The 288,358-nt window shown below is 40.4% G+C and overlaps 1 protein-coding gene and 2 long non-coding RNA genes across 13 annotated transcripts; 2 read left to right on the top strand and 1 right to left on the bottom strand.

The window, feature by feature from the left end:
- Positions 1-50,579: 50,579 nt before the first annotated feature.
- LOC132659616 (uncharacterized) lies at positions 50,580-58,029 on the bottom strand. The gene is made up of 2 exons (XR_009600204.1): positions 57,761-58,029; positions 50,580-51,318 (listed from the first exon to the last, which is right to left on the bottom strand). It is a non-coding gene; the product is annotated as an uncharacterized LOC132659616 (long non-coding RNA).
- On the top strand, positions 53,095-89,202 carry LOC121819087 (uncharacterized). 3 transcript variants are annotated; one of them, XR_006059268.2, is made up of 3 exons: positions 53,095-53,244; positions 55,696-55,784; positions 88,167-89,202. It is a non-coding gene; the product is annotated as an uncharacterized LOC121819087 (long non-coding RNA). The 3 variants fall into 3 exon arrangements; XR_006059269.2 differs by lacking the exon at positions 88,167-89,202 and adding an exon at positions 87,840-88,159; XR_006059270.2 differs by lacking the exon at positions 88,167-89,202 and adding an exon at positions 59,273-59,396.
- An 18,857-nt stretch (positions 89,203-108,059) lies between these two features.
- On the top strand, positions 108,060-242,476 carry ATP2B1 (ATPase plasma membrane Ca2+ transporting 1). Of its 9 annotated transcripts, none has more exons than XM_042246594.1 (22): positions 108,060-108,476; positions 169,184-169,611; positions 181,525-181,722; positions 187,294-187,548; positions 187,640-187,765; positions 192,264-192,404; positions 195,109-195,147; positions 195,874-196,035; positions 197,605-197,819; positions 200,771-201,013; positions 203,100-203,341; positions 205,906-206,143; positions 210,891-211,070; positions 211,719-211,806; positions 212,174-212,280; positions 225,752-225,943; positions 226,181-226,394; positions 226,826-227,037; positions 228,450-228,557; positions 230,462-230,644; positions 231,032-231,118; positions 239,184-242,476. In XM_042246594.1, exons 2-22 carry the CDS (start codon positions 169,404-169,406, stop codon positions 239,493-239,495), a joined length of 3,750 nt encoding a protein of 1,249 aa, XP_042102528.1. In that variant the 5' UTR covers positions 108,060-108,476; positions 169,184-169,403; the 3' UTR covers positions 239,496-242,476. The 9 variants fall into 9 exon arrangements, with proteins under 9 accessions (XP_042102528.1, XP_060270006.1, XP_060270002.1 ...); XM_060414023.1 differs by having other exon boundaries at positions 231,032-231,183; XM_012174072.3 differs by lacking the exon at positions 108,060-108,476 and adding an exon at positions 108,853-109,097.
- Positions 242,477-288,358: the final 45,882 nt, after the last annotated feature.

Genomic DNA, 288,358 nt, shown 5'->3' with positions numbered 1-288,358 from the left:
AGCGCAGTGTTTGAGACGCTCTGAGATTACTTTTGGTAACTGAGCTTGTTAGCGTACAGTCCTGCTCCAGGACAGAACTGCATGGTTCATGGCTTTACAAACATTACACACCTTAAGGGGAAATGCTATGAAAAAAAAAAAAAAAGAAAAGAAAACCACCTTCACCATCATCTGGCCAGCACGATTTGCTGCCCCTGGATGAAACGATAAAACCCATTTAGACTGACTCATTCTATACTCAGACCACATCGCCTCTTCTCCTTTCCCCATCTTCACTTACTGTTATTTATGTCCTCATTGATATAAAAATAATGTACTAGATTCTAACATCCTTGATGCCAGGAACTGTGTCTTTTTTACCTTTGTATTTTGAGTTATATCTGGCAGAACACCCGGGACATGATCATACATTCAGTTAGTTAGCTAATCAACCAATTCATTCTAGGATACACATAAAGGTTTGCAAAATAAAAGGAGTGAAAATTCAGGAAGAGAAAGCCAAGTAGCTTTGGTTTTGTTGGTGGTATTTTAAATATTATCATTTTTATTGATCTTTGACATATTCAGCAATATATTGGAATCTAAGAACTATCATGTACATTAGTCAGTGGTGATTTAATTACTACAACTTTGCTTACTGACCTTACCAAAACATTCTCATTTCAGCAATACATCTGAAATTCAATGGTTATTGCTACATTTTAGCACTTCAAAAATATCACTAATTTAAGAGACCATTTTGCTAGGAAGTTATGTAAGTAGTATTAATAACACATGTTATTTTTCCACCATTCTTGTCTAAAAATGAGCCACAAAATTGTCCAGTTTTAATTCTCTCAATTTTATGAAGATACACGTGAGATTATAGCTATTGCTCCCACATTAATTGTCTTGATTGTCTGGAAGTCTTTGTTGTCTCATTAGCTATTATCCGCCTGCATGAAGTCCAAACATAATGAAATTCATCAAACCATCTCTGGATCCACAATAGCAGTGTGCCATGAGTATAAGCATTTAATAGCTAGGTGGGATTACCCATTGAGAATCTAGATTGAAGGCATTTATACTGTTAACTGTAGGGAGTTAAAAAGGAACAAAAATATTTGTCCTCTGACAACAAGGAACTTATATACAAGATGCACATAATAAATTGCTGTGATGTGAAATGACAAGCATTAAAAACCTATATGTACATATACTTTCCTGTCATGCATTCACAAACTTACATTTTCAGTTATGTGGTTGCTCTCTCAGTATCCAGATATTGCTAGACAGATGTGTTTATGAACAGGTAAAGCAGAAGAGTCCAATCGAGAAAACAGGCCTAGAAGAGGAAGCCCTTGCTAGCTGTGTGCCTTCTGTTAAGTCTTAGAGCTTCATATGTGATTAGGCGTGAACATCTACCTCTTGAGGTCTTGAGAGTGAACAGGCAAAATAGAAATGACCCCAGGCATGTGAAAGAGGGACATAACCTAGATGTCCATCAGCAGATGAATGGATCACACACCTCCTCCTAGCCGATTATACCACCAATACAGTATACTAACACACCCATGTATACTATCATTGAGTCTATGTCTACAGCACTGCCTGCCAAGTTCACTCAAAAGGGCCTAAGCACCCATTCTCTCTATGGCATTGCTGACTCTGACACCTCCTTAGCAGTTCTGCTTCGTAGACACCAAGATTAAACAAACAAAAAACCAGAAGTGCCCTTCTGATGACTGTATACCAAGCAAATGTTTACTATGAAAGAAGCATGAAACTATTTACACAAAGAAATAGCATTAAATATATTACTGTGAAAGTTGTTTAGATATACATAAATGCTTGCCTATTTAAAATATATAAAGGGCAATTAATATAAAGGAGAGGAGATTTCCAGGAATATTGTAGAACAAGAAACTGTCACTTGAAAGGGTATTGTTATAAGTAAGACCTGATCAAGGAAAATTTTATTGTGTTTGCTTTTTTATGATACAATGCACACTTTAAAATTTGAAAAAATTTTTAAAAAACATAAACTCAGCCAGAGTCAGTCAGTTCATATTTTATCAGATATAAACACTGTTAACTTTTGGTGTTTCCTCCCAATGTTTTTCTTCATACGTAATCTATGTTTTTGCCTATTTTAAATTATACAATTTGTGTGGTTTTGCACCTTGGGGTTTTTTTTTCCTCTTAGATTATATAATAAGCATTTTCCATGCTATTAAACATTTTCTGAAATCGTGATTTTTAATGGTTGTCTGTTATCCATAAGATACATGCATAATAACTGAATTTCACCCCTTACCTATTCTTACTCCTTTATATTTATACTCATAGTTTTTCACTCTTAGGAGAACTTTAGCGAATGAGGATGATGTATTTTAGTTAAAAGCAACATTTTGACCAACATGACATATACTTACAGACTGGATAATGAGGAGAAAGAGATGAAGGGTAACAGCTCAGAATACAGGGCCAGCATGGAATCGTGTTATCTCTATATGCTGTCAGACAATATAACAATACAGTTGTACTTCTAAGTAAGTTAAAAACATCTTAAGAAAGTCAGAGAGTATTTACTCATTTGAAGGAATGGACAGGAATTAAACAGTGAAAAAGGTTATATTCTTTCCAAAATAATGATGTATGTGAGACCTGAACAAACTTTTGCTGTCACACTTGGTCTCTGGAAAGTGTCCTCTATAGTAACAAGATGCCATACTTAATGAACATCAAATGGCAGGATGATATCTGAGTAATAAAGCAGATAAGGAGTCCATCTCATTCCCAGATTGAGCTCAAGTGAGCTCCAGCATAACCATCACAGAGTGCAAGGAAGGTGGGCAGAAAGGGCAAGGACAGTAGGGAAGATTTCTTCCCTTTAGAACCACACAATTCTGTCTCATCGGGTCTTTCCTGAATGGTCCCCTCTTCCACTGCCTCCCCCCATCACAAGTTCTACACACTGTAGGCTAGCACACTCTGTCAGTTCATGGACTCAACTAAGTTATAGCAGTGTTAAGGACACACAGAAGTTCAGTATTCATGATGATCAGCCTGTGTTCCTCTTTTGTGCAACGCTGAAGAGTCTCTTCTGAGGTTCCATAGACCCTCCTCCTTCGTTACGCGGACACTTGAGCAACCGTGGATTGTGAAATGAAGGATTATAAACCAGAGCCAGGAGAACTGTAGCAGAAAATGAACTAAGGAAGAAGCTGGAACCAGATTAAAAGAACACACTGAACAGACATCCTGGAGACAGAGATATATAAAAACCAAAAGATAGAAGTAACTGTGGAGTCAAAGTCAGACAAAAAACCTGAAACCCGAGAGATCAGGTCAAGATAAGGCACTATTGAAGAAACGAGACCTGCCTCAAATGGAAGGATACTGTTTATCCCTCCTGATGACTCAAGAGCCACAGATTGGCAGCTTGGACATAGATCCAAGAGATTAATATGAATGCATTAGGTGGGAGGGGAGTTTGGGCGGGGTGGGGGGGCAGGGAGCAGGGAATGGATGCATGCACATGTATTGCTGAGTCTGAAACTCACACCTGAAACTACCACAACATTGTTAATTGGCTATACCCCAATACTAAATAAAAAGTTTTTGTAAAAGATGAAGGCACTGGATTTGGTAAACCAGCACCTCTCATTCAACTCCCTGAGAACCAGCAACTTTTTGATCTTGGAGTTGGGTCTTTCTCTCCTATCCACCCTAACTCCCATTCTCTAGTTTCACAGCAGGTCAGATGCCCTTTTGGTTAATGAGTTTGACTCACGTTATATTCTTCATAGAATCCTTGGATTTCTGGTTGAAACTACCATATCCAAAGCCACCTCCTCACTCATGCAAGAGATATCTCACTCCTTTCCATCTTATATGTCTTTAGCTCATTTTAAACAAGAACATTCTTTCCCAGGTTTGAAAGTGGCAAGATATGTTTGAGCAGCTCAAAATCCTTCCTATTTATTTTGGAGTTGAGGAAGAAGGGGATTCAGAAAACAATATGGAGAAAACAGTACCCTCAGGGATGCCCAAAAGTACTGAAAACGCCTGTAACAGAGTAGAACCCTAAGGGGCCTTCCCAGGACAGAGCACACTCCCCACTCCCCATTTGCTCTACCTGCCTCTTGTCAGTGAAGTGAAGTGAAGTCACTCAGTAGTGTCCGACTCTTTGTGACCCCATAGACTGCAGCCTGCCAGGCTCCTCTGTCCATGGGAGTTCCTAGGCAATAGTACTGGAGTGGATTGCCATTTCCTTCTCCAGGGAATCTCCCCAACCCAGGGCTTGAACCCGGGTCTCCCGCATTATAGACAGAGGCTTTACCGTCTGAGCCACCAGGGAAGTCACCTTAGTCAAAGAGTAAATTTAGAAAAAATGTAGAAACAAAGGAAAATAGTCAAGCAATGAAAATCATAATAATTTAGCATTAAACAAAGTCAGGGACCTTTTGGTTCCTCATCAAGGGCTATAGATAATATTCTAAGCCATATCCTTTGAGCTGTTTTACAAATACTGAAATTCCCACCAGTTAGAGGGGGCTTCCCAGGTGTGTTAGTGGTAAAGAACCTGCCTGTCAATACAGGAGATGTAAGAGACGTGGGTTCCATCCCTGGGTCGGGAAGATCCCCTGGAGGAGTGCATGGCAACCCACCCCAGTATTCTTGCCTGGGAAAACCCCTGGATAGAGGAGCCTGGCAGGCTACAGTCTATAATGTTACAAAGAGTGGGGCAGAACTGAAGCAGATGGAAGTTAACTACACGATGACCAGATTGTAGCCATGGTGTGTGCTCCACCTGGCACAATTTCAAGAACTGTCCTCAGAGAAATGAAAACAAACCAGCCCCAGAACTAAAGATGAACTGAACTTAAAACAGTCAAGGTGATGCTGATTAGACCACCGCATAACCAAGATGATTGTGCTATTCTGCACATTGTCCCCTCCTTCCACTTGTACGCTCCTGACCCTGAAATTCCTCTTTACTAATTTTTTTTTTTGTAACACCAGGCAGAATGTGGGATATTAGTTCCCCAATCAAGGATCAAACCCACACCCCCTTGCCTGGGAAGCCCAAAGTTTTAACCACTTGACTACCAGGGAAGTCCTTGAAATTCCCCTTAAAAAGCAGTTGGGAGTTGGCCTACAGGAGTCCAACTTTTTCCCAGGTTGCTGGCCTCCGGAATAAAGCAGACTTTCCTTTCCTACTCACACTTGTCTCTAGAGGATGGGCTTACAAGCGTTGAACCTGAATTCAGTTAACAGTCCTTCCAAAAGATGCCCCCCTCAGCAGGACTGCACCATCCCACATGCGCCCTGGGCTCACTGCGATGCATCAGCTTTGCCTCAGCCTATCCTCTCTATGTAACCCTTTCTCAGGAACTCAGAACCTGATCTGCTCATTCCTTCTCTAACCTTTTCATTATGCCAGAAAGCCCTTTTGATCACTTTATATTCTCCAAGCATAATTGAAACCTTCCTTCTCATACAATTTGTTTTTATTTAAAAATTTCTCATACTCTCTTCGGCAGAACATATACTAAAAATTTCTCATTTTGTGGATTCACATATTCACATGTGAAAAGCAACCTCAAGGGGATTCTGGTACACATGTAGAACCCTGAAAGAGAAGTATTTACATTTTAAAATGAATAATAATGTAGCTTGTATTATTGTTTCCTTAGTAGGCACCAGAGATTCTGCTAAATGCTTTATAGTATAAATTATATATAATCGATTTATCTAATATTTTCAATGCACTATGAGTCCTTTAAGTGCACCTCTTATTTCCATTTTACAGAAGGAAAAATAGAGGATCACAAATAGCACGTGATGGGAGTCGGGACTCGAGACCAAATCCATATGACCACACCGTTTGTTTTCTGGTCAGTATTCTGCATGGTTTCTTGCTTTGAATAACTCTGGCATTGCTGTCTTTGGCATTTATTTGGCAAGAAGTGTGGCACTTTCCACCATCCTGCAACAAAGACATAATTACTGCACAGTCTTGGTCACAGAATCATTTAGCTGCTCTGAAACGATTGTGTATAAGGCTTGTTAGACTCATAAATTTATTTTTTTTTTTTTAGACTCATAAATTTCCATACTGATCACCTTTTGAGGTGGGAGTGGAAAGGAAACACTACAAAATCACCCTGGGACTGCCATCCTGGAAAATAAAATGCAAGGCTCGTCTCCAGCGGAACCTCCCTGGTAAGGGTCACTCTACTCCTCTCGGCCACCTCCCTTCCCATCCACTCTTATCAGCCCTTCACTCGGCACCCTCTGTAGTCACACTTACTTCATCAGTATCCTACTTTGTAGATGGTCTGAGGCCCAGTGTATATTCAGGGATTGTGTGTCTCCCATGCCATCAAGTAAGGTCTTTGGGGATAAAGCTTCTCTTTCCCATCTAGTAGAGGACTTAACTGAATGGATACTGGTTTGAAGAAGTAAAGATTGTTTGGTGCCTGGCACAAGTAAGCATCCATTTATTATAACTCCCATACTAATAGTAATAATTCTCATATTTGGTGCTCTGGTTCATAGAAATACCTATTTAGGAGGTCTTGAAATATCCTGACAACTCTTGTACCTTGAGCACAGGACAAGGCAGGAAGCCAGAGAAGGTTAGTTCACTTTATAGCGGTGATTATCAAGTAGAGACGCATATCTGGAGACAGATTTGGTTATCACAATTTGAGGAGTCAAGAATGTTACTGGTATGTAGTGGACAGATGCCAGGAAGGCTACCTAAACATCCTACACACCCAAACACAGGACAGTTCCCCCCACAACCACAGCAAAGAAGTACCCATTTCAAAATGTTAGTTGCACTAAAGTTGAGAAATCCTGGTTCAGGAAAAAAGTTATTCTGAGGTCAGGTTATCAGCATTGCCTGTGTTATTTGTGGTTGGTTTGTTTACCAATTTATTATCTGAGGCAAAGTATAGATTTTATTGTTAAGACTGAGAATATCACCATTTACATACCAGTCATATAACACAGTTTGTTTCACCTTACATTCAAAATTACCATCTCAACTTTTTAAATTATTATTCAAATAATTTTAATTATTTAAATTATTATTTTAAATATTTTACACTATTATTATTACTATATTTTCCATTTTTGTATGCAATATAAATCCATTTCCAAATTTTTAAATAAAATCTCTAGATTGGAAGGGAGAAGGAAATGGCACCCCACTCTAGTACTCTTGCCTGGAAAATCCCGTGGACGTCGGAGCCTGGTAGGCTGCAGTCCATGGGGTAGCTAAGAGTCAGGACACGACTGAGCGACTTCACTTTCACTTTTCACTTTCATGCATTGGAGAAGGAAATGGCAACCCACTCCAGTGTTCTTGCCTGGAGAATCCCAGGGACGGGGGAGCCCGGTGGGCTGCCGTCTATGGGGTCGCACAGAGTCGGACACAACTGAAGCGACTTAGCAGCAGCAGCAGCTAGATTGGAAGCGATGTTATGGATTACCTGGCCCAACCTTTTCATTTTACACATGAAGAAAGTGAGACTCAAAGTGGTCCAGGGACTCTGTAATGACAGGAGTAGACTGGATCCTCCATCTCCTGACCGGTATTCCACTGCTTCTTTACAGCATCGCACAACGCAACCATTATGTAAATGAGAAGGACTCAATTTTTCTTTGGCAGAGTATTTCTTTCTAAGGACAAACCTGAGCCTTTCTGTATCTAGCGACTGTGCTAACCAGTTTCACTAAATCATAAGGTAGAAAATAACTGCTACAGTAATATATGATGAAACACTTGTCCTCTGAGGCAGACAAGATCAAACACTAAAATTCCATTTTGGAAGTGGGAATTCTAAAGCCATCTGGCATTTTTTACTTTTGAGCTCTTTTAGACAATACATTTCAGAATATTATCATTGTTGCTTCAAATAATTATGTTAAGACTTCGTCTTGGTAAACAGATTATTATAATAGACATTTAGATGAGGAAATCTTAAACTCTCTCAAGAACAATCTTAATAAGTATTTTTGTTCTATGTAGTAACTTTGGTGTTCCCTTCATTGACAAAAGAATTACTGGAATGGAGAGTTTAATTAATTTATTTGTAATCATGTAGTACACTAGTGGTAAAGAAAGGATTCCAGTACTCAGTTTTCTTGTTTTGTTTTGAATTTGGTTTTTTGGTTTTGTTTGCTTTTATTTTGCAAAGCAAATGCTTTTAAATTATGCATTGGTTTTAATGCCCAGCTTGTTGTTCAGCCTACATCCACCCTAGGAGGGCATGCTTCTGAGCTCTCAGATAATGTGAAAGAAATGAGTAATAAAAGCTGATATTACCATTTCTGAATATTTTCTATTGAGCTACGTTGATTTAAACATTTATGATATGAAGATTACAGATCAATTTGCAGCTTTAGCCTCCACTACTCAAATTTGAGTTTGTGTCATTTGTCCCAAAGAAGACTCAGCGGAAATGCATGGAAAGATTAGTTTGAATCAAGCACTTCAACTCAAAGAACAATTTAAAACAAAGCCCCACTAATCATGGAAAATGTCACTAGTTCCTATTTTGATTAAAAATGAGGAACAGAAAGGAGGGTGAACAGACTGGAACTTCTTGCAATGACTCGTTTAGGATTTATAACAGAAGGAGGAAGTTACTCTCCAGAAGTTGTGTTTGAAGTAGAAAGAAATGTGTTATTGGCATATGAATACCAGTCAGGCTGACAGTGCTATTAGAGGTAGGCATGATGTGCAGAATAAATAGCCACTAAATGTAGTGACAACTTTGAGTGACAGATGAAGAATAAAAATGAACAATTTTTCTGATAATGTGTCAGGAAACAAATGCCTCTTTCTTGCAGAAGAAAAAGATATATATGGTTGTAAATTCCAGCAACCTCCCATCTGGTGAACTCTTTCTTCCTTAACAAAACTATCATTTTGGCCCCAGACAGAGCAATTTCTTGGTGGAAATTGTTACTTCTTAGTTCATTGAAGGTTCACAACAGTTTATTCTGACTGTTTCTGTTCAGCTTTAACCATGTGTTTTATACTAACATTGTCCTGTCTGCTGCATAATAATCTAAGAATAGTTTGGGCATTTTGTCCTCTGTAGGGCGAATGCCATCGTAAGCTCAGATGCAAATTCACGTGTGCTTTTTTTGCACCAAAAATATGTAATGTTTTAGGAGTCACCTCTTCATAAAATAATAAGAAAATAAAATTTTGTATTAATTTTTCTTTGTCAAAAATAACTCAAGGAGATGATACGGAAAAAATTTTAGAAATTATACACTACGTGTCTGTGTCAATCATTAACATCTTGCCTTTGCCAACAAAGTGAACTTGAATATTATTTAAACCTCCCCCAAGAAATTTCTGGCATGGATCAAAAAGCAGAAAAGAAAATAATGGGCCTCTACCTCAGGCTACTATGTGCACAGTTTCCCTGAATGATGGAAATCCCATGGTGACAGCCTTTCATCACAGCAATAGATGTTTCCAAAGATACAGTTCTGCAAATGTCCCTCTGAACTTAAGAAAGAAAATATTAATTAGATAGTATGGTATACTGTGTCACTTTTAATTCTCCAATGCCATCTGAGAAAACTTGAATCTAATAGCAGACCAATATTTGGTTTCAACTAAGGAGAATGGTATCTGTTTCTATATCACAAGGATCTGTGAATCCAAAACAATGAAAGAAAGCTACAGCACATTATGGAGTTATCTGTTTATTATAGGAATTCGTTAGCTATGCAGAAGACAGTTTTGTCCTTTTTAATTTCCTTACATAATTTATTATATTGAGGGTATTCTCACTTCTGCCCAGAAATTTCAAGATAGAAGTTGAAATGTCACTTTCATATGTTGTTAAAGTCCATTATTTCTGCATGGAGTTTTCATATTATGCATCATAGCAATTGTTTCCACTTCGTGAAATGATCAGAAATTCACTTTGCCCAAATTTCAGTTTTGATCTTTGCATAATTTCAAAACTTCTCTTTGGAAAAAAATATAGCAGTCAGTTTTCCTTTTACGTTTAGTATTCAAGCTAAGAGTGTACAATTTGTAAGGCAGATTTGTCATCAGGATTTCCCTCAATGTCTCATCTCCTTAGCTACCATGATTTCTCTTTGACGTCTCTGTGATTTCCCAGCTTCTACTTATTACTGCATGCTTAGCATTTGGAAGGACAAATTAATTGACATCACTCCATAGCTTTTTTTTTTAAATAGACTGATGATTGTTTTGCAATATTGGTTTGATTTCTGTCATATGTCAACATGAATTAACCGTAGCATTATGCTTTTAATGTTCTCCCACATTTTTGTGTCTTGATAGCTTGTTTGTTTGTTTGTTTTTAGTACCTACTAATATTCCATGCTGTGGATGGTGCCACACTTTATTTATCTATTTACCCTTTGAATCATTTTTAATTTAACTCTTAGCACAAATCCTATGAGTTCTTGCTATTCCCTTTGACATACGAAGAAACTAAAATATAGAAGGTTCAGGGAACCTGCAGATAGAAGTTGCAGAGCCTGCATTCAAACCCAGGTCTGCTCATTTTTCAAAGAAAAGGAATGAACCACTCCCTCTCTTCCCCAATGCAGAATCTGAGAAGAACAAGAGGCAGTGGTTCAGCACTGAGTCGAATCTTTGTTAAACTCAGAGTCTCTGAGGTTCTCTTCGTATGACTGAGGAAGTAAGGCCTTAAGGGGAATGAGGCAGCAAAAGGTTCTATCTTCTATTCTCAGAAAACACAAAGGGAGAAGAGGATATGAAATGAATTAAAGAAACCAGACTTTACAAAATGTTGAGGATTTCAGATTTTGTAGATGGGGAAACAATCTGAAGGTTTTTTTTAATATATTTAATTAACACTTATTCCCCAGTGGCTCAGCGGGTAAAGTATCTGCTCGCAGTGCAGGAGATGTGGGTTCAGTTCCTGGTCCAGAAGATCCCCTGGAGAAGGGAATGGCAACTCACTCCAGCACTCTTGCCTGGGAAACCCCATGGACAGAGGAGCCTCCATAGTCTCATGGAGTCACGGAGTCAGACACAGCTTAGCAACTAAGCACGTACAATGTAGCACGAAATGTATGTCAGACACTGTTCTAGGAACTTCATAAATATCGGCTCATTCAATCTTTATACTAACCTATGAAATGGACACTATTACTATCCTCATTTCCAAGATGAGGAAAATGAAATATAAAAACATTAACTTCTGTGCCCAGAAACCTGCTGTTAGTCAAGACAAGATTAAGATTTAAATGTAGGCAGTTTGGCCTTAGACCGAGCTCTTCAGCACCATAACATACTGCCCCTGATAGTTAGGAAAATATTTTGTCCCTTCTTATGGTCTTAGACCACTGTTTCTCAACCTGGGGTTCAAGATCCCCTGAACCCTTCAGATGTGTTTTAAAAGGCTCTTCTCTTCAAGATTTTCATTTTATGTTTAGTTCTCAGCTTGCACTGCAGCATGTGTTACCAAGTCGCATCAGTCATGTCCATCTCTTTGTGACCCCATGGACTGTAGCCCACCAGGCTCCTCTGTCCATGGGATCCTCCAGGCAAGAATACTGGAGTGGGTTGCCATGCCCTCTTCCAGGGGATCTCCCTGACCCAGGGATCGAACCCACAACTGTTACTTCTCCTGCATTAGCAGGTGAGTTCTTTACCTCTAGCACCACCTGGGAAGCCCCATGGGTGCTTAGTCACTCAGTTGTCTGAGTCTTTGCAACCCCATAGACTGCCCCTGCCAGGCTCCTCTGTGGGTGGGGGATTCTCCAGGCAGAAATACTGGAGTGGGTTGTCATGCCCTCCTCCAGGGAATCTTCTCAACCCAGGAATGGAACCCAGGCCTCCCACATTGCAGGCTGACTCTCTACCATCTGGGCCACCAGGGAAACACTGGGAAGCCCCAGTTCTCAACTTAAGTGAGGCTTAGGTTACAACTGACATAGTTTTTCCATTCTTTGGAAAAGCTGCTTGTTAAGAGGGGTTTTGTGTTAGCAGGGGGCCTCAAATTTGTGGCCTACCGACCAGAAATGAGAGAGCACAAGGAACTGAGGTGGGCAATAGGGTCTGACCCACTGCCCACCGACTAGGTTGTCTTCAGATATGGCTCCTGCTGTGAAAACATCTCAGGACTCCCAACTGCATTTGCTCTCTGAAGCCCATTGTCTTTTGTATGGACCTCTCTTATCATCCTTCTCTCATGATGACTACTATTATCATTCTCTTTATACTGGCCAACCAGCTTCTACGTTGGAAGTGCCTTGAGAGTTCTGTACAGACTGCTCGTTGCCCTCAACAGCCACTCTCCCCTTCTTTTACGATAGAATCTTCCACTTTAGCTAGGTGCATTACCCAACAGCTAAAAGATGCCACCTCTCAATCTACCATAGATATATGAGTGCCCCATACAACTAAGCTCTCACCAAATGAGAGGTAAGCAGAAATGATGACCGAGACTTCTAGAAAATGTCCTTAAAAATGAGGAGACTACGGAGCATGTTGATAACGCATGTGTGAGGAGAGGAGATATATGCTAAATCTCTGTACCTTCCACTCAGTTGTGCTGTGGACCTAAACCTGCTCTTACAAAAAAAAGAAAAAATTCTATTTTTTTTTCTAATGAGAGCTGTGCCTGTCTCTGCCTCCTTCCTCTTTCCTGCTGCTGTAGTCAGAGATAAGATGGCTAAATTCCTAAGCCCGTCATGGACCGTGGGATGGCCTTGGTAATATAAGCCACTTACACCAGAAAAGGAAGAGGAAAGAAACAAAGCCCTTCACCAGCTCCAACTGTGTCACTCCAGACTTCTTTATTAGCGGGAGGGAAATATGCTTCTCTTTCATTTAATCTGAGGTCATTTTGGATTTTCCTGTGATATGCAGCTGAACTTGATCTTCAGTGGTATAGAAGTACAGAGATGATGCTTTAATCACTCTTCATTGAAAATATGCTTCACAGTCTCAATACAGAAGGTTCAATTGAAAAATATATTTATTGAATTGAACTTCAAAAACCACTGGAAGGGCTCAGAATTCTCCATTGAGTTATACACCAAAGTTCCTCCTGGTCTTATTGCCTACATCTAATTAAATTCATCCAAATAAATTTTATAATTGTTTCTTTTCAGTCTTTCTTGATCAGAGGTTTCATAATAGGAAAATATTTAAATAAAATGCTTTATGAATATTCCATATGCTTAAATATATTTTATTAGCTTTTGAATAAAAGGTGACCAAAATATTGTTTTGTGCCTTTTATTGAAAACAAACTTTAGCTTTATTATTAGGGATTAGAATAGCTTTAAAAAGAAGAACTAAACTGAAAACAAGTTAGTATTACAATGCATTTTCTGTTAAGACAATATAATGTATATTGTATATCGTATTAACAATGTTATATAAGGCTCAATAATTACCTTGAGTTTTAAACTAGCAAGTTACACCAAAGCTTTTAGAAAATAAATATTTGTAAATTGGTGCGTAGGGGCTATATATAGACGTGTAAAATCCAAATATCAGTACTATAGTTTCTGGATTTTGGAAACTATAAAACCTTAGGATATTCTTTAATCATAACTTATTAGATTTCATCCTATTAAAATAATGACTATAGTTTTAGCACTCAATTTGTTTTTCTTTTTTAATATTGAGGTATAGTAGATTTATAATAAGATAATTTTCAGGTGTACAACATAGTGATTCACAATTTTTAAAGTTTATAGTCCATTTGTCATTGTTGTAAAATATTGAGTATATGTTCTGTGCTATACAATAACTCCTTGTAACTTATTTATTTTATACACAGTACTAATAGTTTCTACCTCTGAATCCCCTCCTCCTATCTTTCCCCTCCCGCTTCCCTCTTCCTTCTGGTAACCACTAGCTTGTTCTCTAAATCTGTGAGTCTGTGAACTATATCATACAAGTAAAATAAAGAATATTATCAAGTCATTCTATATAATGTTTAAATATATGTAATGGAATATAGCTGTCCTATGAACAACACAGGAGTTGGGGCACCAACCAAAGCAGTGGAAAATCCACATACTGCCATCTCAGTCTCAAAAAAAAAGGAATTGATAAATGACTTACCCAAGGACAAGAAGCTGAAACAGTGTGGATACAGACAAGACTCAAACCCTGGTTCTTTTGATTCCACATATTATGATCTCTAATCGAACACAAACTTTTCCTCACACTTAAAGATCTATAAAATAAAAATGAAATTGCCAACATTCATTGGATCATAGAGAAAGCAAGAGAATTCCAGAAAAACATCTACTTCTGTTTCATTGACTACACTAAAGACTTTGACTGTGTGGATCACAACAAAATGTGGAGAATTCTTAAAAAGATGGGAGTACCAGACCACCCTACCTGTCTCCTAAGAAACCTGAATGTGGGTCAAGAAGCAACAGTTAGAACTGGCCATGGAAAAACAGTGGTTCAAAACTAGGAAAGGAGTACATCAAAGCTGTCTACTGTCACCCTGCTTATTTAATTTATATGCAGAGTACATCATGCAGCGGCCAGGCTAGATGAAGCACAAGCTGGAATCAAAATTTTGGGGAGAAATACCAACAACCTCAGATATGCAGATGATACCAGTCTAATGGCAGAAAATGAAGAGGAACTAAATGGCCTCTTGAGAGGAGAGTGAAAAAGCTGGCTTAAACTCAACATTCAAAAAGTTAAGATCATGGCATCCAATCCCATCACTTCATGGCAAATAGAAAGGGGAAAAATGGAAACAGTGACAGATTTTATTTTCTTGGGCTCCAAAATCACTGCAAACAGTGACTGCAGCCATGAAATTAAAAGACACTTGCTCCTTGGAAGGAAAGCTATGACAAACCTAGACAGCGTATTAAAAACATCACTTTGCCGACAAAGTCCATATCATCAAAGCTATGGTTTTTCCAGTAATCATGTACAGACATGAGAAATGGACCATAAAGAAGGCTGAGAGCCACAGAATTGATGCTTTCGAATTGTGGTCCTGGAGAAAATTTTTAAGAGTCCTTCAGACTGTAAGGAGATCATACCAGTTGATCCTAAAGGAAATCAACCCTGAATATTCGTTGGAAGGACTGATGTTGAAGTTGAAGCTCCAGTACTTTGCCCACATGATGGGAAGAGCCATTGTAGAGACCCTGATGCTGGGAAGGATTGAAGGCAAAAGGAGAAGGGGGTGGCAGAGCATTAGATGGTTGGATGGCATCACCACCTCATGGACATGGACATGAATTTGAACAAACTCCAGGAGATGGTGAAGGACAGGGGAACCTGCCGTCCATGGGGTCACAAAGAGTCGAACACGACTTAGCAACTGAACAACTAAAACAAAATAAAAATTCAAGTACTGTATTTATTGAAAAAAATCTGTGTGTAAGTGGAATTGCACAGCTCAAACTTTTGTTCACGGGTCTACTCTACTTATGAAACTTCTACATTCAAATAGAAAATGCTCATTAGTCCACCAATATTTCTTTTGCACCTCTTACAAAATCATCTAAAAACATCCTGTTTAAACTTTAATCAGTATTATCTAGTCTACATTTTAATCAATAATTATTATTAAAAAGAACAGTTGTTCTGTCACTAAGTCGTTTCCAACTCTTTGTGACCCCATGAAAGATAACAGTAGTCAATATTTATTGATTATTTATCATGTGCTAGGCATCATTTTAAGAGTTTCACATATTCCACAAATAGAATACTGAAACTCAGAAATGATAACAATATGCTCCAATCCTACCAATAAAGGTAGAATTGTGATTCAAATCCAAGTCAGTCTGACTCTGAATTCGAATCTCCCTACCAATGAACACACTTTGCTGCCTTCTATTAGTAACAAGGAGACTATAATTTCAATATTTTTGTCATTCCATTTTTCTTCAAGTGGAAGTTAGCCAAATTAATGCCAAAAGATTTGCCAACCAATTTGTTAAATTCAAGAAGAACTGTAAGTCTTTCTAGTCTGCCTGAAGTGACTATTTTTTATATAAATGAGAAAATAAATCCTGTCATTATGCAAAGACTGTATCATCACAGTTATTATTTATCTTCAAGCTACATGGGAGCCAAGGCGACAAAGCAAATATGGTGAGCTGCATAATTCTTACACCAAGACCTTGAGAAAAACATACTTTCTAGTATCAAATTCTAAAACCCATATATTTATGAAGAAAAAGAATCAACAATGTCTTAAATATCATTTTCACAACAAAAAAAGAAGTGATATTATGTGCCCAACTTTTGGATTGTGTGTCTATGGAAGTCAATAGGGCAATAGTAAAGGATAATTCAAAAATAGTAATTTTTTTCAGAATTATCGCAGTCAATATTTACAAATGTTCTATAGGAATCAAGCTTTTGCTTAACTAACACTGACACTATGTGTATAAGTTGTAAAAACATCATATCAGTGCCATCAAACCATAAAACAATGTATTCCATGATGCCGACTGTCCACATTGCCTCAGCATTTCTTTGACTTGTATACTATACAGAATTATATAATATCTGTGCCCTGCATCTTCCCTTTGAGCTCAAAAACCTTTTCACCTGTTTATGAGAAAAACTGAAAGTCTTAGTCTCTCAGTCGCTTCTGGCTCTTTGAGACCCCATGGACTGTAGCCCACCAGGCTCCTCTGTCCATGGAATTCTCCAGACGAGAATGCCAGAGTGGGCAGCCATTCCCTTTTCTAGGGGATCTTCCCTACCCAGGGATTGAAGCCCTCTCTCTTGCATTGCAGGCGGATTCTTTACCACCTGAGCCACGCATCTAAGCAAAGCATTCTTTTGCTGCCCTACAGCATATTCCCTTCATGTAGCTGACACCGCTGAGCATACAGGTACAAAATCGTCATGGCCACATGAACACCGGTTCTTGCCAGCTCGCAGCTCCTCCCTAGACAGTAGACAGGCAGAGACAGGCAGCTAGAAAGAAAGTGCGAGGGCAAAGTCCCCTGAGTTGACCTTTTGTGTCAAAAGTGCTTCACCTCCCCCACATTCAGCAGAGAGCTCACAGAAAGCATCCTCAGGTATGTCTGTGATAAAAGCTGCCTTTGCCTGAGCACTTGCTTTGTGAATGAGGTCACTTTAACAAGCACAGTAGAAGTGATATAATGAAGAGATGTGGGTCTTTCCCTCATTAAGACATCACGTAAAACATAGAATGAGCTATGGTCCCTCCTGAGGAAACTTAGACATTTTAAATTCATAGTTATCGTTACACATTCAAAGATAATCAGCAGCAGCAGCCTTACCTGGGATATATTGAGGCACAAAGGGAAAATGGAGCATAGGAAATTGCTTACCTAGTTCACAAAGGTACTGAGAAGCTTAATGCTTGAACTCAAAGCACTTGAACTGAAGACACAAAGCGTTATCTTCTTAGCATGCCATTGTAACAGACGTCCATATGGTCCCATCTTCCACTAATTGAACTTAGATGTTGTATGCATTTGATGATTGTGATAATGGGTGATCTGATTAAGAGCCTCCCATAGGGCATTTTATCCACAAACAAAGTTGTCTTTATCTTATAGGAGAAAATGTTTCTCAGCTTGAAATAATCTGATTTGTCACCACAGGTTACAAACAATGTCCTGGGCTTGCAGTGTGCAAAAATGTCTTTAAGTCAAGTGCCTGTCTTAAGAGGTTTCTTTAAAAAAGAGAATGGAAGCCTCCATTTGTACCACGTGACACGATCTTATCTGTTGTCTAGACTGTGTTACCAATTCAGATCCTCTACCGTTGGGTGAATTGAGCTTAAAGGTAGATAAAGCAAAGCTATAGTTACACTATGTAAACTGATCTGGAAAAAAGAAAATTTAACAGTTTACCTACCATGAGATTGTGCACAGTACTTGTGTTCATTCACTTAGTTCTAGAAATCTTATATAATTCGTACTCAGCACGAGTGTGTGAATTTTGTAATTACTCATAATTAAATTGTGGCTTATTTGAGAACAACAGAGAATCAAAAGTTCATGAATTTTGTTATCTACATCTCAGATTGTAAAGTAAATAGATCGTTTTCAGAGTTGCGTTTTTTTCTTTTTTCTTTTTTTTAAATTTATTTTTTAATTGCAGGACAATTGCTTTACAATGTTATGTTGGTTTCTGCCATACAACAACGCAAATCAGCCATAATTATACATACATCACCTCCCTCTTAAGCCTCCCTCCACAGAGATGCATTTTTTTAACCCATCAATAAGAGGAAAAAAATTGCAATACCTTGTGACTTTGCACTGTTCCTATTAAACTATTTAATAAAATCTAAAAATATAAGTTAAAATTGTTCATTGCTTATAAACTAGTTTTCCTTTAAGAACTATATACCATTTAAGTTTTTCATTCCTACCTTATATTATTGTGAAAGTATTTCTGTTTGAACAATGAGTATTTGGCAATAATCACCTTCCCCAGGGTCACAGCCATTCTGATCAAAGTTTAAGAGATGAATTAAGGTCTCCTTTTCAGTAAAGCAGGTATTGGTGCAGCTATACATATATATATATATATGTGGGAGTCAGGCCCTCAGAAAAGGTGATCCATTATCTCTGTACTGTAAGCCAAAGACATATACAGAAACTCACATAACTCTCTCTTCACCCACCCAAAGAGAGGCAAAAAAAAAAAAACCAGGAATAAGATTGATAACTATAGCCTGTTCAATTTACCTCAGAAGGAAAAATACACGGTAGCTTAAAATGAGAAAAAGGTAAATTCCTATTACTTCCAACAACTACAAAAGAACTGTGGAGTATATTATTTTTGAAAACTATCTGCATAAATCTAATAAGATTTTTCCAAGAGATGGACAAATTTAGAAAACTCAATCTAACACAGTTAAAAAGATATAAGATCTTGATGTATATGTAGCTATTTGAGGAAAGATCTTAGGTTTTTCCAGTAACAGAGTTGTACCTTTGCTAAAAGCTTTTTGGTCTCAATTAGCTGAGTATTTACTTGGAAAGGAATCCCAATACTGAATGGGAAAGGAAAGATTAAAAATGTGGAGGAAGAAAAACACTCATTTCATTCAAAACCCTGGACCTGTATGTGGTTTCCTATGGGATCTGGATAATGGTACTATTCATCATTTATCTCTCACTGCTTTTCAAAACTACAGTTGTAATGTCATCCTTATAAAATTTCCTTATAGCTACGGGGATCTCCATCCGATTTTGCCTCTCTGCTAACTCGGCTTTATTATTTACCATTGGTGGGTCCACAATTCATGAAACATATCATTCTTTTTAATTTTTCTTATTTTTATCTTTATCTCCTATTCTCAACTTTATTAAAAATTCATTCATCCAACATTGTATTTACAAAGATATCCACAGGCCTAGATAACCAGCTTATGCTATTGTGTTACTGCAAAAGGGAGGTCTTAGAATTTATTTCGTGGAAATGAAAATTGTTTCCTTCTTGGAACGATCAATCAGTGCAGTCTTTTTATGTCAAGCTTAATGAAAGTGAAAGGTCCAGTCATTTAAAAATGAAGAAACTGAGCTTGGACTCAGACAACACTTATTCACCCATGAGAAGAGACCACCATGATCTGGAAACTTAAGAAACTGATTCAAAAATGACTATTTGATATTAATTTTAATTTTCTACAGTAATCCACCATTCATTATTTTTAAAAATTTTAAATCTTATAGACTGTGTCCTGTAGGAATGTTGCACCATTTGGAAAAAAAATATAAACGAAGCTATAGTTTCATCACATTATTCAATTAATATTAGCACTACCAATAAAGAACCAATGGTGAAAAAGGAGATAAACTTCAGTATCTACTGGTATACTTCTGTTACATCCGCCATCAATTATTTCCGTCTTCATTAATTAGTTATATGAGACACAAACATGTGTTCTTCAAGGAGTTGGTCTCATTATAATTAGATAAGTATGGCTTTGTAGGGATCTACTCAGCCTATTATGTAACTCACATACAGGACAGCTTGTATCAACTCTATTATAATTTCAATATATTGTTAAACTGGAATCTCATTAATAGAGAGTGACAAAGGAATAAAGTTCTCTCAGTGAAAGCACATTTTTGAAACAAAGAGAATGAAAGAATCCTGGGAGAATGTTTGGGATAAAAGAATATCAAGCATGTTGTCATTTTTCATTTGCTTTAATAGCTTGGTTATAAATTTAGCTGGACACTAACACAGCTTTAAGGAGAAGGCAATGGCACCCCACTCCAGTACTCTTGCCTGGAAAATCCCATGGACAGGGGAGCCTGGTGAGCTGCAATCCATGGGGCTGCAAAGAGTCAGACACGACTGAGCGACTTCACTTTCACTTATCACTTTCACGCACTGGAGAAGGAAATGGCAACCCACTCCAGCGTTCTTGCCTGAGAATCCTAGGGACGGGGGAGCCTAGTGGGCTGTCATCTATGGGGTCGCGAAGAGTCGGACACGACTGAAGTGACTTAGCAGCAGCAGCAGCAACACAGCTTTAAATCTGATGGCAGGTAATTTTTACTCAGCTCTTAGTGACAAGCTGGAGTCATTGGTCTTTTTCACTCTGTATTAAATACATGTCAGACAGCGGTAAATGAGTTTTTAATTTGTCTAAGTGGCCTTTTAGATTTCAAACAACCTTAGGATTTGCTCCAATTACTATTAAATATTGGAATCATTACATTATAAGTGTTATACAGTTAATAGTAAAGGAAATCATGATTTTTAATATGTGTGTTTGGGGGGAGTGCCATTCAAGGAAATAAGATTTGTAAAACTATTTCTCAAGCCACTTTGAAATCTAGTCTACCTATAACTTACTTAGAACCCTGCCATGGTCAAAATTACAATGGTCCAGGCAGCATCGTTAGACCTAATATCTTACTGCACTAAAGGGAATGAAACCTTGTCTAAGAGGCTGCGCTGTAAATGGTATCAGCCTCCTGACTTAGGAATCAGCTTCACAGAATTGTCTTCTCTGTCAAGTATGACATACACTAGAGAGTGAAATTGATTGGTAGTTTACAGAAGAAAGATCTAACCTTCAGATTGTATAACCAAAACTTTCTAAGATAATCTCTTCTGAAAGTCAAAATCCTTTCATAGTCTTAGCAAATAACGATCAGCTGGAAGATTAAGACATTACTAGGTTTTTCCTAGAAGACCAGTTAAAATGGTGGTTATTTTTCCTGTTTTATCCAATAATAGTATTTTGTTTTCCTTTTTTATCCCAAAGATAAAATAGATCATCTTAAAGTTATAAATACTTTAACTCTTTTTCACAGAAAAATAATTACAATCGTTCTCTATTTTAAATGTTTTTAAGTACTTATGGAAATATATATATTTAGGACAATTCAGGTAAAAATTCCCATGTAACCATGTTTAAAAGACCCTGCATCCTGTCCCCAAAGAGAAAATGAAAACAATATCCAAACTTCAATGCAGGAGACCCAGGTTTGAGCCCTGGGTCAGGAAGATCCCCCACCTGGAGAAGAGAATGCTACCCACTCCAGTATTTTTGCCTGCAGAATTCCATGGGCAGGGGAGCCCAACAGGCTATAGTCCACGTGGTTGCAAAGAGTTGGACACAACTGAGCAATGAACACTAGGACTACAGTTTACAACTTCCTTCCTGTTCTGGCTTTTGTGTTTGCAATTTCCTTTCATGCTTTATTCCTCTTCACTCACCCTATAGAACCCAGCCACACTGATCTCTCAGCTCTACAACCATATCTAGCCCTCCCCTCGCTTTCCCCTCTTCTTGGAATGCTTATCTTTCCTCTCCTTGAATGGTCACTTGCTTATCACTCAGGCCTCAGCTTAAATATCACCTTCCCTGTCAGGCCTTTCCCAGTAATTTGTCACAATAGGAACCCTCCTTGTTAGTTCCTATTTGAGGAATAGGAATAGTTCTTTGTTTGTGTTTTTCTTAACACATACCATCATTTGTCATTTGCCTGGTTATTTGACCTCCATCCCATTGCATGCTCCCTGACAAGAGGATCAGAATGTGTAGCTCTATACTGTAGTGTGAGTACATATCCCTGTGCCTGCCATTGGTAAATTCTCAATAAACATTTGATCAGTAATTTAATTGATGCCCAAGAAGAGGTCATACTGGAAAACTATTTTATGCTTTTATGTTGGCAAGTTGTTTCTTTTTAAAATCTAGTGCTGAGAATACTGCCTCTGTCACCACCATATAAACTAAGTCCTTGCAAAGCAATTCATTCTACAAAATTATTTTAAAATGTTTTAGGGACTCAGTTCAGTTCAGTTCAGTTCAGTCACTCAGTCGTCTCTGACTCTTTGCAACCCCATGGATGGAAGCACGCCAAGCCTCCCTGTCCATCACCAACTCCCAGAGTTTACTCAAACTCATGTCCATTGAGTCAGTGATGCCATCTAACTATCTCATCCTCTGTCGTCCCCTTCTCCTCCCACCTTCAGTCTTTCCCAGAATCAGGGTATTTTCAAATGAGTTACTTCTTCGCATCAGGTGGCCAAAGTGTTGGAGTTTCAGCTTCAACATCAGTCCTTCCAGTGAAGACTAAGGACTGGTTTCCTTTAGGATGGACTGGTTGGATCTCCTTGCAGTCCAAGGGACTTTCAAGAGTCTTCTCCAACACCACAGTTCAAAAGCATCAATTCTTTGATGCTCAGCTTTCTTTATAGCCCAACTCTCACATCCATGCATGACCACTGGGAAAACCACAACTTTGACTAGACAGACCTTTGTTGGTAAAGTAGTGTCTCTGCTTTTTAATATGTTGTCTAGGTTGTCATAGCTTTCCTTCCAAGGAGTGTCTTTTAGTTTCATGGCTGCAGTCACTATCTGCAGTGGTTTTGGAGCACAAAAAATAAAGTCTGACACTGTTTCCACTGTTTCTCCACCTATTTCCCATGAAGTGATGGGACTGGATGCCATGATCTTTGATTTCTGAATGTTGAGCTTTAAGTCAACTTTTTCACTCTCCTCTTTCACTTTCATCAAGAGGCTCTTTAGTTCTTCTTCACTTTCTGCCATAAGGGTGGTGTTATCTGCATATCTGAGGTTATTGATATTTCTCCTGGCAATCTTGATCCAGCTTGTGGTTCGTCCAGCCTGGCATTTCACATGATGTATTCTGAATATAAGTTAAATAAGCAGGGTGACAATATACAGCCTTGACGTACTCCTTTCCCTCTTTGAAACCAGTCTGTTGTTCCATGTCCAGTTCTAACTGTTGCTTCCTGACCTGCATACAGATTTCTCAGGTGGCAGGTCAGGTAGCGTGTTATTCCCATCTCTTTAAGAATTTTCCAGAGTTTGTTGTGATCCACACAGTCGAAGGCTTTGGCATAGTCAATAAAGCAGAAGTAGATGTTTTGCTGGAATTCTATTTTTTTTTGATGATCCAGCAGATGTTGGCAATTTGACCTCTGGTTCCTCTGCCTCTTCTAAATCCAGCTTGAACATCTGGAAGTTCACGGTTCACATACTGTTGAAGCCTGGCTTTAGGGACTACCTATCACGAATAAAATTAAGTTCAAGATCCTTATCCTGACACTCAAGGCCTCTAGAGCTGGTGGCTGCAGTGCCCCCATGCCCTGCTTCCTTTTTCACACTCTGATAACGGCCAGCTGTGCCAAGCCCTATGCCTATGATTGAGCAGGCACTCCACAAGTGCTTGATGAATCAACTGCTAGCAGTTTCCTGCGTACTCCTGCCTGTTTGGGTGGTGTCAACTGAGACTGGAGAGCTAGTCAGAGACCGGATCTAGAAAGATGTCTATATGACATGTTAGGGATTAAAGCCTTTAAAGATTTAATGGGAAGCAATGCAAGGGCTCTGATCGGGGCAGTGACATCAAGGACTGCTCAGAGAGAAGCAGCATGCGTATCCTTCAGCATTGGCGTAACTTAGCATGTCTTTACGTGATTAGCTCTAAGGGTGATTTAATAGCCCCCCTCGAGAGTCAGGGGCAGAGTCTGGAAAATATTTGTAGCCGGTAGTTTCCACTTGAGTTGCATCTCGTCCACTTTCAGTTCTGTCTTTTATGGAGCATGTAAGTTCTGAGTAACCTCCAAAGTCACTCAAGTAAAAATAAATCAAGAAGGATTGTGTTTTATACTTCACTTCCCTGAGTGTCCTTAGGCAGGAAGAAAGACAGGCTTGGAGGGTCTGTATCTTTCCCAGTCATTTATCTTGAAAATGGCTGAAACAACATTGAACTTTCAATGATTTTAATTAAGGTATATATCTCCCAAGTAAAATAAGCATAGGGACAAACAAAAACCTCCCTGTTTGGGTATAAGTAGCTCTAAACTTTATATATTATCTGTTGAAGTGTTATATACTGATATAATACGTGCTAATGTTTGTGTTGATAATGGCTACACATATATGAATAAGAAATGCAAGGACAAATTTTATTATCATCATCAAAGAACTCCTCATAAAAAGTTTTCTAAGCATCTTTTGATAACTTTTTGATAATAACTATGCACTAAATTAATCACTAATTGTTTATTCCCTCAGCAGTAAGGATTATTACTTGGTATTTGAGCTCCTTTTTTAATAGCTTAGGTATTAAAACTTCTCTGTGACTGTCAGCTAGAACCAGTTTTACTCATTTGTCAAAATAATCGAGCTAATTTGACAGCATAAACACAATGCGTGCAAAGAAAAAGTACATTGTTCTTTAGAGATATCCAGCAGCTACGCAATGACTGGGCTTTACATTTCTCATTTTTCAAAAATAAATTCCTATGACTTTCATAAAATCTGAATTAAAAATCAGTGCTGTCCAGAACCTCATGAAATAATCTGCAGGTGTTAACATGCTGATAGCCGCTGAGCTGAGAACAAAGTTAACATGCCAAAACTGGTTGCATTTTGGAATATTCTAACATCTGGGCATCGAGTTGGATGTGTATGGATAAACCTCAGCCTCTCACAGCTCAGAAGAGGATGAGTATGAAAAAGAAACAGAGGCGATCAGAAGTTTGCAGGAGCAGGCCAGGCACCATCTGGGCTATGTAGGAGGACTGCTGGGGAAAAAGGAACGTAATGGCATATGCTATAAAAGCACAGATTGTAAAGAAGGGTAGCACCCTTGTTTTGCAGACGAGTAACTACATTTATGTTGCAAAAGAGCCCTCTAAGACTCAGGAGGAAAAAAACACTCTGGTTTCAGGTTAGCTGTATTGCAATGTTCTCTACTGAAGGATGGGGAGGGGATGGGGATGTGCACCAATTATAGCCCAATAGGTACAAATAAGTGTTCATGGGTGTAAATCTCTTTAACAGTTGAGTAAGAATCTTGGAGGAGGAACCGTGTCTAAAGTGCCTCCTGCCTTCCCCACAGAAATGCAATGCTGGACATGTGAGAGTGGCAGAAACTCTGTATTTGAAACTCAGAGCATCTGGGTTTAATTACCATCTGTGCTTTTATGAGAAAGTCAGCCTCTCAGCCCAACTCCTCATCTGCAAAAGAAAAAATAAATAAATAATAGGGAAGTGGATGGTTAATTCCAGTCCTGCTTGGGTTTTTTAGGGATTCTGTCAAAGTTAATACATTAATATGTGTGAAGATGTCGCATAAACTGTAAAAAGCCCCACTGCTGGAAGGCAATGATATTATATCTTGAGCAGAAAGATCAACAAACAGTTGTTAGTAGACTGGTTTCAAGATTAGGATTTATTCATGACTCACCTATGGAAGGATTCCTTTCCATTTACTTCAGGGCTCACAACCCCAACACTGTTGACATTATGAACCAGATAATTCTTTGCTGAAATGTGGAACGTGAGGGGTGGGGATTACCTGTGCATTGTAGAATGTTTAGAAACCAAACATCGCACTATGTCTAGCCCTAGATATCAATAGCAGCCTCCCCTCCCCACTGGACCCTTATGAAGTGAGACAACCAAAACCACATACATGCTCAGTCACTTCAGTCATGTCTGACTCTCTGTGACTTTATAGACTATAGCCCACCAGACTTGTCTCTCTATGGGTTCTCCAGGCAAGAATACTGGAGTGGGTTGCCATACCCTTCTCCAGGGATTGTCTCAGCCCAGGGATCAAACCCACATCTCCTGAGTCTCCTGCATTGCAGGCAGATTCTTTACTGACTGAACTGCCTGGGAAGCCCCAGAATGTCCACAGACAGCACTAAATGTTCCCAGGTTGGGGCGGGGCATAGGGGGCCACACCATCTCACAGTTGAGAACCACTGATTTAACCTAGAGACAAATCCCATTATTTTCTGAAAAAGCCATATATGCTAACAGCAGTAGTCATCTGGGATTACTCTGTGGAAGGCACCCAGCTAAACTATTTGCCTATATTAACTTCTTTAATCTTACAACAGCAAGGAGGTTCGAGTAATCCTCATTTCACAGATGAAGAAATGGAGGTTTAAAGGGTTGAAGCCACTTGCCCAGGTTCAAAATCAGAATAAAACAGAGCTTGCATCTGGATGCTACTCTGTAGGATTTCAGAGTTTTCACTCTTAACCACCCCTCCTGTTCATGCTCACGTGAGATAAGCTGATCAAAACAGCCCAACTCTCTGTTGAACATAAGACAGAACTTGCAGAGGTGAAGCTGACGGAAGGATTAAAACACACAGCTATCTAAAGGCTATAGCTGCTTAGTAAATATTATTTATATGAACCATGAAACTAGGCTAGGCATTGAAAAAAAATAGTCATGTCTGAAGAAAAACAGGCAGCAAGTCCTAACGTATTCATACATAATCATTGTTTAATTCAATATAAACCATTTTTTATTGGGAAATTGTATTTTCTTTGTAAATATTTATATTTTCTTATTTCAGTGATGTGGAAAGAGATGAAGCTTCCAAAAGTAGGAAGCAACATTGGTAAGGGTAGGTTGATTATAGTACATCTTACTTGATGGATATGAGGGTGGAAAGCCTTCTTATGGGACCAAGCAGCTCAGGGCAAAGGCTGTTGTTCATTAAGCATCTATGTGGGTGTGTTTTGCCAGGTGCTTAGCAAAAGTTAATGCCCTATGACTTAATATCTAGGATCTAGGCTCTTTCAAAATACAGAAGCTGTCGATATTATTCCCAATTCCCAAACCCAAAAACGTAGGCAAGGTAAAGTTGACCAACACGTATCAAGTCACAAAAATCAAGAGAAGGCAAAAGAAAACTTTAATTACAGAAGGATGTATAACTCAGATCATTCTCCTTGTACTGTCAATCATTAATGTCCCCTGAAATAGTAACCTGAGTAGCAAAGGTATTTAGTTTCTTAAGAGATCGATCCCTCATGGATGGTTCCTTCTCAACTGACTGTTGAACAAGATTGTAACTGCTAATTCACTACAAGGAAACCTGATTGCATTATCTTCCAACTTCTCTTCTGCTCCCCTAAATCAACCAGAATTCCTAACTTTACAAGTTGATACACATGTTTATTTCCTCCAAGAACAATCTTGAACTTTAAAGATGTGACGAGAATTTCTTTCTACCAATAACAAGAACAGATCAGTGTTCCCATAGGGTCCAGAAGATCTGGTCCTTCCCCAGTCAGAGATCCAGTCTGAGTATATGCAGGAAGGGTATGCTTCCAGTCTTGTTCTCATCTTCCCAGCCAGCATCACACATGTATGGCCAGTTCCCACAGCCACCCTTGCACTTTCAAGAGATGGTCCTGAGGGGAAGCGTCTGCCTCTGGGCTTGCCCCCAGGAGGCATTCTATTCGTGTTGGTTTCGTTGTGCCCCCTTGATGCTTTTCATCTGATTCAGATGAACTGTCAGATAACGCAGGTGCCCGAATTCTGTAGGCGATGACTATGTAAGTCAGGATTCTATCTGTTACAAAGGACGGAAACCAAGATCAAATTTGTTTAGGAAGAACTGGGAAGTTATTCTCTTTCCTAAATGAAAAAGTTTAGGCATGAACCCTTCCAAACCATGGGCCCAGAGTTTTTAAGTTACAAAGAATGTTTACATTTATTGGATTGCTATTAATAGATAATGGAGATAGGTAGGTAGGTAGGTAGGTAGGTAGATAAAGAAGTGGACGGATGGGCAGGACAGGTCTTACCTTCCTCTTCTGCTAAGTCGCTTCAGTCGTGTCCAACTCTGTGCGACCCCAGAGATGGCAGCCCACCAGGCTCCCCCATCTCTGGGATTCTCCAGGCAAGAACACTGGAGTGGGTTGCCATTTCCTTCTCCAGTGCATGAAAGTGAAAAGTGAAAGTGACGTCACTCACTCATGTCCGATTCTTAGCGACCCCATGGACTGCAGCCCACCAGGCTCCTTCACCCATGGGATTTTCCAGGCAAGGGTACTGGAGTGGGGTGCCACTGCCTTCTCCACCTTCATCTTCTAGATGTCATTAAATGATGTGCTCAAGGTCTCTCAGCTAGTAAATTGCACCGCTGATTCCTAGTTGACTCCACTTGCTGTGAATCCTAAACACTGTGTATTTCCCAATGTGGCCTATCTTAAAAGGATTGTATTAGACAATAGCCTTACCCTCAAGATATCTAATTAATAGCAGAAAAAAACGGATGCCCTTGAAAGCACTTTTGTGTGAAGAACTGATTTGTGCTTTACTGGTACTACCTCACTTTCTTTCCATAAGAGGAATTCTACAGGACTGCTTTGTGGAACTTCTAAAGGCATGTGCAAAGTAGAAGTGGACACTTTCTTTTGTCACTATCATACTATACGGACAAACAGCGGACTGTATCGTTATCATCAGTATGTCACAGTCATGTTGCTATTGCCAGCAGCAATCACAAGCACCTTGAGAGTAACTCCTAGCTCGGGCCTGTGTGCATCTGCAGGGTCTCAGAAGCCAGCGCTGCATTCATTCATCATCATATCCCTGACACCAAGCGTAATTTTGGTTGAATTAATGGCGAACAAGTCCTGATGGGACATAAAATCTGAAGAATGAGTAGAGGGAAAACGGAACTCTGGAGACTTTACGAGGGCCGTGACTGTAGATATTATTCGTTTTTGAAAGCGTAATGAAAATGAATCATTTCTTGAAGTTCCCATTGGTTATAAATGAAGATTACTAATTGATGAAGGACACATATAAGTTACCCTATTGTTGTGGAGCTGTATAAAGTTTCAGCAAAATTAGAATGAAAAAATACCTCTCCTCCACCTGCACTGTAAATTCCATCCCCCGTCACACCCTAGGGGGTTTTTTGCCATCAAATACCCCCTCTTCATTTGTAGGTTTACTCAATGTAAAATTACAGCCATCAGTTCCAATATTAAAACAATCCTGGCTCGTCCTGGTATCTCCCTATAACAACTGCATTCTTTCCTTCCATTCAGAAACTAAAGTCTAAACTCACTGTCTCCAGTTCTTCATTTCTCATTCATTTTTCATACTGTGACTCGGTTTTCATACCCTCTATTCTGCTAAACTTGTTCTTGCCAGTTTCTGATACCATATACTAATTTCAATTTCAAAGTATTCTTCTTATCCCTTATCTTATTTGACCTCTCTCTGGCATTTGACATTATAACTCCGTTCTTAAAGCTCTCTCCCTGGAAGACCACATTCCCTCGATTTCCCCTATTTACCCCTTCTCACTGAAAGCATCTCTCTTAAACGCTATTATTCCCCAAGGCTCCATTATCAACCGTCTTTTCTGTCTACATACTCTGTTAGGAAATCTTATATACTCCTATGCCTTCAATGAGTATTGATTTAATGTCTCCCAAATCTTGGTCTCCATTAATAAATCCACAAACACTTCAGCTATCCTGCAGTTTCAGCATGCCCTAAATCAGTTGCACTATATTAAATCCCACCAATATTCACATCATTGACTCCCTGTCCCCATGAATACCAGCATTATCTCTCCACATTGGAAACTTCAGTCATTCCAGATTATTCTGCCAAATCCTTTCAATTCTACTTTCTAAATATTTCTTGTATTTGGCCCATTTTTCTCATGCTCACTGCTGCTCTCAAAATATTTCTCCTGGTTGTTATGAAAAAAGCCTTTTATTTGGCCCACCTGTGTATGATCCACCTACTCACTTGCCCCCATTTCCCCATCACCACTCAATTCATCTCTAAAACAAGCTGTCAAAGGCCATTCTAAAAACCAAATCTCATCATGCCATTTTTGTGCCTGAAATACTTCAATGGTTCCACATTACCTCAAGGATGAAATTTTAACTCTGTAGTATGTCTCCCTTATAAGGCCTTTCATTATCTGGCATCTCACAGATATATTGATCTCTATATTTACAGCCCTAGTACAAGATAGGCCTTTGATAAGCACCTACTGAATGAATGAATGAAAGAATTCTGGAAAAGATGTCCTTAAATTAAAAAAAAAATGTTATGTTGATTTTATTTATCTTCAACAAATAATAACTTTTATCCAGGGACTTCCCTGGAAGTCCAGTGGTTAAAACATCTTCTTCTGATGCAGGGGGTGCAAGCTTGATCCCTGGTCAGGAAGCTAAGATCCTGCATGCCTCGTGGCCAAAAGACCAAAACATAACCCAGAAGCAATATTGTAACAAATTCAATAAGGCTTTAAAACTAGTCCGCATCAAAAAAAATCTTTAAAAAATAATTTTTACACATATATAAATTCACATAGCTTCTCTATTTTAAAGCTTAACATGTGTCATCCAAAAAAATAGGGTCTTAAATTTTGCTTCTTTATTTTAGGAAATAAATCTTTTAGGAAAAACATCTAATAAGATATTTTAGAATATCCCACAAATATATGAGAAACTCCTGAACTTGTAAATGAGCCATGTTCCAAACATTCTTTTATAACTTGGTTCTGTGAAACTTGGAACGCATTTTCTCATAGAAACAATGTTTTATATATATTTTATTTAATTTAGACTTAAATTATTTTAAAATGATTTAAGGTAGTATATAATAAAATGCACATGTCATAAACTATTAAAGTAATGAAAGAAAGTCTATTAACAATATATTTGACCTATGGAAAGTAATTATATCATAAATTTAATAAGCCTACACTAATCCAAAACCACATAGACATAACTGAGAATCTTGTCAGCCAATACAATATGAAAGGGAGAAAATTATGGGATTCTTTTTTCTTTTTTGCTTTTTAAACCTCTTTTTTAATTCTTATTGTCTAAAATGATATATACTGATTCATCAGGAGACACATTTTCTTTGTACTAAATTCTCAGAAATTTTTCAAATGGACTCATACAAGGAATGTTTAATAAACTGTTACACAAATGTGGTCTAATAGAATAAACAAAAATATTATACATAGATCTACCATCAATGAAACTGAGAACATATTTCATTATATTCCTATAAAGCCATTTCTATAAGCAATTCAAGTAATATATACCCATATCTCTGATGCTATAACTTTATATGGAATCAAATCTGGTCATAGCCAGCATGTATCATTTAGAAGGTGTGTACATGCAACATCCCATTTAACCTTCACAAAAATTTTTGTGGTTAGTACAATTATTACCGTTCCCATTTTACAGATGAGAAAACTGAGGCAAAGAAGTGAATAACCTGCCCAGTTCACACACCAACATTGGTAATATTCCTCTTACCTTTTTTCTCCTTCAAATATTAATGATCTCATTCAAGAATTCAAAAAGCAGTTGAATAACAAAATTCTTGAGTTTGAGCTCAAGAGTCAAAATTCTTGAGTCTGTTGTCTTTAAGATGAGTTGCACCACTCCTGCCTTTCCAATGTTATCTAACTCTTTTACCCTCTTTCCTCAGTGAATTTTTACAAAGAAATAAAATGCCTCTTACCAACCAAATGTCTTCCACACACATTAGGGCTTTACACTTGGAAAAAATACCCTTTACCTAGAAAATATTTCCCAAAACTCTTTCCATGACTGATGCTTTCACATAACCAGATCCCAGCAGAAGTCAAACTAGTTCCTCCTTGACCACGCAATCTAGAGAACCCTACTCAGATACTCTCTGATGCATCACTAGATTTTATTTTCAGGCTGTTTATTGGTATTTCATTTATTCTGTTCTCATAACCTCTAGAATTGTGCTAACAGAAATATACTGTGAATCATAAATGCAAGTCACGCTTGTAATTTTGATCTGTCTAGTTGTCACACCAAAAAAATATATATATATAAAGAAATTTTATTAATTTTAGTAATATATTTTCTTTAACTCAGTATATCTCAAATATTACCATTTCCATAGCAACCAATAAAAAATTAAAGAAATATTTAACATTCTTTTTTTCGTGCTAAGTATTCAAAATCCAGGGTTTATTTTTTATTGGCAACACACTGAAATTCAAATGAGCCACATTTCAGGTTCTCAGTTCAGTTCAGTCGCTCAGTTGTGTCTGACTCTTTGCAACCCCACGAATCGCAGCACGCCAGGCCTCCCTATCCATCACCAACCCCCAGAGTCCACCCAAACCCATGTCCATTGAGTTGGTGATGCCATCCAGCCATCTCATCCTCTGTCGTCCCCTTCTCCTCCTGCCCCTAATCCCTCCCAGCCTCAGGGTCTTTTCCAATGAGTCAGCTCTTTGCATGAGGTGGCCAAAGTACTGGAGTTTCAGCTTTAGCATCATTCCTTCCAAAGAAATCCCAGGACTGATCTCCTTTAGAATGGACTGGTTGGATCTCCTTGCAGTCCAAGGGACTCTCAAGAGTCTTCTCCAACACCACAGTTCAAAAGCATCAATTCTTCAGCGCTCAGCTTTCTTCACAGTCCAACTCTCACATCCATACATGACCACAGAAAAAACCATAGCCTTGACTAGACGGACCTTAGTCGGCAAAGTAATGTCTCTACTTTTGAATATGCTATCTAGGTTGGTTCTCAGTAGCCACATTCAAATGTTCAATAGGTTCATGGGGCTGTTTGGCTGCCATACTAGACAGAACAACTTAAAATATAAACTCTTATTCACTGGTATATCTCTAGAACCTAGATTAGCATAGTCATGTCTGGCCCTTTGGGTGCTCATAATGCTATGGAATGAATGAAAGAATGTGGACTATGTGGAATATAAGTGTTCTATAATGCCTATATTCTGTTAGTGCCAAATTTGCCCATGGCAAAGATGACATTGTCTTATATAATTTTAGATGAATGCTAATACCTTGATTCAGCTAGTGAACTGATTGCAGATGTCTGACTTCCAGAACTGAACAACAGTAAATGTATGTTGTTTTCAAGTAATTGAGTTTGTGATAATTTGTTACAGCAGCCATAAGAAACTAATACACTTATTGATCTCTAAGCCACCTCATACTACATATAATTCTCTGATAGCCTGCAAAAATATTTTACTTACGATATCCACTCCTCTCTGTGTCCATACCCCTTTGCCATGTGAATTAGCAGATTCTCTCCTTAAGAAATGCGGTTGGTTTCTTCACACTATCTGTTGCTTTGGCCAGTAGAATGCTGCAGAAGCAACATTCTGCCAGCTCCTAGTCTGGGCCTCAGGAGAGCATGCATGCTTTCTTCCTCTCATCCGGAACCCTCTGTATTTCCATGTGAATAAGCCTGGCCTATCCCACTGGATGCAAGAGACAAGGGACCCAGGTGTCCTCCGTTGTCCAACCTAACAGTGAACCATCTGCTGGACCTGTGAGTGAGGTCATCTTAGGCCAACCAACTCTCGGTTGACCTGCCAACAGCTGACTGTGGACAAATGTGCAATATCCACAGATATCAAAATAACTATCTAGCGGAGCCTAGCCCAGATTGCTAGCCTATAGAATTGTGAGCTCAAAAAATTGTTGCTGTTTAAAGCTGCTAAATGTTGGGGCAGCTTGTTATGCAGCAATAAATAACCGATGCACTCCCATAAAGCAAATTCCTTCTACATGTGCTCAACCCTCCCACACAAATTCAGAGAAGGAGTCTGCCAAAAAAAGAACAGTTTGTAGTCTCACTTGGGGATAGTGCCAACTACACCATTTCTTACTGGGACTCTACAGAGCTAAAATTTTCTACAGAAGCAACATTTCATCATGTTGAGTATCTCAATGAATACTTGGCTAAGGCCAACGGCTCAGCATATATCACAGTAGAGATAAAGCAAACCTGGAATTTCAAGGTAGATATGAGTATATAGCTGATCTAAACATTTACTAAGCATCTCGTTTCCTGCCAAATATAATTTTCAGTGACATTAAATCCATTTTGCCCAGTAAAGATGAATTTGCTTACAGATATATCTTTGATAACTGTAAGAACCAACCTGTTGAATAGGTCAGTCCCGTTCAGTTCAGTTCAGTCGCTCAGTCCTGTTCGACTCTTTGTGACCCCATGAATCGCAGCATGCCAGGCCTCCCTGTCCATCACCAACTCCCGGAGTTCATTCAGACTCATGTCCACTGAGTCTCTGATGCCATCCAGCCATCTCATCCTCTGTCGTCCCCTTCTCCTCCTGCCCCCAACCCCTCCCAGCATCAGGGTCTTTTCCAATGAGTCAACTCTTCGCATGAGGTGGCCAAAGTACCTGGAGTACATGGAGTTTCATCTTCATCATCAGCATTGGTCCTTCCAATGAACACCCAGGACTGATCACCTTTAAGATGGACTGGTTGGACCTCCTTGCAGTCCAAAGGACTCTCAAGAGTCTTCTCCAACACCACAGTTCAAAAGCATCAATTCTTTGGTGCTCAGATTTCTTCACAGTCCAACTCTCACAGCCATACATGACTACTGGAAAACCAATAGCCTTGACTAGACAGACCTTTGTTGGCAAAGTAATATCTTTGCTCTTTAATATGCTATCCAGATTGGTCATCGGAGAAGGCAATGACACCCCACTCCAGTACTCTTGCCTGGAAAATCCCATGGATGGAGGAGCCTGGTTGGCTGCAGTCCATGGGGTCACTAAGAGTGGACACGACTGAGCAACTTCACTTTCACTTTTCACTTTCATGCATTGGAGAAGGAAATGGCAACCCACTCCAGTGTTCTTGCCTGGAGAATCCCAGGGACAGCGGAGCCTGATGGGCTGCCGTCTATGGGGTCGCACAGAGTTGGACACGACTGACACGACTTAGCAGGTTGGTCATAACTTTTCTTCCAAGGAGTAAGCGTCTTTTAATTTCATGGCTTTAATCACCAACTACAGTGATTTTGGAGCCCCAAAAAATAAAGTCTGACACTGTTTTCACTGTTTCCCCATCTATTTCCCATGAAGTGGTGGGGCCAGGTGCCATGATCTTAGTTTTCTGAATGTTGAACTTTAAGCCAACTTTTTCATTCTCCTCTTTCGCTTTCATCAGGAAGCTTTTTAGTTCCTCTTCACTTTCTGCCATAAGAGTGGTGTCATCTGCATATCTGAGGTTATTGATATTTCTCCTGGCAATCTTGATTCCAGCTTGTGCTTCTTGCAGCCCAGCGTTTCTCATTATGTACTCTGCATATAAGTTAAATAAGCAGGGTGACAATATACAGCCTTGACGTTCCATGTCCACTTCTAACTGTTGCTTCCTGACCTGCATATAGGTTTCTCAAGAGGCAGGTCAGGTGGTCTGTATTCCCATCTCTTGAAGAATTTTCTACAGTTTATTGTGATCCACAAAGTCAAAGGCTTTGGCATAGTCAACAAGGCAGAAATAGATGTTTTTCTGGAACTCTCTTGCTTTTTCCATGATCCGGCAGATGTTGACAATTTGATGTCTGGTTCCTCTGCCTTTTCTAAAACCAGCTTGAACATCTGGAAGTTCACGGTTCATGTACTGCTGAAGCCTGGCTTGGAGAATTTTGAGCATTACTCTACTAGTGTGTAAGATGAGTGCAATTGTGCAGTAGTTTGAGCATTCTTTGGCATTGCCTTTCTTTGGGATTGGAATGAAAACTGACCTTTTGTAGTCCTGTGGCCACTGCTGAGTTTTCCAAATTTGTTGGCATATTGAGTGCAGCACTTTCACAGCATCTTCTTTCAGGATTTGAAATAGCTCAACTGGAATTCCATCACCTCCACTAGCTTTGTTCGTAGTGATGCTTTCTAAGGCCCACTTGACTTCACATTCCAGGACGTCTGGCTCTAGGTGAGTGATCACACCATCGTGATTACCTGGGTCGTGAAGATCTTCTTTGTACAGTTCTCCTGTGTATTCTTGCCACCTCTGCTTAATATCTTATCGAGCCCATCTTTGCATGAAATGTTCCCTTGGTATCTTTAATTTTCCTGAAGAGATCTTTAGTCTTTCCCATTCTATTTTCTTCCTCTATTTCTTTGCACTGATTGCTGAGGAAGGCTTTCTTCTCTCTCCTTGCTATTCTTTGGAACTCTGCATTCAGATGCTTATATCTTTTCTTTTCTCCTTTGCTTTTCGCTTCTCTTCTCTTCACAGCTATTTGTAAGGCCTCCCAGACAGCCATTTTGCTTTTTTGCATTTATTTTCCATGGGGATAGTCTTGATCTCTGTCTCCTGTACAATGTTACGAACCTCATTCCATAGTTCATCAGGCACTCTGTCTATCAGATCTAGTCCCTTAAATCTATTTATCACTTCCACTGGATAATCGTAAGAGATATGATTCAGGTCATGCCTGAATGGTCTAGTGGTTTCCCCTACTTTCTTCAATTTAAGTCTGAATTTGGCAATAAGGAGTTCATGATCTGAGCCACAGTCAGCTCCTGGTCTTGTTTTTTGCTGACTGTATAGAGCTTCTCCATCTTTGGCTGCAAAGAATGTAATCAATCTGATTTCGGTGTTGACCATCTGGTGATGTCCGTGTGTGGAGTCTTCTCTTGTGTTGTTGGAAGAGGGTGTTTGCTATGACCAGTGCGTTCTCTTAGCAAAACTCTGTTAGCCTTTGCCCTGCTTCATTCCGTACGCCAAGGCCAAATTTGCATGTTACTCCCGGAGTTTCTTGATTTCCTACTTTTGCATTTCAGTCCCCTATAATGAAAAGAACATCTTTTGGGGGTGTTAGTTCTAAAAGGTCTTGTAGGTCTTCATAGAACTGTTCAACCTCACCTTCTTCAGCATTACTGGTCCAGGCATAGACTTGGATTACTGTGATATTGAATGGCTTGCCTTGATAATGAAGAGATCATTCTGTCATTTTTGAGATTGCATCCAATTACTGCATTTTGGACTATTTTGTTGACCATGATGGCTACTCCATTTCTTCTAAGGGATTCCTGCCCGCAGTAGATACAATGGTCATCTGAGTTAAATTCACGCATTCCAGTCCATTTGAGTTCGCTGATTCCTAGAATGTCAACAGTCACTCTTGCCATCTCCTGTTTGACCACTTCAATTTGCCTTGATTCATGGACCTAACATTGCAGGTTCCTGTGCAATATTGCTCCTTACAGCATCAGATCTTGCTTCCATCTCTAGTCACATCCACAGCTGGGTGTTGTTTTTCTTTGGCTCCATCCCTTCATTCTTTCTGGAGTTATTTCTCCGCTGATCTCCAGTATGCAGTATGTTTCATGGAAATCAGAGGAAATATTGCCATTTATATTTTTAGTGTTTAGCAGTTAATTAGATTTTAGTTGTAGTTAATTAAGTTCTGGTATGCAGAAACACTCCAGCTTATCTAGTCAGAAACATGACCAATACAGAGAAACATTTACACACAGAGTTTGAGGAGCAAGATCTAGTCTTAGCTTCCAGAAATGATTCCCAGGTATAACAATGAACCTGCGTGGGAACTGCTGTTTCTCCATCAGAAATCTAGAAAATAGGAAACATGTAATTGCTCGTTTCAAGAACACACCATCTTAACCACAATCCAAACAGCAAAATGGGTGCTTGGTGTCCTACTTCTCAACACTCAAGAAGTTAGGAACAACCACACTCTTGCCCAAAAACAAATGCTTCACAACCAAACATTTCATAAACAAACTTGTGCAAAGTAACAACAGAAGCACAATCACCTCATTACTCACTTCCAAAAATTATATTTGGAAAATCCCAAATATAAGGGAAATGGGGAAATGTAGGCTTTGACTTCCAGCCACTTCTTTTCAATAATGTGTGATCCAAAGATTGGAGCGATGTTGGGTGAGCCAAAGAACAGTAATTTTGCAATGCTGCAGCTGCTAATTCACTCACAGGCCCCAGATGGGATCATCCACCTAACTAAAGCTAATTAAAAAGTTAATTCCATTAGAAGAACTCCTGAAACTGATCCTCTCAGAAGACATAGCATTTATTGAAAAGTCAATGATTTGCATTGTAGACAGACACTTTACCGTCTGAGCCTCCAGGGAAGTCCTATTAGCTAATAAAACTATACATTTATATATGACTATATATCATATTGAGGGCTTCCCTGGTAGTTCAGATGGTAAAGAATCTGCCTGCAATGCAGGAGATGTGGGTTCAGTCCCTGGGTGGGGAAGATCCTCTGGGGAAGGGAATGGCCACCTACTTCAGTATTCTTGCCTGGAGAATCCCATGGACAGAGGAGCCTGACAAGCTACTGTCCATAGCGTCACAAAGACATGACTGAGAGATTAACACTTTCCAAATGCTGTTAGAAATGAAGTGATATGCACATTCTAATGATTTCATCAATGAGAGACTGAATCGTCCCTGAAATAAGGACAGTGTGTCGGTCCTTAGACTGTCCTCAGACTCAGAGCTCCCCCTCCCGCTCCTCCCCCTCCCGCTCCTCTGGTCTGCTCTCTGTGCAGAGGGGCTGTCTCACACACTGTTTTTCCCAGACACCTTTGGCAGCCGCTGTTTTGCTGGATGTGGTCAATGAGAAATGCTGAACAGAGGATGGGAGAGGAAGAGAGAAGGAAGGTCATTTCTCCCTCTCTGCCTTGGGGATCATCTCTGGCAGCATATAGATTTCCTCCTTGACCCCAGCTGTCATTGAAAAGCCCACCTTGGTCTCACCTTCCTTTAGATAACCCTGAACACTGGGCTCTGATAACATTACCTCCTCCTTGAGGCTCTCCAGCAGTTGCTAATCTACATGATTTTTCCTGATTGGACTCTGACTGATAAAATTATTGTCATAATTCTTTTGGGTTGATCTGCAGTTTCCGCCCCCCTTCCTTGGGGTAAGAGATAGTTGGTACTTGGCCTGTGATACGAAATCAACTTTAGTGACTGTCTTTTTTTCTAGTTCTTCTTTCCTTCTGGCTGTGCTGGGTCTTTGTTGCTGTGCAGGGCCTTTTCACCGGTTGCAGGGAGCGGGGGCTCCTCTTCCTTGCGGTACGAGGGCTTCTCATCGCAGCGGCTTCTCCTGTTGCAGAGCACAGGCTTTAGGGTGCTCGGGCTTCAGTGGCTGCCGAGTGTGGGCTCAGTAGCTGTGGCTCCCACACCCTAGAGCACAGGCTCCATAGTTGTGGCACACGGGCTCAATTGCTCGGCAGCTTGTGGGATCTTCCCGGACCAGGGATCAAACCTGTATCTCCTGCATTGGCAGGAGGATTCTGTACCACTGAGCCACCAGGGATATCCAGTGACTGTCTATTTTTTTTTTTAATGTGAATTTATTAACTTTTCCCAGTGATCTAGTGTGTGTGGATCAAGGATTTCCTTTGACAGATGAAACATAATTGGGATAATAAAAGGGTTCTGTAAGTGCTTAGTTAGGAGACAAAAGCTAGTCTGCCTTCCCTGTTTGTTTCTCAACCTGGTTCTCCATCAAAATAGTATGGAGAGTCTTACAAATTATTCCCACCAAGGAGATTCTGACTTAAACAATCTAGGATGAACAATTTTTACAGTAATGGTCCCCAGATCAGTGGCATCAGTATTACCTAAGCACTAGTTTAAAAAGCAAACTGTGGGTTCTCCCCACCAACCCCATCACAACTGAATCAAAAACTTCTTGAGGTTAGCACAGGAAATCTTTGTTTCAACAAGGCTACTAGGCATTCTGATGTACACTGAACTTTTAAGTGCCACTGTTCTAAAACTGGTGCTTCTCAAATGGCTCAGTGGGTAATGAACTGCTTGTAATACTGATGTGGGTTCAATCCCTGGGTCAGGAAGATCCCCTGGAGGAGGGCATGGCAACCCACTCTAGTATTCTTGCCTGGAGAATCCCACAAACAGAGGAGCCTGGTGGGCTACAGTCCATAGGGTCGCAAAGAGTCAGACATGACTGAAGCAACTGAGCACGCACACACACACATCCTAAAACGACCCAGGTGATGCTGATGTGCAGTGGCGTTTAAGAACCACTAATTTGGGAATAAACTATCAATAAAATCATAACTTTAATTAGACATGCAATTATTTAATACCTGCCATGTTTTGGAATTTCCTGTTGCCCAAGAAAACAACTGAAAGTGAGATTATTAACAGCACCTGAAACTGTGCAGAAAGATGATGCATTAAAACAAAAGCTGTAAGAACCACAAATATTCAATCACGGAGAATACAAAAAGAAAAATATATTATGAAATTTCTTCTTTCTGAATTGAAAAGAGCTAGCTAAATAGTAAATGTGCTTCAACTATAAGGCTGAAATCCATTGCAGAATGCATGTCCAATTATCCAACATACATTTCTCCAACTTGCCTTTAATCACCCTAATGGCGCAAAGTCTTGGCTAGAGATGGTTTTAGATATCATATAATCCAGCATTTTGCAACCAGTAATTCACAGACCCAAGAGCTCACAAAACTTTTCTGGCAAGGTAATAGTTGAAGGACGTGAGTAACAGTAGCTCCAACTCAAAGCAGCATAAACGATCGAGCACATAGGCTCACTCAGTTTAGGTCCACGACTACTGACAGTTTCAGGCGCAGTTTGCCCCACCTCCATTTCTCTGCCGTTCTCTTGGTTTCAATCTCCTCCTTATGTCAATCGACTTTGACTTCAAACTTGATGTCCGTCATTGTCGCAAAACAGCTGCAGCAGTATCAGGCCTCTCATCACAGCCTGTACCATCCAAAGAGAAAGTGTCACTCCAGATAAATGCTGAAGAAAAACAAGAATTCTCTTTTTCTAGAAATCCTTGAAAAATATTCTGGTTTTCCTTTAGCCCAGGTTGGTTTATGGGACCTAATCCTTGTGGTCCAGAGAATGAACTGGACCTCGATCAGGGCCAAGTCCTAGAGCGAGGGGGGAAGTTCTTTTCTCATGAGACAAATGGAAAACAAAGATACTACTACCATAGGAAAATGCAATGAATGCCAAGAAGCCTGAAATGGCAAATGTCTGCCATACCTGGGGGAGGGGGAGAGATTTAAAATTGATAAGTAAAATAATTGTTCCAATGTTTTCTTTCAAATTAGATGCATCTTAGAGCTGCCAAGAGTTTATCAGATGACCATTCATGGCAGCCAGTGGACATCAGGAGGATATTCTCAAGACTCAGTCATTCAGTCAGTTTACTATCTAGATTAATACTACTAGTTTAATGCTTTATTTGTTCTTCACCTTAAGATAATTTTTATTCTTAGTTGTGTATTGTATAATTTAGCATCTACAAGGGACTGCTGTTTCGAGACAGGTATACATATTGATATGTTGTTCATGTTCACCCAGCACCTTCTGATAGAACCGCAGTTTTCTTAAAGGAGGGTACCAACACTTTGGGACTTACCAGGTGGCTCAGTGGTAAAGAATCCATCTGCCAACTCAGGAGATGCAGGAGACATGGATTCTACCCCTCGGGTGGGAAGATCCCCTGGAGAAGGAAATGACAACCCACTCCAGTACTCTTGCCTGGGAAATCCCATGGACAGAGTAGCCTGATGGGCTATACAGTCCATGGGCTCACAAACATTTGGACATGACTGAAAGACTGAGCACAGCACCAGCAGCTCTTTCCTAGTGGGCACAATATAAGCAGGACTAGGGTTTTCCTAGTGGCTCAGTGGTAAAGAACCCTGCCAATGCAGGAGACGCAAGAGATGCAGGTTTGATCCCTGGGTAGGGAAGATTCCCTAGAAAAGGAAATGGCAACCCACACCAGTATTCTTGCCCAGGGAAATCCCATGGACAGAGGAGCCTGGTGGGCTACAAAAGAGTCAGACACAATTTAACAGCTAAACAGCAACAACCTTGATCATGATGTCCCTCTGTCCCATAACCAAGCAGTGGACATGTGACTCGCAACAGGCCAACCAAATTCCTTTTCCTGGGACAGGAAAGAATGGCAGAGCTGATTCATCTCTGTGATGATACCTTAACACGACTACTAAATTACCTACAGCTCACAAAACCCAAGAGCTTTCCAGGTTCTTGCTGTTTCTAACCTGGCCCTTGAGTGTCCTTTGATGTGTGAGTCACCCATGGCCTTCCAGTCAATTCTCCTTTTGTTTGAGTTTTTCAAGAATAGGTTTCTATGGTTTGCAACATACAATCCTGAAGAGAAGCATAAAAATGATGATTATGAACATTTCCTTCAAAATGATCAACACTGAATTAATAAATTGCATATCTGATCAAAAAAAATTATACAATGCATGAATGTACCTCTAGTACTTTAAAAATCACTGTTGAAAGGGAAAATCTAATAACATTTTATCCAATCTGACTTATAATTTGTTAGGAATAAAATCTTTCTAAACTCTCAATGTGTTATTTGTGGATGAGTGGTTGGGAATAGCAGCTTGAAGCCTTCTCTTTTATCTTACCATTTAGAAACAAAAGAAAAAAATTATGAAAATAAGCTAGCTTCTTTTTTAAAGCAAAACTGCTTTAAATGTTAAAATTCTAAGTATAGCTACAAAAGTGGCTTTTTGTCAAGGTTTGATGCATAATAGGCAGTAAAATTTTAGTATATATTTTAATATGTATTTAATCCCCAAAGAAACATAATGTAATATTATTTTTAGTTGATTCACCAACAGATTATGCTTTTTCTCATGCAATAAAATTCAGGAAAACTAAAGAGAATTAAGCTTTTTCTGAATAAGTCATAGGAATGTAATGTACAGGAAAACTATAGTTAATGATACTGTATTGTGCATTTGAAAGTTGCTGAGAGAGTTGATCTCAAAAGTCTTCATCACAAGAAAAAAAATTCTGTAGCTATGTATGGCTAGGGATATCAACTATAGTTGTCATGGTGACCATTTTGCAATATATTCAAATATTAAATCATTGTGATGTGGTACACCCCAAACTAATAGAATATTGTATTATACCTCAATTTTAAAAATAAAAATAAAATTAAAATGCTTTCTAAAGCCAAATGGTACATTTAAATATATGGTGACTAATGCGCAATATATACAAAGCAATATTAAGAAAAAGAATAAAAATGTGTATAGTGCTCTTTGAAGACATACTGTCTTGGAAGTTTTCCTTGCCCTTCGAATCTACATTTCACACAGATAATAATTATTTTTAACTTCTAGGCACTTTCTATAGATTATTTATCTCACTGAAAGGTGTTCAAGTCAAAAAGAAAGCTGGGAAACACTGATATACCTCCTTACTTGACAGGAACCAGAGAGGTCACACAGATAACCCTGAGAGGTGAGATGCAAGCAGAGTTCCTTAGACTCTCAGGGCCCATGAGACACTCTTACTTTCTGCCACCACGAAAGCACTTCAGCACTTGTAGAAAAGCAAATTCTCATCAGCTTCTAGGCAATGTCTGTAACTTGTCAGTTCCAAAACCACACATTTCTATGTAATTACATATACAATTGCCTGTGAACCTCCAGATGAAGTCCTGTGTTGAACCCCCACATTTTGAGGCTAAAATCTAGAGCAGTTTCCCAGGATCCACAGCCCATAGGTTGATTTAAGACCTTCTCAATATTGAGTGATATTGCTAAATTAAGATTTCATACATCTGAGTTTAGAGATTGAATTTCTAATATCTATAAGAGGTATAAAACTGACTGCCCTCCTCTAGTTCTCTGCTAGAAGTTTGCTGGGACACCAAGGCAGGGAACCAAGAATGGAAAGAGACTGTGTCCCTTTGGTTGCTTCTGCTGCCCCAACTAGGCACTTTTGAATATTTCTGCTATCTCCAGCTGTCTCTGATGAAACTGATACATAAACTTACAGTAATCAGGACCCCATGGCATTGAGAGTCTGTAAGTAACAAAGAATAGTTCAAAGTTCCTGGACGAGACTGTTCCCCTTGTAAAATGGGCTGTCCTGATAAGCAGAGGAGGGGTAGACTTAGAAGGCTGGAGAAGATGACAATATCATACCATTAGTGAAGTGAAAGTCGCTCAGTCCTGTCCAACTGTTTGCGACTCCATGGACTGCATAGTCCATGGAATTCTCCAGGCCAGAGTACTGGAGTGGGTAGCCTTTCCCTTCTCCAGGGGATCTTCCCAACTCAGGGATCAAACCCACGTATCCTGCATTGCAGGCAGATTCTTTACCAGCTGAGCCACAAGGGAAACCCAAGAATACTGGAGTGGGTAGCCTAGCCCTTTTCCAGCAGATCTTCCCGACCCAGGAATCGAACCAGGGTCTCCTGCATCACAGATGGATTCTTTACCAACTGAGCTATGAGGGAAGCCCCATACCGTTAGAATACCTGTCAAAATTTTGTGTTAGCTTCAATTGGAGCCTGATCTGGTTCCTGTGACATGATGAATGTCATGTGGCTAACAAAACCTCACTTTAGACCAAGAGTTTCCATGTTCCTCTAGATAAGCCAAGAATCCTAAGCTTAAAAAAAAAAAAATTAAATAAATAAACAGACAAGAAAATAGAGGAAGAGTTTTAATCAACTGTAGTATCCACCAACTGTAGTGCTCCACCCAGTTGATTAGAATTCCTGTCGTGTTTTATTTCTGAAAGGATGGCCAAAACATACATGTTTTATCAATTATTTTATTGTTTTGTTTTTTTTTTTTTTTTGGTGAGAACATTCAAGTTCTACTCTCTTAGGCGTATTTTTTAATTGTATGATTCAATATATATTCACTATGTTATATGTTAGATTCTCGGCTCATTGATAACTGAAAGCTTGTATCCCTTTACCAACTTTATTTCCCCAGGTCAGATTTATTCCTGACTTTATTTTATTTTAATTGAAGTAGAGTTGATTTACAATGTTGTTAGTTTTTGGTGTACAACAAAATGATTCAGTCATTTGTTTTTCAGATTCTTTTCCATTATAGGTTATCGTAAGATGTTGAATATAGTTCCCTGTGCTATATGGGAAATCCTTACGGTTTATCTCTTTTATATATAGACGTGTGTATCTGTTCATCCTGTACTCCTAATTTATCCCCCTTTTTCCTTTTTGGTAACTATAAGTTTGTTCTCTATATCTCTAGATTCCACATAAAAGTGGATACCATATTATATTTGTCTTTCACTGTCTGACTTACTTCACTTTGTATAATAATCTCTGGGTCTATCCATGCGGTGGCTGCAAATGGCATTATTTCATTCTTTTCATGACTAAGTAATATTCCAATGTGTGCATGTGTGAGAGAGAGTGTGTGTGTGTGAGAGAGAATGTGTGTGTGTGAGAGAGAGTGTATGCATATGTGTATGTTCAGATACGCACATCTTCTTTATCAGTTCCTTCTGTTGGTGAACACGTAGGTTACTTTCATGAAAAGACACATTTTTTTTCTTCAACACTCTGCAACCAGGTCTAGAATCCAAGTGAATTTTCCCTCACCCCTCTCTTATTCTGAAATTTAGGATTCAGGCCTAATGTTCGTCTCTATTTCCCCTCCGACCTACCTTTCACTTAAATTCCAGACGACTATCACAACAGTGTTTCACCTCCTCGACAGTTTAATCTCTGGGCTTCTGCCAGCATGGAGCCCATAAGAAGTTGCCAGTGTTGCCTTTTTGTGGTTTATCAACCTGACAGTCAGGTCCTTGTCAGTTCAGTGCAGTTCAGTCGCTCACTCGTGTCCGACTCTGCGACCCCATGAATCGCAGCATGCCAGGCCTCCCTGTCCATCACCAACTCCTGGAGTTCACTCAGACTCACGTCCATCAAGTCCATGATGCCATCCAGCTATCTCATCCTCTGTCATCCCCTTCTCCTCCTGCCCCCAATCCCTCCCAGCATCAGAGTCTTTTCCAATGAATCAGCTCTTCGCATGAGGTGGCCAAAGTACTGGAGTTTCAGCTTTAGCATCATTCCTTCCAAAGAAGTCCCAGGACTGATCTCAACATCCCACAAAAAAACCTATTTAATTGATAATATCCTTGAACTGTGGTAGTAATACCAGTAGATCTCCACTTGCAGAGTTTTAGTTGGAGATACCAATCACACATCTTTGGCTACAACGGAAGCATAAATTCAAAATCTTTATAAAAATGTGCTGTAGAATCAAGTTTAATCTAGATTAGTGTCTGACTCCATTGTGTAGTAAACACCGTGTGATAAGTAAAATCTCCCAATATTTTTCCTGCTAATGATCTCTGTGTTTCTTTTAAGTTTCCTAAGAACACTTCTTTCCTAAGAAAGCTATGACAACAAAAAGGAAGTGGGGATGGATAGGATCACCACAAAATCTGCCATTTTTAGGGCCTTCATATCTTAGTAATATAGGCACGAAAGTTATGTGTTTAATATTAATTGGACCCACCTGAATCAGGGAATGTCTCTGCTTACTTTTTCAACTCTGAAATTCTGCTCTCTGATCCTTTCCTTTTTTGGCTGTGATGAGTCTTCGTTGCTGCAAGCAGGCTTTCTCTAGTTGCAGAGAATGGGGGCTGCTTTTAGTTGCGGTGTGCCAGCTTCTCATTGCAGTGGCATCTCTTGTTGCAGAACACAGACTCTAGGAGCACTAGCTTCAGTAGTTACGGTGCATGAGCTCAGTAATTGCGGCTCATGGGATCTAGAGTGCTGGCTCAGTAGTTGTGGTACACGGGATTAGCTGCTCTGTAGCATGTGGGATTGTCCCAGACCAGGGATCCTCCTGGTGTCCCTTGCATTGCAAAGCAGACTCTTCACTACCAAACCACCAAGGAAGCCCTGCTCTCTGATCTTTGAAGTTAGAGTTCTTGTCGGAGAAAGCAAGAGGATTATTCATTAAGACTGTGGAATGTACGGTAGGCTGAATGTAGCATGGGTAATGCAGATGCCATATTAAATGTGAAACCACGTTTATGGAAAAGAAAAGGGGAGCTTTCAGGGAGCAAAAACGCACCAGAATATAGAAACTACAGAAGACAGAGCTAGAGCAGGCTTCCGATGGCTAGGAATAGCAGAGTTAAAATGTCTGTATATTAGCAGATGTGGAAAATTCCAGAGTAATATTTGACAAAACCTTTTATTTCATACTTCTGTTATTTGTCCAGTTTCTTCCTTCTTTCCTTCCTTCTTTTCTTTCTTTCTCTTCCTTCATTTCTATAAGATTATATATTAATATGTCACATTTAATATACTCTAGTTCTGTTCATGTTTCCCTTTCTTTGACTCTATGGGCACCAAAAATAGTTTGCCTTTCTGATCACTGAATGGAAACTTCTTTGTATAAATTCTGAAACCTGGACCCTATGATATTGAGTATAGTCTTTCAGGGAGACTGAACTGAAAATCTTCACAAAATTACTTTTCAGTTATAATATCCTTCTGTGCAATATGGGATATGATTTCTTATCCAAAGGTTTCATGTGAATTTGCTATATTGAATACTCTTTGATCAACATGAATACCAAATAAGTGAAATTATTTACCTAGTCATTTTAGGTTTCCAAAGAGAAAAATCTCTATATATCTCGGGAACGATCACCAGTCCCTGAGTAATCCACTTTAGCTGATCAGCTGGCGGGCTGACTGCAGGTCTCTCTGTCTCAGACAGCCCAGGTAGCACAAGCCCTGGATGAGGAGCCGGAAGCTCAAATATCAGCTCCACAGTGTCCCTGGGAAAATCTCTCAGCCCTTGTAACTCTCAGTTTTTTCATCTGTAAAATAGGATAAAAATATCTTCTGGTCTGCCCTGCTGGATTGTTAGAAGAATCAGAGAAGACAGCGCATGTGAAAGCATTTTGCAAATGCAAGGCATTTGGGATACAATTTTACTCAACTGGTAGTGGATAGTCTCCTGCTTTAAAGCCACATTGTCAGAAAATGAAGCAATTAGTTATGGCAGTTCATATATATCCCAAAGCTAATTCTGACATAAAAACATCAAGTTCAAAGGCCCAAACCATGTGGCCTGTCCTTAGGCCTGAAAATTATTCAATGTTTCGTAAAGCTGAGATCAGTCCATTGGTGCCTCAGGACGGTACCAGCAGCAGGCCAAAGATACTCAGCTTTAGCTGGAGACCAGTTTTCCACTGTCCTCAATATTACAGTGTTTCAGCTATCACTACAGGGCAGTGTTACAGCCCTGTAGGCTGGTTGATAAGAAAAATGAGGCAGGATGCAAACACTTGGGGCTCAGCTACCCTAGTGAGGTTAAGTCACTGTTAGGAATTGGGAGGCATTTCAGCAAGGGCTCTCACATTTATTTAAACTGATCTTAGCCTAAAGGTAAACTATTAACCTACTTAAGGAGCAACTAAATTAGAGTAGCAATGTAGTTTCTCAATTCAGCTATCAGAAGGACCTGGAAGGGAACCTTGTCCATGAATGAAGACATGGTCACTTTGTCACCTAGGTATTCAACCTGGGACAAGTTATTTTCCAGAAAGCGGTAGCATCATCTTATGTTTGTGTGGTCTTTGGGATTGAAGGGGTAGAGTTCTATGAGAACATGACTGGTAGAAACAGAACCAGCTCAAACATTAGCATCATGACAGCAGTCTCACTGCCAGTGGTTAAAATGTCAGCTTTCAGTTTTCAGATATTAAAATAGCAAGAACAGTTTCTACAAATGAACTGATACTTTTCCCTACCTTTGCCACTTCACAACCACATTATATCTGGAAGCTAAGATATGGGACCAGGACTTTGAGAGTTTCCATTATCAGGTTGGTTTGCATGGCTAGATGAAGATGTCTGGGGGAGTCCAAATCTCATTTACCACGAGGCTCCTTTGTTTATTTCCATTCACCTTCTGTACTGTATAACACAACAAAGTTAAATAGCATGGATTCCCAGGTTGAAGGCTAGCAATAGACTAGACCAAGTCTACTAGAGGATGCGCAGTGGAGAAGCAGAAATTTTAATAAAATCCAGGAAGCAGGGGTAGAAAATCTACTGTTTTAATTAGTTCTACCTCTTCCAGGCTTCTGATAGTTGTACAGTTATTTTCTGCTTCATCACCATGAGCTTGTTCACGTAAAACAGTAATTAATAAAGCTTTAGACTGCCCTTCCCAACAATTAAAAAAATCTGCAAGCAGAATTATTATATCATTTTATCACAGCCATTTTAAAAAAATAGGGTAATATAATTAGCAAATTGAGACCGACCTGTGACATGTCCAAGCACTTTCTTAACTGATAAATCAAGAATTGAACCAAGCATTTCTGGAGCCTCTCCAAGCACTAATACTCTATGCTTCTATTTCAAAAGGCTAAGGGATGCAGACAACTCTTGAATTAACTGGGATGAAATTAATGTATCTAACATAACTGATAAAACTAAAACCTAACTTTATCAATTCATTTTTGGCTCTTCTTTCCCTAAATGTCTTTTTCTCTTCTTCCTGCTTATTTTTTGGTAGTTGCACAAATGGAAATGAAAGGTCAAATAGATGGCATAGACAGAAGAGATGTAGGTCAAAAAATACAAACTTTCAGTCATAGGTAGAGTAAGTCCTGAAGATCAAATGTACAGCATGGGGGCTACTGTTAATAACATGGTATCGTATATTTGGAAGTTGCTGACAGTAGATCTTCACCTTTATCACCACAAAAAAAAACCCTATGTGAGTGATGAACATGTTTATTTTATTGATGTTGGTAGTTACTCTGCAACATAAATGTGTATCAACTCATTGTGCTGCACTAATTATATACAATTCTATTTGTCAATAAATAAATGTGTGGGTAGGGGGACAAACAGCTGATCTCTCAATATTAAAGCACTGGCCATTATCAAGATTCCACAGAACCACTTATGAAATTTATTGAAAATTCCTCCTTTATCTATCTTTACTGGAAGTGGATTAGGCCTTAAAATGTTTCAGGGGAGATCCTACCCAGGGTTGCTTGCCTTCTAACTAAAGAATTTACTTAACGCTGTTGATGAGTTTTCATGTCCGCCCCCGCCGCCCATTCATAGAAGAGAAACACAGCACTGACGAGTCTGCTCCAGTGCATTGTGCTACTAGTTGGCCTCAATCCTGACCCAGAAGGAACATCTTCAAAGCTGAATGTTAATTTAGAGTCTGTTCCAGGTCAGTCCTTGGCATCTTTGCTGAGAAGACCTATTAATGCCAACCTCAACAAAAATAAACACAAGCCCATTAGGAAATGGACTAAGACCATTCATCATTTAGCATAAGACAAATAGCACAGCCTATCAAATGATGAACCTACCAACTCAAAACTGAGTACAAAATAGCATTTCCAAAATGTTTTAGTAGGTAATATCCTATCAAAAGGTGTAGAGTTTACACATGGCCAACAAACAAATTTTAATGTACAATTAAAATAACATAGTAGAAAATTCTAAATGTAATGATCTTGTGATGATCTTGTGATGTAGTCTGAGCCAGGAATGCTTCAAACTAACAAATTCTAATTTAGGGCATTTCACTACAAACTATCCTTCATACTTGGCACAATTTAAGATACAAAGATGCATGTCTGGGTTATGGGGAAATTTTTATTATCATAAAAACAGTAAGCTGCAAAACATTAAAACATGACTAGTAATCTACTGTCTCAATTTTTGAAACACTTTCAAATATCTCCATAAATGGAGAGATTTTTAGAGTTATCAATTAGGTACAGGATTTTCTTGACCAGTAAATTCTTACAGAATGAAGCTAATTTATACTCATTGTTCAATATCCTAAAGAACTACAAATTTAAATTAGCAAACTGTATTATGCGCTCGTATTGACAAGCATGTCCTTGGTGGTTCATATATAAATATTTTAGATACTTCTTTGCATCCCTTGGAGAACTGGATTAGGACACTTTTCTGAGGTCTTGCTGTCACCATAAGGGGCCGGTCCAGATAAAAAGTCTGTCTCGTGGCTTACAGACAAGGAGACTCCTGTTATCACCTGGGCAGGTGTTGCTTCTGCTGGTGGCATGCTAATACTCCAACACTGAGTAAGTAATGAGGGAAATGAGGTCAGGACCGGGCAGGGACAAAGCTGGGAGAAACCAACCCAGCTCCAGGGCTGGTACCCAAGGAGGCAGTCTGCAGTCAAATGACCAGTCCAAAAGGGCACAGTGATCCTCCAGCGTGGTTGCAGCCATCATCAGCACCTGAGATCCACTGAGAAGGTACAGTTTGGCAAAATGAGGATTCAGGCAGCAGGTGACCTGCCAAGACAGATGCCATTGTCACCGCAGAACCTGTGTCAGTCAGGGTCCTAAAGGAATCACACTCAGGTTAGGAAAATTCAAGAAAGTTCAAGTAAGGGACTATTTCAAAGGTTGTAGGATGAAATCAAAAGGGAAAATACAATTCCTCAGTTCCTAAAAATGAAAGTATTAGTCAGTCAGTCATGTCTGACTCTTTGTGACCCCATGGAACCCACCAGGTTCCTCTGTCCATGGAATTCTCCAGGCAAGAATACTATAATGGGTTACCAGTCCCTTCTCCAAGGGATCTTCCCTACCCAGGGATCAAACCTGGGTCTCCTGCATTGCAGGCAGATTTTTACCTTCTGAGCCACCAGGGAAGCCCCAATACCTAGCTAGGCTATAACCATCCTTAACCAGAAGGGGTGAGAAGTGAAAGCAGTTCCTAGAGTGTGGAAACAGAGGACCACCTGGAACAGAGCTCTGACCTTCTGTGGAAGGAGGCAGGCAGCTCAAGGTAGCCTCAGATGGAAGAATCCAGAGATATAAATATATAAATTCTGGCCAGACCCAGCCAGAACCAGAGGGCAAGGATTGGTAGGTTCATATAGGTCAGTGTGGACAAGAGAGGAAGAATGCAAAGTAGAAGAGGGTGGAGAAGAGTCTGGCAGAGCAACCAAAAAAATGGTGACATAAACAGGATCCCCCAAAATATGTGGGAGGCTAGGGATGAGGGCTCAGCATCCGGAGAAGGGCCAACAGAGGGAAGCAGAATATTACAGCCTCATCAAAAAAAAAAAAAAAACAGAAACAGAAATTGTGTCGGAGGACTCCACCCACGTAGGAAGTCAGATGCTAACCATCAAACCAAGTCTGCTGGCACATGCTCTGCCGGAGATGTGGGGGGAGGAGAAAGTCCCCAGGCATGCTGGAGGACTGGCTGCAGAGCAGAAACGCTCATTCTAGATCCAGCTCACTGATGCTTTTAGCATCGGAAGTACTTTCTGCCTGGATCAGGATTCACAGACGAACAAGTCAGGATTGAGACTAGTGAAGACCAGCACATGGGCCACTGAGCAAACAGGAAGGAAAAGAAGTATCAGGGCTATCAGAGACTGTATTATAATGGTCCCTGCAGGAAGTGGATGACACATTCAAGTTGGGAAACATAAGGAGAGTTTACAAAGCTGTGGGAAGAATGTAGGAAATCCTGAGAATCTACATGGGATGTGTGCTCTGCTTCTAGGCTTAGGACAGCAAGGGGAGAGGTAGTTACAAAAGCCATAACTGCAGCCTGAGAGATGCCTCCAGCCTCCAGTTGAGGGACATTATCGGCTCTAGGATGGAAGGAGGGTGGCCACCTACGGAGAGGAAATCAAGGGGGCATATCCCTGGACGCACTCTCCACCCTCTTCAGTTCTTCTTCAGGACTCCCCATTGACCAAACCCACTCTGCCGCCAGAGGACCAGCTTAACTAGTCCGTATAGGTCAGTGTTGTAGGCCACAAAGAAGGATGCAGAAGGTTGGGATAGGGACACAGCAAAGCTGACAAAAATCATCCAGCACAGGCTGTCATGTCCTCCTGGTGACAAATAATGAGGTTCTTCCCATGGGATACTTATCCTTTACAAAGGAAAAATAGTAAGTTTACAGTAAAAGACACTAGCAGACTCCACCTTGCCTAGATGATCAAGTTAGCATCACCAGATACAGGTCAAAGTGGTATCACGTGCCTCCCTGTATGATTCACTGAGAAGAAATGCACACTGGAGTCTAATTATGAAGACTCAGCAGACAAACCCAGCCCGAGGGGCAGCTTGCAAAACAGTTAGTCCATCTACTTGAGAAATGTCAGTGTCATGAACGGCAAAGAAAGACTGCACAGTCGTTCCTGGTGAAAGGAGACTAGAGACACGGTGGCTGAATGCGGCGCATGACAGTGCTTTCTCCTGCTACAAGGACATTGCAGGACACGCTGTGAAATTTGAATTAGGTCTGTAAATCAGGTAACAGTGTTATATCTGTTAATTTCCTGATTTTGACTGTTGTACTGCAGTTATGTAATAAAAAGCCCTTGTTTTTAAAAAATACATAATGAGGTATTGAGGTGTAAAGATGCCCTGTGTCTACCCTCAAACAGTTCAGGGGGAAAAAGGCACAGAGAGAAAGAAAAGACAGAAAATACTATAAAATGGTAAAATTTGGGGAATTCAGGTGATGGATATATAAAAGTTCCTTTACTATTTTTGCAATTTTTCTTTAAGTAGAAAATCATGTCAAAATAAGGATAAAGATAAAAGTGATGAGACCTTGAGCTGGTGCAATAGCAGTGGGGTTAGAGAGAAAGGAGCATATACAAGAACAGTGTGGGAGGGAACATGGAGCTGATTTAAGCTATGAATTTCTGCGGGAGGGGTCTACAGTGGACATAACACATATGGTTTTGGCCACTGCATAGTACAAAATATCATCATTTTTGGTACTGTTAGCATAAGTTGTTGTCTGATATATTAAATGTGCCCTGACTAAAATGTAAATGTCTATTTCTATAATTTGCTATTTTCCCATCAGATTGACACAGTCATTCAAATATTAGTCGATTCAAAACAAGATCCTAAATATTGCCATCATCAATAGTAGTAAGAGTTCAATTCTTTCCCCCCGGAAGAGCAAGCAATTCTGAATTTACCCAGCAAGGGGCGAAAGAATGCCCCTGCCAAATCAGTCCCTCTTCTCCAGGGTTACAGAGCCTATTAGAGTTCTTCCTAAACATCAGAAGAACATTTAGAATGCAAAATAACTCAGACCTGTGAGAGAGCAGTTACCTGAAACTGATATTAGAAGCCAGTTGTAAGAGAGAGCATTCCAAACTCTTCTCCTCTCATGTAAAACACAAAGTTGAGAAAGAAAGACATATGTCTTATAGGCTTCCATTAATCGCAAGTAGTCACCACTATGAGGAATTACCTGCATTTCTCTAATCATCCCATGTGTCCTATCCCATGGTACAAAGCCCAGTTTTTTAAGCTATAGTCTATTCAACAAATTCAACAAACATGTACCGAACACTTACCATTACATCAGATTTCAATCAGTGTCAGATTTACGGGTAGGTATAACCCACACTTGGCAGGAAATGGAGACTTGGGGGTATAACTTTTCTGCTGTATTTCTCATAATAGTGTAAGTTTTGTTTGACTAATTGTGATTATGGATTTAATGCCTAGTGAATATGAGTTTTATCTGTTTTCATTACTCCGAGTCCTAGTGAGATATTTGTTATAACTGAAATACCTCAATATTGATGCATTCTATTGAACAAGCAGCAGCTAGTGCACCCACAGTCAACTACTGGGCTTAGACGGGAATGATATTGAGGTGAAATAGGCAACTGGTTATTAATTGATTGTCATTTTGAGATGCTTCAGGATCCCACAGATTCTGCAAGTGAAGTGAAAGTCGCTCAGTTCGTGTCCAACTCTTTGCAACCCCATGGACTTACGGAATTCTCCAGGTCAGAATACTGGAGTGGGTAGCCTTTCCCTTCTCCAGGGGATCTTCCCAGTCAAGGGCTGAAACACAGGTTTCCCATATTTCAGGTAGATTCTTTACCAGCTGAGCCACGAAGGAAGCCCAGATTTCACAAGGTTACCATTAAATCCCATAGGTAACCATTAAATACCATAGATTCTGCAAGGTTACCATTAAAAATCTCTTCCTTAGGAATAACCACACCTATCAAGGTCTCCTTTAAAATGCAAATACCCTTAACGTATATCAATAATTCAGGAGGGTAAATCAATTTATTAACTATTATCAAGGATGAGGATAATATAAGAGTATTTTCAGGTCTGAAAGGGGAAGATTTTTAAATGGAGAAAAGGGTGGAGAATAGAGAAGTGCAAAGTTTTAGAGAAAGAAAAAAAAAAAAAGAAAATCTGCCTACTTCACAGCTTTCCCTGGTAAGGCCGTGAGTATATGGTGTGTTTTCTTTAACTTTGTCCAATCGAGAAATTTTTTTCCAAGGCTACAATCTACATCCCCAATTTTGACAAACACATTGTATCAGAATGAGAGTTGAGGAGCAAGAGGGCAGGAACTCAAATAATAACTAGAATTTCCAGAGCCCATGCTTTTAAATGTGGGAAGTAACGTCAAAATCATAAAATAATCCAGGATGTTTGCTTACCGTCCTATGACCTGCCATTTCTAGCATTCTCTCTCTGCCAAAAACAAAGTTTTGTTCTGACCACATAAAAGAGCATCACTGAAATCTGCGGCTGTTTGGAAGAATATCTCCAAGCATGGGGCTGAACTTCTTCAATTAATTTTCAAAGAACATTTCCTTCCATCGAGATATGTTTGGGATTTCAGGATTCAAAGCACTGTACCTTAAGCTTCATTTTCAAACTGAGCATCCTCTTTAATTTTTCTCATCACACAGAGTGTGCACATAGTGGAGAGCTCCCTGGGACCTGTGTCTGATCAGAGCCCACAGTTCAGCAGGAGGGATCTTCCAACCAAGATCTAAAGGTAAACCCCGAGTGTCCTCATGAACACACTCTGGATAATGGCTTATATTTAATCACTTCAAGTGCTGCCTCTCTTTCTCGCTGGTAACTTCTATTTTAATTTTCATCTTTAGTGATCAAAAAAAGAGCAAAGAAAAACTTACAGTAATTTTCCTCCTAGTTTTCTGTCATTGGAACTACATTTCTAAATTTTTCCCACTCTGTTTCCTAAACCTAACATAATGTTATATGCCAATTATAACTCGATTTTTAAAATAATTAAAATGGTTTTTAAATTTTAAAAATTTGATAGAATATAATAATAAAATCCAGGAGGGTCAACTCTCTGGTCAGGCCCCACATATGTAAAATAGCATTATGCTTTCTATCTCACATAGTCATGATAGCACATGAAGTTATATTACATGCATATCTTGCACAGAATGGACACTTAGTAAATAGATTTTTAGTCATGTCTGACTCTTTGCAACCCCTGGACTGTAGCTTGCCAAGCTCCTCTGTCCGTAGAATTCCCCAAGCAAGAATACTGGAGTGGGTAACCATTCCCTTCTCCAACCTGAGTCTCCTGCACTGAAGGCTGATTCTTTACCATTGCGCCACCTGGGAAGCCCAAATAGTAGCTATTATTTTTCTAAAACTGGCATTTTAATAGCTGGCAATTCAAGAGCAAGATAGAGCCTGATAATGCTAAGAACATCAATGATAGCAGTTAGCTTATGTATGCTGCTTAATAATTTCTGATGCATTTCATACAATAATCACACAACTCTGTGAGGTAGATGGATAGTGTGATTATATTAGTCTTTCATTGCTGCATAACAAATGGCCATAAATTTACTGAATTAAATGATACAAATATATTATCTTATAGTTCTGCACGTAAGAATTCCAACAGGGGTCTCACCAAGCTAAAATCAAGGTGTCAGTAGGGCTGTGTTTCTTTCTGGAGGCTTTAGGGGAGAATTGAGTTCCTTGCTTACCCAGGTTGTGAGTGGAATTTAGTTCCTCGCAGTCATAGGACTAAGGTCCCCATTTCCTTGCTGGTTGTCAACTGACAGCCATTCCAGCTTCCAGAGGCTGCCCTATTGCTCAGCTCATGGCCTCTTCCCTCCATCAAAGCCAGCAACATTAGGATGAGTCCCATTCATTTTTGCCAGGCTTCACTGGCGGTTCAGACAGTAAAGAATCTACCTGTGATGCAGGAGACCCAGGCTTGATCCTTGGATCTGGAAGATCCCCTGGAGAAGGGAATGGCAAACCACTCCATATTCTTGCCTGAACAGGGTAGCCTGGCAGGCTACAGTCCATAGGGTCACAAAGCGTCAGATACGACTGAAACGACTAACACTTTCAGACTTGCAATCATGTTTTAAATCTTTCCTGCCTCATCTGGCACAACATCTTCCTGATTTCAGTCAGGAGAAGTTTCCCAGTTTTAAATGTTTGTGTGATTAGATTGGGCCCACTTGAATACTCCAGGATAACTGTCCATCTCAGAGTCCGTGTCTTTAATCACATCTGCAAAGCCCCTTTTATCATGTAGCATAGCAGATTCACAAGTGCTAGGGATTAAGACATAGACTTCTTGGGAGATGGAGAAGGGCATGGCAACCCACTCCAGCATTCTTGCCTGGAGAACTCCATGGACAGAGGAGCCTGGCCAGCTAGAGTCCATGGGGTCACAAAGAGCTGAACACAACTGAGTAACTAATACAACAACAACATCTTGGGGGATTCATTAATTTTCCTCCCACCATTATCATTATCCACATCTTCAAGAAGAATAATGAAGATCAAAGAGAATAAGAGCCTTGCAAAGAATGCACAATAAGCAGCAAAGAATGGACCCAAATCCCCAAGCTGTTTTACTCTAAACCCAAGTCAGTGTTCTTCCAAGTTTTTTCTCTGAAAGGCAATTTGGCATTTTTTGCTCTTGCATCGTCCCTCCCTCTCACCCACATGTAAACCCACACTTACATTAACTATATTTAAGGCTGACATTCTTCAGGAATTAATGCATTTTCCAAAGCTTCCAAAAAGAAGTCAAAGTTTAGTTGCATTTCTGCTGATTTTGATGTAATTTCTTCCAGGACTTACACCATTGAAAGTATTATTTTGCCAACAATTGGATACTTTCAGCTGGAGCTATAAAGAAAATATATATTCTGATGGGCTGAGCACTAAAAGAAGTTTACACTTAGGTTATCTCACAATTCTTCTCAAAAGATGTACTTAACAATTTGATACTGAAATGTTCAACATTCATTTGAGATAGGACTGATCACTTCACATTTCCTAGAAAATAGTATTTCCAGGCTCCTATCTTGTTACTAGGATTTAGAAACATAATTTCAAATTTATTTTCATGTGATATCAGTTGACCAGTAAGTATTTATTAAACCCATTAATAAATATAAAATGGTGATAGGCAACTCAAGGGAATATATGATTAAATGGAAAATTGTAGAGCCTAGACTGTAGTCTGCAAACAATCATGTTCCTGAAATATAAGGTGACTATTCTGACTAGAAGTAGAAAATGCTGTTTAAAGAAAGGTGAACAGTAAATTCAAGTTGGCTGTGTGCAGAAATATAGAGAACATGGTAAAAGCCTGGCCATAATCAGTCATATACAAGAAAAAATAAATAAATAAATGGTTTTATTTTTTAAAAATCTTGAAAAGTAAAAGTGATCAGTTTATGCATTTTTATTTATTTCTATAAATTACAAAATTAAATCAATAAAACTCATTTGTAAAAAGGCCAGGACATGGAGTAGATGCAAAGCAAAATAGACACATTGAAAATGTTTAATTTTAATTTAAATTTTAAAATTTAAGACACTTAAATTTTAAGAGAAATTTAAGCAAAATTAGTCTGACAGCAGTACCCAATCTGAACTGCAAGTGGAAGAAAATAAGGACCGGTATGAGCCAAATACTTTCCAGCCATCTCAGTCTGTGATAATGAAGGCAGTGTAATTGTATAGTTGACTGGCTATCAGTTCAGTTCAGTTCAGTGGCTCGGTCAAGTCCGACTTTTGTGACCCCATGAATCTCAGCACGCCAGGCCTCCCTGTCCATCACCAACTCCTGGAGTTCACTCAAACTTATGTCCATCAAGTCAGTGATGGCATCCACCCGTCTCATCCTCTGTCGTCCCTCTCCTCCTGCCCCCAATCCCTCCCAACATCAGGGTCTTTTCCAATGAGTCAACTCTTCACATGAAGTGGCCAAAGTATTGGAGTTTAAGCTTTAGAACACCCAGGACTACTTTCCTTTAGGATGGACTGGTTGGATCTCCTTGAAGTCCAAGGGACTATCAAGAGTCTTTTCCAACACCACAGTGCAAAAGCCTCAATTCTTTGGCGCTCAGCTTTCTTTATAGTCCAACTCTCACATCTATACATGACCACTAGAAAAACCATAGCCTTGACTAGATGGACCTTTGTTGGCAAAGTAATGTCTCTTCTTTTTAATATGCTATCTAGGTCTGAAGGAGATCAGCCCTGGGATTTCTTTGGAAGGAATGATGCTAAAGCTGAAACTCCAGTACTTTGGCCACCTCATGCAAAGAGTTGACTCATTGGAAAAGACTCTGATGCTGGGAGGGATTAGGGGATGGCAACACTGACTCGATGGATGTGAATCTGAGTGAACTCCGGGAGTTGGTGATGGACAGGGAGGCCTGGCATGCTGCAATTCATGGGGTCACAAAGAGTCGGACACGACTGAGCAACTAAACTGAACTGAACTGAGGTTGGTCATAACTTTCCTTCCAAGGAGTAAGCGTCTTTTAATTTCATGGCTGCAATCACCATCTGCAGTGATTTTGGAGCCCCAGAAAAATAAAGTCAGCCACTGTTTCCACTGTTTCCCTATCTGTTTCCCATGAAGTGATGGGACCAGATGCCATGATCTTAGTTTTCTGAATGTTGAGCTTTAAGTCAACTTTTTCACTCTCCTCTTTCACTTTCATCAAGAAGCTCTTTAGTTCTTCTTCACTTTCTGCCATAAGGGTGGTGTCATCTGCATATCTGAGGTTATTGATATTTCTCCCAGCAATCTTGATTCCAGCTTGTGCTTCTTCCAGCCCAGCATTCTCATGATGTACTCTGTGTATAAGTTAAACAAGCAGAGTGACAATATACAGCCTTGACGTACTCCTTTTCCTATTTGGAACCAGTCTGTTTTCCCATGTCCAGTTCTAACTGTTGCTTCCTGACCTGCATACAGATTTCTCAAGAGGCAGGTCAGGTGGTCTGGTATTCCCATCTATTTCAGAATTTTCCACAGTTTATTGTGATCCACATAGTCAAAGGCTTTGGCATAGTCAATAAAGCAGAAATAGATGTTTCTCTGGAACTCTCTTGCTTTTTCCATGATCCAGCAGATGTTGGCAATTTGATGTCTGGTTCCTCTGCCTTTTCTAAAACCAGCTTGAACATCTGGAATTTCAGGGTTCACATATTGCTAAAGCCTGGCTTGGAGAATTTTGAGCATTACTTTACTAGCGTGTGAGATGAGTGCAATTTTCCAGTAGTTTAAACATTTCTGACTGGCTCTAGAGTCTGACAAATATTGGGCCAAATTCTGGCTTTTTCCTTACCAGCTCTTTATCTTTGAGCAAGACACTTGATTACTTTAAGACTCAATGTTTTCATCTATAAAATGGAGATGATGATATTATCCAATTCATGGAATTGTCAGGAGAATTAAATGAGCTGCTATATAAGAAGCACATAGCATCTAACAAGTAGAAAACACTCGATAACTTTTAGCTGCTATTATTATCATGATTATTAACAATGGTGGCAATGAAATGGAAAGAGAAGAGACAAAGGTCATTTTGAAGGCAATATGATCAGGACACAGTAAATATCCCCAGACTTTCTAACTTATCACTAACACTTAATTGTTTAGGAAGTTGGTACAGCCTAAAACCTGACTCAATCTAGATCTTCACTCCTAATATGTCACCCTAAATCATTTCTGCCTACATAGGGCAAAATATGGTCAGGATTGTACTCTAAAGACCTCCAATTTAACAAGGCTATCCAACAGAGCTTTCTAAAGTGAAATAAATGTTCTGTACTGGAACTGGGCAATATGATAGACACTAGCCACATGTGGCTATTGAGCCATAGAAGTGTGGCTAGTGGAGCTGAAGCTGAATATTTTGGCCACTGGGAAAGACTGAGGACAAGAGGAGAAGTGGGCAACAGAGGAGAAGATCCGATTCAATGGATATGAGTTTGAGCAAACTCCAGGAGATAATGAAGGACAGGGAAGGCTAGCATGCTACAGTCCATAGAGTAAGTCCATACTCTGGGGTCACAAAGAGTTGGACACGACTTAGCAACTGAACAACAAGTGCAACTAAGGAACTATTTCTTTAAAACTTTAGTTAATTTCATCTAATTAATTAATTAGCAAACTTAATCTTAACTAAAAGTGAATGTCCACATGTGGCTGGCGGCTACCTCCCTAGACATTGGCACAGCTGCTATGATAGCCAGGATGGTCTGTGATCAGGATGTGAACCCTTCAGTGCAAAAGTACGGGGTGTTGCTGGCTGGTGGCTCTGAGTACAGAGGAGGTGTTCATAAGATGACTCCAAAAGCTGGAGTAGACTAGAACAAAAGCTGAGGCCATGATCCTCTTAGATCTAGAAAGCCCGACTCTTCACTGTACAATTCAAAGCTAACTATTGAATACATTTACATTATCCAATAGTTTACATAAATTGGAAGGATGGGTAGAGAAAAGGAAATGAATTAGGAAGTAAGAAAATGAAATAGGGGACACTAAAGACAAAGGTCCAATTTCCAATCAGGAAGAAGTTGGGGTCGACCCGCTCCTCCCAGTCTCTGTGCACAAGTGAAACTCGGGGTGGAGGAGGAAACAAATAGTTTGATTTCACTTCCTTTTTTTTTTTTTCGCCTTCTCCATTTATTCCTCCACTTCACTTCCAACTTTACCCTTCAGCTAACTGCTTCCCTCCTCTGTCTTCTTCCCTAATAGTGGCAGCACAGAAAGAAACATAAACATTCTGGAAAGTTCATTCTTTCTTTCCTAAGAGAAGCAGAGGAAACAGGGTAGGACATATGGAGAAACTGTGATTCAGTTGAACCGAAGGCCTCAGCTGATCCCTCGGAGGGTGTGCTGGTAGAAGAGCATGAGTGGCCCCTTCAAAAGGTCATGAATTGTCCTGAACTGAAGCAAAGAGGCTAGTCCTTTGAATTTTCCACAGTCCCAATACCAGATAGACTGGAATGCAGGCTGTCCCTGGGGGCAAAGGCATAGACTTGAGCAAGGCAGCTTCCCTTTGGCAGAGGACGGTGCCTAGAGAAAGAGGGAATTCTGAAGAGGAAAATGACTATCTTAGCAACCAACACTCCAGGCTGTTGACAGACATAGTTCAGTTCAGTTCAGTCGCTCAGTCGTGTCCGGCTCTTTGCGATCCCATGAATCGCAGCATGCCAGGCCTCCCTGTCCATCACCAACTCCCAGAGTTCACTCAGACTCACATCCATCGAGTCAGTGATGCCATCCAGCCATCTCATCCTCTGTTGTCCCCTTCTCCTCCTGCCCCCAATCCCTCCCAGCATCAAAGTCTTTTTCAATGAGTCAACTCTTCGCATGAGGTGGCCAAAGTACTGGAGTTTCAGCTTTAGCATCATTCCTTCCAAAGAAATCCCAGGGCTGATCTCCTTCAGAGTGGACTGGTTGGATCTCCTTGCAGTCCAAGGGACTCTCAAGAGTCTTCTCCAACACCGCAGTTCAAAAGCATCAATTTTTGGCACTCAGCCTTCTTCACAGTCCAACTCTCACATCCATACATGACCACAGGAAAAACCACAGCCTTGACTAGATGGACCTTAGTGTGCAAGGTAATGTCTCTGCTTTTGAATATACTATCTAGGTTGGTCATAACTTTTCTTCCAAGGAATAAGCGTCTTTTAATTTCATGGCTGCAGTCACCATCTGCAATGATTTTGGAGCCCAAAAAAATAAAGTCTGACACTGTTTCCACTGTTTCCCCATCTATTTCCCATGAAGTGATGGGACCAGATGCCATGATCTTCGTTTTCTGAATGTTGAGCTTTAAGCCAACTTTTTCACTCTCCTCTTTCACTTTCATCAAGAGGCTTTTTAGTTCCTCTTCACTTTCTGCCATAAGTGTGGTGTCATCTGCCTATCTGATGTTATTGATATTTCTCCCAGCAATCTTGATTCCAGCTTGTGTTTCTTCCAGTCCAGCGTTTCTCATGATGTACTCTGCATATAAGTTAAATAAGCAGAGTGACAATATACAGCCTTGATGTACTCCTTTTCCTATTTGGAACCAGTCTGTTGTTCCATGTCCAGTTCTAACTGTTGCCTGTTACTCCAGGTGTTGCTTGACTTCCTACTTTTGCATGTCAGTCCCCTATAATGAAAAGGACATCTTTTTGGGTGTTAGTTCTAAAAGGTCTTGTAGGTCTTCATAAACCCATTCAACTTCAGCTTCTTCAGCATTACTGGTTGGGGCATAGACTTGGATTACTGTGATATTGAATGGTTTTCCTTGGAAACGAACAGAGATCATCCTGTCGTTTTTGAGACTGCATCCAAGTACTGCATTTTGGACTCTTTTGTTGACCATGATGGCTACTCCATTTCTTCTGAGGGATTCCTGCCCACAGTAGTAGATATAATGGTCATCTGAGTTAAATTCACCCATTCCAGTCCATTTTAGTTCACTGACTCCTAGAATGTTGACATTCACTCTTGCCATCTCTTATTTGACCACTTCCAATTTGCCTTGATTCATGGACCTGACATTCCAGGTTCCTATGCAATATTTCTCTTTACAGCATTGGACCTTGTTTCTATCACCAGTCACATCCACAGCCGGGTATTGTTTTTGCTTTGGCTCCATCCCTCCATTCTTTCTGGAGTTATTTCTCGACTGATCTCCAGTAGGGTGTTGGGCACCTACAGACCTGGGGAGTTCCTCTTTCAGTATCCTATCATTTTGCCTTTTCATACTGTTCATGGGGTTCTCAAGGCAAGAATACTGAAGTGGTTTGCCATTCCCTTCTCCAGTGGACCACATTCTGTCAGACCTCTCCACCATGACCCGCCTATCTTGGGTTGCCCCGCAGGCATGGCTTAGTTTCACTGAGTTAAACAAGGCTGTGGTCCTAGTGTGATTAGATTGACTAGTTTTCTGTGAGTATGGTTTCAGTGTGTCTGCCCTCTGATGCTCTCTTGCAACACCTACCGTCTTACTTGGGTTTCTCTTACCTTGGGCGTGGGGTATCTCTCCATGGCTGCTCCAGCAAAGCGCAGCCGCTGCTCCTTACCTTGGACGAGGGATATCTCCTCACTGCTGCCTCTCCTGACCTTGAACGTGGAATAGCTACTCTAGGCCCTCCTGCACCCGCGCAGCCACCACTCCGACAGACAGAAAGAGCCCATAAAAGTGGGGCGGAGGGGGGAGGTGGCAGGGCAGCAGCCACTGAGGTTGGGTCCCAGGCTTTGCCACCAGCAAGTGAACTTGTACCATCCACTCCTGTGATTGGGTAGGATAGCTTTTAAACCACCCCCGAGGAAAAGGTTTATGTCTCATTCTTAAATGTCTCCAAGGAGCTCTTTCAGAATGTGATATGCCCTTTAACATTGATCAGCAACATTCATAGTTAGGAAGTTCTTTCTGATATCTAACCTAAATCTCTCCTACTTCTATTTCAAACTACTCCTTTTTCCATCCTTAATGAATTAGGAAAAGACCTGGTAATCATTGTCACTTACCTCATAATTTTCATGTTTAACTTTATCAGGATTTACTAAGACCTAAACATTTTCTCCTATGTGGCATTTTGTCCTACTTAGCTATTGCCTGCTTTTTAACTCTTGAGAAATATTGTTTAATCTTTTTAGTTCATTTTCTAGATTCTTTATTCCTTTATTTATGGAGCTTCTTTGTTCCATAAAGTATGGAGGCCAAATTTAATGAGTCTTTAAAACACCATGATTAATGAAGTCTTTGTTCAGACATTTGGCATATTACAACCTAACGTGGGTTAGCTTTCAAATTCCCTTTAACTATCCCTGCATTAAAAATGTACATCAGATTGTTTAACCTCAAGGAAGAAGTAATTTTCCCATGAGACCTATTTATAAAGTAGGATAGTATCTTCCTTTATAAGGGAAGCTAAGGTAAACTATTAATGACATGTATCAAATACAAAATGTTCTTAATGTTCACTCTCTCCAAATAATTTTTAAAATAACGACTCATTTTACCTATTACAATTTAGTTTTGAAAGACAAATATCTTAATTATTATTAGCTCAGTAATCAATACTTGGGAAGTTACTGTTTTTTCTGAGTACAGCCTCCATAATCCCATTGGCTAATGTGAGTTTTTTGACATGTAATATCTTTCCTGACGTGTACAAAATTAGAAGGAAAAAAATGAACAGAGCTCCCTGACAGATTTTTCTGTTAGTATGTAGACTTCAAAAGAATTACAGGAAAAACAGAGCTCAAATTTTGTGTTTTAAGGAACATATGGAGAAAATACAAAAAAAGAAAGGAAATTCACTTTCTACTTGATATATCAAAAAGAAAGACAATTTAAAACATTTACAGTGGTTTCTATATTCTATTTAAGTGTAGATTTTATATTTATACAGGGGAAGAAAGTCATATATACTTGTATTTGGGGACACAGCTTCCTTATGGACCTCTGCCTGATACTTCTATCATCTCCTTCTAAAAGTTGACTACCCACAAATGCATGTCAATTGGAAAGTCTGTTGACCCTGTAATTTGGGTCTCCTCTGGCCAGTAGGTATGGTGACTATCACCTCTGCCTCTTGGATTTATATTGCCCTTTAAAAAGTGAAAGTTGCTCAGTCGTGTCTGACTCTTTGCGACCCCATGGACTATATTGTCCATGGAATTCTCTAGGTCAGAATACTGGAGTGTTTGCCTTTCCCTTCTCCAGGGTATCTTCTCAACCCAGGGATCGAACCCAGGTCTCCCGCATTGCAGGCAGATTCTTTACCAGCTAAGCCACAAGGGAAGCCTATATCTTCTCCCAATTCTGACTATGAGCCCTGGGTTTACTCCTCTGATGCTGCTGTTCCCACAGGTTGGGAAGAGCAGCTGAGCTGTTTCACAAAACCCCTTTGCACAAAAATACCTTCCCCATTTCTTCCCAGTCATACATTCAGATGTGAAGAGTGCTTTATATTTTGGTGATAGGTATTGTCTAGGCACTAATTTGTTTAATTCCGTACTAAACTTGTAATATAAGTACTATTGTCATTATTCTACATTTTAGAAAATTAAATTCAGAGAAATCAAATATCTTACCCAAGCTGCATACCAGTAAAGGGTGGAGACAAGATTTGAATAGGTATTTCTGACCCTAGTGCACAAGTGTTTCCCATTATCCACTGTATATCCCGGGCCATATATAGGCAGGACAGCTTAGTGGTGCAAAGGGATGGTGGAGTTAAACTGTTAAAAGTGTTCCAAAACTGCTTCTCAGTTTATGACCTATTTGGCATCTCTACACTCCAGGTCCATGGTGTGTAAAATGGATATAATATTAATAATAGTCAGTAGTTCATAGAGTTGGTATAAGCATTAAATATGACTGGGTGTAAGGTAATGGTTACCATGTAGTGTCATTAAATTAGCTATTATTATTATTTTATTTTTAACAACGTGCTAAGAAGATCCTGTGCTGTGTGTTTAGTTGCTCAGTCGTGTCTGACTGTGGCCCCATGGACTGTAGCCCGCCACGTTCCTCTGTCCTTGGGATTCTCGAGGCAAGAATACTAGAGTGGGCTGCTATCTCCTTCTCCAAGGGATCTTCCTGACCCGGGAGTCAAACCCATGTGTCCCCTGTCTCCTGCACTGCAGGAAGATCCTTTACCCACTGAGCCACCAGGGAAGCCCTAAGGTCCGGGTGGTGGTGCTTTAGTCACTAAGTTGGGTCTGACTCTTTGAGACCCCATGGACTATGTAGCCCGCCAGGCTCCTCTGTCCATGGGATTTTCCAGGCAAAGATACTAGAGTCGGTTGCCATTTCCTTCTCCCAAGAAGATCCTACTGAAAAGCAAATGATATAAAAGTGGAAGAGGGGCAGTAGCACATTAATTCAACAGCCCATGTGGAGTCTGAAAGCTGGTTAACTGGTCACCTAGCAGATCTGTAGGGAAATGGATAAGAGCAGGTGTATTTGTTGCACAAGGTAGAGCTCCCTCAAGGTAGTGCTAAAGTGGACAATGACTGAGAGCAAGGGACACTAGAAGCCCACATTTAAAATTACATATGTGGGAGAATAATTATAAAACTACCTGGAGTTATATATGGGACCTGTATTAAATCTAGGCCTTAAATTTTTATTGTTTCCTAATTTGGATCAAGGTCTGGTGCTTAGTAAAGTCCAGAGTATGTTTGACAGCATTCCAAATATCCTTTATTCGTCTTGATTTGACTTTCAACTTCTTTACTTAAGATTCTACTTCTTTGTCAGCACCTCAGAGGAGATAGCCTGCCTAAGAAGCAGATTTCATGGCAGCCTTCAACTCTATCCTGGTACCAAGATCTTAAAAGTCTCTGATCAGCTTGTCACACTTTAAGAATTAAAGCCTTGGTGGCGTGATCAAATGCTGAGAGTCCATTCAGAACTTCATCTAGGATTTTAATCTGATTTCCTGTACATCCTAGTTGCAAGCATATAAAAATTTTCTATTGGTTTGTAGTGATTCCTTATGTAAAAAATTAAATCATGCAGAGGAAACGGTCATGGAAGTGACTAAATCTTCAGAGGAAAGATGAAACCATTTATACCTTTGCCTTTCCAATTGGGGCACAGTCAGAGGAATTCAGATTCCCAGTAACAGTTCAATAAGCACTCTATTAGAGTAGTAGGGACTTGAATGCCTACTTCATAACACAAAACCAATGGATGTGCACCATATTATTATGAATTCCTCAGTGAATTTTTTGCTAATATCTAACATTCATTCCAGTCAAGGCTATGGATTTTCCAGTGGTCATGTATGGATGTGAGAGTTGGACTGTGAAGAAAGCTGAGTGCTGAAGAATTGATGCTTTGAACTGTGATGTTGGAGAAGACTCTTGAGAGTCCCTTGGACTGCAAGGAGATCCAAGCAGTCCATTCTGAAGATCAACCCTAGGATTTCTTTGGAAGGACTGATGCTAAAGCTGAAACTCCTGTACTTTGGCCACCTCATGCGGAGAGTTGACTCATTGGAAAAGACTCTGATGCTGGGAGGGATTGGGGGCAGGAGGAGAAAGGGATGGCAAAGGATGAGATGGCTGGATGGCATCACGGACTCGGAACTCCGGGAGTTGGTGATGGACAGGAAGGCCTAGCGTGCTGCGATTCATGGGGTGGCAGAGTCAGACACGACTGAGCAACTGAACTGAACTGAACATTCATTCTTTTTGTGTCCCTCCAATAAAATAAACCTTAATAGTAAGAATGAGTATGCTATAATGGCGTGTGTTTTTGTTAGTGTATCAAAAGCACCAACTAACAGTATTTTAATCTAAATTCCATCAATTTATAGTGAACCCTACTTCACTGGTTGTTGTTGACTAGTTGCTAAGTTGTGTCCCACTTTTTGTGACCCCATGGACTGTAGCCCACTAGGCTCCTCTGTCCATGGGATTCTTCAGGCAAAACTACTGGAGTGCATTGCCATGATTCATTCCAGGGGATCTTCCCAACCCAAGGATTGAACCTGCATCTCCTGTGGCTCCTGCATTACAGGTGGATTCTTTACAACTGAGCCACCAGGGGAGCCCAGGGCAAAACCAAAAATGGCCTGGATTCAACAAACCACACAGAATGGGAGTAAAAGAAAAGATAATTCATTAGCAAGGTGTGAGATGAATTAGAAGGGCTGTCAAAATAATGGAGGCATGGTGAAGTCAGAAAGAAACCAAATACTATTTTGTGGAACCAATATGATTTAAATGCAAATAACAAGGGACAGAGGCAATCCCAAGAATTAGAATTACCTGTATGATGATGGCGTGTGTGTGCATGTGTGGAAATGGAGCCTCGAAAAGGCTGAGTAAGGTCATAGTGTTATGGCAGAATGTGGATTCAATGCTAGGTCTTTGGCTTTGAATTTGGTGTGCAGCGAAAGGGCATGGTTCTTCTCTAAAGACGCTGTGAACAAAGGAATAGGATCTGCTAGAGAGTGTCCTGATAAAAGATACAAGATACAATAGAAAAAGACACCACTATCTTTGAAGAGTAAGAACACAATAGGAAGTAAGAATAATGTTAAGACAAATAATAAGATATAAGCTGGATAAATATATGCTAAAAAGATATATAGGAAAGATGCACTCAGAATAAGTAGCATTGTTTTTAATATATCATTTGTTAACACAGAGTCCAAAAATTATCTCATATTCTGTGATAATATTTGGAGTACTCCCTGAACTCAAAAAAAGATTGTGATAAGATATTTTAAATCTGAAATTTTAATATTTTCCATATTATTTAGAAATTGGATGTGGTATTTTTCCATCCAAGAGTGTCAAATGCTCTCTACCTCTGTAGACATGTTGTTCTTGAACATTTATCTCAGAATAGAGCCATCGTCAACTCACAGTTTAGTCATGAAGTTCGAGAACTGAAACCCAAGAGACTTGTCCATATAAATGAACATGTTTAACCTGTGCAGCATGACAGAAACTAAAATGTTTCTTTCTAATGGATGAATCATAGCATAATACAGACCTTTCCACAAAAGAACTTGACACTTTTTAAACATGCAATTTTAAAACCATTCAGTAAGCACAAAAGATTTCAGTTAATGTTAAATTTAGGAGAAGTAATTCACAGTAAAAGTCCTTCACTGGAATTTGACTCTACCTTTCAGTTGTCCTCAACCTTGACCATGTATCAGAATGACTTGCAAAGCTTTAGAAAAACACCTGCTGAGTCAGAACCTCCGAAGGTGCAGCCTGGACTTATTTATCTGGGGAAAAAAAAAAAAAAAAACAATTCTACAGATGACTTCAATGCACAAACAAGATTGAGACTTCTGATATAAGCAATTCATAAACACATAAATGGTTCTTCAGTCACATTTCTCTGTGGGGAATTAGTTAGGATATTGCCATGCAAACCTAAAAACTAAAGTGTTCCCTGACAAGGAGAGTTTGACCACTTCTCAGAAGAGTTACCTCAGTTCCACAGAACAGCTGTAATTCCACAATCTGTGCACCTCCAGGCGATCCCACTTTCAGCAGCTGCGATAAATTCCAAGCATATTTCCAATGCAAACCACCCCAGCCTTTGAATCTAAATCCCTCCAACTCTCTCCTAAACTTTAACTGTGTAAGTGTAGCTCAATTTTCCATTTCCCTGTATTAGTCAGCTAGAATGGTTTAAAGATTTATAGATAGAAAAGCTCACATATGATTCATATTTTACTGTAATCAAATATTAACTGGGTTGCTCATGCTACCAAGTATTTGTCTACTAGGGACACTTAAAAATGATTATTTTCAATGAATCTGGGCTTTTTTTTTTTTGAAAACTGATATTTGACCCTAATAAATATTTATTGGCATTCTACTATGGTTGGACATAGTGACATGCACTGGAAATATAATAATTTGCCCTTAATTTGCTCTTATTCTAATAGGAGAGCATTCACTTGACAAACATTTATTGAATGGAAACAAAGATATGTAAGATGTAATCTCTGCATTCTGGGACATCCCAGTTTACATGGAGAGGCAGATTTATACACAGAACTTCCTCTTCCATTTGCTAAGTGTCATGACAAAAGTGTTATGAGGTGCTATGTGATCACAAAGGAAAAGCTGTCTATATGGGGAAAGTCAGTACCTGCTCTTTAGAGAAAGTAGCATCTACAATGGAAGAACAAATGGAATTTTCCAGAGGAAAAGAAAGAGCATTCCGAACAGAAGTAGTACATGCAAGTCTCAGAAATAAGAAAATCATGGCTCTCTCATGGAAGAATGACTTCATGGAATATTTAGCCACAAGACTCATCAACTCTTTCTCCATTGCCAACATTGTCATTATACTTGATGACTGCACCAGAGCTGTAGATAACCATCCAGTTGCCCTGCCTCTAAGCTCTGTAGTTCCAGTCTTCATACAGAAAGGTAAAATGATGGAGAATGGCTCTCTCTGCCACACTGTCTTTGAAATAGGACGTCAGTCTTGTCCTGCCTTTGGACTCAGACTTGAACTAGACCACAGGCTCTCCTGGGTCTCCAGCTTACTGACCACAGCTCTTGGGACCGCTTAGCCTCCATAACCATGTAAGCCAATTTCTTATAATATGCATGTGTACATGTGTGTTTTCACGCATAAGTATGTGTGTCTTATGAGTTCTGTTTTTCTATAGGACCCAGACTAATACGATAGCATCAATAAACAAAATGGATGAATGAATAATAGTATGTATAGTTAAAATATGGTGGGGGAATAAGGATATGAAACTAAAGAGATATCAATAATAATAATACTGCAAATAGATTATGCCTTAATTATATGCAAGATACTCAGTCAAAAACGTTTTAAGTGGGCAATCTCATTTAATCTTCAAAACACTATGAGATGTGTGTTTTTATTAGCTCCATTTTAGAGAGAAAGTCACTGAAGCTGAGAGATGAGGTAAATTTCTAAGGTCACATTATTAAAAATGTTTTGTTTTAATTCATTTCCAAAATAGAAATACTTTTCTTCATTATTTCAGTTCTTTTAAATCAATGAACTAATCAAGCAGCAAGAATGTACTGAGCCCGCTATTATGTGCCCTTTGTGATTTCCTCTCAGGAAATGAAGCTGCTGACGGTGAGCACAGGCATCTTCTTGGCTTCAAGAAACATCAGGTCAAAAGTACTCCAAAAGTACTCTGGACAACCTTCCATTTTTCAGTTCTATAACTAGCTACTTGCAATAGAAATAAGTAATTATAAGAGCAAAATAACTACTAATTACAAGCAGCTGTAAATAAGAAAAACTTAGTTCAATGAAGCATATAACCCATGTGTTCCATTTCAGAAATGTGCTGTCCAGGTCATTAGTAACATGGGAATCATCTTTTACTCTAGACACCAAAAAGTCTGTCCCTGGTAAACGTATAAAATAAAAACTAAAATAAATACAAAAACAAACACCTTTTTCCCCTCTCACACAGCCATCTAGACCATGAATTGGCCAACTTTCCCCATAAAAGACCAGAAAGTAAATATTGTCGGCTTTGTGGGTCATATAGTCTCTATCACAACTGTTCAACTCTGTAGCTGCAGCATGCCAGACAGCCGTAGACAACAAGTAAATTGACATGCTTATACATCCAATCAAACCGTATTTCTGAAAATAGATGGTCAGCTGGATTTGGCCTGAAGGTTGTAGATTGCCCAATCCCTGGTCTACAACATTTGATACCATATTCCCAGATTAGAAAACATAAGTAGTCTACTCACTCTGATGAAAATTACTAATTGATGAGGTCTAATCTGATGAATATTATATCCAAAAGAATAGGTTGAGAACAGGTAAAATGTAGCAGTGTTTACAGATTTGTGTCTCTACTTGAGCCTATGGTAAGTAAACAACTAATAAAGAACCTGTGTCACTAAAGAATCAGAGTGGTTACCATTTTAAGACCGGACTGTATCATTTATTCAACATCATCTTTCATTGGCAGGTTCTTAAACATTACTGGTTCCTTCACATAAATTCCACTTTACTGTGGATATTCAGGTATCATAGACAAATCAGATTTGTTATTTACCCCATGATTTGGTGACTTGTAAACTTGTGAACTGAAACATAGAAATCAATTAGAAAAACCACCTGCAATTTAGTTTTTAGGTTATTTCTAAGTGGTACCACAGATTTCAAAGGTAATGACTTAGACATCAGAAAATCTGCATTGGCAGGTTTTCACCAAGGATTTTGAATTTTGAAAGATAACAGGAGAATGTTTTTAAAAGTATAGTAAAATTTCTGAGTCATAAACCCATTAATATTCATATTATAATCAAATATTAAATCTTTCAATTTAAAACAATGTCATTTTTAACCACACACAAAAAAATGATGTAGTTAAAACTATTTTAATTCCCCTTAAAATTGCATTAATATTAGTAAACAACACTTTTTTTTTTGCTTTACACAATTTTTATAGATTTATAAAATCTATAGTATTTTGTTAACACTTCAGGTTGAAAATGAGATCTTGTTAACACATTATACTGGGATTTTATTGCTATAGGAACTGAAAGAACCTTCAAAACATATCTGGTTTAGGCCTTAACTTTCAGTATAGAGTCGTTAAAGTTTAATTTCCAAAGTGAATTCCACAGAATGCAAGTACCACCATTTAAAAATAAAACAAACAACAACAACAAAAAAAAAACCACATGCTTTGTGTTTTTTTATTTTATTCAATAAGAAGGATAATTTCTAAGTTCAACTAAGTTTAGGAAACTCTTGGTTAATCTTAAACAGGATTCAAAGCTGATCTTCAGAAAATCTATTCTTCTGGAATATAATTTACTCTATTTGCCCTAATTACTACCCTCAGAAGTTTTATGTAAGGCTTGGGTTAGCATTTGGAGGAAAACAGCATTCCTTGTCTGGCAGGGGTAGGCCAAGGATGTCCTGGGGGCAGAACAAAAGTCTCCTTCAACTTTTTCTTTCCAAACTACTGAAAGAGATTGACAAACAGGTTCATGCACTGCCAACAGAGAAGGCCTTCTCTAATCCATGTACGTGAGTCTCATTCCTAAATTTGGTTCAGAGACTCGAATTGTAAATCACTATCAATCAATAAAATTATACTCATCAGTTTAAAACTACTCCATATGCTATGCTACTGTTATTAGTATTTTGAGTTATAAATTAAGAGAGAGTTGCGAGAGCATGTGGAAGTTTTTAAATAAACAACAAAAGTACATTGAGGCAAAAACAATGTTTTTAATCTTTATTTTAAATTACAAAGTGGATCGTGACAATAATCTTTGAACAACCAAAGGGCTGTTTGTGGAACAGGTGAGCACATTAGAGAAAAATCATTTGTCTTTCTTGCCATAGTAACAATGTTTTGAGAGTTAAATATACACTTTTTTCAAATGTTGTTTCACTCATTTCCATACTTCATAAGCATAACTTTCTGTACATAACAACACCTGACAGTTGATTATCAAGTGCTTATATGAAAACACAATAAAAATGTTAGAAACTACCAAAAAAAAAGAGAGAGAGAGAAAATCTTCTTATTTCTTAGCTTTATAAGAGAAAGAGTGTGGTTAACAAAATAGTGTGTTTTAAAGTAACACATGTCCTGTTGAGACAACTAAATCCATCAATGGTTGTTTCAGAATATAATGCAATATATTTTTAAAGTCTTCTAAAATCAGGTATTATATGAAGAATAAAATAAATAAATTAATAAAGAATAAAATCTTTATTATATGACAAGTTGAACATCATATGCCCTAATTTAAAATTGCCTTATAATTTCTGAGGCCCTCTTCTTATGTAGAAAGGCAGGAGGGACAGATCAACTAGAAGGAAAAAGTAGAAACTGGTCAATTGGAAGAAGTAAGTTGAAAAAAAAAAGAAACTTCAGAAAGAGAACTTTAAGAAGATTTTAAAAAGAAGGGCATTGAGAGAGAGATAAATGGAAAGAATAGAAAACAAGAAGAAAGAAAAAGAAGAAAACAGGGCTTCCCTGGTGGTCCAGTGATTAAGAATCCTCCTTGCAGTGCAGGGAACACCAGTTCAATCCCTGGTCCGGGAAGATCCCACATGTGTGGGAGCAACTACGCCCTACATCGCAACACCTAGCATGCACGCCTAGACCCTGCGCTTTACAGCAAGAGAAATCGTGGCAATAAGACGCCCGTGCACCACAATGAAGAGTGGCCCCCACTCTCCACAACTAGAGAAAGCCTTCGTGCAGCAACAAAGACCAAAAGCGGCCAAAAATAAACATGTATTTTTTAAAAAGAGAAAAGGAAGGCAAAGAGGCTAGTAAAGGAATCAACATAGATTTATAGCTAATGTGCCTTATTTTTCTTTCCACCCCCCCCCCAACTATTTTGAAGAGAAAAATGGCTAAATTTTATAAAACACAAACTGTAACCACCCAAGAACTGCAGAACTGAAACTTTTCTGTTACCAAATAGCCCTATTGCTTCACAATAATATGCCCTGCCTGGCATTTCTGGAACACAAAGATCACTCCATCTGCTATCTGATCTGCTATCTGATCCCATGGCTCATTTCCTGCTCCTTCCCTCGGTGCATGCCCCGTGTCCAGAGGAATATACTAGACACAGTTGGCTCAGTACTGGAAGTAAAGCTTTAAGAAAAGGAATATTTAGGTCCCTAGGCAGCACAGGAGGATCATGGGAATTTTGTAGCCATCAGTGTAGTAAGTAATTTAGGCAAGTGTCATCAATGGGTGCTGAAACCTTGGTCTCAAAGTATTACTCCATAGACGACTTATTAATTAAAAGGGGGAAAGTTTATCTTGACAAAGGAGAAACCTGGCGGTCACCATCTTACGCAAGTAACCAAACTAAGCCCCACCAACAGGGGAACAACTTGACATCCACCTCTGTACTGTTCCTGCCCAAAATATTTTAACCTAAACCGAGCTATGAAGAAACAATCAAACAAATACAGAATTTAGGACACTCTGCATGACAAGTGACCTGACTTTTCACAAAAGATAATAGCATAAAAGATAAAAAGTGGGGAAAGTGTTCTGTGAAAAAAGATAAAAGATAGACTACCCAAATGCTATGCATGATCCTAGGTTGGTTCCTAGATAGAAAAAAATAGAGCAATAAAAAAATAGGGGGACAGTTACAGAAATGTAAATAAAGATGATATATTAGGTGATGTCACTGAATCATTATTATTAGTTTTTTAGGTGTGAAAAGATTTATTATGTAGGAGATGTCCTTATTCTTAAGAGATGCAGGCTAAATATATTTGGAAGTGACAGGATGTCTGCAACTTACTTTCAAATAGGTCACCAAAAAACTCTGTGTGTGTGTGTGTGTGTGTGTGTGTGTGTGTGTGTGTAAAGGCATAAATCAAATGTGGCAAAATGTAATTGGTGAACAAGTGTTTGTTGTACTATTATAAACTGTTCATAGGTTTAAAGCATTCGAAATAAAAAACTGGACAGCAAGGTGGTGTTGGGAAATTGTGAGCCTTAAAGTCAGACAGCCTGGAAGTTCAAACTGGTGTTTCTCTCTTGGCGGCTCCAGCCCCTTGAGCTTGAAAAGGATTACCTCACTGATCTCCTCATAAGATTGCTCTAAAGATGTGCAATGTATGTGAAGAGGAGTTTGTAAACTATAAAGCACCCTAGAATTATCAACTTGCAGTCCAAGGATACAAGACAGGGTGCCGTGCATTTGGATAAGGGGAAAGTTACACCTTTGCGGTCTGTAGTCTCTAAGTGAAATTTATCACTTTTTCCAATTATACACATAGGCATGACTTACATGTCTTGTGTCAAGTACACAGTAAGAGATCAACACATGTTAGCTCTATTATCACTTCAGTTAATTGCTTCAAATTGCACAAATGAGGGTCATGAAAAGCATGAGTCAGTCATGGGGTTCTTAGAATCTTGCATCCTCTTTTTTTCTTCCACATCTTAAAGGACACACCTACTCTGAGCCTGTACCCTGTGACAGATGCTGTATCTCTGACTCATGCTTTCCATGGCCCCTCTCTGCTATAGCTTTAAAATGAATTGCACTGAAAACAGAGCTAACTCAGTGCATTCAAAACTGAACTCCTGGTCTCACCTCAACCTATCCCCTCTTCCAAAAAATACTGCTCACTCAGAGCATGCTTCCCTAATGGCACTCCATCTGTCCAGCTACTTAAGTCAAAAATATTGGAGTCATCTTGATTTTCTTTTCTCCACTCACTTCTACTTTTTCAGAATATTCTGTCAGCTTTAACTTTAAAATAACTTTTAAAATCTAATCATTTTCCTTCACCTCCACTGCTACTATCCTGGCCCAGACCACCATCATCTCTCACCTAGAGATGATTCAACAGTCTGCTGAGGGGTCTCCTATTTCTTCTCTTGCTCCCTGTGCCATCCATGAAGAGTTCTCCTTTTACGTTGCATCACACCATGGCATTACTCTCCTGACAACCTTGCGATGGCTCTCATGTCCAAATAAAAGTAAAACTCCTTCAAGAGATATCAAGAACTGAGCTCCCTTCATGTCTGACCACAGCTCCTACTCTCCTCTACCCCACCCACTCACTTTGACCAGCCACACTGGCCTCCTTGTGGTCCCTTCAACATGCCCGGCATGCTCCCACCTTAGAACCTTCATACTGAGTGTTTTCGAGATATTCATGTGGTTAATTCTGTCATCTCCATGTCTCTGCTCAAGTCACCTCCTTGGAAATGCCCATGCTGACAATTTGATATAAAATAGCATCCCACCTTAGGATGTCTAATCTGTCCTTACCCTGTTCTTCCTTTTGTGCCTATAGTACTTATCACCTTTTAACATAGGAGTAATTTAATTGCATGTGCTCTATCTCTTCCTACTAGATTATAAGCTCCATAGAGGCAAAGAACTTTTTTGTTTATTCATATATTATTTTTTAATTCATGTGTCCCTTACACATTAATAGATGTTGGCAAGAATGTGCAGAAAAGGGAAACTTTATACACTGTTAGTGAGAATGTACCTTGGTACAGCCACGATGGAAAACAGAATGGAGGTTACTCAAAAAACTGAAAATAGAACTACCATATGACCCGCGATTCTCCTCCTGGGTGTACATCTGAAAAAAAACTAACTCAAAAAGGTACATGCAGCTCAATGTTCACTGCAGCATTATTTAACGATCGTCATGGAAGCAACCTGTGTCCATCAACAGATGAACAGATACAGTATGTATGCAATGGAAAACTGCTCAGCCATAAAAAGACTGAAATTTTGTCATTTGCCGCACCACGGACAGACTTGGAGAGTATTATGCTAAGAAAAGGAAGTCAAAGAAAGAAAGACATATACTGTATGATATCACATATATGAAATCTAAAAAGTAAAATAAAGCAGTGAATATGACAAAAAAGAAACAGACTCACAGACAGAGAACAAACTAGAGATTACCTGTGGGGAAAGGGAAGCAGGGAAGGGCAAGCTTGGAGTAGGGGATTAGAGGTACAAACCACTGTGTATCAAATAGATAATCTACAAGGATATATTATACATCATAAGGAATATAGCTACTATTTTATAATAACTGTGAATAGAATATAACCTTCAAAAATTGTGAATCACTATGTTGTATACCTGAAACTTAACATTGAACATCATTTATACCTCATTTTAAAAATTGTGTGTTTATTTATTTTTTTTAATTGGGTTGTTTGTTCAGTTGTGTGTGTGTGTGTGTGTGTGTGTGTGTGTGTGTGATAAACCCCACATAATATAATACTCACTACTGTAACCAGTTTTTAATGTATAGTTCAGTTATGCTAACTACCTTCATATTGTTGTGCAGCCATTGCCATACTACCATTTTCAGAACCCTTTCCATCTTGCAAAACTCAGACTCTGTACCCATTAAACCATAACTCCCCACTTCTGTTTGTCATGCTCTGTAAGTGCCTACCACATAGGTACTTAATAATTTTTTGTGGACTTAATGAATGATTACATGTCACAGAACTTCAGATGTCATCTCCATGGGAAATATTTCCAAATCTGTGGGCTTCCCTCATAGTTCAGTTGGTAAAGAATCCACCTGCAATGAAGGAGACCCTGGTTCGATTCCTGGGTCGGGAAGATCCCCTGGAGAAGGGATAGGCTATCCACTCCAGTATTTTTGGGCTTCCCTTGTGGCTCAGCTGGTAAAGAATCTGCCTGCAATGTGGGAGACTCTGGGTTCAACCCCTGGGTTGGGAAGACCCCCTGGAGAAGGGAAAAGCTACCCACTCCAGTATTCTGGCCTGGAGAATTCCATGGACTGTATAGTCCATGGGGTGGCAAAGAGTCAGACACGACTGAGCAACTTTCACTTTCAGTTTCAATTTCAATGAATGATCACCTGTCACAAAACTTCAGATGTCATCTCCATGGGAAATATTTCCAAATGTATAACTCAAATAGGCTCTATTTCAAATTCCCCCCATTCTGTCTAAATTATCCTCTTCCTTATACATAAATTGGACTGTGTGCCTTTTACATCTTTATATTTTCCAACATCATTATCAGATTATCTTAAACAGAAAATGCTTACTAGAAGTCTAATAAGTGAACAAATGACTGCATACCAGAGTCATGGGTGTTGGACCTCCCACTACCTCAAAACCCAAACACATGTTTTAGCACCTCCTGCATGGTCTCACCAGAGAAGGCAATGGCACCCCACTCCAGTACTCTTGCCTGGAAAATCCCATGGACAGAGGAGCCTGGTAGGCTGCAGTCCATGGGGTCGCATGCACCGTACGAGGCTCCTCCATCCATGGGGTCGCACAGAGTCGGACACAACTGAAGGGACAGCAGCAGCAGCAGCAGCATGGTCCCACATGCGCCAGCGTGTGTTAAAGCTGAGATGTTCTCAGTAGGAAGGAAAGAGGCCACCAGCTAGAAAACACACAGAACTATTTTTTTTAATATCCTAAAAACCAAGATTTACCATGGATATTGATGGCCTGACTTTAAGATGCCAGTGCTTTAAGGACCAGCAGATGAGAAAAGATGGAAAAGTGGGGAAGAATTGAGCCAGTATATTTACATTGGAATTGGGAATTTAAAACAAACAAACAAAAACAGGCTTCCAAGAGTTGTAAATGCTAAAGAATATACCAGACCCCTTGAGAGAAAAATCGAGATGGAAAGTCTATGAAACCATGGTTGACACTCTCTCAACCAAAAAGAAAGGGATGAACCACCCAACCTAACATAGGAAAGAGGTCACTATGTTGAGAATCCATCCTGTGATACCTGTCCACAGCAGTGTGGAAGAGAACATTTTAAGACATATGATTATGTCCCTCAACTTGACTTCCTCCCAGGCCCTAGGAAGTGCTGCAGATTCTTTTGCAGAAGTGCCTGTAAACAAGTCAGGCTGATGCTGGGATCGGGAAGCAAAGCTGTGAACAATGGTGAGGCGGAATCGCCTGCACACCTCTGAGAGAAAGGCAGGGGTGACGCAGCTGTAGTGAGAGGATAGACCCACACCAGTAGCAGGTGGAGAATGAGCGTGGGCAACAGGGACAAATCCTAAACGGCCACTGTGGAGAGGACCTGAGCAAGGAGATGTGGGGAGGCTGAGAGGTCCACGGCCTTAAATAGGTAGAACCCTGGAAGCCCTTTTTTATCCCTCCTGCCCTACAGGGCTATTGTTCCAAGGAAAGCGGAAGCACAATTAGATCAACTCAACTGAATTGTCTCTTCTTTGAACTGAAGTTTGAACCATAAAATGGGTCATAAAAGGTCTGTGCGTCCTAACTCATAGATATTCTGTATTCCAAAATTTCATACTGGTTGAACTTTTTCATCAAACTGTGGGTTAAACCTCTCCATACCATTAGATCTAAAAAGTTGAAACTGACTTCTGATAGCTGTCGAACAAAGTGATACAGTCCCTTCATGTTCCAGACCCTTGTTCCTCATCCAGTGCCTCTATTTTTAAAAGCTTCCCTTGTGACATCTAGATAAAAAGCTGTAGGATTTGGGGGTAAAAGAGTAGGAGACTATGTGGTGATAGAAAAATGCTTTGACTCTCATAAGCTCCTTCAACGGGCCTCAGCCCAAACTCACAACAGAGATTTAGAACCTGCACACCAAGAAAAGCACACACCAGAAAATTCATCCACCACCTCCTGCTTTCATCTACTTCAAACTTGAAGATTGCTACCTCTTCTTATTTAGCATCTGATGGTGCATCTTCAAATTGTTACTAATATTTCTAAGAAATTTTTTTCTAGTGTTTCTCCCTTAGCTCAGAGGAGAGTGGCCTACACTTGGGGGGAAAACACCAACCAGGCCCACAGTGTCCTTTCAGGGAAGGAAATAGGAAATCAGACACTAGAGTAATGTGAAGGGGCGAGGTATCTTCTTATGTGTTGCAGGATGGAAAAAAATTGAAATTCAGTTTTACTCAGTAATTGAATTCTATGCCACAGTCCCTCCAGGGCCTGTGATTCTGAAGAATGTGTCTTAATTTCTAAAGGTTGAAAGAAAGTCTTGAAAGAGATTAGAGATTAGGGATGTAATTAAGGATTGGGTGGAATGGCAACAAAAACACAAGGTAAAGGTTCCACACTGATATTTGAGGGGGGCGGGGGTAAGTTTTCAAAAAGGGTATCTGCTTTGCCATTTGTTGAAATTTGCATTAGTACCAGATAGATGATGTTATGAAAGATGGTGGGGCAGTGGAAGGGGGGCTGAGGGGAGGAGGGTGGGCGGAGGGGTCGGGTCTAGTCAGTATTAGTTGCCTTTCCAAGAGCCATTCTTTTTTCTTTTTGTTTAAAGAATCCTGGCTTTATGGCCAGCTTTAGGAAATTAATCATAGTCTGTACTAGAGGAAGACAATTTTTTTTTTTAATAAAAAGCCAGGTAATAAATATTTTGGGCTTTGCAGTTCATACGATCTCTCACAACCCATCAGTTTTGCCACTGTAGTACAAAACAACCGTAGACAGTATGTATGTGAATGGGTGTGGCTGTGTTCCAATAAAACTTTATTCACAAAAACAGGCATCAGTCTGGGTTTGCTCCAGGACCATAGTTTGTCAAACCCTTATCTAAGGCAACATAGCAACTCCAATCCCTTTTGTCAGTGATTGATCTTGTCATACATAAGTGACCTACTTTTGCTGAGTATGAAATATGAGGAAGTGAGTTAAGAGATTTCTGATAAAACATTTCTTTCATAATAAAAGAGAGAGGGTATAAGAAAAAAGTGTTTTGAGTCCTTCCCTCCTTGTTTTCCTTTGAATACTTGTTTGAGGCCACGGTGCTTGAAGTTGCGGCAGCCATCTTGTCCTCACGAGGTTCTAAGTTGGAAAATAAAAGCCAACAGCTGAGAGTGGTGGAATGGCAGAAAGGAAAGGGCCAGGATTTGTATTAAATCACTGAACTGCTGTTTATCTCCAGATTTCTTGTTGGGAAAACAATATCCTGAGATTAAGTCATTGTGGTTCTAGTTTTCTGTTACTTGCACCTGAAAGCATTCTTAATTGATATATTCGCAGAAGCTCAAAATGTAAATGGAATAGTTTTAATAGTACCTTTAAATTCTTCTGAACATTTGGGATATTTTCTGCCTTAGCATTGGAGCATGAGCTCATATAAAATGAAAATAAGGACTACCCCAAAAAGTACAGAATTGCCACTGTCGAAGGTGTGGAGATTACACCAGTGCTATCCATGGAGGAATCACCATGACTATAAAATAAGTTATTTTTACATATAAAATCATTTTAGATCAGGTTTTATTAACAAAGGAGAAGAGAGTTTGGGGATATGAATAAAGGCACCTAATAATGACTGCCACATCAGTACAATTACTGAAATTATTATTGATAATTTTAAATTGTCAAATAGAAGTGAAATTACGTGGTTTCTGTTTAAGAATTCAGGGAAGCCCACAAACTATTGTAAAAGTTTTTGTGTAATTAAACCAAAAAGAGTTTTATGTTCTTCAGAATGCTCAGCCTAATTGGACTCATGTCCCCTTATCTTCACTCAGTAGATGTTTACTGATAGCTCTATAGTTCAACCCTTTCCCTTTCTCTATGGCCTCCGAGTGTTTCCATATGCTATTTCCTCTGAATGGGACCTTCTCCCTTCTAATTCTAGCTCCCCGTATCTCAATCTCGCTGACTCTAACTCAACTTTCAGGTCGCAGATAAGCGTTATTGCCTCAGGAAAACCTTTTTCTAACCCCATATGATCACATTATGTATTTTCATGGCTGCCTGTCATCCACCTATCATTATGCTCGTTGTTCTATACTATAATTATTTTCTTTATTATCCATCTTTGTCACTTATATGCTTCACGAGTTCTAAGATAATGTCTGCTTTGTACATCAGGATCTAGCGGACTGCCTGCCCCATGTTGCATATATACTTGTTGACTAAAGAAATTAATGAGATGTCGTATAAACTGTGATAAAAGAAAACTAAAGACAGACCTAACATAATACTGCAAAGTGGCTAAGGCTACTACAGAGTCATGAACAAGAGGCTACGGTATACAGAACAAGTGAGTTTAACCCATGGCTTGAAAAATGTGTTGACCAGGTAGAGCATTTCATGCAGAAGAGATAATAGCTACAAAAGACTACTAAAATCCTGAATCAAGGTAACTGTAGTGGGAGGGGGTGACTGGAAATTCAGATATATTTTGAAAGTAGAATCAATATTGTGTGTTGAGAGATTGGTTGAGAATATTGAGGAAACAAGTGTTCAAAATGACTTCTGCATTTTTACCTGAGGCAACTACAGTGGTAATAACACCATTTATTAAGTATGGGTTAAAAGAGCAGTACACGTTTGGAAAGCCAAGAAAGTTAGCTAAGCTTAGGATAAGTAGAATTTGGGGATTTGGGGAAACTTTGGGTATAGATAATAAGAAATCAAAGTTTGAAGTGGAAGACATGTTTGAGGGAGTCCATGAATCTGCCTGCAATGTAGGAGACCCTGGTTGGATTCCTGGGTTGGGAAGATCCCCTGGAGACGGGATAGGCTGCCCAACTCCAGTATTCTTAGGCTTCCCTGCTGGCTCAGACCGTAAGGAATCTGCCTGCAGTGAAGGAGACCCAGGTTTGATCTTTGGGTAGGGAAGATCTCCTGGAGAAGGGAATGGCAACCTACTCCAGTATTCCTGCCTGGAAAATCCCATGAACAGAGGAGACCAGTGGGCTACAGTCCGTGGGGTCATAAGAGTCAGACACGGCTGAGCAACTCACACACACATGGAGCTCAGAAGATAGTTGAAAACAGGGGTCCAAATGAGACCAAGCCCAATTCATCTGCAAAAACATGGCATGATTATACAGTTACAATTGCTTCATCAAAACAAAAACAGCTTCACTTAGACATACAAAAGAATTGATGCTTCCTTCAGCTGAGCTGCCCCAGGAAGCCCTGCATTCATGCTGTCTCTGCTGCTACTACTGCTAAAAATATTTTCAACACTTTTTTTTTTTTGGAACCATCCTTTGAAAAGTGAAAAGGGTATTTTTTTTTAACATTCTCTGTGATGGCAAATCTTCATTATCTAGTATAACTTTTATTGGGGGGAGGAAGAAAAACTTCAAGGCTAAGTCTGATGAATAAAGGAAATGAATAATCATATTATTATCTAAGATCATTTTGATTTAGAAAAAAGGGAGTAGCAATAGCAAGAAATTTTCTTCTATGACTTATAACTGAATTTTAAAGCAATTTTAATTCAATAAATATTTCTGCAGTGCCTATAGGCTAAGCACTGTGCTCTTTGTGCACAGTAGCAAGAAGGAAGCTGCTGATGTGTTTTGAGCCATAGCATTTGAGCAAGAAGCACCATTTGAATAAATATTAAGGTCCCCCAGTTGATTCCTTTGAGAGGCATATTACTTAAAGAAGTGTTATATCTTCCAAGCTTCCTCATGGTTGGGCTGGATGCCTCTTTATCGTCTTCCAAAGCTCTATGTGCATATCTCTTTGATAGCACATTCATATAATATTGTTATCACCACATGTAGGTTTACTTCACAAGAGCATCATTATTTTATTCTTCACTACCATGCCCAACACAGAGCAGTGGTTAATAATTGCTTGCTCATTGAATAGGTAGGTGGATTAATGAGTGAGTGAGTAAGTGAAGCATAATTGAATTTCTGCACAAATGGCTCAAAGAAGTCTTTCCCCATCAGCTCACCTAAATATCTACACACTGCTATCCCTGTCCGTCTCTGTGTTTTTATTTGCTTTACTTTTTCTCCAGAGTATTTACGTGTATCTGAAATTATGTATGTGCTATCTATTTTTTATTGTCTGTCTCCCTCAGTAGAATGTAGCCTTCATGAGAACAATGGCCTTGCCTGGGTTATTCACAGATGCATCCCCCAAGTGTCTACAACAGCTACTGGCAGAATACTTTCTTTTTAAATAAGTAGATGCATTTTCAGTTATATGTTGTTATGTAATAAATTACCCCAAAATGTAGTGGCTTAAAACAACAACAATTTTATTATATCTCATGCTTGTGAGGGTCAGGAATTAGGGCAAGGGTCAGTTGGGAGATTCTTCTAACAACTGAGGAATCTTCAGTGATATTCATCTTGGAGGTGGGCTAATCTGGAGGATCCAAGACAGATATGCTCACATTTCTGACTCTTTGGCAGAGATGACTAGAAGGCTGGGCTTCGATAGGCCTGACGACCGGAGGGCCTACATCTGACTGTCCAAGATGGAGTTCTTAAGGCAATCAGGTTTCTTCCTCAGTGGTTGAGAGCTTCTAAATGAACATTCAAAGAGGTATAGGCAGAAGATTCAAGACTCTCTGTTAATTAGCTTCCCATATCCCACTCTATCTATTCATCAAGCAAGTCACCAAGTCTAGCCTATATTCAAGAGAAAGAGAATTGGACTCCATGTCTCAAAGGGAGGGTTAGCAAAGAATACATGGTCATGCTTTAATCTTCTATGTTGCATGAAAGAAAAGTAATGAATATGCAAAATTGGGTAAGGGTTGAAAACATTGATTGCTAGGTAAGCTAGACATAAGTAGCCAAGAGAAAATAAATTACAACCCAGACTTCTTTTCTCTACCCACAGAAAGACCAATTTTTAGCAAACTCCTAGAATATGGGACCTATTAAACACTCTCTATATGTCGGCCACTCAAGTGACTACTTGACACATATTCTTTGACTTGGTCCTCACAAAAACCACACTATGGTGTCAACTATAGTCACCCCCATCTTAGAGATGATGAAACTGAGGCACGGATACATCAAGTCATTGTTTAAGATATTAATACACCATTAGTGAGTGGTAGGAACCCAAGTCCAGTACTCTTGCCTGGAAAATCCCATGGACAGAGAAGCCTGGTAGGCTGCAGTCCACGGGGTCGTGAAGAGTCAGACACGACTGAGCGACCTCACTTTCACTTTTCACTTTCATGCATTGGAGAAGGAAATGGCAACCCACTCCAGTGTTCTTGCCTGGAGAATCCCAGGGACGGGGGAGCCTGGTGGGCTGCCGTCTATGGGGTCGCACAGAGTCGGACACGACTGAAGCAGCTTAACAGCAGCAGCAGCAGGAACCCAAGTAGTTCAACTCCAGAGCCTACATTCTTATCCATTAAGCTATAATGCTCTCAAAGTAGGCATCATCATATACTGCAAGGCTGATATTTCTCCTTAAGAAAGAGGAGGAAGGGCCTATTTAAAGAAAGTGAAAAGAATGTGAGCTTTAGAATCAGCTCTTTGTCATAACCCTGGCTCTTCCTAGTAATAACTGTGCAACTGTGGGCAAGTTATTTCTTAATTACTCATCTGTAAAACTGGGATGATGATATCTAGTTTGTAGGATACAGTGAAGATGAAAGTGAATATTTTAAAGTGCCTAGAATAGAGCCATCACTTATAAAGACTTAAAAAGTGTTAGTTCCTTTCTCAAATACATAATGAGTGCCCTACTTGTAGGGAAAATCAATCCCATTGTGTGCCACAATTTTTTCAGAAGTTTTCCTGGTATAATTAAATATTTATTCTGATAGAAAAAAAAAAAAGATGCTCCAGAAATTTAGACTTATCCCTTGGTGGCTCGGTGGTAAAGAACACACCTGGCAGTGCAGGAGATGCAAGAGACTAGGGTTCGATCCCTGGGTCGGGAAGATTCCCTGGAGGAGGAAATGGTAACCCACTCCAGTACTCTTGCCTGGAGAATCTCATGGACAGAAGAGCCTGGTGGGCTCCAGTGCATGGGGTCGCAAAGAGTCAGACACAACTTAGCGACTAAACAACAACAACCTTCACCAGTTCAGTTTCTGCCTATGTAGTGTGGACGATAGAATCAATTCTATTAAAAGCAAGATTACCACTGACACAATAGTAACGGCCTGTCAACAACATTGTTCAGTGGTAACAGAAGTAGTTTTAGAAAAGACTTACTTCTTAGTTAGAATGAGCTGTAAAATTAAACTGTAAAGAAAAATGCTGTAGATTTAGTTCCTAGTTCCGTGTTCTGCTAAGTATCACCGCAGAGAGATTGTGGTATTAGAATATCAGCATTTCTAACTTTCATAATCTTACTACTATGATTAGCATGAATATTTTATTACTGATAGTATATAGGCATGGTTTTATAAGAAAACTTTCTTTTCTACAGCTAAAAGCACAAAATTGGTACTTGGCCACTTATAATTGTTATGTATAACAATGTACACTACTATTTTAAGTCTTAAATTAGCTACTTGCCTGACAAATAACAGAGAATATCAATTGCATTTACCATGCTCAAATTCTGTACTCTCTTAAAAGGGAGAAGAAATAAGCTCGAGAGCAAACAGGCAGCCCAAGTATATGGAACATAAGGGCACCATTAGACTAGGGAAGAAATAGGACAGCTTGTGGTGATGGAAGGAAAAAGCTTGTAACTATCAGAGGAAGGAGGAGGAAAAAGCAGATACAAGTCAAGTGCAGAATATTTCAGCGTTGAAGTGAAGACAAATTTATGACAAATACAAAAGATGGAAACACTCTTGAATTCTAATAATGCTATATTTACAAGCACCTCACTTGAAGACCAGAATTGTTGCCTGGAATATATTTCATAATTACCTAAATTATAAAACCAGAGTATGAATCTTAGACTAGAAGGATCACTCTAAAGCAACAGGATATGATAATTACAGAAGAGACATGGGCAGGGAAACAATTCTGATTATTCCAGTCTTCTTGAATATATGAAGTTTTTTGTTTTGTTTTGTTTTGTTTTTACAAAGAAGACCACCAGAAGCGCCAGGATTTTGAAGAGAAAGATTTCAGAGAGAACCTTAAGAGAACTGTGGAAGATCGAGGAGACTGCCTAGACTTTGAGAAATCAGTCTTTGAGCAGCAAACTATTGTTGACACAGGAATCGAATGTGATAGGCAAGTGTTAGGTTGGTGCAGAAGTAATTGCGGTTTCTGCATTGTTGAAATTTGCCCTTTGATATTGGAAGGCATTCTATATAAATGTGGTTATCTTATACATCATTTTAATGTGCTTTTCTCACTTTGTGTTTTTTGCTGTGACTTATCACTTGTTGTTTATTTTATATTTATTTTAGACTATGAAAATAACGTTAGACAAAAAGTAAATTCGAGTGATTTTCTTATTTGAGTTCAAACTGAGTTGTTGAGTAGTGAAGACAACTTGCAACATCAACAATGCATTTGGCCCAGGAACTGCTAATGAACATACAGAGCAGCGGCGATTCAAGAAGTTTTGCAAAGGAGATGAGAAACTTGAAGATGAGGAGTGCAGTGACGGGCCATCGGAAGTTGACAAGGAAGCGGATCCTCTTACAACTACATGAGAAGTTACCCACGAACTCAGCGTTGACCATTCTACAATTTGGCATTTGGAGCAAATCAGAAAGGTGAAAACATAGATAAGTGGGTGCCTGTGAACTGACTGAAACAAAAATTTCATTTTGAAGTGTCATCTCCTCTTTTTGTATGCAACAACAATGAACCATTTCTCGATTGGATTGTGATGTGCAGCAAAAAGTGGATTGTATATGACAACCAGCGATGACCAACTCAGTGGTTGGATCGAGAATAACTCAAGAATAAGTTCCAAAGTTCTTCCCAAAGCCAAACTTACACCAAAAAAAGGTCACAGTTGCTGTTCGGTGGTGGTCTACTGCTGGTCTGATCCACTACAGCTTTCTGAATCCTGGCAAAATCATTACATCTGAGAATTATACTCAGCAAATTGATGAGATGCACTGAAAACTGCAATGCCTGCAGTCGGCATTGGTCAACAGAATGGGCCCAATTCTTGTCTACTGCAATGCCCGACTGCACATCACACAACCAAGGCTTCAAAAGTTGAACAAACTGGGCTACAAAGTTTTGCCTCATCCTCTACATTCGCCTCACCTCTCACCAACTGACTAACACTTCAAGCATCTTGACAACTTTTTGCAGGGAAAACGCTTCCACAATCAGCGGGATGCAGAAAATGTTTTCCCAAAATTCCATCTGATCCCGAAGCCCAGATTTTTATGCTATAATAATAAACAAACTTGTTTTTTGTTAGCAAAAATGTGTTGATTGTAATGGTTCCTATTTTGATTAATAAAGATGTGTTTGAGCCTAGTTATAATGATTTGAAATTAACGGTCCGAAACTGTAATTACGTTTGCACCAGCCTAATATTAAACAAAGCTTTTACAGCCAATGACTTACAAAGGAGACACAAATCTCTGTTAATTGTATAATAAGTGCATTTCTAAAAGCCACCTATGAATTAGCCAGTGGAGGTCAATTAAAGGGATAATGGTCTACTCTTTGCCTATTAAGTTTTTATTCACCAAATCTGGAAGGCAAACAAGAAAATAAAATCAAAAGAAAGTGGACTCAATGATGGTATTCAAGCCCTATAAAACTCAATCTTTCTTTATAGTCATGGAACATTTTGTGTATTATTGCACTGGGGACTTTTGTGATTAGCACACCCATTAAATGAGATATAGTGGAAAAGTGACAGGGGGGGAGGGAAGGATGAAAGACACATACTTATCAATGTCCTGAGTCATCACTGTGGCAAGAATATGAATCAGCTGATTGCCACACATCCTGGTTTTTTGTTTTGTTTCGTTTTGTTTTCTTTTTTTTTAAGACAAGAAGAGAGGTCAAGTATACACAATAGAAAATAGTGAATGACTGTTCAGGTGTTGTATTACAGTGGGCAGTTTTGGAAAGAAAGTGTTATAAAGTCGGCAGTTCCTTGGGTGTTCTTTGACTTGAGACTCACCCGAAGGAGTGCCTGTTTTCTAATGAAAAATATGTCTCCTATTTACTGAGGAGTCTAAAATTCACACCATCCTTTATCACTTTAGGTTTACCGAAGGAAGGAAGACCCTAGGTCTGTTGGGATGAGGCCAGAGTGGAGCACCAGGAAGGAGTCTGGGCGACAGGAAAACGCTTTCTTTGTATTCAATGGAAGACACAGAAAGGGCAGTCTTAACATCTTAGTAATATTGTCCAAAAATTTGGTCCAAAGAGAATAAGAGTGATATTTTCAGTCCTTTTATCTCACTCACTGAATTGGTCATTTTGGCCTCAATTATTTTTGCCACTTACTAAGTTGTGTTTTGTGTGTTTATTAGGAAGCTTTTTTTTTTTTTTTAGGAAACTAATTTTGCCACTTGCTCCTTTCCTGATCTTTCCTTTTTAATCACCATTAATGACTATTGATTTTGACAACTTTCAGCTTCAGATGGAGTAAGTGCCTTAATATGGAGATTAAGTATTAAGTATTAAATTGCTCAGTCGTGTCTGACTCTTTGCGACCCTGTGGACTCTAGCCCACTGTGGATTTCCCAGGCAAGAATACTGGAGTGGGTTGCCATTTCTTTCTCTGGGGAATCTTCTCAATCCAAGAATCGAACCCAGGTCTCCTGCACTGCAGGCAGACTCTTTACTGTCTGAGCCATCAGGGAAGCCCAAAGATTTGTATCTAATTCAAAATACATTTTTACCTAAATCTGTGGAGTTCATTCAGATAGAATGTTTATAGGAACCATAGGTATATACTACAGAAACTTCTGTATAGATAGAACTTTCAAATATATATGATATCTCTATCTTTCTTCATCTAGATATATAGAGAAAGAAACAAACAAATGTATATGCTCATTTAAAGCATTAACTTAATATCTTAAGACACTCTATCTAGACAATTACTCTTGTATGAATGTGAGAGCTGGGCAATGAAAAAGGCCGAGAGTCAAAAAACTGATGCCCTTCAACTGTGATGCTCAAGAGAACCACAAGAGAATTTCTCAAGAGAAGACTCTTGAGAGTCCCTTGGATAGCAAGGAGATCAAGCCAGTCAATCCTAAAGGAAATCAACCCTGAATATTCATTAAGAGGACTGATGCTGAAGCTGAAGCTCCAGTACGTTGGCCACCTTATGCGAGAAGCCTACTCATTGGAAAAGACCCTGATGCTGGGAAAGATTGAAAGCAGGAGGAGAGGGGGACAACAAAGGATGAGATGGTTGGATGGTATCGCCAATTCAATGGACATGAGTTTGAGCAAACTTTAGGAGATAGTGAAGGACAGGGAAGCCTGGCATGCTGCAGTCCACAGGGTCGAAAAGAGTCAGGGACGACTGAGTCACTGAAGGACAAGATGAGGAATTAGTTACGTGATTATTGGAAAATCACTATGGCCCTATGTAAGTTACTGAAGAAACAGAAGAAAACCTATAGATTTCATTTTTAGAGAAGTTGTTCATTTAAAACGACTCTCTGATAGTTTAACTTTCTAGTAATACAAATGTCAATAGGACTTTTCTTTGAGTAAAAAGGGTTAGAGATAATGAGATTCCAATCCTCTATTTAATGCAAAAGTCCCCAACAGTTAAAAATGCAGATTTTGCTGAAGGGCTTCCCTGTTCCAGAGATGAGGAACTCACTACTTTGTAAGCATAGAATTCCAACCTTAACCTGAGATAAGTTTGAATTCTTCCTCTCCATTGTCCTTCTACCCCTCCAATTCAGTTGATCTCAGAGTCCTTTAGAGTTCAGCTCCTTAATATTTTCCTCAATCTCCGTGCCCATCACCACTTCCCTGTTTTACACACTCATCACTACCAATTGCATTACTAAAATAGCCAAAACTTCCCAAGGAGTTGTCTCCACCCCTTGTAACCATTAATTCATGATGCTATCAGAGTAGCTTTTTAAAACATACATCTGATCCTCTGCTGCTTAAAATCATACTTCTTGAATTTATAGTAAAGTCTTTGGTCCTAGCCTACCTTATTCTTCCTCTCCAAACTCATTCCTATATCTAACTTCAGTTCAGTTCATTTCAGTTGCTCAGTCGTGTCTGACTCTTTGCAACCCCATGATCTGCAGCAAATCAAGCCTCCCTGTCCATCACCAACACCCAGAGTTTACTCAAACTCATGCCCATTGAGTCAGTGATGCCATCCAACCATCTCATCCTCTGTCATCCCCTTCTCTACCCGGCTTCAATCGTTCCCAGTATCAGGGCCTTTTCAAATGAGTCAGTTGTTCACATCAAGTCATCAAAGTATTGGAGTTTCAGCTTCAGTATCAGTCCTTCCAATGAATACTCCGGACTGATTTCCTTTAGAATGGACTGGTTGGATCTCCTTGCAATCCAAGAGACTCTCAAGAGTCTTCTCCAACACCACAGTGTAAAAGCATCAGTTCTTTGGCACTCAACTTTCTTTATTGTCCAACTCTCACATCCATACATGACCACTGGAAAACCATAGCCTTGACTAGACGGACCTTTATTGGCAAAGTAATGTCTCTGATTTTTAATATGCTGTCTACGTTAGTCATAGCTTTCCTTCCAAGGAGTAAGTGTCTTTTCATTTCATGGCTGCAGTCACCATCTGCAGTGATTTTGGAGCCCCCCAAAATAAAGTTTGACACTGTTTCCACATCTATTTGACATGAAGTGATGGGACCAGATGCCATGATCTTAGTTTTCTGAATGTTGAGCTTTAAGCCAACTTTTTCACTCTCCTCTTTCACTTTCATCAAGAAGCTCTTTAGTTCTTCTTCACTTTCTGCCATAAGGGTGGTGTCATCTGCATCTCTGAGGTTATTGATATTTCTCCTGGCAGTCTTGATTCCAGCTTGTGTGTTATCCAGCCCAGAGTTTCTCATTATGTACTCTGCACATAAGCTAAATAAGCAGGGTGACAATATACAGCACTGATGTACTCCTTTCCCTCTTTGGAACCAGTCTGTTCCATGTTGAGTTCCAACTGTTGCTTCCTGACCAGCATATAGGTTTCTCAATAGGCAGGTCAGGTGGTCTGTATTCCCATCTTTTTCAGAATTTTCCACAGTTTATTGTGATCCACACAGTCAAAGGCTTTGACATAGTCAATAAAGCAGAAATAGATGTTTTTCAGAAATTCTCTTGCTTTTTCAATGATCCAACAGATGTTGGCAATTTGACGTCTGGTTCCTCTGCCTTTTCCAAAACCAGCTTGAACATCTGGAAGCTCACGGTTCACGTATTGCTGAAGCCTGGCTTGGAGAATTTTGAGCATTACTTTACTAGCATGTGAGATGAGTGCAATTGTGCGGTAGTTTGAGCATTCTTTGGCATTGCCTTTCTTTGGGATTGGAATGAAAATTGACTTTTTCCAGTCCTGTGGCCACAGCTGAGTTTTCCAAATTTGCTGGCATATTGAGTCAGCACTTTCACAGCATCATCTTTCAGGATTTGAAATAACTCTACTGGAATTCCATCACCTCCACTAGCTTTGTTCATAGTGATACTTTCCAAGGCCCACTTGACTTCACATTCCAGAATGTCTGGCTCTAGGTGAGTGATCACACCATTGCGATTATCTGGGTCGTGAAGATCTTTTTGGATAGTTCTTATGTGTATTTTTGCTACATCTTCTTAATATCTTCTGCTTCTGTTAGGTCCATACCATTTCTGTCCTTTATCAAGCCCATCTTTGCATGAAATATTCCCTTGGTATCTCTAATTTTCTGGAAGAGATCTCTAGTGTTTCCTATTCTATTGTTGTCCTCTATTTCTTTGCATTGATCCCTGAGGAAGGCTTTCTTATCTCTTCTTGCTATTCTTTGGAACTCTGCATTCAGATGCTTGTATTTTTCCTTTTCTCCTTTGCTTTTTGCTTCTCTTACCTTCAAAGCTATTTGTAAGGCCTCCCCAGACAGCCATTTTGCTTTTTTTGCACTTCTTTTTCTTGGGGATGGTCTTGATCCCTGTCTCCTATACAATATCACGAACCTGCATCCATAGTTCATCAAGCACTCTGTCTATCAGATCTAGTCCCTTAAATCTATTTCTCACTTCCACTGTATAATCATAAGGGATTTGATTTAGGTCATACCTGAATGGTCTAGTGGTTTTCCCTACTTTCTTCAATTTAAGTCTGAATTTGGCAATAAGGAGCTCATGATATGAGCCACAGTCAGCTCCCAGTCTTGTTTTTGCTGACTGTATAGAGCTTCTCCATCTTTGGCTGCAAAGAATATAATCAATCTGATATCAGTGTTGACCATCTGGTGTGTCCACATGTAGAGTCTTCTCTTGTGTGGTTGGAAGAGGGTTTTGCTATGACCAGTGCATTCTCTTGTCAAAACTCTATTAGCCTTTGCCCTGCTTCATTCTGTACTCCAAGGCCAAATTTGCCTGTTACTTCAGGTGTTTCTTGACTTCATACTTTTGCATTCTAATCACCTACTATGAAAAGGACATCTTTTTTGGGTGGTAGTTCTAGAAGGTCTTGTAGGTCTTCATAGAACCATTCAACATCAGCATCTTCAGCATTGCTGGTCAGGGCATAGACTTGGATTACCATGATATTGAATGGTTTGCCTTGGAAACAAACAAAGATCATTCTGTTGTTTTTGAGATTGCATGCAAGTACTGCATTTCGGGCTCTTTTGTTGACCATGATGGCTACTCCATTTCTTCTAAGGGATTCCTGCCCACAGTAGTAGATATAATGATCATCTAAGTCAAATTCACCCATTGCAGTCCATTTTAGTTTGCTGATTCCTAGAATGTCAACGTTCACTCTTGCCATCTCCTGTTTGACCACTTCCAATTTGCCTTGGCTCATGGACCTAACATGGAAAAAGCAATGGCGCCCCACTCCAGTACTCTTTTGCCTGGAAAATCCCATGGATGGAGCCACCTGTTAGGCTTCAGCATGAGGTCTCTAAGAGTCAGACATGACTGAGTGACTGCACTTTCATATTTCACTTTCATGCATTGGAGAAGGAAATGGCAACCCACTCCAGTGTTCTTGCCTGGAGAATCCCAGGGATGGGGGAGCCTGGTGGGCTGCCATCTATGTGGCTGCACAGAGTCGGACATGACTGAAGTGACTTAGCAGCAGCAGCAGGGACGTAACATTCCAGGTTCCTATGCAATATTGCTCTTTACAGCATCAGACCTTGCTTCCATACCAGTCACATCCCCAGCTGGGTGTTTTTGCTTTGGCTCTGTCTTTTCATTCTTTCTAGAGTTATTTCTCCACTGATCTCCAGTAACATATTGGGCACCTACCATCCTGGGGAGTTCATCTTTCAGTGTCCTAGATTTCTGCCTTTTCGTACTGATCATAGGGTTCCCAAGGCAAGTATACTGAAGTGGTTTGCCATTCCCTTCTCCAGTGGACCATATTTTGTCAGAACTCTCCACCATGACCTGTCTGTCTTGGGTGGCCCTACACGGCATGCTCATAGTTTCATTGGGTTAGACAAGGCTGTGCTCCATGTGATTAGATTGGTTAGTTTTCTGTGATTGTGGTTTTCAGTCTGTCTGCCCTCTGATGGAGAAGGAGAAGAGGCTTATGTAAGCTTCCAGATGGGAGAGACTGACTGAGGGGGAAACTGGGTCTAGTTCTGATGGGCGGGGCATGCTCAGTAAATCATTAATCCAATTTTCTGTTGATGGGTGGAGCTGTGCTCCCTTCCTGGTATTTGAAGTGAAGTCGCTCAGTGTCAGACTTTATTTTTTGGGGTTCCAAAATCACCACAGATAGTGACTGCAGCCATGAAATTAAAAGACGCTTACTCCTTGGAAGAAAAGTTATGACCAACCTAGATAGCATATTCAAAAGCAGAGACTTTATTTTGCCAACAAAGATCCGTCTAGTCAAGGCTATGGTTTTTCCTGTGGTCATGTACGGATGTGAGAGTTGGACTGTGAAGAAATCTGAATGCCAAAGAATTGATGCTTTTGAACTGTGGTGTTGGAGAAGACTCTTGAGAGTCCCTTGGACTGCAAGGAAATCCAACCAGTCCATTCTGAAGGAGATCAGTCCTGGGATTTCTTTGGAAGGAATGATGCTGAAGCTGAAACTCCAGTACTTTGGCCACCTAATGCGAAGAGTTGATTCATTGGAAAAGACTCTGATGCTGGGAGGGATTGGGGGCAGGAGGAGAAGGGGATGACCCAGGATGAGATGGCTGGATGGCATCTCCGACTCAATGCACATGAGTTTGGGGGAACTCTGGGAGTTGGTGATGGACAGGGAGGCCTGGCATGCTGCGATTCATGGGGTCTCAAAGAGTCAGACACGACTGAGTGACTGAACTGAACTGAACTGAACTGATTATGACTAAGGGGCTTCCCAGGTTGCATTAATGGTAAAGAACCCACCTGCCAATGAGGATACATAGGAGACTCGGGCTGGGTCAGTAAGATCCCTTGGGCACTGCAACCCCTCCAGTATTCTTGCCTGGAGAATTCATGGACAGGGCACCTTGGCCAGCTACAGTCCTTAGGGTTGCAAAGAGTCCGACATGACTGAAGCAACTTAGCATGCATGCACATGTCTTACCTTAAAAAGTTAAAACTGCTGAAAACTCAACGAAGCTAATAATTAGCTCTGAAACACCAATCCTTACAAAAGTCTTTCATTCCTACTTAGAATTATTTAGGAAGGTGTTTGCAAGATCTAGCTGCTGTTGCTGCTGCTAAGTCGCTTCAGTTGTGTCCGACTCTGTGCGACCCCATAGACGGCAGCCCACCAGGCACCTCCGCCCCTGGGATTCTCCAGGCAAGAACCTGGGAGTAGGTTGCCATGTCCTTCTCCAATGCATGAAAGTGAAAAGTGAAAGTGAAGTCACTCAGTCGTGTCCGACTTTTAGCGACCCCATGGACTGCAGCTCACCAGGCCCCTCCATCCCTGGGATTTTCCAGGCGAGAGTACTGGAGTGGGGTGCCATTGCCTTCTCCGAAGGGTTGCTATGCCCTCCCCCAACGGATCTTCCCCACCCAGGGACTGAACTGGAGTCTCTTATCGGCAGGCGAGTTCTTTGCCACTAGTGGCACCTGGGAGAATGGCGCCGCCTTCTACGTGGAAGAGTCAGTCTGTGTGGAACAATGAGAAGAGATACGTGCACCTACTTTTCAAAAAAAGGTCAACCTGTGAACAAAATTACTGTCAAACTTTCTGTGCCTTCCCAGTTTGAAAGTAGATATGGCACATGGATACCTGTGATATTATTTTTCTATACTTAACTGTATTTTTAAAATTTTCAGAATGAAAACTAAAAATAACTTTGAAAAGCTATGCAGAAACTTTCTTTTGCCTTGCCCCACTGCTTGACTTAAACCCTTACCCATCCATTAAAGTTGTAAATAAGAGTATGTACTGTATGTGAGGTTAATTTGTTTGTCAATATGAAGTGTCTACTGAGGCTTCTATTGTTTTTTTTTTCAGAATGGTTTTTACCTCTTCCAATGTAAGTACTAAAACTATTTAACTCTGCAAAAGCTATTGTCCCTTTTTTGCGTTTTTACAGCACTGGAAGAAATGGAGGATGAGTGCTGCTCTCTCCATTTTAGAGATGAGTGGATGCAGCTGTAAATGCATCGCCGTCTGGCTCTGTGTCTCTCTGAATCACTACATCACGGTCCCTGAAATGGTAACACTTTACGGCCTACAGAAAGTTTCATCATTACCTACCTTCATACCTTCTATCCTCACTGCCCATGTGTCATGCTCGGTTGTTTAGATGTGTCCAGCTGTCTGAGGCCCCATGGGCTGGCTCATGGAATTTTCCAAGCACATATACTGGCATGGGTTGTCATTTCCTCCTCCAGGGAATTTTCCTGACCAGGGATCAATCCCCGCATCTCCTGCATCTCCTGCATCAGCGGGCAGATTCTTTACCTCTCAAGTCACCTGGGAAGCCCTACGGCCCACGTGTAATATCTTAAATAACTACAGCTTTCAGAATGTATTGAGAAAGTATAATTTTTGTTTACTATTTAGACTTGTAGAGATAAACTTTAAAGCCCAGTTACTAAGATTAATTAGGAGGGAAAGTATTATACTTCACAGTAATTTAAATTACTTTTGACTTACTTCTTCCAATTACTGATTTATGCTAAGTTGAGAATTGCTACATATTTTGGATATATATCTAACTGTTAGATTCCAGTGTATTTGTGGTTATCAACATGTCTTTTAGAATCTTAGAAACAATCATATAGAATATAAATTTATTCTTGAACATGCTCTCAAAGTATCTAAATCACTAGTTTTGGATTTTAGTGTCAGGAGGCAATAGCCTGATTGTTTTGGTTAGAAATTTATTGCATGGTTTTTGCATCTATATGGAGGATCTGATAGGCTCCATCTATAATAAGAGGCTTATTCAGTATGTTAATTTTTTAAATGCTGCTCAAAAAAAGAGGCTGCCTTCTTCTGATAAACCCCAGACTTTAATAACATGTCCTCTGAATTAATTCTATAAATGCAGTACTAAAGTTCAGCACAGCGATCTAGGCTGTTTAATTAGCTCACAGCTGCACTGCTGGGATAACATTTCTCGTTGAGGAGTTAGCTTGATTTTCATTTGGGCTCTGGTTCATAGTTCAGTGGTCATTTTAAGCATTCTTAAAGAATTGCTTGTATTTGCTTTTAAGGAAGACCATATACTCTCTTGCTTAATCATTACTCAGAAACACTTACTAGTAATCTTGTCATGATTACTTTATAGCTGTTGATTTGGCCTTAATATATTAAATGGTGGCAATCTTCTAGACATAGAAGGAGCCTGTGGGATCAAAAAATTATCTGAGTTACTAGTTTAACTAGTATGTAAGTCACACAAAGCCGAAATCTCAAGTGCTTTACTATTTCAAAATTCATTAAGCTTTTTAAATCTCCTTTTTAATGATGAATATTTGTTGTTCAGTCCCTCGATCGTGTCTAACTCTTTGTGACCCTATGGACTACTGCACACCAGGCTTCCCTGCCCTTCACCAACTCCCAGAGCTTGCTCAAACTCATGTCCATTGACTTGGTGATGTCATTCAACCATCTTGTCCTCTGTCATCCCCTTCTCCTCCCACCTTCAATCTTTCCCGGAATCGGTCTTTTCTAAGAGTCAACTCTTCACATCAGGTAGCCAAAGTATTGGACCTTCAACTTCAGCATCAGTCCTTCCAATGAATATTCAGGGTTGATTTCCTTTAGGATTGACTGGTTGGATTTCCTTTCAGTCCAAAAGACTCTCAAGACTCTTCTCCAACACCACAGTTTGAGAGCATCAGTTCTCCAGTGCTCAGCCTTCTTTATGGTCCAACTCTCACATCCATACATGACTACTGGTGGTGAAGAATATAGATTATAAAATTTTAATAAAGTCCCTTTTAAGCTGTATTCAATTTGACTATATTTTCTACATTTTCCAGTAAATTGTATTATTTGCATATATACTACAAAATATGAAGACAATATAAAATTGGCAGTTAAATGGGAGTTGAATATAAATACATATTCATTTAATGTCTACTAGAAACAACTACATGATTTAATTTTATACTTACAGCCACACCAGAAGACTGTCTCCGTTTACACAGGGAGAACCAAAGAATCAGAATAGTGAAGGCACTTGTTCAAAGTCACATAACTGGCAAATTTCAGAACTGGGATTTGCATCCAGGCCTGATTTCCATCAAAGCTCAAGCTGTTTCTAAATGTCATTTTGCCTCCTCCTCAAACCCAAGTTTAAGATTCATCTTTCACATGATATTCAGTTTAATTCTCTTGGCATGAGTTTACACAATATGTACTATACTGTCACATATTTAGGTATTTCTTTGGAATTATTTTTATTGTTACTTTATGACTTGTTGAGGCTACTGGATGTACATATTCCCTGGGTCCAGACCCTCTATGTTCTCCTTCCTTTTATGCCTCCCAGCGAGAACCACTTTGGACAAGTGATACAATCTTTTACACTGGTTTTATCAGGGTATGATCACAGAGATCTTCAGTTAGAATAGGACTACCTCAATGAAGACCTCAATGAAGAAGGCTGAGTGCCAAAGAATTGATACTTTCGAATCGTGGTGCTGGAGAAGGCTCTTGAGAGGCCCTTGGACAGCAAGGAGATCCAACCAGTCAATCCTAAAGGAAATCAACCTTGAATCTTCATTGGAAGGACTGAGGCTGATGCTGAGGCTCCAATATTTTGGCCACCTGATGCAAAGAGCCAACTCATTGGAAAAGACCCTGGTACTGGGAAAAATTGACAGGAGGAGAAGGGGGTGTCAGAGAATGAGATGATTGGATGGCATCACCAACTTAATGGACATCAGTTTGAGCAAAGTCTGGGAGACAGTGAAGGAAAGGGAAGCCCAGCATGCTATAGTCCATGGTGTCACAAAGAGTCAGACATGACTTAGTGACAGAACAACCTCAAAAAACGTTCCCAGGAATACAGAAGGCCATGTACACATGCTTTATCAGTAGGATAATGATAGTTCAAAGAGAATTTAACACCCCAAACCAGAATGATAAAATTTTCATCCTTGTTGTTAGATTGTTTAGTGTTGAAGTATTGTTGTAGTCCTATAAATGAGGCACTATTACTTGGAGAAATAATTTTGCTGTGATAAACTCTTTATTCAATGGTAAAGTGGCTTCATATAGCTTACACAGAAACAAGGAATATAATAAATATTTTAAAATTTAAATATAAAAAGTTAGGTGAATTATATAAGAAATGAAATGCCAGTGGCCAGACATATAACTCAATTCAGGGACTGCGTGTGAGGGTAGCAGAACATTAAAAGGGGGCTAGAGTTTGGAACTGGGAAAGCCAGAGAGGCAGACAAAGTGAAAATCTTGACAAGACAAGGTAATCAGCCATCAGAGCATTTTTTCAAGAAACAGGCCTAAGTAAAATTCAAGATGAACCAGGGAGGTCAGAAACTAAGCAATAAGTAAGCAGAAGTGAGTATAAATAGATGTGAGAAGTAAGTCTACTCACTGGGTCAGAAACTGGAGAGGCAAGCAGAAGATCATGAGGACACGGTCACTGGAGTTTAAAGAGCTACTGAAACGAGTATTTACCAGCACGGTTACTGGCAGAGTGTGAGAACCTGGAAGCCACAGATTCCAAAAGAGAAATGCAAAGCAAAGAGTCAGATCTTGGACTCCTAGGGGCTTCCCTGGTGGCTTAGATCGTAAAGAATCTGCCTGCAGTGCGGGAGACCTGAGTTCTTTCCCTGCATTGGGAAGATCCCCTGGAGAAGGAAAGGACGACTCACTCCAGTATTCTTGCCTTGGGAATTTCGCAGACAGAGGAGCCTTGGCAGGCTACAGTCCCTGGGGTCAAAAGAGTCGGACACAGTTGAGGTGACTAACACTTTCACTCACTGGACTTCTAGCCTGCAGAATTGTAAGAAAGTAAACTTAAGTACCTTAAGTCATCCATCCAGCATGTGGTGTGTTATTATGGCAGCCCTGGCTGACTAATACAGTCCAATTATCAGGGCCCATGACCATCCCTACTGAGAAGAACTGCACCAGACTCCCTTGAACTCTTAACAACTGTAACCACAATGGGAAACCCCAGCTCTGAGTCACCAGAGAATATTGTGCAAACCTATATTGCTATAAAATTGTATGCTAAATTTGCCTGGGCCTTGGGTAACATTTTATCCTTTGCTCACCCTTCAGTTTCTATCATCAGCCCATTCCAGTACTTCCTTAACCTTATTCAGTTCTGGCTTATGACCATAAACACCTAAGATTGCATTATGAATATTAAGATGGCATTTGTGTCCCTGAGTCACCCCTCCTCTAAACTTCAACTCCTGAGTCACCCCTCCTCTAAACTTTCTCACACTCTTTTCTTCTTGCCTTTTTCTTCTACATCAGAGAAACAGATGCTCCTTTTTCTTTCCAAAGTGACTCCCCTCTGTCTTAGAACCTATCTTATTCTGATCTGCACACTCCCCAGCATTATCAGCTTTCCTCACCATCAAAACCACATATGTCAACAAATTGACTTTCTGACCTGGTTTTTGATGATTGGTAAATTGGCTTTTTTTTTTTTTTTCAACATAGGTCACCCTTGAACACATGGGTTTGGGTTCACTTACACGTGGATTTTTTTTTTTTTTTTTGGTACATATATACTATAGTACTGCTCCATTTGCAGTTGATTGAATCTGAGGATTCAGAACCTCTGGCACAGAAGGAAGGCTGACTCTAAAGTTATAGGCAGATTTTCAACTTCTGGGAGTGTGGGTGCCCCTTAACAGCTGTGTTGTTCAAGGTTCAACTTTATTTCTACCTGGAAGAAAAAAAAAAAGACCCTGAAAGGAGTTCCCTCAGGTCACCAGAATAAAAGAACAAGGCAGTGAATAAACATTTAGAATTCATCATTGGAGAGGCGATAGTTCATTTGTTTATTCATTTCAAACTAATTTTATTTTAATCACCTATTATGTGCCAGATCTTATTAAGCCTGGTGTGTAATAAATGCTTAATAAAAGTTTCTTTGTATAAAAAGATAGATTAATTACTGTGTCAATGCTGCTGCTGCTGCTACTGCTAAGTCGCTTCCGTCGTGTCCGACTCTGTGCAACCCCATAGATGGCTCCCCCGTCCCTGGGATTCTCCAGGCAAGAACACTGGAGTGGGGTGTCATTTCCTTCTCCAATGCATGAAAGTGAAAAGTGAAAGTGAGGGCGCTCAGTCGTGTCTGACTCTTTGCGACCCCATGGACTGCAGCCCACCAGGCTACTCCACCCATGGAATTTTCCAGGCAAGAGTACTGGAGTGGGGTGCCATCGCCTTCTCCCGATGTCAGTGCTAATGCCTCCTAAGTAGGTATCTTCTATGTTTTTCTTCCTTAGTATGCTGGGAGGATAACTGTCAAGATCAACAAATGATTAATGAATAAATTAATGATTAACATTATCCTTACCCTCAAGGGTCTGAAGTCATGCAAATAGGTAAATTTTATGAAAGTTAGGATAGAAATGCTTAAGTATAAGAACTCACTGTTGGAAACAGGGAAAGACAAAGAAGAACTAATGAGAAACACAATAAGAGAATGGCATGACGAAGAGGGGAAACAGAGACTGTGAGGGCACCAGAGCCACCTAACTGCTACTGCTAAGTCGCTTCAGTCGTGTCTGACTCTTCGAGACCCCATGGACGGCAGCCCACCAGGCTCCCCCGTCCCTGGGATTCTCCAGGCAAGAACACTAGAGTGGGTTGCCATTTCCTTCTCCAATGCATGAAAGTGAAAAGTGAAAGTGAAGTCGCTCAGTCGTGTCCGACTCTTCACGACCCCACGGACGGCAGCGCACCAGGCTCCTCCGTCCATGGGATTCTCCAGGCAAGAGTACTGGAGTGGGGTGCCATCGCCTTCTCAGAGTCACCTAAGGGAACTGCCGAAAGTGTAGATGCTGTAGTTCCACTCCAAACAGTCTGAATCAGAAGCTCTGCCACGCTGGCTCCAGGAACCTGCACTGCGAAGTTCACACAGGTGATTCTGCCCCACATTCTGATATCTTGAGAAATAAAGGAGGAGTTTCAAAGGAAAGGTAGGCAATAAAGAAAAATTATATAAAACCACTGTGGTGCTGGAGAAGACTCTTGAGAGTCCCTTGGACAGCAAGGAGATCCAACCAGTCAATCCTAAAGGGATTCAACCCTGAATATTCATTGGAAAGACTGATGCTGAAGCTCCAATACTTTGGTCACCTGATGGGAAGAGATGACTCATTGCAAAAGACTCTAATGATGGGAATGATCGAGGGCAAGAGGAGAAGGGGGCGGCAGAGGATGAGATGGTTGGATGGCATCACCGACTCAATGGATGTGAGTTTAAGTAAACTCCAGAAGATAGTGAAGGACAAGGAAGACTGGTGTGCTGCAGTTTACGGGGCTCACAAAGAATCAGACACAACTTAGTGACTGAACAACAACAATAACAACATAAACACTACATCTGAAAAATGTAAAATGTACCACAGATGTGAGAAAATCCTTCTGATTTTCCTATTTTTAGCATAAAAACATACTGAAGTAAACACAGATCAGGGAGGGTGGACCAGAAAGCTGTGAGTGTGGATCCTTGATGTCTGTGTTCAACAGCTAAATCAATCATATTATCACCTACCCCTGAACTTTTAATGTTAGAATAAGTCCCTACTTACTAATGAAATAGAAATATACTTTCTTGTTTATAGCACATTCACTTTCTAATAAGTGATTAAGACTATATGCTTACTAATAATAATGATAACATTTATTGAGCATTTAGTACACACCATATATTCTAAGAGCTGTACATAAACAACTCACCAAACATCACAACAAGCCTAGATGCACTGTAACTCACCATTACTACTAGAAAAATAAATGAGTTACTCAAGGAAGTGAAATATAACAAAGGTAGAAATCTGTTTCATAGATAATAAAGTGTTAGTCGCTCAGTTGTGTCCAACTCTTTGTTATCCATGGACTGTAGCCCACCAGGCTCCTCTGTCCATGAAATTCTCCAGGCAAGAATTATTGGAGTGGGTTGCCATTTACTTCTCCAGGGGATCTTGTCAACCCAGAGATTGAACCTGGGTCTCCTGTATTGCAGGCAGATTCTTTACTACCTGAGCCAGCAGGGATGCCCATAGATACTACAAGGATAGGAAAATGGACATGGTAAACCTGTTTATTCTCAGTACATTTCCTGGCATTTCTATTGCCAATCTTATTTTGCATTAATTTGAATCTCCTAGACATTTTGTGGCACAAATCAGGTCCAAATCCTCCTGTAGGAAGTCTTCCTCAACAACATTTAAGTAAGAGCTCCTCCCTCTTTTTTTTTTTTTGATTCTCTGGAATTTAGATTTAGTGCCATAACCCATGACCTAGATATTACATATGGGGTAGGAAAAAAAAAAAAAGCCTTATACCTTGAAGAGTACAGGACATTAAATAATTCCATCAAATTTTGACATCTAACTGCTCACATTTTTCATCTATAAAAATTTTCCATTCTGTGACTTGAAAATTCTTATTCTAGGGTTACCTGTAATCATTCATCATTTAATTCAGAACTAATAGATAACAGTTCTCTGTTGTTTTCGGCTAAGTAATGTTTCTCTTCATATCTCTCTCTGGTGACCAAGGTTAGTGGAAATTTGAGAACACACACAACTACTTTCTGTGAAGCATTGAATATTTTTCCTCTCCTACCTCCGTACACCTGTCAGCTTTCTTTAACAGTCTGAAGTGATTAGAAGTGACACATTCGCATATGTATAAATGTGTATTTTGGGAAATGATATGGTTTTAAAATATGCTGCTGTTGGTATGTATGTATTTTGTCCCCTTGCTAGGTGCATGTGACAGAATTTTTGAGGGAATAAAGAGTCAAATGCTTCCATTTACACTTAATTACATTGAGGGTTTTAGAAAGCTCTCTCCATGAGTTATACAAGATTAGTTCATATTGAACTAATCAACTTATCAGAAAAGATGTCAATAGTTTAGATTTATGCCACTAAATGGAACATTTGGAAAAGACTCTGATGCTGGGAAAGATTGAAAGCAGAAGAGGGCAACACAAGATGAGATGGTTGGATGGCATCACCAATTCAGTGAACATGAACTTGGGCAAACTGTGGGAGATGGTGAGTGACACAGAAGTCTGGCGTGCTGCAATCCATGGGGTCACCAAGTCAGACACAACTTGGCAACTGAACAACAAAATGGAACATACTTTTTAACAGTTTGCAAAATACATCATTTTGAATACACAGTCTGTCTTCAAACAATGTTAACAATTCAAATGGTAACTTGCCATAGGATTTAAATATCTTTATATACTGTTTTTCATTGTAACCAAAAAAGATATTTAAATTGTATTCAGATAATTTTGCAAAATTAAGTATTTCAACAATAAATTGCACCATTATTTTGTTCTTATGCAGTGATATATCTCCGGATCAATTAAACCCATAAAATAAGTGAAGTATTAGATTAAAAGGATATGATTATATCAAACACAGTGGCATCTTGTAAGTAGCTTCATTTTTTTACGTAAATGCTAATTAAGCAAACCAAAACTCTTTACTTTTAACAATGAAAAATATGCCATTAAGAAGGTTTCATTGCTAAACTTTTGGGAAAAAAAGATGAATTTCCTAATTTAATGTGTATAATTATTTATATATTGCTACTTGAAATTATAAAAACCAAATGACACAGTATAATCATCTTAATTATGACAGTAAACATATACTATTGCATGTAACTCACATGTCATTAAAATGCATATAAATATGTTCTGGGATAAGGAAATCCTATGGACAGAGGAGCCTGACAGGCTGCAGCCCATGGGGTCACAAGAGTCAGACAGGACTTAGCAGCTAAGCCACCAGCCATATATGTATATGAGTCCCATACATGAAAACTCTATTGAAATCATGTTTTAAAGTGAAGATGTTGAGTAACTTTTCACAACCGCAACACTTATCAGCATACATTTTATTATCTGGGACTGCAACAAACCCACAAAGTGAACAGATCCTAGTTTAATCTATTTCCCATTTTGCTAGTGCACTATAGTAATGAATCATATATTACTTTAATGTCAAATTCTTGATTAAAGTAGAATACATAATTCAATTTTCTATTGGAGGAAAAGTTGGACAAAAGCCAGTGATTCTTAAATGTCTCTAAGCCGTTTAGAAAAGTTAATCTGTTCTTCTGTTAAGAAGTTTAGAAATAGTGTCAGGAATGGCTGTTGTACCCACCACCAATTTCTTAACAGTGATTAAAGACAGAGAGAAAAAAAAAAAAACTATCATCATGCCCAGTGCTTATTTTGCATGTCTAGGGCACAGCTCAAAATGTTGGCACTGTTTGACCTGGAAAGATACGTAAATTGATAAAATTTTTTCAGCAAGGTTAACTTGGTGTTTTTTTTAACTTTTCACATATTTAGTTTTTAATCCTTCAAAAATATTTTAAACACTATCAGAGTGAACAAACAAAATAAAATAAAGTCCTTCGTATCACCTATTTGTTTTTCAGGAAGACGTTATAGACATTACTTTTTCCAGCCCTGGAGTGAGTAGAAAGGAGTCTCTGATGAACTTATCTTTCTGATCTAAGTGGCATTGAAAATAACATTGACATAGTCTCTAAAGCAGCGGCGACAGGTCAGAGGTGATGAGGAAGATGGAGCAGGATGTCTTAGGTAAGGTACAAGTGTTTACACGTGTGTATGTGTTGTGTAGGAAAGAAAAACCGTTTTATTCTTAAAGATGTCACTACGGTGGTTTTTTACTAACTTGCAAAATCTCTTGAAGGTTGGCGAAAAACATGTTACCTTTCAGCATCTCAATTATCGCGTTACCCCGTGTATCACCCCTCGCCCCCCCGACCCCCGCAAAGAAGAGTGCTGGGTCGAGATGCCACAAGTGAATTAAAAGAGCCAACAGCTTGGCATAGGTAGAAAAAGCAAACGCCAAACAAAAACGCGGGGATTCTGAGCGCAGACCATCACGGGCCTGTGTGCACCCGCCAAACAACTGGGTTAACCCTTTGGGCGCTGCAGCGGGGATCCCCGGAGTCTACGGGCCCGACCTGCAGGAACAGAGATGGGGCGCCCCGAGCCTGCGCGGGGTATGGGCTATCGTTCCACAAGAAGGGGACCGAGTTGGGTGGCACTTTTGTCGTCCGGAGCGTGAGTCACGGCCCAAGACAGGCACTGAGTCCAGTACTGAGTGGAGCAGAGACGCGGCGGAGGAAGCCGCTCTAATGTCCGCGGACGCGGGGGTCAACGTTAACCTGTCCTGGCATGGAGGGCTCACCCTAGCTCACCCGCCAGCCCGCCTGGCTCCCGGGCTAGGAGAGGCGCAGGCCCTGGGGTGGCCCCAAGGTGAAGGGTGATCAAGTCTGCCTGCGGCAGTCATCGCTTTCCAGCCTCCGCAGTCGCGGGAGCCGCCCGGAGCCGCGCTGAAACAGCGGCTGTGACTGACGGAGTCACCGCCCCCCGCGTCCGAGCCACCCCCTCTTCCCCCCACTGTCCCCCCTGCCCCCCCCGCCCTGATACGTCATGGAAACACGGACGTCAGAGCCTCTCAGCCAATCGCTGACAGCGACTGGAGGAAAGGGGCGAGCAGGAGGGGGCGGGGGCAGCGGCCGGTCGGGGCGCTCAGCGGAGGAAGAGAGGGAGAGGCGCGCGGAGGCGCGAGTCCCCCGCCCCTCACTCCGGCCACCCTTTCCCCGCCGCGCGGCAAGTTCTAATCGTTGGGCGCGTGCTCGCCAGCCGGGAACGCGCTCGCCGGGTCTTCCCCTTAAACGCCCTCTCCGCGACGCTCGACTCCCAGTCTCCGTCCGAGTCGCGCTTCCTCCCGCGCGCGCGCGCGCGCGCGCCTGCCCGCCCCCAGGCTCCCCGCGGGCCGCGTCACGTGACCGCGCCTAGCCAAGGCGGCAGCGGCGGCGGCTCGAGCTTCGGCGGCGGCGGCGGCAGTGGCAGCGGCAGCAGCTGCGCCGCCAGCGTGGAGCGGGAGGCAAGAGGGTGTGGAGAGAAGGGAGCGCCAGACCGGAACGGGTGAGCGTCCTCCTCCCCTTGCCTCCCCCGGCAATCCTGCGGGCCACCGGGTGCAAACGGGGCCCCTGCCTGAAGCTTCGCGCAGCCCCCCTCGTGCTCGGTGGTGTGCTCTCCGGGGGCTGCGGGTCCCTCCCCGAGGGGGTCGGGCTGCGCTGTTCAACGAGGGGGCTGTACCCCCGCCCGCCGCTGCCTTTGCGGACGGCGGCGTGAGGCCGGCGGAGCTGCCCGTGCTGAGCGCGGCGCGCCCTATGTGCGGCTCTGCGGAGCCCGGGAGGCGGGTCCTGCGGGAACGCGGGCGGCCACTCGGCGGCTGCCGGGCTCTGGGCGGGGGCCGGCCCGGGCGCCGCCTCCTCCTCCGCCGCTGCCGCCTCCTCGCAGTGCAGCGTGAGTAGGGAGCCCAGGCTGGTGGACGCCGAGCCTCTCGGCTGCGCGGTCACCTCATCCTCGAGGTGCAGCCGATCCTCCGCGTGGCGCCCCAAGTCCTCCGAGCCGTCTGCGGATTAGCCGAGGACCGAGCCCTCGATCTCGTGCTTCCCGCAGCTCCCACCGCTCTCTCCCCCGACCCTCCTGCAGCCTCCCCTTTCTTTCCCCTTCGGAAAATGGTTCCTGCTGCCGGGAGAGGTGAGTCGCGGCCGCCGCCCGCCAGCGGCGGGGGCGGCTGGGCAGGTCACCTGCGGGGGAGGCCGGGCGGAACGCGGAGGTCCGGGCGTCGCGGCGGGGATTCTGACCCCTGGGTTCTCCGCGGACAGCGGCGATTCGGGAGAAGTTGGCGGGGGCGGTCCGCGGGGCCCCTCGCAGGTGGTCTCCCGCTGCGCCCGCCCCGGCAGATCGTAAAGGTGAGCGGGTTCCTCGGCGTGCGCCTCAGCGCCGTGTCCGACCGGGTGTCCCCGCCTAGGGCTCGAGGGACGGGGCTCGGTGGGACTTCGCGTCTATACCCGCAGCTTTTTATGGCTTCTCTGAGCCGCCTCGGCCGCGCCGTAGCCCATCCTGCGGCCGGCCGCCCCCGCCCCGGCGCCTGGTGACCTTGAGGGCAGCGGTGCCCGGCACTCCTTCCCCGCGCCCCGGGAGGGTCACCCCTCTAATCCCTGGCTTCGGCCCCACTGGCGCTCCGCGGGCGGAGAGCGGACCCCCGACGAGGGCTGGCTAACTGATATGTGTCACACCGGACGATGATTCCCCGGGAGTTGGAGAACCGCCTCGCCTTTCTCCCGGCGTCTCCAGTCTGGCCCCCAGGATGTTCATGGTTGCTTCCGTCCGATTTGCGTTCTTAGACTTAGTTTAAAAGAAAGAAAAAAAAACCTTGCGTCCTCTACTCTTTTTTTGGAAGGGTCAATAGGAACCGCATTCGCGGGGGTGTGTGTGTGGGGGGGGTGTGCTCCCTTGATTCCATCCTGTAGGCGAATCCTCTGGCTAGGCTAGTTAGCGACCCCTGGTTCTGCGCCGCGGTCCTTGGCCAGGTTGGTGTCTGTGCGCATTTCATTCACCAGTTTTCTGGCACCTGGCAGACGCCAGGAGTGCGTCTCGGAACTGGCAACGCCGGGAGTGCACGAATCCTGTGCGGTGCAGCGGTGCCGGGGCGGGCCAGAGGTGCCAGGGGGGTCTTTCAACCAGCGGAAGCCTTGGTCCTCCTCTGCAGGCGTAATTGTGCCCTTCCTGGGGTGGGAGCACAGCAGACAGCCACCTCGGGCCGCTGTGCGCGCTACTTTTCTGGGTTTATTAATAATCTAATGGCCCCTGTTGGTATCGATTGCTGTTCATGATAAATTAGTTCTATGGATTTTTCTTCCTCGGAGTGTAGGTATATGCATCTATTTGGACTGTCTGCCTTTCAATATGGAAGGCTTTGTTGTGTTTAACCTCCCCCACCTGAGGACAGTCTTATTTTAAAATAAAGCTCTTGTTCAGCGTGGGTGTATTTTATAATAAGAAGTACTTGTGAGGCTCTGCTTTGTATGAGGCTCTCGTCGGGCAGAGGGTGTGTAACCCTTTGGATAGTGGCCCACGTGAGTGAATGAAGGGCCTTCACCGCTCGCCCTGCTGCCAGCCTTCTTCCCCAGACTCCCTGCCCTTGTGTGTGGCAGAGGCGGATTGAGGGGAATTAAAGGGATTGGAGGAGAATCTGCTTTTTATACTTGAGCGTTTCATTTGGTCCCCCTGCTCCTCCCCCCCTTTTTTTCTTTTTTTGTCCTGGTGAGTTTAGATTTGAAGCAAATAGGAACATGTTCCTTAAAGGGAGCCTTTGAGAACTTGTATATGAAATGGGCTTATTTAGCCAAGATTTCAGGGGGACGTTTTAGTTTCTACCTTGCTTTGCATGAGACAGTTAAATTGCTGTAATTAAGGGTGGATCTCTGTCCTGATTTTGGCTTGGGTGTAACTGCAAAGATCTTTGAAAAGTAACAGTTATTTCCTACCATACAGTCTGCAAAAGTGAGTCACAATCGGGTGAGTTGAGGACAGAGCGCCACCTTTAATTTTAAGATTTCGGCATATTCTTTTATTAAAATGGTGAATATTCAGATTACGCCTTCTTGACTTTTGTTGGAGTTGTTGTCGTTACTGGCATCCCCATTTAGATGTGTAAGATGAAACTGTCTTCATTTTTCTGTATTTTGTAATTCTTCACTCCTTTAAGGAGGTTTCTGCAATTGTATGGGAAATCATAGTTTTTTTCACTGAAGCCTGGGATTTTAATATAGAACTCTGAGATGAGATGAGAAACTAGATTTGACTTGTGCTTATAAAATAACAGGGACAGTAATAGTTTGGATCTGTTTAGGAAAAGAAGGAAAGTAACAGCTTCATTGTAAATAGATATTTGAAACTAGGTGTTGCCACAAATAAGGGTACTCACTAGCATGACTGGTTATATAAATTATTTTTAGCTTCTGTGCTATATTAACAAATTCTAAAGTAAATGTGCAAAATTATTAACCTTGTTTGAATAAGGCGTGGTAATTCTTTTTTTGTTTTTCATCTTCCAGCAGCTTGCCTTTTATGGTTTGCGAGTTTTCCAATTACTTGTTTTTAGATAATGCAAACAAGGACTTCAGCAGGCGTACTTAACACTCAGAGTTATGGAAGACCTATTGGAAAAGGTGGTTTCTGTGTGTGCCTTTTCTCAAATGTAGCTCGTATAAAAATAAATGGAGTTTTTAATGCTTAGGAAACAAATGCTGTAGTGACAGCTGAATGGATGGGATTTCCTTCCCAACCACTTGCTCCTTCCTGTCCCCCTCCCTCACAGATCAAAAACTTAAGGTGCACTGTCAGTTCAGACAGGGATACCTTCTGATGATTGTGACTGCAGATGTAACTGAAAAAAGATTTAGCTTTCAAGTAATGAATGAATAAATGTGTGACTATTACCAAATATAGTTTTAATCACAAGCCGCAAGGTTGTCAGCATTCCTATCTGCGTTTAATTTTTAATTCAACACTTGAACAGTTTCTTCATAGGCTACTGTAAAGCATATGCTATTGAGCTCCAGATAATTTTATTAAGGTAAAAAAATCTGCTTGAGGTGAAAAGTAGTTTATGCTTGTAAGTCTATGGAATATGGCCCCAGGTTAAAGGACATCATTTGAGCAATTAGGTTGATGTATATAGAGTAATTATACAGTGTTACTCATATCTTGATAGAATCCTGATTTGGGGGTTAAATATACCGATTTCTTTTGTCTGACAGATATGTTAACTTCATTTTGCGTGCAGCATTCTCTTACCGTGTGAGTTGAATTATATTGGTTCACCGGTTTTAAGAGGAATGGCCAGATACAACTTTTGGTGGTCTTTTGCAATACTAACCAAAAAGTGTGTGAGAACCCTCTCTTTCTTTATGTTTTTACACATACATGCAGTTGAAACTGTTCATTCTCACTTTTTAATTATGAAATTTTGTAATGAATGAGCAAAAAATTAAAGGAGTAAGATCAGAATACAGAAACCTAAGAATTAAGTTTTTGCAGCTTAGGTATGAGTATTTACTTGCCCCGTTGTGGGGAATATTTTCTAATAGGTTTCATGATATGTAGAAGGGTACTGTGAGAGTAGCTTATTTTGGGATATATAGAATCTGAGGTAACATGGAAGGAAAATGATGGAATAGATACGGGAATAATTTTGAAAGAAAAGCTTAAAGATTTTTTAGCTTTTATAAATATTTTATACACACACATACACAGTTGTGTTGTTAAACTTTTTATTATGGAAATTGTCCAGAATGTGAAAGTAGAATAAGATACTTACTGTCCAGTTTTGACAGTTATCAATTCATGGCGCATCTAATTTCGTTTCTATTTTTAAACAAGAAATAGATCTATTATAAGTGGGGACATAAGACAGATGACTGAATTAAATTCTTATGTTTTTTATTTATAATTTCTAGGATATATACAATAATGTCCAATATCTAATGGAATCTAAAAGGTCAGTTTTTATGTTCCTTGTTTCTGTAATAAGTCTTTTATAGCAGGCATCTAAAGATAGTGTCTCTCAAATTTCACTCTTAATGATAATGCCTTTGAGTTATAAAATGCTTTACAGTATTTTGGAATGTATTACATACTATCTCATCTGATTCTCACAGTCAGTAATTCTGTGAAATGAGCAAAGTAGATAGCTATACTTTTCTTGTCTTTTAGATAGGTAAAATGATTTGTCTGGGCCCTAAGGTCATATAATACAGTCAGCAGCTAGATTAACTAGAACTGGACTCTAGGTGGCTTCTAGTTTTTGCTTCATTGCTCTTTCCATTATAAATGTTTATGTAAGTTTGTGAAAGTTATATAAGTTTATGAAAATCAGTTTCCGACCAGAGTAAATTTAATAGTGGAATATAAACAGATTTGTTTGGGTTTAACTTTATAAATTTAATCTTTGCTTGTATTTGGTATAATGTAAGTAAGCAGTTCATACCCTGATTTGCTTAACAGCTGAGGAAATGAATTTGACCATGTTTGAAGTTCTGTATTTTTAATATTGTGGATTGGATTATTTTTAAGTTAGGAGTTTTGTTCTCAAAGACCTGTTAGTCCTTGAAATGATCAGGGATGTCTTAAATCATGAGTTAAAACTAAAAGAGGCCTATACTGAAAATTTCTTTCAATTACTGCTGTAAATTTTTTCATGCATTTTTTTTTCCCCCTGCCACCACATGTTTTTTACCTAAAGCTTTTTGAAATGTTAACTTGGTACGTAACGAAGTTTGGTTTTAAAAGGTCCCAAATGAAGAGATTTTCGTTCTCGAAATCCAAAACCTTGTTGGAAATCTCACAAGAAAGGCGATGGTTCTCTAAAGTGTGTGCAGGAGGATCACCTGGGAGAGTTATTGAAAGTGCAGATTCCCTGGCGTTGCCCCTGCAGATCTGATTCAGCAGATCTGAGTGGGGCCCAGCAGTCAGCATTTTGAGAAACACTGACGTTGAATTTACATCCAGGTTAAAATTATATTGCATAGTAGAGATGCCTTTATAACTTAGAAGGGTGTTATTGATTTATTTGACTTTGAACATCGGGCTTTCAAGTAGTTTTGACTGTTGTAGCCAAGTTTGAGTTGTGGGGTTGGTTGGTTTTGTGATCATTGTAAAACCAGTAAATTGAAAATATTTGTGATATCTGTGTGCACTGTCTTCTTTCAGAAGATCCATCTATAGTTATTAAGTTACTTATTAAGCACTGTAAAAGCCCTAAGAGGAGAATGTTCTCTTTGTTTTCATGCCCCAGTGTATGCCATTTCCAAATGAGTTGAAAATGGGGGCCTATTTATGTAAAAATGCTGAATGCTATGTCAGTACAGTACTGTATATTTATGCTTTAGTCTAGCTCTGATTTTATGTTGAAAGGAACATTTATATCAGATGTTCCTTCAAACTAAAAGGACATAAATTGGTGGATAAGTAGTGGTCCTTATTAACTTCAGTTAACAAGTAGCTATCCCTTCAGAAACAGTGTTAGTCCTTTATGATCTTTCAAGAATATTAATGACATAAGACCAAATAGTTTACCATTCTGTGCATGAAAACAAAAGTTACTGCTGTTTTACTTAAATGTTAAATAACAATTTATGTAGTTCAGCAATCTACTGTAAGATTCATTTTATATAAACTGATCTGACTTTTAAACTAATTTTGTCTAATACTGTATATCCCGTATGGATTACAATTGAAAACCAGATTTAAAATGCAATTATTTTTGCTTCATTTATGATACTATAGTAACTAGCCTGTATCTGTTTTTAAAATACATTTTATATTGAACTTAATTGCAAAGCAAGTCCATCTCAAGACTGTGCTGAGCATTTGTTTCTTCATTTGTTCCCAAAACTTAGGCTTGTTGGCTATGCTTTAGAATATATTTAGGAATCGTGGGCTATAATTTACTAATGATTGTGGAAATTAAAACTAATAAAGATTTCTGGCAGGGAGATCCAGATAAATTGTAGGTAACCCTTTTAAAGCTATTTCTTTTATTCTTTTAAAGCTATTTTTATTAAAATTTTCCTAGAACTGTGTTAGTTATTCTAAGCATTAGTATGCAGTTACCTCTTTGGTAAGAATATTATTTAGTATTTCTGAGTTGGGTAATTTTCAACAATATGGCATCTCAATATCTGGGATACCTGCTTTATATTAATATTTTTGTCACTTGGGCCTCAGAAGGAAAAAATGATGGTTTACTGCTTGCTTACATTGTGAAATCTGAGATTATACTCCAGCTGTAAACTGGTATGACTGCTGTAAAGATTTGACAAATATGGGACTAAAAGTTGCGTGCCCTGAAAAGTAGATCTTAAAAAGGATTTGACTGTTGAAAAGATGCGTTTTAAATAACTTGATAATTAGCAATGTAGATTTATTGCTCATTGTATTAACTCAGTGGGTGAGTTTGCTCCCAGAAGGATTTTAAGCAGTTTTACTCTCAGAATTCGTAGATCTGCTGCTTTATGCTGCTTTAATCTACCTTTGATATTTGTGCCAGAATTTTTTGTTTTGTTGTGTTTTTTACATAGTTTGCCTGCTGTCATTTCTTGACTAAAACTCTCAGTGGTTTCTCGTTTTTCTCTTTATCAAGATGGAACTTGGCTCTGAAGGCCTTAGGACACTGATTCTGAGAAATATTAATAGGAAGGGGTTATGGAGGGAGAGGGCCAAACCCGAAATTTGAGTTAGGCCTGGCTGATGCAGTTTCCTGTTTGGGACTTCTCCCATACTTTGATACAGTAGTATGGACTGAACCTGTCTAAATGTGTTTAGTATTTTGCTCACGTATCCCTTTTAGTGAAGCCTCCACCTGTTACTTTTCTAAACGAGTAAACCAGGATCGCCACTTTGCACAGCTCTGGGGGATGCTGTTCACAGTGGGAATCGTGTTTCTGGGAGCTGAGAGCACTGCTTCTTGCTGCGGGCCAGTCAAGTCTGGCAGTCTCTCTCTATATACTGCATATACTCTGTCCCTCCTTTTGCTGTAACTTCATCCTGTTTTTTCTCTCCCCGATAGGACCCTCGATCTTACCTATCTAAATGTTCCCATCCTTTAAAACTCAGCATTCGTCGGCCTTTCCCAGGTTGTTGCTCAGTAATTTTCTTGTGTGAATTTCACTACATTGGTGGGTCTGGTTCATATATTTCCCATCTATTATATATCCTTTTTGTCTTTGGGATAATATGGGACTTCAGGTAAGAACTTGAGTTCTTGAGGATATATAGAGTTTTATCCCACAGACATTCAGTCAGTATTTTTTTGTGTGTGTATATTGATTAGAACTTAGACATTGTGTAGCTGACGGACGGTAAAGTAGATAAGATGGAAGAATTTTTCTTGGGCAATTTCTAAAGGCTTTTTACCTTTGAAATGTTAACTTTGCTCAGATGAATTCATAGGACAACTTGTGTTACTTCTGGAGAGCAGCTACATTTCGTAGGGTGTTGCTAGGACAATCAAATTTAGCTTCTATGTAGGAAGTCTTTCCCCTTTCTTAGCTAAAATTTGTCCTAAAACAACCAGTTTCGCTTTTCTTTTAGCTGTGACATCTTTTCCTTTCATCAGCATTGATGTTCTTAAGATGTTTTTGCATCTACTATCCATTAGCATATTGTGTGATGCAGAATGCCATAATTCAAAGCGTATATTATGCTTTAAAGTTTAAAATATGATACTCTTGTAGTTACTCTTTATTGATAGGAATACCCTTGGAGCCAAGTTTTTAAATGTCAGTTTATTGCAGATTCTCATTTTCTGAGAGTTCTTTTTCATGAATTGAGGGTGGACTTTTGGCCCATGACCTGGAGCAGTATCACTGTAGGCATCAGGAAGATGTGTAGATGGTTTCTGTTAAGTGTTGGAGCACAGCAGTGTGGTTTTTCTTCAAGTACCTTCCTTAGGTTGAGGCAGGAAAGCCTGTCCTTGACTTTGTCATTTCTGTTGAATGCTCATGTAGTACCTGGAGTCATAATTTCAAACATCTAAGCAATTAACAATTGAGGTAGATTTGGTGTATAAGCTGTGGTAGTTTTAAATGCTTTAAAAAGTTGCTCTTCATAGATTATTCACTTTCCAGCGTTCAGCACCACTGAAACTGTACAGGTGTAATGTAGAAAAAAGTATTGTAGAAGGAATTAATTGTTAATAATACAGGGGGTAGATGGTTTTAGTAGTGAATAAAATTAAAGTTCTGTGAAGGCAAGTCATCAGTGGAATCCGCAAAAGTGAAATAAATGGCTTAGAGAAGGATCTTTTCCTTCTGGACAGACATGGATGGCATTGCATGGACTCCATGCTGCTTTGCTTATAGTTATGCAGAAGTTGGTGCGAAATTTTCATTTCCTCCGCTGTAACACTGTCCTTTCTTCTCCTACTTTTACCCCAAATCAAGTGAGTGATGCCTTAGCTACCCTTTTTTGTTTAAAAAGGGAATCACAAACTTGAGGAACTTTACTTTGCACATTCCAGATAATTAGTACTATGGTGGAGAACTGCTCAGTTCAAGGGCAGATACAGGGGGCTGAGAACAAGGAATGTCAGCAGTGAAGTGGGGAAGAGATGCTGGCAAAGTCCAGGAAAAGGAGCTCCTCCAGCCTCAGACCCTCTGAATGTCAGGTATCAGAAAAGCAAACGTCAGTCAGTCAACCAGCCCTTTTTTACATGAAGAGTAGATTGAAAGTTTAAATTCACTTGCTCTTAAGCTTAAACTGCACTATAACCTTCTACAACTAACCTTCTAGAACTAACACCCCAAAAAGATGTCCTTTTCATTATAGGCGGCTGAAATGCCAAAGTAGGAAGTCAAGAAACACCTGGAGTAACAGGCAGATTTGGCCTTGGAGTACAGAATGAAACAGGGCAAAGGCTAATAGAATTTTGACAGGAGAATGTACTGGTCATAGCAAACACCCTCTTCCAACAACACAAGAGAAGACTGTATACATGGACATCACCAGATGGTCAGTACTCAAATTAGAATGATTATATTCCTTGCAGCCAAAGATGGAGAAGTTCTACACAGGCAGCAAAAATAAGACCCGGAGCTGACTGTGGCTCAGATCATGAACTCCTTATTGCCAAATTCAGACTTAAATTGAAGAAAGTAGGGAAAACCACTAGACCATTCAGGTATGACCTAAATCAAATCCCTTACGACTATATGGTGGAAGTGACAAATAGATGCAAGGGATTAGATCTGAGAGAGTGCCTGAAGAGCTATGGATGGAAGTTCGTGACATTGTACAGGAGGCAGTGATCAAGACATTGCCCAAGAAAAAGAAATGTGAAAAGGCAAAATCGTTGTCTGAGGAGGCCTTACAAATAGCTATGAAAATAAGAGAAGGGAAAGGCAAAGGTGAAAAGGAAAGATATGCCCATTTGAATGCAGAGTTCCAAAGAGTAGCAAGGAGAGATAAGAAAGCCTTCTTCAGGGATCAGTGCAAAGAAATAGAGGAAAACAATACAATGGGAAAGACTAGAAATCTCTTCAAGAAAATCAGAGATACCGAGGGAACTCTTCATGCAAAGATGGGCACAATAAAGGACAGAAATAGTGTGGACCTAACAGAAGCAGAAGATATTAAGAAGAGGTGGCAAGAATACACAGAAGAACTATGCAAAGAAGATCTTCATGACTCTGATAATCACGGTCGTGTGATCAAACATCCTGGAATGTGAAGTCAAGTGGGCCTTAGGAAGTATTGCTGTGAACAAAGCTAGTGGAGGTGATGGAATTCCAGTTGAGCTATTTCAGATCCTCAAAGATGATGCTGTGAAAGTGCTGCGCACTCAATATGCCAGCAAATTTGGAAAACTCTGCAGTGGCCACAGGACTGGAAAAGGTCAGTTTTCATTCCAATCCCAAAGAAAGGCAATGCCAAAGAATGTTCAAACTACTGCACAGTTGCACTCATCTCACATGCTAGTAAAGTAATGCTCAAAATTCTCCAAGCCAGGCTTTAGCAGTAGGTGAACCGTGAGCTTCCAGATGTTCAAGCTGGTTTTATAAAAGGCAGAGGAACCAGAGATCAGATTGCCAGCATCTGTTGGATCATTGAAAAAGCAATAGAGTTCCAGGAAAACATCTGCTTTATTGACTATGCCAAAGCCTTTGGCTGTGTAGATAACAGCAAACTGTAGAAAATTCTTAAAGAGATGGGAACACCTGACCTGCCTTTTGAGAAATCTGTAGGCAAGTCAAGAAGCAGCAGTTAGAACTGCACATGGAACAGCATACTGGTTCCAAATAGGAAAAGGAGTACGTCAAGGCTGCATATTGTTACCCTGCTTATTTAACTTATATGCAGAGTACATCATGAGAAATGCTGGGCTGGATGAAGCACAAGCTAGAATCAAGATTGCTGGGACAAATATCAGTAACTTCAGATATGCAGATGACATCACCCTTATGGCAGAAAGCAAAGAAGAACTAGAGAGCCTCTTGATGAAAGTAAAAGAGGAGAGTGAAAAAGTTGGCTTAAGACCCAGCAGTCAGAAAACTAAGATCATGGCATCTGGTCCCATCACTTCATGGGAAATAGATAGGGAAACAGTGGAAACAGTGACAGACTTTATTTTTTGGGGCTCCAAAATCACTGCAGATGGTGACTGCAGCCATGAAATGAAAAGACACTTGCTCCTTGGAAGAAAAGTTATGACCAACCTAGACAGCATATTAAAAAGCAGAGACATTTCTTTGCCCACAAAGGTCCGACTAGTCAAAGCTCTGGTTTTTCCAGTGGTCATGTATAGATGTGAGAGTTGGACTATAAAGAAATGTGAATGCCGAAAAATTGATGCTTTTGAACTGTGGTGTTGGAGAAGATGCTTGAGAGTCCCTTGGATGCCAAGGAGACCCAACCAGTCCAACTAAAGCAAATCAGTCTTGAATATTCATTGGAAGGACTGATGTTGAAGCTGAAACTCCCAGTACTTTGGCCACCTGATGCGAAGAACTGACTCATTTCAAAATACCCTGATGCTGCGAAAGATTGAAGGCGAGAGGAGAAGGGGACGACAGAGGATGAGATGGTTGGTTCGCATCACTGGCTCAGTGGGCATGAGTTTGAGTAAACTCTGGGAGTTGGTGATGGGCAGTGCTGTAGTCCACTGGGTCTCAGAGTTGGACACGACTGAGTAACTGAACTGACCTGAGATATATTGAACATTGGAGCTCACCTGATTTCTCTTTTGCCTCTGGACTCTTGCTACATCATTCCTTTTGCCAGGAATGCCTACCTTTCTCAGAGCATGTATATCTTTATTTTTTTTTTAATTGAATGAATTATAGCTGTTTTACAGTGTCATGTGTCAGGTGTAAAGCACGGTGATTCAGATAACTATGTTTTATCTATATGATATATAGATATGACTGAATTTCACATTCTTTCCACCTTATAGGTGGTTACAAAATAGTATAATTCCTAGTGATCTATAGTCACAAAATAGTGAGTATAGATCCTCCAGAGGATCTTCCCAACCCAGGGATCAAACCCAGGTCTCCCGCATTGCAGGCGGATTATTTATCAGCTGAGCCACCAGGGAAGGCCAAGAATACTGGAGTGGGGGGATAGTCTGGCGCCTGTCTCTTCTCCAGCACATCTTCCCAGCCTAGGAATTAGGGGGTCTCCTGGATCGCAGGTGGATTCTTTACCAGCTGAGTTACCAGGGAAGCCCTATATGTGTGTGTATGTGTGTGTGTGTGTGCATATACACATATATACATAGTGATATATAGTTATGACTGAATTTCACATTCTTTCCCCTTATAGGTTGTCACAAAATAGTGAGTATAGTTTCCTGTGCTGTATAGTAAGTCCTTGGGCCTATGTATTTTCATGGTATTCCTGTGTGTGACTAGACCTAAAACTTCTGATTTTGGTTTTTAACTCTGTGACGTTGTTCTTAAGATCTCTCCACATTTGAAGTTGAGTTTTATCGTTGCCACTAAAAAGCCAAGTGACCATGGGTACATCACTTGGTTTATTTGTTACCTCCCAAAAAGTACCAAGTGCAAAATCCGAGTTCTGTTAATTTTTTTCCTGGAACTTTTGGCTTTTAAAACAATATGTATGTCTACACTACGTGGTCTTCTCCCTCCGCCTTGTCCCAAATTTTCAGTTGTTTGTTTAGGTTTGCCACCTAATTTTGCCTTTAACTTACCATTTGATGTTTCATCGGTGATACGCTGTTTCATTCATGGGGACAGTTTAGCTTTTTAATAAGTATATTTATCTGAGACTTCCAGTTACAGAAGTGACTTGCGCTGGCATTTAACCCTCTCCCTGCCAAAGTGCACTGAAATGAGAGTGAGTGGGCCTTTTCAGTATTTGTGAAGATCCTCAGCCCCCTTCCCTCACTTTGCTTTCAAGATGCTGACCAGAGTTGAAGTGTCTTCTCTAAGGACTCTGATACGCTCAAGAGAAAGGACCGAAAGAGTCCTAAAGCAACTCTGTGTTTGCGGGAGGGGCTGTCCAAAGAGCCTGTCCCCTGCAGACCAGCCTATCAGTAGTGTCCCTAGTCAGAAACCACACACGCAAGTCAAGAACTCCTATTTAACTTGTGTCCTTTTGTTTTCCCTCATAATTAAAAAAAGAAAATTTGTTCCAGCCTTATTGAGGCATCATTGATATGTAGTCCAGTGCATATATTTAAAATGAAAAACTCAAGTTTTGTTGTGTTTTGCAGTGAAACTCTTTCCACAGTCACATTGATGAACACAGCCATTCCCCTAAACATTTCCTTGTACCATTTTGTAATCAGCTTCCCTCCCTCTTCTTCTCCCACCACCTTCTTTCTAAAAGCAACCACTAATCTGCTTTCTGTCTTTCTAGATTAATTTGAACTTTCTAAGGTTTATGTACCTGGAATCACAAGGTATGTGCTCCTTGTCTGGCTTTCATTCAGCGTAATTATTGGAAATTCATCCATGCTGCATATATTAATAGTTCAACTCTTGTTACTGCTGATACTGTTTATAGTAAAACAAGAATATTACCATGTTTTAAAATTCCACCCCCCTCATTGATTGCATGGATATACTGCAGTTTGTTTATCCATTTACCCATCGATGGACCTTTTGGGTTCTGGTAACTTACGGTGTCTCTTCAGATCATCAGTCTACTTTCCCATTAGGTTGTGTTATTATTGAGTTGCCATTTCTTTGTATACTCTAAATAAAAGTACTTTGGGAAGCATGTGTACTTGTGCTAGGGGTGGGGGCAGGAATGATGTTAAAAGACATCTACACATCTCTATCTATAGATACAGATAGGTATCACCTCAAACTGGAGAAGCAAACGGGAGCGCTGCAAGTATTTTTTGTAGAAGTGGAAGTAGACACTTAAACAAAAGTCACCTGTACCTTGTTGCCTCTGAATGGAGAATGGGACAAGGGGGCTGATATTTTTAAAGAGCCTTGTAGACCTGTTTCACACAAACTTTATGCATGTATACGTTTGTTGAAACTAAAAATGAAAACATGAGTGGAATGTTTGTATGTGTGGATAAGACAGGTATGTCCCCTGTTGTTCAGTTCTTGAGTCTGCATGCGTGTGTGTGTGTGTGTGTGTGTGTGTGTGTGTGTGTGCAAAGTCTCTTCGGTTGTGTCCAACTCTGTGCAGCGCTATGGACTGTAAGCCGCCAGGCTCCTCTGTCTGTAGGATTCTCCAGGCGAGAATATGGAGTGGGTTCTTTACCACTAGGTATGTCTCCTCATGTTTTTGAGTCTGCATGCAGTCGTGGGCAACTGAGATGTAGAATTCAGTACTATTTTGGATAAGAGAATTCATTTTTACTAAAGCGTATAAGTAAGTGGTATAGACTTGATTGAATACTTGTTTGGGGAAGACAAGTCCACTAAGTTCCCTGATTTCTCCCTCAAGTGTTCCTCCACTTTGCCAGTTCACATTTCCCCTCCTTTATTATGTAGAACAGTTGGTTGCCTTCTTTGGTTGAGTTTCCCCTGGGTTGTCGCTCAGCACCACCGCTACTCCACAGGCACTCCACGCAGCTCCTAAAAACATATGAAGACATTTTTTCCAAATAACATAGCCAGGTACATATAGCCCTGTCCCAGATTAAGAGTTCATGTGATTTCTCCATTTCTTTATCTGGATAAGTATATATTCTTAATGTTAAACTTTCATCCCATGAAATGTTGATTTGTGAGACACTTCTTTATTAATATGTTAAGGATACTATTCTGTGCATGTTGAAACAGTTTACCATATTTTAAAATTCCACCCCCTTCATTAATTTCCCATCTTCTCTTTGAAGAATTTTATATTTGACAGAATCCCTTCCTCCTGCTCTTTCTTTGAAGGAAAAGTCTCAAAGGGAGACAGCTGACATCTCTTGAAAGACGCTGGAATTCAGCGGGGAAAAACAAAAAAACCCATGGTTCTGTTGTCAAAGTGCCATGAAAAATAGACCAGCTCTAAAACACACTAATTACTTTGATGGGACATAGGAAATTTAAAAGTCGTGGGTTAAATGAACACTGGTATGGCTCCTTACTTATCTTTTCTAGCGTTCACTTACTTGTTTTGCCTGTGCTGGGCCTTGGTTGTGCACGAAGGCTTTCTCTAGGCGCTGCTCTCTCGCTGTGGCGCTCGGCCTTATGTGGCTTCTCCTGTTGTGGCGCTCAGGCTGTAGGGCGCCAGGGCGTCAGTGGTTCCAGCGCGCAGGCTCAGTAGTTGTGGCTCACTGGCTTAGTCTGGTGTGCAGCACGTGGGAACTTGCCAGCACAGGGATGGAACTTGTGTCCCCTGTATTGGCAGGCCAGTTTTCTTTACCACTGAGCCATCAGGGAAGTCCTGATGTAGCTGCTCTCTATCTGCCAGATACTGTTCCAAGCAACTTGCCGATATTAACCTGTTTCAGTGAGTAGGCTCTGTGGAATTTGGGGTGAGACAGTCTCTGCCGAAAAAGATGAAAAGAGTTATTAATGGTTTTAAAAGAGAATTCTGGAATACAGTGACTTACATAACTTTTTTACCAGTTTGAAATATAACAACACTATAATTTTGGGAGAATACAGAAGAATTAAAAATGAAACCAACTCACTGCCTCTGAGAAATAGCCAGCTTTAACATTTTATTTTTGACCTTTAAAAAAAGTTGTACACCTGTTACCATGCTTGAGATAATGTAGGTGTGATTTTTTGATTTAAAAAAGTTTATATCCGTTTCTCCTGTTCTCAAATTTTTTTCACTAACATCATTTTAATGAAATGAGAATCCATCCCACGGCTAGTCCCTTATTACTGGATATTTGGGTTTAAAAAATTTTTCTCTTATGGTAGTTAAATAGTCCTCCAATGAACATCTAGGATTTTTTTTTTTTTGTAGCTTTTATCTTCATTTATGATTGTTTATTTTGTAACTATTAGGTTTAAGAGATTTCAGTAGTTTGTTATCATTTGATTAACATTTTCTGCTAGCCTCATTTCTGAGAGACTGATTCAGTATTTGGGGTTCTATGTCATTTTCTACCGTGTGTATAGTTTGTGCCATTCAGCTTCTCGGTCTTTCATTTATTTTCTCAAATTCACATAGCCCTCTTACAATGTCATAAATTTGTTGTTCTACATGTTTGACACCTCCATGAAATGTTCACTTTGAGGGCAGGGACTTAATCTTTCTCTCTCTTACCTCTGGCACAGTGCCTTTTACCTGCGATGTTCTTAATGACTCTGGAACGAGCTTCTTGTGACATCGAACTTCTGTGAAATGCTTGTTTTGTCTTTCTTTAGAAACTGTTACACTTGCAGTGAGAATTTATCACAAGGCACTCATTGTAAGCTGAATAATATGACAGCTGAATCATACTACTGAAGATGAGAAATAGCTTGTCGTAACTGTGCTGTATAGGTTTAATTCTTTCGGAAATTGTTCACCCTCCCTACTCTTTTTTAGAGTAACATAGACTTTACTAAGAGGAGTAGAATATTAAGAAGCCCGCAGAAATGGATGTTACCTTTATTATTTATTTCATAATGCTGATAGTTTTCCTAGAATACTTCTTACAGATTAATATATCTTTTTTTTTTAAAACAGAGGAGGAAATCCTACAAAAGTTTGGCATTAAGCTTTTAAGTGCAAGTGTATGCTGAGTCAGTCCCAAAAAGTGGAGGGTCTACGTTTGCATGTGAAATAAAACTTTAATAAAGGTTTAGAAAGGTGTCTTGGCAGGTTCTTCCTGTGACATCGTGGCTGATTTCTTTTCTTTTTCTTTTTTTTAATGCTCAGTCTTTGAGTGGAAAACTTAAGATTTTGCATAAATAATTTCCTTCAAAAAAGAGATACCTGATCACTGTGCTAAAGAGTAACAGCTGTGACCTGCCAAGAAAGAGAGGCTGTTGGGCACAGCTTGTGGTCCGTCGCACTTGGTGTGTCCAGTGTCCTTCTCGGTTTCTTTTTTGGTGCGGTGATTCATCAGGTGCCGTATGCTTCCAGGGAAACCAGCGTTAAGTGTATGCACACGTCGCTTTCCTAGTCTGATCTCTTCCTATAATGAATAGGAATATATTGTTCCCAACTATTCTAGAAGAGAGACATTTTGAAGTCAGCTGTCCAACCGTCATCTCAGTAGTTTTGCTACCATCGTTTCCTGTTCGTAGAACTCTTGATGGTGATCTCTCTCCTGTCACTACTACTCTTAAAGGATTTTTTTTTTTTTTAAGTTGCAGTGAGCTCTGCTTGTATTCTACCCTCAACCACGGTAGAGAGCCAGCCTGTTAGTTCGGAGTTGCATCGTAATCTTGGACTTGCCTCTGTAGTCAGTCTCCTTTTTTGATGTGTACCATAGATTCAAACTGAATGTTTTTCCAGGCCCAGGCTGTGTTGGTGAAGGTCTTTGTGCCAAAAAAAGGGAAAACTCCTCCTTTAAGGAGCTTCTTTGGCTCCGTCCCTCCAGTGTATTCAGTGCCTAGTAGCCCCAAAAAGCTGGTCTGCAGGGAGTTAAAAGTAACAAATTTTGAGTGGTTTTTGGGATCTAGAGAGATTATAGTTTAACTTAAAGCAGAGAGCTTAGAGTCATCAGAAGTGACTACATTATAGCATTGTTGAGGACTTTAGACAGCTACAGAAGTGGGATATGACCAGAGGAAAAATAGGACAGATTATGTAGTTAACTGAATGTAACTAAAAAAGTGAGCACATTTAGTTAGTAGACAGGCATCATATATATTTGAATATTCAAAGCAGGCTTTTTTCCTCTTAAGTCCTGCCTCTTAATTACTTAGAAAAGTTAAAGGTGTAAAGGAATTAAACTGTAATGACATACCTCTGATGTTGATGTCCGTAAATAATGGTGGTCTTGTGGAGCGCTATTTAGTAGACTGCTTGCCATCTGAAATACCTCTGAAAGGGAGAGGATGAAAGAGGAAGGAGACTAGAAGAATAGAAGTGTGGGATAGTTTCTCTGCTAGCCTGAAGGCTGTTGTTTATCTAACTTCCTGAACCATGTAAAACATGTAGAAAACCAGGACATTGACAGATAGGTCCTCTTAGAAGCCAGAAGTCCAGGCATCAAATCTCTCAGTACCTCATTCCACTTTAGGTATTTACTTGGTGTTTTTACTAGTACTTTAAATACATTTCCGTGGCATTTTGCTCACTGGTTTTCCACCACACTACAAATGAGAGCAGATTTAGAGAAACTGGAAAGGTTGTCCAGAAGAAGGCAGAAATATTGCCACCCAGGTTGAAAATGGACATCTTGATAATTTGTGTTTTAATTTTGTGTTTAACGTGACTCTGAGTGTTAATGCATAAAAAGGAACTGCTGCCCTCTCTTAGTTTGATAATTTTGTGTTTTTTTTCTGAGAGGTGGCAAATTTTGTTTCCTTTCATTACTTTGCATAAAAACAAAGAATCTGTATAAACTAGCTTTGGGTTTCAGTGTTGCTTCTTAATTATAAACTTCTAAAAGACATTTTAAGTGAAAATTGGGATTCAAATTCTCATCAGCTCGGCAAGGGTGGAATTTCCTATTTTATGGGCTTAAAATGCTGGGAAGTGGAGAGAATGACTTCTGAAATATATTTAAGCTGGAGAAATATGGCATTTCTAAAATATCTTTTATTATCTTATGTTTATCTGTCAAGTTCATACTCCTAGATAAGCAGAGGTCTTCAAGGGCAAGGTTTAAGTTGGTGATTATCTTTGTCTCCAGGACCTAGAATAATACCTACCACATTGTAGGTTTCTTTCTTTTTTTTTTTTTTCCAGAGTAATGATCTTCAGTGATTACTTGCTGGTTTAATTATGTTTGAATTTTTCAAATTGTCCAAGATAATTTTTTGGTATGTTGTTGAAAGATTTTTGTGTAAAAATATTTGAGATAAACTTTTCTTTCTAAGGATAAGCTTCAGTTTATGGCAAATAATCTCACAACCCGATTCTGCTGCATTTTAAGTGCTTTTATCATGAAGAATTTGAATATTATACTGGAAACAATCACAGACTTCAGACCATTGCTTATTTAAAGAAAATAGATTTGGCTTACTGGCTTTAGTACTCGAGGTCACGAGGATAAAGAATCTGATTTTCTTTGATAGAAGAGGATTGATCGTGTCGGAAGCTTGTTGCAACGGTATCATTTATTCTGCATGGCAGCCCTCCAGATACGAAGATGGAATGATGGTTCCTTTCTCTGGAGATAGAGAAATAAGTCCGTTCACCTGTCCAGATGCTCGGTGGCAGAGAAGATCTGTGGACCCAGCCCTCTAATTCCCCACTCTGTTCCTCTTTCTGCTCTACACTCTTGAGCCTCTGACATGTCACCAGAAGTTTAAAGTAATGCCAAGGGTTGGATTTTTTTCCTTTTTCTTTTCTTCGAATTAAAATGTGGGTTTTTTTTTGATGATTTTTGGCATGCTTTCCTGTTTCCCTAAGGTTTGACAAAAAATGTACAGGAGGCTAGAGATTTGCAGTATTCTGATAAACTCTAAATATCATCTGTGAAAAACTAAATTTAAATCTAGTTCTGCTTAGGTTGTAGGAAGTTTTTTCAAAACTTTTTAAAAAAGTTTAAAGTGACAACAAAGATTTGATAGTATCTTGATCTTAAGAGGAGAATTTATGTTACCAGAGATATTAGGAAGTAGTAGTTGTTAATGAAATGTTGTATGTCTGACAATAAGATCTATAATAGAAAAGCATAACACTGGAGATTCAAGAAACCATTCATGTCAAAATTAATAAGTGATAAATAGTAAATGGTAAAACAGATGTTTGTTAATTTTAAAAACCATAATTCTGTTGAATTCATTCCACAAGGTTGAAAAAGTCATTTGGGTTTAGGATGTTGACATTCTGAATTGATTGAAGTGATTCTGTGTTATGAAACTCTGCCTTTCATAGACATTTAGCTCTGATAAACAACAGTTTCTGTGATATAATTTTTTTAAACCATGTCCCTATAACTTACAGTGTGTGAGCAATTCACTTGTTAATGAAACTTATCTATAAAATTATTTCTAATGATATATCCTTCAAAAATAATGAAGATTGCCTGTTATTGAGAGTATTTTCTTTTAAAAGTGCCCCAGACTGTAAAAGAAATTTTAAAATAGGAGTGCTCGAAATGTTTTTAGCAATGACAGCCTTACTAGGATGAACTAAGGTATTAATAATTCTTAATGTAAAAATAGATATTTCTGGCTATATATTTTGATATATGAGCTACTTTTTTATAGTCATGCTAACCAGTCATAATAAGCATCTAGGACAGAATCTAGATTTATTAGATACTTAGTAAATGCTCACAGGCTTCCCTTGTGGCTCAGCTAGCTGGTAAAGAATCTGCCTGCAGTGCGGGAGACCTGGGTTCGTTCCCTGGGTTGGGAAGATCCCCTGGAGAAGGGAAAGGCTACCCACTCCAGTATTCTGGCGAAGAGAATTCCATGGGCTATACAGTCCTTGGGGTCGCAAAGAGGCAGACACGACTGAGCAACTTTCACAGTTCACACAAATGCTTATTGGAAAGAATCCAGCTCTCCAGAAAGTTCATGATTGGAATTTCTGTACATTTTATTTTTAAACTACTGAGTTAAGCAGTCAATGTAAATTTAATTCAAAAAGTGAGTTCCAGGTTTGTCGTGGGATCAATACACAGTCAGTACTGACAACTGCAGTTTTTGTGTCTATACTATTCAACCATATTTCAATATATAGAAAAGACTTGCTAAACTTCGTGTATGTAATGTTGTGTGTACTGTGTGTATGGTGTAGGATAAGAGATGAAGGTTTGGATTCAACGGAAGTGTCTCCCTAATTGGTTTATGACCCATTGGGTTTATAGATGAATATAAGTGTTTATAATTGAAAATTAGAGAATAAATGAGGTTTAAGAAGCCATATTGGTGATTTATATAAAATGTAGCGTGCATTTATACACAATGGAATGTTATCCAGCTATAAAAAAGGATATCTTACCTTTTATGATAGCATGGATAAACTTCAAGGTCATTATGCTGAATAAGTCAGACGAGGAAGACAGATACTATATGGTCTCACTTATGTATGGAATCTAAAAAAATAAAACTTGTTGAATTGTGGGCAAGAGAAGACTCTTGAGAATGCTTTGGATTGCAAAGAAATCAAACCAGTCAATCCTAAAGGAAATCAACTCAGAGTATTCATTGGAAGGACTGATGCTGAAGCTCCAGTACTTCGGTCACCTGATGCAAAGCGCTGACTCGTTGGAAAAGACCCTGGTGCTGGGAAAGATTGAGGGCAGGAGGAGAAGGCGACAGCAGAGGATGAGATGGGGCTGGCTAGTGAGAGTTCAGGGCTTCCCCGGTGGCTCAGTGGTAAAGAATCCGCCTGCCAATAAAGGAGACTCAGGTTCGATTCCTGGGTCAGGAAGACCCCTTGGAATAGGAAATGGCAAGCCACTCCAGTATTCTTATCCGGAGAATCCCACGGACAGAGGAGCCTGGCAGACAACTGTGTGTGGGGTCGCAAAGAGTCGGACTCGACTGACCACACGCAATACTGTCAGTATTATTTAAGTGGGGAGGGGACCAGAGGGCTAGATTGGCCACTTTCTTGACCTTACCGTCTGGTAAGTTGGCCGTGGCTAATCATTTATGGGTGGTAGGGTCAGGATCATATTTATGTCTGGCTTAATACCCAGTTTTCAAGCAAGTTCCGGGAGTTGGTGATGAACAGGCAAGCCTGGCGTGCTGCAGTCCATGGGGTCGCAAGGTTGGACACGACCTAGCGACTGAGCTGAACCCAGTTTTCTCTTAGTGTCTATGCATGCACGCACACACCACTTGAAATATGAAACTTCCCAGTCATGTGGTTTTATGGTGAGATTGAGCAGGAGTATGTTGTGCCCTGAAGTACACATGGTGGAAGTGCCTGTGCCTGGAGAGCGCTCTTAGGCTGGTTAGGCTGTTGATGAGTCTGGTTGGTTGGCTGATGTTCATTTGTATAACATGTATAAGAAATGCTTGTTTATATTTCTTAATGAAGTGTGCACTCAGTGTAGTAGTATTTTTGCTAAAATTTCCTGTTAGGATTTATGGAAGGTTTCATGGTGTGCTCCACATCACATTTTATTCAAGGTAAACTGGATAAAATGGGAAATACAGTTGTGAGTTTTAAAATCCTTAACTGCAAACTGAAATAAAAGTGGGTGTGCTCAAAAGCATATTCCTTATCTGATATTCTTGTAGTGAGGGGAAGATAGGGGATGAGAATTCGAGAAAGGTCTTTGCTTAGACAAGTAAAGAGTAGACCAAAGTCAAATCGGTATGGATTGCAGATATTTGGAGCAGCACCATTTTGTATTTGGAAGTAGATTTCCAGCAGATTAAACTGCCTATGCTTCTGATCTTCCCAGGAAAGTGGGGTATAAGGTAACCCTTCCTTTATCATCTAAAAAGGGTAAAAGAGTGAATGGAAGATTGAGTTTTACAGATGCCTAAGGAGACTTCAGACAGTTTCCTTTTAACAATGGCCAGTGTTTTCAGTTCATACCTAAAGAAAAAGAGCATCAAATTACGTATTGCGTGAGGTAAAACGGAATGTAAGAGTCTGCTTGAGCTACCATGACAAAATAACCGCAGACTGTGTGCATTAAACAACAGAAATGAATGTTTCTCACAGTTGTAGATACTGGAAGTCTCACAGGAGGATGTGTCGGCAAGTTGCATTTCCTCCTGAGACCTCTCCGCGAGGCTTGTAAGTGACTGTCTTGCTGTGCCCTTATCTGGCCTTTTCTCCCTGTGTACTTCTCTGGCTTCTCTTCGAATAAGAACAGCCAGTCTGTTGGATTGGGCCCCACCTTCATGATGGCAGGGCCTCCCTCGGTGGCTCAGACAGTAAAGAATCCACCTGCAGTGCAGGAGACCAGGGTTTGATCCCTGGATTGGAAAGATCTTGTGGAGAAAGAAATGGCTATGCCGGGAGAAATATCAATAACCTCAGATACACAGATGACACCACCCTTATGGCAGAAAGCAAAGAACTAAAGAGCCTCTTGATGAAAGTGAAAGAGGAGAATGAAAAAGTTGGCTTAAAGCTCAACTTTCAGAAAACTAAGATCATGGCATCTGGTCCCATCATTTCCTGGCAAATAGATAGGGAAACAGTGGAAACAGTGGTAAACTTATTTTGGCAGAGCTCCAAAATCACTGCAGATGGTGACTGCAACCATGAAATTAAAAGACATTTGCTCCTTGGAAGAAAAGTTATGCCCAACCTAGACAGCATATTAAAAAGCAGAGACATTACTTTGCCAACAAAGGTCTGTCTAGTCAAAGCTATGGTTTTCCTAGTACTCATGTATAGATAAGAGAGTTGGACTATAAAGAAAGCTGAGCACTGAAGAATTGATGCTTTTGAACTGTGGTGTTGGAGAAGACTCTTGAAAGTCCCTTGGACTGCAAGGAGATCCAACCAGTCCAACTGAAGGAAATCAGTCCTGACTATTCATTGGAAGGACTGATGCTAAAGCTGAAACTCCCAGTACTTTGGCCACCTGATGCCAAGAACTGACTCATTTGAAAAGACCCTGATGCTGGGAAAGATTGAGGGCAGGAAGAGAAGGGGACGACACAGGATGAGAAGGTTGGATGGCATCACCGACTCAACGGACCTGAGTTTGAGTAAACTCCGGGAGTTGGTGATGGACAGGGAGGCCTGGCGTGCTGCAGTCCATGGGGTCACAGAGTCAGACAACTGAGCGATTGAACTGAACTGATGCACTCCAGTACTCTTGCCTGGAGAATTCCATGGAGAGAGGAGCCTGGAGCTACAGTCTATGGGGTCGCCAAAAGTGGGACATGACTAATCGACTTTCACTTACTTTATGACCGCATTTAACACTAATTACCTCTTTAAAAAGCCCTGTCTCCAAAGACAGTCCCCTTTTGGGTTAGGGCTTAAACGTAAGAATTTTGAGGAGGTCCAGTCCGGTGATAACAGGGAAAACAAAGAAGCTCACTCTTTGAAGTGTGATTTTAGTCAGTTAGAAAATGGTTCTCAAATTGTAGCATGCATCAAAATCACTCGGATGCTCGTCAGAACTCATTCTTGGATCCCACCCATTGACTTAATGGTTCTGGAGTGGGTCTGAGAATTTGCATTTACAGTGAGCTCCAGAGTATGCTGATGCTACTGGTCTGCAGACCTTGCTTTGAGATCTCTGAGGTGGTTATATCTCTCATCTGAATTGGGAGAAGTTGGAGAAGAATATCCCTGAGAGTTCCTGGAGTGAGAGTGAGAGATAGACTGCAGTGTAAAATAGAAGGCTTGGTGGGAATGTGGAAGAAATACTGTTCACTGGCCATCAGGCTTACTCTCAGTAAGTTAAAGAGACATTTGATTGGATGTTGAAAGTAAGCACTCACTTATGTTGTCTGTTCCAGGAGGAGAGTGGACTCTAGACTTGGTTGGTTATTAAGGAGTTTAATTCCTAGAATATTTATCATATCCTTGAAATCTTTCCTAAAATGTCCCCCCTCTTGGGTCAGGGATTCCTTGACCATCCTATGAAATTGTATCTATGAAGATACAGACTTTATCCCAAGAAAAGAGGGCAGAGGTAGATGCTAAAGTGAACACAAATTAGAAAGAGTGGTCTCTGATGCTTTAGCATTTAATATTTGCTAGTTTAAACAAACTTTTGGGTTGAAATACAGGCAGTGACTAAAATTGGGTTGTGCTTCAGAAGTTCAATTTTGTTGATTCAGATCTTGAAACGAAATTTTCTCATAGAAACAGAACTGTAACAGTATGTCAGGAAGATCCAAAAACGAAGCTAAGTCCTAGTGCTGTACTGGCCCGAGATCTGGGAGTGCCCATTTCATAAACTGAGTGGCAGGTAAGAGGGAGAGAGGCCGAGTCCCCTTTTCTCACCCAGCCTCAGACGGACCGAGAGGACAGTGAGTTTTACACTGTGACCGTAAAGCTCTGTATTAGATACTCCAAAATAACCTAGCTTTTCTTTTAAAACATGACTCTTGGTGAGGCTGATTTTGGCTGGGTATTGAAATAGCCCTAAATCACTTTTTTCCTCGTCCTTAGAAGTTCTTATATTTTAAGACATGTATATGTGTGTATGTATGTTTCATATGCATATACATGTATACATATATATACACATATATGTATACATACACATATATATATATATGAAATAGCGAATTCATACTGATAGCTTCCATACCAGCCAGCCCACAGGGCTCTTCTTTGCCTTCCCCTGTTCCATCTTTCTCTCTCTCTACTTCTAGAGTGAGAAATATAGCTCCTCACATGAACATTTCTTTTAGGAACATCTGCATCCATGCTGCTATGCCAGACAGAGGTACTAAGAAATTTAAGACTTGTTTATAGTTCCCTTTCTTTTAGACAAGAGCTATGAAGTAAAAATACTGTGTCTAAAAGTTAACTTGCATGGTGTCCTCAAACACACTTTCAGAGTTGTTTTATTCATCTGAAATACAGTTGGGCTCATTTATTTATGTTGTATCCTCTTTCAACTCCTCCAACCATTTTCATTTCGATTTTATATTCTGAGTATGTAGAACACTAATGTGCTTCCAAAACTACACATGAAAAATGTGTACTCAAGATGAAAGTCGCTCAATTCTGTCCGACTCTTTACGACCCCATTGTCTATACAGTCCATGGAATTCTCCAGGTCAGAATACTGGAATGCATAGCCTTTCCCTTCTCCAGGGGATCTTCCCAACCCAAAGTCTCTAGCATTGCAGGCAGATTCTTTACCAGCTGAGCCACAGGGAAGCCCCAGAATACTGGAGGGATTGCTGTCCCTTCTCCAGGGGATCTTCCAGACTCAGGAATCAAACTGGGGTCTCCTGCATTGCAGGCGGATTCTTTACCAACTGAGCTATCAGGAAAGCGTACTCAGAGTAGTTGGTTCTTTTCCTTTTCCCTTGTATCCCTGCTCTTTTTGCAGGTAACCAGTTTTTTTGTTTTCTGCTTTATTCTTTCTGTTTCTTCTCTGAAAAATAAACAGACTTATATATCATTTGTTATTTCTCTTGGCTTACACAAAAAGTGCTATACATAGTCTGCTTTTTTCCCCTACACTACATTCTCTGCACATCCCTTCATATAAGCTTGTAGAAGGCTTTTGTTTTTTATAGCTTCCTAGTATTTTGCCGTATATCTTCTGCAACCACTCTCCTGTGTTTGGACATTTTAGGTAGTTTCTAGCATTTTGAAGTTATAAATAATGCTGTAATGAGTGTGCATGTGTGTTTTTATATTGTTAAGATACACGTCAAAATAAAATTTCTGTGCTGATGTGAAGCATCAATAATAGTAATTTTATTAGCTATTGTCTAGTTAAGGACATGCCATGCTCTGGTTATCTCTCTGCTTAAGATACTACCCCAGACTTAATTGTGTAACATTCCTTTGTTAAGCTTCTAGCTTCTAGGTCAGAAATACGGGTAGGAGACTTTATAGTGGCTCATCTCTGCTCCACAGTGTCTGGAGCTTCCACCAGGAAGTCTCAGCTGACGGGAAGTGACTAGAACTGTTAGGGACCATAGTTCTTTACCCACATCTGGTGCCTGGACTGAAGTTGGGCTCAGTTCAGATGGTCAACCAGAATATGTACCCATGTTCTCAAAGTGACCCTGGACTTCTTCACAGAGTTGGCAGCCTGGACTCTGAGAAGGCATAGATATGAGGAGACAGAGCATTCCAAGACAGCCAGACAGAAGCAGCACAGTGGCTGTTTATGGCCAAGCCTCAGGCCTCCTAATGCTGCTCCTCCCGTACTCTGTTGAGCGGACTGTCCAGATTCAAGGGTGGGGACTTGAACCTCACCTCTCCGTGGGAGTCGTGTCCAAAAATTTGCAACTCTGTTTTACAGCTGCTGCCTGATGCTTTGCATACATTGCTGGTACATAGTTTGTTTCCTCAAAGCCTTACTAAACAGTGCAGGTTCCAGCTTTTGAAGTTTTATCAGCACACCTGGTGGTGAGATGGTGTTTCACTGTAGATTTAATTTACATTTCTCTTATAAATGACATTGAGCATCTTTGCCTGTTTTTAAGGTCTGCTTTTATATTTTAGTGAATTGTCTGACTCTTTTATAGGCTATTTGGTCTTTTTCCCAGCAACCTAAAAAACACCTTCAGTGTTGAAGGAAAATTAGCACTGGGACTCTGGCCTGCAACATGTTGGTAGAATTTCTCTGTGAACCCTTCAAACCTGCTGCTCTTCTGTAGAGGTTTTTCTTTGGTAGTGTTTTCTCTTTATCTTTGCTGTGGTCAGTTTTGATAAGGTGTATTTTCTTAAGAAATTACCCATTTCATCTAGGTTTTAAGATTTATTTTTATAGAGGTCTTTAACCTGGTTTTTGAAATTTCCTATGCATAGTTTTTTCCTGTTGTCACTTTATTTTAGTATATTTGTGCATTCTTTCTACTTTGTCAGCCTGTATAACCTGTTCATTCTCTTCTTTTAACCACGTTCTCGTCTTTGTCTTAGATCTGTTGTTAAGCGTGTTAAAATGCTCACCCTTGAACTTCTCACTGAACATTCCCCAAGGATCCTTTGATTTGATGAAGTTCATCGTCTAGTAAATTCTTCAGGAAGGGCACGTGCATGTTAGTATTTCTGAGTTTTTGTGAATCCACAACTGTTCTCTTTGGTAGACTGAATATTTGAAGGGAGGCTTGGCTCCCACAGTCTTAAACGTCTCAAAAATGCTTCTCCGCCGCACTATTGTTTCTTAGTGTTTGGGGTTTTTGTTGGTGGTGTTTGTTTTTGCCATTTTACCAAGAAATATCTTGAAGTAGGTTGTTCTAGATCGTCTTTCTCAGGTATACAGTGGACCCTTTCAAGGTTCAGGTTTAGATTTTCTCTTATTTCTGGAAAGATTTCTTGAACAGTAGTTTTAAATATTCTGTTCCCGTTTTCTTTTCTTAAAGGACTCCAGTTATACAGTGTTGGATCGCTGGCCTGTCTTATATTTCATACATTCTTTTCTGACCCTTTTTATTCCTTTTTTATTCTCATTCTCCTATTTTCCTGCCTTTTCTTCAAACGTCTCTTCTTGGATTTTCACTCAGATCCATTCTCTCCAGAGCACTTTATAATTTATTCTTAATTTCAGAAACAGCTTTATCTTTTCTTCTTTAAGACCGATCAATTCCTGTTGCATTTCTTCCTAGAATTTTGTTCATTTCTGCTTTTAGTTTTTGAATGTTTTATTCTAGGTGATTTTTAATGTTGTTTTCAGTGTCTTCAGGTACTTGCTTGAGGGTCTTTAATTCAATTTGGAACATCACTTTATAATTTCCTAATGTTTCGTGGGTTTGTTGTATGTTGTCATATTTTGTGGGGAGCGTGTTCATTGGCTGGAATGTAATTTACATCTTCTGCTTCTTTCAGTAGCTCTTGATGGAATCCATGTGATTTCCCTCATCTAGTCATAGACATGTTTTTGGACAAGATTCTTGGTTTATAAGTGCCTCCCATCAAAATAGTAAAGGACTTTTTTTTTAATGAATCATGGCAGTGGTAAAGAGGATTCGGCAGGAATTTGTTTTTTTTCTCTTTGGTTTCCCCAGGCTCCTCACAGTTCCTTTCTTCACTGTTTGCTCTCTAAGGGGCGCCTCTCTCCTCTTTTCGTCTGCTGCTTCCTCAGAAGTGCTGCTTGTTTGAGCTTGCGTTTTTTGTTGCTGTTGTCTTTATGTGTCACCAGCGATGCAGACTACAAAATCGCAGTGTTTCTTCAGCATTTGATGTGGCCTCCTTCTCCAGTGGGTGATGTGGTCTGTGCTTCATCTGTGTCCTTAGGTCCCGTCTGTTTTTGCAGAATCTCAGGTGCCTGTGCCCATAGGTTTGCCAGGGCAGTGGGAGCTCTCTTGGATTCTGAGGTAATTTGAAGTTTGTGGTGTTCTGTCTCCTTGTTAATACTAGAGGTCATGTGTGGTCTTATTTGCGCTCTTCATATTTTTATGTGTTTTGGGGAGAGAGAGATGGGGATTCAGGCGGTTACCGTTATCCTCCCGACTCGGCAGTCCCAGAGGTGGTGGTCCTTGTTGAGTCGCTCAATGGTGGCTGACTCTTTGTGACCCATGGGCTGCAGCACGCCAGGCTTTCCTGTCCTTCACTGTCTCCTGGGGCTTGCTCAGACTCATGTCCATCGAGTCGGCGATGCCATCCAACCTTCTCCTCCTCTGTCATCTCCTTCCCCTCAGGCCTTCAGTCTTTCCCAGCATCTGGGTCTTTTCCAGTGAGTCAGCTCTTCACATCAGGTGGCCAAAGTATTGGGGCTTCAGCATCAGTCCTTCTAATGAATATTCAGGATTGATTTCCTTTAGGATTGACTGATTTGATCTCCTTGCAGTCCAAGGGACTTTCGAGAGTCTTCTCCGACACTACAGTAAGCTTTTTTAAATGAAGATTCTCAGACCCTCGTCCTGGAGACTCGGATTCCGTTGGTGTAGGGTGAAGTGAAAGCTGTCTAGATTAGATACAGAGCTAGTTTGGGGAACTGCTTGCCTGAGACTAAGGATTAGCAAGTTCTGTAAGGGACAGATAGTAATATCTTAGGTGTTCAAGAGCCTCTTCAGTCTTTGCTGCATAGTCTGTTTTTTTTTTTTTTTAACCTTTTCAAAGTCATTCTTATCTTTAGGCCTTAGAAAAACAGGGTAAAGGCAGGTTTGGCCGATAACCTGCCACAGAACATCTTCAGTTGCCTCTTTATGAATTTGGCCTGAGAGCTAGCGTTTACTGACTGATGTTTACTGTTTTCTGAGAGCCTGCAACAGTGAATGTTTTCAGGGCCCTTCAGTGCCTTAGCAGCTTTGGATCTCCTCGGGTGTGTAAGCCAAGAGATGGGCTGAGCAACAAGCCAGAGAGCATGGAAGGGACGATGTGAAACAGAAAAGGGAAATGTAGGTGTTGCTGGCTAACTGCTTCAAGAACGAAAGCACTGTATGTGACTCCCGTAAACCACCTTGTTTCACAGAATACTGTGCTTGAATGGGTGCCTAGCACATCGACCAGCACAGTGTGTATTACTATGGGATCAGGAGCCTCAGAGTCACAGTTATCCCTCAAGAGTTATTTGTTTAAATTTTAAGGATTTATACCAAATTTACTTTGACTTTTTGCTCAGCTGACAATGAACTTTTCTGACCACGTACAGATTCAGTTGCTTCTTAAGGCAATTTTTGATTTCTGTTAGTAAGGCAGGCACAAAATAGCTTTCTATTTCCCAGGACCAGAGGGCACGTTCTTAGTCTTAAAGCTGTTATTCTATTGTCTGTAAATGTGTTGGAGAAAGTGCGTGAACTAGTACTGTGTCGACAACCACCCTTACCACTTCTGATTCTCCAGCACTAGTTTTAAACAGGCTTTCACAGCACAGTTTTAATGCGAGGAGCAGAGAGATCATTCTGGAAGGTGAAGTAACATGAATAACAGCATTGTGGAGATACAGAGGTAAGAAAGAATAAGGCTTAATTAGCAGGCTCGTTATTGTTAGTCTTTAGCCATCTCTGAAAGCCATTTACTGACAGGTTCTCTTACCCCTACTGTAAGAAAACATGAAAAGAAAAGTGAAAGTGTTAGGCGTTCAGTTGTGTCTGACTCTTTGCGACCCCATGGACTGCAGCCCGCCAGGCTCCTCTGTCCCTGGGATTCTCCAGGCAAGGATACTGGAGTGGGTTGCCATTCCCTTCTCCAGGGGATCTTCCCAACCCAGGGTTTGAACCCAGGTCTCCTGCATCGCAGGTGATCCTTTACCAACTGAGCCACCAGGGAAGCCCAAGAAATCATGAAATGGACCTCAAAGTGGCCCCAAAAAAGGAAGGTCATTTTAAACTTCAGGAGTCACATAGCTTTCTGGAATCCGTGAGGAGATGGATTTCTGTTGTGAAATCGCTGTGGTTTGAAGCATGGGCTTTGAAAAAAAAGGCACTATGTTAGTCACCTGTATTTTTGGTGACAAGGCATCCTGTTTCTCTTCATCATTCACTGCTGCAGTTAGTATGTAAAAGTCGTTCACACAGACCCTTCCTCTGTGTAGGAGGAAGGGACAGTTGGTAGGTTAGTGATTTTGCTGGATGCATTGTCCTGACTCCTCCACTTTTGGGGAGGGATTATGATTTTCATTTCCTTGCCAAACAAGAAAAATGGACAAAAGCAGTTGGATACCCTGATGCTGTGGTCCATTTTTCATGGGAGCCAGCATAATCGTAAAGCACAAATCAGATCACATCACCTTGTAGTTAATGTTCAAATGCCTTGCCATGGCCCACCAGGCCCTCCATATCTGGCCCGCTCCATCTCTCCCGGTTACTCCCAGCCAGCCTCTGCCTCCTCACACACTGTGCGCTGGCCTGTTGGGCTTCCTCCTGTCCCTTTGGGATGACATTTCAGCTTTGTTTCTACCTTAGGACCTTCCTGTTTCCTCCACAGGAGTGCTTCTTCCCTCGCATGTTCTTGAGGCTTCTTCCTTGTTACTGTTGAAAGTGAAAGTCGCTCTTTGCGAAAGAGTTGCGAAAGTCCAACTCTTTGCGACCCCATGGACTGTAGCCTGCCAGGCTCCTCCGTTCATGGAATTCTCCAGGGCAGAATACTGGAGTGTGAGTAGCCTTTCCCTCCTCCAGGGAATTTTCCCAGCGAGGGATTGAACCCAGGTCTCCCGCATTGCAGGTGGATTCTTTACCAGCTGAGCCACCAGGGAAGTCCAAGAATACTGGAGTGGGTAGCCTATCCCTTCTGCAGGGAATCTTCCAGACCTAGGGATTGGTACCGTCAAGTCTTACACTCAGCACCACCCTTACCCCATTCCCCATGATGTGTAATTAAGTGCTTTTAAAACTAACTGGCCAAGTGTCCTCAGTATCTAAGACTTATTCAGGGAAATGCTCAGGAGACTTTGAAGACTGCTGCTGCCCTCCCTGCTAAGGTGAAAGTGTTAGTCACTCAGTCATGTCAGTCGCTTTGAGATCCCATGGACTGTAGTCTGCCAGGCTTCTCTGTCCATGGAATTCTCCAGGCAAGCGTACTGGAACGGGTTGCTGTTTCCTTCTCTAGGAATCTTCCTGACCCGGGGACTGAACCTGGGTCTCCCACATTGCAGGCAGATTCTTTATCAACTGAGCCATCAGCAAAGCCCCCAAGAGCGTTAGTCAGTGTGTTAAGTCACTCAGTCATGTCTGACTCTTGATGACCTCATGGACTGCAACCCACCAGGCTCCTCTGTCCATGGGATTTCCTAGGCAACAATACTGAAGTAGGTAGCCATTCCGTTCTCCAGGGGATTTTCCCAACCAGGGATCAAACGCTGGTCTCCCGTGTGTTGTGTTATACCCTTCTTTTGTAGTGTGATGTTAATGCAGGCAGGCTTTGGGTGTAGCAAACTAAAACTCCTAATAGTTTTTGAAGATTTCTCCATTCTGTACATAAGTCTCCCCCCCCCCCCTTAGAAAATCTAAGTGCAGGGCTTAGTATTTATACTATTTCGTGCTTTTCCTTTTCTGTCCCTTTTGTTGAACATGTAGCCTGAGATCTCCCCTGGTTGTGGCATTTGAAAATCCTGCATCTTTTATGTCTGCCTTTAGGTTTGTTTTTTTTTTTTTCCCCTCATGCTATTCTTTTTTTTTTTTTTTTTTTTAGTTTTTTATTTTTTAAATTTTAAAATCTCTAATTCTTACATGCATTCCCAAACATGAACCCCCCTCCCACCTCCCTCCCCACAACATCTCTCTGGGTCATCCCCATGCACCAGCCCCAAGCATGCTGCACCCTGCGTCAGACATAGACTGGCGATTCAATTCTTACATGATAGTATACATGTTAGAATGCCATTCTCCCAAATCATCCCACCCTCTCCCTCTCCCTCTGAGTCCAAAAGTCCGTTATTGATTAAAAGCATTGGACAGAATGAACATATAATTTAATTGATGTGATAGACTACTACTGGTAAGCTTAGGAACAGCCACACCTGATTTTCTGGTACTATAGAGAAGAAGAAATGAACACTGGTGCCATCTAATACCAGGAGAAATCAGCAAGAGCAGAAAGTGGTGAAGGAACCTGGTGATGTATTTTCAAGGAAGTGTAAGTGGTATTTGTCCCAGTTCACTTTTCTTTTGAAGATAGTAGGGGAGGACACACAAGAGAGTATACTTGTTCTGTGTCATGTTAAGTCTTCAAATGAAGAAAGCATCAGTTTCATTAGAAACTTGGTCCTGTGTTCTTCCATTTAAAGGATGGTGAATCAGATAGTGCCATTAGTGAGTTAGGAGGAGAGTATTTGAAGGACAAATTAATCTCAGTTGGAAACTATTCCTTAAAATGTTCATTAGTGTGCCAGAAAGATTTGGGGAGGGTATAATCACTGCCTCCCACTTACTAGCGCACAATTGAAATTAAACTCCTGTGGATAAATCACTCAAAACAGCTGGGCTCTGCATAGGAGTATCGCAGAAGCTGGGCCCTGTATCCCTGAGAAATACAAGGTGTTTAATATCCTGCAGGGTGTGTATTCAGTATCATTTGGCAGTGATAAAGAAGGCATCTGTCTGCTGGTCCTTGTGTTGCTTTTCGGGCACTACTGCTTATATGCGGTATTGTTAATAGTCAGAATTGTGAAGTCCTTTTCGGACTAGGACTGTCATTGTTTTTTTGGAGCAATAGTGGTTATTTTTTGTTTTTGAGAGAGACTTACGGAAAAATTTTTGATCCATAATGGATACTGTTTCCTACAGAGTTTTCTTCTAAGGAGAGAAGGTGGTTTGAAACTGTGAAAAAAAGGATACCTTTTTCTTTTGTTTGTGTTCTGTAGTAATAGTAGTAATAATAAAAATGACTGCTTTGTGAATCTGGGAATTATAATTGTTTTAAAAATGTGAATTTAGAAGGGTACTTATCTTGTAAGACTGTGGGAGCCAGAAAATTTTATTTTGTGTTATGAGAAGTGGCCACAGCTATAAAAGCTGCATCTATTGGCAAGTTTTATACCCTTGGATAAGTATCAGTGGTGTCTTCATATAGTAGAGTAGTCCCCAATCTTTGCATACAAACTTTGTTGTCCTTTTAATGTAAGTAATACCTACAAAAACAGCAGCAGTAGAAACACTCCTTTCACTTAAAAACTGAAGTATAGGAAATGCTTATTTTTCAGATCTTTTCTAGGAGAACGTTACAGTTTTTAAATGCAGTTCTAGCTAGCGCTGCCACACAAAGTCTTAACAGAATCTGTTGTCAGTAATTCTGCCGGCCATCAGCTGGGGAAACCATGTGGGTAACTCTGGTGTAGCGCCTTACGTGGCTCTGTGCATTCAAGGGGAAATACTGTTGAAAATAAATCGAAGACCTTTGGGTTTTTCCCTTGAATTTGTCCTTTAGAACCTGCGGTGGAGGGGGAGCTTGGAAGGTTTCTCTCCATGCCTGCGCGTCTTTCTTCTCACAGTGCCCAGCCCCAGCTTGGAGTTTGTGTTTTACATTCTGGTCACCCACAGACAACAGGTTTTCAACTGCTTTCAAAGCAGACTCCTCTTTCCTCCTTGCCCTCTCTCTCCACTGAGGAAACATTTTGATAACAACAAGTCTCTGAGGTTGTAAAAACGGATCTCTGGCCTAAGTAGATCTGTTAGGTATTCCTTAAGCAGTACTGTTTTCTGAGGGCCTTCTATCATTGTGAAGGGAAATAATTATACATAAAAATAAGTTTTAGGTAGTTAGGGCTTTAAGGTAAAAAAAGCAATAGTGGAACCCAATCAGATTCTGGGGCAGCCTAGGAAGGACTTTTTTCTTACCTGTTTTATTATAGTGGTAACTAATGGTTGAATCAGGGGCTTTCCTGGTGTCTCAGCTAGTAAAGAATCCGCCTGCAGTGCAGGAGACCTGGGTTCGATCCCTGGGTTGGGAAGATCCCCTGGAGAAGGGAAAGGCTACCCACTCCAGTACTCTGGCCTGGAGAATTCCATGGACTGTATAGACCATACAGTTGCAAAGAGTCGGACACAACTGAGCGACTTTCACTCACTCAGGTTGAGTCAGGTGAAATATTTTCGTAGTCATGATCTTGAGTTGTAAGGGCCACCTTTTTGGAATGTAGTAAACACTTCATTGCTTCAGTTTTAAGTTACATAAAAGTAACATTGGGACGGGTACACATTTTATATTTGCATGGCTTTTCTACCATTATAATTAAATAGTGCCGTTTGTTCATTTAGCAAACATTCACACGCCTACCTTGTCCCAGACCACATACTCCTCTCTGCGGGTAAAAGATGTACCCCTTAGGCTCATTGTTAATATAGGAAGAACACAAATATTCTCAGAGTTCAGAATAATATATGTAAAAGGATGAATAGTAATGCTGCCTTCAGATACAAGTTTGCCATGGTTCATAATGGATGAGTATTTGGGCTCTGAAAGAGATTTGTTGACGTTTATGTAGTGTGATTCCCTGTATGCAGTTACATGTACGTCAGTATTCCTGCCTGGAGAATCCCATGGACAGAGGAGCCTGGTGGGCCACAGTCCACGGGGTCGCAAAGAGTCGGACACGACTGAGCAAGTTCACTCATACTGTTACACGCATGTCTTAACTGTGAAAAGCATTGAGCATAAGCTTAACTGTGGAATAAGTTGAGGTTTTCCTGTCTGTTCTTAATGAAGAATTCTCTTCTTGGTTTGTATAGATAACACCTTTTCCTTTGTTTTTTAGCTTCTTTGTTTTTTCATAATGTGGTGTAATTCTTTTCACATAATGAGCTTCAGGAAATATTGATGATAATGAAAATTCCCAATCTCTTCAACATATGACCATTCAGAATTAAAATTCCCAGAGAATTTTAGTGATGTGTTGAACTTCCAAATAGATGAACATCTCAGGTCTGTACCATGCCTCAGTATATTTGTGAGTGCGTATGCAAAAGAGGGCAGAGTGGGGAGGAGCAAACCACACTGCTGGGGTGGGACTCCCAGCTCTCCATAACAGCTTTGTGACCTTGGACAAATTATTTAACCTGTTTCACTTCAGTTTCCTCAGCTGTGAAATGGAAAGTAATACTGCCAATCCCATAGGGCCATAGTGTCCGTACAGCACTATGGAAATGTTAATTATTGTTGTTACCATCATCATCATAATCATTCAATTTCATGTAAAACTGTAGCAGTGCTCTCTGTATAGTAAAGACTCAAGATTGGGTGGTTTTTCTCTTACTGCTTTTGCTGTTACAGAGAACCTGCTTTTCATTTTACCTTGTGGCCAAAGCTTTCCCTCTTAGCCACCCCTGTGTTCCCTGGAATATCCCAGGTTCCTTTTTTGTTTTCTGGCAGGTTTTAAAAGGTTCTAACGAGGCATACTATTTTGAACCCTGTTAGAGCTTAATTCCCACTGTTTTCTCCTTCCCAAACTATGAATAACTGAAGGTTAAAAACGAATCCACTGAGGCGTCCGTATCACAGTCGTTGTTAAGTAGCTGCATGTAGGTTAATACATACAGCTAGTCATTGTAGTAGTTTCATATGTGTGTCTTCTCCGAAGAGTGTGAGATCTGTGGATGGAGATGATTCTGTTTCGTTTCCCCCCTGTGGCCTCAGCACCTGGCACTCAATTGCACCTTGGATGAGGGGACACGTTTGCCAGCCTGTTCTCTTCATGCTGATGTCCCTGAGGGACAAGTCAGTGTAGGTGAGTGAAGGCCTTCACCTCCCCTGAAACCTGAGAGAGTAGTGGAGGAGGCACGCAGTCTAGAGAGTCAGAAAAGCCCAGCTGCAAACGCTTGAATGGAAGAGAAAACTAGCTGTAAGCTGTCACCTGTCTGTGCCTCCTGACGACAGTGTTGGGGGTGACATTCACTCCGCCACTGGTGTTACTTGGGCCGTATTCATACTATGCACATTTCTCATTTACCCGTTTAAAAGTTTCCAGTCCTGGCTGGTAGGTATAAGGCCAATGCGGCCTTTTTTATGGAGATGGTATCCTTGAGCTTCGAGTTAAAATTTGTCGTCATAAAGCACAAATTCTGCCTGAGTCTCAGGGAGAAATGATGAGTGCTTATGAAAGACACATTATTCAAGATGTCACTTTCATTCTCTTTTTAATCCTCATGACAGCCTTGAGGGGTTGAGAGCCACATATCTAATATTTATTTTGTAGACATGATCTATCACTTTTATGACAGGGTCTGGAATTCAGTGTTTAGGAGGGAATAGAAAGGATGGAAATGATTAGGTTGAGAAGGCAAAGGAATTTAGCTACTGACTGGATATTGGGGAGAAAGTGCGAGATCAGAGGCACTTCTGAACCTAAGTGGTGGATACTCCGACTGAACTAGGAAAGGACAGAACACCGTTTCCCAAAATATTCTGTGAAACACTGGTTCCAGGAGATATTAATAGGTGCTCCATGGAGAGGGAGGGGGGAATAGTAGTTAAAAATAAGTTCAGGAAATGCTACATACATCATTCCCCTCTTGTAGATCCACAAAATCGCAAGGTTGTTCGAAGTCTGACTAAAGAAGCCTGTTTGCTGTGCTGACCTCTTCATGTCATAGCTGTTAACGTATTGTGAATTGGCCTTCTCTAGGACACCAGTTCGGAAGTCTGGTCTAGAGGAATTTGGGGACTGGTAATAGGAATGGGTTGTGAGGTTTGAGCTTGAGGTTAGGACTAAACCTTCAATTACTATGAGGATTTTGGAGATGAGTGAGAAATGAGGTCTGAAATAGAGTCTTGTAGGTAAATGAAGTGAAACCAAGAGACAATACTTGGAAAAGGGAATACTAATATCCAGTTGAAATCCTGAACCTAAGACTGTTGAATTGCATGTGGGTCTTTCAGATAAAGGCCCAGCTTTTCGGTACCACAAGTATATACGGATACCATGCTAGGCCCGGTATAATGGGGAGCATAGGTGGTGTTTATGTGTACAGATCTAGAGTCGTAACTGAGTGTTGCTGAGGTGGGAGTAGAGGACCCCAGACTTTGCTGGGATAGGTGGAGGGACAGAAAGTGGATGGGGGAGCCAGTTGGAGAAACAGGGCAATGCTAAGAGGAAGAAATGTAAAACTGGAAAGCGCTTGGGGAGGGTAAGGGAGGCGTGCTGAACAGGATAGACAGCCAGTGGTGTAGATGAGAAAGGGATATCAGATCACTGAGCCCAGCTCCTCCGTTTTATCCATGAAGAACTGGGAATGAGGAAGGAGAGTGGCTCCAGTTATGTTAGCACAGCACAGTCAGGATTAGAATCCGGTCACTTCTGTTATCTCTTAGTCCCCTAGAGATGTCAAAAGGGAAGGAAATGCTAATGATGATGTTGATGTATCTTGTCTTTTGGGAGAATGAGGACTGGCTGTCCCCCCAGGGGCCCTCACTGGATAGGGTTTATTATATCCCTTAGTAGGTTTACCATGATAAAGAGGCTGAAACTTGCAGGTTCTGAAACCCAGTTGATCTGCACTCTTAATAATCTATTTGTGGGGATCAGGCTCATGTTATCAAAGCCTCATAAGATTCATATAAAATATTAGAATGTCAGTTTATTAATTTACAGTAGGGAAAAAAAAAAAAAACTGCCTTGGGAAACAGATTCTCAGGTTCTGGCTAGCACATTCTCTTTCCCATAGATGCTGCCACATGGGAATCCACATTATAATTAGAAGGTTGCTCAGTGAGCATGTAGGCAGAACAAGTGGTACAGTCTTTGGAATGTGTAATGGAGTCAGGCTTCTCTTACGCTCCCAAAGACCAGTTACCTCATCTGGCAGTTGGGGTAATAATAATAGTACCTTGTTCATAGGGTGTTGAAAGGATTGGGCCGGATATACGGTCATTGCTTAGCATAGTTCCTGCCACGTGCATACCATCAGTGTTACAGTTCTTCCCAGGTGGTGGTGTTCAGTCACTAAGTTGTGTCCGACTGTTTGGGACCTCAGGGACTGCAGCACGCCAGGCTTCCCTGTCTCACCATCTCCCACCTAGGATACAGCTACTACTGGAACCTCATTGTGGCTTAGTATACTCCCCTACGTGCGTGCCAAGTCGCTTCAGTTGTGCCCAACTCTTTGCAACCCTGTGGACCATAGTCCTTCAGGCTTCTCGGTCCGAGGGGTTCTCCAGGTAAGAGTACTGGAGTGGGTTGCCATGCCCTCCTCCAGAGAATATTCGCCTAAACCCTGCTTAAATGATGAAGACCAAGTTTTCTTTTGATGTTTTGACAGCTATTCTTTCCTTGTTCTTTTCCGGTTGACCAACCTATTTCTGACTCTTGCTGTCTGTCCCTCCCACCCATTAAATTAACTCATTCAATTTAGGTGATGTCTGATCTTGAGTCCTGGGATCCATTTTAACCTTTTTAGTATGCTTGATACGGATACTCTGCTTAATCGATCATATTAGGTTGAACCATATGAAATTGCAGATTTTCTGTTGCTTTTCATCTACAAAAATGTCAGTGTCATATGGCTTAATAGAATACCTTGATTTTTAAAGTTAATTCCTTCCAAGTGGTCCCAGTAGTTTCTTTCATGAGAAGCTAAGTCTGTTGATGAATTCAGAAGTCTTTCCTTTAAATACAAAGAGGTGTGTGTATACCGGCATACTTCTCTTCCTGTAACTAGGTTCTGAGGGTCTTCTGTTGTGTGTCTGCTTGTATCCTTTGTGTTGTAATGCCGTTTTTCCTCTTCTTTTTACATTTACTCTTTTACCTCCTCAGGCCAGCATCAAACATGTGAATGATTGTTTGTAATCCCTTGACTGATAGTTTACATGGTGCATTTTCTGTTTAAATTATTAAGCCACTGTTTGCTGCCCATTGTTCATTCCATATGTTGTTGTTCAGTTGCTCTGACTCGTCAACTCTTTGTGACCCCATGGACTGCAGCACTCCAGGCTTCCCTGTCCTTCGCCATCTCCTGGAGCTTGCCCAAACTCATGTCCATTGAGTCGGTGATGCCATCCAACCGTCTCATCCTCTGGAGTCCCCTTCTTCTCCTGCCTTCAGTCTTTCCCAGCATCAGGGTCTTTTCCAGTGAGTTGGCTCTTCACATCAGGTGGCCAAAGTATTGGAGCTTCAGCTTCAGCATCAGTCCTTCCAATGAATATTCAGGACTGATTTCCTTTAGGATGGACTGGTTGGATCTCCTTGCAATCCAAGGGACTCTCAAGAGTCGTCTTGAGCACCACCATTCAAAAGCATCAGTTCTTCAGCAGGCAGCTTTTTGTATGGTCCAGCTCTCACATCTGTACATGACTACTGGTTTTATATCCTAGATTGTGGCCATTAAGTTTAAAATGTTGACAGTTCCAGTGAGGATACTGTGGATCAGTACCAAAGTTGGCAGATTCCTTCACTGCACTAGAATTTCAGCATAATGCTGACAAGATCAAGTCAGAAGGCCTGATCATTGAAGGCAAATACGTCACTTTTATAATGCTCAACTAACATCCACTGGCTTTTAGGTAAAGAAAATGATCTAAAGGCTGCTCTGACAAATTGGCTATTTCTTCTTGTGGTTTCTGGTTCTTACCCATTTACAATATGTGAATTCTAAATGGTGGTAACCATCATACAGACATAGATCTGTGTTTATTCCCTGAATGTTGTGTCACAGAGAGTTTTCCAAGTTGGTATTTAGATTTCCTAATCATTATTTTTAAGTTTTTAAGAATCTCAATGGTTAATTGTCTAATTTTAATTGTGGCAAGAAAACCTTTTTCTCCCTCTGGGTGTAACTACTGTTTTTCTAAAGTAGATCAACTATTAGAAAATTCTGAATGTGATCCAGGCCTCTCACTTTTTAATTTTTAAATGCTATTATAGGTCATTATATATGAGGACATCACATTCACATATTGAATTTAATGTCTTCATTTATTTAACAAGTGTGTATTATGTGCCTTCTATATTGGTAGGCTGACTTAAGTATTATACAGTGAATGCTGCATGTGATGGTTTATTGGAAACTAAAAATGTGTTATAGTATCAGTGTCACTGCTAATTATTAATTTAACAGTTAAGTAGGTATCGCTTCCCAGGTGGCGCTAGTGGTAGAGAACCCACCTGCCGGTGCAGGAGACTTAAGGGATGAGGGTTCCATCCCTGAGTGGGGAGGATCCCCTGGAAGAGGGCAGTCAGATACTGGCAGTCCACTCCAGTATTCTCGCCTGGAGAATCCATGGACAGAGGAGCCTGGTGGGCTACAGTCCATGGGGTCGAAAAAGTCGGGCATGTTAACTTTACCTTGAAGGAGAGGTTACGAGAAAGGTGAAGGAAATAGGCCAGTTTTCATTAGGAAAGATGATGCTCGGAGACTTATTTGAAACATGTGCAAAGACAAAGGAGTTAGGGAGTCTGAGAGCGGTACCAAAACAAATGGATGAGAGAAGGGATGTTGGTTGGATACATGATCCTACGCTGAGGCCCTCAGCATCTGCGTTTCTCCTTTTGAAGACCTCTGCACAGGGGAGATGCCCATAGGCTGAATGCTGCCCAGTGTCTTACCACCATCTTAAAAGACCCGCTTCCTTCTGATCACCTTCTTGGTTCCTTCATTTTACTTTTTGCTAGTGCTAAGAAAGGAAATTTCCCACATGGCTTGGTGATAAAGAATCTGCCTGCCAATGCAGGAGACACAGGAGATGTGGCTTCCGTCCCTGTGTCTGGGATCCCCCAGAGGAAGAAATGGCAACCCGCTCCAGTATTCTTGCCTGGAAAATTCCATGGACAGAGGAGCCTGGTGGGCTGCAGTCCACAAGATGACAAAGAGTCCGGAGACGACTTAGCAACTGAACACACAAGAAAGGAAATTAAACATGTTCCGACCTTCTCAAAAGCAATGAAAAGTCTCTCATTATTTTATAAGATGATTTAAAATCATTTGTATTAAGAAATTATCATAAAGAAACAAAAAGCCAAGAGCTTTTGAAATCTGTATGTTTTTTCCCCCTGAGTACTATAATAATCTGAAGTTTTGGTTATTATGTGTATTCTTGTTTGTTTAAACACTCTGTTAGGGGAGCTTGAAGATTCTAATTGCATTGATCGTCCACAATTCAGATTGACTCTTAACCATTTTTATTCTAGTGAATAGTTAAGCAATTTATTAGCCTCTGTAAGAACCGTACAAAGAACAGTAGTTGGGGTTCCCTCAGAAAGCTTTAGTTGTATTTAAGAAGAAAAGGTTTCTTTCAAGAAACCTTCCAAAGATACAAGTAGATGTTGTTGTTGTTGTTGTTGTTGTTTTTATCATGCTATCAACTCTTTACTGAGCTACCTCCTTATTCTCCTTTGCTCAGATGTATCCACCCCTCTGTGTTTAACCCCTTCATCCACTTTGCCCCGTCCCACCTCAGTCCAGGGTGTTCCTGACAGTGAAGCCTTTCTCTGATCCACATCCCCGATAGCACTCAACGCTTTGTGTGCTCACCAAACCATTCCTGATGCTCTCTACAGCAACTCATCGTGTTTGCTTGTTGTTGTTTAGTCACTGAGTCATATCTGACTGCAACTCCATACACTGCAGCACACCAGGCTTCCCGTCCTTCACCACCTCCCAGAGTTTGCTCAAAGCTATACCCATTGAATCAGTGGTGCCATCCAACCAGCTCATCCGCCGCTGCCCCTTCTTCTCTTGCCCTCAGTTTTTCCCAGCATCAGGCTCTTTTCTAGTGAGTCAGCTCTTCTCATCAAGTGGCCAAAGTATTGGAGCTTCAGTTTCAGTATCGGTCCTTCCAGTGAATATTCAGGGTTGATTTCCTTTAGCATTGACTGGCTTGTTCTCCTTGCAATCCAAGGAACTCTCAAGCGTCTTCTTCTGCACCACAGTTCAAAAGCATCAATCCTTCGGCTCTCAGCCTTCTTCATGGTCCAGCTCTCACATCCATACATGACTACTGGAAAAACCCATACCTTTGCCTAGACGGACCTTTGTCAGCAAAGTGATGTCTCTGTCTCTCAAACACTGTCTAGGTTTGTCATAGCTTTTCTTCTAAGGAGCAAGCATCTTTTAACTTCATGGTTGCAGTCACTCTCTGCAGTGGTTTTGGAGCCCAAGAAAGTAAAATCTGTCACTGTTTCCACTCTTTCCCCATATATTTGCCATGAAGTGATGGGACCGGATATCAAGATCTTAATTTTTTGAATGTTGAATTTTAAGCCAGCTCTGACTCGCCTCTTTCACCTTTATCAAGAGGCTTTTTAGTTCCTCTTCACTTTCTGCCATTGAAGTGGTATCATCTGCATATCTGAGATTGTTGATATTTCTCCTGGCAGTCTTGATTCCAGCTTGTTTACTTGTCTTTCTCCCTCATATAGGCTGTAAACTTGAAGAAATTGCCGTGGATGTAGGGCTTTACTCAGGTATCAGTTCAGTTCAGCTGCTCAGTCGTCCAACTCTTTGACACCCCATGTACTACAGCACACCAGGCCTCCCTGTCCATCACCAACTCCCAGAGTTTACTCAAACTCATGTCCATTGAGTCACTGATGCCATCCAACCACCTCATCCTCTGTCATCCCCTTCTCCTCCCGCCTTCAATCTTTCCCAGCATCAGGGTCTTTTCAAATGAGTCAGCTCTTTGCAACAGGTGGCCAGAGTATTGAAGTTTCATCTTCAGCATCAGGCCTTCCAGTGAATATTCAGGACTGATTTCCTTTAGGATGGACTGGTTGGATCTCTTGCAGTCCAATGGACTCTCAAGAGCCTTCTCCAGCACCGCAGTTCAAAAGCATCAATTCTTCAGCGCTCAGCTTTCTTTATAGTCCAACTCTCACATCCATACATGACCACTGGAAAAACCATAACTTTGACTAGACAGACCTTTGTTGGCAAAGTAATGTCTCTGCTTTTGAATATGCTGTCTAGGTTGGTCATGACCTTTCTTCCAAGGAGTAAGCGTCTTTTAATTTCATGGCTGCAGTCACCATCTGCATTGATTTTGAAGCCCACAAAAATAAAATCTGTCACTGTTTCCCCATCTACTTGCTATGAAGTGATGGGACCAGATGCCATGATCTTAGTTTTCTGAATGTTGAGCTTTAAGCCAACTTTTTCACTCTCCTCTTTCACTTTCATCAAGAGGCTTTTTAGTTCCTCTTCGCTTTCTGCCATGAGGGTGATGTCATCTGCATGTCTGAGGTTATTGATATTTCTCCTGGCCATCTTGATTCCAGCCTGTGCTTCATCCAGCCCGCTTTTCTCATGATGTACTCTGCATAGAAGTTAAAGAAGCAGGGTGACAGTATACGGCCTTGACGCACTCCTTTCCTGATTCGGAACCAGTCTGTTGTTCCATGTCCAGTTCTAACTGTTGCTTCCTGACCTGTATACAGATTTCTCAAGAGGCAGGTCAGATGGTCTGGTATTCCCAGCTCTTTTAAGAATTTTCCGCAGTGTGTCGTGATCCACACAGTCAAAGGCGTTGGCATAGTCAATTAAGCAAAAATAGATGTTTTTCTAAAACTGTCTTGCTTTTTCTATGATCCAACTGATGTTGGCAATTTGATCTCTTGTTTCTCTGCCTTTTTAAAATCCAGCTTGAATGTCTGGAAGTTCATGGTTCACATACTATTGAAGCCTGGCTTGGAGAATTTTGAGCATTACTTTACTAGCATGTGCTGCTGCTGCTGCTAAGTCGCTTCAGTCATGTCTGACTCTGTGCAACCCCATGGATGGCAGCCCACCAGGCTCCTCCATCCCTGGGATTCTCCAGGCAAGAACACTGGAGTGGGTTGCCATTTCCTTTTCCAATGTATGAAAGTGAAAAGGGAAAGTGAAGTCACTCAGTCATGTCTGACTCTTCACGACCCCATGGACTGCAGCCTACCAGGCTCTTCCGCCCTTGGGATTTTCCAGGCAAGAGTACTGGAGTGCATTGCCACTGCCTTTTCCAACTAGCGTGTGAGATGAGTCCAATTGTGCAGTAGTTTGAGGATTCTTTGGCATTGCTTTTCTTTGGGATCGACCCCGGGTTTGATCCTCCAATCTGCATTGGAGACAGATTCTTTACCATCTGAGCCACCAGGGAAGCCCCTACTCAGGAACTTCAGGAACTTGTTTGGGACTAATAGGAACTTCAGAAAAAACAGATTCAGGAAGATAAGGATAATATTGGTGATTGAGTTTGATTTGCTGCAAGACATTCGGATGTTGAAACAGTTGAAAACATTGGCCTGGGGCTTGATCAAATGCTGTGATATAGGTTATGATGTGGTATTTGCTGTTCTGAGAGGCCTATGGAGATATCCTTAGGTGAGAACCTCATTTAAGATATGGTAAAAATGTAAAAAGCCAGGAAATATGTGGGCTGAGAATTGCCTAGAGACCTGGGAGTGCTAAGCAAGATAATGGAGAGGGGGGAAGAATACTGTCAAACGACACAAAAATAGATAGGAGGATGAGGACTGAGAAGAAGCCCGAGATTGTTAATCAACACAAGCAGCCAACTCAGGAGTGAGGATGGATCCAGGTTGCTCATCACAGTGAGTGAGGATCCAGGAAGAGCTAAGAGCGGCCTCATTCAGAGCCAAAGGATGGACTTACCAGCTGGCACTTACGGTAAAGAAAGTGAAGGTCGCTCAGTCACGTCCAACTCTGTGTGAGCCCATGGACTGTAGCCTGCCAGGGTCCTCTTCCTCTGTCCATGGAATGCTCCAGGCCAGAATACTAGACTGGGTAGCCGTTTCCTTCTCCAGGGCATCTTCTGCGGATTGAACTCAGGGCGCCCACATTGCAGGTGGATTCTTTACCAGCTGAGCCACCAGGGTAAAGAACCCACCTGCCAGTGCAGGAGATGCAAGAGGCACGGGTTCAATCCAGGGTCTGGAAGATCCCCGGGGGTAGGAAATGGCAACCCGCTCTATCTAGTATTCTTGCCTGTAGACTCCCATGGACAGGGGAGCCTGGCAGGCTGCAATCCATGGGGCCACAGAAAGTCAGATATGACTGAGCAGAGCGGAGATCTAGTTTGGCTAGTGAATTCCAGGAGTGGCTTGTTTTGGGAAGAGGAGGAGAGAACAGTCTTACAGGGTAGCGTGTATCTGGATATGGAAGTTGAAGGAACCAGTATAAAGTGGTGGTTGGGGCTTGCAGTGGCAGTTCAGGAAATAAGGTCTGGGAGTAGACTTGAGAAGCCCGGAGAGGCAGGAGCAGGAGGAAATTCAGGAGAATCTGAATAGAAAAATGAACAGGCTCGGATGCTGGAGATGTGTCAGGGGATCGTATGTGACGGAGAAAAACAAGTTTCTAATGGAACTAAGAACTCAGTTTTTAAAATTTCTTCCACCGTTGCCTAGCCAGTTGATATGTCTTTTCAGGGGTAGCTAAGTAACCAGATGGGTGTAGGATGAGAATGAAAGAGCACAGAGGACAGACAAGCAAAACTGCAGTCACTGGCCGTTGGGAAGCTAGCCTTTTTTAGGAAGGCAGGTATGATCAGAAAGGGTCTTGATTGCCTTTGAGCCTGAAGGTCAGAATGTCTACATAAGATTCCATTCTCTATAAGAGAAATAAAGAGAAGTTGTACCAGAGAGGAAGTCTTGAATATTGAACAGTTCCCAGTGAGCATGACTTGTAATGTGCAGCTCTCCCCTTGAATAGCAGTCACAGAGTACAAATCAGAGTCTTGGAAGGAAGGTCAGGAATTGTGTGAAGCCAGAGTTTAAAGGATCATCAGTGTGATGTGTTGAGGTGGTTATGATTCAACACATCCACTAATGTCCTTATTCTTTGCGTTTTGGCGAGTGAGCTATAAGTCAGCTTCTTGCCTCACATCGTCTTAAAATAAACTTACCTTATATTTTAGCCAGATGCTTTGAATGCGTTGCAGAAGTGAGTATTGATATACTGGACCATTCTTTAGTATCTATGGCTGGAAAATGCAAAAGACTGTCAAGGTACTATCACACGGTTTAAAGAAAAAAAGGAGAGAAAGGAATGGAAAAGGGTCTTCTGCCCTTCGTTCTGTGTTCCGTTGTTTAAATATTGGAATAAATAGTCCTTGAAATCTAGAAGTTTTAATTAAGAAAACAGACAGCTCATGTTAAATTTACAGATGAGAGTTATGCTTCCTTAAATATTGCCAACTTTATTTTTGTGAGTTTGTTCTGTGACATAATGAGCATCCTGCCTCCTTAAGCAGTTAAGTGTAGGTTCTTGTGAACTGACAGGAGAGAAGCTCTTAAGAACTGAGTAGGCTGGTAGAGCAGCTGGTGTGACATTCAAGTGTTCATGTTGCCTTCGAGCTCCTGAACAGAAGGGGAAAAACACTGTTTTAATTTAGAAATCGCTTTCTTGACTATAGCTGAAATGCTCCAAGCCAGGGAGGCTAGAAAAATGATAGAACATTTCGTTCTCATATTTAACTGTAGATATAATATGTTCTTATATTTGTTAGTAAGCAGCGCTGGATTATGTAAAATTACTTCTGAGCTTTTCAGAGGCTCAGGGGGTGGGGGCAGGTAGGAGAAGGTAGATCTCTGAAATGTAGTTATCTGTTAAATTCGTTAAAGTTTGATATATTTAGTTTAAAATCATTTTATGTAAATTCAGAATAAAGCAGTACGTCTTCATGTTTCTTTGAAGGAAATTATTTGCAGCATTTGTGTAATACATCAGTATATTTGGTATTAAAAATCAAAGTAACGGCTATTTTTACAGTATGGTCTACTTTCAGATATTCATGCAGATTAAGAATAGGATAATAAAGAACTGTGAGTAATTTGTTTCTATTGTTGTTGGGAAATTTGGGGTTAAGGTGGTAATCCAACAGTTTGTTCCTTAATCCAGTTTCAGGGATTACTTAGTATCTCTAATAGTGGTTGTCCAGACCAGTAGCGTCTCCATTGCCAGAGAAGTTATTTGAAACGCAAATTCTTCTTACGTCCTATCCTAGATCTACTGAACTGGAGTCAGAGATCGCCAGCAGTCTGTGGATTAAGGAGCCCCTCAGGTGATTCTGATGCAGGCTGAGGTTTGGGAAGCACTCATCGGTGCTCTGGACATCCTTTCCAGAGACACAGGCATCATCGGTATTTGGGGCAAGATGGTTCCTTGACCCTAAAGCAAAAATATCTATAGTGAACTTGAAGATCCCTGTGTTGGGGATCATTCACATTACAATTTTATCATATATTCTGCTTAATTAAGGACTTTGAGGTCATAAACAAATCATCCATGCTGGAAATGACAGATATCAAAAGAGTGATTGTCTTGCAGCCCCAGGGACGACAGTGAAGCCTCAGTTTAACAGGAACTGTTCTGCTTTGGGCTGACAAAGTTATTTCTTCATAAAGTAAAGACTAAGAGGAATGGGAGCTGTAGTGGGAACTACGATAAGGAAACTGGGGTTTTTTTTTTTCACACTTTCACTAAGCCAGAGTGCTATAGTGTGGGTTCATCATTTTAATTGAAATTCTGAGCTGTGCAAGGAGAAAAATGAGTCTTGTAAATGCACATACAGATAAATTTTTGTTGTTACCTACAAACTGATCTCACGCTTGCTAACTGCAAATAGATGGAAACAGTCATGGTCAGGACTGCAGTGCCACCCAGTCTCTCTCCACTGATTCCCTTGACAGTTAATTCAAGAAGGGGAACAAGCAGTGGAAAAGAGAACTGGCCACCAGAGATGGCACCATGGTGGGAACGGGAGTCAAATATCAGAGAAATGAAGGCAGTAGAACATTTCAAGAGTGAAGTGGTTGGTAATAACAGAGGTTGCCACCAGGTCAGATAAAAGGGACTAAATGTGTCCATTAGATTCAGGAACAAGAGAGGTCAGTGATCACCTTGAAGAGTTGTTTCAGTGTGGCATAGGAGCAGCAGCTAGATAGAAATGGGGTGATCTGTGAGTTGGAGATGAAACAGAAATGGCAGATTTAAGAGGACGGTAGCTGGATGTGGGATTGAGGATCATTTTTCCAATGGACTTTTATGGGTGAGATTATTTCTTTATTATTTAGATCTAATCACTAACTTTCTTACATATTGATTTGGCATCATTTTAGCATGAGTAATCCTAACAAATTATTTCTCAAATAAATGCATCCTTTTTTCTGCGCTTTGTGAAGTATTGAAACTCAGCATTATTACTTGGCATAGAGTCTAGCACCTGGTTAAGAACCACTGCCTTGTAGCAGTCATTGTATAATTTACTTGGAAATCTTAACTTACATTGTCTGAAAGAATTTAAAGGAAAGTTTGTGTATTTGCATACCAAACTGGTTTGAAAACTCTTTGAATCTTACGACTTTCTCTTAACAAACTAAACACCTAGCGTATTATTTTAAACAGAAGTTTAGAAGAGTTTGTTTTGCTCTGCTGTTTTAATTGGCATTGATTACTTTTCAAATAGATTTTTAGCCAAGGTTCAAAAAAAGAATGTCTCTATTCAGTAGACACTGAGCACCTACTATATTCCTGAGAGTGCTGGGGGTTAAAATTAAATGGCGTGAATCCTGCCTTGAGTTCACAGATCACTGGGGAAGACAGACTGGTAAACAAATCATTGCAGCCGTGTGTTAAAAGCTGTGCTGGAAGAACAAATTAGCGCCTCCACTGTTCTAATCGACTTGCTTCCCACACTGAGAGATTTGCTGAAGCGGTCATGCTGAATTTATCACTGGCAGCATCTGTAACTTGCCCTTCCAAGTATTGTATTTAGTCTGTCTCTCAAAGACTCTGGCAGATAAGTCACTTGCTGGGAGGAGTAGGGCTAGTTTTTTTGTCAGCACAGACACAGCCATGATATTCCTGAATCTGGGGGGACGTATAAATCAGGCCTTGTAGATAGTGCTTATTTTCTGCTTGTCGGTTCTCATGAAGCAGATCCCGTTCGGTGGATTTTATGCTGTATGTGCGTATTGTTCTTCCCACACCTGAGGTAAATTGCTTTTCTAAACAAGCTTAATATTTTATGCAAGTGTGTATGTTTTCTTTAAGCCCCTTAAAATGCGATTAAAGTCAGCTCAGAGTAATATTAAAAGCAGACAGTCCCTTGGTTCTTCACAGTGTTTTGATGAAATAATTTGAATATAACAAAATCCTGTAAAAGAAACTTCCCGCCACTCATGGTCTTGTGATGTCTGTTCCTTCGTATGTATGATATTATATCGTCTGCTCTTTCCTCCATTACAGTCATATATTACAATAGGTACTTAACCTGTTCAACAATTTATGTAAATTTTTATCATTTCTTATTAAAATTGTTTTAAGTTTTTAAAAACTTCATTTTAGGATATGAGTCAGGCAGGTGTAATGTTTTTTTCTGCAGAAGGTGACTATATAAGGAACTTGAAGGAGGGTAGTACCTCTTGTTTAAGATATGAAGATCAAAGGTAGAAAGGATGCTTAGTCACCCGGTCGTGTCTGACACATTGCCACCCCATGGTCTGAAGCCTGCCTGGCTCCTCTGTCCATGGGTTTTTTCACGTAAGACTCCTGGAATGGATTACCATTTCCTCTTAAGTTTAATCATAGGTATACAGTCTGCCTCCCTTAGGGAACATTTAAGGTGGGGCGTTTCAGGTTGCTCACCCTGGCTGAGAGTTACTGCTAGTATCTGATGGGGTAGGGCAGGGAGGGGTTGGGTGAGGCTGAATTTATGAATTTATGAAATAGTGCTCACAGTCAATAAAATGCCAATAGGAGCCACAGTGAGAAACAGCTATAAAGATACTGTCCCTCTTCTCATAGCTACCTGTCTACAAAGGAATTTGAATCAATTTTTATGTTTTAAGAAAAAACTATGACAAGCAGTAAATGCTGGAAAGGGTGTGGAGAAAAGGGGACCCTCTTACACTGTTGGTAGGAATGCAAACTAGTACAGCCACTATGGAGAACAGTGTAGAGATTCCTTAAAAAACTGGAAATAGAACTGCCTTATGACACAGCAATCCCACTGCTGGGCATACACACCAAGGAAACCAGAATTGAAAGAGATACATGTACCCCAATGTTCATCGCAGCACTGTTTACAATAGCTAGGACATGGAAGCAACCTAGATGTCCATCAGCAGATGAATGGATAAGAAAGCTGTGGTACATATACACAATGGAGTATTACTCAGCCATTAAAAAGAATACATTTGAATCAGTTCTAATGAGGTGGATGAAACTGGAGCCTATTATACAGAGTGAAGTGAGCCAGAAAGAAAAACACCAATACAGTATACTAATGCATATATATGGAATTTAGAAAGATGGTAATGATAACCCTGTATGCGAGACAGCAAAAGAGACACAGATGTATAGAACAGACTTTTGGACGCTGTGGAAGAGGGAGAGGGAGAGGGTGGGATGATTTGTGAGAATGGCATTGAAACATGTATAATATCATATAGGAAACGAATTGCCAGTCTAGGTTTGATGCAGGATACAGGATGCTTGGGGCTGGTGCATTGGGATGACCCAGAGGGATGGTACGGGGAGGGAGGAGGGAGCGGGGTTCAGGATGGGGAGCACGTGTACACCCGTGGCGGATTCATGTTGATGTATGGCAAAACCAATACAATATTGTAAAGTAATTAGCCTACAATTAAAATCAATAAATTTAAAATTTTAAAAATATATATGAAAATGGAGATAACTTGAGTCTTCTTTTTTGAAAGGCTGCAGTCAAAAACTTTTGTCAGTCAGATGGTGTGTAACAACTTAGGTAGTAGTACCCGTTTGAGGTATACTGCCAAGCTATTTTCTTGATAGTAGCCTCTATAGAACTTATAGGTTATGATTTATCACATGTTTTAAATTTTGATATTTCTACCCTTCTTTTAATGATTTTTGTGAGCATTTAATTCTTGCTTTCTTTCATTCTTTTTGGCAGTAGATGATGATGAGTATTTGGTTTCATTGCTATAAAATGAACCAATGGATTTGATCTTCAACATGCCTTTCAGATGTTAAATTCTGATTCTTTGTTATGTAATAATTTTTTTAGCAGAATACTGGCTTTTTAAATTTTGTTCATTGTTGGTGTATTGATTTAGAAACTTATAACTTTTATCATTAAGTGAATGAAGATAAGCTGTCTTTATCTTTAGAGGGTCCCCTGCCAAACCCCAGATCCGTAATTTGTGTTCCTATAGCAGGAGTCGTGGCTTTCCCTGGTGGCTCAGAGGGTAAAGCGTCTGCCTGTAATGCAGGAGACCTGGGTTCAATCCCTGGGTCAGGAAGGTCCCCTGGAGAAGGAAATGGCAACCCACTCCAGTAAAATCGCATGGACAGAGAAGCCTGGTAGACTACAGTCCATGGGATTGCAAAGAGTCGGACATGACTGAGTGACTTCACTTCACTTCTTCAGAAGGAGTCATGGACTAAGAATCTTTGTAAATACTTCTTTTTTTTTTTTTTTAACTTTCATGTTTACTGAGATATATGATAGATCTAGTAAATAGAAATTTGACCTAACACTTAAGTTACTTTGGGTATATGAATGAAAATTTAAAGACATTGAGTTATTTCAGTGTAGATACCTTAAGAGAAATGTTGGAATTTCCTTGGGAAAGAATTTATGAAATCAGAAGTAACTTAATGTACTGAATTAATTACAGAATCTATAAGCATTAACAAATTAAAGATTAAGATTTAGGACTGTAACTTTTTCTGTTAGTTTTGGAATTTTATCCTGAGTTGGGAGTGATTTGGAAAAATCAAAATTACTCGGGAATCTTTAGTTGACTTGAAGGACACATTAAGAGATTAATGGAAGTTTAAATGAAAAGATTAGTTTCTAACAAATTTTGATTTATAACCAGTTTGCATAAATCTAAAGTTGAAATTAATCAAATGTCTTTCCTAAGCTGATGACCACAATTAGCAGATCTTCAAATTAGATGTTATGTTTCATACACTGTATACAAAAAAGAGTAAGTTTTTCCATCTGGGTTATGTTGTCTTTGACCTAATCTTATCTAAAAGGAATCTTGATTTTTAAAAGCTAAGCAGTTTAGGATCACGGGAATGAGTGCTGAATAGAAGCTGTGTACATGTATAAAGCGTACTTACTGCATCAGGACTGATGGTGTTATTTTTTAAAACAGGGATGGACTTTCAAGACGTGTGTGTGTGTGTGTGTGTGTGTGTGTGTGTGTGTGTGTGCGTGTGTGTGCTTAGTCACTCAGCCATGTCCAACTCTTTGCGACCGCATGGACTGTATAGCCCACCAGGCTCCTCTATCCATGGGGATTCTCCAGGCAAGAATACTGGAGTGGGTTGCCATGCCCTCGTCCAGGGGATCTTCCCAACCCAGAGATAAACCCAGGTCTCCCGCGTTGCAGGCGGATTCTTTACTGAGTGAGCCACCAGGGAAAGCCCGTCAGGACTTGAGTCATCACCAGAACAGATGGGCTGTCTTCAAGTTTTGAACCGTCCTCCGTACATTCTTTCAGTATAGCTTCATCAACTCCAAGGGTAGAGAGTCTAACTGACCAAGGGACCCATTATTGGTCAGAGTTCTCCCTCTCCAGAGAAAAGAAAGAACCAATGGGAAATCTGTCTGTATAGTGATTTATCATCTACCCATATAGTGATTTATCAGAAGGAATTTGCTCAGGCAGTTACGGGGACTGAGAAGTCCCACAATCTGCCGTCTACAAAGTAAGACTCAGGGAAGCTTGTGGTTTCATTCAGTTTGAAGGCCTGAGAGCCAAGGAAATCGATGGGTAATTCCCAGTCTGAGGGCCAGAGACTGGACAGTCAGGCAGGGAGTGGGGTACGATTTACCATTTTTGTTTTGTTTGGGTGGATTGGATGATGCCCACCTACATCACAAAGAGCGGTCTGTTTACTTAGCCTGTTCATTCACGTGCTAATCTCATCCAGAAACACCGTTGTAGGCATACCCATAAATAATGTATGGCCAAATAGCTGAGCTCCATGGGATGTAGTCTAATTGACATAAGATTAATAACTGTTACAGATCCGTTCCAGTATGGGATGACTTGTTACTAATAAGTGCTGCCTCAGCCAAAAATCTACCTCTCTGTAACTTTCTTTTCATACTAGTTGTGCCCTCCACTACAGAATATATCTAGTCACTCTTCTACACTGCGAATTTTCAAATGTTTTATGCTGTCACTTATATGAGAAATCTACAATTCAACACAAATGAACACATCTATGAAACCGATAGACCCACAGACATAGCGAACAGACTTGTGGTTGCCTGCACACAAGTAGAAGAGTGGAGAGGGAGGGAGAAGGGGTCGGAGTCTGGGATTAGCCGATGTAAACTGTTATACACAGGATGGAGAAGCAGCAAGGTCCTACTGTGTAGGACAGGGAACTTTATTCAGTATCCTGTGATAAAACAGAATGGAAATGAATATGAAAAAGAATGTGTATATGTATATGCATAACTGATTCCCTTTGCTATATAGCAGAAATTAACACAACACTGTAAATCAGCAATACTTCAGTGAAAGTTTTTTAAAAATTTCAAATGTTTGAAAATAGCCATCTTGAGATATTCGTCTCCTAAATTGTTTCCACATCTGTAATGGGCTGGTTTTCTGACATCTCCAGCATTCTCTTTATTATTTTTCACACTGTGCATCTCATGGTAATTCAGACCTGACCAGTGCAAAGTCTAGTTGGCCTGTTTCTGTAATACACATAAAAGCTGGCGCCCCTCTTTTGTTCGTTAGTCTTTTTGATGTATTCAGTCATCATATGCTTTATCTGTATAGCAGAGCCTCACCTATATTAGACTTAGCAGAATTCTCTGTTTATTTAGGTTTGGACATCTTAACAATAGAAATTTGTTTGCTGTTGTTTAGTTGCTAAGTCATGGCCAGCTCTTTTGTGGCTGTATGGACAGTAGCCCGCCAGGCTCCTCTGTCTGTGGGATTTCCCAGGCAGGAATACTGGAGTGGGCCACCATTTCCTTCTCCAGGGGATCTTTCTGACCCAGGGGTTGGACTGCATCTCATACATTGGTAGGCAGATTCTTTACCACTCAGGCACCAGGGAAGCCCAACAATAAAACTAGCTCACATGCGTTTAGTTTACTGTGTGCCGGGCTAAGTTCACATTGTCTCATGTACAGTCACACATTTAGGGAGGCGTGTTATGTTGTGTCTGTGTTGCGTGATCCTGTAACATTAGAAGTGTGTTTGTGCAAGGCAAAGTAGGAGGGATTTGTTAACTCCCTTTGTTAGTTTTTAGTACTCCTGTCGTTGCTGCCTAAGACAGCTTGGGACTGGGAGGGGGAAGCACTTACATCATGTTAATGAACATCAAGCCAGTGCTTTGAGTAAACTGAACCTTTGTCTTTGAATGTACACTGTTGGGTTTCTTGTATGTCATATTGGTACAGTTGTGTTTTTGAAATTGAATGTAAGAGATCATACCTTTGTACTAATTATAGTTAACTTCCTATTCCCATCTGTCTTTCCAGATTCTAATTCTGTCATCTGGTACACTTGCTGAGTTAGCTAGCTTCAAGTCATCTATAGATTGGAGAAATATAACTTCTGTGTTTCACGTCACTAATAGAAGTTTAGAACAGTCGGGAATTTGGAACCCAATAATACATTAAATAACACCTTTCAGGTTGTTCCTCTCATGCTAGTACACTTAGTTATAGTAGCATATGTTTTCTTGCCTGCAGGAATCATCATGTTACTGCATAATATTAATAATCACTTTAGAGTTCAGTGTTTCATCCAACTCCATGTTTCATCACCAGATTTATTTAGCTGTCCAGCTGTTTCTTTCAGTTTTTCTAATATGTGGTATTTTTGTTGTCCTCATCATTGTTGAGTCTAAATAATATCATACAGCCATTCTGTGATCCAGAGTCAGGTGACCTTGTGAAAGAAAGCACTGATTTGTAACATTAACAAAACTGTCTCTTTATGAGCTTCACTCAGTGCTAAGACTTCATAGGCATCCTTTTGTTTTCTCTTGGGGTCCTGGCTGCCCATTCACAGTAAAGCTTATGTGTCAGTTGGAATCCATCTCATTCTTTTTGAAGACTAGCTATTTTTGCCCAACTCTAGTCTTAAACCATCTGTCTTTTTATGTAATAACTCAAAGATTACCAACAGTTCTTGGATCAGAGACATTATCTAGGGATTCTGGGATAAATTATGTATGGAGATAGGTGTTTTCTTTAAAACTCCCCTCTTGTGAAGCCTCAGCTTCCAAGATTTCTTCTTAAACTTTTCAAATGGAAGATCAGAATCTCTTCATGAACAATGAGAAGCAAAGGAAATGTTCTACTTTCTGTTGTATCTCAGTTCTAAATAGTGTCTCTCTCTGCTGATTGTCATGGTGTAGCTGACAATAAAGAGCAAAGCTTTTTTGTTGTCCTTGGCGTTTTGGCAGTTTACTGGTTAGGTGACTAGAAGTGTGAATAATAGTAGGGAAGAGAGGAAAACAGAAGAGGTGTTAGACAGTCTAGAAATAGACAGCAGTTCGATTTGTCATTTGTGGGTTAATTAGTGGTTCAGATAGTCCACTTTGGGAAGGTGGTTCATTGGCGTTGGGTAGTTTTCTCTGGACTTCTCTTTCTTTACACAGTAGGGGGAACTGAACATGGTGATCGTGTACTTACCAAAGCCCTGCGAGTTGCAAAGTGATAGAAAAACCTCCAAAAGGAGTTTATTGACAAAGAACGAAACGATCACAGTTAGGACAGACTTTCGGTGTTGGTTGACACAAGACCCCAAATGATCCAGCACCGACAACCGTATTTTCTCCCTCCCTTCCTTTTAGATGCGTTCTCAGAGGCTTTCCACATCTCAGTTTAAAGTTCAGTAAGAAGAAACAAGTCTGTACTCCAGAGTCCCAGCAGAAGCCCCGTTGCCCACTGTTGGCCTTTGTTGAGTCGCATGCACGTGACCGAGCCCATCATCCTTATGGACAGGGCAGTATCCGGAGATGGGGATGGACCACTGAGAGCTGGGGAAGGGCAGAGGTAGCAGATAACAAATACCACTCTAATGTCTAGTGAATTCTTGTTTTATCATATAAATTGGTACATTTGGTGTTGTTTGACTGTGTAACCTACCAAAATTTCCATTTCAGCCTGATAAACGTGAAGACTTCAAGCAGAGACAGATAGTATAAGAAACATGACTTTAGATTTGCAAATAGAGGTTTCAGATTCTAGCTCTATTATGTATCCTTATTGTTGAGAAATTTAAGGGCCACCCAGTAAGTAACACCCTTCTCTCTGGCATGAATTTTGTCAAGAGAAAAGGCAAATATTGGCACGTAGGAATAAAAATACTACTTTTATTACTGACAAAAGCTGAAATGAATGACGTAGGTTTTGTGTGATAGCTGAGATTCTAGTATTGAACCCAGAACTAAACAGTTACTTACCTCCACCCTAGGCATTTTGAAGGATGGCTAGGATTTTTTACCTGGGGTCTGTCCCTACTAATTCAGATTGCGTGAGTCTTACGGACATGCTGTTTACAAAGAAGGCAAGGAGGTGAGGAAGCTCCTTGTTCTCGGAAAATCAGTCAAGCAGTTCATTTCGACTCGATGATGATGGGTAGGAGGCCAGAACTTGTTGAGGAAAATTTCTCTTTCTGGAAACCAGAGGAATGGTGACATACATGCTTCCAACATGTAGACTGATGAATCTTAATTGTTTTATTTCTTAAATAAATAATAATGATTTACTCTAGGATTGGTGTGATGCTCAGATACCAAGAAATTTTAGGTAGGAAAACACAGAGATCGTAAAAATAACCACCCTCTCCAGCTTTTGAAGTTGAATTATTATAATAATTGTTGTGTGAGTACGAGCCCACTTTGCCTAGGGGATGAGTAACATTAGTAATAATTGGGCAAGTATAAGGATTTGTGAAGTGGGTGGGAGCAGGCAACGGAAGAAAATGCCTTACAGAATCCACAGCTGCCACATCCCTGTAAATTTAAGCCAAGGCCAGCGAGCTTTTCCTTCCCCGGCTGTCTTTAAGCAGCGGGCAGAGAGTCGGCACTTTGTCCGTTCTCCTGTCCAGGGGTCCTCAACGTTGCACTCTCTGAACTACTAGCGTGTCACCTGATAGTTTGTTAGAAACAGAGATTGTGGAGCCCGCCCTAGCCGTGCTGAAACTCTGCAACTGGCGTCTGTAGTCTAACAAGTCCTCTAGCCAGTTCTGATGGATATTGAACTGGGAGAAACACACACCACGATTTTGCGAACCTCCCTGTAACAGTTCCACAGCTGAAGACCAATTGCACTTGCAAGTAATCTTTTCTAGCTCCTCATCATTCATGAAAGTGAAAGTCGCTCAGTTGTGTCCGACTCTTTGCGACCCCGTGGACTATACAGTCCATGGAATTCTCCAGGCCAGAACACTGGAGTGGGTAGCCTTTTTTTTTACCAGCTGAGCCACAAGGGAAGCCCAGTCACTAAGCATTTATTAAATATGGGCTTCCCTTGTGGCTCAGTTGATAAAGAATCTGCCTGCACTGCAGGAAACCCAGGTTTGATCCCTGGGTCAGGAAGATCCCCTGGAGAAGGAAATGACTACCCACTCCAGTATCCTTGCCTGGAAAATCTCGTGGACAGAGGAGCCTGGGGTCGCAAAGAGTTGGACATGACTGAGCGACTAACGCTTCAGTTCAGTTCAGTTCAGTTGCTCAGCCGTGTCCAACTCTTTGCAACCCCATGAATCGCAGCACGCCAGGCCTCCCTGTCCATCACCGTCTCCCAGAGCTCACTCAGACTCATGTCCATCGAGTCCGTGGTGCCATCCAGCCATTTCATCCTGGGTCGTCCCCTTCTCCTCCTGCCCCCAATTTCTCCCAGCATCAGTCTTTTCCAATGAGTCAACTCTTCGCATGAGGTGTCCAAAGTACTGGAGCTTCAGCTTTAGCATCATTCCTTCCACAGAAATCCCAGGGTTGATCTTCTTTAGAATGGACTGGTTGGATCTCCTTGCAGTCCAAGGGACTCTCAAAAGTCTTCTCCAACACCACAGTTCAAATGCATCAATTCTTCGGTACTCAGCCTTCTTCACAGTCCAACTCTCACATCCATACATGACCACAGGAAAAACCATAGCCTTGACTAGACGGACCTTAGTCCGCAAAGTAATGCCTCTGCTTTTGAATATACTGTCTAGGTTGGTCATAACTTTTCTTCCAAGGAGTAAGCGTCTTTTAATTTCATGGCTGCAGTCACCATCTTACTTAAATATGGGGCATTCTGGGGAGCAAAAGAAACTGAGTAGGTAAAATTGAGCCTAGTCTTGAATGCCCAACAGATATTAACATTAAGACTGTATTTTCATCGTATAGGTTTAGATAGAGTGGCACGGTGGTTATTTAAAAGGCTAAATAGAGCCTCAAAATGTAGAAGGGACTGGTTAAAGGAGATAATGGAATGAGAAAGAAACTAGAGGGTATTGATTGTAATCTGTGTAGGGCACTTGAAGACGGGGGAGAAAAGGGGATGTGCAGAAGCGGCTTTTCAAAGGAGCGATTACCTGAGCTCAGTTAACTCAGTGAAGCTGAGGTGGACAGAATCAAAGATGATTGAAGAGCTGAAGCCCACATGATTAGGATAATGATAGGTGGGAAGGAGCTTTCCAATTAGAGAATAAAATGAATCCATTGTCAGGCGTGTTAACTTTGTGGTCCTAGTTGAAAAGGACATATATTGAAAGGGAAAAGTTGAGAGCTCGTTTTTAGTTGGTTTAGAGTAAGAGGAGAACTTGAAAGCACATTTGTCCCTTGGTATTGGCAGGAGATTGGTTCTAGGCCAAAACAGCCCCCCAACCCCCCAATACTAAAATCTGCAGATACTCATGTGGGCCATCTATCTATGGGTTCTACATTTGCCCATTCAGCCAACTGGTTGTTGTGAAGAAAATTACAGTAATGCATTCACTCATTCTTGAAATGCTTACTGAATGTCTACCATGGGTCCGGCACAGTTCTAGGTTCTCAGAATATAAAAATGGACCAACCTGTGCCCAGCCTTCGGAACTAATGTTGTGGGTGGAGGGAGACAACAAATAAGTAAATAAGTGAGCAAGATAATTTCAGGTAATACTAAGGGCCAGCAAAGAAAATAGAGTAACGGTGAAGAGTGGCTAAGGGGGGAGGATTTCTTCAGATAGCTAGTCGGTGAAGACCCGAGCTGGCAGCATGTGACAGAAACCAGCTGAAAAATGTGAAACAGGTGAAGGATAGTTTTAGGAAGCCAAGAGGTGCTGGCATCACAGAGTGGCCCAGGAGAACTGCAAGAAAGCAGGTGAGAAGGGTCCTGGTGCTTTTCGCCTTTTCAGGCATTCTTCTATATGAAAGGTTTGGAGAGAGAGGATAGTGTGTATTTGAAGGAACATGAGCTTAGAGGCATTCTAGGTCATTCATGTTAGGCATTTGTTGGCTGTGTAGAAACTCCTCAATTTATCTGAGGCCTATTCTTCTCAGTAGAGTAAGGAGTAATAACACCTCATGGGATTAAATTGTGATGATTAAGTGAGAGGATGAATTTAAAGCAGCTAACGTATTTCTTGTAACATGTGCTTAATGATAATTATCTTGATCGGTCATGTGAAATACGATTTTATTTAATAATGGTGAAATAATCACGTCTCTTGATACCCAGTTTTATTTAGAAGTTATACTTTGAACTTTTATCATGCAAAACATTTTAAGGGGTGCTAGACTGTTATTTTTGCAGTTAAATGGTGTATTTTGATAAGGTATCTGATGACAAAGTATGCTTATATGCATAACACTCTCAGATGGATTTTACTCACTCTAAATATTTTCTTCTTACAGATATGTACCTCTCATGACTGATAGGAAGAAACTAGTCATGGGCCAAAGGTCAAGATACTTCCCTGGGAAATGCTGCTGATGCTCCTTTACAAAGTCATATGATGAATGTTTGGTTTAAGAAAGATTTTCCTATTTAAGAGATTTTCATCTTGGAAATATATCAAGTGAAAATTATAGAGTCTTTTGGGAAACATTTTCCTCCTAATAAATTATACCTGTAATGGGCGACATGGCAAACAACTCAGTTGCATATGGTGGAGTAAAAAACTCTTTGAAGGAAGCTAATCACGATGGAGACTTTGGAATTACACTCGCAGAGCTGCGGGCCCTCATGGAGCTCAGGTCCACAGACGCATTACGGAAAATACAGGAAAGCTATGGAGACGTCTCTGGAATCTGCGCCAGGTTAAAAACATCTCCCAATGAAGGTGAGCTGTGTTACATCCCTCTTTAGTACTTTGTTCAGTGAGTCCTGTGATTGGCTCATAAAGAAGCATGCTCAAATTGTCTTAGCTGTTGTTTGATGATGCCGTACTTTTTTAACATTTAAGGTGGTTTAGCTATCAGATTCGGAGAAGGCAATGGCACCCCACTCCAGTACTCTTTCCTGGAGAATCCCAGGGACAGAGGAACCTGATGGGCTGCAGTCCATGGGGTCTCGAAGAGTCGGACACCACTGAGCGACTTCAGTTTCACTTTTCACTTTCACGCATTGGAGAAGGAAATGGCAACCCACTCCAGTGTTCTTGCCTGGAGAATCCCAGGGACAGGGGAGCCTGGTGGGCTGCCGTCTGTGGAGTCACACAGAGTCGGACACGACTGAAGCAACTTAGCAGCAGCAGCAGCAGCTATCAGATTGGTGTAAAGTAACTTTAGATCAAAAAATAGTATTGCACAGTAATTTATTTTAAGTTGGTGGGAGGAAGGATTTTGTACTGTCACACATGTTGCTGCTTGTTTATTAAAGAGCATGGTTGTCTTTCCACTTGAGCTTTGGAGGGTGGAACCAGGCTTGGTAGTTCCCAGGAGATTCTGTAGAAATAAACGCTGCTCACTATCCTTCATTTTGCCAGGCAGCTTAAAATAGTTTTCACTGCCTGTAGCTGACTGAGTTGTTTTTTGTTGTTAAAAAAAAAAACCCTAAAACTTTAGCAATTTGTTCAGAAGGTACCAGAGCAAATGGAGTAGATTAGATGGCAATTTTTTATTTAGCAGACATTTCCTTTGATTAAAAATAGTTTTCAGTCTTAGAATTATATTCAATTTCCGTGTTCAAAGAAGTCTTTGGTTTTATAATCCTTGATTTGTAGTAAATTTCTTTTCGAGAAGCAGCAGAATTCGTTATAACTTCATTACATTATGATCTTTGAAGGGTTTTCAAAGGATGACCTTTTTTTTATACGCTGATCATGTTAAACGTGAAATTAAGGTTAGGGATTTTCAGGGAGGCATTTCTACACACTGCAAAGGAAGCGGCAGGCAAATACATGAAGGTGAGTGTTTGGTGGTTACAGTTTATTTTAGTAAGAATAGGTGGTTAGTACTGTTAAAAGTTTAAAGGATATTAGTATATATCCTTTATATCTTTATGTAGAAAGGAGTATCTGTCTAAAGCCAGTTCTAGAGAAATCATTTTTCCGGAAGCATCTTATGCCGTGCCACTACTTGTGATAAATTTTGAGGTAATAGCAAAAAGTCATTTCCAAAATCGTCAAAGAATTTTAAATCATACCAAAAGATTCTTTGAAACCCTTATATAATTCTGTGTGAATTGCTCATTGTTTTAATGATGGGTAGTTACTTTAATTTTTCTGAGGAAGCTGATGTCAATATTCCCATTTCCTTAAAGGGCTTCCTCAGGTCACTTGGAGTATGTTCTTTTTTCTGTAAAGTCTTCCAGATGGTCTGGATCTTTTCCTCAAGTCAGAACCACTGGAGACATGGACTTCTCAGTTGCACCTTAAATATGCTGCACCATTTTAAGAGCTGCTTCAAGGAATCGGGAACAGACACGTGGGCTTGAAGCAATGTAATATGACAAAATTGCAGCTTGTTCATTATGCAAGTCTTACTTTAAAGTTTCAGCTAACTTCATATGGCTTTAGAGATTTGTACATTACTTACACTATTCTCAGTTGGTTGATTCAGTAATTTAACCATCTGTGCTTAACTACATTTAATCTAAAACCTAATCATTGGATGTTTCGGTATCACCAAATTGATCAAAAGCATTAACATTTTTTAAAAACCCTCAGTATAACTGAAAGTGATACTGAACTTTACTTTGAAACCTGCCCTTAACTTCGCTTTCCCCAACCATAGCTCTGTGTTTCCCTACTGTTAGTTACTCAGAACTTTTGTCTTCTCATAACTAAAAATCCCTCCATGGTGTGTTATTTTTAATGGACTTAGTTTCTGTTTAGTTTGCACTGCAATTTCTTTTCTTCTCTTATTTCAGACAGTGCTCCTTCCGTTGATTTTGGTTTAATTAGTGAAGTTTCTTAAATTAACTGAAAAGTTACACCTAATACATTAGTTTCTAAATTTAGGGGAAGGGAATGATTATGTACCTCTTTTATGACGTCGTGGAAGTTGTGGATAGTCTGTAGAAATATTCAACACTCAAAACTGTGTATGTTTTATTGCTGTTTTGTGCTATTAGATGAGTGAATGCCGTTTCCCCCTCATTTACTAGAACACTCTTGCTCACCTTTCTCCTAGTATAGTGAATTTAATTTTTGTCAAAATTTGTACAGACTTTTGTCTCCTACTCTTTATATATAGCTTGTCATTGTGAAGTATTCTTTTAAAGAATTTTATAAGCATTATATTTGTACTTACACTCCTTATAAGAATAAATATAAACAAAAACAGCTTTCACAAGAATGTCATTTCCAAAGGAATAGTTCTAGTTTAATTTAGAAATAATTCACTCAGAAAGCTAATGAATATTTTGTCACTGATCAACTAGGCAAATGATAACAAGTGACTCATCACTGGGGAGGTTTTATGCCCGAGTAAAATGATCTAGACAATAAGTAGCCTTTTGTTAGTATGATCTGCTTATGATCATGGAAAGTGAGATAGAAATAGGATTCTTCAGCGTACAGGAATTTTGTTTAGGTAAGACTGATGTTTATGTGTCCGTTTAGCTGTTTCATTCATTAATTTCTTCATTGATACATACAGCCTTTCATCAGATCTAGGTCATTGTCGTATATTTTATATAATCCCTAAAAAAAGAATTAGTGTTGGGAGTGGTAAGTGTATAATTAAATTACATTTCAATTTCAGAGATGTTAATACAAGGTAAGAATATGTGATCAGGCTTCCCTGGTGGCTCAGAGGGTAAAGCGTCTGCCTACAATGCGGGAGACCGGGGTTCGATTGTGTTTATTGGGTATCTTCTGTCTGATTGTCACTTTTCTAGGCTCTGGGCATATGCATGCATGCTAAGTCGCTTCAGTCTTGTCAAACTCTTTGTGACACTGTGGACTGTAGCTGGCCAGCCTCCTCTGTCCATGGGATTCTCCAGGCAAGAATACTGGAGTGGGTTGCTGTTTCCTTCTCCAGGAGATCTTCCCAACTCAGGGATCAAACCTGTATGGTTCTTTACCACTGGCACTACCTGGGAAGCCCTCTGGGCATACATCAATGAATAAAACAAAACTGAGTGCCTTATTTTTCCACCCGGGAGACAAGTTCACAGGACAAATAAATGAGATGTGGGAAGAAAAAAAAAATGAGATGTGTGTTATGTTAGTGACATATGCCTAAGAGAAAACTAGAGAAGAAAAATAAAAAATATTAGGGGTGTAGATCTCAGATTGCTCTAAAGTCTGGAGGAACAGTTGAAGATGTTGAGAACAACACAGTGGTTTTTGTGCCAGCTTGGTAGTTCGAAGTAAGAAATATTAACTTATCCTCACAATGACTCTATCCAACCTACAGCCCAAGAACCCACAGCACAGAAAGGTTAAGCAGCTTTGCTGAAGTCTTACAGCCTATAAGCCCAGAGGAAGGACTCAAACCTAGACATTCTAGCTGCAGAGAACATGCTTTTAACTGCTATCGTGTACTGCCTGTTGTAAAAGCTCACCTCGTTCAGCCTGCAAAAGAGTTGAGATACTGAGAATGGGGTATCTGTGTTCTCTCTTCACAATAGTTTTGTTTTTTTTTTTTTTAATGACAAGAATTACATAATGAAAAAAAAAGTGGGGGTTTATCAGTCAGTGTTTAAAATATGCCCTGCTAAGGAAGTTGTGTTTCTGTGCCTTCTCATTTGGCCTGCTAACTCACTGCTTGTTTTCTAGCAGCCTGGTACTTGACTGAGTTTGAACCTTACGGTTCATGTACTGATCAATAGGAAGTGTTTGAAGCCAGATGTGATTTTCGTATTAAAAACTTCCTCAGTTCAGTTCTGTCGCTCAGTTGTGTCCGACTCTGTGCAACCCCATGGACTAGTGGTTCTGATTGATCATCTTCACTCTTAAAAGAATTAGAACTATGAATTTCAGGGTAAACTGGAAATGTGAGTTATTCATATTTTTAGTTTTATCTGTTACCAAGCACCCAGCTTACAGTCTCCCCAGACTCCCAGAAAGAACTTTCATGCCCAAACAACCTTGTAACAAAGTAGCCTCGCTGTGTAGTTGCCACTGCAGCTTTGTTCCTCTGTATCATTACTGTTTCCTTACAGTAACTTTCTCATTTCCTGTTCTAAACCTTCTCTCGCCATCTTTTTATTTTTACACTAGCTTTTGGTGTCTTTTCCATTTTAATGTGTTCCTTGTGTTATTTATAGGATATTTTTTATTGGATGGTAGAATAGACTCTAGTAGTAAGATTTACAGAGTGCAGACCTCAGCCCTTGGTATCATTTTGTATTCGTAGCACTGTATTAAGCAAAGGTTAAAAATCAGACAGTTACTGAATGGTCTTCTGTAAGAGGCATGGCTCTGTGGATTTATAAAGGATAGGAAAGCAGAAAGAGACACCAGGCTTTCTAAGGTGGGAGTTGCTAAAATTAGAAGAGAACAGAGGAGGAGAAAAAAGGAAATGAGGAAACAGTGGTAGAGAGAAACAAAAGTAGGCAAGGTAAGAAGCAGGGTAGCCAACTGCAGTTGTCCCTGGCTGACTGGTGTCTCCGTCGTGTTTCAGATGGCAGCTTCTGTTTGCACTTGCTGGCGATGAGGCTGTTGGTCACGTTGTGCTTTGACCATGTCTTCATGATGTAATATAACAAAATGGGCATTCACACATGGAAATGTATTTTAGCTCCCTAAAGAAGCCAGCCTTTGCCCAGGATAAATCCTTATTGACTTAGAGGCTGCTGCAGGAGCGCAGTGATTCCCTGATGTACGTGTTTGGTGATGCCAGTCGGCACAGCCATTGTAGGCACTCGACAAGGATTTGCATGGTGGTGATATGCCAGCCGCGTATGTTCTAATACTTGTATACAGTTACCAGTGAGGGTGTTCTGTTGATGATGCTGTGTGACCTAGTCCTAGAAATTTACTCCTGCTATGATAATTAGCGTGCCCCAATTTTAAAATATAGAGAATTATACATTTAATACTTGCTCTGGTTACCAGTTTTCATTGCTTATGAGTTTGTTGAAAATAATTGCAATGCTGACTCCTCCTCAAATCTTGTAGCATATATATTATTTTGTAAGGTTGTACTCGATAGAGTCTGAAGCGGCATCGCGTTGTTCGTTTTTCCAGGTTCAGTTTTTTGAATATAATATTTCCTTCTCAGAGCCTTCTCTTCTGCTTTCATAACACTATGCTCTCAAGGTTTGCTTTTTCCTGTCTGACCGGTTTCATCCGCCTCCTGTGCTTTCCTTTCCATGTCGGCAGGCCTTGGGTTTCCGATCACGGGGCACTCGCCTCTTCATCTCTGCCTTCTCCCTGGGTGATGCTCTCTGCTTCTAAGACTTCCCATCTGACTCCGACATCCGTGGCACCAGTCCAGGCTTTTGTCGCAGGCTTTGGGGCCAAAAGCTCAGTTGCTAGTAGACATCTTCATTTCCCCAGCCTCTCCAAACTTTCCCTTCGGAAGGGATACTCCCCCATTCCCCCCCTCTCTGATGAAACTGTCACCCACCTTGCTAGGTAGACTCAACTTTGATAGGAGTCTTTCGCCTGTTCTTACTCACTGGGTCGACAAGACATGGAAATTCCGTGACTCCTGCCTCTTAAGGCGTCTGCTTCTCTAGCTCCCCACCACCCTGGTTGAGGCTGCTGTCTTTCTCTTGCATAATTCAGGTAACAGCATACTAACGGGTGTTTTTTCCTGTCTCCCTTCGCACTGCCTGTCACTTTCCTGCTGAAAGCTGGTGGAGGTGTTGCGCTTGCTCTTAGAATGAAGTTAAGACTTCTCACTTAGGTTAACAGATGTGTTTGGGGTCTGGCGTCTGCTTACTTCATCTCATCTCTTGTCTCCTCAGTGTTTGAGGCATAGCAAACTTTTCAGTTTTCTGAAATACTGTTGTGCCAAGCTCATTCTTATTCCTGGTCTTGTGATCTCTTCACCTTAAACATGCTACCTCACCCTTCCTGTGACTGTCTCTTAATCATTCCTGAGATCTCAGGTTTGGTATCTTATATTTCCCTTATCCACCCCAACTCCCTAAATTTGGATTCCAGTTCCTTTTGCTGGCTTCCGGTAACATCCTCACCACCCCCATCATTACTGCTTAACGCTCTGGGTTGTGATTAACTGATTGCTTGTCGGTCTGCCCCACCAAACTACGAGTTCCTTGAAGGCAAGTGCCGGAGAAAGGCATCCCGTCTGACTCATTTCCCTTTGTATGTTTTTGCCTCTCCTTATCTGGCCTGCGGTTGGCGTTCAGGAACAAAGCCTGAGTTTGACTTCAGATAGTGGTTCACTTAAATTTGAGGGGAGTCTCCTCCTTTTTTGAAATTGAGAATATGATGAGAGTATTGATCTGTTTTTCAAAAAGAATTGGCGCAGATCTGCACACACTTTGCTGGTCTGCATCTTTCCCTGTGTTGCTGCTGTTGAGTCACCAACTTGTGCCCAGCTCTTTGCAACGCTGTGCACTGTAGCCCACCAGGCTTCTATGTCCATGGGATTTCCCAGGCAAGAGTACCAGAGTGGGTTGCCGTTTCCTCCTCTAGGGGATCTTCCCAACTCAGGGCTCAAACCCGTGTCTCTTGCATTGGCAGGCGGATTCTTGACCTCTGTGCCACTTGGGAAGCTATGTTTTCCTGTGACCCTCACTAAAAAAAGGCATCGCTGTTCCACATACAGAACATACTCAGAAATGCTGACATCATCTCAAGCAGAAAATTTGAGATTAGGATGTGCTGTGTATTAGCCATGACTCTCGGTTAAATCCATCTGCTTTCTCCATTTCAGTGCTTCTTCCTCTTCATTTTCTAAATTGAGACATGGTTTTATTAGCCTCAGCAGTTGGAATGCTACATTTTCTGGTAAAACATCAGTATCTTGATAGCGTTTGCATTTTTTCCCATAATATGTCTCTTTCAGATATACAGACAGTATTCTTGAGCCATTATCTATTCATCGAATGGTGGATCCAGACCCCGAAAGCATAAATTCCGAGGCTACTTTTGATGGGTTTTTAATCTGTTTTCAAATCTGTTTCCTCTTTGTGAAGCTAACTGGGCCATTGAAAGATCAATGCCTTGGCCTCATCGCTGCTCCACTACAATCTGTGGAGCCAATAGGTCTAGTCAGAAGAGTTCTCATTCTGTCTGTCTGTTATTTTTTCTAAATGATTTGATACCATATCATCTATTTTTAAAGCTAGGACCGTGTAGTCTCATTACCAGTTTCGACAGGGCTTACCTTTCTCTTCCCCACACAGTTTGCTTTTCTCCCTCCTCACAGTGGAAACGTCGTCCTATACGTGTAGCAGCCTGACACCCATGCCCTGGGTTCCATTCCCAACCCTGGCTTCTTCAGAGGTTTGCTCTAGATTAACTAGTCTGTGTCACCAGTGTGGTTGGTCATTTCCATTGCTAAATAGCTTGCCTTAATATCCGTCAGTTCAGTTCAGTTGCTCAGTCGTGTCCGACACTGAGACCTCATGAATCGCAGCACGCCAGGCCTCCCTGTCCCATCACCAACTCCCGGAGTTCACTCAGACTCACGTCCATCGAGTCGGTGATGCCATCCAGCCATCTCATCCTCTGTCGTCCCCTTCTCCTCCTGCCCCCAATCCCCCCTTCGCATGAGGCGGCCAAAGTACTGGAGTTTCAGCTTTAACATCAGTCCTTCCAAAGAACACCCGGGACCAATCTCCTTTAGAATGGACTGGTTGGATCTCCTTGCAGTCCAAGGGACTCTCAAGAGTCTTCTCCAACACCACAGTTCAAAAGCATCAATTCTTCGGCGCACAGGTTATGTCTGTCACTCATCTTTAAAAAAGCAGAATGGTTTTATTTATCCATTTTGTAGTAAAGAGCAAGATAAAGCAGTAAAGCATTAAGGTAAAATGTGGCACTGAGGGCAGCGGCGCGGTGGCCCACCTCTGTGTGCACGTGTGTTCAGTCGTGTCCAGCTCTCCGCGGCGCCGTGAACGGCAGCCCGCCAGGCTCCTCTGCCGGTGGGATTTTCCAGGCAAGACTGCAGAGGTGGGTTGCCTTTTTTTTCCCCTTTACTCTGTTTCCTTGACTGCTCTATTTCTTGTCATTGCACCACATGCCTGACAGTTACCTGTGCTCACTGTTTCCACTTAACTCATTCCCAGACTAGCCTCCATGCCGCCTCTTGGAGGTTCCTTATCAGTCATCAGCCCCCATCTAGTGAAGGCCAGTTGTCCAGTCTGTCTTCATTTTATTCCACCTTTGCAACACCATTTGATATGATCGGCCACATCATCCTTTTTAAAAACTGGCTTTCTGTGGTACTCCATGAGCATGTGTCTGTGTGTGTGTGTGTCCCCATTTCTTCGCGGTTGCCTTTGGTGTTTTGAGAACCCTCTCTGACCATCAAATGTTGGAGTGCTCCAAGGCTCCCACCTCAGTCTGGCTTCCTTCTTGTCAGTGGACTCTAGCTCTCCAGGGGCTGCCATGAGGCCCATGGGTCCAGAATGATCTGTATAGTGAGATTCTCTGGCTCAGATCTCTCCCTGAGTTCTGAATGGATAACCAGCCATCTACCAGACATTTCCACCTGTTTGTTTAATAGGCATATCATGTTTAACCCTGTAAAGCAGAACCATGAACTCCTGCCTCCCTTTTTCTACCCAGTTCTGCTGTTCCCAAAGCCTGCCTTATCTTGATAAATGTCTCTATCCTCCATCCATTTAGGTGCATGGGCAGAAAAGAATCTAGGTATTGTGCTTTATCCTTCTGTTGTTTTTTTTTTTTTTTTTTCCTTTCATCCTCATCCAGTCCTTCAGCAAGTTCTATCTGATTTCCGTACAAGATGCCTGGAAGATTCAGGGGCTCTGCCTCCGGTTTGGAAACCTTGAGCCACCCACCACCACCTCTCATTTTGTACCGTGGAGACCAGTGCTCTCCCGGCTGGTCTTCTCCTCCACTCCAGTTTGTCCTTCAGCCAATTTAAATGAGATTAGTTACCACTACCCTCCTGTGATGCCTCCTAGTGGTGTCCATTGCACTTAGAATAAATGCCAGTCCTCTCTCTATTATGTTAACTCTCCCTCTCTCCCTCCAGTGCAGTATAAGCGTGCTGAATGTAAGAGCTTTTTGTTCACCCTGACTTCTCAGCAAGCACAACAGACAGTACCTGGGCGTAGTAAATATTCAGTAAATATCAGAGAGGGGGACAGACTGTTGCTGCAAAACTCTTAACTGGGTTCTGTAAGTTTGTTATTTTAACTTAATAGGAATCCGTTGTCCCCAAAATAGAGTTAGAACCTATAGTGTTCAGTTTGTAACTTGTCTTCCTCCTTACTTAATTAACTGTTGCCCTGTAGTTTATGATTTATATACTTGGTACCTTCTTTGGTCCTCCCAAACAGTCTAGGTTTTACCAATAAATATTAGTTCTGCCCATCCCCCCAGCCCCAGCCCCAAAGGAGTAAGTGACTTGCCCAAGATTTCAGTAGGTTCACTGGAACCTAGGTCTTCTAATTCCTAAACCAGATAGCTTTGGCAGTTCAGTGTTCTAGGTGTGTGCTTGTATATGTGGGGGGGGCATAGAAGAATTATGCTAATCTTTGGATCAGTTGCTTTTTTACTTCCTGTATTCCCTCCAAGATAACATTTTAAAGCCATCTTTAGCTCTGTGGCTGTTCTTTTCAGCATTAACATAAAATATTGGCCCCTGTTACAACCAACATCATAAGTTAGGCCTTAATCAATTATTTTTATAGTTACAGTGATGATATTTAAAACTGAGGTGTTGTATGTAATTGATGGTTGACTGTTAAGGGTAAGTTAAACTGATGGAACTAATATCTTCAAACATATTTCTTAGAAAAAAAGTGGAAACTAACACAGGGAAGGAACAAGAATCTTTTATTTTTGCTGTAATGGCATTAAACTATAAGACAGAACAAACCTACCCAGTATATAATAATCATTGCTTCATAAAAGAAAGACTGCTTAATTTGAAAAGCATTAGGCACATAATTTCAGGACATCTCAAAGCATAGTTCTTTAAAACAAATACATTTCGTTTGGTAGAAAACCTCACTACACTGATTCCCTTCAGTTCAGTTCAGTTCAGTCGCTCAGTCATGTCCGACTCTTAGCGACCCCGTGAATCAAAGCACGCCAAGCCTCCCTGTCCATCACCAGCTCCCGGAGTTTAAACCCCCAATTAAACCGTGGATGGCTGTTAACTCTCCGCAGCCAGGATTGGTGAAAGGATTGCTCTCACCTGAAGAAATAGCTTGTGAAATCCGAGTCGTACTTTGCAGGCTTCCTCTCTCCCGCTACCTTTCCCCCAGACACTGTCAGCGCAGTCCTTCACTGTCTGTCTTTCCACTGACTCTGACTCAGAGCCTCGAGCCCCGTGGAAGGTTTCAGTGGATGACTTCTGTCGTCAGAAATCTGAGGTGCTTTCCACACCGCCCAGTGTGGACCTGACTTTGTTATAGTTGCTAGTGACAACCTTCTTTGGAAGCTTTTTGGTATCTTTAACAAGTAAATAAATAATGATAAACCAAAGTAAATCTTTAAAGCCCTGTATATACATTTCTCATTGTTGATTCTGACAGTGAGCTTGCTTTGTTCTCTCTTTACTCTCTGCCTGCCTCACATCCAGAATCGTAGCTAAAGCGAGCCGAGAGCTTTCCAGTGATCTGCTGCTCTCCTGAATTCTTCCCTGGCTGTTCTCCTAGAATGAGTTCTTGCCAAAAAACAAAGAGTTGAGGCTACTTCATTCTAGATTTAAATATATAATGATAAAAGTCCTGTCACCCCGGTATGTCTGTCCCCTTCTTCATTGTTCTTAAACTTGGGGAAAATGTCCTTCGTCGCTGCTGCTTCTGTTTCCCTGCCTCCATAATCATGTAAGCGTGGGCATCCTTTGCAGTAGCTAATTGGGATGTATCTAGGCTTGACAGGATCATCAGGATTAAATTAGAGGAGGACTAACTTGGTAGGTGAAGAAAAGGCAAATTTGATCATGCAGCTCTCTCTTTAACTTTCATAGCTTTCTAATTTCATGCTCTAGGCAGTAAATAGTATTTCCCACAAAATGTATCTTTTCCTTAACAGTGACAGTCAGTCAATAGCACTGCCTATTTCTCCAATTGAAAATAAATCCTAAAAGTCAAGCTTGAAGGAAAGGTCATCCTAAGTCTCCCAGTTTTTGTGATTTAAAAATCTTTTATCACTTGAATTAGAACTTTCAGAAGTTGTAAGGCTTATGATAGGTGAACTTTTCATTGTTCAGCAGATAAGAATGAAAGTAAAAAAAAATTTGCGCTTGTTAATTAAGATGCCATAAGCAAATCGAATAAACATGTTTATATACTTCCCTACTTTTGGAAGAAAAGTACAAGGAAAGATCAGGAAACTGTTTAATTCCAATCTAAAACTATCAAACATATCATTTCTGGTTCTCTAACAGCCTATATAGATGGTATAGGTAGTATGAACAAAAAGCAGCAGTTGGGAAAAGTGCAGTTTCTTAATTCAGCCTTGTGTTGTCTACTTAAAATATTTTCTTCAAGCACTGCACATGTTTTTTTGGTGATTTAGATTGCGTACAGTTAGTCTAACTCACAAGAAGAAACCATTTTGGTAAGATCTTATATGCATTGTGTCCAAATGTAATGAATCTGTAAAGTGTAGAGAATGTGTTTTGAATAAAATATTTTCATTTGTAAGTAGTAAAACCGTTCACTGAAATTTCTTTCTTTTTACTAGGTTTAAGTGGAAACCCTGCAGATATAGAAAGAAGAGAAGCAGTATTTGGAAAGAATTTTATACCTCCTAAAAAGCCAAAAACCTTTCTTCAGCTAGTATGGGAAGCATTACAAGATGTCACTTTAATTATATTAGAAATTGCAGCCATAGTATCATTGGGCCTTTCTTTTTATCAACCTCCAGAAGGGGATAATGCACGTAAGTAAATTGGTAGGGGAGAAAAGACTGTTATGTGTGAAGTTCAGCTCATTTCCTTACTTGCTGCTAAGTTGCTTCAGTCGTGTCCGACTCTGTGCGACCCCATAGATGGCAGCCCACCAGGCTCCCCCATCCCTGGGATTCTCCAGGCAAGAACACTGGAGTGGGTTGCCATTTCCTTCTCCACATTTGCTTTCTTAGTACGTAATAAAAATAGCAGGTCAGCATTTATTAAGTTTGCTGTATGCTAGAAATCATTCTAATAGTGCTTTTTAATAGTTCTCAAAATATATTACCTCAGATAGTTTTCCCAAGAGTCCTGTAAGATAGATAGTGTCATCTGCATTTTACAAGTGAGACACAGAGGTTAAGTAATTTGCCCACATACGCATATTCTGTGTCTGACAAGGAGCTAAGCATGTATATAAAGTGTTACGTGTCATGGTGGCTTTTAAGTTCTTTAGAACACTATTGTGAAATAATTAGTTTTTAATTTGGGGTGTTTTAAAAGAACCTTTTGGAAAATCATTATAAAAGCGAAATTTATTCTTTTCCCCAGGCTATGACTTTCCAAGTACTTTAAATATTGTATATATTTTATTGTTACGTGCATGATTTGGATAATTTCTTTACCGTCTTAGAAATGTTTACGCTACAAAGTATTCTGCTTAAGGAAACTTGGCTTTAACCTGTAGCTGCAGATGACTTTGTTTTTCTCCTATCTTTCTGTGTCTTTCATTTCTTTTTTAAATTTCTTCTTTTTCTTTAGAGCAAATTATTTTAAATGGATTTTCCTGACAGTACTTTCTATATCTGATAGGAGATCTAGCTTGGTTTTGATCACTATATTTAAGGAGCTATAGGGTGAACCAGTGGTATTTCATATGTCAGGAGAATGATTCACCAAAATATTTTTGTTTGTGAAAGCTTCATTCTTCTGTCTTACAAGTTATGAAGAGTTATAATAAGTATTTGCTAACTTGGCTTAGGTAATCATTTAAATTAATTCTTCAAAGGTATGCCTAGAGCTCAAGTGAGAGAGAACTTCTTGGGGGTCGGGGGGCAGAGTGAGAGGAGGCAGCTGGTCACAGAATAAGGACATTTGCCTGAGGCTGAAGTCTGTGTAGGTCCGGGTTTCTCAGAGTGGCACTGTTGACGTTTTGCACTGGAACATCATTGTCACCTGCTCATCGTACCATCGCCCAGTTGAGGCAAGTCAGAACATCTCCAGAGATAGCCAGCATCCTTTAAGGGGGCAGAAGTGCCTGGGGGTGAAAATCTCTGATGTAGATGAAAGATGATTTGGCAACAGTCTGGGCAATATTGAGCCAGATTATTTTTTAAACTTTTATTTGTTGAATAAATGGTACATACTTTAATGTTGAAAACTTAGAGGGAAAATGACATTTCAAAGGAAATTATATTTACTGAAAATTCCCACTGTTTAGAGATTACTGCTGTACCATTTTGAGATATATATATCCTCTGAGATGAAAATAAATTTTTTTTAGTTGTCACTAATGGTGCTCATGTATGTGCATGTGTGCACAAGTGGGTGGGCGTGAGGATGTGTAAGTGTGTGTGTCTTTTTATCTGGAAAAGGAGGTGATACAGCTAACTTCTTCACTGCCGGGTTTACCCAGCTGTCATTGTAGAATATTTGGAATTGGTATTCTAGCCTTAAGTGAGTTAACAGATGATTAAAAACTTTTTACTTGTGACATTTTTTTCCCAGAACTGTAAGAAAACTGAAGAAAAATGTTTTCAGTGGGAGTGGGTTTTTTATTCACAGAATCTGGACACATCTTGGAATTCACCCTGCTTCATTTGTACAGTGTAGTGACAGGCCCTTTTTCAGATTTGCTTATGGAGATAACTGGTGTTATATCCAACTGAGAAGATAATCTAGAGTTGTTGGTGTCTTCGGGCCATTTAAAGAGACTCAAGATCTATTAGAAGGTCTTAATAAACAATATAAAGATGTTTTTGCTCCGTGGTAAAAGTTATGTAGTGTTTGCACTTTTTAAAAATATGCTTTTATATGTATTTCATTTATCTTTTCATCGTATTTAACACTTAAGAAGTGGTGACTTGCTTAAAAGGAAATCCAGTAATTATAAATCTATAGTCATAGAAATCCAGATTATCAAAATTTCTTACTAGTGCTGTTTGGTATGAAAATAAGCACTATAACCCAGAAATCTGCAGCCCATACAACTAGTGGTTCTCAGACTCCTTGGTCTCAGAACCCTTTTACACTCTCGAAGTACTGAGAACTCCAAAAGTTTTGATCATGTGAGTTATAGCAGTAGGTATTTACTATATTCTAAATTAAAACCGAGAAATTAAAAAATATCAGTGCATTTAAAAATAATAAATATTGTTAGCATATAATTATACTTACTATAATTAATGAATGAAGTTTAAAATGTAGTGGTATTTTTAATTTCATTGTGCCTAGTTAATGTCTGGCTTAATTGAAGATAACTGGATTCTCAGCAGCGTCTGCAGTCATTGTGTTGTATTTAGCTCATGTGGTTTTTGGAAAGTTTCACTGTACATTCATGAAATATGAGACAAACAGCATCTTAGTATTATTGTAAAAACAGTTTTGACCTTGAGGATCCCCCTCGAGTTGCTGAACAATACTTTGAGAACTGTTTTTTTGTGCTGTTCATATATACACTTCACGTATGACCCAAGAATCACATAGGGGATTTGAGAATGGCGTATTTGCCCTGTGATAGCATAGGCTGAATTCAAATGGTAAGTACCTCTCAGGTAAATATATTTACAAGGGAGCACTTTTAGTAAAATTGGTATTTATTACTTTATTTATACTTGGACTTTACTGAAAACATCATCACTTTTTCTTCTATTTTCCACGTATAACTGGTATACTACAGCCCTTTCCTAACTTTGACTTTAGAGAATAATCTTTCCCTGCAGCTCCCTTAAAAGTTTGTAACGGTCATCAGTAGGAAAAGTATTCAATTTCTAGAAATACTTTACTACTGCCTACTTCTAGATCATTCTAACTTTGTGTGATATAAAGTAGAACTGTATATGAAATGAAATATGTCACTAACTGCTCTCTTTAGAAATGCTCAGTAGTTTAGTTAAAAATACATGTGCATGTGAGATTTAAAACTGAAAATTAAATAATTCTCTCACAGTTCCTTTCCTTTAACCTCAGTTTCACTGTCTTTAAACTTTTTTAGTTATTTACCCTATAAAGAAAAGATCTGAGTAAATGTCTCCAAACGATACATTTATGTTTTATATATATTTAAAGCTATATATAATGTAAGCATTTTAAAACATACAAAAATAGATTTAAAAGGTGAAAGTTTTAAATTTTTATATTTAGTAGCCATAAGACATCTTTATTGATGGCATGATTGAATGTATATTATTATATTTTATAATCTTGATTTGGCCTGATTTGGGTCTTAAGTTTGTTTTCTTTCAAAACTTGGTTTTAATGTCTCTCATAGGTGGGGAAAAACTCATAATGTTAAATAAATCCACGTAGAAAATTTTAGTGCACTCACTAAATCGTGATACTTATGATCCATCCACCAGTTACATAAAAGTTTCTGTTGAAATATGACGGTGAATTTCTTCTTGTAAAGTACTGCATTGTTATGTTTTTAACTAGTAAGAGCAAAGCCCCCTGCAGTGCTTTATTTCGAAGATTATATTTTAGCACTGCCTCCAAGTTGGTGAAAGTGGTCAATGCAGTATTTCAGCCTTTCTCTGTTCTTGAGTTCAGATTTGCCAGATAAATCTGACTCAGAAAGCAAATCTCCTATCTTCTGGGCAGGGATGTAGGTAAGGATCAGCTGTCTTTACAGCTTCTGCTAGTTAAAATACCAACCATAGATTCACTTAACTAGTTATTGTATGCAGTGATACATGGTTATTTGTTCAGCTTGAAAATAATCAAAATAGAAATTTCAGTATTTGAATGGCTAGGCTGGCCCATTCAGTAGACCATCTTGCCATCTCTTTTGGAGAACATACTTTATACCCCTTGATCACTGAATCCTACTGATGTTCACAGGGATATTTTTTATGATTGCTCACATCATCCCTTCCGTTTCACCCCAGTTGATTTTTCTCCAGTTTCTGTTTTTTCTTTATCTGTCCTACACACCTCACCAATTCATCTTTATTCAGCACCCTTGCACCTCAAGTCTCTCTTCAGTTATTCTCACTATTCTGGAATATGTGTTAATGATTTCTAGTGTTGCGTTTACTTATTATTTTCTTGTGAATAATCCTTTTCCTGTTCTGCATGTCCTAAAAGAACGGATGACTTTCAGAGAGTTTCGCTCAACCCTCAGTAAGAGTTAACTTTACATAGGAACACAGAAGAACACGTTCCATCATGTGAGTTTATAAATGACCAAAGTAAGCTTTCAGAAAACAATGCTTGTCTTTACTACATGTATATCTTCTCTGTTTTGTCTGTTTTATTTCTCAAAGTTTGGTCATGAGCCGCTGAATTGATTTTAGACTCACCAATAGACTATAGCCCAGGATCCCAAAAGAGCGCTGCCCTTGCTCTTTCTTCACCATTCCTGACCCTGCAGTTGTGAGCTTTCTTTTTTCCCTCCTCCTGTCTTCTTCTAAACTCTTTTATGCTGACTTTAATCTCTCTCCGCAGTTCTCATCCCTTAAATCTACACGGCCAGCTCCCTTGTGTCATTTGGCTCCTGAATCAAATGTCACAGACACTTCAGAAGGCCCTCTGTTCACTTAACCACGATTAGCCTTCTTTTTTATTTGATAGCACATCATCATATTTTATTTTCTTCATGGCATTTGCAATATCTGAAATTAACTATTTGTGTTTTAGTAACTGAATTCTTCATATACTGTCCACACCTGCCAGTCTGAATATAGGTTCTCTAAGGAGAGAGAGCTTATATGTCTTATTCATCATCACATCCTTAGCTTCGAAAACAGTGTCTGGCACTGAGGGTAGGTGCTTAAATAGTTGAATTAATGAGCAGCACTTGGCTTAAAATTTTATCTTATGAAAGTTAAGCTTTTATCATACTTAAGTGGTGTTGATATGTCAAATAAGCGTGATTCATGGGTAACACATAATACTTAGTTTCTATATGTGGCTTGCCTACTGTATGTTATAATTAATAGCATTGGTTGAGGATGAACAAGTTTCAGCCACCTTCCTTATAAATGTCTTCTCATGTAATCCTTGCAACAACTCTGCAGTAAGTGGTGGTCTCCCTAACTTGACAGATGAAGAAACTGAGTCTCAAAAATAAGTAATTTGCCTTAGGTGGAGATTTAATCTTTTCCAGTTTCCTCCCTCTTAACTAGCACCTTGGACTGCCTCCCTGTCCTGAAGATGAGAATCTTTGGAGGCAGCGAACTTGAAATTAACAGAGTTAGCATCATCCTCACTGTGGAATGCTTTGAGTCAATAAGGTGTTCAGAGCTCTACGTAAAATTAACGGAACATATAAGCATCATAATTACATGTCTCTTGCCATCAATTCAGAATCTTTTTTGATAAGCATTTTCTTTCTTTCCAAATAGTTTGTGGAGACGTTTCTGTTGGAGAGGAAGAAGGTGAAGGTGAAACTGGTTGGATTGAAGGAGCGGCAATCCTCTTGTCAGTAGTGTGTGTGGTGTTAGTAACAGCTTTTAATGACTGGAGTAAGGAAAAGCAGTTTAGAGGTTTGCAGAGTCGAATTGAACAAGAACAGAAGTTCACAGTCATCAGGGGTGGTCAGGTCATTCAGATACCCGTAGCTGACATTACTGTTGGAGACATCGCTCAAGTGAAATATGGTAAGTAAAACAGGGCAGTCCATATGACACGTGATGTGATTTTATTGTAATCTTGTTCACAGCTTGGCTTACCATTATTATTTTGTTCTAGGTGATCTTCTTCCCGCTGATGGCATACTTATTCAAGGCAATGATCTTAAGATTGATGAAAGCTCTTTGACCGGTGAATCTGATCATGTTAAGAAGTCTTTAGATAAAGATCCCTTACTTTTATCAGGTATGAATTTCTTTTTAACTTTTAACTTTTTCCTCCTCCACGACTGTACACCCCTGTCGGTAGTTTCCCCCAAGAGCCAGTAATACAAAGAGGATTCTGTAGTTTGTATTAGCTTCTAGCCTTATAATCCTTAGAGAGTTTTTTTTGTAAGCTGGCAGAGACTTTAGAGATCTTTAAATTCAGAACTTTGTTTTATAAATGAGAAACTTGAGTCCAGAAAAACAGAAGAGTTGAGAGTCAGTGTTAATGTTCAGTTCAGTCCAGTCCAGTCGCTCAGTCGTGTCTGACTGTTGGCGACCCCATGAATCATAGCACACCAGGCCTCCCTGTCCATCACCATCTCCCGGAGTTCACTCAGACTCACCTCCATCAAGTCAGGGATGCCATCCAGCCATCTCATCCTCTGTCGTCCCTTTCTCCTCCTGCCCCCAATCCCTCCCAGCATCAGAGTCTTTTCCAGTGAGTCAACTCTTCACATGAGGTGGCCAAAGTACTGGAGTTTCAGCTTTAGCATCATTCCTCCCAAAGAACACCCAGGGCTGATCTCCTTCAGAATGGACTGGTTGAATTTCCTTGCAGTCCAGCGGACTCTCAAGAGTCTTCTCCAGCACCACAGTTCAAAAGCATCAATTCTTCAGCGGTCAGCTGTTAATGTTAGTATAATGATAAAGTATAAACTTAATGATCTCTGTTGAATTGATCGGTTTTTCTGTGTCATATTTATTCTTCAGGCCTAGTAAAATATAAAATTAAAGAATGATTATGTGTTTAAAGCAAATTAATGCATTTTCTGTGATGATCTACATAAGACAAGTTTTCTGTTTTTAAAAAGCTCGTAAATTCCTTAAAGCTAGCCTAATCTCACTTCCTCATTTTAACTGCTGAGGAGTGAGTCTGAGACATTAACTATTTACCTAAGGTGATATGATTAATAGTAAATAGCTCCAGGAGTAGCACCACATCTACCAGACAGAGATGAATTTGCACAAGGTTAAGACATGTTCTGAAATGGAAGGGTGTGTATAGGTGCTGTCTGAAAAGGGGAAGTATGTGTCTACTTAGGAGGCTCTTGTAACAACTTAACTGTTGATAACTAGATCTCAGGTTAATTGAAAATGAAATGGAAGGGATGATGAAAAAAATTACAAGCTGCCTTCTAAAGTGAAAAGAAACCAAAGTACCACAACTTGTCTCCAAAAGTATGCCAGTTCCTTAACTTTTGTTTTCCAGTTTCCTGTCTCAATTTTCTTGTATTCTTTATAGAATTTGCAAAATTGCTTGTAAAACATTTGTTTTAGGTATATTTTTAGATTGAGTCACACTAGCGTTTAGAGTAAGAACATGCTGCCTGTTTGTCTTTAATTATCGTTTTCAGATGTTAATAGAATGCTGACATTTCCTACATTCTAAGGAGATTCTGCTTATTTAACTGTTTAATACCTTGGCAGCTATGCTTTTTCACATCTTCTGTGTGAACTTTCTATTCTAATTGGTCCGACATGGTTTTACTCAACCCAAAGTCAAACCTGTGACAAGGGTCAGTTACGTTAGAATCACGACTGTGGGGCACGTACCTAAGTTTAACTATTACCCTTTTGAAGATTTGTAACTGTGTTCCAAAAGGCTGATTGCAAAACATGTCGCCATTAAAAATCACAGTAATTTCATGTATGTACATTTATAAACACCATTATATATAGGGGGAAGGTTTCAGTTGTAATATAGACTTTCATCTCTATGAAAAAACTTGAGATTTGTATGCTGTCAGTATCCTGCACTGCTAAGACCATTTATACTCCTTTAAGTTTTTCTTTATCTTGGTGTGCTTGAAATTCATTCCGGGTAGAAATATCTTGGCTATATAATACCCTCTGTCCATGGAATTCTCCAGGCAAGAATACTGGCGTGGATTACCATTCCCTTCTCCAGGGGATCTTCCTGACCCAGGGATCGAACCTGGGTCTCCTGCATTGCAGGCAGATTCTTTACCATCTGCGTCACCAGGGAAGCCCGTATATTAAGCTTAACGTTACTTGTTTTGCTTATTCCTTGCCATACTTCTAAGAAACTGAATTTCATGTTAACCAAGTAAAATCTGTGACCTTTCCAAAGGAAAGAGAAGCTTGCTGGTCAGACCTAAACCATAGACTGACCAGGCCACAGTGTTTGGTGGACTGAGGCCGTCTCCCTTGTGTTTTTGCCACATGGACTTCATGGACTTTGCTGGCTGTACTTGTAACTTATTCACGCCGTGCTTAGCTCTTAGCGTCTTAGGTTGACATCCTGTTACGGAACCTTGGTCCTTTTCTGTTTTAACAGAGATGGCTGCTGAGTTTTTGGAGACTCAGGTTCTCAACACACCAAGTATATACCAAGAAGGACTCGATAAATTTTCCATGTTTAAGAAAAGACTGAAATAACTTTCTGGAGTCCCTTATCATTGTACGGGTGGGAAAGTTTTTCTACATTTATTTCCCTCTTCCAAAAATGTACTGAAAACATGAAATGCATTTATTTTTAAATTTATTCTCATGATGCCATCTCTCACTGCTGTTCTTGGCTTTTTAAATTTAGATGGTTAAGAGCAGTTATTCCGTTAGTGGTGGGGGTATGACCAGAACAAACACTGTTTACTTTGCCTGAGCCTATTAGCGGCCAACATTTGATTATCTGTGGTAAAGATGAACATAACATAAATTGAAATTTGCTAAAGGCTAGAATTGTTAAAAGAAACTGTCTTCTGCATTTAGTCCTTGCGCAGTATATTAAAAAGCAGAGACATTATTTTGTCAGCAGGGTCCATCTAGTCAAGGCTTTGGTTTTCCTGTGGTCATGTATGGATGTGAGGGTTGGACTATAAAGAAAGCTGAGCACCAAAGAATTGATGCTTTTGAACTGTGGTGTTGGAGAAGACTCTTGAGAGTCCCTTGGACTGCAAGGAGATCCAACCAGTCCGTCCTAAAGGGGATCAATCCTGAGTGTTCATTGGAAGGCCTGATGTTGAAGCTGAAACTCCAATACTTTGGCCACCTGATTTGAAGAGCTGACTCATTTGAAAAGACCCTGATGCTGGGAAAGATTGGGGGCAGGAGGTGAAGGGGACGACAGAGGATGAGATAGTTGGATGGCATCAGTGACTCAGTGGACATGAGTTTGAGTAAACTCCGGGAGTTGGTGATGGACCGGGAGGCCTGGGGTGCTGCAGTTCATGGGGTCACAGAGTCAGACATGACTGAGCAACTGAACTGAGCTGAACTTGCTCAGTAAATATTGTTTCACTGTCCTTCATTTCTTGTTTCTCTTGCATTTTTGCTGGCATAGAAACTAATAATTAGGGAAATAGTCAGAATATAGAATTTTTTTAAAAGCAAGAAATTCAGAGATTTAAAAATTCATATGGGATAAACTAGTGATTAATAGCCACATACAAATCCTTAAGTACTAGAGTAAGTACACATGCTTCACAATCTTAGTTTGCAAACAACAACTGAAGATTGATTTGTTACACAGGATGTTAGTAGGTGCTTCAGACCTGTCCTCCTGATGGTTGTGAAGTAGGAGATCAAATAAATAAGTGATAACTATAAAGAAGATTTTCAGTATTTAAAGAAGAGTTTCAGTTTAGAAAGCTACTTAAAATTCACAAAAATATTAGAACATAGAGGTGGGCAGCCTTGTAGTAAGTAAAGCAAAGATGCAGAGGTGTGGCTGTACAGGTTGGAGGGCTGTGAGCAAGCTTAGCAGCATTACAAGGAGAATATGCCCTCTGTCCTCTGACAGAGCTGGATTGAATCTGCCTTGTCAGCTTGCAAGATTATTGTGAGGGACAGTCAGAATTCAGTCCGCGTTCCCATCTCTGCCCGCTAGCTTTTTGTAATGGAGTTTTATGTGAGAGTAATGGATGAAAAAATTTGGAAGGTGAATTGGTCTCCGTGTGGAGATTTTGGATTTTATGGAATAGGCCATGTAGAGTCGGAAGTTTTGGAGCCGTGAGAGGCTTGGATAAAATCACATTTGAGTAAGGTTAAACCTTTTTCAGGATGGACTGGAAAGGCAGAAGCTCACTAGGAAGCTGTTGAGTGATCAAGGTGGCTGGCATGACAGCCTGGGTTAGGGAGAGGTTGTGGGGTTGTCTTAGGGATACGGCGGTTGTTGCTGTGTAATCCTTTTGGTTCTAAGCATATTTCTCTCTAAGTGATGGCTTTCTCAGAGAAATGTCCCTAATGATAAAAACACAGTTATAATTTAAATACTGACCATTCATTGAACCCCTAGATTATACTTGATTCTCATTTTTAGAAAGTGTACGGGTACTGTTACCCCATCTGTGGACTGGTCATTGAGATGTTACACTTTGCCCCGTATCACAGGATAAATGAGTGGTAGAGTGGGTTTTGAACTCAGATGACATATTACGAACATAAAACCTTAAGCACAAGAACTTAGGCTTTATTTAATGTCTTACTGGATTTTAAAACCAAATTTTTTATTGTTACAGGTACTCATGTAATGGAAGGCTCTGGAAGAATGGTAGTTACTGCTGTAGGTATAAATTCTCAAACTGGAATTATCTTTACCTTGCTTGGAGCCGGAGGTGAAGAGGAAGAGAAGAAAGATGAGAAGAAAAAGGAAAAGAAAAGTAAGAATAGCAGTATGCTATACGAATTGGTAATTGGAAATACAGCCGCTGGATTGTAATAACTCACCCAGTAAATACACTCTTTCATCAGGTTTTGATATAAACAGTTCAAAGAGTTCGTTACCCAATGTAGTACTTTCAGGTGTTAGAATTGATAGAAGGGATTTTTTGTTTTAAGACTTAAGAGTTCATAAAAGGCTTTATGAAGACATCATCCCCTTTACCATAGTCAGACAAACTCAACACCTCCTTGAACACTTTGAAATCTCCCTGTCATTTTCATTTGACTAGCAAAGTGAATTAAATTCCCGGTTCCTATTTACTTTTTTTTTTAACTACTTTCATATCAACTGTGATATGTCAGACATATGACATGTTGGCCTTATTGAACTTTTTCATCTTTTTCAAGTTTCCTACTGCTTAGGTAGCATCTTAGGTTGTTGGCTTTTAGACATAAGATCAAGACTTCACTTTGACACCTAGTATATTTGTCTTGTTCTATTCAGCCTGTTATTAGCTTATCAAGGTGTTAAAAATTTTAATCTTGATCCATTGTGTCTACTGTCCCTACATGAGATCTGTTATTAGTAAGCTTGATAACCATAGTTTATCCACAAGGATCTTATAAGAAGCTCTGTTACATAGGGAAATAGTTATCAGAATCACTTCATTGGGCAGTATGTCACTTTTTTAAAAAAGCCTTCCCTACTCTTTTAAATATTTACTGTACCACCATTTACTCCAGTTTTTCCTTTTAGGGCAACAGCAGTTTATTGAGGTTTAACCACTTAGATTTATTTCATCTTACTTAGGCTAGTAAGCCCATATTTTACTCACGCACATAAGTATTCTGAAGTCTTCTAAAATAAATGCTTGGCTGGCTATATCTACATCATTGCTTTTAATCTTTAGGTTAAATCTTTAGCTTTTATTCTTTGGGCTTTATCTTTAGCCGTGAAATCTTTCTTTCAAACAGAAACATGTTTGAAAAGCTCTGGCTGCGGGCAAGGGTGGCAGGCTCCACACTCTGGGTGTTTTCCTGTCCCACTCACAACAGTCCTCTGTATGCCACCTTAAGGTTTCGTAAGGCAGAATAGAAGGCAGTTTAGAAACCAGTAGTGGTGATACCCACCCCGCTCCAGTACTCTTGCCTGGAAAATCCCATGCATGGAGGAGCCTGGAAGGCTGCAGTCCATGGGGTCGCTGAGGGTCAGACACGACTGAGCGACTTCCCTTTCACTTTTCACTTTCATGCATTGGAGAAGGAAATGGCAGCCCACTCCAGTGTTCTTGCCTGGAGAATCCCAGGGATGGCGGAGCCTGGTGGGCTGCCATCTGTGGGATCACACAGAGTTGCACTCAATTGAAGCGACTTAGCAGCAGCAGTAGCAGCATTGGTGATACCATTTATTGAGCACTTTATATGCATTATCTCAATAATCTAAGACTATCTTTTTTTTAATGATGAGTAGATTGAGGCTTATGCGGGTTATATAACTTGCTCCAGATTAAAGATTTTAGTTAGTGGCAGACCAATCCCACTTGTCAAACTCAAGAGTCTATATTCTTAACAGTATGTTATATTGCATCCTAATTTTCAGGAGACTAAAGTCAACAGACCTTGTTAAAAAAAAGAAAGGGAAGTTCATATCATGACCTTGTTCTTATTGACTCCAGTTTCTTTTCCAGTAAGCACCATTTTTTTCTAAGATCTATTATACACCTATTTTTATTAATGCAGTCAAGAGTATTCCTAGGAATTGGCATCTGACTGTCTACCATTTTTTATTCTTACCGGGTTTGCGCGTGTGTAAATTGCAGAGACCATTTTTTCATTTGTGGACTTTCAGCTCTTCTCCCATTCCTTTGAGTAAATTAATATTATATATTAGTATAATCCAGGGTAATCTGTTTCTGTTCCCTTCATAATCCGAAATGTGAATGTTTGGGCTCACTCCAGACTTGGCCTCATCAAAGTAGCTAGGTATTCTGTTTCCCTTGCCTGTCTTGAGTATCTGTTCCTCTTTGACCATATTTGCTCCAGGTTTTCAAGTTTGAAGGAAGCACTCCTTGATGGATAAGTTCACCTTCCTCTTTGTCATTTTTATTATTAATATTATACGGCCTGCTCCAGACAGTAGACCCCTTCCTTCCTTGATTACTTTGTACTTTAGATGGTCTCATCTTTCTGCGTTCTTCTGATCTAAGCTAATTTAGGAATTACCCTTCCTGGTAGTCTCACTGACTGACTTTGTATTTTCATGCTCCAGTTTTACTTGCTTGCCTCTCCTCTCTGTTACACATACCAATTTGCTTCTCTTTCCAATCAAAGCTGTCCTGTGTGCCTGTGGTCTTCCTAGGGCACTCCTTCCCTCTCTACCTGTCTCTTTCCTACATTCTTAGGCTTACATCTCTATTTAGTTTGAAAACCTTTGGCGATATTGCAGCATAAAAGAGTAAAATTTTATGGAGAAGTCAACCCAAATGTAATGCCCCAAATTATTTTGGAATGTTCCCCCATGGTTAAGACCTAGGGAGAGATTGAGCCAGCAGGTCATGACAAGCCAAATGCTTTCTAATCTGTACACACACACACCCCGTTGTGTAACATTTCTGTTATAGAAATGTGAACTACCTTTGCATAATTTAGCATGGCTGTATTCATTTCTTTTGGAAAGCTTTAATTCCCGTTTTGTTCCTACAGATAAGAAACAAGATGGAGCTATTGAGAATCGCAACAAAGGTAAATTCAGGAGGTTAAAAGTACACTTAGCTTATGCTTACTATAGCCAAAACTATTTCTCTTGTGTACTGTATTCATCCAAAAGTAGGATTCTTGTAGCAGAGAAAATTAACAACCTGTATTACTTGGGTGTATGTCTCTCTGGTCAGTGCCTGACTCATGTTGCCTTAACATTTTTGATATAAGATTTTAATTATGGCATGTGGTAGTAAATTTAGAAAGCTCCAGATGTAGGTAACTTTAAACTTAGACATTTCAAGCATTTTATCATTGGTTACTATGTGATTGCTGGCAGAAATGGCATAAGTAACAAAATATGTAATGTGGATTTTTTGGCATCTATTTAAGTCTGTAAGCATATGTACATTTCTCGTTTGTATGGTCTCACATGATGTTCTACGTTATGGTTATAACTTATTGGGAGGAATTCATGGTGTTTGGAACGACACAGCACACAGGAGGAGAAATGATTGGGTGTTTAGCTCTTTCAGGACCCTGTATTTCTTCTTATGCCTCATCTCTATTTCCTACCACAGCATTCTCAAATCTGGTACAAAGTTTCAAAACCTAGTGTCACTATTGCCTTATTTTCTCTGGGTAGGCACAGACATACACACTAAGGTAAATGTTTAAATCTTTGTGTTTCTATAAGAAATTGATTCCCCCCCCCAACACACACACCAAATTGCTTGAAAATGTTAACATTATGTGTGCACTTCAACATAGCAAAAGCCCAGGATGGCGCAGCCATGGAAATGCAGCCTTTGAAGAGTGAAGAAGGTGGAGATGGTGATGAGAAAGACAAAAAGAAAGCAAATTTGCCAAAAAAGGAAAAATCCGTTTTACAGGGGAAACTGACGAAACTAGCTGTTCAGATTGGCAAAGCAGGTATGATATTATAAGAAAATAAGATGTTTTGTTTTAAAATACGCTGACTTGCTATTTAAAAATATCTTTTGACGTACTTAAGACTGGAAATCATTGCTTTGTGAGTGGAAGGGGAGTTAATAATATTTTAAGTTTTATCTACAGTGTACCTTTTGAGTTATTAGAGAGTCTCATAATATTTTGAAACTTGGGAACTGTTATCATCATTTTGTGTAGAGGGAGTGTCCTCTGTCAACTTGCTAATAAATAAATGGTCAGGTTAGGATTAGTGCCTAATCTACCCAATTCACAAGCCCATGAGCTTGTATCTGAATTTCTGGGCAAAATAGAGAGAGGGCTTACTCTATACAAATTACCGAGCTATATTTTAATAAAAAGAAACTTCACCACACATCTTCTCATCTTTTTATTGACTATGAAAAAAAAATTAGGTAATGTGTTTTTCTAAAAATTGCAGTTTACTTAAATTGAGTGGAATACTTACAGCATCGCCCTGGTGAGATTGAAGTTATAAATTAAGAGTCATCACTAGAAAACACCTGTTAAATAGAACTACTCTTCAGGGGAAAATAAAACATAGTGAAGAATTCACCTGCAGTGCAGGAGACTCGGGTTCGATCCCTTGGTCGTGAAGATCCCCTGGAGAAGGAAATGGCAACCTACTCCAGTATTCTTGCCTGGGAAATCCCATGGACAGAGAAGCCTGTTGGGCTGTAGTCTGTGGAGTCACAAAAGAGACATAACTTAGCGACTGAACAACAATTCGAGCCACTTCCATGGCATCATTCTGTTACTTCCTGGGATTATCTCAGAAAAAGTTAAGATTTTACCTGTGTCCTCAGAAAGCTTATTATCTAGGAGATATTTGCTTTCTGTAATATTTAGCCAAATGTTAATACTGAATCATGCAGAAGTGGATGGCTTTAAGGTGGTGATGGTGTTTTAATAGATGGCTTTAAGGTGGTGATGGTGTTTTAATAAACATCAGATTGGATTATTAGTTCCAGATATGTGGACATGCCTTATTTTGCAATATTCATTTATAAGGAGATTAAACACCCCACAAAATGGAAAGGTAAATGATTTGTAATATGTGATTAGCTCTTGGTTTTCTTAGTTAATAAATCAGTAAGGATAGATGAAAAAATTAATTTCAGTAATTTGTGTTTTTCATTAAAAAACATAGAGTTGAATATTTAATTCTAGGTCTCCCCATTGATCAGATCCTTACCAATTTCTCTTTTGTCATTAAGCAGCTTATGCTACACTTTTGGTATTTCCTTGTCATTGCTTGTTATTTTGTCTCAGCTTTAGCAAAAGACTGAAGATGCAGTTAAGTCTAGAAAAGAATCATAAACACTTTTTTCCAGTTCTCCTAGTCAGAAGCAGAACTTAAATCTAACAATGTCAAGGGATGAGTTAGGTGCAAAAGAGTAGGTAACAGTTTCTCAGAGAAATTAAATATCACCAAAGGAGTTCTGATTCTTCCAGTGGCTAATATGTAACTGACAGTGAGTCGTGTCTGGAATATTTAATGATTGCATTTTCCTTCTTTTTGTGTGCTGAAAGGTTTGTTGATGTCTGCCATCACAGTTATCATTCTTGTCTTATATTTTGTGATTGATACCTTCTGGGTTCAGAAGAGACCGTGGCTTGCTGAGTGCACACCGATTTACATACAGTATTTTGTAAAGTTCTTCATTATTGGAGTTACGGTTTTGGTGGTGGCAGTACCAGAAGGTCTGCCCCTTGCAGTCACTATCTCACTAGCTTATTCAGTCAAGGTAAGCGGAAAAGACTTATGCACGACTGCCCTTTTCCTTTTGGGTTCTGAAAGTTGGAGACTTCCCTAAATTTGCACTGCTTCCTTTAGAAATTCTGTTGTTGGTCCCCTCCTCCTCTCCCCAGTTGAAGATCTCTGCACCGAGGCCTATACATGCCTGAAAGGGCAGCCTTGACACAGAGCTAAGCAGAACTCCACTGGGAAAGTTCTAGCTTACGTTTCCGCATACGATAGTTAAGATGTCCAGTCCCCTTCTGTTTCCCATCTGTAAAATTGAAGTAAGCGTGTTTGTCATTTGCCTGTGGGACAAGAGCAGAGCGGTTGACCTGCCTCCAACAATCTCAGGCCTCCTTGTTGGACCCTCATGACCCCACGGTCCTGCCTTCACATGGGAGGCAGATTCATGTTTCTAAAAAATAATTCAGATCGTTTTTGTTTCTTGTGTAAAAACCCTCCAGTGGCTTCTCATCAGAATGAGATCCAGGGTCCCTCGCCGTGGCCTGCACGGCCTGCCTGGTCTGCCCAATCTCTCTTTCTTCTCCTGTTCATCTCCCACATCTTTCTCCCACTCTGGTCCAGCCTCACCAGCCTTCCTGCTGTTTCTCAAAAACTCCAGCCCTGTTCTCACTTTTGGACCTGTGTGCTCCTTTCTTTGAATCATCAGCTCTCTAACTTTACTCAGCTCTCTTCACATGTTACTGTCTCCGACCACTCCGTGTACAGTAATACAGTCCTTCTGTTCTCAAAGTAGAATGCTGAAAAAATGAGCTTGGATGTTTTTGCTGACTGCTGTTTTACTTAAAGGAATATTCTGTTTGAAGATTATTAATTTTCTTTTTTATCAGTTTTATATCCTAAATGGTAAAAGCAAATTGTATTTTAAAAGAGTTAGCCTGGACAGTTTTTGGTTTTTTTTTTTAACAGTAACATTGTGTTCATTTCTGCCATACAGCGGCACGAATCAGCCATATTTATATATATATCCCTTCCTTCTTGAGCCTCCCTCCCTTCCCCCCACCCTACCCCTCTAGGTCATCACAGAGCACCAGGCTGGGCTCCCCATGTTATATAGCAGTTTCTTGCCAACTATCCACTTTATACACAGTAGAGTATGTTTGTTGATACTACTTTTTCCACTCGCCCCACTTGCTCTCTCCCCCACTGTGTCTACAGGTTCATTCCCTACATCTGCCTCTCCGTTCTTTCCCTGCAAATAGGTTCATCAATACCATTTTTCTAGATTCCATATATATGCATTAATATACTGTATTTGTTTTTCTCTTTTGGACTGACTTACCCTGTATAACAAGCTCTAGGCTCATCCGCTTGCCTGGAACTAACTCAAATTCGTTCTTTTTTATGGCTGCGTGATATTCCATTGTATGTGTGCATCCCATCTTCTTTATCCATTCATCTGTTGATGGACATCTAGCTTGCTTACAGGTCTTCAGCCTGGACAGTTTCGATCTTTCTTTCAAAATGGCTTCACACATAAAATTCTACCTAACGAAAGAATGCCGCTTTTGTCAATTTTCTAATGTTAATTAGTATTCTTCCTAAGTAGCATTGATGGCAGAAAGCAAGACAAAGTAATTAATCATAGTTTCTGCTCTAGCACTCTCATCTTCTGTGTTCCCAAGAATTTTCAGCAGACCTGTCTTGATAAGAATATTTTGGGGCTTCCTGTTTAAGTTTATATTCAAGCATTTCACATCTTTTGTTTCAAAAATGAAGTGGTGAATGTATCAAAGGAATAGTGAGATACAATCTGTTCATCTACTTGATATCTTAAAATAATTAGAAACAATTGAGGGTAGATGTAAGTTTTAGACACATAGGTAAAATCATTTTATTGGTACTGAAATTAGCTCATTTTGAGTAGTCATTAATGATACTGATTTTTCAGTTGATCAAAAAGATATAGGCAGAATTGATTTGCATTCCTGTGACAGAAAATGAGTAGGAGCATTTCGACTGTTGTTCTTTAAGCTCTCATTAAATGTTTCTTTAGCCCAAACGTTACCTCTTTCCTTTTCACTGAGCCGTCGTCCTTATGGCTCCTCTGTTAGTGTTTTGCAAAACTGAACACCTTTTTTTTTTTTGCTGCAGAACTTTCTTTTAATCGTTAGTATTAACGCAGATCGCAGTAATCTTCCTTCCCCAAACTTACTTCAAGGAACCAGTTTCTTGCAATATCTTGCACATCAGTGGACACAGAACATACTTTGTAAAATAACTCTTTGCATTTTTTAACCCATTCCAGTTAACGTTTCAGGAATCAGTTATTAAGCATTTTAGCCTAAATGCCTTTTGGAACTACAGTAAAACTCATTTTCTTTAGAAACTTATCTTTTTCTTGTAAATAAGAGGAAGGGATGATCCTAAGGATGAGAATACCAGTGTATCACCATTTGGAGAAGATAAAAGTGACCCTTGCTGGTTTTGATATGTTACTTCAATCTATCAGAGTCAAAAAGAAAAAAAAGAAAATTCAGGCAACTACATGCCCACAAATTCTATATTTTAACTGATGAAAGCTACTTTTTTCTTATTGACTGATTGAAGAATCTTTTGTTTTCCACTTAACAAGGAGACTTAAACCTCACATGTAAATACACTGTTACATGGCTGTGAGTACAAATTGTCATTGCTCTTAGAATTTGAGGATGCTTCCTAGAAGTTGTTGGAGGCATGTCAACATGATTTTTTACTAGACTATGTTATGTAGTGGGAAACTTATTGAAGCCGCAGAAAGCTAGTACTTTGTTTAGCTTATTTGAATAGGCCATTTATATTAAATTCTTCCAATATTAAATCGGTGCTTTATACTATGTATCCAAGTAAAGTTGGGAGTTATAGTTCTGATTTTAAAGCAGTTTACAATCATTTTGATATAATGAGGTCATTGGTTTTATGTGTAGCTTAACTACCTCTTTTTTTTTGTCACTGTAGAAAATGATGAAAGATAATAATTTAGTAAGACATCTGGATGCTTGTGAAACCATGGGAAATGCTACAGCTATTTGTTCAGATAAGACAGGAACATTGACAATGAACCGAATGACAGTTGTTCAAGCTTACATAAATGAAAAACATTATAAAAAGATTCCTGACCCAGAAGCTATTCCACCAAATATTTTGTCCTATCTTGTAACAGGAATTTCTGTGAATTGTGCTTATACATCAAAAATATTGGTAAGGTTTCTTTAATAATTTATTTATGAAAACTAATTTTTCCATTTGTGATGATTTGCCTATATGTCGTTCTTAAGCCCTATCACTATTATTTATAAATTGAAGAAATGTGTTAAGTTTTTAAATAAGATTTGTTGATCAGTGTATATATTATGTTTACTTATATTTTTCTTCTATATTTTGAATTTTCTGTGTTTAGAAACTTTTGAGCCACATAATCAGAATAAGTCCTCAATTTAAAATTTCTACTTCATTCATTTTGTGAAAGACTAGGCTATCTTACTGTAGAAAGTCAACTTTCAATTTCCTGGAGCAAATTTTGAAACCAGATTTTAACTTACTATGTGTCATATATGCTTGCTATAGGCTCTGTTTGATTTCTCAGTAGATCGTACCTATAAGGTGATTCTTAAACCTTTGGCACTAACTGAATAAAGTAACTCTAGACTTGTGGTGCCTTAGAATAAACTATTTTTAACTTTGCACATTTAAAAAGTTTTATTTATAACATAAAGCATGAGATTGTTATGTGTTCTAGACTTATGGATGAAGACCATAAACGCAGTTAATATTGCATGAATTGGATTATTGGACTGGAAAGCTATGAGATCTTGGTTCTGCATCTAGCTTTGTCTTTTCCTAGCTGAAAGCCTAAGCTTTACTTTCTTCAGTTGTTAAGTGAAGATGGTTTTATCTGCCCTTCATACTGTTGTGATTACAGAAGGAGGTATTTGTGAAGATACTCTGAAGGAAATAAAGGTTTTATATGTATTTAAGGCAACTATATTTTAATGACTGTAATTTTAAGCCATAAAAAATGGTAAAGTAGATTTAATTTTGAACTATTTAATACAAACTTTTATGAAAACAAGAGAAAAGGAAGGGAATTAAAATTTATTAAGTCCTGTATGTATCAGGCTGCATGAATCACAAGCCAGAATCAAGATTTCTGGGAGAAATATTAGCAGCCTCAGATATGCAGGTGATAGCACTGTAATGGCAGAAAGTGAAGAGGGACTAAAGAACCTCCTGATGAAGGTGAAAGAGGAGAGTGAAAAAGCTGACTTAAAACTCAGTGTGCAAAAAACTAAGATACAATATATGGTCCCATCACTTCATGGCAAATAGAAAGGGAAAAAGTAGAAGCAGTAACAGATTTTATCTTCTTGAACTCCAAAATCACTGCAGATGGTGACTGCAGCCCTGAAATTAAAACACACTGGCTACTTGGAAGGGAAGTTATGACAATCCCAGACAGTGTATTAAAAAGCAGAGGGATCACTTTGCTGATAAAGGTCCATATAGTCAAAGCTATGGTTTTTCCAGTAGTCATGTGTGGATGTGAAAGTTGGACTATAAATAAAGCTGAGCACCAAAGAGTTGATGCTTTTGAACTACGGTGTTGGAGAGGACTCTTAAGAGTCCCTTGGACTGCAAGCAGATCAAACTAGTCAGTCAATCCTAAAGGAAATCAACTCTGAATATTCATTGGAAGGACTGATGCTGAAGCTAAATCTCCAATATTTTGGCCACCTGATGTGAAGCGCCAGCTCACTGGAAAAGACCCTGATCCTGGGAAAGACTGAAGGCAAAAGGAGAAGCGAATGAAAGAGGATGAGATGGTTAGATAGCATCACCAACTCAATAGACATGCATTTGAGCAAAGTGTGGGAGAAAGTGTAAAAGACAGGGAAGCCTGGCATGCTACAGTCCATGGGATTGCAGAGTCACACATGACTTAGTGACTGAACAACAGCAGCATGTGTCAGGAACCAACTTTAAACTTTACTTGACTTACCTCATTTAATTCTTGGATGCTCCTGTTGTCCTGGTGTTGAAGCCAAAAACCGTGGCAGTTGAGTTAACTTGCCAGAAATTCACACAGCTAGTAATTGGCAGGGCTGAGAGCGGAATCCACGTCATTTTTGCCCCAGACCTTCCTTCAGCCTTTCTTTTTCTATGTTCCTCTTTGAAATGCTGATACTAATAGAAGTTTCCTATATGATTTTGCTTAGAATGTCTCGTTCTGCTTTGCATTCTAAATTAAACTGTATGGTACTAGCTTCTAAACCTTTTTCTCTTATAGCCACCAGAGAAAGAGGGTGGATTACCTCGTCATGTTGGTAATAAAACTGAATGTGCCTTGTTGGGACTTCTTTTGGATTTAAAGCGGGATTATCAGGATGTTAGAAATGAAATACCAGAAGAAGCACTATACAAAGTCTACACCTTCAATTCTGTCAGAAAGTCCATGAGCACTGTCCTGAAAAATGCAGATGGAAGTTACCGAATATTCAGCAAGGGTGCATCTGAGATAATTCTGAAAAAGTAAGAGTAAAATGCTTAGATGAATAAACTGCTCACTGTGGTCACCTTACGGAATACCTACCCTGTTGTTACTGTTGATGCTTTCTTTTTGTGAACGTCAGGCATTTGCTAGGACCTTACGAGTTTATTAGTGTAATTTAATGGTATTGATCTTTTGTCCAGGGTATTCTGCCATTCTCATACTCCAGCTTCTTTTATTTCTTAGTATTCTTCTACAGGGAAAATAAGCCCATTATATTCCATCTGTATGGTTTAGCAAAATGGACACTGATATTTGTTCTTAGGTATGTTGAGTCCATTGCTGTATAGGATCACAAAAAATAAAAGCCTCCTGGGAAGAAAAATCCATGGTCATGTCTTCTATACGGCATTGTAGATAGTGATGAATGAATTATACATTAGTTTTTAGAATAATAAAGCATTAAAACTTGATCTTGAGGCTCCTCCTTTTATATCAGAGTGAGGTTTTATCATACTTAATGCTACTGCATTGTTGTATTTAAATACCTGCTCTCATTTTTATGATGGTAATCTTTTTTTTTTTCGTACTGTCCATATACAGGCCAGTGGCCCCAGTTTTGACGTCACATGTTTAAATATAATTTTCCTAATGCTTATCTGTTATTACAAGCATTGAAATTATTTTGACTTTTTTTTTTTTAATTCCAGTAGAAAACTTTTGTAAAAAATTGAGGAATTCTGGAAAATTAGAACTCACTTGAAATTGCAATATTTAAAATATTTCCATTTTAGTTCGCTTATAAATGGATTATAATCCAATGTTATAACATTGGATTATAATCAGCAGATTATAATCTCACGGATTAAGAGAAAAATACATAAATGTTAATGCAAAATATGACAGATGCACACAAAATTTTAAGCTGAGAGATCATACTGTGAAGGGTGTAGCATTTAAGACAGGTTTTGGTATGAAGTTAGAACGTGAAGGTGAAGGAGGCCGAGCTGGAGGGAAGGAGGTGAGAATGTGCAGACCATGTTGGGGGAGTAGCTAATAGTCGTACAGTTCAGCTGAGTGGTGCTGGGCTTTTGTGACACATAGGACTTCTTTCTTCCCTTTACATGTGCTTGGTTATCTGACTTCCTGAAGTATGAGTTACTTTGTTTCTGAGGCTTGTTGGGAAGCAGGTAGACGGATGGAGGAGATTTTTGAGTCAAAACTAGTCAGGTACTGGCTCTGTTGCAACTCATTAGCTGTGAGATCTTCCTTTAGCTTCCATTTTTACTTCACTAAAAAAAGAGGATAATGACCCCGAATTCCAAGACAGTGAGATAAAACAATGCATGTGAAACATCTCACATGCAGTATGCTAAGTAGACAGTATTCTTCTCACAGTGAAATTTACATGTTGTTGTGGAGGCTCTTAAATTCTAGACTCAGCAGTTAAAACAGTTAAGTAGGCCAGATAATGCAGCTAAAGAACTTTTTTCATCAGGTAGCAGAGTGAGCAAAAAAACTGTGGAATTGAGGATAATTCTTGCATCAGGGAATAAGGTGGGTTGGGAGGAGGGGAAAGGATGGGCTGGAGACTGATATCAATTGAAAGGCTATTACAGCAGCTTTAGCTCCAAGTAAGAGCAAGAAGAAGCAGGGGCAGTAGGAAGAAGAGGAAATATTCAGAAGACTGTTCAGAGGACAAGTACATAGGACTTGGGAGCTAATACTATATAGATGACGAGGAAAAGAGTTTAGACTTCCCATTGAAATTACTGGTAGTAATGTTGATATATATTCAATGGTCAGTGAGGAGATGGCCTGTAGTCTCGCCTGCAGTCAATTTAAGGTACTGGTACAACATCTGAGTGGACTCTTAGGATGGGAAAACAATCAGAACAGAAGAGGGGGATTTGGGAATCACTTTCCTAGAGGCAGGAAGCAGCGGCATCACCAAGCAGGAGGAACAAGAGAGGCAACGTGAAAACCTTTCGGTAGGGAAGTATATACAGTTTTATGTATGCAAGTTTTATTTATTACATTGTTAAAAGGTTGTAGTTCATTTCACTGAAACTAAAACTATTTTGGCATTATCTTTCATTCTAATAGAAGGCTTATTTTAACAGTAAGTTACTTTTTTCTTTCATGGTTAAAACAATATAGGTGATGAAACAACATCTCAGGTAAGGGGTTGATTGAACGTGGCTTTTTACTTTAAAAGAAGGACATATGTGGCGATTTTGTGTTACTTAAGACTAATATCTAAATCTATACCAAAATGTTCAGGTACGTAGTTTATTCTTCTCTGCCACTAGGGGTTTTTGGTGAAAATTTTAAAGCTCTGCATTTCCTAAAGACAAGTTTTAAAAATATCTTCAGCAACTGATTCAATGAAGAATGATCAAAGGAGAACTATAAAAAGAGAACTGTTTTGTGAAGGGGAGAGTGAAAAGTAAATATGGTTGAAGCCTGTAAAAACGCAACATGCATAGTTCTCTGAATTCCCAATAATCAGATTACGTGAACTCTAGCCCATCCAAGTCACTTAAATGGCATTGACTATTGTCTTTGTTAATTATTGATGTTTGGATTCAACATTTCCTTATAGGTGTTTCAAAATCTTGAGTGCTAATGGTGAGGCAAAAGTATTCAGACCAAGGGACCGTGATGATATTGTAAAAACTGTGATTGAACCGATGGCATCAGAAGGCTTGAGAACCATATGTCTTGCATTCAGAGATTTCCCAGCAGGAGAACCAGAACCAGAGTGGGATAATGAAAATGATATTGTCACCGGCCTTACATGCATTGCTGTTGTGGGGATTGAAGATCCTGTGAGACCTGAGGTGGTGAAACGTTCTGTGTTCTGCATGTGCAGAAGGCACTAACTGTAACCGGTTTTCTAGTAAAATTCTTAGCCTTTGTGATTTTCTTTCCAATGTGAATCCAAGATGAGTGAAATCATAGTACTTGGGATGCATGTGCTGCCTGTTTATGGTTTTTAATTCAGTAACTGCTCTTTGGGACCCTCCATGTTTATATAGCACCATAACCAGTGCCTTGAACTCAGCAGGTTTTTTCCCATTGATACTTATATTAAATTATATAGTACACACCTTAAAGTTATCTGTGTTCATGCTCTGTGGTCCAGCACTGTCCAGTAGGACTTTCTGCAACCATGGAATTGTCCTGTGTTGTTCCGTATCACAGCCACCAGCCACATGTGACTACTGAGCTTTTGAACTGTGGCTAGTTCAACTGAAAAACGGAATGAAAAAAAATTTTTTTTCAGTTTAAGCATCTTGCTACCATATTGGACAGTCCGCAGCTCTAGACTTTGCTTTTTTTCTTAGTTTCTTTTTCTTAAAGTTTATTGAGCAATAACTTTTTTAAGGTTATTGAGACTATACGAGGATACTGGAGACATAAAGATTTTTGAGATCTCATTCCTAGCCTCAAAGAAGTCACTGTCCTGGATGGGAGTGGACAAATACATAGTTATGACCAGCATATTAGTACACAGATACATATGGAAAGCATGTTATATGAGCACAGAACTTGAGCCCCCAGCCTTTTAAAGCAATAACGTTTAATGCCTTCTTACTGGGTGCCAGCTATTGTGCTTAGTGCTTTACGTGTATTATTTTACTTAATATTCACCTCTGAGCTATAAGCATTATAACTTACAGAAAGACGAAGAAAAAATTGAGATTTATAGAAGTCAGCTGTAAACCATAGAGCTAATATGTTCAAACCTAGCTCTCCTTAAGCTATGTGTGCTTAAAAATCCACTGTGCTATATTAACCCTGAGAGGTGTCAAGTAACTGACTTCCCAGAGATTACCTGATGTGAGTCTTACAGGATGAAGAGGTATTAGCCAGACCGAGAGAGAGAGAGGAAAGCACATTTGAGCAAAAAAGCAACATGAATAAAAAACACAAAGGCAAAAAAAGCTTTTGTTCAGTAACTATCATCAATTGTTTCAGCACCCAATATGTAATACCAGGCAGTCATCTAGGAACTGGAAATACTGTAGTAAACACAATAATTATGAAACTTATACTCTAGAGAGGTAACACAACAGATAAAATGAGAGGTACTCAGTGTGCCAAGTGAAAACACTTCTGTAAGGACTAAGACTTGGTCCCTGCCATCATAGGCCTTCTAATCTAGTTGGCGTGGGGTATGAGGGGGCATCAACTGACTAGTACAAGTGAAATAAGGGCCATAAAGAGTATGCACAGAGTAATAAAGATAACAGAGACCCCACGTTAAAGACTTCTGAGGATTTAACATTTAAGTTGAGTTCTGATGGCTAGAAGTGAGCCAACCATGTTAAGTAGTTGCAAGAACAGTATTCCAGGAAAAGGGGACAAAAAATACAGGAGCCTTAAGGCAAGAAAAAAGATAGCGCTAAGTCATGTCCGACTCTTGCGATACCGTGAACTGGAGCCTGCCAGGTTCCTATGTCCGTGGGATTCTCCAGGCAAGAATACTGGAGTGGGTTGCCATTTCTTTCTCCAGAGGAACTTCCTGACCCAGATATTGAACCCAGGTCTCCCACATTGCAGGCAGATGCTTTGCCGACTGAGCTATGCAGGAAATATTTAGTTTTTTGAATATAGAAAGGAGGGCAGTGTGGCTGTAAGCCTGAACAAGAAAGGGCATATGGGATTATCTTTGGCCTTACCAGGCAGTAAGGGCTCTGAATTGTATTCTGAAATGCAGTGGGAAGTCATTGAAGAAATTCAGGCTGGGAAGTGACATGATTCATGTTAAAGTTGTACACGGAGTACTCTAAGAAATAGAAAAGTGGACACAGAGAACCCAATGAGCTGATTGCAGTGATCTCAGACAGAGATGATCATGGCTTAGTACTTCAGCTGTGCCAGGGAAGTTGGAAGGAAAAGTTCGATTTCAAAGGAAATGGAGGTAGAACTGCTAGATATTCATATGTTGGATTTGGATAGATCTATCTGACGTTGTGGAGGTGTCCGAAAGAGCCAGTTATATGTCAAGTAGACATTTGGAACTAGAAGCCTGAAGGTGAAGTAGGCAAGAGAATCTCTGGAGGAAAATGTATAGCTAGAGACTTAGGACAGAGCTATCTCCTAGTAACTCCTCTGGAGGAGTAGGAATCCCTCTTCAGCTTGCGTACCCGAGTGGCTGGTAGATGGTATAAGAGACTGTAATAAGAGACAAAGCTGCCTATTTAGAGATCAAGGTAAATTCAGTTCGGAGTTCTAGAGTTTCAGATGCTTGTGAGACATCCAGATAAATCATGTTTGCCAACCTTTGGTCAAAGGAAAACCATTCAAAGTTTTATACATTGATTTATGGCTTAAATCTCATCTAAATACAATGTTAAATCAGGATTCCTTCAACTTTTGTCCTTTGGAAGATGTATTGCTCATTTTGTGTTCTTGGCACTGAGGTTGACAGGTTTATTTTTTTTTTTTTTGACATGAAAGTGGCAGTTCATTTCTTCAGTATCACGAAACGAGATGAGTGCTTTCAGAGGAGTGAGACAGTGTAGCAGGAGGTAGCTTTCCAGAGTGCGTCTCCTGGATGGTACAGTCCTCATGTAGAGAATCCTGATTAGTTAGATACCTGGACTAAATCCAGCTTTATTGCATATGCATAGATGCTTTAAAAAGATTTGGCTTCTCTTCAGTTTCTCTGTAGAATTGGAGGTAACTCGTGAGTTTTAAGTGGATGTGTTTGGTGATTAGTGGACTATTAATAATTTCGTTTGCTCTCTTAAATACCGTTTGCCACATAGCTTTAACCGAGACCAGTTGTCGCTTTCTTAGCCTGCTTTCCTCATTTCTGTTACCTGCATGGCCCTCTGGGTATTTGCATTTGCAGCCTCTGTTCTGAAAGGATCGTCATGGATTTTCTGGTTAGAGAAGAACAGGAAAGGATTTTCTAGGCAAAGGGAAACTGCAGAAGCAGAGACCCCAAAATTATACATAGATTAAGTGTATAATAGAAAACAATTTAGATCTTGGAAGCTTTTTTTTTTTTTTCCTAATTCTTTTCTGAAACACAATCATGATACTTAAGACTTTTAACAATAATTCCTAAGTATTCATTATTTTTAAAATTTCCTAAATTATACCACAAATGTGTATTCCAATCAGAATCACCCAGTGCACACATTAAATCTGTTGCCATGCCCCTCAAAGTCTTCATTTAGAGCATCTATAGGTTTCCTCTCTTTTCCATTCTTTCAGATTATCTGTCAAAGAACAAATAGTTTTATTTTCTCCTAATCAGCAAATACACTGTCGTATTTTTGCAGATTATTTGTAGAAGGACGTGTGTCCTGGGGAGTCTTCTACATTCCAGACTTTGCTGAGTGCTTTCCTTCTGTTCCCTGTAAACTGGTAGTTAGATCTAGAGTAGGGTTTCCAGATAAAATACTGTACACCCAACTAAATTTTCAATTTTATCTAAACAGGTTTTTTTTTTTTCCTTAATGTAAGAGTGTCCAGTAGTATAGTATTTGGTCATCTTGTATTTTTTTTAATTAAAATATATTCAGTTTACAATACTGTGTTAGTTTCAGGTATACAGCCAAGTGATTCAGCTATACATTTTTTTCTTTTTTTATTCTTTTCCATTATAGGTTGTTACAAGATATTGAATATAGTTCCCTGTGCTATACAATAAATCCTTGTTTATCAACTAGGAAACTATTCTGAAGCTCAAGTGTGATACTCTGTTATACTGAGAACTTTGTGGTTTATAGTATAACAGTTGAGTAATCATCATGTATTTTTAAGAAAGTGTATTAGAAAAAGAACTCTATTGTCAGATATACCAGATGTTTTAAAGGGGAAACAAACATAAACACAGGGATGCCAATTTAAAAAAAAGCTTTTGCAATAGCTCGGGCAACAAGCATGGTGACGGGAATTGCAGGGAAGGTTTGAGATTCAATTTGCAGGATTCTTTCGCCCTTAAGGATGTAGGGGGTAAGGGAGATGGAGGAGGTCAGATCATCGTTAGGTTTCTGTTAGATAGAAAGCATAGTTTTCCTTTTGGACACCCACATTCTGATGTCTGCTTTTCTGGTATAACTAAGAATCCAACTCTCACAGTGAGCTGGGAAAAACATGTAGTAATTAGCACGTAGATGGTGGTTGGAGGTTCTAGAACAGGAGAGATGACCCTTAAAAAATAAAGAGTTGGGTGGAAAGTGAGTCTCTCTTTACCCCAAGAACACCAACAGTATATGCTGATGTCTGAGCAGTAGAACCCTAAAGGTAGAAAGCCAACCAGGAAAGAATTGCCTGTTGGTTACCAGGGGAAAGGCTCTGGGAAAGGCCTTTGGCAAATGAATAATGCAGGCAAGTTAAGTCAAATGATAACTGAAAGTGAAACCTAAACTAGGACTGTGGCAGTGGAAAAGGAAAGAAGAGGTTATTGGGAATACTGCAAGAAATATTTAATATCTTGAGATGAAATGAAGGTTGTCATTTGTGGGACTGTGAGGCAAACTATATTTGTTCAGTGGGATTTTTTTTCCCCATCCTGGAAATACTCTAATTTTCTTTCATGATATGAATTTTTTCCACATTAACCAGGTGCCAGATGCAATAAAGAAATGTCAGAGGGCTGGAATTACTGTGCGGATGGTCACTGGTGATAATATTAATACTGCTCGGGCTATTGCCACAAAATGTGGTATTTTACATCCTGGGGAAGATTTTCTTTGCCTAGAAGGTAAAGATTTCAACAGGAGAATACGAAATGAAAAAGGAGAGGTAAGGGTGTTTTGCTTTTTAAGCTGCTGTATTTTTAGTATATTAGGAATTTCATTCAACAGATACACTTTGAATACACACTGTGTGTTAGGCATCACACCTGGAGAGGTGCAGCCCTCACCTCAAGAAGCAAAACATTTTAGGAAATAGAGGGAACAAGTGATAAAGAAGTTTGCCTTGAAGGGAGTGAGCGGTTCTTTTTTTCAGTCCGGGCCCAAAAAACACAGTATGTGTAAGCCAGTAAGGGGAGATGATTTTGGACAGGTTGCTATGGAACATATTTTAGGAGGCCCCAGACTTTGCACTGCTTATGCTAAGGAGTTCTTATGTTCATAGGCAGTGGGGAGATGGTTAAAATCTGATCTTGTAATAATATGCATAACATTGTTCTCAAACTTGAGTCTGCATCAGAGTGACCTGTAGAGCTTTGTGTAGTACATGGATTACTAGGCGCCACTTCACAGTATCTTTATCAGCTAGGCCTTGGATCTTGCTCAGCAATTTCCATTTCTAACAAGTTCCCAGGAGTTGCTGATACTGCTGGTCTGGTAACCATCCTTTGAGAACCACTGATACAAATGCTAGATAGCTAATTTGGAATTAGAAAACTAGGCTTGGGCATGTTTTAACTTTGACGAAAATTTATAGATTGAGCAAGAGCGGATAGACAAGATTTGGCCAAAGCTTCGAGTGCTTGCAAGATCATCTCCTACTGACAAACATACACTGGTTAAAGGTGAGTAGGTTTTGCAATTTTCCCACAACTTTTTGATACAGAAATGCATTGTTTCCTAAAATAGTAACAGATACTGAATATTAAATTGACTCATGGATGTCATCTTTGCCAATAAAATCTAAATACATTTCCTGTTGATACCTTAGGTGGATTGTGTTTATTCTCAGTGAGTAAAACAGGATATAATAGCTAATACAACAATTTCTGGAGTTGTTCCTTGCCCAGCATCTCAGCAGTTTCCATTTCTCTATGCTTAACTATTTATTTTGAACTTTGAGTCTATATAACTGGCCAGCCAAGGTATATCCTACAGAATCACTATTAAATTAAACAAATCGTTTTTACAGCACAGATACTTTTATTCCAGGTATAATTGACAGCACTGTTTCCGAACAACGCCAGGTGGTAGCTGTCACTGGTGATGGTACAAATGATGGCCCGGCGTTAAAGAAAGCTGATGTTGGATTTGCAATGGTAGGCACTCACCTAATTCAAATATTCAGTTAGACATAATTTACTGGCTGAATTTTCTGTTTGTTTGGTTTCTTTGTTACTAAATTGCTGTTGATTTTAAACACCGTCCCTCTACTCTTGAGGGACAGCATGTAAGCCGAAATGGGTTTATAAGTCTAATTAGTTTATATGATAACTTTTTTTGATGCTGGAAGAAGACTTTTTTTGAACAGTTATAATACGATCATACATTTACATTGTACTCTGTAAAGTATATAAGTGTCTGTATCTCATCTAAACCTTGTAGTGGTCCTGTTAAATTATTTATGCATATAAATAGTTATGCACTAAATTAGTTATGCATATTTAAGAATAAAATTAGAAATCTTGCACTCAACTGAAAATGTCTTAAGTAACTTTTCAGAAGAATCATTTAATATATAATAGGTCTAATCTTGTTTAATTGAAAACAGTCTGCTTCACACCACCCAAGTTCTCAATTTATATTTGATTATTTTAAAAGTGCAAGGAAATTTCAGCCTTTCATTATTTTCTTTATACTGTAGCCATAGTACTGATGAAGTGTTTACTATAAAATAGATATCTTGAAATACGCATGCTACATAAATGTTTAATGATTAAAATTAGACTGTTGAATCTTTGAATCCAATCCTAATGTTTCAGTGTTGGGATGAATCTTTGTACTTACCATGACATAGAAAATTTAAGTGTATTTTATTTAATTTTAATTTGATTTATTTAACTTTTAGAATATACAAGTCCAAAATCACAATTCTCAAATACAAAAATACAAAACTGAATTTTTTCCCCTAAATTTGCAGCACACTCATTTATTGCAAAAAAATATTCTGGATGATGTGAGGGTGTTATTTATCACACTTAATATGAACATTCATAGTCACTGTAGAAATAGAAATACTAATGTGTGTTATGGGATGCTAACCCTGTCTGGGAGAATTTGTGATAGCAGGTGTGTGCTTTTAGAGTACGATCGGGCTTTGGATTCTGAAATACAGTCAGGCCCAGGTGTTTCAGAAAAGAGAATATTTATGTGTACCCGTGTTTGTTTGCATGATTTGTCCCTCTGATGTTTCACGGCTAAAGTAGAGGTTTAGCAGAACCATCGCGATGGTGGCTGCCTTTCAGCAGAAGTTAGGGAGATGGAAGAAGGAAATGATACGGGTAAAGTACCCTCAACCAGTACCTGTGAACCCAGAGTTTCCCACTCTGCCTTGTCCCAGACTCCTTATGGTAAGCAGGACGTTGGTGGGAACTTCTGAAGAGTGGAAAAAGGTAGCTGAGAGAATAAGGAATGTTTCAGGGCCGTTGCTTTGGCTGTAAGCAAAACAGGTTCACTTTGGAAACACAGAATCATTGCTCTTGAGCATTTAGCAGGATCCTTACTTCTGCTCTCATCTGGACAGCTGACCAGGAATGTATTTATGTACAGTGCATTTTAAAATTCAAAAACAAAAAACTTTCTTCCTGAGACTTCAGTGCTTAAGGCAGATGCTAAGGGCTTTAAATAAAGGCAGGTAAATATAGTATTTCAAACAAAAGCACAATACACCTGCTAGTCTTATTTGATTTTTAAGACATGAAAGTTTTAAGCCCATTTTACCACCTGTTTTTTTAAAGGTAGCATGTCAAAAAAAAAGTCTTAAATTTATTTTAGATTTTTTTTATTTTTTTGTATGGAGAAAGAGAAAGTACTTAGTGGCTCGGAAGCCACTTGAAAAGCACTTTCAAGTGACTTGAGAGCATTCTTGCTCAAGCTTGAGTTTAATTTGTGTATTTGTTCACTTCTTCAATTTCATATTTTAAAACTGAAAGACAAAATTATTTATCTCAGGATTTTATTAGAGACCCACAAAAAATTGCTATCGATTAGATCTTTCTAAACCTGTTTCTTATATTTCAGACAAATAGTATTTTAAAACAGTCTATTCTCTTCTCCTTTTTTCCTCTCTCTTTCCCTTTTTCTCTCTCTCTTTCTCTGTGTCTGTATCTATGTGTATTTGGCAAATTCAACATTAAAATTTACAACAATAAAATAAAGGGGCTCTAATGTGAGTACATTATTAGCTTGCAAAGAGACCTGGCATTTTCCCTTACTTAGCCACTCCTTTTAGAATTCCTTTAGATGGCAAGTCTCCATGCTGTGTTTAAAATATGATTACCTTATTTTTAAAATTATATTGCATTATTCTTACCGAGGGCCTTCCCAGGTGGCACTTGTAGTAAAGAACCCACCTGCCAATGCAGGAGACAGTGGGTTCAATCCCTGGGTTGAGACTATCCCCTGGAGGAGGGCATGGCAGCCTACTCCAGTATTCTTGCCTGGAAAATCCCTTGGACAGAGGAGCCTGATGGGCTACAGTCCATGGGGTCACAAAGAGTCGGACACAACTGAAGCAACTTAGCATCCACACATTCTTACCAAAATTCAGTTAACCACATATCTACAGATATTTCTGTCGTCAAAGCCTGAATGCCATTGTCAGGCGACTGTATGCTCCTCGGTTCTGTCTCATCACAACAGAGATTTGGGGTGACGGACATTAAAGCCCCCCTCGGCGTGTCGCAGCTCTCGGGTCTTAGACAGACTGTGTTATAGCTCTCAGGTCTCGAACGGACCGTGTTATAGCTCTTAGACAAATCAGTGTTACAGCTCTTAGACAGCTCAGTGTGACAGCTCTATTTCATTTAGATAATAGCAGGAAAATCCATCTTCGAAGCGTGAGGGCATGTCAAGCCAAAGACGTGAAGAGAAGAGCGCCCCAGTGCGTGGGGAAGAGAGAGAGCGCGCGCCCTTTGGCTCCTCTTTTTGTGTGTTTTCTCCCCCCGGGCCTGCCCTGTGCAAATGGGCTCGGCCAGGAGTGCTGTTTGTTCCACCTGAAGTCCTCACTGCGGTCCTCGGACCTTCCTTTGACCTTCCTTTGTTCTATTTTCGTGGGCCTTTCCCTTCCTTGTCTTTTAGCCACCACCGTTTTAGACTCCTGTTTTCTATTCTAACTACCTAACATTCCCCTCTCAAGAGACGAGAGGCCCAATTCTTTGGGAATAGGGGCGTCAAGGTCTCTCTGGCTACTTCCTGCCGAACGGGGACGGCGAGGGGCATTGGGCCTCTCCCTCTTGCTAGTCTCAAGCCTCAGAGTCCTTATAGCGGGGTCCATCTAAGGGTGAGTGACATTTTCCATGGTCGGCCGTAGTTTTATATCTTTGTTGAACTGGCACTGCACGTTGTAGCTTGTTGACCTGGTGGCAGAGGCTTAGCCTCGATGGTCTCAAAACTGGAGACTACTGCATACCCGGCTCTTATTCCATCCAAGACAAAGCTGCTTCCATCAGTGTACCAGATTTCCTCAGGATTGGTCAGAGGATCTTCGGACAATCCCTCTCGGGGTTTTGTCCAGTGGTCCAAGGTTTCTAGACAAGAGTGAAAGGGGAGAGAGCCCTCGGGGGTAGGCAGGAGAGTGGCTGGGTTAAGAACCTCACAAGGGGATATAGTGAGGCCTGGATTTTCCATCAGCATTACTTGATATCTGAGGATCATTTGATCAGACATCCATAAATGGCCTTTCCCGTTTAGGAGTTGTTCTACTTGGTGGCTGGTAAAAATTGTCTGCCCCCAAAGAAGAGTTTTAAAGCATCTTCTATCATGATTGCAATAGCTGCAAGATTTCAAAGGCGGTGGGCCAGCCTCAGGCAGTTGGATCAAGCCTCTTGGATAAGTAAGCTACAGGCTGGGCCTCAGATCCCAACCTTCAAGTTAACACTCCAAGGCTATTCCCTCTTTCATGGACATAAATTTGGAATGCTTTTTCTGGGTCTGGCAACCTCAAGGCAGGTGCCTGAGTTAAGGCCTGTTTTAGTGTAGCCTCTGCCTTCTTTTGAGGAGTTCCCTACATCAGTGGGATTGAATCATCCTGTCCCTTTAAGCTTTCATATAAGGGGTGGGCAATTAGACCATAGTTGGGTATCCAGATTCTACAATACCCAGTTAGCCCCAGAAAAGCTCACAGTTTTTTCAAGTCATGGGCAACTGGAGGGCAACTGGAGGATTCCTTGTACCCGATCAGAGGACAGCCTCCCAGGCCCATGTGTAATCTGAACTCCCAGGTAAGTGACTTTTGTCTCGACCATCTGTGCCTTAGCACGGAAGACTTTATATCCCCTTTCTGCCAAAAAGTTTAGAACCTGAATTGCATGCTGTTGGGCACTTTTCTCATCTGGAGAGCAGACTAGTAGGTCATCTACATATTGTAATATTTTCCCATTAGGTCCCAGGTCCAGATCTAGGAGATCCCAGCTAAGGGGCTGTTCAAACAGGTGGGGGCTATCTCTGAACCCCTGAGGTAATACTGTCCAAGTCGTCTGTTGGTATTTTTCTCCTGGGGCCTCCCACGCAAAGGCAAAAAGATATTGGGATTCTTTAGCCAGTGGTATGCAAAAAAAGGCATCTTTGAGATCCAAGACTGTAAACCACTTGGCCATGGGTGGGATTTCTCCCAAGACTGCATAGGGATCGGGTACTGTGGGATGGAGGGAGGTTAGCTTCATTTATGATCCGGAGGTCTTGAACTGTTTGCCAGGTTCCGTCCTTTTTCTTTTCTGAGAGGACTGGGGTGTTCCATGGCAAATTGGTGGGGACCAATAGCCCACAAGTAAGGAATTTGTTTATTAAAGGCTGTAGTCCCTCCCGAGCCTCTCTTCTGAGAGGGGTATTGTTTCCGGTTAGGAAACCGAGTGGGATCTCGGAGGACAATGATGACCGGTTCAGCTTGGTGGGCTCATCCAGGAATCCCTTGGTCCCACACCTGGGGGTTAATTTTGTCTTTCCCTAGTTTTTGGTCCCTCTCTATGGGTTCTTCAGTAGTAACCAGGAGCTGTAGAGCTCTAGGGGCTGAAAAGCTTCCCATCACAAGGGTGGTCCCCAGTTTAATGAGTATATCTCTTCCCAATAAGGGAGTAGGATACTCAGGGACCACCAGAAACTGGTGGGAAAATATTTGTCCATCCCAGCAACAAAGAAGTGCTCGGGTGAATCTTTTAGTAATTGTTTTTCCTGTAGCACCCAGAATGGTACAGGTTTGGGAGGAGAAGGCTCCGGAGAAGGAGATCAAGACAGAGTAGGTAGCCCCTGTGTCAGCCAAGAAATTCTCAGACCTACCTGCCACATCCAGTTGCACCCTTGGCTCCAGCCCCGTGATGGTTATCTGTGAAAGGTGGGCTGGCTGGAGCAGGCCACTTCAGTCTTCTTGAACCATCATGAGGGAAGGCTTGGCACTTGACCTTGAGGCTCTTGGGTCTCAAGGGCAGAGTGCTGCCCAATGTCCTAGTTGATGGCATTTGTGGCAAGCTGTTCTAGGAGACTTGTCACGGTTCGGACACTCTTTGGCCCAATGCCCCGCCTGTCTACAGAATAGGCATTTGCCTCGTGCCTTGTCCTTGAAGGACTCGGGGTGTGCCATAGGGTTTCTCTGGAGGGTGGCCAGCATCTGGGCATTCCTTGTCTCTTTCCTTTTCTCCCTTTCCTGGGCTTGGCCTCCCTCTCTTGTTCTCTGTTATAAAGGGTATTGGTGGCTGTCTGGACCATCTTATCTAAAGAGGCAGCAGGGTCCTGCTGCTGTAGCTGTTGTAACTTAATTCTGATATCTGATGTACACTGGGACAGGAATTTGTCCTTTAAAATCACCTATCCCTCATAAGAGTCTAAGTCCAGATTGATAAACTTTTGGAGGGCCTCTTTTAGCCTCTCCAGAAAGGCAATGAGGTTCTCGTTGGGCTCCTGAGTTATTGCTGAGACGTGGGCATAACTGATCCTGCCTTCACACAGATTAGAAAATGATCTGTTTCCCAGATGTGCTCAGGGTCATTATAATTCCAATTAGGTCGGAAGAGGGGACTGCAGTTTCCTCTACTGGGTATTTATCGCTTGACTTGTGAAGCCCTGTTGCATGCCTTCAGGCTTCCTTTAAGACCCTAGGATGCTCAGGGTCAGATAAAGTTTAACTAAATATGACCATGATGTCCTTCCACGTCAAGTCAAAGGCCAAGGTAATATGTTGGAATGTATCTAGATATTTGCCTGGTTCATCTGTATAGCTTCCCACGTCTTATTTGATCTGTCTTAGTTCTAAGAGGGAGAAGGGCTTATGGACCCGGGTTGGTCCGAATTCTCCAGTTTCAACTAAGGGACATACTTGAGGTGGCTTTTGTGGAGGGGGTGCTCCTGGATATGGGGGCACGTTTGGATACAAGGAAGGAGCACCAGACAACTTGGGAGCTGTGGGAGGTGAGCCTTTATGGGGGCGCGGGGTGGGGTGGGGATTCCTCCTCTTGGTTGCCTGTGCCTAACACCATTTGCCTAGTAGGCTCACTTTTAGGGCGTACAACAATCCCATACTTAAGACAGAGTTCCTTCATATCTCTTAATCGGAAGAAAATTTAGACATAGGGGATCTCTGTCCATTTCCCTTGTTTTTTGCAGAATAATTCTAATTGCAGGATGGTACTGTAATTTAAAAGTCCCATCCTCAGGCCAATGTTCCTCATCCCCCAGTGGATACTGTGGTCACACAGTGGCACAAAAAAATTTTAAGCGACTCCTCCTCGGAGTTAGAAGATCGAACAGCTTCCAGTTATCAAGGATGCATCTCAAGGGTGTCTGCCGGGAAGTGGATTGGTTATTTCCCATCTGAAAAACAGTCATGACAGGGAGGGAAAGGAAGAGAAAAAACTAAAAGGCCTCCTTCAGCTTCATGGGTGGACTTCCTTAGGGGTGAGTCTTTCTGAAGCTTATCCTACCCAGTACTGTTGCAACCTGAGAGCCAGGCGTTCCCAGGTCAAGGTGCAGATCCCCAGGCAGGCTGAGGCGTGACAGCCTCCTGGAGATCTAATCCCCAGGCAGGGAGAGGCTTGACGGCCTCCCGAGAATTGGGTCCCTGAGCAGATCGAGGTGTGACAACCTCCTGGGTTCCCTGGGACTGGCGGATCCCCGAGCAGGTTGAGGCATGACAACCTTTCGAGGACCAAATCCCTAGGCAGGTCAAGGCAGGTTGACCTCCTGGGACCCCCGGACTGGAGTTGGGCATCCCCAAGACCTCCAGCGTGACCAGTGCTGAGTAGGATTAAGGGGTTGGATATTATATAGTATTTCCCTCCCAAGGCCAGCTATTTTCTGGTTGTCCCTCCAAAAGTTTCTAGAGGCAACATTGTGGGCCCGGATGGGGCTGAGGAAAGGAGCTTGAAACAGGAGGGAATGGGGCAGGGCACAACCTTTGAAAGAATGACATAGCACAAGGGCTAAACCAATTAAAGTCAGTTGGGTCCAACATGACAAGTTAAATTCAGTTCAGTTCAGTCGCTCAGTCGTGTCTGACTCTTTGCCACCCTATGAATTCCAGCACACCAGGCCTCCTTGTCCATCACCACCTCCCGGAGTTCACTCAAACTCAGGTCCATTGAGTCGGTGATGCCATCCAGCCATCTCATCCTCTGCAGTCCCCTTTCCTCCTGCCCCCAATCCCTCCCAGCATCAGATTCTTTTCCAGTGAGTCAACTCTTCACATGAGGTGGCCAAAGTCCTGGAGTTTCAGCTTTAGCATCATTCCTTCCAAAGAACACCCAGAACCAATCTCATTTAGGATGGACTAGTTGGATCTCCTTGCAGTCCAAGGAACTCTCAAGAGTCTTCTCCAACACCACAGTTCAAAAGCATCAATTCTTCGGCACTCAGCTTTCTTCACAGTCCAACTCTCACATCCATACATGACCACAAGAAAAACCATAGCCTTGACTAGACGGACCTTTGTTGGCAAAGTGATGTCTCTGCTTTTGAATGTGCTGTCTAGGTTGGTCATAACTTTCCTTCCAAGGAGCAAGCGTCTTTTAATTTCATGGCTGCAGTCACCATCTGCAGTGATTTTGGAGCCCAGAAAAATAAAGTCTGACACTGTTTCCACTGTTTCCCCATCTATTTCCCATGAAGTTAAATTCAAGTAAACCTTAATCCTCAATCTGTAAACCAAAAGACACACCCAGAGATGGCAGGACAGCTCTAAGGCAGTGTCAAAAGAGGGAGGGGTGGGTGGTTCCCCAATGATTGGGATGATCCTCCCACTCGTTAGCATATGAGTTCACCCCGCCAGCAAAACCTAGCCAGGCTGCATTCCATGGCCCCAGCCCTTGTCGTTGGCAATGGCCCACACCCTGAAAAATGGCTTCTCTGAATCCTAACAAATCTACCTCTTACTTACCACTTTGTCTCAATGAATTTTTGCAATGAGACCAAGCCTGAGCTTCATGGGTTTTGGCCGGGCTTGAGTCCTGGGAGAGAGGGAGCTGAAGGACAGGAGGAAAAAGCAGTGGGAAAAACATGCCAAGGGATCCCCTTCGTAGCCTGCCAGAAAGCCTGCTAAATTCCTGACCTGTGCTCACAGCTTTCATTGGCCTGATCCTTGGCACAGAGAAGAGAAAGGACAGAAGAACCCGCACCGGCTTGGGTAACAGCTACTGGGGCCCAGCAGATAGCGCCTTTGGGACATGCCTAGGAGTAGCCTCTCCAGAGTCCCTCAGTTGCACCTACTGCCTCCCGCCTGTTCACGGGGGTTCAAGGAAACAAGAAATGAGAGATTGTCAAGGAATTAAGATTTTGGTAGGCATGTCCCTCCAGCCATAGGAGCGAGGACCTCCTACCTTAACTGGAGGTCTTCTGGAATCTGAGACCGAGACGCGTGACCTTTCTGCTGGGTTTGTTTTTCACTGTCCTGGTTTCCAGCACGATGGGCCTCTTTAGTCAGTTCCCTTGCTCTGGGTTTTCTTCGTGTTCCGCTTCTACTGCGGGAGCTTTCACTGAGTTGGGCTCCTGCTGTGCTTGGCTTATCCTTGCAGCCAGCGTCCCGGTTGTTTCAGCCAGGTTAAATTCGAGTCACGGCACCATCGATGTCAGGCGAGTGTATGCTCCTCGGTTCTGTCTCGTCACAACAGAGATTTGGAGTGACGAACATTAAAGCCCCCTTGGCGTGTCACAGCTCCTGGGTCTTAGACAGACCGTGTTATAGCTCTCAGATCTCGAATGGACCATGTTATAGCTCTTAGACAAGTCAGGGTTACAGCTCTATTTTATTTAGATAATAGCAGGAAAATCCATCTTCGAGGTGTGAGGGCATGTTGAGCCAAAGATGTGAAGAGAAGAGCCCCCGGTGCACGGGGGTGGGGGACAGCGAAAGCGCGCCCTTTGGCTCCTCTTTATATGTGTTTTCTTCCCCCTGGGCCTGCTCTGTGCAAATTGGGCTCAGCCAGGAGGGCTGTTTGTTCTACCTGAAGTCCTCACTCCGGTCCTCGGACCTTCCTTTGACTTTCCTCTGTTCTGTTTTCACCAGCTTTTCCCTTCCCTGTCTTTTAGTCACTGCCATTTTGGACTCCTGTTTTCTATTCTAACTGCCTAACACCATGATGTATTAATATTTCTGAAAGCAGGCATGCATCTGTGGTAATAAAATCTTCCCTAAGGTAGTTAAAATATCTTAATTTAAAATGCTTTCAAACTTTGGGTTAATAAACATTTGTTTCTTCTCCAAACATTAAGAAGCTGTTGCCAGTATCTGGTCCAGAGGTGAGTAGTTGCTGCCTCCTAAGGGTTCAGCACATAAGGGAGTACTTCAGTGAAGCACAGTGGCAACAGTGAAGGGCTAAACACAGCACGGAGAGTGCCTCCAGGAAGAAGTCCTAGACTCTGCCTCTAGAGGCTAAGAAAGGTTTTCTGAAAGAGGTGCCATTTGAGCCGAGGGAGGGAGAAAAGTACTGCCAAGAGACTCCCAAGAATTACAAGTAGCCTAACTTCGCTAGAAGAGGGTATGGTGTTGGTGGATACTAGATGTCAGGATCAGAAGGGCCTTGACTATGAAGCTGAGCAATTTGTCTTATATCTTGTAGATCAGCAGTTCCCAAGCAAACTTCTGAGGTCTGACTCTTCGCAGCCCTTTGGACTGTAGCCTGCCAGGCTCCTCTGTCCATGGGACTCTCCAGGCAAGAATACTGGAGTGGGTTGCCAGTATTATTCTTGATATTGGCAACCCTGTCCAGGGAATCTTCCCAACCTAGGGATTGAACCCAGGTCTCCTACATTGGCAGGCGGGTTCTTTAACACTGAGCCACCTGGAAAGCCCCAGCATACAGCTTTAAGAAGCTCATAAAAAAGCTATTTTAAACTCTTTTTGATAGAAAGTTTCCCAGGCTTGTTTCACAATGGAACTAGTTTTTATTTGGACACCAATTAACATCTTAAGGTTGCTTTTCAAATTTCAAAAGATTTTGAGCTGGGGACTGTAGATTTGCATTTGCTGAAGATGGAGAACGATTTGAGGCAGGGAAATGTGTTGGGTTTGGATGTGTTAAGCATGTCGCACATTAAAAGTAAAATATTCAGATTAGGGGCTAGAAACCAAAATTTTAAATTAAGATTGCTCCTTCATGAACTGTTTTAAGAAAAGCTTGATTTGGACTTTGTTTTTGTGTTTATCAAAACAATATCACATAGCTTTTAAAAAGTCAGACAGTTGTAGAAGACTTGATAAACTATATCCCCTACCACATAGCACTTCTTACAGCTCCTTTTCTGACTAAAGAAAACCAACTATTTTCGCTGTTTCTTTTCCTCAGTTGTTTGCCTCCATGTATCTAAATGGCACAATAACAAGGATTTTTTAAATTTGTTTAATAAAAAGCATCTGTTGATGACTTTTCATTTAGGGAGGTAAGGATTTAGCGCTTTGATAGGCACACACAGAGACATCTGTAAGCTTTCATGCACACTTTCTCTCCTGTCTTCTTCCATCAGAGTTAGAGATCAGTCAGTATACCATCCTTAGTGTGGTTGGTTATAGTGAATGGAAAGCTGAGCCATGTGGTCGATGCTAATTACTGTTACTTCCTTGTGTGACTTTTTGCACTTGCTATACATTTTCTTTTTCAATTCACCTTTTAATCTTTCTCTGTTTATTTTCTTAGTTTTTTTTTTAATGTTCTTAACTCTAATTCATCAGCATCTTCTCCTTTCATTATGTCAGAGATGTCAGGCAGTTTTACCATTCTGCCTTCTTACTACTACCTCTCCCAGATCTTTTGACATGGTTTAATCTGAACTGTTTGCTCAGCCTGCTGCACAGCTGTCTCCTTACCCCTCTATTATGTTGCATTTGAATTTCTTAGATTTGATGTAATTTTCTTTTTGATTTATGAAGTTGCATGATGTCATCATCTTTTTTGGTTTACCCTCTCATGTAGTAATGCCATCTCCAATAGATTCCTGAGAAAAAGGATTTCGTGAAAGTTAAAACTTTTTCATAACTCTTATGAGTGAAATCTCTCTTTCTTCAAAGACTTCTCCTTGGTACTTAGTCCTGCTTGGTGTAAAAATCTAGATCGGAAATTACTTTCGCTCAGAATTTTGGATTTGTACCTTCATTGTTACTACGTATCATTTTGAATTTTGAACCTCCTTTTGCTTTTCTTTCCATTTTGGTGGTATGTAAGTCTTTCCTTTGTTCTCAGTCCTCTGAAACGTCATGATGTTTTGTCTCAGGGCAACTTTTTTCTATGAAAACTCATTGTCTTCAGTTTTGTGACATTTTCTTATACTCGTCTTATTTCTTCTCCACTGTTTATTCTTTGTGGATTTGTCCCCCTGGTTTTTTAACCTCGTGGGCTTGCCTTACTTTGTCTTTTTTTTTTTTTTCTCCTGTCTGCCGTACTTTTATCATCTTGCAGGAGTACAGGAGTATTTCCTCAGCTTCTGTTGTATTTTCATATATGTTATCATATATTTAATTTCCAAGAGTTGTTTTTGGATCTCTGAGTTCTTGTTTCATTGCTGTGCCTTTTGTCATTCTAAGGATTTGGTTGTTGGTTTTTTTTTTTAATGTCTCCTACATGAGTTCTTTACCACTAACACCACCTGGGAAACCCCGATTTTTTTTTTTTTTTTTAATCAGCTTTTGTCCATCTGTAGAGTCTGTGTCTTTATCTCCCTTTAATTTAGTCTGTGTCTTTCAGGTTAGCGCTTTCATCACATGTCAAAGTGATGGTTGGTTGTTTCTGCATATTTTTACCAGTAGGAAGCTGAAAAGCTGGAAAGCCTGAGGCCTCTATGTACGACGTATCAACCAGAAGCTTCCCAGTAAAGTGATCTGGCTTGGCCATTTCACTTTCTTAGGGTGCCGTGAATTTTTGGTATCTGTCGGTCTTATCTCCTAGGATGGTCAGATTTTCAGGAAAGAGTTTTCAAATCTGCTGCCTACAGGGCAATCTTGATTTCTGGGAAACAAGTAGAAGAAGAGTACTGTACTCAGCAGCACGTGGTACCCTTGAGTCTAAAGTTCGCTGTTGGACCCTCTTTGGTCAATTAGCAGGCGGTCTCCTGCCAGGCCAGGGAGTAGCAAAGTGCCCAGTTGTGTGGGCTTGGGGAGGGCTTCTGGGGCTCCAGTTGCCTTTTCTTTTAATTTTGTTATTAAAATGTAACACATACAGAAAAGTTTCTCTGTCATAAGTACGCACTGAATGGATTACCCCAGATCAACAGACCTGTTCTGTGCAAGGCAAGAAATATATGTTCTGTATTCCCATATTCCTCACCCACACTCTCTTCTAATTACTGCTGTGTCTCTCCACAGAGATAACCAGTATTCTGAAGATTTCCTTTGTCTGTTTTTATACTTTGTAATTAGGATTATCTGTTACATGTTATTTTTGAGTCCATCTTCCTTTATGCATCATTGTGGTGAGGTTCGTCTGTGTAGTTGCATAGAGCTGTAGTTCACTCATTTTTATTAATCCACAACTTACTCATCTATCCCATTCCCCTGTTGAGAGACTCTGTTATTTTAGTTTAGACCTTCTAAGTACTTGCTCAGTGTCTTCAGTAAACGTAAGAATTTCTCCTGTTTTCATTCATGCCTTCACCTCTTCATCCGATGCTGTAAGTCCTGAGCCTTACTTAGAAGAGTCCTGGGGTGCAAAAAAAGCGGCTACTCTGCTCTCCCTACTGTTTAGGGCTCAGCTTTCTGGGTCTGTGAGTTTCTTACCTATTTAGTTATCTGCTTTCCAACCTCTTATGATGTATCTCTTTTCCCACTAACTTTTAGCCATTGAGAGTTTTTATTTTTTAATTTAAAAAATCTTTTATGTGACTTCTGGAAGGAACTTGGGGTAGTACTTGTGTCTATTTCTCTCTTTTTTTTTTAAACCAAAGTTGAACTTTATTGTAAATGTCTCATTTATTATTTTCAATTTCTACTGAGATGAATGTCTTTCTGGGAGACAGTGTCTTAGACTTTTACAGTAAATGTAAGTCAATAATTATTAAGTATAATAGTAAATTTTTGTTTGTAAAATACATATTATCCTTTCAAATATTTAAAAGTTGTATTTTAAACAATTCAGTCTAATTCTCAGAAATTTTCTTTAATAGGGTATCGCTGGAACTGATGTAGCTAAAGAAGCATCTGATATTATTCTCACGGATGACAATTTTACAAGCATTGTTAAAGCAGTTATGTGGGGACGAAATGTCTATGACAGCATCTCAAAATTCCTTCAGTTCCAGCTTACCGTTAATGTAGTAGCAGTGATTGTTGCTTTCACGGGCGCCTGTATTACTCAAGTAGGTTGACAATTTGTTTATTAAAACTTGCTTATTTTAGAGCACAAATGTATATAACCTGCCTTTTTCAAATATTTAAGTATTTAAATAAGTTCAAGCTTAGCATTTTAGGTTAATTAATACAGAAATGTAATTTTTAACTCCTGTACTTTAAGTTTTTAAATAGAAATGGCTTCCTGAGAATTGCTGAATCCCTGGAAAGTTGTGAGTGTCTGTTAAGAAACCTGTCTTTTCTAGGACTCGCCACTTAAAGCTGTGCAGATGCTATGGGTAAACCTCATCATGGATACGCTTGCTTCCCTGGCTCTGGCGACCGAACCCCCCACTGAATCTCTCTTGCTTCGGAAACCTTATGGTAGAAATAAGCCTCTCATCTCACGCACAATGATGAAGAATATTTTGGGTCATGCATTCTATCAGCTTGTCGTAGTCTTTACACTCTTGTTTGCCGGTAAGAATTCAGTGCCCAGTAAAGCTTCAGTTGTTTTGGTCCTGAGCTCATATTGCAGATTTTTCAAGAATGTATGTTATTTTTCTTTCTGGCTCCCCATTTATCTTTAATTTCTTCTGTCAGTGGATGCTTAGTACCTTTTGAGAGGCAGTGTGATAGTAGTGGGAAGTAAAGGGTCCTGATTTCTTATCCTTGGCCCTGCCGCTAACTTAGATGTGATCTTGAATGTGTCACCATAGTTCAGGGGGGCTTCAGTCTCCTTCCATCTAAGATAAGAGAGTGGTACTGGAGGATCCCAGGTCCCTCACAACTCTTTCTGTGCTGCTGTTAGAGATCAAAGAAAGGTCTGGCTAGGTTTTAGTGCATGCTTCCTTAAAATGTTCAGTTATTTTGTATGATAATTACAAAGCAATAATTTTCCATTCTTTCAGGAGAAAAGTTTTTTGATATTGATAGCGGAAGAAATGCTCCTTTGCATGCTCCTCCATCGGAACATTATACTATTGTTTTTAACACCTTTGTACTGATGCAACTTTTCAACGAAATAAATGCACGGAAAATTCACGGTGAAAGAAATGTGTTTGAAGGAATCTTTAATAATGCCATCTTCTGCACAATTGTTTTAGGCACTTTTGTGGTACAGGTGGGTAATTGTAAAAGAGCGTTTCAAATATGATTACTGTGTGGAGATCTTAGGTAAGCAGGTGGCTTATTCCAGAAAATACTTGACCTCAATGTGTGGGCCTTCTGTGAATTGCCTTGATGACATCAAAGAAGAATTTTAAATATCACAACTCAAGTGAAAATCTGCCCCATCCTGAAGTTCTGCCTATGAATGAGCATATTAAACTAGGACCCCTTCAGTGGCACTACTGGTTCTGCGGCTGCGACACTGCTTACGGCAGTGTTTGCTCACGCTCACTCTGTTTCTGATTATCTATTCTACATTGCTTTTATGAAAACTGTTATACTGTTGATCTTATTTAAGGCCAGTCTTAACAGCTAACCACTTCTTAGTCTACCTAGAGTGATCCCTTAATTGCTTCTAGCGATTAATAGCAGTTGTATTTCTACAGTTGAGTTCATTATTAAGTAAAAATAGGTTTTGAAATAAGTATTTTAAAATCCACATGATTCTAAATGACTGCATCCTGAGTTGGTTATATGCCAGCTGTATGTTTTGTTACATTGTCAAAACAAGGCAGAAGAGAAGTGGAGGATGGGGTATGAACAGTGAGGTTGAGAAGGAGTAGAAAGGACCGAATTTTGCCATTTTTATAAAGACCATAATAAGAGCAAACTAAGCGTCACTTTACGTGTGGTAAATTTTACGTAATTATGTATTATACCTATGTTTTATACCACCTTGAATTCTGTGGTACTCTTCTATGCAAACGCCTGTTAATAGCAGAATCTGGAATCGAAGCAGGTGGGTGAATGGTGCATGATCACATCAGGAGGTCAGTAAACACAGTAAGATTTAAAAAGTGAGCTTTTCAAGGATAGAATCAGACAGTGACCATGCTAGTTTCAAAATGAAGGTCTAAGAATTTTGAAGCGTTTATTCATTCCATGCCTTGGGCACTGGATTCTGAAACCCAAACTCTCAATTATTTCTCTGCAAACCATTTCTGTTTTAGCTTTCAGTTTTTCTGTCAACTTGAGAGGAACTGTTGCTTGCTTAGTTGTTGTATAGTTTCTGGAAGCATTTTATTTAAAAGAAATCATTATTCTTGATACACTAAAATGTTAGTTCCTACTTACTGTCAAAGTTAGGTTTATTTTATGTTTTTAATATATGGGGATTGTAAAAACATAACTTCTTGTCTCTCTACCAAGCAAGTCTAATAACACTTAGTTGCTGGCCTAGATTGATATGCCCAGGACAACTGATGGAAGTAAGGTCATTCTTCAGTGCCTTTGTGCTACTCAAAGCATGTTTGGATCAACTATTTTGTTTGTTCATTACAAGTCCACAGTGAGATATAAGGAGCATGGGTCAGAGTGTAAGTCAGCAACTTCACTAAATAAATTTATTCTTGATTATTCCTCCAGATAATAATTGTGCAGTTTGGTGGAAAACCTTTCAGTTGTTCAGAACTTTCAATAGAACAGTGGCTATGGTCAATATTCCTAGGAATGGGAACGTTACTCTGGGGCCAGGTAAAAAAATCTCATCACTTTTTGTTCAAACCTAAAGTGATTTTTTTTTTTTTAATTTCTAGTGTGTATACTCTTTAATCAATTCTATAACTTGATTCTAAGTAGTTTTCATTCTGGGTCAAGAAAGGACATTCAGAGATTCTTTTTAATGTAATATTTGTTCTAGTATGTCACTTGGTATTAATTATGATTATGCCTATGCAATAAAACACTAATTTCTTACATAGTCTTTTAACTTGTTTTTTAGAACAAGTTTTACACCTCTTACTAAAATCATACATTTATAACTGGTCAGAATGCTAATATCTGTATCTTTTGCTCTATGACCTGCTTTGCATTTTCAGAATTAATATTTTAATAAAAATATGCTTTAGCCATTTTATCATTCTGTTATATAATTTCATTGAAATGTAGCATTAAAAAAATCTTGGGTTTCAGTTGATATGACAAGTGTTTCCATAAAACTCCTGGTGTCTGGAAAAATAGGCCAAAGAATGACATTTTAGATGATTTGGATTGAATGACTTTAACAGTGTACATATAAAATACACTGCCTCAAAAATGAGATGTCCTTCATCTTCACTATGGGTAGCTGACTTGCAGATGTATGTCATTGTTTTTTCAAAGATAAGTGATAACAGTGTGTATGTTCATTTTAAGTCTATTTGCATGACTAGAAGACTGATGGAGAATCTACTAACATTTTCATAAATGCAAGTTAGCACATGTTACAGTGTGTAATTGATGTGAACTAATTTATGGTTATTTTACAAGTCAGACTAAACATTCAGATTGTGCTTAACCTTAACTCAATCTTCATGTGCTTTTTATCTTTTTCTTTTGCTTCTAGGCTCTGAGCTTTCTCTTCTTACTCATTGTAAAGACCTTTTCTAACAGAGATCTTCTTTTAAGTAGGATCTGTACTAGGTCCACATTTTTCTTTTAACTGTTCTAGTTACTTTATAATGTTCCCTCACAGGCAAAGCCAACCCCCCCAACTTCCCCCCACACCTGGCTATTTTCAAGAAGAGGAAATTCAGTATCGTGTACATGCCTAATAGGCATTAGCAACTGTCTTTGGTTGACATTGTCCATTGATTTTTAGGTGCCATGGTAGAAAGCACTGATTTGTTAAGTCAGGAAACCTAGGGTCTTAGTCACTCCATGAACAAGTCGCTTTCTGTGTCTCTGAACCTGTTTCGTCTCTGAAATGAGGTGGTTGAACTAGAAGTTCTCGGAGCAGTTCTGATACTCACTGCATGCCTGTTTCTCCTAACTTCCTTAAGAAATGGCTGTTAACACTTACAAGTTAATACATATTGGTATTGTTCTATCTTTTATGTCTTCTGGGGCATTTGTTCCTGTTTGGTATCATTCTCAATCAGTGTTAATCCAATTTTAAATAGTTATACTTTATGAAAATAAATACATTGAATAAAATCTATTTTCAGTGCAGCCTGGAAGGTTTTCTGAACTTTAGTGTGTTTTTTCCTCATTGAATTCTTAAAGCGCTAATGAGATGTAAACTTCTTTTGCATCCTATAAGATCGATTTTCATTTTATTTGAAATAAATATGAGTTTAAGTGTATATGTATATATATATATCAAAGCATGGTTGAATGATTCATGGTCTCGAATGTCTTAAATAAAATTTGCAAATGTAATCAGGTTATTTTCATTCAGGGAAACTTTTGCTCTTCAAACTTAAATCTTTTGTGTAGCTAACAGAAGAATGTTTTTTGTTCTGAGAACGAAGGCCTATGATGGACAAGGTTTCATTGCTTCATTGGTAAAGATAGTTGGCTCTTGAGTGCAGCTTTTCACTCCTTTTCTGTATTGAAGTTGATCAGTTTCATTGTATCTTGATATGGTTTGTCTCTAAGTTCTCTCCCCTGTGTTGTAGCTTATTTCAACAATTCCAACTAGCCATTTAAAATTCCTCAAAGAAGCTGGTCATGGCACACAAAAGGAGGAAATACCCGAGGAGGAGTTAGCGGAGGATGTGGAAGAGATTGATCACGCCGAGCGGGAGCTGCGGCGTGGCCAGATCTTGTGGTTTAGAGGTCTGAACAGAATCCAGACGCAGGTATGGGCCTGGTGGAGAGGTAGGAGAGACGATGGGAGCGGGAGCCAGGGGCCTCTGGAGCTGGGGAGGAGGTTTGAATGTGCTCCTTCGCTTCCTTTCTAGCCTCCCCAACCCACAGAACTTACTCTTTGAAAAATAGTACTGGTGCCTGGAATGAGTGCAAGTTTTAACTGACCACGAAAGAATGTGTCCGTATGCCCCTAAGCTCCTTTTCTCCTAGCTTTTTTTCCACCCCCTTCATCTCCAAATGCTCCTCTTGCCTATTTATCTGCTCTGTAAAAAGTGCCTTTTTCTTTACTTTTTATATGTTGATAGATGGAATGGTCCTTTCTCTTGTTCTCTCTCTCTCTTGCTGAGCAAGCTGTCACAATCTCTGATTCCTTGCAGATGGATGTAGTGAATGCTTTCCAGAGTGGAAGTTCCATTCAGGGGGCACTAAGGCGGCAACCCTCCATCGCCAGCCAGCATCATGATGTAACAAATATTTCTACCCCTACACATGTAGTGTTTTCCTCTTCTACTGCTTCTACTACTGTGGGGTGTGAGTGTGTGTTCCTAAGTGCATGAAATTAACATTTCCTACTTCACACACCTAACGTTTCTCATTTTCTCCTTAATGTTTAAATTCATTGTTCAGGCTTCTCATAAAGCTTTCTTTTCGTAAAGTGGATTGAGACCTCAAAGTGTTGTCGTTGTTGTCGTTTTATTTCTCAGAGGGCTAGAGAACAGGTGGCACAATTGAAACCAAAGATCAGACATGAAATCTTTGTCTCTACGCTAACTCTGATAGTTAATACGGGGAATAAAACTGTAGCTTAGAATTTGTGAAACTACTATAAATTTTTGAGTATATGCCTTTAAACATATTCCATTCTGCATGATTCCCAAAAGCATGTGATTTGACACTGATCTAACAGAACCGAGAAATTGTGTTTTTAAAGCTGAAAATGAACTTAGTGTCTTGACTTGTATCTTGATCAGTTTAGAAAGTAAGTTGGTACCCTGAAGAAGAGTTCTGAGCATATACCCAGGTATTTGCCTTCTTAGACTTCCCTGGTGGCTCAGACAGTAAAGCATCTGCCTCTAATGCAGGAGACCCGGATTTGATCCCTGGGTCGGGAAGATCCTCTGGAGAAGGAAATGGCAACCCACTCCAGTACTCTTGCCTGGAAAATCCCATAGACAGAGGAGCGTGGTAGGCTACAATCCATGGGGTCGCAAGGAGTAGGACACGACTGAGTGATTTCACTCACTTGCCTCCTTAGCCTGGACTTTGTGGGCTTGCTGTGAATTTTTTATTTATTTTGTTTTGTTTTGAGGTAGAAACCCTATAGAAGCTTCTAAGTTCTTTGGTATTTATGTGAGGTTTTTTTAATTGATACAATCAATTTAAAATTGCTTCCTAGATAAGATATTCTATTGAGTTTTCCAAAGAAGCAGGGAAAATGCATTAAGATTTTTTTTAATTCAATTTTTTTTTTTAAGTTTACTCAGCTTTCCCACCGCTGCCTACTCCCACCTCTTACAGCAACCATTTGCTTTTTTAATATCTGTGAGCTTGGTTTGAGGCGGGGAGCGGTTTATATGTCACATATACATGCAAGGGAGATCATATGGTATGTGTCTGTCTCTGTCTGTTTTATTTCATTTAGGATAATAATACTCTCAGGGTTCACCTGTGTTTTTGTAAATGTCCAGAATTCCTTCTTTTTTATGGTTAAATACTATTCATGTGTGTGTCCACCATACTTTGTTTATCCACTCATTCATCAGTGAACGCTTAACCTTGTTTCCATTTCATCCTAATAGATGTGAAGTAATACGTCGTTGTGATTTTGACTTGCATTTCTGTGATTAGCAATATTGAGCATCTTTTCATGTACCACTTGGCCATTTGTATATATTTTCTGGGAAAATGGCTGTTCAGATCTTTTGACCATATTTTAATTGGACTATTTGGGGGTTTTGTTATTGATTTGTATAGATTTGTAAATATATATATATATATTTTGAATATTTACCCCATATTATATACATAGATTTGCAAATTTTTTCTCACATTTTATGAGAACAAAATATTGCCTTTTCATTTCGGTCATGGTTTTCATGATATGTAGAAACTTTTCAGTTTGATGTAATCCCACTTGTTTGTGTTTCCTTTTATGCTTTTGGTGTCAGATTCAAAAAATCGTCATCAAAACCTATGTCAAGCTTAGCATCTGTGTTTTTTCTAGGAGCTTTATGGTATCATATCTCATGTTAAAGTCGTTATAATTCTGAGTTCATTTTTGTGTGTGATGTAAGATAGTGGTCCAGTTTCATTCTTTTGCATGTGGTTGTCCCACTTTCCTAACACCATCTATTGAAGTGATTGACTTTCCCCATTGTATATTCTTGATTCCTCTGTTGTGAATTAATTGATCGCCGTGCAGAGGTTTATTTCTGGGGTCTCTGTTCTTGTCCATTGATCTGTATGTCCATTTTTATACAAACTCATGCCAATATCATACTGTTTTAATTACTACATCTTTGTAATGCAGTTGAAATCAGGGAGTGTGATGCCTCTGGCTTTGTTTTTATTTCTCAAGATTGCTTGGCTATTCAGGGTCTTTAGTGATTCCATACAAATTTTAGGCTTGTTTGTTCTATTTCTGTGGAAAATGCCATTGGAATTTTGCTAGGGATTACATTGAATCTGTATTGCTTTGGGTAGCATGCACATTTTAACGCTATTAATCCTTCCAGCCTATGAATGGAATATCTTTGCATTTATTTATGTCATCTTCAGTTTCTTTTATTACTGTCTTGTAGTTCTCAGTATACAGGTCTTTCACTTCCTTGGTTAAATTTATTCCTAGATACTTTATTATTTTTAATGCAATTATAAATGAGATTTGTTTTCTTAATTTCCCTTTCACATAGTTATTAGTATAAAGAAATATAACAGATTGTTGCATTTTAGTAAACTCTCTCTTATAACCTTTATCATCCTTACTCTGAATTAGCTTGTTGATTCCATGGTGGATTCTCAGTATATTGGAAGCATTAAAGATATAAATGCACCCACCCCTCATCCATACCCTCCAACTCAGTCGTGATACCTGATTTGGGCAGTGACTTATCTTTTCCATTTGATCTTTAGCCAGTGAGAGACTAAAGAGAAATCTTGGGAAACGTTGTTCAGTCGCTCACTTGTGTCCAACTCTTTGCAACCCTACAGACTGCAGCACACCAGGCTTCCTTGTCCTTCACCATCTTCCAGAGTTGGCTCAAGCTCACATCCATTGGGAAACTGGGGAGAGGATAAATTAAAGGAGAAAACAATGCTGTTTAAAGAAAAAGAAAGACTGTTCACTTAAGAGTCTACCTGTTCACTCTTTGTTTAAGTAATTTTCATTTGCCATTTTTGACAGTGTTGCACAGCAGGCAGAATAGGAACTATCCCCATTTTACAGGTCTGAATGCTGACTTAGAGTTTAAATGACGTGTCCATAGCTAATAAGCAGAGGCAGCATGAACAAAGAGCACCCAGGTGCTGAAAAGACAAACTGACCCTGTAACTTTAGACATGTTATATCTTTAGGGTGACTGACTTTAGGATGTTACATTTGTATACATGGACAGATAGCAATCTTCCTCTTAGAAGTTACCGTGGTGCCACCTGCCTGAATGACGTGGAATGGGCAGCCTTATGCCCCGGCCTTAGGCCTGGGATAGCTGATGTCACTTGCATCCCTCCCTCATCTGGAGTCCACATGATTCCTGGCTTTCGAGGGCATGTCACCACTCCTGCCTTCACCTCCTGCCCTTAGTGTTCACTTTGTTGTATTTCATAAACACTGCAAGGCCTGCCACATGCCCTGCAACCTCCCGACTTTGTCGTCTAGGGAGAGAAGCAGATGAGAAGATAGGAATTTCGACATGGTGATGAAACAGTGTTATAACAGAGTCTTCACCCCTCCCTGAGAAGTCAGGGAAAATTACCTAAGGAAATTACTCTCAAGCTGACCCCTTGATAAAATTTGTTGGTTGGGGAAAGCAGATCCCAGCTGATGTAGTTTAAAACTAAAAGAGTAATGAAATGAAGGAGTTGATGAGGCTGGAATGGAAAGTAAGCTTCTATTTATATCCACAGAAGGAGCCAAACTGAGACTTAATCCTGATATATTACCTCCCCTCAAAACTGAAAAATTGCAAACTGATAGACAAGTTGAAAGATGAATCCATATAAAATCCCTTTGCCTGGATTTACCACTTCTTAATGTTTTATGATATCTTCCCTGGTGGCTCAAAGGTTAAAGCGTCTGCCTCCAATGCGGGAGACCCGGGTTTGATCCCTGGGTTGGGACGATCCCCTGGAGAAGGAAATGGTAACCCACTCCAGTATTTTTGCCTGGAGAATCCCAGGGATGGAGAAGCCTGGTAGGCTACAGTCCACGCAAAGAGTCGGACACGACTGAGCGGCTTCACTTACTTACTTAATGTTTTATGATGTCTGCTTTATCTTTATAATATTAATATATACCATTTTATCTAATACACAGTCCATATTTAGATTTCTTCAGTTGCCCCCAGAATGTCATATATTACAGCTCTTTTGATCCTGGGTCCGAGAAAGGACATTCAATAGTGTATGTTATGACTCTTCTCTCCTTTAACCTGGATCCATTTTCTCTACCTTTATTTTTCATAACAATGATTTTCTTTTTTAAAAATCCAGGCAGATTGTTTCATAAAGTGTCCTACATTCTGAATTTGACTGTTTCCTCTTGATTAGCTTTAAGTTAAACTTCTTTTGACAAGTTTTATCTACTAGGTGGTATAAATTCTGTTGATTTTTATTTTCAGCAAAATTTTTAACAGTTGACTTTTTTCACTAGGTGTGGTATCATATTAACTGTATTTCTCTGTATAATTGTGTCCCAGGCTTTATATTAAATATCAAATCAATCACAAGCTCTGTTTTAAGTCTTACACACCCACACCTGCTGCAGACTTCTTTTCTGATGCACAACTCTGTATGAAACCTCTGAGTTGCTGGGCACAGGTAGCCAGGGTAATGGTGTTAATTCATTTAATGGAAGGTTTAATTTTATCACTGGGTTCCTGCCCTAGTAGAGAATAATCTTAGGAATATATATGTCAAACTTCTTTGACTCTTTTTTTAACCTCTTTTTTAAATTGGAGTATAGTTAATTTACAATGTTGTATTAGTTTCAAGGGTACAGCAGAGTGATTGTTATACATATATATCCACTCTTTTTCAAATTCTTTTCCATTATAGATTATTACGAGATACTGAATATAGCCCTCTGCTATGCAGTAGGTACTATCTGGCACTTGACAGAAAATATTTCCCAACCCCTATTCCAGATAATTAAGACATTAGGTATTACACAGGTCTCACTTTGAGAAAATTCGATGTACAAAGACACAACTTGGAAAAGCAACCTAGAATTTTCTTTCCTGTTGCAAAGTATCTTTTACTTTACCATTGAAATTCTTTAATTTATAGTGCACGTAGTAAAAGTATGATGACAAAGTTCGGGAAAAGTCTGTTGTAGAAGGTAAAATAGAACTGTCTCCTGTGTACCATGTTTTGGGCAGTAATATTCTTTTCTCCTATCAAAAGTTAGGATTATATTTAAGAAAATGGGTGGTTTAGCATGGTACATGGTCCTACTTTGCTAGATTTAATGTAGTGCTTACCTTAGTCATCACTTCCAGTTTCCTAAAATTACTTTATTATTATAATAATCATTTCAATGTATTGTTTGCCATATGTGCCTCATGCCTCAGATTTTTTCCTCTCAATAATTTATTCTTAAAAATTTTTTCTTGACATAGGAATTGTTGAATTTTCCTTAAATAGTGTTGTACATAGTAGGTCTTTATTGCTATTAAAAGAATAGCATTTAAAGACTGGATTAAATAAACAGTAGGGGTTGAATTGTCAAAAATAGGTAATCAGTTTCTGCTTAAACTGATTTCTTTGTGGTATTAAAATAATTTTCTATCTACCTACAGTATAATGCATGCAATTGTGCTTTTTCATTACTCAGAATTACTATTGTACTGTGAGAATTTTACCTATAAAAGTTACAGAGATGAGAGCAAATATACTAGCTCAGTGGCATGCCTTAGATCCAGTGCTTTCTTATTTAATGAGCAGGAAGTAAAACAAATTTGTTTCAGTGACCCCTAGTTAATCTAGATGTATTTTGTGTGCCTAATATGAGGACTGTTTTTTTGAAAAGTATATTGCTTTGGAGCATTTCTAAGCTTCCCTTGTACTGTGCTGACCTTAATCCTAGAAAGTACCTTATTCTAGTAAAGTTAGTTATAAAGTTAATGTCCATATATTCTCTTCTCTTACTGACTTGAAAGAACCTGGAGTTGGGAGTCCAGAAATCTTAGCTCTTAAGACTTTCTGGCGCTAATTTGGAGGGACCTGGCAAGGCAGCCACCTGTCTTCAGTTGCTCAGTTTATTATTTGTAAAGTGGTTGAAAAACTATCTCAAATATCCTTTCAAGGTTCGATGTTCTAGGATAACATAATAAATTTTGTCAGATGGGGGGGAAATTTGAAACACTTCAGTGGAAAGGAATCTGATTTCAGCTGTCACAGGTGTGTGTAACTGTATGTATAAATACACTTGCTGCCCTCACCTGCTTATTACTTTTTACACTCTACCCGTCCTGCAGCTTTGCTAAACTCCCAGATCTCTAACTTACACCCATAACTTTCTTCTGAACTCTGAATATTTCCACTTTGGTTGTTTAACAAATTTAACATTTCAAAAATTGATTCATTTTCCCCGTGATTCTTCACTACTCTCCTCCAGCCAGACTGGTCAGAACAAAAGAAAGACCTCAACTGCTTCTCTAGCTCCATTAGCAATACCAGCAAACAAGTCCAATAAGCAGCAACTTCAGAGTCACGTTAAGCAGCTCATCACCCACCAGATAGGCTGGCTGGTCCTCCAGTTCGTATTCTCTGTGCATACTGGCCACTGACAGCGGCGAACACGGGAGTACAGGAATCACTCCAAAATCTTGATTTCAGTTCCTTTGGTTAAAGTCTCAGAAGTGGGGATCTGGAAGAGTCAAATGCGTATGAGTAGAGTAGAATGGGGATTACCAGGGGAAGGGGCAATTGCAAGATGCTGTTCAAGGGGTACAGAGTTTCAGTTATGCAAGATGAATGAGTTCCAGAAGTCTGATGTATAGCATGGTGACCGTAGGTAACAGCACTACTGTCTACTTGAAATTTGCTAGCAGAGTCCAACCTCAGGTGTTCTCAACACACACAGACAATAACTATGTGGGGTAGTGAATATGTTGATTAACTGGATTGTAGTGACTGTTTCATGCTATAGATGTGTATCAAATAGTCTTGTATGCCTTAAATATATGCAGTAAAAAAGTGGGCATAAATTGTTACATTTTTACAAAATAAATTGAAATATCCCTGTGAAGAAATTTATTTTTTGAATACCGTTGTTTTAAATGAGGTGATTTTGGTGACTTAGGACTTTAGTCATCTTTTTTCCTGAAATGTCAATGTCAGTTATATCTGGATAACTGACATAATAAATAATAATAATCCAGTTATTTGGGGTTAAGTCTTTATGATACTGGATTAATGAGACCCCTAGTCTGTATGTTTAGTAATGTATTTGAGTTGATTACTCATTGACCTCTTTTCTTCCATATAGCAGAATTCTGAGAAGGAAGATGAATTGTTGGTCTGTGTGTTTAAGGGTGAAAATGCTTGAACACTTTTTCTTCTCCTTGGGAAATTTTTCACAGAAGAATCTCCGAAAGTTTTTTATTTTAAATCTGTTCTTTCCAGTGGAGTGTAGTACATAAAGTTATTTAAGTTTTATTATTATAGAGAAAAATACTAACACTTTATAGACAAATGGCATATACTCAAATATTTATAGCTGTTTAATGGCACTTCATAGATATTTATTTGGGTTTTGTCTTTATTTTTATTTTTTTAATTAAGGGTGTAGTGGGGTAGATGTGAGTTCATTGTGGCATTCAGCTTATATTTGCTTGGCTTTTTCATAGTCGGTGACTCCCTAATTCCTAGCATGATGAGTAGTAACCCTCTGTGCTTGACTTCGTTTAACTTATTTGAATTGTTTTTAAAAATTATATTTCTTTTATTTAAAAAATCAGCTAACGCTTGTGTATGGTTAATTTTATGTTTGTTTTCTCTTTGATTTTGTTTTCTTAGGGAAAAATATCCTATAAAATGGCTATTAAATTCTTAGCCAGTGACAATGAGATATTCTTAGTATTACTTTGAATTCTATACCCTTAATTCTTAGAGTATGTGGTTTCGTTGTTCTGTAGTGTCCTACTAAAATATTCATTTTTTTTACAGTGTATTGCAAGTTCCACTGCATTACATGCAAATATGATTCACTCATCCCTAGCTGTTTGTGGATTCAGACTCATAAATGAACCATTTTTAAATTAAGGTAACAGCGTACTGATATGTCTCTGTGTTTTCTGATATTTACAGATTCGAGTGGTGAATGCATTTCGTAGTTCTTTATATGAAGGGTTAGAAAAACCGGAATCAAGAAGTTCAATTCACAACTTTATGACACATCCTGAGTTTAGGATAGAAGATTCAGAGCCTCATATTCCCCTTATTGATGACACTGATGCTGAAGATGATGCTCCTACAAAACGTAACTCCAGTCCTCCACCCTCTCCCAACAAAAATAACAATGCTGTTGACAGCGGGATTTACCTTACAATAGAAATGAACAAGTCTGCTACCTCTTCATCCCCAGGAAGCCCACTACATAGTTTGGAAACATCACTCTGATTGTAAGCTGAATGTTAACACACTAGCTGCATTGTAAAGAAACAAATTGAAACTGGGTCTTTTCACATATTGTGACGGACAAGATAGTATTCTTGTCTCTGGACTTCAACAGAAGACATACTTGTACGAATGTAGATTTATTTTTTTAAAAAAAAAAAGCAAAGCTTTCTGCCAGACTGAGGGTGCTTTTTGGGGGGTGGGAGTAATGAACTGACAGATAAACAGTAACTCAGTATAAGTCGACCTGTGGATCATCAGTAGAACCTAAGAATGGTCCTGAACAGGATGTTAGCAAAGTTTTAGTTGATCTCAATCCTTGATGGGAGAGAGGGAGGAGTAAAGCTGGGCAAGCAAGCAAAGAGCCCTGGATCATTGAATTGATGCTTTAATTTCTGCTGTTGGCTGTTAATAATTTGGATTATTTATGTTTATAAATGATGCAGATCTGTTTACAAGGTTTGTAGATACTTTTTTTGTTCCTGTTCATAGATGGGACGCTTCCTTATAACTGATGCAGAGATAAAATTAGTCCTTCAAATACTGCTGTATTTTCAGGAAAAAAAAAAAAGGAGGGGGGTGTTTCTATTGAAACTGTACTAAATTTTTGCCTACAATTTACCTTGTTAAATACTGTAGATAAATTGCTAATACTAATAGCCAAATAGATAACACTAATGCTTTGTTTTAAAAAAAAACAACAATGAAAAAAAACAAACAAAAAAAAAAAAACATGAGCAGTGGTGTTCTAATGAAGTTATGGCATCTGTCTTAATTAGTTTCTTAAATACATTTACTACTTAATGGTTTTGAAACAACTGTTTAATTTTTAAAATTTTTGAAAACTTGCTAATAACCTTTGTTCAGAATTTAGTAGATTGTTTAATGCAGGACATCGACGACATAATGAAAGATGCTTGAAATGCTTTTGTTATTTCAGGCAAATCAAATTAAATCAAACTATCAAACGACAAGAGAATTTTAGTCCTTTTTGTTTTTGTCTAAACATGTTAGTTCAGTGATGTCTTGGTGAACTGTGAGTGAACTGTATTGATTTTATTTTTTTCTAATAAATCCTTAGAAACCTTCATACAGCATGAGGGCTGTTGGCATTTTGAAAAAGGTTAATAAGTAGAAGCATACATGTTTTCCTTTTGTTTTTGAAACTTGTTTGTAAACATAAATAAATATGCCCTTTTATTAAATAAATACACAGCAATTTTTTTAAAAAAGAACTTTGAGCTTCTTTACTCAATTCTGCCTATGTGGTACATCGGTCTGTTCTCTTTAACTGCAATTGGAATAAATTTCAAGATGGTAACAGCCCCATGAGGTACCCTCTTTAATTCCTTGGTGGCAGTCTACTAGAACCAGATTAAGAAAATCATTGCAGTTTGACATGTTCTTCATAGAGTTTATTTAGTTTGCTTAAAATAATCTCAGAGTTTAAAAAAATAGTAATAACAACCACCTTGTCTCTGATACATTTGTTTTCATTCTTAAGTGGCCAAATAACAAGTCAGTTAAAATGATAATGTGAAAAGATGGGAAAGGCCCTAAAGATATATATTTAGATACCTTACTTAACCATATGCTGGAATGCCTGTCTCTAACCCAGTTGGATTTTTTAAGTCTTTATTTCTTTTGTCTGCCTTCTCCCCTTTGGCCTCTGTCTTTACCATTTAGGAACTGGCACTGTGTTAGGGCCCAGATTTCACCAGATATGCAATCCTCAGGCTGACATAAAGTTTACAAGGACTACTACAACATCTGAAAATGCTGACCCAGCAAAGAGACATTTTAGTTGATGGTGCTTGATATTTTTGGTGGGTGGGGGAGAATCTTTTTCTCTCCATCAATCCTTTGCAATTATCCTCTGCAAGACTTAGAAACACACTGGCTCTGTCAGCATTTGTAATTGTACATTACTCATCAGGTATTTAGAGTGAATCATACTGTAAAAAGAGGTAGCATGATATGCTGGAAAGCATACTAGGCTGGGAATCAAGACCTGGTTTCTAGTCTGGGTTTTGCTATTAATGTGCTGCATGACCTTGACCTTGGGAAAATCATCTCCCCTACACGAGGGTGGTGGACTTGACTATCTGGAAGAACCCTTTTTAACTCTAAAAATTCATCCTATCAACTGGAGAGCCTACAAGGCATAGGGAATAGAGAAAAGGGAAGTGTTTTCAGTTTTCTTTTTTATTTTGATTATGCTTAAATATGAATGTAATTACCAAAAGATATAGAAGTGCATGTGCTTTGGAGGGTTTGTACTGAGCTTTTACAGTATTCGTTTTTCAACTCAAGGCAATGGCTTTTTACACCAACTCTAATCCATAAACGGGTCTTATGACATCCATGAAGTAGTAGCAAGACATGCTTAGTGTGTATTTCTCTCTTTGAGACACTGTAATTTCTACCAGAAATTTCCAGAGCATTATGTAAGTAGGAAAAAAATGCAAGCAAGCTGTTAAAGATCTTGGATCCCATTATATAGTATGTATTGCCGAAATCAGCATCTGTAATTCAATCACTTCTTCTCTTTTATCCTCTAACCAAAAAATTGTTTAATTTTGCATCCCAAATGTTTTTAATCTTTGTATATTTTTTAAAAATCTTTTTCTCCTCATCATTGCCTTTTTTGTGGTTGTAAATAGACTTACTTGCACTTTGAAGATGAGTTACTCCTTGTCATCTTATAAATATGTGATATGGTAATTTTCATAACAGATGTCAGTTTTGAACCAAGAAATGGCAATTTGTTTATAAGAAAAAAAAAACTGGCTTCATTTCTGTGAAACTGCTCTTTGAAAATTTCTTTTTACACGTGTAAGCCAACTGAGATACCGTGATGGTGTTGATTTCTTTCAATGATGCTTACCATCTATTTTAGCCACTGAGCCTTTTATTATTTGTCTATTTGTAAAGTTTATTTGTCTTAACTCATTTAATAAATATACTGTTTATCTGTTTCTGAATGGGGACTGACTGAACTTTTTGAATATTTAAGTTAATCTGAACATCATATTTTAAAATTACTTTTTTCTACTTGAAATTTTAAAAATCTAATTAATGAGAATTCTGTAATGTACTTGAAATGTTATGGTTCTGTTACAGTGAATCAGTGTCCTAATATGCATGATCTTGCCCCTAGAATGAATGTGGGTATGTTGTCCATTCTCTCATGCCCACCATCTTCAATCTTAGTAGCTCAAGAGTTAATTTCTGCAGTCCAGGGGAAAGTACAGTTTTGGTTTTAGAAAAGATTATATTTTCACATTAACTGTGAGACCTGATTTTTTCATTAACTAATCCAAACTTGTCAATAGCAATTATCTAAAGTTTATGGTAACAAAATTAATCAATTTGCCCTCTGCTGGTATTTTTATAATAAATTTTTAACATAAATTAGCAACTTTGAACTACTGAGAAAACTTTGAATTTTTTTGGTTACGAATACTATACTTTTCCATTAGTAAATATTATTCAATTAATGAGTATATGAGTACCATATTTATGAGGAGAGATTTCTTCCACTTTATCAAGTTCAATTCTGTAAGTGTACTAAATATTAGGGTTGAATTTTGAATGAAATCCCTTTGTAAAATTCACGGAATAAGGAAAGTTTCTATAAGTTTTTGTGTATTGACATTTTTTTTCTTGCCTGTGTCTTTAGAGAGCTCCTGTTACACTACAGCTGCTTTCTTTCCTTTAACCTCTGCCCCTCTAGGACCCTAATATCCAGATCCCACATTGCCTTTTACCTTTTCCAGTTAGTGTTACATTCACTTGTAGACCAAAAAATTTTATTAGTGTAGTGATACTACCTACCTAAAAGCAATCTTAGAAAGATCCTTGAAAATTTTTTTTCTGTTCAGTTCAGTCGCTCAGTCATGTCCGACTCTTTGCGACCCCATGAACCGCATCGCGCCAGGCCTTCCTGTCCATCACCAACTCCGGAGTTCACTCAGACTCACGTCCATCGAGTCAGTGATGCCATCCAGCCGTCTCATCCTCGGTCATCCCTTCTCCTCCTGCCCCCAATTTTTTCTGTTAGAATAGGCATTATAAAAATGCCATGAAGAATGTTCCATGCTGGAAGAGGAGTCTTGGTTCTGTCCCTGTGCTTCGCAGCAGTACTGCAGTGCAAAAGGAAATATCCTGCAATTTGTAGGGGTGGTTTTGTCTCAGATTCTCGATAATTTACTTCTCCACTTTTTGTCTTAAGAACGACTTCTTTAACATTGTCCCTATTCTGCGTATAGATGATAATACTAAACATAGGCATGTTTAAGCTATATTCTCTGAATTCAGTGTCATTATTAAACTGGTTAACATTAATGGTTCCAAAGTAGGAAATTAAAGGAAGAAGTAGGCCTATGTGCTTATATATTATCGGTCTTTGGCCCAACTTTCTTAACCCGCACTGTATCCTAGGAAAACAAGTTTCCAAGTCAGTATTACGTGAATCTGGGTGTGGGGGTTCAATGTGGTAAGTTTCTAAGATTGTCTTAAAGGAAAGTGAAGTCGCTCAGTCACTTTTTGCGACCCCAAGGACTGTAGCCTACCAGGCTCCTCTGTCCATGGGATTTTCCAGGCAGTAGTACTGGAGTGGATTGCCATTTCCTTTTCCAGGGGATCTTCCCAACCCAGGGATCAAACCCGGGTCTCCTGCATTGTAGACAGACGCTTTACTGTCTGAGCCACCAGGGAAGTCCGAATTAAATCCAAATTACAAGGGCCACATAGCTTCCAAATTAGTTTTTAGGTAATTAAATATAGACACTGATACTTTCCTTACTATTCAAAGGAATCTTGTCACATCACAGGTGAATATGTATAGAGTACCTGATCTGTCAATATGCTAAGCTGTTTATGTGGACTATGTAAGTAATAACCCTGTGTTACTTCTGCCATTTTACATAAGGAGAGACTGAGGCTTAGCAAGTTTAAGTAACTTGTTCTGGGTCACATGATGAGCTGGAATTGACACTAAACAGATCTTTGCAAGAGCCCAGGCTGGTAGCTATTGGCTTTACTGCAGTGCTAACATCTTGTCATCTGGAATCCAGGCCCAGTGCCTAAAAACCTTAACTTTTAAATGTTTCTTTGTTGTTGTTCTTTTCTGATATCAAATGCATCAGAGTTGGTCTTAAAGATTCTTCACAACCTTGCTAGGTTATGAAGAGACAGGGAAAGAATCACTGATTAAGATGTATAACCCAAGCTTTCCTTATAATCAGACCTCGTGTAAGGTAAACTCAGTAGCAATTGCTTCTTTTCCTGTGATGTATAATGAAAATTGATCACTCTGATGAGATAATAGCATTTGTCTTGAAATTTATGAAACCAAAATGATAGGGTATGTTTCTTGAAGAATTATTCTGTCTTCCAGTTGTATTTTCCTTGGTGAAAATTTTTAATGTTTTAGTGTTTAGCCTAAGGGAGTAACCCTATTGCACATTAGACTTCAATAATTTTTAAAATAAGCAAATTGCACCCATTATTTCACAGCTGTTTTAATACCATTTTATATTAACATTGTTTATAGTTTGTGAATAGCCATCCTCCCAGTCTGTCAAAATGAGATACTTGCTGATTTTTATAATCTTTAAGGTAACATTATCTTACTGATGATAAAATATTTTAAGATTCTTTCTTTTTTTTCCTGTTAGGCTGTTCTTGGATCATAAAAATTTAGCGTAAGGCATACCTTAATGAGTAGTTTGAGACGAATGCAAAATTTTTTTTTAAGTGAACTCAGGGAGAGTTGTATTATCTGAGGTTAGAATTTCAAATGTAGAATGTTTCTGGTGGATCTAGGATTCTGCTCTTTCAACCATAAGCCTACTCTCAGTTGGCTTCAAATCCTCCAAGAAGGGTAGTCTGTAAGTATCTAAAATATTTCATTGTCTCACTTACAGACTTAGAATGGCACATAGGTCTTAATCTGAAGTGTGGAGGAGAGTATGACAGTGAAACCACGCCATGTTTTCCCGAGTCTGGGATTTAACTTCTTAAGAACACTACTCTAGTGTCTGTCTCCTGGTTCCTCCCTCCCAACAACTGCTCTCCTGCTCTTTGTCTGCATCTCCTCTCCAGTCATTTGGTCAGGGGAAATTCATACCATTCTAGACAGGAGAACAAATCAAGGCCCTTCCTCTTGGAGACTGTACTGTAATGGGTGAGAGACCTATGTCAGGTGATAGGAGATGGTGCTGTGTCAGGGAAGCCTCTCGAACGAGGTGACATTTGAGCAGAGGCCTGAAGGAAGTGAAGGAGCCAACTTCGTGGTTGCCTGGAAGACCCTTCCAAAGAAAGGTTCCGGTAGCTGGGGAAAAACAAGTGTGGCTGGAGTGGAGTGAACCAGTGTGGCTGCGGTGGAATATAGCCTGAGAGGTGTAATGCGAGGACTTGCTTAACCTTATAAGCCTTGGCAAGAGTGTTGGCTCTTAGGCTGAGTGAGATGGGAAGCCAGTGGAGGTTTCTGAGCCGGGCAGCAGCAGGTCCAACCTTTGAGAGGCTTGTTAGCTGTTCAGCAGAGGGAGAGGTTGGAAGTTAGAAAACCAGTTAGGAAGCCGTTGCCTTTTTTGGATGCTTTCCATGCCAGCTTAGCTCATTCTGTTTTTGTAGCCCCAAAGCTGTATTGTAGAAGCTTCAGGCTACTAAAAAAGTCTTGTGGACCCCTTATTTTGTTACATGTTTTACCCTTATGCTTGATACAGATGACATAAGGCTGGCATTTTTAGTCAACTCACAGAACCTAGGTATTTTCCTCATTTGCTTCAGTCTCTATGCATTTTCCCACATGAATTATAGTACTATGTTTTTACTGTGTTATTCAGAAACATGGTCACAAATAGAATATAGTCATTTTTCAGCTGTTCAGTCTCTAAGATTATAATTGCACCTTCTCCAAACTAGCCTTTTTTTCTTTCTTTTTTTTTTTCCTTTGTGAAAGCTCTTTACACCTGCTAACTTTATTTTTTATACCAAGCGTGACAGCTAGTCTTGATTCCTTCATCTCCTAGTCTTTTTTAGCTAGTTTCCTGGCCCCATCCTATTGAAGGCACTCCAGTAGGCTGCCTCATACCTGCTCTGTCATCGACCAAGATGGCTTTGCTTCCTTGACATTTCACACCTTGGTGCACAATCCTGAACCACCGCTAGCTTCATATCTGTGCTCAGCTTCAGAGTATGCTCACAGTCTTGCTGGTGAACACAGTTCACATTCATTTCCTGGTTTTTCTCACTGATGCTCAAACCAGACTTTAATGCTTTATTCTCTTAAGGGTCATTCTTCTTTGTATATATTCCAAACCTTTTACATTTTTCTCAGGGCAAGGATTCAAGATGTGGTTTGTCTCAGTTTAGAACATACCTTTCCGTTTTACCTCTCACTGTCAACCAATCCTATATTTATTCACACGTTTTTAGCAGACATCTGCCTCACCTTGTACTTCTACTACTGGTTTGGGGTCCCAAAGAACAAGATTTTACCTCTGTTGATAGTAAACTGTTGTGTTAGTCCTTTCATATCACTGTGACTCCTGTTTTGAACATCTAGTTTCATCCCTGACCCTTCTCAATTTAATGCTGCCCAAGACAGTGATTAGCTTTCTTTCTACTCCTTTATGGAAACCAGTTTCTCACCAAAATGGAAAGACATAAGACACATCTGCCAACAACCCTTCACCTTACTTTTCAAAACTACTACCAGGTTGGTATTCAGTTCAGTTCAGTCACTCAGTTGTGTCCGACTCTGCGATCCCATGAATTGCATCACACCAGGCCTCCCTGTCCATCACCAACTCCCAGAGTTCACTCAGACTCACGTCCATCGAGTCAGTGATGCCATCCAGCCATCTCATCCTCTATCGTCCCCTTCTCCTCCTGCCCCCAGTCCCTCCCAGCATCAGAGTCTATTAATGCCCTTTTAATCCAGTCATTCAACCAATTAGGGGTCACCTCATGAAGTATTCTGTCATCCTACACACAGCCATCAGATCCGAAAGTAAATATCTTACTGAAATAGTCAGCTGCATTTCCTATTTTGCTACAGATACTTCATCCTTGCTTTCCAGCATTTTGTCAGTTTCTTGATTTTCACTCTTACTGCCCTAATCTATTCCCTCTTTACCTCAAACCCATATTCTTAGGTTTCTTAACCATATGATCCACATCCCTGTCCTCTCCTCTCCCATCATCAGTCCATTATAACACGTAACCCCTGCTGCTGCTGCTAAGTCGCCTCAGTCATGTCCGACTCTGTGCGGCCCCGTAGACGGCAGCCCACCAGGCTCCCCTGTCCCTGGGATTCTCCAGGCAAGAACGCTGGAGTGGGTTGCCATTTTCTTCTCTAATGCATGCAAATGAAAAGTGAAAGTGAAGTTGCTCAGTCGAGTCCAACTCTTCGCGACCCCATGGACTGCAGCCTACCAGGCTCCTCCATGCATGGGATTTTCCAGGCAAGAGTGATGGAGTGGGTTGCCATTGCCTTCTCCAAACACTTTAAATGCCCCTGAATTGCTCCTTGATAATTCTGGCCTTACATGGTTGTCGCGTGCCCACTCTCCATGCCCTGAGCACATTCTCTATCCGTCTTCTCTCCCCTCTCTTATGGATTCCTCCTTGAAGCTCCATGTTCCTGGCCCCTTTTGTACTTCACACCTCTTTGTAGTGCTTGAACCACCAGACCTCAACGTCTCAGATGTATTAGGGAGAAATAGGGAAGAGTGTTTTCTTAAAGGAAAAATCAGCTCCCCAGGAGAGGACGTTGAGGCTTAAAGATTGCTGAGGTTTAGGTAGAGGTGATGTGATGTCAGAAGAGCATTTCCATAGAAGTCACCCCTGGGGTCTGGTTCCAACTGTGCTTTGTGCCAGCTTATAATACCTTGAGCCCTTATTTTCCTCCACAGAAGTGCAACCATTAACGATTCTTCCACAGCTCTGGGTTTTCAGATGGTCTTGGAGTCATGAAAGCACTTTGACAATTATAAAGGGCAATGCAAGATGGTACTGTTGACTCAATAGCGACAGAAACAATCCTGTGAAGAGCTATTCCTGTCTCTCCCAATAAATTTGGTTTAAATAGAAAATTTCAGAGTTGAAAAGTGCCCTTAAATCTCAATTGGTTTATAAACACCCAAGGCTTTGTGAAGAGTACCCTGGAGATTCATCTTGCTAGAAGTAGTAGTGTTTGCTTCCATTTCCTTTTTTCTGTGCTTTTAGTCACTATAAACATTATACATTTTAAAAATAAGCAGTTTGCTTGCCTCTTGCACATCTGGAGGTGGAGATCAGATGAGTGTGCTAGAAACCCACTCAATTTTTTTTTTTTTAACTATGGTATTTAGCTAAACACCACTGATGGTTTTGGAACCCAGTTTTAATGGCTTTTTAAATCCTAGTCATAACTATTTCTATAATGGGCCAGGGGATAAGACCATATTTCCCAAACTTGGTTGTACAGTGGAGTCACCCAGGGAACATTAAAACATACTGGCTTGCACTCCCCAGGCATTGTGGTAGAGGCTGTGGCCTGGGTTTCAGGAGTTTTAAAAACTTCCCAGGTGATCCTACTATGCAGCCAAAGTTTGGGAACTACTGGGGTAAACAATGAGGCATTGAGAACTACAATGCTGAAGGACAAGAAGGTATAATGAAGAGGATAAACAGTAATCTTTTTATAAACTTGCCCTTCAAGATGTTCAGTACCAGAAGTTCTGTTTACTTGGACAAAATGCATTTAAAAAATCAGGCTCTTTAGTACTTTAAAAAAAATCAGTGTTAGCAAGAGAAAATAAACTGTAGAGGACTGTATTTAGATTTTTTTTTTAATTTACTGTCATTAAAAACTAACAAAATACATTTTAGTAAGAAGTTTAAACCTCTTTGTCTTATTATTTGAAAAATAGGTTATGACTAATTTTAAAATCAACTGTCTTTAATGAAGGGATTTCAAATAAAATGGAAGTTTGTTTCTTAAATTCTAATCTCTTTACAGATGCAGTCTCAAAATCAAGCTATTTAAAAAAATCAAGCTATATGCCATTTAAAAAATTTTTCTAACATGCTTTTTTTGCATTGTTAAAAGTAAACAGCATATATAGCTTGACAAAATGTCATTTTATGATGAATATTAAATATTATATTAAAATATTTATCATTCATTATTTGAGTATCTTAAAGATTTGCATAAAATCACTTTATCTTGTCCCTGGAAAAAATTACTAATTGATTTCTTCTATTTATAAGAATAAAAGTTAAATTACTCAGGAAAATAAAAGGTTGGCTCTGATCATCCATTTAGCTAATCCCTAAGACAGCATTGCACCACTGTCCCTGTGCTCGACTATTTCCAGCAATATTTATTGAACCCCTATTCTGGGTCACTTGCTCTTCTATTTTACAGTATGTCATTACAACTCTGTTCCCCTTTTATAATAAGAGACTTACCTATGCTCACACAGCTAGTTAGCCTCATCTGGGGCTGAATCCAGAACTGTTCAACAGCCAAGATTGTGACCATTACATCAGATGGTAAAGCCTCTTGAGCTTGGTTCAGTCACTCCAAGGGCTAAAATAAGGATCATATCAAACCAGTTCTTTGTGGGGTTTTCAGATACCTAAGGAGAAGGCAATGGTACCCCACTCCAGTACTCTTGCCTGGAGAATCCCATGGATGGAGGAGCCTGGTGGGCTGCAGTCCATGGGGTCGTGAAGAGTCAGACACGACTGAGCGACTTCACTTTCACTTTTCACTTTCATGCACTGGAGAAGGAAATGGCAACCCACTCCAGTGTTCTTGCCTGGAGCCTGGTGGGCTGCCGTCTATGGGGTTGCACAGAGTCGGACACGACTGAAGCGACTTAGCAGCAGCAGCAGCAGATACCTGAGGCAGCTTGCAGGTCCCTCCACGTCTTCACCTTCTCTCCTCCATGCTCACCATTGCCAGTTTCTACAACTGTTCTTCATAGTAGGTTGACCATATGTCTCAGGTTCCCAGGGATAGTATACAAACCTGCCATCCCTATGTGATTATTAAGATCTCCTGTCTTTTACTTTCAAAAGTGTTCTAGATGGAATGATAAAAGTTATGTTTTACGTTGTAACATCATCTTGGTCCCTTTTGTCTAATGTGTCTATATCCTGTGTCTATAGTTGGACAGCTATTATTTTGAAATTGTGGAGTTTGAAATTCTACTGCTTTGACAAGTGGAAAATTGAGAAAAGATGTGGAGCCTTTTTTTTTTTTTTTTTTTTTTTGGTCATTGGCATAGATGACAAAGAGACTCCAAAGTACATCCTGTTGGTAGGGGTAACTTGCAAAAGTTCAGCACATAAATCTCAATAAATCTCCCAAAGTTTCTAGCTGAGAAGACCACTGTAATCTACTGTGCAGTTCTCCACACTGAGCTATCTGGAGGACAGCTGCTTTCCACCCAAGAGACCGAGTATAGATATAATTTGGGACCTGACCTCTGATTCAGAGGTGAATGCTTAAATGTCGTAAATTTTTTTGAAGCTGACCAGAGGACTTCCTTAAAATTCATAGAAGCCCTGTACCATGTGTGTGGGGGGGTGGGGGGGGGGTAGGGATAGGGCAGGTGGTGTGTATCTATGCTCACCAAAGATACAATTACAAATCAGACATTTCTTCGAGAACAGCATATAATCAAATGACTGATGTATAGGCCATCAATTAATAATTTCAAGTGAATGAAGTCAGGATTTTGCAAAAAGACTTCCCTACTTGATTTTACTAGCAACTCAGGTGTTCAGTAGCAAAGGTTTTTAATGTATATTATACCACATCTTCATGATAGAATAATAAGGAATCATTAAAAGTCTGAAAAAGGAAGTTTATGTCATGTATACTTTTATAGCTGTCTGTTTTCATTATGCATTATATTATAAATAATTACATGTCAATACTTTAGATTCAGCTCCTTAAAAAATAAGTTACATGACTTAGGACATGTTATTTGGTCTCTGCGAGCCTTATTTCATCCCGAGATGTTAGGATAACAGTATATCTACCCACCTCTCAGGATTATTGTAATCATGAAAGGAGATTAAATGTCAGAGAGTCCTAGCACAGAGCGTAGCATGTAAAAAAAACCTCAGTAAATACTCTGTGGGTCATGACAGTATGAGCTTTCATTAAAGGAGTATTATTAGCAAATTATTTACTGTGTGCTGATCCCAGCACCATGAGGGAGACAAATAGAACTGATATTGTAAGCTTAGTAGTCTGGGAGCCATATTTGATCCATTAGTGTGTTTCATTTGGCCAGAACGGTAATGGTCCAAAAAAGGTTGTTTTTGTTTTTCCAATGTTCTTAATTGATTGCCTGCATTGACAGTTAGATTTCACTAAAAACATTCAAATGATTAGTACCTGGCAAAACTAGACCCTGATTCCCATATGGTAACGCCGTCTTGTTGCTTTACCTGCCCTCGCTGGTTTGCCGCAGCCTCTATCCCCCCTATCGGGCCACGCCACCGTCATTTATCAGTATTGGTGGCCCCTTATTACTGTTTCTTTCAGAGTAAAACTAAGAGCAAAGTGAAATATGTTTATTGCTATCAAGTGTAGAATAAGGTAAGATCGATAAGGATTCACACTCAAGAAAAATTCTTCTCACTCAGGTCTTTTTCACTCAATATGTGTTACTACCTGACCCCATAGGTGTTTGTATGTAACCTGTAGCCTCTCATAAAATTCTAGAGCTGTAACAAACCAGCACTTTAGACCAGGTAATCATCTTTTCTTCACTGTATGCATGAGTTAAGACCCCTCAGAGACAGTGACATGCCCAAGATTTTAGTTAGAAACAAATTTGAGGGTGAATCACATGTAGAGTTTTGTCTATTTTTCAGACTCCTAAAAACTGGATCATTTTTGTCTTAATTTTTAAATCATGGAAATTAGTGTCAATTCTCTTCAGAGTAAACAAATTCTCTAGTACCTCTTCCCTCTACAAAATACATATGTAATTCATGGCTTTTTAAATGCATATTTTTAGCGGTTTTCCAATAATGTCAAGAAGCTTTTTAGTTCAAGAAGCTATAGTTTCGTTGCAGTGCTCATCGTGAATTTTAAAAGACCATTTGAAAGGTGCTGTACTTTGCATTGATGGTTTTCGTTTTTTTCAAGAATGGAGAACCTGGACAGGATTTGTCCCTGAAGGCCACGCAGCCTTGAAACCTGTATGTGGAGGTGTTTTTGGTGTTTGTTGCAGACATGGCTCTTGACTACCTGTGAAACCAGAAGCCCCGTGAATAATAGATTCATGCATGTGTCTGTAATTACTCTTAACTATTGATTTCAAGCTTCTCTAAAACAGTACTGAATACAAATAACAAACAGCTGAATTAAACCATTTTTCGGTACTTTTATGTTCTTTTTCTTCCCCTCTCCAGTTTCTGGAAAGGGAAGACAGCCCAAAGGAGGTGGAAAGCAGATGACATGGGTAATTCACAAATGACTCTCCTAAGTGAGATATAATTTAGTTCAGTCTCTCAGTCGTGTCTGACTCTTTGCGACCCCATGAATTGCAGCATTCCAGGCCTCCCTGTCCATCACCAACTCCTGGGGTTCACTCAAACTCATGTCCATTGAGTAGGTGATGCCGAGAGATATAATTAGGATGTATAAAAACAAAAAGTTCCTTTGAGATTTATGGTGTGATTAATTGAGTCAATTTAAAGATAGAACAAAGCAACATGGCTAGTAATTCCATTAAGAAAACAGCATTTTATATTTTCCCTTGGGAATATTACCTTTTATCATTGGATTTAAAACAGTTTTATATAGGAGATTTTGGATTATATTCATTATGAAACAATCCTAAGCATAAATAGTTTTGTTTTTTATTTCAAAGATTATTAGTATTATTTAGATTATAAGAATAATCTATACTCATTATTAAATAAGGAAAGTATCTGATGACAAGAAAAACTACCCTTAACCCCATCACACAGACTTAAAACATGAATGTATATTTAGAATCTTTTGTTTGGTGAGTTAATACCACAGCTCATGTCTTCAGAACTGTCCACAACTGGAGTTTTAGATATTTAAAAGAAAAATTAGATGGATTTTAGGACTAGTCTAATGCAATCCCATGATAATTGTTGGAAGAAACAAGGGACACCCTAAAAAAAAAGTCCATTTCTGTGAAGGTTGAAGTCATGGCCTGTCGATCCTTAGTGAGCAGACCAGCAGAGGGGATGAAGGCCAAGGACCTTGGCTCACAGTAAGTGCTGTTCCTGAGAAAGAAGACATGAAACAGAAGAGCTGTGTGGTCAGAGGCCTGGCAACTATGCAGTAAAGGCCACCTTCCAAGAGGACTGTGGGATGAAACAGCCTTGTTACCACGAACCCAGCCACTCTCCTATGGAACCAGCAAAAACTGAGGCAAGGACATACGCAGAGAAGCCGTTTCTCCGTCAGTCAGAGAAGGAGATGGAGGTAGTTTCTCAAGAAGTTCAAATGGCATAGTCCCAAGGGCCAAGTTGGGAAGACCCAATGGGAGAGCAGACCAGAGCAGAAATAAGCAGTTTGGTTATGCTAATCACTCAAGTAAGTAAGTAAAATCACTCAGTCGTGTCCGACTCTTTGCGACCCCATGGACTGCAGCCCACCAGGCTCCTCAGTCCATGGGATTCTCCAGGCAAGAATACTGGAGTGGGTTGCCATTTCCTTCTCCAGGGGATCTTCCCGACCCAGGGATCGAACCTGGGTCTCCCACATTGGAGGCAGATGCTTTAACCTCTGAGCCACCAGGGAAGCCAAAACTGACGCTTTAAATTCTGGTTCAGAAACCTCATTGGGTATCCATCTTATGAAGGGACTGTCCTTGGCAGAAAATGTACCAGATGAAAAAGACAAAATCCTCAGTATCTGAGACTGATTCGGGAACAATTATGATAATGTGATAAATGCAATAATGATGTCAAACAATATATGTTGGAGTTAGCTCCAACAAAGATGGGAATCCAGGGGTAAAGAATGCTTATCAGAGAAGTCCTCAGGGCAAGAAATCGAGAGAGAGATGGAGCTCTGCCAGTCCAGAGAGAAAGCAGCTGATGCAGCATGCAGAGAAGATGGAGATGTTTTTGCCATGATCATCTGCAAGTTTGTCAGGTAAGCAGTTGTTCTGAATCCACTACCCTTTAAGGTTAATTGAATGATGAATGTTTAAAATACAGTAAAAATCTCTGTAGAACAGGCTAATGGGAAAGGCTTATCTTGATCAGTTAGATTCTTGAAGATGTGGGCTTGTATTAAACATACCAAGGTGTTCAGACAAGAATGACTGTTGGATAATAAGAATTTTAGAAACTGACAATGAATAGCTTAGAAATGTGTGCTTTTAACATGCGCTGTTCCTTTTCCCTTACAATCTTGATTATACTAAGAGTTTGCTAAACTCACCTTCTTTCACTTGCATCTAAAGCAGAATAAATCAGGAATCAGAATAATAAATATTTACTGTACTATTTTGTGTTTTTTAAAAAAACTTTTTTTTTTTTTGGTTACTAAAAGAACAGTCTACCCTTTAATGAATGGTTTACCTAGTAAATATTTTCTCAGGGTTTAATTTGGTGACAGAAAGAACAAGAAGGCCTAAAGATAAATATCTTTAAAATCATACCTTCATTGCCAACTATATAACTTCATGTCAAGATCTAACATAATTAGAAAAAATAAATTCTCTGTGTTATGCCAACATAACCAAGTCCATGACATTTGAATCATCACAAAGCTAAAACTGTTTCTTGATTTCTTTTATAGAAGACTTTTTAAAGTATATGTTACTGTGTACTCAGTTTTATGGAATGTGGAGGCAGCATCTGATTTAATATTTTCTATTTGGGCTGTTTACTTTGTAGTCAAACATTCTTCAAAAACATTTGCATCTCCCCCCACATTTTCCATCCAAGGCTGTCAGTTCCTGTTTAGAAAGGTTAATGGAGATCTGGAGTCTCCAGGCCTCTGATACAGAAGCAGCTCTTGCTGGCCTTTGAATCTGCTGCCAGGTCTGATTCTACATGTAAATATTTGCCTGAGTGGGTTACATTTTCTTTTTCCACACAAATAGGGGGAGCAAGTTACCATAATGAAACTTATGAAAAAAACCTAACTTTGATTTCTGCATAACTTCTTCTGGCTAAATTCTTAGCTGTTGTCAAATTTGCAGACGCCTTCATTACTGCTCCTCATTAAACTTTCAGCCTCCTTGGGAACTGCTGAGTGGACCAGCAGATAATGCAACTTATTTGCGGGAGGCCAGCCTGTTTTAATTAACTTGCCTGAATGTCACAGAGAAGGTTGGGTTGAGTGGGCCCCTCGCCATGACCCTTAACTCTTGAAAAGTGATCATCTTCTTAGGAGGGCCAGCTTGGAGCAACTTACTTTGGGGTGCTGATGTGTTTCTTTTTTTTTTTTTACCTCTTCAGAAAGCAGAGCCTGCTTTGGAATGTGGTGGAAATAACCCACCACAGAAGAAATCATCAGTGGGCCAAAGAACTTGCTGCTAATGTTGGCTTTTTGCCATGGCCTCCTGACTGTGGAAGGAAGAAACTTCATCTTTTTCCACCACTTCACTTGCTCTTTCCAGACGGAGTTCACCTACCCATTTCAGACCCAAGGAAGGGAGCTGACCAAGCCAGCCCCTAGACTCACTAGAATATAAAGTAAGCCACAAGGGTGGTTTTAAATTTTCTTGTAGCCACACTATTTTATTTTATTTAAAAAATAAAAATAAACAGATGAAATTAATAACTTTAACAGTATATTTTTTGGACTTCCCTGGTGGTAACACTGGATGAGAATCTGCCTGCCAGTGCAGGGGACAAGGATTCTATCCCTGGTCCAGGAAGATCCCACATGCTATGGAGCAACTAAGTCTGTGTGTTACAACTACTGAATCCATCCTTTGGAGCCATGAGCCGCAAATACTGAAGCCCCCACACCTAGAGCTGTGCTCCGCAATAAGAGAAGCCGCTGCAATGAGACCCCCCAGTGCTGCAATGAAGTGTAGCCCCTGCTCGCCGCAACTAGAGAAAGCCCATGCAAAACAACAAAGACCCAGGGCTGCCAAAAATAAAAATAAATGCATTTTTCAAAAATAGTATATTTTAACCTAACATAGCTAAGATATCATTTCAATGTGCAATCATTAGAAAATTTATTAAAAAGATATTTTCCTTTTTTTAACTAAGTCTTCAAAATCTGTTGTTTAGTTTATGCTCAGAGTTTATTTCAATTCAGATGTTAAGTTTCCATTGGAAAAAGATGTTCAGCTATTTAGATTTCATTCAATTGATAACTGAAAAGATAGATTCACAAGTTGTTCTGAACATACTAAAAAATGTTTTCAGATAACTGAACCAAGCATCAGTTTTAAAAAAAATAATTGAAATTAAAGTATTCCATTTCTTTGGTGCACTAGCCCACATTTCAAGGGCTCAATAGCACATGTAACTGATAACTTCCATACTGACAGCACAGAACTATAGCCTTGCTACTGCAAGTGTGGCCCACACACTAGCATCATCTGGGATTTTCTTGGAAATGCAGAATCTTGGGCCTCACCCCAGACTTACTGAATCAGAATCTATAGTTAGCAAGATTTCCCAGTGATTCATATGTAGAATATAGTTCAGGAAGCACTGATCTATTTAAGACACCAGGAAAACAGGTATTATTGCATCTATTTTATATAGGTATATTAAGGCTCTTTTTATACCCTTTATTTATACTGTTCATGGGGTTCTTGCAGTAAGAATACTGGAGTGGGTTGTTGTTCCCTCCTCTAGTGGACCACGTTTGGCCAGAACTCATTACAACGCATCTGTCTTGGGTGGCCCTGCACAGCCTGGCTCATAGCTTCATTGAGTTACGCAAGCCCCTTGGCCACAGCAAGGCAGTGATTCATGAAGAGCCAGGGAGGCCTGACATGCTGCAGTCCATGGGGTCGCGAAGAGTCAATGATGGAGCGACTGAACAACAACAACGTATTGAGGCTCCGAGAGGTTGCATAATGTGTCTAAAGTCACAGAGCTCATAAGTGTAGGGGCTAAAATTCAGACTCAAAGCTTGCCCATGTTTAAGCCCACACTCCTTCTGACATTTATCACTCAATGCATGAAACATGTTACTAATGGCATGAACGGTAATTTTAAATGGTGCCCAGGAAGCATTCTGAAAAGCATTGAATACAAAGTTTGATGGTTTGACCCTTTTCTGTCCTCTTTTAAGTTTTCTAATATGGTCAAAGATAAAAATCTCTGATTGATGACAGTTTGTTTTCAGTACCTAACATTTGCTGTAAGTGGGCCACAGCCTCAGAGCTTTCAGTAAAGGAGGTAGCTAGGTCTTCCTAGCTTTGTTTCCTTCCATTGTATTTATTCTTACTTCTACCGTCTATTTATGATGAATGATGCTGTCTTTCCATTTACAGCAGTGATGCATCGACACTTAAATATATTTATTTAAGTAAGAGAGTGTGAATGTCGTGTGAATGTAGACGGGGCACGGCTCTGGCCACCTGGGGAAGGAGACGTGAGAATAACGAGGTATGGTTAACCCTGGATGAAGATGCTTCCCCAGGAGGCATGCCAGCAGTGGTTGCAGCCCTAGAGAAGACTGGGAGGCACAAGAAAGTGTGTTTTTGTTGTGGGTGCCCCGTCAAAGCACTCAACAAGAGTAAACTCTTCTTTGCGCCTGTGATGGATGTAATTATATTCAGTTGATTGGTTGAAAACCCAGCATTTCTTACCTCCCAGCTGGAGGTCCTCCTCATGACCTCCTCAACAAAACCTCCTCCTCTTGACCTCTTCAACCCAACAGCAAAGCTGTGGGCTCCTCTAGTTGAATGCCTTTGTTCCTGGATTTGCATAGAGTGGGTGCCATGAGGAAGCGAAGGCAGTGGCTGCGCTGATGGTCCATGGTGGCAGTGATTTCCATGCAGGACCCAGCAGAGGCAGCAGGGATGTCTGGACTGGGCTCTGACCTGATGCCGGGGCTCAGACTCTCTTAGCAACATCCCCGTTTTCTATGCAGATTGCTCTCGTGGTTTCCTACAGTATCTACGGGCTATGCAGCATCATTCCAAAACAGCCTCTTCCCTTTATGGTAACCAGACTTGGTTTCTGTGTTTTACAAATAAAAACCCTATTAGAATGATATTATTTGATTGTCCATCAAACCCACTAGACAACCAAATCCCTTAAGAGTATAGTCTTTATTTGGTTGTTCACATGGCATAATTCCCTGGTTTCAAACAAAGTTGGTGCTTTTACCCTGGTGGATCAGATGGTAAAGAATCTGCCTACAATGCAGGAGACCCAGGTTTGATACCTAGGCTGGGAAGATTCCCTCGAGTAAGGGAATGCCTGGAGAATCCCATGGACTGAGGACCCTGGCGGGCTCCAGTCCATGGGGTTGCAAAGAGTCAGACATGACTGAGCAACTAAGCACGCAATAGTTATTTGATGAACAAATGAGTGTTAAACATATAGGAGATGCCAATAACCAATGTGGAAAAGCCATGCTTTTACTATCTCAAAACACATTAAGTGCATCCTATGACTTAAGAAAATCTATCTATGAAAATTAAACTTCAAAGATTAATTAATATCTAAATTGAAAGAACTCTTTACTTACAAAATGATTTACCCAAGATTCCTTCTCTGGTTTTTTAAGTGTTGTTTTGTTTTCTAACTGTAAACTATTAGAGGAGCTTAGAGAATAAAGGAAGAGTTTAAATTTTGTGCAGTGAATATGCAATGATTTCAAAATTAAAGGAAATCAACTATTTTGAAAAATAACATTTTTAGAACGGATGGCAACCTGACATGGCTCTACCATGAAGATCACATGTGTCTGAAATAGAAACCTCAATCACAGAATTTTCAGAGAAGAGTATGTGGCATGCTAAATTGCAAAGCTGTGCATACAGTTTACCAACATCATTAAGCTTCACCACAACCAAGGAGTTACCTAATTTGTGGCCTTGTTCCAGATGAAGAAACTGAGATGCAGCAAAGAAACTAATTTGCCTAACAAGCTCAAAGAGCTAATGAAAATCACACAGCTAAGGAGCTAGGATTGAAGCTTCAGCCTCACTCCAGGCTTAAAGTTTTAAGCACCATGCTATTCTTGTCGCCTAAGAGATTTGTGGCACATATTTGTAATAAGTATTTGTAATAAAGACCCTTGACTCCATTGTTAATGCATGACAGCTGGTAGCTTTTCGATCCCCCTTCTGTTTCTGCTGCACAGCTGGGAAAGCAGTTATGGAAGCTGGGACTTTCTCTCTCTTGGTGCCAGCGAAGAAGCTCACTTAACTTCAACCTTACCTCCTAACCACATACACACACACACACAAGCCATTCATCCCTTCCTTCTCTCCAAGCATCTTCAGCCCTGTACCCCTGCATCCTCATCTTCTATGACCCTGCTCGTCATCCCCTTCTCTAACCAGGTGTGGTCTCATTGTAAGGCCTCTGCACTCCTTGTTTCCTCTGTCTGGACACTTCCCACAGATAGCCACATAGCTGACTTCCTCACCTTCTGTGAGTCTTTGATGCCATTACCCCCTGTGACAGCTTGAATCTTCCAAATATGGCCGAGAAAATATCTCATCCTGAGACTCTTATAACAATATCCCCTTTTCACTCTCTCGCTAACATACGGCATTGATGCCCCTTTCCCTTTGAATCTGGATGAAACTTTGTGCCTCACTCAGTCGGCAGACAGAGAATCTGTGACTTGAGGCTAGGTCACAAAAAGCAATCCAATACCATTCTCCAGGGAAAGGAACCAAGGTTTCTTTTAGAAATTAGAGCATAGAATAGGGAAAATCCAAGTGATACTGCAAATGTCTTATAGTACCAGGAAGTGCTTTAAAAAATTAAAGAATGAAGGCATGTCAAAGGAACACAAGGGTGACCTAAAGGACCCCCCAGTGCCCAAAGCTGGAATAATTTGAGCAATAAAGGAATGTATTATTGTAGTAATTTTGAAAAATATATTCATTTATTTATTTGGCTGCACTGGATCTTAGTGGTTGCACACGGGATCTCCAACCTTTGTTGAGGCATGTGGGATCTTTAGTTGTGGCGTATGCACTCTTAACTGTGGCTTGTGGGGTCTTATTCCCTGACCAGGGATCAAACTTGGGCACCCAGCATTGGGAGCATGGGATGTTAGTCACTGGACCTGCAGGGAAGTCTTGTAGTAGTATAATCCAAAGTATAAAATAAATATATGTGAGTCCACACTGATATAAGTAAGTGAGGAAGGAAAGAGATATTTCAAAGAAAAGAATTCCAAATGATCCTTGCAGACACTACCTCACCAGGATGTGGAGTTTAGCCTCACCCTCCCTTTTGAGAGTGGGATGGACTTAGTGACTTGCTTCCTAAGAATAGCATATGGGGGGAGGGGGAAATAAAAACTTTGCTCTGGTAAAACATGGCGAATATCACCAGTGATATCACATGGATATTGTATACCTACACATGGGAAAGGCCCTTCCCCTTTGTGGTATTTTTTCTAAAAATCCATCCCCTCAGTCTAGTCATGAGAAAAACATCAGATGAATCCAATCTGAGGGGTGTTCTACAAAGTAACTGACTAGTACCCCTCAAAACTATCATAGACCCAGGCAGACTAAGGAGACATGAAAATAAATGCAAAGTGGGATCCCAGATTGGATCCTGGAACAGAAAAAAAAAAATTAAGGACATTATTGAAAAAAATTAGTGAAATCCTGATAAAGTCTAGAGTTTAATGAATAGTTATGAGCCAATGTTAGTTTCTTAATTTTAACATGGTAACGTTAGGGGAAAGTGAACCTGGGTGAGGCATGTATAGAAACTCTTTACTTTGTTCGCAACTTTTCTATAAATCTAAAGTTATTCCAAGATAAAGTGTGTTTGAAAATAAGGAGGTGATATAGGTTCATCTAGGCTTCCCTGGTGGCTCAGATGGTAAAGAATCTGCCTGCAATTGCAGGGAACCCAGGTTCAATGCCTGGGTAGGGAAGATCCCCTGGAGGAGGGAATGGCTGCCCACTCCAGTATTCTGGCCTGGGAAATCCCATGGACAGAGGAGCCTGGCAGGGCTGCCGTCCATGGGGTCGCGAAGAGTCGGACATGACTGAGCAACTAACACTATAGCTTCATCCAGACCTCCCCTCCTTCCCCTACCTCTCCCCTCACACACCCCACTTATTCTTGATTCCAGACGTCAAGGGGTGAGAACGTCCAGTGTCCCTGGCGGCACCTGATACATACATTCCAGCTGACAGTCCCAGGGATAGTTTCGAATGACAGCCAACATCAAGCACCAGACACACGTGTGAGGAGGCCTCTAAGATGATCCCAGCCCCAGCTGCCACTGGACTGCACCCACGGGAGAGGCTGTGCGTGAGGACGCTTCACTTCACCTCCTCAGCTCTCGGAGCCGTGAGAGACAATGGTCAAGAGAAACTGGTACTGTTTGTGCCACCAAGTTTAGGGTGGTTTATCGCACAGATGACAACATTCTTTCCCAGGTTAATTATGTCCTGCTCTTTCTCGTACTCCATCTAGTAGGGGAGGCAGACTCTGAAAACTGACCTACATGTGCGTTTCCAGGGGGAGAGGGGACAGCTGACTTCTGCTGCTGCTGCCAGCCTTCAGATCATGCCAAAGGTGGTTAGACCAGACCACCTTGGCTTGGGAAAATAATGAGTGGCTGAGCATCTATTAAGCAAGTAGTAATCTGATTCCCATTCTTCTATTTTTGTGTATACAGGGTCTTGAAGAATGAGCTCCGGGACAGTGTGTGTGGAGCAGGTAGGGTGGTTGTATAATACACTAAAACTTCTCACCCTGCAGAAGCATAGAGGGAAAAATATCTCCCTGAAGCCTCAGTATCAAGAATTGCTCTGTGTTTCAGAAGAACTGATGACCTTTTGCCTTTTGGATACCAAGAACCACGTGGAGTGATCTTTCATGGACTGGGACAAATTTCTGAGCTGAGTTGGCAGGCCACTGCTGGCAGGAGCACTGGGACTGCTGTGCCATCTATACCCCTGACTTCTGGATTCATTGCTATTTTCTATTGTATAGCGTTCCCACTTATCCTATGTGTTGTCTTATAACTTAAAATATAAGTTTTATATTCCTTCTGGAAAGAAGGCATAAATAAAATAAATACACAAATTCTTACTAATGTTAAGTGCCTATTCCAGAATAAATGCCCAAGATATGGATTTTCTTGGTCTTTTCTTAGTCCTGAGCTTCATTGAGAAGGTTAGATGTCTACAGCCCTGTCTGTGCTTCACACTGATGGGTTCTGATACATATATCTGTAAGCAGAACCCCGGTTGAACCCCCTTTTCCCTTTGTTGTCCACTTTATATAAGAACCAGGTTCCAGCACAGTTTCAAGGTGGAGTGGGCCACTTTGACCTGGGCCACAAGTTTGGGTACACTACGACTGTGAGGACAAAGTGTGAAATGTGACTCAGCAGATGCTGGGAACAGACCCAGTTCAGTTCATAGGAGTAATTACCTGGAGGCTTAACAGAGAAATGTTTTGTTCACTGAACTGCTAGAGTGAGATCTGTACATTTTTGTAACTCTTGAGACTTTGGTCTCTCCTAAAACAAATATATCATCAGCTTTACCAATCCCATAAGGTAAAAACTCTACATAGTGGAAAATTCTTGTAATTGTGTCAAGTCTTTTTATGAGAAAAAGAAGAAATCTTGCTTGGGCTGTCAGAATAATATAAGACAGCTTGTGGTTTTTTTGCCTCAAGTTTGCATGGGCAGGAAATTTATTCTTTGCTCGGTACATCTTTGAGCTGCACGCAGCTGTGTGAGATCCCAGCTCTTTACAAATTGCTAATAAAGAAGATAATGCCAACATTTGCACTCCACTCAGAAGTCAACCACTGAAGATTTAAATCTAGATTTCTGGATAGAAAATCTTAATCTTTTGAGTCATGTCACTATGCTTTTAAATTCATTTCTGAACACTGAAGTGAACTAAAATTAGAATTTGGAATAAGCTAGAAGCAATGAAACAATTTTCTCATTCATCTAACATGTACTTATTGAATATCTAATCTATGTGTGTGCGTTTAGAAATTTTTTTAAAGTGACGACATGGGTTTGTTCTCCAAGTACAAGGATTCTATTAAGTTTTGGCCAAAGAAGAAGAAGCTAATTAATATTTGTTGAGCCCTTACTATGTGTCGGGGATTTGGCCTGGGCTTGTATAACTGTTATGACATAAATATTATGGATCCCATTTTACATGTGAGGATACTGAAGCTATATAACCAGTAAGTCACAAAGTGGGATTTTTAACCTCAGCATAATGGATTCCACAGCCTGCTATATCACAGTGCCTCCTACAATATAAATTTTCATGGTGATTAGAAAATTTTCTTTTTTTAACTTTTTTAAAAATGTTCTCATATTTTTAAATTCACCTAAAGTGAATTTAAGGCCTTCCCTGGTGGTCTGCCTTCCAATGCAAGGGACAAGGTTTCCATCCCTGGTCCAGGAAGATTCCACATGCCTCAGGGCAACTAGGCCTGTGTGCTGCCACTACTGAGGCTTCATGCCGCAACTGTGGAAGCCCACATTCTCTAGAGCCCATGTTCTGCAACAAGAGAAGTCGCTGCCACGAGGAGCGCACGCACCACAACTAGAGAGTAGCCCCACTCACTGAAGTTAGAGAAAGCCCACACACAGCAATGAAGACCCAGCACAGCCACAAATAAATATGTGGTAATTACAATTTTAAAAATATGTAGATTTAAATCCATTGAAAGCACAAAGAAAAGATACATGTGTATACATTTCTATGACAAAAGCATTTATTTTTAAGTTAATGTGATATTGAATGTACATATGGGAAGCAAAGTGAAGTGAACCGAAGCAGTCTCAAGGAGGTGTCTGGTCACCTTGAGTTCATCCCTGCTACCATCCTCCCATCCTTCCCTCTTTCCATCCATCCCATTAATTGAGCTCCTACTACAGTCTATCCTGGGGTAGGCATTGGAATGAAGACATAAAAGGAAATGGACTTCACTCTCAAATAATTTTCAGGTGAGTGAGTGAGTGAAAAGGATACATTAAGTAAGTAACTCAAATATAATGTATTTCATTAAAAAAAAATACAAGGGGCAATGGGGTCTGGGTAACAGCTGTGCACTTGGAGGAGTCAGAAAGTGATTTGAGACTTTCCTTGTAGGAAAGATAAGAGATGAACAGAAGACATTCTGCTTAAATAACAAAGGGACAACGCTGGATTAAACTGAATGGCTACCCTCATACTCCCATGCCAAAAATCCACACTGGAAGATGAGCCTAGTACTTCCCTTTCATGATCCCAGTCCATATCCACAAGTCAGCTGGGAATAGCATCAATTTATGTCTCTTCCAAGTTCAAGGAAATCTTTACACTCTATTCTTGGCGCCGTTGTTGTTCAGTAGCTAAGTTGTGTCTGACTCTCTGTGACCACGTGAACTGCAGCAGGCCAGACTCCCCTGTCCTCCACTATCTCCCAGAGTTTGCTCAGATTCATGTCCATTGAGTCGGTGATGCCATTCAGCCATCTCATCCTCTGTCGTCCCCTTCTCCTCCCGCCCTCAATCTGTCCCATCATCAGGGTCTTTTCCAGTGAGTCGGCTTTTCACATCAGGTGGCCAAAGTATTGGAGCTTTAGCTTCAGCATTGGTCCTTCCAATGAATTCTCAGGGTTGATTTCCTTTGGGATTGACTGGTTTGATCTCCTTTCAGTCCTTGGGGCCCTATTCGTTTCTAAATGCAGGCGGGAATATATTTAGAAGTTAGAAAAACCCTCATTCTAGACTATGCCCAGGTTCCCCTCCAGTTCTCAGGGATGCATGCACCACTGAATGTGGTAACGGTGGGAGAAGAGGAGAATTTTGGAGCCATGCGGTCAGTCTCAAAATCCGTGCTGCTCAGGTATGGTCTGAGGACCTCTGGCTCAGAATCCGCTGGGGATTCTCACTGAAAATGAGGTGTCCTAGCCCTTCCCTATGGCTCTGAGTCAGAATCTTTGAGCATGGGACACAAGAATCCTCATTTAAACAAAATCTAAAGTTGAATCTGATGCTCTAAAGCCATCCTTGGGAATATCCTGGTTTTTCAGTGGTTAGGATTTGGTGCTTTCACTGCCAGGGGCAGGAGTTTGACCCCTGGTCAGGGAACTAAGATCCTGAAAGTTGTGCGGCACGGCCAAAAAGGTGGCGGGGGGGATCTTGACCTGTGTTACTATGGGTCCAGAGCTTCCCCAGAACTGGTATAAAAAGATATTGAAACTGCTCATTACCATCGTGCAAAACTGCTTTTAACCTCTCCCTAAAACCCACCACAAAAAGGAATAATTTATGTTTGCACTCATTATGTGCAAAACGTTGTATGTACTAGGTGCTGGTGGAGGATAAATAGAATTATATGGGAGGGCCCACCTCTCCAGGAACTTGTGTTAGGAAGGAACACCAAGACAGAGCTAGGAGGGCAGGAGATCTATAGGGAGTAATGCTTATGAATGGTAAAGGGGTAAAGCAAAAGGCACCATGAGCCTTGGACCATGATGCAGCTCTGAGACCATCCTGGCTAGCCCAAGGGAGAGCTCCAGCTCACTGACTTGCTGAAGAGGGGTCCCAACTTAAGCAGAAGTGGCCAGGCCCTGGTACCCCTACCATGCTCAGTCGCTGGCCACAGCTACGCCGAGACAGTGTGTCCTTGCCTCAAACGTCACACCAAACCCCGAAGTTGTTGCATCTGGAAGCTGTCACCTGACTCCACTCCTTATGAAGTTCCCTCCTGGGGGGAGTGCTGAGAGGCATGCCTCCATAGCTGCCCCAGAACTTGGTCTCTAAACTTGGTCTTAAAGTTCTCATCCTAATCAACGCAGCATCAAGAAGAAGGATGTGGAGATCATGAAGACTCAGGCGCATGTCTCTGGAGCCAAATGGGCCTAGATTGGAATCTCAGCTGTCATTTAACATGGGACCTCAGGTAGGTGACCTGGCTGGCCTAGACAGTCCACAGTGGTCAGGGTGGGGTCGTTCTAAGAGGGTCTCTGGGGCTGGCTAATGAGAGTTCCGGAGAAGGAAATGGCAACCCACTCCAGTATTCTTGCCTGGAGAATCCCAGGGACAGGGGAGCCTGATGGGCTGCCGTCTGTGGGGTCGCACAGAGTCGGACACGACTGAAGCGACTTAGCAGCAGCAGCAGCAATGAGAGTTCAGGGCTTCCCCAGTGGCTCAGTGGTAAAGAATCTGCCTGTCTATTCAGGAGACATGGATTTGATCCCTGAGCTAGGGAAGATTCCTTGGAGGAGGAAAGGACAACTCACTGCAAAATTCTTGCCTGGGAAATCCCTTGAACAGAGAAGCCTGGCAGGCTACAGTCCATGGTGTCACAAAAGAGTTGGACACGACTGAACAACAACAAAGAGAGTTCAAGCAGTCCCTAACTTATGATTTGACTCATGAGTTTTCAACTTTTAAGATGGTGTGAAAGCAATACACATCCAGTAGAAACTGTAGCTTGAATTTCAAATTTTGATCTTTCCCCAGGCTGTTAATACGACACTCTTTTATGATGCTGTGCAGTGGCAGTGAGCTCAGCTTCCAGGGAGCCCAGCAATCATAAGTGACCAATACACTGACAACCATTCTTCCCTTTCAATACAGTATTCAATAAATTCCATAAGATATTTGACACTTTACTATAAAATAGGCTTTGTGTTAGATGACCTTGCCCAACTGTAACCCTACAGTTTCTTTTTTAAGCTGCTGCTGCTGCTGCTTGCTGCTAAGTCACTTCAGTCGTGTCCAATTCTATGCGACCCCATAGACGGCAGCCCGCCAGGCTCCCCTGTCCCTGGGATTCTCCAGGCAAGAACACTGGAGTTTTAAGCTAGGTAAGGCTAAACTCTGATGTTCGGTATGTTTAGGGTATAAAATTCATTTTTGCTTTCAGTATTTTGAACTTGTGATGGGTTTATCAGGATATAACCCCATCATAAGTCAAGGAAGATCTGTATAGACAATATTATATCTAACAATATATACATACACCCACCCACACACTCATACATACACTACAATCTGCCTCTTCCTTTGCATGCAAGTTTTATTTCCTAACAAAGAAGAGAAACCAGAAAACAGGAAAGGCAAGCAGTCAAGTAATGGCATAGTGTCTGTTGTTGAGCTGGTCCAGATTGGATTTTTCTCCCTTTTGTGGTTGGCACAGGTTTGTGTGGTTGAGTTTGTATAGATGGCTAGATTCATATCATAGTATGTACAGAAAATGATAGTATCTATAGGCCACACTGGGGGGTGATGAAAAAGACTGCTCAAGGTTAGATGGAGGTGTTTGAGCTATGTCACTCCAGTCCCACCAGGCTGCCCCAAGGACCAAGGGGACCAATATCCCCAGTAGCTTCTGTGGGTCATCAGTGCCACGAGGCACACTATTAGGAAGCCCTGCTTCTCATTAGGAGATTTGACAAGCTACTCACTGGCCGTGCAAAGAACTGCTAAAGGTATGCGTTGACACAGAGGGCAAGGAAACATTCTCCCTGTCTCTTCATTAAACTCAGAGATGTCTGGGCACCCCAAGGACCAGAACATTCAGTAGCATCTGTAGCTGAGATCTTGAATGTAGATGCTGTTTCACAGTGACATATGCGTGTGAAGAAAGAGAACAGAACAGTCTGTGTGGTGACTGAGTTGGTTTATAAGAAACTATGAGTGAGATATTGCGATTTAGAAGGAACATATATTTGGTCATTCAGATGACTAAAATATATTTCTCATATATATTTGGTCTTTGTCCCAGGTTCCTGGCTCGCAGCTTTCAGAACCCTTGGGATTTCCTGGGTGATGAGAGTTATGGGAGTCATAATATGTGGTCTTTTGTCCTCAGTTCTGGAAATCGCTTCAGGACCGTAAAGGTGGAATAGATGCCTTTTTGTTTATAACAAGCCCCTTTCCACCACAATTGTGTTTATGTTAATGAGGTGAATTTTGTAAGCACTAAATGTGGAGGCTGGCTGCCAAGGGAATTGAGCATGACTGGAGTGCTGGAACTTTTAGCCCCACTCCCCAACCCCTGGGGAGCATGGGAGCCGGAGATTGCATTCAGTCATCAATGGCTAATGATGTAATCCATCATGCCAGTGTAATGAAGCCTCCCTGAAACCCAAAAGAGTGGGGTTCGGAGAGCTTCTGGGCTGGCGAACACGGAGATATGGGGACAGCGTTGCCCTTGGAGAAGACACTATACCTCCACGTTTTCCTCATGTCTTGCCCTAGGCATCTCTCTCATCTCGCTGGTCCTGAGTTGTACCCTTTCCCAAGGAGGGAGTCCTGGGACCCTCTGACTCACACTCCATCAATCAGAGGTACAAGTAACAATCTGGGTTTGCCATTGGCATCCGAAATAGAGCATGGTCTCGTGGGACTGAGCCCTTTACCTATGGAAACTGATGCGGTCTTAGAGTGGATAGAGTCCGAACTGAGCTGAATGGCAGGACACCAGCTGATGCTGGAGAGTTGTTTGTTGGTGTTATGAGGAAATCCCTCTCCCTTCAGGAACTAGTGACCAGGGCCCCTTTAATGAGGCACCTTTGGGTGACACAAGAAAATATTTGGGGATACTCGAAGCTATTAGAGGAAACTTTTAACCCAAGAGAGGGCTGAGTCACAGGAACTACTTCTCAGGGAGTTAGAAGGGTTAAACGAGATGAGTCATATGAAGTCTGGTGCACACTAAACGCTTCATAAGTGGTAAGAGGGGTAGATGTATTGGGTCTTCTGTTAAGTCTCTGTGAACAGAAAATTACTGCAACATATTAAAATCAACAAAGAATTGTGTGCATGTGTGTGTGTGTGCATGTGTGTGTTTGCACACGCAGAATGTGGAATGTGGTGGTGTGGTGTTTATTGTAAAAAAAATAGTTATCTCATGGGGCCTGGTCCTCAAGAGGGACTGGAAGCTAAAACTGCACAACCATTCAGAACTCACGCGGTTTCAATGAGTGAATTTCTCTATGGACCAGTTTACTCAGCTTGTCAGTCCACTTGGTGGGTGGAAATGGCACAGCACAACCCCTGCATTCCCCTCCTCTTCAGTCCAGATGGAGAACTCCTTCAGGCCTTCTCCCCAGAAGAATATCTGACTGGACTAATTTGGGTGAGGTGTCCAAACGTTCTTTGAATGAACTATGGCCTGGAGTGTGGAACCCCGTTTTGCAAACACGGATCCTTGGCACCCCGCTCGGGATCAGGGTGAGCAGATGCCCTGCACGTCTCTACCTCAGGACTGAGGGAGGTCTCAGTGAGGAAGAGAGAGTGCACTCATCTTAGGACAACTTGAGGAAAGTGTAAGAAAAAGACAACTAACAAGGTGAGCAGGCTCTAGGGAGCAGGAACAAGATAGTACTCAATCTGGGCTGTCCCCACCCCTGGACCCAACCAGAAAAGAAGGAATGGCTATCAGAACCCAAGGGGAAGTGTGCAGTTCTTCTATGGGGTGCAGCAGCATGGATGACCCTGCAAGGATGGAGCCTGGAAGATAGGTTCCCTCATATCACTCACCTCCTTCCCTCGGATCACTCACAAGTCACTCTGTGGCTGAACCAGGAAGTAAGGGAGACGCTTGTCCTATCGCCTCCACAGGCCTGCCCACCGGGGAGGAGAGTAGGAGGAAAGAGTAGAAATGTGTCTGGAGGGCAGAGGGACATCCTAGGCCCTGATCCTGTTCACGTTACTTACTAACAGCAAAGGAAATCACTCCTCTACATGATATTCAATGGCTCTCTCTAGGAAGCAAACCAGCAAGCTTACAGCATCGGACCTATCATGGGACCCTAATCACCATAATCCCCTTTTCAATCAAAGTAGGCTATTAACCATTCTGTGTGTGTGTGTGTGTGTGTGTGTGTGTGTGTGTGTGAGTCACTCAGTCATGTCCAACTTTGCAACCCCATGGACTGTAGCCTGACAGGGCCCTCTGTCCATGGAATTCTCCAGGCAAGAATACTGGAGTCGATTGCCATTTCCTTCTCCTGGGGATCTTCCTGACCCAGGGACTGAAACCAGGTTCCTTCCTAGGGATCTTCCTAACCCAGGGATTGAACCCAGGTTCCTGTATTCCAGCTTCCCTGGTGGCTCAGATGATAAAGCATCTGCCTGCAATGTGGGAGATCTGGGTTCGATCCCTGGGTTGGGAAGATCGCCTGGAGAAGGCAATGGCACCCCACTCCAGTACTCTTGCCTGGAAAATCCCATGGATGGAGGAGCCTGGTAGGCTACAGTCCATGGGATTGCAAAGAGTTGGACACGACTGAGTGACTTTCACTTTCCTGTATTGCAGGCAGATTCTTTATCATCTGAGCCACCAGGGAAGCCCTTTAACCATTATACTTATTCCAAACTCCCACTGCTTACCCTCCACCACATCCCACTTACCCAAGAAAAAATTCAAACCCCACCTACTTCCTAAGGTATTCCACAGAACAATCCCATGTCTGATTTTTCTAAACTCAGTGAGATTTGGTGCTAACTCATTTCCTACTTTGTGTTATAACTTTTATCCAGCTTATGCTCTCTCATTTCCGTATATATATGAAAACATGCAGAGAGCATCACCCATAAAAGAAGCTCAGGAGTGTTCGCTAAGTTGTTGAAGAAGGTTTGAAGAGTTTGGCAATTCTCATTTCTTCTGGGATGATGTTTCCTCTTTTAAGATTACATAATGGATTCGTTAAGCTTGAAACTTGGAAATACACAGTTCAACAAGTTAGAACATTTGTGAAAGGATTTATGTCTATCTCACAACACTGGCACAGCTCTATTGCCCTTAGGTTACTTTTGAAGAACTTTGATTAATTTTGACTGTATCTGAGAAGGGGTTGAAATTAACTAACACAGGAGTGAATAACTCTCCTATCTTATAGGATATCTCATATACAGTCTCCTATCTCTTACACAGCAATAAGAGATGGACTTTAGATTATTAAAACCCATGTGGACTGTATCTTGACATAGTATTAACTTAAAATCAAGTCGCATGAGATAAAGCTGAAGGTGAGACTGAAAATATACATACAATATTCTGTTTTATACCTTTTAACCTTATTCCAAGAATTCATTTAGGATCTGGAAAAGCACCCAGTTATCCAAGTGGCCACATTAGCATCAGAAAGAAATTCACATATTCCCAAATTCACATATTCACATATTCTCATATTCCCAGGTTCACCTTCAAAACTCATCTTTTTTTTTAGAGACTTTTTCCTGCATGTGAAATTACGATTCAAGGCCATGCTGTTAAAATAGGGGTTATTAGACTTCACTTTCACTTTTCACTTTCCTGCATTGGAGAAGGAAATGGCAACCCACTCCAGTGTTCTTGCCTGGAGAATCCCAGGGACGGGGGAGCCTGGTGGGCTTCCGTCTATGGGGTCGCACAGAGTCGGACATGACTGACAAGACTTAGCAGCAGCAGCAGCAGCCTTTCTTAGTATTCAGCCTACCATCTTTCCATCCTGTTGCTTCTACTTAGCACTTGGGATCGCTGATCCTCTACTGTTTTCTGTTTCCACATTCAGTGAAACGCCACACCACGTCTATCCTGCCTGCTTACAAAGCATTGAATTTTCCCGACCCTGGGGCTCTTTCGCAAAGCTGTGAGTACTTAATAAAGAAAACACAAGTAAATCAAGGAGGAGTTCAATGACGAGAATGATAATACCTGCAAAGGTTTGGGAGAAGGATCCGATAAGGTATTGCAGGCAAAGCAGCAGCCCCTAGAGGCTCATGATAAATACAAAATAAACATTGACTCCACAGTTCTCTTCGTCATGAGAAAACGGCCACCCTTTCCAAGATTATTCATCTTTGGGGACCTGACAAAAAGCTGGGGTGGCTCCAATAAGCGCTGAACCCACCCAACACCTCCTATCTGTGCTTCTGGGCAAGACTTGCATGGTTGATGAAAAAGCAAGTTTGGAAAAGAACACGTCTTGGCTCAGTGAGCTCCTGTTCCTTTGCACAATGCTCACCTCATGCATAGCCAGCCACACAAAAATGCCTAGGTGTTTCTCATTGACAGATTCCCTCTCTCTCTCAGGGTTCTGAATTCTTAAACTTTTAAGATCAAACTTCAGCTACAGTCCTACATTCTGCCTCTTGGGAGGTAAACAGAGGCATCTTTTTTAGTGTCAAAAAGAGAAAGTTTTGCTGGGGAACTACCCCTCGGGCCTTGGTAACTAGTCTTCCTGGAAAAATACCAGATTATGACAGAAAAGCCCAACACTGAATTCCTAGCCAGCAAGACAGTTTGCTTCTTCTCTTTGAATTCTCCAGTTTGCTTCAAGTACACCACTGATCTTATCTTTCCTCTTCCCAAGCCCTAAAATCCTGCTGCTAAGTCACTGCTAAGTCACTTCAGTCATGTCCAACTCTGTGCGACCCCATAGACGGTAGCCCACCAGGCTCCCCCGTCCTTGGGATTCTCCAGGCAAGAACACTGGAGTGGGTTGCCATTTCCTTCTCCAAAGCATGAAAGTGAAAAGTGAAAGGGAAGTTACTCAGTTGTGTCCGACTCTTCGCAACCCCATGGACCGCAGCCTACCAGGCTCCTCTGTCCATGGGATTTTCCAGGCAAGAGTGCTGGAGTGGGGTGCCATCAGTCAGTTCAGTTCAGTTTAGTTCAGTTGCTCAGTAGTGTCCGACTCTTTGCGACCCCATGAACTGCAGCACATACACCAATTACACCATGGCCAACTCGGCATATGCTGTCCCGTTCAGTTCTCATGTTAACTCTGTGATGTAGGTATGAACATTATTTCTGTTTTACAGGTGAGCTGCTGAGGTTTGGGAAGTTAATTGCCCGAAGTCAAATTGCTGTTACATGTTGAAGCCAGAAGTTAAACTCATTTCTGAATGCAAAGCCAGTGCTTTTCATCTCTGTGCCTGACAGGACCTTCTGCATCCTAACCTTCTTTCTCACCTGGCTGGTTTTGATGACATTTTTGGCTATATTCACTGAAGTATCTTGCTTTTATCTGTTAGCCTATGACTATATATATATATATATATATATATATATATCTGTTTTTATTTTTATTTATTTATTTATTTTTTGCCACATGGCTTGCAGGATCTTAGTTCCCTGACCAGGGATTGAACCAGGGCCCATGGCAGTGAAAGCACTGAGTTCTCTATGATTTTATATAATGCAGTTTAAAGCTCTACTCGACTCTGGTTCAGAGACAAAGAATTTTGCCCTCAATTTTCTCAAAACTTAACTGTCTTTACCCAAATGAAGTGGGCATCTATTTGGATAATAAATTCTGGTTTTTCTTCCTTCTCCACACAGAATTAGTGAACCCATTAGTAAAGTCACAAGGCATTAGTCTTGTGGTTCTGTTAACTGCTGGGCCCCTGAAAAGAACACCAAATTAATCTATTGCTCAAGCAAAGCTGAGTTTGCTGCTCATTGCAATGAAGGAGAGCCTTGTATTGGCATCATCTTAGGGTGTCTGAAAGTGGAACTTCAAGGATGGGTATTTATAAGGTGAAGGTGAGATTTCCAGTGTGGGAACTTGCTTGTGGCTAGACCAAGTGTGTGACACACAGTTTAAGACTGGTGAATTCAGCAAGGTGTAGGTTTTGAAATGACTCTTGATAAGTAGACAACTCTTTGATAAGCAGTCTGGTTTTCCCAGCTGAGCTGTCTAGCCTTCAGATTTCAGGATGTTCTTGAGACAAATATTTAACAAGCTCTATCTTCTTGGCCAAGAACTTCCCGGTGTAGAAAGTTATGTTCATGGAGTCCTGTTTTGTATAGTTGTAAGAAGATTTGCTCAGTTCTTTATGTCTCTTATCTGTAAATGGAGATGATTCTAGCACTTACCTCATAGAGTTATTATGAGGTTTAATGAGTTAATGGAGGTTAAGCACTTAGAAAAAGTACCTGGCACACAGAAGGTATTATGTATGTATTTATCATCATCTTTCCAACCTAGTACACTTTAATTAGTCTTGCCTGTGCCAGACTGAGGAGGACTTTCAATCTAAATGGATTTTTAAGGATTTTTTTTTCTGATAAAATCAGATTTATAGCAACGATAGTTAGCTGACAGCTCCACATTACTTTGCTTTTTAAGCCATTCTGAATCAACAAAATTCATTATGTTTGCATATATTGCCCTGACTTTTACCTTTCCTGAATTCTAGATGTGTGTTTGCTGTCAGAGATGAAATTCCATTTCCCAAAGTGGAACTTCTCATCTTTAAAGAAGTTCTTCCAGCACCCAACTTGGCATTACTAGAGCCACTCAAATGTAGGCGTGAAGACAAATGCAGGTTCTGATTTCTATCCCATCCTCCCAGAGGCTCTTGTCAAAGGTCTCAGTCATTAAGCAAATATCAGGTGAACACCTTGTATGTTCCAGGTTCTCTGATTGGTATAGGGAATAAAATGGGAAGCAAGACAGATGTACAACGTCCCCTTACAAAACACAGAGTCCATGGTAGAGATGGACATCAGTCTGGTGTAAAGTTACAATTGCCACAGATGACTGAGACACAGACATGTCAGGAGGACTGAGACTGCTTGCGTACATATCATTGTAACTTGGGACTCAGAACTAAGGCCACCTACATCAACAAGACTGCATGATTTATTCCAATAATTCCTGCCCAGGGAGCTAAGACTATACACTGGTAAATACCTTTATTGTTTGCTTTAGGAACTTCCTAAAAAAATCAATTTATCTGAACTTTAGCTGCTCAAACAGTCAATTTCTCAGGATAACAGAACTCTTCACTGTATAACTCCTTGCTTCAAGACCCCCAGCTCACTCTTAATTCACTACTTCTAAATGATTAAATAAAGAACTTTGCCTGATCTCAACTGGATCCCCTTAAAATCACTTGAGTCAAGACCTCAAAACTCTATCATATCAGCTCCTGACTTCCCCTTTCTGAGACATTTCTAAGTTTTACTTGAGTGACAGGTTAAGCTGGTGGTCTTTTGGAGAGTCTGTACTCAATAAATCATGAGAGAGGCTACGAAATCAAAACACGGGGATAAGAGTGGGTAGCAAGAGAGCTGGTCTAGAATGAAAGTGGGGAAGGAGAGCTCAGAAAGTTCTAGACTAAATGATGTTGGAACTGAAAATTCAACACCGAGGAGGAATTAACTAAATAAAGAGTGAAGGAGGACCTCTCTTGCCTCTGCGCTTCCAGGATGACCAAGAAAAGAATCATGATCAAAAACAACAATAATGGTTGGACCAACAAGGGCCTCGGGCACGTGCAGCCTATTCGCTGTACCAACTGTGCCTGCTGCCTGCCCGAGGATAAGTCTATTAAGAAGTTCTTTATTTAGAACATCGTAGAGCTCGCAGCCTTCAGGGACATTTTTGAAGCGAGTGCCTTTGATGCTCATGTGCTTCCTAAGCTTCCATTACTGCCTGTATTGTGTAACGCATAGTAAGGTAGCTGAGAATCTCTCTCGGAAGCCCCGAAGGACCGAACACCTCTACCCTCGATTTAGACGTCCAGGTGCTACCCCATGTCCTCCTCCAAAGCCCACGTAAGAATCCAAGCCCTTAAAGATTAAAGAAATACTGGGTTCTCTGAAATGACAATAAAATGGAAATTATACTTTAAAAAAAAAAAAAAAAACAGTGAAGGAGGGAGAGTGTTCCAGGCAAAGGCATTGAATTGGGAGAGGACTGTATTTTTCTAGAATGGAAAGAAGTCTACAGGGGCTGGAGCAGCAAGAAGGATAGGAGGAAATGGAGGACAGGAGGAGATGTCCAAGGGATGGGCAGAACCAGCCAGGTCATAAGGACCTCACACTATGTATTGAAGACTGGAGCACTTATTTCTGAAAGTAAAGGGGCACGATTGAAGACTTCGCAGCAGAAGAGTGATAGGATCTGATTTGACACTTTAAAAAGTTCACTCTGGCTGTTGAGTGGATGGAGCGATTGCAGAGGAGGAAAAGTTAATGGGAGACAGTTAAGAGCTGCTGCAGAACTCAAAAAAAAAAAAAAAAAAAAACTAAGATGGAATTTTTCACCTGTATTGCAATCCAAGTCCATCCTACACTTCCAGTTTAGTTTCTCACCATAGCCTCCTACCCTAGTCTAACTTAGACCATTCTCCTTTTTTGGCTGAACCGTGCTGGCATGTGAGATCTTAGCTTCCTGACTAGGTATTGACCTGTGCCCCCTGCATTGGAAGGCAGAGCCTCATGCACTGGACTGCCAGAGAATTTCCTAATCTAGACCATTCTAAATCAACTCTAGGACCCAACTAGTTCTCTGATTTCAGTATCCTGTTCTTTAAAATGGGAGAAATAATAACATATATCCTTCTCGTTTAACTCAACAAATACTTTTGAGCAACTGTCATATGTCCAGCATGTGCTAAGTCCCAGAAATTTACTCATGAGCAAAAGCAAGACAAGACAAACATGTCCTGCCCTGCAAAGCCATCAGAGCAAGTGAAACAAAGCGTATCAAAGCTCTTTGAAAACTGTGAAACTCTAAGCATCATATATATTTTTATTTTCTGTTTATTTGCTATTTTGACACCTGAGGTTTGACAGAAAACAGCAAACTTCTGTAAAGCGATTATCCTTCAATAAAAAGTAAATGAATTAAAAAAAAATTTAAAAGCCTTTCTGGCTGGAGAGAGACTGTTCCTCCCAGAGCTAGCATACTTAAGAGATAGCCAAGGGCTTCCCAGGTGGCTCAAGTGGTAAAGAACCACTGTAGGCTGCAGTCCATGGGGTCACAAAGAGTTGAACACAATTTAGTGACTGCTCAGCTTCAAGAGCCTGTTTGGGAGCACACCTTTGATATACCAACAAACCAATTAGAGCTGTCCTCTATCAGGCCTCACATCCCAGCAGGCAATATCCCTCTGCCTTAACCATCCTAGGCCAGGGGTCAGGTGACTAGGACTTCTCTGGTGGTTCAGATAGTAAAGAATCTGCCTGCAATGCAGGAGATGAGGGTTAAACCCCTGGGTTGGGAAGATTCCCTGGAGAAGGAAATGGCAACCCACTCCAGTATTTTTGCCTGGAGAATTCCCATGGACAGAGGAGCCTGGCAGGCTACAGTTCTTGGGGTCACAAAGAGCTGGACATGACTGAGTGACTGACACTATACTTTAGAGCCCACAGAAACAAGACTGTTTACCTTGGGATGCCTTGACTTTCCCCAGGAAACTGCAAAAAAGTTCTAGCCTCAGCTTTCCTCCTTTTTCTTATCTTCTGCTTGAAGATAAAACCCAAATTCTGGTGCTTTTCCTGTGACCCTGTATGGCAACAGTGATTCCAGTCTATACCCTTGAGTATAATAAACTTGGTTTTCTTGTGCTCGCCTGTGTCTCCTCCTGTGGCTGCCCTTGACTGGCCATCACATAAAAGCACACAGAAGACTGCGTGAACACCTTTGATTGCAAGTAACTAAAACACAAATCAAGCAGCATGAAGAAAAAGGAAAGTTTTTAACTCATGTAGGGGACAGTCTAGGAGGATCCTCGTCTGATGCATATTTGTATCTATGACATCAAAGAATGACCTGAGGGGTCCGTATCTTTCTCCATCACTTAGGCTGTTTCCACAGTCTCGATAGAAAGACTCATCTCTTGAGCACCCTAAGAGGAAAGTTCAGGGCAGAAATCTGATTGGGTCTGGCTTAGATCATGTGCCTTCCCATGGTGTCAGTCTTGAGGTAGCGTTCTATCGCGGCCTGGATCACATGTGCTTTCCTGGTGGAAGTAGTTGGGTGAGTCAGCTCTCCCGAGCAATGTTTCTGAGGGTTGGTGTGAAGGAAGATGGGTTCCCTAGTGGGGGGTTTCTGGGCAAAGAAAAGACAAAGATGCTGCAGATACACACCAGGCTTTTACAAGTAGGATCTGAATATTCGATGTCTGATAGCCTTTATGAGCCTCAACATAAATAGTAGGAAGGAAGGAAGGAAAATAAGAGAAAGAGCAAAATGGAATAATAATAGCTAGAGGATGACATTATGAGAGCCAGGCTGATGACTTTCTAGATAAAACAGACCTGGAGATGTTTTTAGTCTGAGGAAGTTGGACTGAAAAACACTGGAGAGAAAGGGAAAAAATCAGTGGGAAAAGGTCAAGGAGGAGAAAAAAAATAGAGAACATAATGAGAGAATTTTAGTTTGGAGGAGGGATATCTCAGCTTTTGACACAGGAAAGAAAAAGGTTTTGAGGGGTATGGATGTACCATACTTAAAAATCATCCGTTTTTTAAAGAAAATTTACCGCTTGAACCATCTCTTATATAGGAATCGTCTTAACATTTTTTCCATAATTTACTTGAAGCACTTTTTAGAGTTATATGAAATAATGGCGCTTCTTAATCAATAGTCACTAAGATTTGATGAAATTTGGTGGGTGATTGTATCAGTAATTGACCATCCCCATGCTCTTCGTATTCTGAGCAGATGAAGTAAGAGATGCAGAGAGGTTGTTTGCCAGCAGAGATGGGGTTGAAATTTAGATAAGGTCAGTCCAGCCCTGGCTCTGAATTGACTATCGGTTCCACCAGTTACTTCAGAGTCAGGGCTGAACTGATCTCATCTCTATTTCAACCCTTCTGAGTGTCTCTGACGGCTATGAGGTTTGACTCTAAGTGATTTTGCCCTCCTTCTGTCTGGCTGGGGCCTCTCCTTTACCCTTGAGTATGGAGCACCTTTTATGGTGGGATTCAACATTCTGCTGCCGATGGTTGCTCAGCAGCAAGCTGCAATTTTGAATTTCTCGCAGAAGATAAGCACACGTCCTTCTGTTCCATCATCTGACAGTGGCAAACGACCTCTCTAAATCTCTTACTTCATCTGCTCAGAATATGAAGAGCATGGGGATGGTCAAACAATTAGTGATACAATCACCCACCAACTTTCATCACATCGAAGTGATTGCTGATTATCAGAAGCACCATTATTTCATGTAACGCTAAAAAATGCTTCAATTATGGACAAAAATGTTGACAATTCCTATAGAAAAGATTCAAGAAGTAAATTGTCTTGATTCAAGAAGTAAATTGTCTTTAAAAAAAAAAATGACTTTTAGCTCCACCAGGTACTGTACTTCCCTAGTGGTTCAGATGGTAACGAATCCGCCTGCAATGCAGAAGACCCAGGTTCAGTCCCTGGGTTGGGAAGATCCCCTGGAGAAGGAAATGGCTACCTACTCCTGTATTCTTGCCTGGAGAATTTCATGGACAGAGGAGCCTAACAGGTTACAGTCCACAGGGTTCCAAAGAGTCAGACCCGACTGAGTGACTAACCCTTTCACTTTCACTTTCCACCAGTTACTAGTGAGATCCTTGGTCAAGTTTAACATCCCTATGCTTCAATTTTCTCATCTATAAAATAGAAGTACCTAAATATGAAAGTTATGACCAACCTAGACAGCATATCAAAAAGCAGAGACATTACTTTGTCATCGAAGGTCCATCTAGTTAAGGCTATGCTTTTTCCAGTAGTCATGTATGGATGTGAGAGTTGGACTATAAAGAAAGCTGCTGCTGCTGCTAAGTTACTTCAGTCATGTCTGACTCTGTGTGACACCATAGACGGCAGCCCACCAGGCTCCCCCATCCCAGGGATTCTCCAAGCAAGAACACTGGAGTGGGTGGCCATTTCCTTCTCCAATGCATGAAAGTGAAAAGTGAAAGTGAAGTCACTTAGTCGTGTCCAACTCTTCATGACCCCATGGACTGCAGCCTACCAGACTCCTCCGTCCATGGGATTTTCCAGGCAAGAATACTGGAGTGGGGTGCCATTGGAAGCTGAGCACTGAAGAACTGATGCTTTTGAACTGTGGTGTTGGAGAAGACTCTTGAGAGTCCCTTGGACTGCAAGGAGATCCAACCAGTCCATCCTAAAGGAGATCAGTCCTGGGTGTTCATTGGAAGGACTGATGCTGAAGCTGAAACTCTAATACTTTGGCCACCTGATGTGAAGAGCTGACTCATTGGAAAAGACCCTGATGCTGGGAAAGATTGAGGGCAGGAGGAGAAGGAAACGACAGAGGATGAGGTGGTTGGATGGCATCACCGACTCAATGGACATGAGTTTGGGTAAACTTCAGGAGTTGGTGATGGACAGGGAGGCCTGGCGTGCTGCGGTTCCTGGAGTCACAAAAAGTTGGACACAACTGAGCGACTGAACTGAGCTGAACCTATATATTTGGAGACTAAATGAATTAAATGTGTGGGAAAAAATTTAACATGTTGCCTGCAGCATAGAGGCTTCAAGTAAAAGTTTGTTGCTGTGTTTTTCATTTTATCTTTGGTTTGGAAGATGTGTGCATGTTTGGAAGGGCTGTGTTTCATTGCTGTGTTTTAGTTTTATTTTTGGTTTGGAGATGTGTGCATGTTTGGAAGGGCTGCCATGGCAAGTGGGAGTGAAACTGCACACCTCAGATGGGACTCAAATCTTCCAACTGAAGCTTCATGACTCATCTCCGGACTTAATGAAACTCAAGTTTTTATGTTTAGGTGCAGAAGGCATTCAGTGAGAGGCAAAGTGCTAGGTAAGAAGTAGGTTTATTTATATCCTTTGTAAAGAGGTTGCAGGAAATGGGGCTTGAGAGAATGGTCATGTCCCAGGTCTCACAAAGTTCCTTGGCTTCTTGCAGGAAAGAATTCAAGAATGAGCCAGAGTAAAGTGAAAACAGAGATGCACACTCCATAGGCAGAATGCAGGTCCATTTCAAAAGGCAAGAGCAACCCCCTAGTGTGGGGGTGGTTAATTTTTACCAGCTGGGTTATTTCCTAGGCTAATGAGTGGGAGAATTGTTCCAGCTATTTGGGGGAAGGGGTGAGAATTTGTGGGAATTGGATCACCACCTACTTTTTGGCCTTTTAGTGTTGGCCTTGGAACTTTCATGGCATCTGTGGGTGTGTCATTTAGCATGCTGGTGTGTTACAGTGAGCATATAATGAGACTCAGGGTCTGCCAAGTCGCTTCAGTCGTGTCCAGCTCTGTGTGACCCTATAGACGGCAGCCCACCAGGCTCCCCCGTCCCTGGGATTCTCCAGGCAAGAACACTGGAGTGGGTTGCCATTTCCTTCTCCAACGCATGAAAGTGAAAAGTGAAAGTGAAGTTGCTCAGTCGTGTCTGACTCTTCACGACCCCATAGGCTGCAGCCTACCAGGCTCCTCTGTCCGTGGATTTTCCAGGCAAGAGTACTGGAGTGGGGTGCCACTGCCTTCTCTGGACTCAGGGTCTACTGGAAACCAAGTCTTCTGCCATCGTGGGCCTAGTAGGTTCTAAGCAGTTTATGCTGTATCCTCAGTAGCTCCGTCTGTCTTTTTATGGTTGTTCCCTGCCCACTTCCTTCCTGTCTCAGGAGAAAGAACTAAGAACAAGAGGAGAACCATCTGAGAGTTGAAACAGTACATCTACAGCCTCACTGTTTGCCCACTGCGATGAGTACCTCCCACTGATCAGGTGTAGGGCGGCGATGGCAGGCTGTACTACCCGATGTTTGGCTGAGTGAGGGCAGCAACACGCCACCCATGTCGCCGCTGCTGCTGGTCCTTTGCTTACCGTTCTCTTGCCGAGAGCACCTCTCCCGAAAGCTGTGTGGCTCCTGCCTCACTTCACTCAGACTCTTCCACCGATGTTATTTCTACAGTGATGCCTCCCTAGTCACCCTCCTGAGAGTAACACTCTACCACATCCTGATTATTTGTTTTCCTTTTTATTTCTTTTATGTGGACCAGAAAGTGAAGAGGAACTAAAAATCCTCTTGATGAAAATGAAAGAGGAAAGTGAAAAACCTGCCTTAAAACTCAGCATTCAGGAAACTAAGATGATGGCATTTCGTCCCATCACTTCATGGGAAATAGATGGGGAAACAGTGGAAACAGTGTCAGACTTTATTTTTTTGGGCTCCAAAATCACTGCAGCTGGTGACTGCAGCCATGAAATGAAAAGACACTTGGTCCTTGGAAGAAAAGTTATGGCTAACCTAGACAGCATATTAAAAAGCAGAGACATTACTTTGCCAACAAAGGTCCATCTAGTCAAGGCTTTGGTTTTTCCAGTGGCCATGTATGGATGTGAGAGTTGGACTGTAAAGAAAGCTGAGCACCAAAGAATTGATACTTTTGAACTGTGGTGTTGGAGAAGACTCTTGAGAGTCCCTTGGACTTCAAGGAGATCCAACCAGTCAATCCTAAAGGAAATCATTCCTGAATATTCATTGGAAGGACTGATGCTGAAGCTGAAGCTGAAGCTCCAATACTTTGGCCACTTCATGCAAAGAGCTGACTTATTTGAAAAGACCCTGATGCTGGGAAAGATAGAAGGTGGGAGGAGAAGGGGATGACAGAGGATGAGATGGTTGGATGGCATCATCAACTTGATGGACATGAGTTTGAGCAAGCTCCAGGGGTTGGTGATGGACAAGGAGGCCTGGTATGCTGCAGTCCATGGGGCCACAAAGAGTCAGACATGACTGAGCGACTGAACTGAAATGGACCATTTTTAAGGTCTTTACAATATTGCTTCTGTTTTATGTTTTGGTTTTTTGGCTACAAGGAATGTGGAATCTTAGCTCCCCAACTAGGACTCGAACCTGCACCCCCTGCATTAGAAGGCAAAATCTCAACTGCTGGACTGCCAGGAAAATTCCAGCTTGATACCTTCATTACCATACGGAGGCCCTTGAGGGAGGAAAAAATCCTACTTCCTCTCTTTGAGGTTCTCAGCTGGGGTCCCTGTAACAAAGTAAAGTTGCTCAGTGTGTCCGATTCTTTGTGATCCCATGGACTGTAGCCTACCAGACTCCTCCATCCATGGAATTTTCCAGGCAAGAGTACTGAGCAGGTTTTCTTTCTTCAGGGGATCTTCCCAACCCAGGTATTGAACCCTCATCTCCCACATTGCAGGCAGATGCTTTACCATCTGAGCCACCAGGGAAGCCTGTAACAAAAGACAGTTAAAAGACAAAAACAAACAGAAGTTTATTAACATGTGTAATTGCCAACATCCGCTGGATCATCGAAAAAGCAAGAGAATTCCAGAAAAACATCTATTTCTGCTTTATTGACTATGCCAAAACCTTTGACTGTGTGGATCACAATAAACTGTGGAAAATTCTGAAAGAGATGGGAATACCAGACTACCTGACCTGCCTCTTGAGAAATCTATATGCAGGTCAGGAAGCAACAGTTAGAACTGGACGTGGAACAACAGACTGGTTCCAAATAGGAAAAGAAGTGTGTCAAGGCTGTATATTGTCACCCTGCTTATTTAACTTCTATGCAGAGTACATCATGAGAAACGCTGGACTGGAAGAAACACAAGCTGGAATCAAGATTGCCAGGAGAAATATCAATAACCTCAGATATGCAGATGACACCACCCTTACGGCAGAAAGTGAAGAGGAACTAAACAGCCTCTTGATGAAAGTGAAAGTGAAGAGTGAAAAAGTTGGCTTAAAGCTCAACATTCAGAAAACGAAGATCATGGCATCCGGTCCCATCACTTCATGGGAAATAGATGGGAAACAGTGGAAACAGTGTCAGACTTTATTTTTTTGGGCTCCAGAATCACTGCAGATGGTGACTGCAGCCTTGAAATTAAAAGACGCTTACTACTTGGAAGAAAAGTTATGACCAACCTAGATACCATATTCAAAAGTAGAGATATTACTTTGCTAACAAAGGTCTGTCTAGTCAAGGCTATTGTTTTTCCAGTGGTCATGTATGGATGTGAGAGTTGGACTCTGAAGAAGGCTGAGTGCCAAAGAATTGATGCTTTTGAACTGTGGTGCTGGAGAAGACTCTTGAGAGTCCCTTGGACTGCAAGGAGATCCAGCCAGTCCATTCTGAATGAGATCAGCCCTAGGATTTCTTTGGAAGGAATGATGCTAAAGCTGAAGCTCCAGTACTTTGGCCACCTCATGCGAAGAGTTGACTCTTTGGAAAAGACCCTGATGCTGGGAGGGATTGGGGGCAGGAGGAGAAGGGGACGACAGAGGATGAGATGGCTGGATGGCATCACGGACTCGATGGACGTGAATCTGAGTGAACTCCAGGAGCTGGTGATGGACAGGGAGGCCTGGCGTGCTGCGATTCATGGGATCGCAAAGAGTCAGACACGACTGAGCGACTGAAATGAACTGAACTGAACTGAACTGATACCTGGGCTTCCAGGTGGCACAGTGGTTAAGAATCCATTTGCCAATGCAGGAGAAGCAGGAGATGCAGGTTCAATCCCTGGCTTGGAAAGATCCCCTGGAGAAAGAAATGGCAACCCACTCCAGTATTCTTGCCTGGGAAATGCCATGGACAAAGGAGCCTGGGGGACTACAGACCATGGGGTCACAAAGAGATGGACACGAATGAGTGACTAAGTAGCTGCAGCAGCAGCATGCCTCATATACAGAGAGAAACTCTGGGAAGAGAGACTCAGAAGTGGTTTAGAATTTGGACTTAAACACTATCTTCCGCTACAACAAAAGAAGAAAGGTGGGAGGGGAGGTGCCAAGTTAAGGGAAAGTGACCAGGAAAATATAATAAACAAGAGTAAGTCTTGTTTTGCAGAATGATGTCTGCCCCTTCCTTCTCTACGGAGAAGAGCTTTCTGTGATTTAAAGTCTTCTTCTCCCTGGTATAGAGAGACACTTTTTACAAATGGAGATTTCTTTTATGAATGGAAATTTTCCTTACAAAAGGGTAATTTCTACTCTGATTTCAGAGCGCCACTGGTGTCTGCTCTTTCTCAAAATAATCAGCTTACAATAATCCTTATGCAAAAGAGGCATATTTGGGGGCAGCATATCCTGGTATCTCATAGCATGCAACATTAGAGCACATTTCAATCTGTTTATGTATTTATCGGCTGTCTTCCTGGCAAGGAAAGAGGTGGTGACTTAGTTTTGTTCGCTATCTCTAATGCCTGGTACAGGACAGACACATGAATAATTGTTGAGCAAACAAATGAATAAATGAATGAATGAAGGGTGAGGTAGTGATTCAGGTCATCATCAGAAGTTGAGGTGGCCAGGGAAGGAAATGCCGTCGGCAGTAGCTGATACCCACTTGCTCATTCATTCAAAGCTATTTCTTGTGCTCCTGTTCTGAATCTACTCTGCTTTTGGTGCTGAAGACCGATCAGTGGAGAAAATAGATACAATTCCTGTTCTCTGGAGTTTATGTTCTACTGCCAGAGAGAGAAAATAAGCCTGATCAATAATTAATTATGTGCTGTGTTCGAAAGGGATCTGAGCTATGGAAAAGTGAAACAGGACAAGGGGAATCTAACACAGGCCAGAGGGCGGGACAGACTGGAAGTTGATCACAGAGAATCTTGGAGCTGCCTGGGTGACGGTTTTTCTAGGCAGAATGTACAGCTAGTACAAGGGCCTGAAGGTAGGAGGTCTGGAGTGTCCAAGTAATAGCCAGTAGGCTGGTGTGCCCGCAGCGGAACAAGGTGGGGGTGCGGGGGCACCTGGGGATGAGTGGGGTGTGATGTTGTTCTGGGTGTTGTCAGATATTGTAAGAATTTGGGCTGTGATTCTGAGTGGGAGACACACAGGGTTTTAGGTAGTAGAGTAACAAGATCTGGGCTTCCCAGGCGGCTCAGCATCAAGAGCCCGCCTGTCAATGCTGGAGTTGCAGGAGCCTCAAAAGAAATCTGCAGCAGAGGGCACCTTCCGGGTCCAGAGAGCAAAGTTCCAATTCTGTGTCTGACCTGAGAGTGCCTGGCGGCAAAAGGAGCTGTATACTCCTGTCTTTGTGAGTTTGTCCTTCTAGCCTACAGAGTCGCTGCCTTCGCTCACCCCTCCACCTGTTTGTCATCTCAGTAAGAAGAGAGTCATCCAAATACCATGAGCCTCAACCCCAAACCCCAGGGAAGCTCTGTGCTTGAATGTCGGGTCCCATTCCCTCATAGCACTTGTGAAGAGAATTGCCCCAACCCTGGCCCCGACTTTTTGTGGCCTCACGTGTGCAGGCATTTATGACCCAAGGGCAGCCCGTCCACTGTCTAGGCTGTGACAGTATCATGGCCCAGTGATATTCTGTAACCCATCAGAACTAGAAAATTCTAAGAGATCTTCCTGTCAGTAGTGGCAACAGGAGTTAATGCAGAAGCAGAGGACTCGGTGGGTGGCGAGAGGAAAATGGAGCCAATAGAGGATCACAGCAGACGGGCTGAGAGAGTGCTGGTCCAGGAACGAGGCTGCCTGCGTTCCTGAGCTGTGGACAGAAATGATGCGTGGGGAGTCCTGCAAGTAGCTCTCACTTTCCCTGAGGTATCTTGAAAACTGACCCAAGCCAAGCTATAGCATGTTCTCAGTTCATTCTTGATATTTTCAAAGCAACACCAGCTTCTGCTCCCCAGGGCTCAAGGGGTGTGGCCCCCTGCCTCCGCGCTCCCTGTGCTTCTGCTCGGTGAGTGCTGCAGACCTAGAGGCCAGGCTGGGCCAAGTTCACGTCTCCTGACTTCCGTCATTAGGATTCTAGATGATGCCTCTCTTTTCTGCTGGTGGTTCAGACCTTGAAAAACATTTAGCCCTCTTTTCTACCAGACATTCTCACCTTATTTTTACTATGACTGCTAACCTCGTCTGGAACTAAGAATCTAAAATAATCCTGGTAGTTAAAGCTCTGTGTAGAGGCATATGCTCAGCTGTGTCCAACTCTTTGTGACCCGATGGACTGTAGCCCACCAGGCTCCTCTGTTTTCCAGGCATGAACACTGGAGTGGGTGTCATGTCCTATTCCAAGGCATCTTCCTGACCCAGGGATCAAACCCAAGTCTCCTGTGGCTCCTGCGTTGGCAGGTGGATTTTTTTTTTTTTTTTTTTACCACTGAGCCACCTGGGAAGCCCCAAGTTAAAGCCACTTTCTACTATTCAACACAATCCAGTAAACACTACATGAATATCTATCATATGTTGGGTACTGGGAGCAACTGTGCATAAGGCAGGTACATCCTCAGGCAGCTTCAGTCTAAAAAAAAAATAATAATAACAAATTTGTAGTCTTATTTTGGGCCAGGTGGCATAGTACTGTTGTATATAGAGCTTTGTTTTGAGGATCACAGAAGAGCAATGGCTTATCCTTCTTGTGAGCTTAAGAACTTGAAGTTGGTCATTTGCTGACCCAGCAAACTCTTGGAACGTATTGCTGATTATTGCTGGAAAAGCTGATTAAAGCTAAAGCCTGTCTCCTTGTCTCCTGGACTGAATACTTTATACTGAACCTTAATACTTCCATTAAGGTTTGAATGTCAGTCTTGTTCCTTTAAACATGGCATCAGGCCAAGTCATTAACTTTCTGATAGCCAGTCCTTTCCCCTGGCTATCTGTTCCAGATCTTCACTGGGTCACTCAAGCTGCATGGATGCTTTGATGGAAATTGAGAAGGAATACACATGTAGAATATTAAACCTGAAAGTACTTGGCCTGAACAGTTTTCTACCCTAGATAAGTAGAAAAGGAAAAACTGAGTAAAATGATGATTTTCTGCCTGCTTTGTGTCTGTACAGTCTTCTGGGTATTCTCCAGTTTTATTTTTAAAGTTAACATACAGTAAAGTTGACTTTTTTGTAGGCACTGTCTGTCCTGTAAGTTTTAACATGTATATAAATTCATGGAACCACCACCAAAATCAAGATTCGGAACAGTTCAATCCTGCCCCAAACACCCTCGTGTTGTCCCTTGGCCGTCACACTCTCTCTCCAGCTCTAATCTGTTGTTCATCACTGTGGC

This window comes from Ovis aries, chromosome 3 (assembly GCF_016772045.2).
Source record: "Ovis aries strain OAR_USU_Benz2616 breed Rambouillet chromosome 3, ARS-UI_Ramb_v3.0, whole genome shotgun sequence".
NCBI classification, from domain to species: Eukaryota; Metazoa; Chordata; class Mammalia; order Artiodactyla; family Bovidae; genus Ovis; species Ovis aries.
Note: the sequence above shows the minus strand (reverse complement) of the source record. Positions and strands in the feature narration are given on the sequence as shown.

Bases quoted from the DNA above. Each gene is read 5' to 3' on its own strand.
- ATP2B1 (XM_042246594.1), top strand. From the start codon at position 169,404: ATGGGCGACATGGCAAACAACTCAGTTGCATATGGTGGAGTAAAAAAC. The intron at 201,014-203,099 runs GTAAGGTTTCTT...TTTCTCTTATAG, and splicing joins CTTATACATCAAAAATATTG to CCACCAGAGAAAGAGGGTGG. The intron at 203,342-205,905 runs GTAAGAGTAAAA...ATTTCCTTATAG, and splicing joins TCTGAGATAATTCTGAAAAA to GTGTTTCAAAATCTTGAGTG.